This window comes from Hyla sarda, chromosome 4 (genome assembly GCF_029499605.1).
Source record: "Hyla sarda isolate aHylSar1 chromosome 4, aHylSar1.hap1, whole genome shotgun sequence".
NCBI lineage: Eukaryota > Metazoa > Chordata > Amphibia > Anura > Hylidae > Hyla > Hyla sarda.
In genome coordinates, this window is record NC_079192.1 from 295,136,523 (window position 1) to 295,424,880 (window position 288,358).

The 288,358-nt window shown below is 42.8% G+C and overlaps 6 protein-coding genes across 22 annotated transcripts; 3 read left to right on the forward strand and 3 right to left on the reverse strand.

The window, feature by feature from the left end:
- Positions 1 to 49,642: 49,642 nt before the first annotated feature.
- Positions 49,643 to 69,907, forward strand: PMCH (pro-melanin concentrating hormone). 4 transcript variants are annotated; one of them, XM_056574561.1, is made up of 4 exons: positions 49,643 to 49,674; positions 61,712 to 61,881; positions 62,052 to 62,256; positions 69,768 to 69,907. In XM_056574561.1, exons 1-4 carry the CDS (start codon positions 49,665 to 49,667, stop codon positions 69,815 to 69,817), a joined length of 435 nt encoding a protein of 144 aa, XP_056430536.1. In that variant the 5' UTR covers positions 49,643 to 49,664; the 3' UTR covers positions 69,818 to 69,907. The 4 variants fall into 4 exon arrangements, with proteins under 4 accessions (XP_056430536.1, XP_056430533.1, XP_056430535.1 ...); XM_056574558.1 differs by lacking the exon at positions 49,643 to 49,674 and adding an exon at positions 55,390 to 55,637; XM_056574560.1 differs by lacking the exon at positions 49,643 to 49,674 and adding an exon at positions 61,295 to 61,339.
- Positions 69,908 to 70,117: 210 nt separating this feature from the next.
- PARPBP (PARP1 binding protein) lies at positions 70,118 to 105,145 on the reverse strand. Of its 2 annotated transcripts, none has more exons than XM_056574555.1 (11): positions 105,017 to 105,145; positions 101,104 to 101,259; positions 85,658 to 85,882; positions 84,280 to 84,381; positions 84,023 to 84,193; positions 83,352 to 83,497; positions 76,136 to 76,313; positions 75,449 to 75,627; positions 74,940 to 75,021; positions 70,602 to 70,779; positions 70,118 to 70,412 (listed from the first exon to the last, which is right to left on the reverse strand). In XM_056574555.1, the coding sequence occupies exons 2-11, from the start codon at positions 101,251 to 101,253 to the stop codon at positions 70,126 to 70,128; spliced, it is 1,698 nt and encodes a 565-aa protein (XP_056430530.1). In that variant the 5' UTR covers positions 101,254 to 101,259; positions 105,017 to 105,145; the 3' UTR covers positions 70,118 to 70,125. The 2 variants fall into 2 exon arrangements, with proteins under 2 accessions (XP_056430530.1, XP_056430529.1); XM_056574554.1 differs by lacking the exon at positions 105,017 to 105,145 and adding an exon at positions 104,649 to 104,717.
- Positions 105,140 to 171,690, forward strand: NUP37 (nucleoporin 37). Of its 2 annotated transcripts, none has more exons than XM_056574556.1 (10): positions 105,140 to 105,242; positions 107,290 to 107,452; positions 127,060 to 127,184; positions 129,225 to 129,297; positions 130,760 to 130,854; positions 139,957 to 140,047; positions 165,443 to 165,624; positions 167,125 to 167,175; positions 170,128 to 170,221; positions 170,919 to 171,690. In XM_056574556.1, exons 2-10 carry the CDS (start codon positions 107,297 to 107,299, stop codon positions 171,030 to 171,032), a joined length of 981 nt encoding a protein of 326 aa, XP_056430531.1. In that variant the 5' UTR covers positions 105,140 to 105,242; positions 107,290 to 107,296; the 3' UTR covers positions 171,033 to 171,690. The 2 variants fall into 2 exon arrangements, with proteins under 2 accessions (XP_056430531.1, XP_056430532.1); XM_056574557.1 differs by lacking the exon at positions 105,140 to 105,242 and adding an exon at positions 105,619 to 105,891.
- A 7,717-nt stretch (positions 171,691 to 179,407) lies between these two features.
- WASHC3 (WASH complex subunit 3) lies at positions 179,408 to 197,389 on the reverse strand. Its single transcript, XM_056574588.1, has 7 exons — positions 197,258 to 197,389; positions 194,285 to 194,383; positions 188,664 to 188,729; positions 185,039 to 185,161; positions 183,525 to 183,644; positions 180,774 to 180,838; positions 179,408 to 179,886 (listed from the first exon to the last, which is right to left on the reverse strand). Exons 1-7 carry the CDS (start codon positions 197,348 to 197,350, stop codon positions 179,808 to 179,810), a joined length of 645 nt encoding a protein of 214 aa, XP_056430563.1. The 5' UTR covers positions 197,351 to 197,389; the 3' UTR covers positions 179,408 to 179,807.
- Positions 197,390 to 211,275: 13,886 nt separating this feature from the next.
- On the reverse strand, positions 211,276 to 252,434 carry DRAM1 (DNA damage regulated autophagy modulator 1). 6 transcript variants are annotated; one of them, XM_056574583.1, is made up of 9 exons: positions 252,416 to 252,434; positions 248,245 to 248,343; positions 235,241 to 235,285; positions 227,487 to 227,554; positions 222,676 to 222,818; positions 220,071 to 220,248; positions 217,358 to 217,416; positions 214,869 to 214,961; positions 211,276 to 211,670 (listed from the first exon to the last, which is right to left on the reverse strand). In XM_056574583.1, the coding sequence occupies exons 3-9, from the start codon at positions 235,255 to 235,257 to the stop codon at positions 211,626 to 211,628; spliced, it is 603 nt and encodes a 200-aa protein (XP_056430558.1). In that variant the 5' UTR covers positions 235,258 to 235,285; positions 248,245 to 248,343; positions 252,416 to 252,434; the 3' UTR covers positions 211,276 to 211,625. The 6 variants fall into 6 exon arrangements, with proteins under 6 accessions (XP_056430558.1, XP_056430561.1, XP_056430562.1 ...); XM_056574586.1 differs by lacking the exons at positions 235,241 to 235,285; positions 252,416 to 252,434 and adding exons at positions 244,244 to 244,305; positions 248,515 to 248,631 and having other exon boundaries at positions 248,245 to 248,415; XM_056574587.1 differs by lacking the exons at positions 235,241 to 235,285; positions 252,416 to 252,434 and adding an exon at positions 248,515 to 248,631 and having other exon boundaries at positions 248,245 to 248,415.
- A 477-nt stretch (positions 252,435 to 252,911) lies between these two features.
- LOC130369386 (speedy protein 1-A-like) lies at positions 252,912 to 285,924 on the forward strand. Of its 7 annotated transcripts, none has more exons than XM_056574575.1 (6): positions 252,912 to 253,050; positions 275,991 to 276,160; positions 284,455 to 284,513; positions 284,655 to 284,737; positions 285,392 to 285,560; positions 285,643 to 285,924. In XM_056574575.1, exons 1-6 carry the CDS (start codon positions 253,040 to 253,042, stop codon positions 285,862 to 285,864), a joined length of 714 nt encoding a protein of 237 aa, XP_056430550.1. In that variant the 5' UTR covers positions 252,912 to 253,039; the 3' UTR covers positions 285,865 to 285,924. The 7 variants fall into 7 exon arrangements, with proteins under 7 accessions (XP_056430550.1, XP_056430547.1, XP_056430552.1 ...); XM_056574572.1 differs by lacking the exon at positions 252,912 to 253,050 and adding an exon at positions 259,611 to 260,022; XM_056574573.1 differs by lacking the exon at positions 252,912 to 253,050 and adding an exon at positions 262,252 to 262,315.
- The last annotated feature ends 2,434 nt before the right edge of the window (positions 285,925 to 288,358 follow it).

Below are 288,358 nucleotides of genomic sequence, written 5' to 3' on the forward strand. Positions count from 1 at the left end.
ATACCCAGCAACCTAATTACCTGGCTACATAACTACCTTCATACCTGGCCTACATACCTGGCTGCCAATCTACCTACATACCTGGCTACCTAACTATATACCTGCTACCTAAGTATCTGGCTACATAAATACCTACCTACATATCTCACAACCTAACTACCTAATCACCTACATATCTGGCTACCTAACTATGTACCTGACTGCTTACCTACATACCTGGTTACCTAACTACCTATCTACAAACCCAGCTACCTACCCACATGCCTGGCTGCCTAATTACCTACTTATATACCTGGCAACAGAATTACTAACTTACATACCTGGCTACCTAACTACCTAGCTAGCCACCTGTATACCTACATACATGGCTTCCTAAATACCTAATTACATGCATACCTGGCTACCTAACTACCTAGCTAGCCACCTACCTACTTGCTTGACTACCTACCTTCCTGGCTAGTTACCTACCTACATATCTGGCCACCTAACTACATAGTTAGCTACCTAGCTGGCTACCTACCTGCCCTTTTCTGCACAGGACACCAACGGGGGTATTATAGTCAGGGGACTATAGATGGGAGAATGTGTAGAGAAGTGGACAGCACATGTTTGCCCTGCAGATGTTAAGAGATGAGTTTTGGCTATAAGAAGTCGACATGGCGGTCTAAAACTGATAGAGAAGAAAAGGAAAGAGGACAACACCAATCAGAAAAGATGTCTGTGAGTTCCCTATATGTAACTGTAATGACTTAAATGTATGGTATAGTGATTATGTGTACAGGTGATATCTTACTCTATATAGTCATGTACATAATCACTTATATGGTATACCTACTGCCATATGGTCCTGTATATAATCACTTATATGGTATACAAATCCTGTGTAAAGGTGGTATCTACTTCTACATGGCCTGTATATAATCTGTTATATGATATAAAGATCATGTGCACAGCTGTTATATACCTCTATATGGTCCTGCATTTAATTACTTATATGGTATACAGCTCTTGTGCACAGTTGGTATCAACCTCTATATGGAACCTGTAAATGAATAGAAAAAAGAAAGAAGGCCCAAAGAGGCTCCTAGTGCATTACCCTAAGAATTTATACAGAGGCCCACGTAAAGTGGGGAAAAGTAAGGGGTCTAATGAATGGCCGCTCACCTGGAGCGTATAATAATACGCATGTAACCTCAGTCTGAGGTAATAAAGGATTCCGTGCAAGCCTACAGGTCTTCAGGATAGATCCAACGAGGAGATCCTGTGGATGAGCTTAAATATTGAAAAAATTGACCTGGCATCAGGCGCTCGGGGATCCAAAGAGATCTCACAACCAGTTCATGGAGGTGGATAGGGATTCAAGCTTTATTAGTATACAACAACGCGTTTCGGGGTTAGCATACCCCTTCTTCAGATTGACAGACAAATCTGTCAATCTGAAGAAGGGGTATGCTAACCCCGAAACGCGTTGTTGTATACTAATAAAGCTTGAATCCCTATCCACCTCCATGAACTGGTTGTGAGATCTCTTTGGATCCCCGAGCGCCTGATGCCAGGTCAATTTTTTCAATATTTAAGCTCAACCTCTATATGGTCCTGTATATAATCACTTATATGGTATACAGATCCAATGTACAGCTAGTATCTTCCTCTATATGGTACTGTATATAATCACTTATATGGTATACAGATCCTGTGTACAACTGGTATCTACCAATATATGGGCACTGTATGAGGGAATACTGGTCTGTGTATAGTGGTTCTATTCAGTACAGTATGGTGGTATTATCCAGTTTTTGTGTGGTGGTATATATCTCCTCTCTTTATATCAGTATCATTGGTCATGGAAAATGATCTTACCTACCTTAACATTATATATATATATATATATATATATATATATATATATATATTTCGCTAGCATCTTTCAGCAGCACAATAATGGGTTAACTTGGTCCCCTGTGTAATTAAAAATTATTATTAACACCCCTCCTAGATAGTATATAAACCCTCCGATGCGGGCATGCTATACAGCTGTCTGTGAGTCCGGACCTGCGTCTGCAATCTCTCTGCATGTGACTGCCGGCTCCTAAGCACGCGTGATGTGCTGCGATGTTTATGGGAGACGACCAGGAAGTTACCTCTGATGTCGTGACACTCTGGAAGGAGGCAGAGCTCATCTCTATGGTATCCTTCCTATTGGTAGGCTAGCTGGGTGTAAGCAAGCCTAGCCATTTGTTTCTAATTTCTATGTTATTACTGAGGGGGATGTCCCAGGGGTGTGGCAAGCTTTAGTGGAGCCAAGCAGGGGTTATTTAAACCTCCTGCAGCCTACAGACAGGTTTATTTGAGCCTGCTCCAATCATCTGGTTGCTGCATTTAAAGTGAAATTGTGATTAATCAACCTTACTTCTGCTTAAAGATATTGTGTTTTTTTCTACCCACCTATCCTCCCCTCTATTTCTACAGTACACTGATTTTACATTGTATATATTTTCAAGATGTCATCTAGGGACTCAGGAGGTAGAGAGTCTGCTGCTAAGTCCACTCAAAAACACAAACACCTTACATGTAGAGAGTGTCACATCCCTCTCCCTGATGACTGTCAATATTTGCCGTTCCCATCTCCCGAAGTCTAAAGAACCCACTATAAGAGATGTTGTAATATGGGTAAAGAATTCTGTGGAGGGATCCATTAATAGTTTAAAGGATGCTTTGGCTTCACAGCCCAAGAAGAAAACTAGATATGCTGCTAGCCCACCAATCTCCCCTATGAACGAGGACTTATAGAAGACAAAAACCGTTATAGAAGACAAAAATAATGCTTCAGCTTCTGAGAGACTATCAGATGATGAAGCCCTGACTTCAAGACACAAAAACTTATTAAGTTAATGCAGGTCGAGGACCAGCCTTTAGATGAAGGAGAAGCTTCTTCATCATCTAGAGGGCCAAGGGCCTTTAAGGTGGACAGCTTGGTTAATTCACTTATCCTGACAGAATGGGTGAAACCAGAGAAAGCTCCTGTGGTTTCTAAAAGGTTCAAATTAATGTTTCTTTTGGAGGAATCACAGTCCAAGGACTGGATGATCCCTCCAAAGGTTGATGTAGCAATAGCCAAGCTGTCCAAAAGGACTCTTGTTCCCGCCGAGGATGGTTCAAGTCTCAAGGTCCCCATGGACCGAAGAATTGAAGTAGCTTTTAAAAGGGCTTATACTGCCATGGCTAGCCAGAATGCGGTCTCTATCGCTTCCCATGAAGTAATCCATTCCCTTGGGAAATGGTTGAATACAATTCAAGAAGACATAGACAGTGGGGTTAAGAGAGATGATATTCTTGTCGCTTTTAAACATGTTAATCTAGTGGTTGACTACCTCTGCGACTCGACCAACCAGCAAATAAGATTTGCTGCAAAAACGTTGGCATTGTCAACAGCGGGTCGCAGGGCCCTTTGGTTGCATCCCTGGTCTGGGGACAATCCTTCTAAATACCATTTGTGTAATCTGAAATTTTCACCAGGTAGATTGTTTGGTGCAGAATTAGATAATCTTATGATAGATTTGTCTGAAAAGAAAGGGAAATTGTTGCCCCAGGCTCCTAGAGCCCATTGCAAGTTCACTAATTACAGGTCTAGATCATCTCAAAGACCTGGACCCTCTAGAGGCTTTGCTAGGGGTCGCGGTGGTGGTACCTCTAGGGGTGGTGGAGCACCGAGGAATCCCAAGTCAAAAAAGAAGCTTGAACTTTGACGGTCAAGATATTCCAGTAGGCGTCGCCTTTCTTAGTTTTTTCTGACATGGGAGCAAAAAATAAAAGACCTATGTGTCCTCAAACGTATAAAAAATGGGTATACTCTTTCTTTTCTATTTCCTCCCCCAGGCAGGTTTATAATGTCTTCAAACCTTCAGGCTACAAAGAAAGTTCTACTGGAAAAATCTATACTAGACCTTCTGGCACTCGCTGCAATAGAACCAGTGCCATCTTCACAAGTAAAAACAGGAGTATATTCTCCAATATTTCTAGTGCCAAAGCTCTCAGGAAAGCCTCGTCTAATAATAGACTAGACATATTTAAACCGATACATAGTGAAAAAGAAGTTTCACATGGAAACAATAAAATCGGTCAAGCCTCTCCTGTCTCAATGAGACTACATGGCTTCCTTAGACCTGAAGGATGCGTATTTCCATATTCCCATCCTTCCCACGCACAGAAAATACTTAAGAATTGCGGTTCATATTCAGGAGGTTCTTCAACATTTTCAATTCAAAGTGCTCTGCTTTGGAATAACCACAGCCCCGTTGGTTTTCACCAAAGTGGTATCTGCGGCGGTTTCTGTCCTCAGGTTACAGGGGATAAAAATTATTCCTTACTTAGACGACTGGCTGATTATAGTCAGTACACAAGTGATGCTCAAGGAGCATCTTCAGACTGTTCTTTCTCTACTGCAAGATCTAGGCTGGATTGTCAATCAAGAAAAATCTAGTTTCATGAACATTTACCTATCTGCTCAGAGGAAAGCTTGCATCCAGTTGTGAGGTTGTTATCCAAAATCTCCTCGCGAGGTGACTTTGAGAACGCTAATGAGGTATCTAGGTCTTCTCTACTCCTCGGTGGATGCTGTGTCTTGGGCACTTTGGCGCTTAAGGCCTCTACAAATAGAAGTTCTCAGAAAGTGGAACAGAACTTCTTCGGATTTGGATACAGTCCATAGACTTTCTCCCGCCACCAGGAAATCCCTTCAGTGGTGGATAGACCTCAAAGACGGTGTATCCTTGGAAGAACCTATCTGGACGACACTCACGACAGACGCCTCAGGATCAGGGTGGGGCGCTCACCTGAGGCTCCAGACTGCCTTAGGATTCTGGAAGATAGAGGAAAAGCAGCTATCTTCAAATGTGAAGGAGTTAAGAGCCGTTGTTTTACGCCCTAAAATACTTTGAACCTTTCCTGGTAGGGAAAGCAGTAAGAATCAAGAAAGACAACATGGCCTCCATGTTTTATATAAACAAACAAGGGGCACGAGGTCCTCAATCCTACTTGCAGAAGTAGGAAGAATATTGTCTTGGGCCTAGCAGAAGACAACCAGGTTGTCAGCTATTCACATCAGAGGGTCCTTAAACATCCTTGCAGACTGCCTCAGTCGGAATATGTCTATTCTGGGGGAGTGCTCTCTATCCCAGGAGATGTGAGGTGAACTTTAGAAACGATGGGAATATCGGCGCTGACCAAGGAGAGGACAATAGAGCCAGGTGTGTAGCGAACAGATTTAATCCAATGCGACGCGTTTCACCGCGCTTGCGCGGTTTCATCAGGCATAACAAACACTTCTCAGGGAGGGATTTATATACACGCAGGTATTAACCCCTACCTGACAAAGTAGATTTTCACAAAAAGTGTATATATATACTCATAAACTACATTTAAAAATAATTAATTAAAATAAGCATATATATTCATAAAATGCATCAAGGAAATATAAAAATGAATAAACAATTAATAAACAAAACAATAATAAAACCAAGAATTATAATAAAGAAGAGGGGATAATGGAAAATAGGGAAAGGACCAGGCACACATAATGCGTGGGACATAAACCATACACATACATAAAATATATATGCATATATACACATATGCGCACACACCCGCATGTGTGCCAACCCTACTGTATATGGTCAAGATATGATAATTAACGGACATATATACACACATGTATACATACACATACATGTACATACACATGTACATGGACACATGCGTGCAAAGACGTATATGCACATGAATGCACCCACTTGTATACATATTGAAACATAAATTAAATTAAATTAAAATTAAAACAGAAATAATATTACTAATAATAATGATAATATTAACAATTGATAGAGGATCAGAAAAATAAAAAACTTTTTTACATAAATATATACCTATGAGAGTATAACACATGAAACAAAATAATACATAACAGCAATCTTATACTGAAAACTATCAGAACTACCCCAGTGGTCCGAACTGGCGTTACAGGAACTCTAATTATTGGAATAAAAAACGCTCAGTGTGTACTACTACTTACTGATATTAAGCACTTAGTTAAAGTGCTACGGTGAAATAGAGGGGGAGAAAGAGGGGGGGAGAAGAGGGAGGGGGGAGGGGAAAAGGATCATTGGTATACCATTGTAGAGGTGACCACATGGGAACAAGTGACCACAGAGAAGCCAACTTTACCAAAGGATGGGTATTATTTAACATTCTCTATGGTCTCATTAAGCCCATTAGGGGTCAATGTTAAGAGCTTGTGAATCCAGTAGGATTCGCGATTAATAAGACGTTGATACCTACTTAAATGGTCAGATGGAATTGTTTCAAGAATTGTTAATTTTAAGGACTCCAAATTATTATCATGTTTAAGGGTGAAATGTTTTGACACGCTATGTAGCAAGTATTTATGTTTGATGTTCCAACGATGTTTATTCATACGTGCCCGCACTGTTTGTACAGTGCGGCCTACGTATTGAAGATTACAACTGCATGTTAATAAGTATATGGCAAAGGAAGTATTGCATGTAACCTTATCCTTAATATTATATGATAATCCGGTTTGGGAAGAAAAAAATGATGTAGTTCGTTCTTTGATTAAACTGCAACAAAGACAGCGTGAAATCCCACAAGGGGTACAAAAACCGTCTCTAGATATTGTGGAACATGGTTTGGTCTTATATTTACCTGGAGCTACTATATTTTGCAGGGTGTTCGCCCGTCTAAAGGTGACTTTGGGAGTAGGAGGAATTAGCTCCTTGAGAACTGGATCTTGGAGTATGATTGGCCAATGTTTGTGTAATATTTGTTTTATTTGTGAAGCTTCCTTATTATAATTAGTCACAAAATTTATTTTAAATTCAGAGGTTTGTACATAAGAATGGTTATTTCTATTATTGGTAGAACTATTTGGATTATTTATTTTCGGAATAACTAAATCTGATTGTTTTTTATTTTTCACTTTATTGTAGGAATTAATAAGGAGTTTTTTTGGGTACCCCTTTTCTGCGAAACGTCCCCTAAGGACAGCAGCCTGCGCATCGAAATCCTCATCAGAGGTACAATTTTTCCGAATGCGCAGGTACTGCCCATAGGGGACACCCCTCAGCCATACCGGATAATGTGCACTGTCGAAATTAAGAAAACTATTAATATCCACTTTTTTAAAAAATGTTTTAGTGGAGATTTGACCTGTTTCTAACCTCGTAAGTTCTAAATCTAGAAATTGGATGGTGTTAGTAGAATAGTGCATGGTAAATTGTAAACCCCAAGAATTCTGGTTCAACTCATAGACGAAATTTTCAGCCTCAGAGAAAGTGCCTCCCCAAATAAAGAAAAGGTCATCAATATACCTACGAAAAAAGTAAACTAAATTAGTAAAATCCCGGGACTGTGCCATGACAAGGGACTCGAAACGCCCCATGAAAAGATTTGCATAACTTGGGGCGAATCGAGTCCCCATGGCACAGCCCCGGGTCTGTCTGTACAAATTGTTATCAAAACAAAAGATGTTATGTTCTAAAATAAATCTAATAGCTTTTAATAAAAATAAAGATTGATTTATGGATAGGGAAGAGTCATTCCCAAATGTATCCTGAATGGCATTCAAACCCAATTCTGTATCAATATTAGAATAAAGAGAACAGACGTCCAAAGTTAAGAAGGAAAAATTTTGGGGCAAAGTTATTGTGCTAAGTTCGTGTATGAGTTGAGTGGAATCCTTCAAATAGGAAGGGAGGCAGATAACATACGGCTGTAGAAAAAGATCTATAAAGTGTGAGAGATTAGCTGTCATAGAGCCCACCCCCGAAATGATGGGGCGGCCAGGGGGTTTATTGGGATTTTTATGTAATTTGGGAAGATAGTAGAAATGCGGTAGATTATAGTGTTTAATAGACAGAAAACTTTGTTCTTTTTTATTTAACAGAGAACTATCAGCAGCCTCCTTAACTAGGTTACAATACAATTCAAAATAAGCGGTAGATGGGTTAGTAGATAATATCTCATAATAATTTGTATCTGATAAGATATGAAGTGACTCCTCCACATATGCACCACGATCCAAAATTACAGTTCCGCCCCCTTTATCAGCGGGACGGATAATTACATTTTCATTATTTTGTAAAGTTTTTATAGCCGCCCGTTCGGACTTACTGAGGTTGTCCATACCCTGACTGATTACAGATTTATCACATAATCTATTAAAATCTCTATTCACTAATGAATAAAAAGTATCTAAGAAATTTCCCCTATGATGCAAAGGGTAAAAATTGGATTGAGGTTTTACATCTACATGTCTAATAGAAGTATCACACTGATGTGGATCAGCAAAACTATCTGCTTGTGTATCACCTGGGTTTGTGTCCTGCCCCTGGTTTATTTTCATTTTATCAATAATAGAAAAATGTCTATTTAATGTCAACTTGCGTATATAACTATTCAAATCGAGAAATAATTGAAAGTCGTTAGGGCGAGTAGTTGGGCAAAAGGAGAGACCCCTAGCTAATAGGTTAATCTCCCCCTCTGCCAAAACATACTGAGATAAATTAAAAATCTTTATTTGGTTGACTTTAGATTGCTGTGAGTACGAGTTGGATTTTTTAGAGGAGGACCTGCCTCCCCTGCAGCCTCTATATCTATTTTTCTTTTTATGGGTTTTTTGTTGTTGTGGTTCCTTGGTGATATCGGTGCAACCGGAAAGTAGTGTGTGATCGGGAAGTGATCGGAGTTGGCTGAAATCGTTGTGAGGGCAGTGTTTACACTTGGGGTGCGGGAGGCTAAAAAAGACACCGAAGACGTGTCCATACTTTGTGTATAAACATCAGAATTATCATGTAACGTAATAAGGGAAGAATTCAAAAGGTCTTCCACATTTTCATGGTGTATCGGACTCTGTGGTATTAGTGGGGGAAGAAGGGGACAGACCATATTTGGAGATGGACGGTCTAAGGTGTGTATAGCTAATGTGTCTGAATGGACATCTAAGTGCGTGTGCGTTTTTGTAGATTTTTGTGTAATGGGGGACTTCAATGAATTTCCACAAGTTTTAGTGTCTGCTGTGTTTATTGTTTCCACAGAAAAATTCTTAGTGAGTACTGTGTTTGCTGGAGAATTCTTAGTGGGTGTATTTTTAGATTTGTGATGAGTGGAATTAATAATCGTACGAGCATGTTCGAATTTACGTTCAGATGTAATCGGTAATTTATTACTCATCTGAGGATTATACTGTTTTTTCATGTGATGCTGGTTGACCTTCTCATTTACTTTTTTGTTAGGATTGGGGGAAAAAGAATCCACTCCATCAAATTTATTTTTTGGAAAATTAGGCTTGGGCCATTTATGAATTTGGCCACAGGCATAATCATTTCTATCACGATTAAATTTATGGACTTTCTTATTTATAGTTTCTATTTCTAATTTCGGTAATCTATTAAGAATTACCCCATCAGTTCTCTGGTACTCGGAGAAATTAGAAAATGGTGAGAGGTCATGCTTAATATCACAGGCTAATTTTCTTGCAACTAATGCTGCAGATCTGCGTTTGGCAATCAGTCTTCCCATGAGACCGCGAGAGCACTTTTCACTATATTCATCCCACTCTGTGGAAAAAACACAATCCTCCGGAAAGGAAGACTCGAATGGTAACCTCAACCCGCGAGGGGTGAAGTTATCTGAGAGGTAACGAGACAGAAACAGGGCATCGATGCTATGTTGTAATTAAATTTTACAATACTTTTCATATTCGTAAAACAGATCTGACATCATTTTAAAGTCAGCTTCAGAGATGCTTTCTGTTATTTTAACAGTTTCCTGTATTGTTACTTGGTTAGACACTCCAATAAGTTGATTAATAAGAATGTCTCGTTTTATATCACGGTTCTGGAGAAATTCCATAATGGGACCTGAACAGTCTCGATTATAACACAAAACCTTGAGATGTAAAGTAAATCCAAGAGATACTTAGCGATCCTGTAGGGAGCAGCACTGTTTGCAAGGATTCCTCAGGAAATCCAGGTCGAAGTGAAGACCAACAGATCTGTAAAGCAAAGAGAAAAACAGGCGCTCCCTTGTGAAGAACCAACGGATCACAGGTGTGTGGGAGGGGGAGGTATTTCAGCAAATCGTGGATTTGTGGGGCCTTCCAGAGATAGATCTGATGGCAACCGGGCTAAATACAAAACTAAACACGTTTTGCTCTCTTTACGAGACAGACCACCCGTTTATGATAGACGCAATGTCCATTCCTTGGATATTCAGGCTGGCCTATGTGTTCCCACCAACCTCGATGATTCCAAGAGTCTTATCCAAGATAAAGCAAGATAAGACTATGGTAATAGCAATCATTCCGTTTCGGCCAAAGAGGTCATGGTTTTCTCTTCTGATGATGATGTCTAAGGGAATCTATTGGGAGCTGCCCCTGCGGCCAGACCTTGTCTCTCAGGGAACCCAATTTTGCCACAGCCTAAAAACCTTCCACCTAACAGCCTGGAAGTTGGTAAGCCTGTATTAAGATCCAAGGGTTTTTCTGACCGAGTGTTAAATACATTAGCACACTCTAGGAGTGTCTCTACACATAAAACATATGCTAGAATCAAGAACATTTTTGATTCTTGGTGCCCTACAAAAAATGTAGATTCCACTTCTCGATCTATCCCACAATACATACAGGAGGGTTTTGATAAGGGTTTTTCTCCTAATACTATATGAGTTCAAGTGTCAAATTCAAGTTACATCAAGTATTACAAGTAAAGGATTTTCTTAAAACCTTAGATAGATTAAGACCAAGAGAGGTTCAACCAGTAACCCCATGGGACTTATCCTTGGTTCTTAATCAATTATGTGAACATCCATTTGAACCTCTAGAAGAGGTTCCCCTAAAATATGTGTCCATGAAGGTAGCCTTCTTGTTGGCAATTACTACTGCCAAAAGAGTAGGAGAACTACAGGCCCTAGCAGCAATAGAGCCATATACAGTCTTGGCCATAAGTGTTGGCACCCCTGAAATTTTTCTCGAAAATTAAGTATTTCTCACAGAAAAGGATTGCAGTAACACATGTTTTGCTATACACGTTTATTTCCTTTGTGTGTATTGGAACTAAACCAAAAAAGGGAGGGAAAAAAAGCAAATTGGACATAATGTCACACCAAACTCCAAAAATGGGCTGGACAAAATTATTGGAGAAATTGTGGAAAAATAAGATTGTTTCAAGCATGTGATGCTCCTTTAAACTCACCTGGGGCAAGCAACATGTGTGGGCAATATAAAAATTACACCTGAAATCTGATATAAAAGAGAGAAGTTCATTTAGTCTTTGCATTGTGTGTCTGTGTGTGCCACACTAAGCATGGACAACAGAAAAAGAAGAGAACTGTCTGAGGACTTGAGAACCAAAATTGTGGAAAAATATCAACAATCCCAAGGTTACACGTCCATCTCCAGAGATCTAGATTTGCCTTTGTTCACAGTGCGCAACATTATCAAGAAGCCATGGCACTGTAGCTAGTCTCCCTGGGCATGGACGGAAGAGAAAAATTTATGAAAGGTGTCAACGCAGGGTAGTCCGGATGGTGGATAAGCAGCCCCAAACAAGTTCCAAAGATATTCAAGCTGTTCTGTAGGCTCAGGGAGCATTAGTGTCAGCACGAATTACCAGTCAACATTTAAATAGAATGAAACGCTATGGCAGGAGACCCGGGAGAACCCCACTGATGACACAGAGACATAAATAAGACTACATTTTGCCAAAATGAACTTGAGTAAGCCAAAATCCTTCTGGGAACACGTCTTGTGGACAGATGAGACCAGGATAGAGCTTTTTTGGTAAAGCACATCATTCTACTGTTTACCAAAAATGGAATGAGGCCTACAAAGAAAAGAGCTCAGTACCTACTGTGAAATATGGTGGAGGTTCAATGATGTTTTGGGGTTGTTTTGCTGCCTTTGGCACTGGGTGCCTTGAATGTGTGCAAAGCATCATGAAATCTGAGGATTACCAACGGATTTTGGGTCGCACTGTACAGCCCAGTGTCAGAAAATTGGGTTTGCATCCGAGATCTAGGGTCTTCCAGCAGGACTATGACCCCAAACATATGTCAAAAAGCACCCAGAAATGGATGGCAACAAAGTGCTGGAGAGTTCTGAAGTGGCCAGCAATGAGTTTAGATTTAAATCCCATTGAACACCTGTGGAGAGATCTTAAAATTGCTGTTGGGAAAAGAGAGACCTGGAGGAAGAGTAGTCCAACATTCCGGCTGAGAGGTGTAAGGAGCTTATTGATAGTTATAGGAAGCGACTGATTTCAGTTATTTTTTTCAAAGGGTGCACAACCAAATATTAAGTTAAGGGTGCCAATAATTTTGTCCAGCCCATTTTTGAAGTTTGGTGTAACATTATGTCCAATTTGCTTTTTTTACTCTCTTTTTTAGTTCCAATACACAAAAAGGGAATAAACATGTATATAGCAAAACATGTGTTACTGCAATCCTTTTCCGAGAGAAATACTTCATTTTCTAGAAAAATTTCAGGGGTGCCAACATTTACGGCCATGACTGTATATCTTTTCATCCTGACAAAGTACTGTTAAGATTTTTATAATCTTTTCTTCCAAAGTGTCCCACTTTTTCAAACACTAACCAAGTAATTTGCCTCCCAAGGTATACTCTCACCTCTGAAGATGGAGAAGTGGATTATAGCGGTCTTGACATAGTAAGTTTCTGGAACTTTACATCAAACCTACTAAGCCCTTATGCAAGGATAAGAACCTTTTGGTCTCTTATAAGGGAGCTGTAGAGGCAAAACTGTTTCTAAACCTACAATATCTAGGTGGATAATTGACTGTATTAAGACAGCCTATGAGGCCCAGGACACTGAGCCCCCAGAATTTATTAGGGCTCATTCTATGCGGGCTGCTGCCACATCTTGGGAGGAAAAAGGTTCAGTCCCTTTGGACCATATATGTCAGAGTGCTTCATGGTCCACTCCATTGACTTTTTTTCAAGCATTATAAAATGTTATCTTTATTTTCTGAAAGAATGGATTTAGCAAAATCTGTATTAAATTCAGTTAATAAATAATAATTACCCTCCCATGGATATTACTATACAAATCCCATTATTGTGCTGCTGAAAGACGCTAGGGAAGATTAGATATGAATAGTTAATCGGTTTTCCCTTAGTCTTGTCAGCAGTGCAAACTTTCCCTCCCTCTTGTACCTCTCAGTTACTTTATAAATAACTTAGTGACCAGGGGGCGATGAGGGTTTACATACTATCTAGGAGGGGTGTTAATACAAATTTTTTATTAAAAATTCCACAGTCCTGCAAGTAGACAGGGGACCAAGTTAACCCATTATTGTGCTGCTGACAGGACTAAGGGAAAACAGATTAACTACTTAAATCTAATCATATATAGAGTAAATTTGAGTAGCCGTATTAGTCCAGTAATGATTTTTACTTGATAAAGGGAGGAATCCCAAAAGATTGTCCCTACAAAATTCTGTTAGTCCAATAAAAAAGGTATCACAAGATACTGCAACTTTTTATTTTATTTTGCATCTATATATATATATATATATATATACAGTAACCCCCCGACATGCGATGGCCCCGACATATGATCAAATCGACATACGATGGCCTCTCCGAGGCCATCGCATGTCGATGTCAGCATCGACATGCAATGCTTTTATATGTCGTGGCCATCGCATTAAATGCTATCCGACAGTGCAAAATGCTAGAGCTGTTGTCGGATAGCAGTTTAAGCATCCCGGACAGGTTCACTTACCTATCCTCGCTGCTCCAGGTCCACTTCGCAATCCTCCGGCATCTTCTGCATCTTCTCCGGGGTCCGGGCCTTGCTTTCCGGTATCGTTATCACGTACTACGCACGCCGTCCCGGCGCACAAACGCAATAACGTCACCAGAAAGCGAGGCCCGGACACCGGAGAAGATGCGGAAGAAGCCGGAGGATCCAGAAGAAGACGCCGGAGCATCGGGAGCCCCTGGGACAGCATCGGGAGTGGTGAGGACGCGGTCCGGAGCGGCGGGGACAGGTGAGTATTAAATGCACTTTTTACATTGCACGAATCCCTCAACATACGATGGATTCGACAAACGATGGGTCGTTTGGAACGAATTGCCATCGTATGTTGAGGGACCACTATATATATAGAAAAAGCAGGTAGAGCAACACTCACAGGGAGATATGATGTAACGGTGCAGGCTGTGGATGGGCCCTGGTCCTCGAGCCCCAATTAGATACAGCAACCAAGTAGACACAGCAGCACTCCAGAGTAGTGAAAAATAGTGACTTTAATTTATCAACAAAAATAAAATTGCGACGTTTCAACCACCTCTCGTGGCCGTCCTCAAGCAGTGCAAGTTACATAATGAATGCTTTAAATAAGGAGAAACATAGTCACCTCACTTCCTGTGGGCGTGCAATAATTAACATATGTAAACGAACAAGTAAGATTGCAGTAGTGGTTTTCTGCACATCATATATAATAAGGAGACCTATTCCACTGCAAAAATAAGTGCAACCAAAATAAGTATAAAAAATACATAAACACGCTCGTGCTCAGCACACAGTTTACAGTTGGTAAATGGTATGACATTTTATATAAGTACAATCCGTGTGAATCAGTCCATACCTCCAGGCCCGGACATGGGACCCGAGAAACAAGATCTCAATCACGATCACGAATCCTCCATAGGAAATGAAGAAAAGAGTATTCGCGTTCTCACTGGATGTTGTAGCTTCCGGTGACCGGACCCGAACTTCCGGTTTACGGGCCTGTGACGTTCCAGTCTTGCGCATGCGTTGTCTGCTCGCTGTATGATCTGGACCATCTTGAATATGGGCAGGCCCTCTTCCAGGTGATTGGCGCCTGCGCAATAGATAACAGAGCTCGCGCCTGCACATCGGCTTCTTGAGCTCCCGGTCAGCCATCTTGGGTGCTGGAAAGTGGACAGTTTAAGGCTCTGGTTAGTCCCTGTGTTGTCAGTACTTCTCCCAGCGAGCCCATTGTGCCCAGTCGTTGGGGGATTCTTCCCCCATACATCGGGGGTATCCCCCAGTAGACAGTAACACCGCTTTTCCACCTAGAAAATGTGGATATAGCGGGAAAAGAACTAGTACCTGATATGGAGAATAGATGTACCTTGTGGAAGTAGAGCCCGTCACCAGCATCCAGCTCCTTATTGTAGATCGGCACCACTTCATCAATACTATAATTCACTTACTGGCCCAGAGAGTAAAGATAATACGAAAGTAAAGAGGTAGAAAAAGTAAAAGAAAAGATGTAGAAAGAATAAAAGAAAAAGAAAGGAAAAATAAAAAAGTAATCCTAATGGAGGTTCCGGTCTTTAGATGGTAGATGGAGATCTAGTCAGGTTCTCATGTCAGACCTGGAGCAAAACAAACATATACACAGGAATTAGTGCAATGTAGTAAAAAAGTGATAATACATATCAATAAAAAATTATAAACTGAGTCTAGCTGAAGCTGGGTCTGTATTCTAAAGTGTTGTATTATTAAGTGTTACATCTGAGAAGTTTTATAATCAGAAGTTTAAGAAGCAGGAGTTGTAAGCAGGACCCACTGTAACTGTAAGTATTACACTCCCTTGATAAAAGTAGTTTTTCTTAATAGTTAATAACAGCTGTTTGTCACCAAGGATATGGACAGCAGGATTGGAGGTTTTCTTCAGTGCACATTGTGCCACATGTATACATCTCTGGAGCAGCAGCTTCAGGGTGAATACCGCTGTGACAAATGTGAGCATGTTGCCCACCTGGAAGCTCGTATTAGAGATCTAGAGGAGCAAAATGCAACATTGAGGGCGATTGACAATCTTACAGAGCAAGCAGTTAGTGGGGTAGAAATGGAGGTTGGAGAAACTAGCCAGGAGGCCCAAGTAGGGAGCTGGGTTAATGTAGTTAGAGGGACTGGAAAGGGGGCAAGGAAAAGGAAGGCCACTTCTGCTTCTGATCTCCCAAGTAAAATTGCCAAGTTGGGCGATGATGCGAGGGCCTCAGTATCAGAGATGGCAACCCTAGTGGATACTGGTCTCCCTAACAGCCGGAGGAACAGCTCAACTAGTAGTGTGGGGGATGGTAACGCAGGTAGGCCAAGACAGTTAGTTGTGGTAGGGGATTCTAATCAGGAATCTAATAATCAGGAAGACGGATAGAATAATTTGTCGCCAAGACCACCTCAACCGAATGGTTTGCTGTCTCCCTGGTGCCAGGGTTCGGCATGTGGTGGAAAGGGTGGACAAATTACTAGGGGGGGCTGGGGATGACCCAGCTGTCGTGGTTGTGTGGGAACCAACGACAGAATACATGGTAGGTGGAGGTCCTTGAAGAATAATTACAAGGAACTAGGTGCCAAGCTGAAGGGAAGGACCTCTAAGGTTGTGTTCTCTGGAATAATTCCTGTGCCATGCGCATCGCAGGAAAGACAGCGGGAGCTTAGGAAGTTAAATGCATGGCTTAAGTCGTGGTGTGAGGGGGAAGGGTTTGGGTTTTTAGAGCACTGGGCTGACTTTTCATTGGGGTACAAACTCTATTCTACGGATAATTTGCACCTGAATGGAAGGGGGTCTGCTGTGCTGGGGGAGAGAATCCTGGAAGGGGTGGCTGAGTATTTAAACTAGGTGAGTGGGGGGAGGATAATAAAGCAAAGAAAGCAGACAGTGGGATGGATAGGTTAGAGAGGGGTCAGGACATAATGGTGGGTGGAGAGGAGTCCTGTGGGGGGGAGGTTAAGAACAGTGGATAAGGAGATTCATGCGTTACAAACCAGCTGTAATAACAAATGTAGCCCGAAAAATTGTAATCCCAATAATTCAAAAAATTCCATTAGCCCCAATAACTCAATAACTACAATAAGCCCCATTAACTCAAAAAATACCGTTAGCCCCAATAACTTAAATAACAACGTTAGACGCAATAACGCAAAAAATCCCATTAGCCCCAATAACTTAAATAATAACGTTAGACCCAATAACTCAAAAAAATCACATTAGCCCCAATAACTTAAATAGTACAATTAGCCCTTATAACTCAAATAATAACATTAACCCCAATAACTCTGAAAATCCCATTAGTGAGACTATATGTGTAAAACTTAATGGAAATGTAAAGTGTATGTTCACAAATGCCAGAAGCCTAGCAAATAAAATGGGGGAGCTTGAGGCCTTGATACTGGAGGAACATATTGATATAGTTGGGGTCACTGAGACATGGCTGGACTCCTCGCATGACTGGGCCGTTAATCTGCAGGGGTTTACATTGTTTCGCAAGGATAGAATGAACAGAAAAGGTGGTGGAGTCTGTCTGTATGTAAGAAGTGGTATGAAAGTCAGTGTGAACGATGCCATAGTGTGTGATGATTCTGAGGATGTGGAATCACTGTGGGTAGAATTACAAAAGGAGGGAAATACTGAAAAAATTATATTTGGTGTAATCTACGGACCCCCTAATATCACTGAAGAGATAGAAGGTCGGCTGTATAAACAAACAGAGAGGGCCGCCCGGGCAGGTACAGTGGTAATAATGGGAGATTTTAACTATCCAGATATAGATTGGGGCCGGGGGCTGGCTAAAACTACAAAGGGGAGAAAATTCCTAAATTTATTGCAGGATAATTTTATGGGCCAGTTTGTGGAGGACCCAACAAGAAGTGATGCCTTGTTGGATCTGATCATTTCCAACAACGCAGAGCTGATTGGTAATGTAACTGTGCGGGAAAACCTTGGTAATAGCAACCACAATATAGTTACTTTTGACTTAAAATGTAGAAAACAAAGACAGACGTGGAAAGCAAAAACATATAACTTTAAAAAGGCAAATTTCCCTGGGCTGAGAGCTGCACTACAGGACATAGACTGGGGGGAGGTGTTCTCAAATACTGATACAAAAGGTAAATGGGACATCTTTAAATCAACTCTAAATAACTATACAGCTAAATATATACCAAAGGGGAACAAATATAAACGATTAAAACTAAATCCTACATGGCTGACAAATGAGGTTAAAAGAGCAATAAACAACAAAAAAATAGCCTTCAAAAAATTCAAATCTGATGGGTCAGCTATAACATTTAAACAGTACAAGGAGCTTAATAAAATCTGTAAAAATGTAATAAAAACAGCAAAAATTCAAAACGAGAGACAGGTGGCCAAAGAAAGCAAAACTAATCCTAAATATTTTTTTAGATATATAAATACAAAAAAAACAAGGACAGAGTATGTAGGACCCCTTAATAATGATAATGGGTAGGTTGTCACGGGCGATCAAGAGAAGGCGGAGCTACTGAATGGGTTCTTTAGTTCTGTATACACTATGGAAAAAGGAGCTGACATTGGCCAGGTAAGTGCTGGTAACACATCATATAATGTATTGAACTGGCTTAATGTAGAGATGGTACAAGGTAAGTTAAGTAAAGTAAATGTAAGCAAATCTCCAGAGCCGGATGGACTACACCCAAGAGTTCTTAGAGAGGTAAGTTCAGTAATATCTGTACCCTTGTTCATGATATTTAGAGATTCTCTGGTGTCTGGTATTGTGCCAAGGGACTGGCGCAAGGCTAACGTGGTATCAATCTTCAAGAAGGGCTCTAGGTCTTCGCCAGGCAATTATAGACAGGTAAGTCTAACGTGCATTGTGGGTAAATTGTTTGAAGGACTTATAAGGGATTACATACAGGAATACATAGGGGATAATAGTATTATAAGTGATAGCCAGCATGGGTTTGCTAAGGATAGAAGTTGTCAAACCAATCTAATTTGCTTTTATGAAGAGGTGAGTAGAAGCCTTGACAGAGGAATGACTGTGGATATAGTGTTTCTGGATTTTGCCAAAGCGTTTGATACTGTCCCTCACAGACGTCTGACAGGTAAGTTAAGGTCCTTGGGCTTGGAAACTTTAGTTTGTAACTTGTTTGAACACTAGCTCATGGATCGTACCCAGAGAGTGGTGGTCAATGATTCGTACTCTGATTGGTCCCCGTTTATTAGTGGTGTACCCCAAGGTTCAGTACTGGGTCCGCTGCTGTTTAATTTATTTATCAATGATATAGAGTATGGTATTAACAGCTTTGTTTCTATCTTTGCAGATGACACCAAGCTTTGTAGCACGGTACAGTCTATAGAGGATGTGCATAAGTTACAAGATGACTTGGATAGACTAAGTGTCTGGGCATCCACTTGGCAAATGAGGTTCAATGTGGATAAATGTAAAGTTATGCATCTGGGTACTAATAACCTGCATGCGTCGCATGTCTTAGGGGGGATTAAACTGGCAGAGTCACTGGTAGAGAAGGATCTGGGTGTACTTGTAGATCACAGACTACAGAATAGCATGCAATGTCAGGCTGCTGCTTCCAAAGCCGGCAGGAAATTGTCATGTATCAAAAGAGGCATGGACTCAAGGGACAGGGACATAATACTCCCCCTTTATAAAGCATTGGTACGGCCTCACCTGGAATATGCTGTTCAGTTTTGGTCGCCTGTTCATAAAAGGGACACTGCGGAGTTGGAAAGGGTGCAGAGACGCGCGACTAAACTAATATGGGGCATGGAACATCTTAGCTATGAGGAGCGATTAAAGGAGTTACAATTGTTTAGTCTTGAGAAGAGACGTTTAAGGGGGGATATGATAAACGTATATAAGTATATAAATGGCCCATACAAAAAATATGGAGAAAAACTGTTCCAGGTTAAACCCCCCCAAAGGACGAGGGGGCACTCCCTCCGTCTGGAGAAGAAAAGGTTTAGTCTAAAGGGGCGACACGCCTTCTTTACCGTGAGGACTGTGAATTTATGGAACGGTCTACCTCAGGAACTGGTCACAGCAGGAACAATTAACAGCTTTAAAACAGGGTTAGATACATTCCTGGAACAAAATAACATTAATGCTTATGCAGAATTATAAAACTACATCCCTTTCCCTTATCCCCTTACACCCTTCCCTTCAATTCCCTGGTTGGACTTGATGGACGTATGTCTTTTTTCAACCATACTAACTATGTAACTATGTAACACTTTTTATACAGATCAGGATGTGTCACTTAAACCCCACGTGTCAGGTGTTGCATATGGCGTGTGTTACTTTAAAGTCACCATTCAGTCCCTCTGGTTTGAGGGTCTGAAGTTGAAAAATTCATTTGAGTTCCTTCTTTTTAAGTAAACTCACCCGATCTCCACCTCTTTTTAGAGGGGGGACATGGTCAACCAACATGAATTTTAAGTCCTTTTCCCATCTATTCTCCATATCAGGGGCTAGTGCTTTTCCCGCTATACCCACATTTTCTAGGTGGAAAAGCGGTGTTACTGTCTACTGGGGGATACCCCCGATGTATGGGGGAAGAATCCCCCGACGACTGGGCACAATGGGCTCGCTGGGAGAAGTACTGACAACACAGGGACTAACCAGAGCCTTAAACTGTCCACTTTCCAGCACCCAAGATGGCGGACCGGGAGCTCAAGAAGCCGATGTGCAGGCACAAGCTCTGTTATCTATTGCGCAGGCGCCAATCACCTGGAAGAGGGCCTGCCCATATTCAAGATGGTCCGGATAATACAGCGAGCAGACAACGCATGCGCAAGACTGGAACGTCACAGGCCCGTAAATCGGAAGTTCGGGTCCGGTCACCGGAAGCTACAACATCCGGTGAGAACACCAAATACTTGTCTTGTTCGCTCTTTTCTTCATTTCCTATGGAGGATTCGTGATCGTGATTGAGATCTTGTTTCTCGGGTCCCATGTCCGGGCCTGGAGGTATGGACTGATTCACACGGATCTCAATCATGATATGTTAATTACTGCATGCCCACAGGAAGTAAGGTCACTATGTTTCTCCTTATTTAAAGCATTCATTATGTAACTTGCACTGCTTGAGGACGGCCACGAGAGGTGGTTGAAACGTCGCAATTTCATTTTGGTGATAAATAAAAGTCACTATTTTTCACTATGCTGGAGTGCTGCTGTTGTCACGATTCGGCTAGCTGGAGGTGGATCCTCTGTGCCAGAGAGGGATTGGAGTGGACCGTGTCGGTGGACCGGTTCTAAGTTGCTACTGGTATTCACCAGAGCCCGCCGCAAAGCGGGATGGTCTTGCAGCGGCGGTAGCAACCAGGTCGTATCCACTGGCAACGGCTCAACCTCTCTGACTGCTGAGATAGGCGCGGTACAAGGGAGTAGACAAGAGCAAGGTCAGACGTAGCAGAAGGTCGGGGCAGGCGGCAAGGTTCGTAGTCAATGGTAATAGCAGGAGGTCAGGAACACAGTAATGGTAAACACAGAAGGAAGCTTTCTCTAGGCACTAAGGCAACAAGATCCGGCAAGGAAGTGCAGGGGAAGTGAGGTAATATAGCCAGGGAGCAGGTGGAAACTAATTAGGGTGATTGGGTCAGGCACCAATCATTGGTGCACTGGCCCTTTAAATCTGAGAGAGCTGGCGCGTGCTCGCCCTAGAGAGCGGAGCCGCGCGTGCCAGAGCATGACAGCCGGGGACTGGGACAGGTGAGTGACTTGGGATGCGATTCGCGGGCGGGCGCTTCCCGCTATGCGAATCGCATCCCCGCCGGCAATGTCAGTGCAGCGCTCCCGGTCAGCGGGTCTGACCGGGGCGCTGCAGGGAGAGAAACGACGCGAGCACTTCGGGGAGGAGCAGGGACCCGGAGCGCTCGGCGTAACAGTACCCCCCCCCCTTAGGTCTCCCCCTCTTTTTGTCGGGATGTCACTCCACATGGGACGAGGACATTGGGAGCGATTGTAGAGTGTCCTTCTGGGGGACAGTGAAGTCCTGGGTATACTCATGAATGGCAGACAGGTCAGAAGGAGTGGGAATGGGGAGGGGGGGCAGAGGGTGAGGCTTGGCACGGGGCGGAGTGTCACCAGGACGGGGGCTATGAGGAGGAACGGCACAGTCCTGATAGGCCTTGGGGAGACCAGGCACAGGAGGAGACACTGAGGCTCGACAGACGGGGCTGGGAGCAGAAGTGAGGCATTTCTTGCGGCAAGCAGGACCCCAATTCTTGATCTCCCCGGTGGTCCAGTCAAGGGTGGGAGAATGATGCTGGAGCCATGGCAGACCGAGGAGGACTTCAGAGGTGCAGTTGGGCAAAACCAAAAATTCAATTTTCTCGAGATGCAGTCCAATGTTCATAAGCAGGGGCTCTGTGCGGTAACGCACAGTGCAGTGCAACTTGACTCCGTTGACCGAAGAAATGTAGAGCGGCTTGATGAGACGGGTCACCGGGATGCAGTACCTATCAAGCAAAGAGGCCAGAAATTTTTTTCCAGAAGAACCAGAGTCCAAGACGGCCACGGCAGAGAAGGAGGAGTTGGCAGAAGGAGAAATCCGCACGGGCACAGTGAGACATGGAGAGGCAGACTCCGTACCCAGAGACGCCAGACCCACGTGAGCTGGTTGCGTGCGTGCATTTTCCAGACGTGGAGGACGAATAGGGCAATCCACCAAGAAATGTTCGGTACTAGCGCAGTACAGACATAGATTTTTATCCCTACGGCGAGACCTCTCTTCAAGAGTCAGGCGAGACCGATCCACTTGCATAGCCTCCTCGGCGGGAGGCACAGGGGTAGATTGCAAGGGATACCGTGAGAGAGGTGCCCAGGGATTAAGGTCTTTTTCCTGGCGGAGTTCCTGGTGTCTTTCAGAAAAACGCATGTCAATGCGGGTGGCCAAATGGATAAGTTCATGCAGGTTGGCAGGAATCTCTCGTGCAGCCAGCACATCTTTGATGTTACTGGATAGGCCTTTTTTAAAGGTCGCGCAGAGAGCCTCGTTGTTCCAAGATAATTCGGAAGCGAGAGTACGAAATCGGACGGCGTACTCGCCTACTGAAGAATTACCCTGGACCAGGTTCAGCAGAGCAGTCTCGGCAGAAGAAGCTCGGGCTGGTTCCTCGAAGACACTGCGAACCTCAGAGAAGAAGGAGTGTACAGTGGTGGTGACAGGGTCATCGCAGTCCCAGAGGGGTGTGGCCCAAGACAAAGCCTTCCCAGACAGGAGACTAACCACGAAAGCCACCTTCGACCGTTCTGTAGGAAATCGGTCCGACAACATCTCTAAATGTAGGGAACATTGTGACAGGAAACCACGGCAGAGTCTAGAGTCCCCATCAAATTTGTCCGGCAGGGACAAGCAGAGGTTAGGAGCGGCCACTCGCTGCGGAGAAGGTGCAGGAGATGGTGGCTGCTGTTGCAGCTGCTGTAGCTGCGACTGAAGTTGCTGTAACATGGTGGACACTTGCGACAGCTGGTGACTTAGATGGGCGATCTGTCGGGATTGCTGGGCGACCACCGTGGTGAGGTCGGCGACAACTGGCAGGGGGACCTCAGCGGGATCCATGGCCAGATCTACTGTCACGATTCGGCTAGCTGGAGGTGGATCCTCTGTGCCAGAGAGGGATTGGAGTGGACCGTGTCGGTGGACCGGTTCTAAGTTGCTACTGGTATTCACCAGAGCCCGCCGCAAAGCGGGATGGTCTTGCAGCGGCGGTAGCAACCAGGTCGTATCCACTGGCAACGGCTCAACCTTTCTGACTGCTGAGATAGGTGCGGTACAACGGAGTAGAAAAGAGCAAGGTCAGACGTAGCAGAAGGTCGGGGCAGGCGGCAAGGTTCGTAGTCAATGGTAATAGCAGGAGGTCAGGAACACAGTAATGGTAAACACAGAAGGAAGCTTTCTCTAGGCACTAAGGCAACAAGATCCGGCAAGGAAGTGCAGGGGAAGTGAGGTAATATAGCCAGGGAGCAGGTGGAAACTAATTAGGGTGATTGGGCCAGGCACCAATCATTGGTGCACTGGCCCTTTAAATCTGAGAGAGCTGGCGCGCGCGCTTCCTAGAGAGCGGAGCCGCGCGCGCCAGAGCATGACAGCCGGGGACCGGGACAGGTGAGTGACTTGGGATGCGATTCGCGAGCGGGCGCGTCCCGCTATGCGAATCGCATCCCCGCCGGCAATGTCAGTGCAGCGCTCCCAGTCAGCGGGTCTGACCGGGGTGCTGCAGGGAGAGAGACGCCGCGAGCTCTTAGGGGAGGAGCAGGGAACCGGAGCGCTCGGCGTAACAGCTGTGTCTACTTGGTTGCTATATATATATAGATATATTCTATTTTATTTTGTGTGTAGGGGTGGGGCATGAGGAGGAATTTGGGTCGGATAGGGGTGTGGCCAGGTGCAGAGTCTCGCAGGGTGTCCTTACTTTATTTAGTCCGAGGGCCCTGAGTATTGTCAGTCCACCCCTGGCTATATATAACTTTTTTTTCCCCCATTATTTAAAATAATCTACTACAACCCTTTGATGTCAAAACAATACAGCACATCCAAAGATAAAAATAGCTGTACAACATGTTAATAAAACATCACTCAATTACATTGCTGTTTAGTAGCTCACAAACCTAATCATTTATGGCCAGGCACTGTCACATTTTTCTAAGTCATTTTCTAACAATATTATGCATGGATATATATTTTTCCAATTTCCATCCATTAATCATAGGCAATCCCTTTCCACAAAAACCACTAAGAAGCCAAAAGTCTGAACATTATAGTTAAGGGTTTTTTACGCATACATGAGACACGTCTAATAATAAGTACAGATTATGTAGCTATGATACATTGTTTATTCCGCTTCTATGCAATTATTTCACTTTCAAGGTTGCAGTCTTATGGAGAAGGCATACAGTAGAGGCTTCGTCCTGATGCTTCTTCACTCTTTCACACATCCCTTTAGCAGGGCCTAACTACCCACTCCAAACTTCCCTTCTTTTTGTTTGTATACCACACAAAAAGAGGTAACATCTGTATGGAGTTTGTATGTTCTCCTTGTGTTAACATGGGTTTCCTCAGTGTACACTGATTTCCTCCCACAATCCAAAAACATTTTGATTTATTATGTGTTATATATATAAATGAGTTGTTTGGTGCACTGCCGAACTTCCATGGTGCACTGTCTGGCTGGCCCTATTCTTTCTTGATAACTCTGATCTCTTTCTTTATAACCTCTGCATAAATATTCATATCTTCTTTCCCCAAGCATGTAGGCCACACATGCTGGGAGATCTCAGTGTGTAGGCCACACATGCTGGGAGATCTCAGTGTGTAGGCCACACATGCTGGGAGATCTCAGTGTGTAGGCCACACATGCTGGGAGATCTCAGAGTGTAGGCCACACATGCTGGGAGATCTCAGTGTGTAGGCCAAGCATGCTGGGAGATCTCAGTGTGTAGGCCACACGTGCTGGGAGATCTCAGTGTGTAGGCCACACGTGCTGGGAGATCTCAGTGTGTAGACCACACGTGCTGGGAGATCTCAGTGTGTAGACCACACATGCTGGGAGATCTCCGTGTGTAGGCCCCACATGCTGGGAGATTTCCGTGTGTAGGCCCCACATGCTGGGAGATCTCAGTGTGTAGGCCACACGTGCTGGGAGATCTCCGTGTGTAGGCCACACGTGCTGGGAGATCTCAGTGTGTAGACCACACATGCTGGGAGATCTCCGTGTGTAGGCCCCACATGCTGGGAGATCTCAGTGTGTAGGCCACACATGCTGGGAGATCTCAGTGTGAAGGCCAAACATGCTGGGAGATCTCCGTGTGTAGGCCACACATGCTGGGAGATCTCAGTGTGTAGGCCACACATGCTGGGAGATCTCAGTGTGAAGGCCAAACATGCTGGGAGATCTCCGTGTGTAGGCCACACATGCTGGGAGATCCCAGTGTGTAGGCCAAACATGCTGGGAGATCTCAGTGTGTAGGCCAAACATGCTGGGAGATCTCAGTGTGTAGGCCAAACATGCTGGGAGATCTGACTGCCGCACTGAAGCATCACTGCGCATGCCCGCAAGTGAGATCTCCTGGAACATACAGCCTACATGCTTATATTCATGAAGAGAGCATTACCAAGGAAGAAGCAGTGCACCATCAGGCTTGAGAATGTCCAAAGTGCACCAAACTACTCACTTACATATATATATATATATATATATATATATATACAGTATATATACTTTTTCCTCAATATCTCTGGAACAGGGGTACATAAAATAAAAAAGGTAAAGATTCTTGTAATTACCTGAAGGTTAGTTTGGGTGACGCTGGTGACAGATTTCCTTTAATGTTAGTGCGTACCTGTAAGTACCCGGAAAAGGAGCATATGCCCAAATTAAAGTAATAATATTTTGCTTATAGTAGTATATTTTGTATGGATAATACATAGTAGTGTTAAAACAAATGGCATACAGTATAATATACCCTAACAAGGGCACAACCACACTAGCAGTGTTACTGTGCAGTATACACAATTGATCAATAAACAGATCCTTTTAATTTATATGGGACAATCTGCTGTCAAGGTACAATAAATAGTATGCTATAATAATACACAGCAAATACATTTGGGAATGGCATTCATAACCATATAAAAAGTGCTACTTTCAAAGATGTAGTTGTTTCTTCAACATAAACGAAATACTTTGCTTATATGCAAGGAGTCATGTCTACTCTGCCAATCCAGCTGCACAGCGTAGCTGAGTTAGGCCAAGGCCTACATGATGACTTTGGCCGCGACACACATTACACAGCCAAAGATTGATGTGTCACGCTGCCTGCCTTGAAGCCACGAAAGTAAAATTTAACTGTCGGGTGACTGTCAGGTTGCAGTTGTGGTAACTTGTGCTTCAAAATGTGTCCGTATTCACTTGTACTAGGTCACACCTGTAGAAACAATAAAGTTGTAAAAATAGCAAAAATGGTTTAGCTGGGAATTTCACTTTACATAAATGCTAAAAATAAATGCATAAAAATAACAGTGGGTGATGTTATAATACTGGGGATTTGTAAACAATAAAATGGTAAAAATACCAAAAAGGTTAATCAGGGGTCCGAAGTGAGACGTGTGCGTTTTAAGATTTTCTTGTACCTTTGATTTGCATTTTAATAAAAAGAAAATTTAACTGCACAGAAGTGATGAGTGCTCTTGGATTTACATTATATGAACACTGTAGTGGAGCTGACCTCTGTGTAGTGGGTAGTAGAGCTGTGACATTTTGGACTGTTATATCCCTACTGTGTTGATCCAGAGGAAGGCAGAAAACCCATACCAGAGGGTAAATTTCTTTTTGACTCCAATCAGAATAATTCCTTGAATCAGTATTCTATCCACATAAATCTAGTATTCATAACTTGTAATATTTTTCCTGAAAAACATCCAGGCCCCCCGTGAACTTGTTACTGAGTCAGCCATCACAACATCATGTAACAGAGAGTTGAAGAATTCCCGTCTGGGATGTTGGTGAAACCTTCTTTCCTCTAGACATATAGGATGTCCTGGTTACTGGCCTAGGTATAAAAAGATCACTAGAAAGATCTCTGTACTGTCCATTCACACATTTGTACATTTTGATCAAACTAAGATGTTTGTTATTTTTTTCCCAAACTAAAAAAAAAACTAAGATAAGCTGACACAGATATTTAAACCCCATTTTTTTCACAGAATAGTAGCTTAAGTCTGATATCCCAGATAGATTAGGGCACCTCGGTTGAGGACACGAACTGAGGTAACAAGTTGAAAACTATTTTTTCTCTGATCCCTTACCTCATTCTATATACATCTTCTTGGTAGGGTTGTGCTGATTGACAAAAGTTGGGGTTCCTTTTCTTGTTCTATTCTTCTGTAGCAGTTTTATGTTTCTGTTCATGTATGAGAAAAAAGAGGCATACAGAGGTACCATACCACATGGTTGTGCGCATGAGTCCTAAGGATGGGTTTACTCATGAAGTTTGGGGGAGTTCTATTTTAGATAAAGCCTGGAACAGTTCCAAAACTATGAAAAGAGAAGTATAATTAGAAAAAAATCTAATATTATTGTATCCGAGTTTGGCTAAAAAAACTAAATCAAAAACGACATGTGTGAATTCGGCCTAAAGACCTGTATCTCAGTCTATGCCACCCCAAATCATGTTTTTGTTAAAACCTGCAGTATGGTTGCTCAGAGTGATTCTGTTATATGTCTATGCTTCTCCTGTATTTTACAAACTTGCTGTAACTATGCAACAACTATACATGCAAAGTATTATTTTCTTAATTACAATAGTCATAAACTTTACCCTATTCTGGACCACTTTAGTCACTTGGATTTCCACTTTACAACTTTAAAAAACTGGTACATTACCCTTTTATGGCCAAAACCAAATGTTAAAACATACGGCCAAACCAATGTTTTGGCTTTACTTAATAAACCTAGCTGTTTTAGCTGACTACATACTGTACAAAAGCAACACATCATTAAACAGTAGTGAAAGTAATACACATACACTTTGATTTGATTTATAGCAATGAAATATATATAATGAATATTGCCCTTTAATTATCAAAAAGATAAAGAACAAGGGCAGGCATCAAATACTAGGACATACAAGCAATAATTGTAACAAACAGCATACTTATATTGTACTAAAGTACAGTGAATATTAGACTCATAGGACATTCACAATCATAAAAAGGATAAAACACATTCACCAAATTTACAGTGCCTGATGTGCCCAATGTGCTCAATATTTTGGTGCGGTACCTCTATCAGCCAAGCCACTATGATAAATTGAACACATTTGAAGCCTGTCTGTCTATGCTTGCACTGTCTAAGAATTAGACAGCTTAAGTAAATCCCCCCCAAGTAAGAACAAAGGTAGAAATATTATAGGTAACACCTAACCACTTAATCCACAATATAATATATCACAATATCAGAATTGTTAAATTTAAGAAAACTTAAATTCCTAAAACTTATACCACTCTAATATAGTGCCAGAATACTAGCAACATGCAATTTAAATCAGGTTTTGGGTGTCATTGATCTCCCTTTATCAACAGCATTTGGGAAATTAAAGTAAACCTATCATCAGTTTTAAAATGCCCAAACCATAGCAAGTATGAAATAAATACAGGCTCCCTTATTATGTCTATGTTTAAACACAGGCTCCCTTAAACTGTCTATGATTTACCACAGCATTTCAGACAAATCATATTTTAAAAATGGTGCGAGAACAGGTTAAAAAGTAATCTGGGCTTCCAAACTAGCTTGACCCCACTGTATGTTCCTGCATGTTCACACAAATACAATACAGGTCTGATTACACTGTAAGCCTATAAGACTGCCTGGAAGGGGAATAGAACACTGCAGTATGAATAGTGAAGCTTTTATATGGTAAAACCTTGACTAAAAAAGCAAAAAAAAAGATGTCAGAATTGCTGTTATTGTTTATTTCCCTGAATAAATGGAATAAAAAAACAAAGTAGTATGTACACTAAAATATGTATGCAAAAACCAATGCAGCAAAACCAGAGCTCAGTTGAAAAACATTATGGCCCCTTAGAAGATGAGACACAAAAAGAAAAATACATTTGGGAGAAAAAAAAAAAAAAATTTCATGTCAAATTTTAAAAGATTTTATGTAACACGTGAGGTCAAATTGTTAAATTGTTCAATTGCCTTGGAAGGTGTCATTTTTGTTTGTTTTTATTTACATTTTGGCTCTGTAAAGGCCTTGGAAACCTGGACTGGCGTCTAATATATATATATATATATATATATATATATATATATATATATATATGTAGCTCCTTTATTTTCATAGTTTGATATATCTTCCCCAAGTTGCACACTGTATTTTGGGCGCTAACCTAAGCCTCCCCTTACAGGAAAAATGACGGTATTTTTTGCTCCATAAGAGTGGGAAGGAAATGTCTGTGCGTCTTATGTGTGTGCAAGTGCAGGAGCGGATGGAGCGGGCCGGCGTTGGGGGGGGGGGAAGGGGGGCAAACCAGGTAATTGTCCAGGGCCCCCATCCCCCAGGGGGCCCCCTGCCAGCTGCTCAGTAGGGGGGGCGAAACTGTTTTAAAGTGGCTGCAGCACCGGCTCCTTGTTAAAGATTAGCAACCCGGCCTCGGCCACTTTGAAACCATGACCAGCGGCGGTCCCAGACACTTCTGCTTTTTCTATGTTTCATATTTCCTTACCTGGCCGTGCTCAGCAGGCTCAGGTAATGCGGCATGTCTTGTGGGCTGTGTGGATAATATGACGAGTGACGTCTCCTGCCGGGTCCTCTACGTGGCATCAGTGACGTCCCTCCTCATTTCCTGCTGCGCCGGTGTAGTGAAGAAAACTGTGTTTTGAAGCGTTCTGTGTCCACGGCTGCAGGAAATGAGGAGTGACGTCCCTGACACCGCGCAGAGGAGCCACAGGAGACGTCACTGGTCATGTTATCCACACAGCCCACAAGACCTGCCGCATTACCTGAGCCTGCCGAGCGCAGTCAGGTAAAGAAATATGAAAATTAGAAAAGGTAGGGGAGGGGGGGGGGAGCAATGAGCAGGGGAACTATACTGCCAACCTAATGTGGGGGAACTACAACCTAATGTGGGGGACTATACTGCCAACCTAATGTGGGGGAACTACAACCTAATGTGGGGGACTATACTGCCAACCTAATGTGGGGGAACATACTGCCAACCTAATGGAAGGGGAACTGCAACCTAATGTGGGGGAACATACTGCCTACCTAATGGGGGGAACTATACTGCACCTAATGTGGGGAAACTATACTGCCTACCTAAAGTGGGGGAACATACTGCCAACCTAATGGGGGGAACATACTGCCAACCTAATGTGGGGGATCTATACTGCCAACCTAATGTGGGGAAGCTATACTGCCAACCTAATGTGGGGAAGCTATACTGCCAACCTAATGTGGGGGAACATGTGCTCTTGAGCTATAATGCCCCCTTGACATGTGCTCCTGACCTATAATGCCCCCCTGACATGTGTTCCCGACCTATAATGCCTATAATATTTTTTTTCTTGTTCTCCTCCTCTAAAACCTAGGTGCGTCTTATGGTCAGGTGTGTCTTATAGAGCAAAAAATACGGTAATCTCAAACTAATTTTTTTTTTTTATTATTTTTATTTTGACCACTAGGATCTTCAGAGTGGGGCCCTGACTCCTTTGTTCTGAATGGAGCAGTGAATTATGCACACCCAGCTCCATTCATTGTCTATGAAGCTACTGAAGTGAGATGATTACAGCTCTCCAAGCGTTCCGAAAGAAGGGACCCTTGTTAAGGAATATTATACAAACTATGTAAAAGGAAAAGCACAAATATGGATAATTGAGTCACTTGAGCAATCATACAATAAAACGATACAAGTAAAATATAAAAAAATTTGGCTGATCTCCAATATGCCTAAAATAGCCCCACTATAAAATTTTACTGGGTAATACGCAATGGTCTTTGATTTTTAGGGTCAAAAAGTGTATGTAAAAAACACCCGAGGTAGCAAAGAGCAGCTGGCAGTAACAACTTTAACAGTCCTTTGCAGCAATGGGAGATGAACTGTGCAGATACTTTAGGGAGATCACAAACCCTAAGGTCATAAAATTCTACATTTTCACTGGAGGTTAAAAATAGTCCGGAAAATATGCTAGGGCAGTGTTAAGTGCACATTACATCTGGCGGACTAAGAATTTTCTTTCATGCCTCCATAATGTTACGTGTCTTTCATTAATTCCTAAGAAGGTTTTTCAGAGAATCATTTTCAGTGTGCAACATTGCACCAAAAATGCAAATAAAAAGCATGCTTAAACTACAATATATATATATATATATATATATATATATATATATATATATATATTGTGGCAGTGTGGCAAGGAAAGGGTGTATTTCCCTTGCTAACTCTGCTGAATGCTCCACCTGTGGCCTGATTAATGAGGTATCAGGAAGGGAAAGTGTGTTTAAAATGAAAAGAAACAGAATAGTTGGGGCTCTCCCTGGGTAACAGCATGTCGCTGTAGGGGGAGACACACGGACCCTGTTGAGGAAACACACAGCGAACTGTGAGCGGTCCAAGAAGTGAAGAAGTGGTGTGAACTGTGAGTAACAGGTTGCAGGGGCACATGTTTTATGCTGGCTGAGGGTAGCTCACCAGATAGTAGTCAGGGCATGCTGATATGTGTAGTCAGTGACCAGACGGTCTAGGACTTTGGTTTGTTCCTGAGTTATGTTTTGTTTTACCTGCAACCTGTCTAAATAAAGCTGGCAAGGTGCCAGGCTTGCATGAATAACCGTTGTTTGCGGGTTTATTGAGTGGAAACATGTCCCGTGGCAGTGTCCATGACGATCCCGGAGCTAATCCCCAAGGAGGAATCCTTACAATTGGTGGAGGATGCGGGCAAACACGTTGCTAGGAGCAACCAGTGGTCGAGTTGCAGTGAAGTTGTTGCCAAGAGAAAACTACCGTGCATGGTGCAAGGGTGTACTCTTTCTCAGAGAGGAGACAGTGGGACGAGCCCAGCTGTGGAGTACAAGAGCAGGACTGCGCCTGTGGTGAAGTTGTTGCTAGGGGCAACAGATTGCATCAAGCGAGTGAGCGCTCTTTCTCAAGTAAGGAGACAGGTGGACGGGCCACCTGCAGAGTGCAGATTACGTTTTGAGACTGTGTATAAAGGCGTTGCTAGGGGCAATGGAAAATTTTGTTGGCAAGCGGCTGACATTTCGGCAGAGGACTGTGCTGTGTTTGCAAGGTTTGAAGTGTTGCAAGATGGATGTCCTGATAAGTGCTTTGCTGCAGACTGCTGCAGCGCAGGAGGAAGCAAGCTTTGCAGAGTTTGAAAAGCTTGCTATGCATGAGACATGGCCCAAGACACACTGGGGAAATTTGGTGTTTGGATTCATTGGAGGAGATGCCCAAAAAGTTCATTGTGAACTGGATCCAAAGATCTTACGGGACTATGAGAAAGTCAAGACAGAGATCCTGACTAAAATGGGCGTAAGCCAAGCTGCAAGACTACAGTGTGCACTGCAGCCTAACAGTGATGCTGGGTTTAAAGTTGCAGAGCTACTTAAAGAGCAAGTGGAGTGATGTTCTGCAGCAGAGAAGCTGGTGAGAGGTGTCCAGCACCAGCCCTTAACTGACTGGACGGCAAGAGATTCTGGTAAGACTGTTCCAGGGGTTATGGGGGCCATGTTTAGAGACTATGAGACTGTGCATAAAAATTATGGGACTGTGCATAAAAAGGCTGAGTCGGAGGGTGGTGTTTCCCTAGTTGACTGTGTGAACAGTGTTCAAGGTGGTACCAACCTATGTCCAGTTGCAAAATCATGTGAGGGTGGGGAACTCCTCATGAAGACTGATGAGACTGTTCACACTGTGCAGATCGGATTGAAAAAATCTGGTGAACAGAAAATGTTAAATGCAGGACTGGGAGAAAATGTAACAAAACACACTTTGCCTGAATTAGGTCCTAGTGTTATGAACTGTCCTGTAAATTTTGAACATGTGCAATCTTATAATGTTTTTGTTGAAAAACTTTTGTTGATGTGTTCAGATGTAAAGAGAACTGCTGCCACCTCTGACAGGACAAAAGAACACCTGTGTGAGCTGGCAATAGAAGATAAAAAGATGGTGGTTTTGTTAGACCCTAGATGTGTAATAAGTCCAGCAGCAGAAAGCCAGACACTGCTATAATGTCTATGCAGGCTGGTATTTGGGGTTATAAAACTGTTAATGTCTGTATTTCTACTCCCTATGGTACTATAGGTCACAAGGTTGCAATAGAGCCCTCCTTGGAGTATGATGTAGTACTGGGGATGGATTTTCAATTTTTTCAGCAATTATGGGAAGACTGTCAGGTGACTAGAGCCGGTACACCTGATAGACTCACAACACTTGACTTGCACCACACACTAGTGGAGAGTTACTCAGCAGAGGCTGAGGATGGGGAGTGTCAGCAGTCACTAGATGTAGGTCAGATAGGGGTCTGCCAGACTGCTGGGGGAGCTGAAGACCAGACCGTGAGTCAAGTCCATGAGGATCCAGCGACTCAAGTGACAAGTGTGCCTCTGACTGAAACAGAATCTTCAGTGAAACCAGAAACGGATCAGGTACAGGAACATGGGTTCCATCCGCCAGCTGAAGGTGAGCCCAAGGTGGGGCTAGAGTTGCGCTGTCACCTGGAAGAAGTGAAGGTGACTGTCAGAGGACAAGAGAATGTCTCAAGGTCCAGCAGCGAGAGTAAGGAGACCACTGTAAGTAAGAGATCTGGGAAAAAACGCGCTGGTCTTGGAAAAAAAAGGGAGCAGATCCAGTACCTTGAAGAAACCTTACAGATGGTTTCTGCTAAATTGTCTCAAAAGGAAGAAGTGGTTCATCACCTGACAGAGGAGAAAGAAAAAATGCTTGCAGACTTGAATAAAGAGCAGGAAGCGACGCTTCAGCTGCAGAAAGATATGGAGCGCCACAAAAGTGAGTTTGCGGCTCTGCAGGATGAACTGTCTCGCTCCCAGGGTCTTATGACCAGCAAGGAGAAGGAGAGAGAATTGGAGATTCTGGCAAAGCAGATCTCATTCAAGGATGAAGAAGTGAATGTCCTGTGTGGGGCATATCTGGCTCTACAAAGTGATCACAAGGCTAGGTTGGTAGTCATGGAAGAGCTGGAGAAAGAGAAAGTGGTAATGGCTCACAAGGTGCAGATCCTGGAGGCGCAGAACGAAACGCACATTAAGTCTCGCCCAGCTGCCTTGGATTCACTGGGTACTCAGCTCTCTGAACAAGAGGCTCAGCTAAAAGTCTATGAGCAGAAAGTGTCCAAGATGGCGCAACTAAATAAAGACAATGAGCAGATGAGAGAACAACTGCTGTCTCTGGAGGATACTGTCAAAAACTTGACAGAATTGCTGGAAAGTGAGAAGAAGAACTCTGCTAAGCTCAAGAGTGAGCAGCAGAAATGTTTAAAGCTGGAAGGGGACATGAAGGTCCCAAAAGAAAGCCATGACCAAGCTATAGTAGAACTGGTTAACGAGAGGTTAAAAGTGTCTCAGATGGAAACTGAGGCCAAAGCCACAGCCGTCCGTGTAAAAGAAGAAAAACTGCTTGTGGGGCAAAAGCTACTGGAGACAGGGATGCTTTCTCTAAAAAAGGCGGAGTCTGAACAATGGACGCAAGAAACAGTAGAGTCTGAAGACCATGAGAAGAAGCCATATGAAAGGTCCTCTGAAGCTGAGACTGAGGTGAAACCATATGGGAAGTCCTCTGAAGCTGCAGAGATATTGACATTGCATGGTAAATTCTGAGGCAGAGAAGTTCTCTGAGGTAGAAGTTAAACCAGAGATAACTGCAGAAGCTGCAAGTAAAGTCAGTGACACATCTGAAGGTGCAGGTGAAAAACTGGCTAAAGGAGCCAAGAGTTCTCAGCCTAAAAATGAGCCTGTGAAGGTCGGTGTCCCTAAAGAAAGGGCTAATAAGAAAGCAGAGTCCTTAAAAAGAGGTCACTGTGATAGAAGACTGGGTCGTGGTAGAAACCCTGAGAGGCACTGAATTAGTTCCAGAAAACACTGGAAGAAAGTCCGCAGAAGTAGAATTTGGAGAAGAGTCCGTCTCAAGGAGAAGATGGACAGGTGCATTAAAGGGAAGCCTCCTGAAATTGTGGAGGATGTCTTAGAAGTCCTGCAAATGGGTGATACAGGCTTGGTTGGCCACCAGCAAAGTTCGGGCGATGGTCATACCAGTGACAGAAGAAGACAATGGCCTGGAGCATCTGCCTTGTCCGCACCTAGTGTCCAGAGCACTGCACAGACCAAGATGAAGAACCTGGTGTTGGAAAGGTGTGACATGAAGGGAGCTTTTTACAAGGAATTTGTCAAAGATGACCAAAAGTCTTGTGCTTGGTGGCTGATGAAAGTGCGAATGAAAGAAGGGTGCACCATTGAAGTGGTGCAGATAAAATCTACTGATGAAGGAATCCAAGTGCCTCAAAACCTGTTGGACGTAGTTGTTCAAGGAAAAAGAAAGGCAGTTGAACTCTGCCTTTTGAATACAAGTGCTCCTTCCCCGTGGTCTGAGCAGAGGGGGGGGGGGATATGTGGCAGTGTGGCAAGGAAAGGGTGTATTTCCCTTGCTAACTCTGCTGAATGCTCCACCTGTGGCCTGATTAATGAGGTATCAGGAAGGGAAAGTGTGTTTAAAAGGAAAAGAAACAGAATAGTTGGGGCTCTCCCTGGGTAACAGCATGTCGCTGTAGGGGGAGACACACGGACCCTGTTGAGGAAACACACAGCGAACTGTGAGCGGTCCAAGAAGTGAAGAAGTGGTGTGAACTGTGAGAAACAGATTGCAGGGGCACATGTTTTATGCTGGCTGAGGGTAGCTCACCAGTTAGTAGTCAGGGCATGCTTACATGTGTAGTCAGTGACCAGACGGTCTAGGACTTTGGTTTGTTCCTGAGTTATGTTTTGTTTTACCTGCAACCTGTCTAAATAAAGATGGCAAGGTGCCAGGCTTGCATGAATAACCGTTGTCTGCGGGTTTATTGAGTGGAAACGTGTCCCGTGGCAGTGTCCAGGACGATCCCGGAGCTAATCCCCAAGGAGGAATCCTTACAATATATATATATATATATATATATATAACAAATCAATTGTTCCTTTGATTCCCTGATTAACTCTTGCATGAGCTTTATAGTGGGGAACGGCTGTTTCATTTTTTTCTTGGCTTTTCTGTATACTGACTATGGGACTGACTATGGGCCTCTATTAATTATCACAATTGCATTAGGGGATAGGATAATATTCTTCCCCCTGCTGCACTTACCCACCTAGTACTAAACACACTTAGGGAAAGCAAGTATATAGGATTAGGGTCAAGAGGTTCTCTACCCTAACCACACACCCTAGCCATAACCACTAACCCTAGTCACATATTCTAAACTGTTACGCCTAGCGCTCCGGGTCCCCGCTCCTCCCCGGAGCGCGTACGGCGTCTCTCTCTCCGCAGCGCCCCGGTCGGTCCCGCTGACCGGGAGCGCTGCACTGTCATGGCCGTCGGGGATGCGATTCGCACAGCGGGACGCGCCCGCTCGCGAATCGCATCCCAGGTCACTTACCCGTTCCCGTCCCCTGCTGTCATGTGCTGGCGCGCGCGGCTCCGCTCTCTAGAGCGCGCGCGCGCCAGCTCCCTGAGGCTTAAAGGGCCAGTGCACCAATGATTGGTGCCTGGCCCAATTAGCTTAATTGGCTTCCACCTGGTCCCTGACTATATCTGACCTCCTCCCATGCACTCCCTTGCCGGATCTTGTTGCCTTGTGCCAGTGAAAGCGTTTTGTGTGTCCAAAGCCTGTGTACCAGAACTTCTGCTATCCACCCTGACTACGAACCTTGCCGCCTGCCCCCGACCTTCTGCTACGTCCGACCTTGCTTCTGTCTACTCCCTTGTACCGCGCCTATCTTCAGCAGCCAGAGAGGTTGAGCCGTTGCTAGTGGATACGACCTGGTCACTACCGCCGCAGCAAGACCATCCCGCTTTGCGGCGGGCTCTGGTGAAAACCAGTAGTGACTTAGAACCGGTCCACTAGCACGGTCCACGCCAATCCCTCTCTGGCACAGAGGATCCACCTCCTGCCAGCCGGCATCGTGACAGTAGATCCGGCCATGGATCCCGCTGACGTCCCTCTGCCTTATATCTCTGATATCACCACGGTGGTCGCCCAGCAATCCCGACAGATCGCCCATCTAACCCACCAGCTGTCGGAAGTATTCACCATTGTGCAGCAACTTCAGTCGCAACTTCAGCAGCAATCATCTCCTCCGCCAGCTCCTGCACCCCTTCCGCAGCGAGTGGCCACTCCTAGCCTCCGCCTGTCCTTGCCGGACAAATTTAATGGGGACTCTAAGTTTTGCCGTGGCTTTCTTTCGCAATGTTCCCTGCACTTGGAGATGATGTCGGACCAGTTTCCTACTGAAAGGTCTAAGGTGGCTTTCGTAGTCAGCCTTCTGTCTGGAAAAGCCCTGTCATGGGCCACACCGCTCTGGGACCGCAATGACCCCGTCACTGCCTCTGTACACTCCTTCTTCTCGGAAATTCGAAGTGTCTTTGAGGAACCTGCCCGAGCCTCTTCTGCTGAGACTGCCCTGCTGAACCTGGTCCAGGGTAATTCTTCCGTTGGCGAGTACGCCATACAATTCCGTACTCTTGCTTCTGAACTTTCCTGGAATAATGAGGCCCTCTGCGCGACCTTTAAAAAAGGCCTATCCAGCAACATTAAAGATGTTCTGGCCGCACGAGATACTCCTGCTAATCTGCATGAACTCATTCATCTAGCCACTCGCATTGACATGCGTTTTTCTGAGAGGCATCAAGAGCTCCGCCAGGAAAAAGACTTAGATCTCTGGACACCTCTCCCACAGTCTCCATTGCAATCTGCGCCTAGGCCTCCCGCCGAGGAGGCCATGCAAGTGGATCGGTCTCGCCTGACCCTGGAAGAGAGGAATCGCCGTAAGGAAGAGAATCTTTGTCTGTACTGTGCCAGTACCGAACATTTTTTGGTGGATTGCCCTATCCGTCCTCCACGTCTGGGAAACGCACGCTCGCACCCAGCTCTCGTGGGTGTGGCGTCTCTTGATGCTAAGTCGGCTTCTCCACGTCTCACGGTGCCTGTACGGATTTCTTCTTCAGCCAGCTCTTCCCTCTCAGCCGTGGCCTGCCTGGACTCTGGTGCCTCTGGGAATTTTATTCGGGAGTCCTTGGTGAATAAATTCCGCATCCCGGTGACCCGTCTTGTCAAGCCACTCCACATTTCCGCGGTCAACGGAGCCAGGTTGGATTGCACCGTGCGTTTCCGCACGGAGCCCCTCCTAATGTGCATCGGACCTCATCATGAGAAAATTGAGTTTTTGGTCCTCTCCAATTGCACTTCTGAAATTCTCCTTGGACTACCCTGGCTTCAACACCATTCTCCAACCCTGGATTGGTCCTCAGGGGAGATCAAGAGCTGGGGTACCTCTTGCTTCAAGGACTGCCTTAAACCGGTTCCCAGTACTCCCTGCCGTGACCCTGTGGTTCCTCCTGTATCCGGTCTCCCTAAGGTCGTTATGGACTCTGCCCGCCTTAAGAAGTGCCTCTCCCCCCCCTCCCAGTCCAGTCAGTCAAGCCTCGGTGCCTCCTCGTGGCCCTCGTCCTGGTGTCACACTGCCCCGTGCCAGGCCTCGCCCTCTGCCCTCCCTCCCCATTCCCACTCCTGCTGTACTGCCTGCCGTTGAGGAATCCCTCCATCCTTTCCCGGTGTCCTCATCCCGGGGGGGGGCAGTTACCGGACAAAGAGAAGGGGAGACCTAAGGGGGGGGTACTGTTACGCCTAGCGCTCCGGGTCCCCGCTCCTCCCCGGAGCGCGTACGGCGTCTCTCTCTCCGCAGCGCCCCGGTCGGTCCCGCTGACCGGGAGCGCTGCACTGTCATGGCCGTCGGGGATGCGATTCGCACAGCGGGACGCGCCCGCTCGCAAATCGCATCCCAGGTCACTTACCCGTTCCCGTCCCCTGCTGTCATGTGCTGGCGCGCGCGGCTCCGCTCTCTAGGCGCGCGCGCGCCAGCTCCCTGAGACTTAAAGGGCCAGTGCACCAATGATTGGTGCCTGGCCCAATTAGCTTAATTGGCTTCCACCTGGTCCCTGACTATATCTGACCTCCTCCCATGCACTCCCTTGCCGGATCTTGTTGCCTTGTGCCAGTGAAAGCGTTTTGTGTGTCCAAAGCCTGTGTACCAGAACTTCTGCTATCCACCCTGACTACGAACCTTGCCGCCTGCCCCCGACCTTCTGCTACGTCCGACCTTGCTTCTGTCTACTCCCTTGTACCGCGCCTATCTTCAGCAGCCAGAGAGGTTGAGCCGTTGCTAGTGGATACGACCTGGTCACTACCGCCGCTGCAAGACCATCCCGCTTTGCGGCGGGCTCTGGTGAAAACCAGTAGTGACTTAGAACCGGTCCACTAGCACGGTCCACGCCAATCCCTCTCTGGCACAGAGGATCCACCTCCTGCCAGCCGGCATCGTGACATAAACCTAGTTGAGATCCTTGTAGAAAAATGACACACTGTTTGGCACTCACTGGATCAAAAGATGGAGTAAATGATGGCAGATGATTCCAGATGTAGGGTGAACAGCGTTCTTTTATTGCAGTTTGAAAGGGTTGGCAACGTGTTTCGAGGGGGTCTGCACCCCTCTTCCTCAGGTCTTCAATCCTTTCAAACTGCAATAAAAGAACGCTGTTCCCCCTACATCTGGAATGATTTGCCATCATTTACTCCATCTTTTGATCCAGCGAGCGCCAAACAGTGTGTCATTTTTCTACAAGGATCTCAACTGACAAGACCGCCCCAGGACGCCTGGTATGGACAGACACAGGCAGCTGCTGTTTCTTCTTCTGCCTTAAGGCTGACTACGGTGTTGTGCCCGGAGCACAACACATCCAGGTGAGCAGTTATATTTTACACACCTATATACACTGCCACCACGAGGTAAAGGCACAGGTTGCGCCGGTGCATGTCCCAATTTTTTCTCCATACATAGTTGATATTCTAAACCTAACCACACACCCTAATTCAAAAGAGTAACCCATATGCCTATATATTGCCCCCTCACCCAAGTGTGTTAAAGGGGTACTCCGGTGGAAAACCTTTTTTTTTTTTTTTTTTTTAAATGAACTGGTGCCAGAAAGTTAAACAGATTTGTAAATTACTTCTATTAAAAAATCTTTATCATTCCAGTACTTATTAGCAGTTGTATGCTACAGAGGAAATTATTTGCTTCTTGAATTTCTTTTTTGTCTTGTCCACAGTGCTCTCTGCTGACACTCTTTTTTATTATAAAAATACAAAACAATTCCAAAAACGAAAACACAAAACAAGCTTACCAGCTACAACAGAAATGTAAAATTAAACAAAACCCTGCCTGACCGGCTAGCCCAACTTTAATAAATTCTAAAATATACCAAACTATACCTATACACCTAAGCAAACTATGAGATTCACACTCACACACACAATAAAAAAAAAGAAAAAAAATAATTAGCTCAACTTGGCTAATTAAATAAAATAAATAAACTAACATAAAATTCAGCACCACCTGGCTATAACTCAAAATCATCCATACTTGGGGGAAGACAAAAAAAAAATAAAAAATTTGGTACATACAAATACACACCGACATACTATGATATAATATAATAATAATACTACATAATAACAGCTGGTCCGACTGCCCTTTTCTTATGGCAAATGCTACATAAAATAAAACAAAATACATAACACAAAATACATTACACAATATACCAACAAATAAATAATATAAAACAATATACATAACACAGTATACATACAAATATAATAAATGTGCCTCACAAAACTACATACAAAAACCCTAAAATAAATCCTACACTAAAACTGTGCCCTCTCCCACACCACCCCTCCTGTACATGGGTCAGTCCATAACCGTTCGTACAGTTCTTAAGTCCAGTCCTTAACTGACCCATGTCAGGTCCCCTAAGAAACAAAACCCCACCACCCACAAATACACCCTCCCCACCTAGCACTCCAACCAACCAACTAAATACAACCTTATATACAAGATCGCAACCCAATTTAGGCCCAAGTTCAGTGCCTGTAAGCCCTTCATACCATATCAGCTGAAAACAAAACAAAAAGCTATGGTGCACATGCAACAGCCCACCACAAGGGAGAAGGATGGCAGATCTGATACACTGAAGAAATTTTAACTCTTTCCCTAACTCCCCCTACTATTCTCCCTAATTCTATCCCTTCATTAAAACTGACCCTACTATCACCCTATCCCTATCCCTGTATGCCTGTCCCTAACTAAAATAAAGGTACTCTACCAAAAAGGTCTAGTACCTAGGGCACATGAAAAGAAGACCCTCTCCATAGGAGAGCAGCCCTACTGGTACCAAGACTGCCATACTCCAAAGACCTGATTTTCCCGAGGTCCTACAGACCTCCACCTCAGAGAGGACTTTCTGTTGGGTGGACACTAAACACCGTGCATTACATGCGTGATACTTAACCACTAAGCTGACTAAAAATAAAGTGCCCCGATCTCGGCCACCGAGGGTCCTGAATGCCCCATAAGCCCACTCCGGATAGGTAAGGCCAGCAAGTTGACTCCAGCCAATGGAAGCGCCCACCCGGTTGTAGACCCCTACGTTAAAGGGACAATGAAGCAGGAAGTGGTCCATGCTTTCCAGCGTGTCCACACACTCTTCTCGGGGACACCCCTGGTCATCAGAGTTCCTGTACTTCAGGTTGTCCCTTACACCTAGCTTCCCCTGAAAGCAGCGTCAGGCCAAGTCCCAAAACTTCTGGGGGATCCTTTTCAAGTTTAAAAGATACAACCCCACCCTCAGATCCCGACCTGGGCAGTCCCTGAGTGCCAGAGGCTTCTGGAAGTGGGTCAACAGAACCCGTTTGTCAAGGAACTGCCTTGACTGGGTCCTGATCTCCCACACTCCCAGACCCCACCGACGTATAGCCTTCAGAGTCGGGGTAGCATAAGCCGGAAGATATCCATGGGGCGTACGGAGGTCCTTCACTTGCCCTCCTCTCTCCCATTCCTGGAAGAAAGGCCGAAACCACTCCCTGCAGGAGAGTACCCACGGAGGAGCCCTCTCCTTCCAGAGGTTCGAGATGTTAGCTTTCAAGAAGGTGTTGGTTAAGAACACCATGGGGTTTACCATAGATAAACCCCCTAGCCTCCTCGTGCGGTACGTAACCTCCCTCTTGACTAGTTTCAACCAGTTCCCCCATAATAGTTGGAAAAACAGGCTGTAAACCCTAGTGTAGTAAGCCTCTGGCAAGATACATACGCTGCCCAGATAGATAAACAAGGGGAGCAGGTACGATTTGATCAGGTGTACCCTTTCCCTGAGGGTCATAGACCAAACCTTCCACTGGTTCACCCTCCGAGTGGCATCCTGGAGCTTACCATCCCAGTTTTTGGTGGGATAATCATCCTGGCCGAATGTGATGCCCAGAATTTTTGCTGAGTCTTGGGGCCCTGGGAGGGTGTCCGGGAGATCAAACGTGGGATCCCCCTCTCCCAGCCAGAGACTTTCACACTTATCCTGGTTGATCTTGGACCCGGATGCATCCGAGTAGTGGTCCACCTCCGACATCACCACATCGACCTCCTCACTCGAAGAGACGAAAATAGTGACATCATCAGCATACGCCACCACTCTCTGGGTGACATACAGCTCCGCCAGACTCATCCCGACTCCCGCCAACGGCCCACAATCTACCCTCCGGATGAAGGGATCAATCGCGAACACGTATAAAAGCGGGCTCAAAGGACAACCCTGACGGACTCCGGACCCCACCTCAAAAGAGCGTCCAGACCACCCATTCACCAGCGGGAAACTCTCTGCCCCTGCATATAAGATCTAAAGATCTAAAGAGCTAAAGACTAATTAAAGGTCTTATACCACTCGGATGTTAAGCCATCCAGACCTGGCGACTTCTTGGGGGCGAGCCCCTCGATCGCCAGTCTCACTTCCTCTTCCCTGATATCTTCTGCCAAAACATCAAGAGAGGGGTCTACCCCTGGCTCAGGAATGGTTTCAGCCAGGAAAGCTGACATCCTGTCTCGATCTAGAACCTTCCTCCCCAAGAGGTGCAAGTAGAAGGATCTGACAACCTCCAGGATCCCTGATCTGGACCGATTCAGGGATCCCGTACTATCAACCAGTCCTGAGACTACTTTACTACTCACTGACATCTTGCAGTTCCTGTAAGGGTCGAGCGAGCGGTACTTCCCGTAATCCCTCTCAAAAACCAAAGATGCGTGCCTATCGTACTGACACCTCATCAGCAAGGACTTCACTCTGGAGATATCATCATGACTACCTCCAGTCGAGACAAGAAGCTCGAGTTTCCTCCTCAGACCCTGATACAAGCGATACCTGTTCAGGGACCCGCTTCTTGAATATCTCCCACCACTCTGACTTACTACTACAAAGGCCCAGTAAAGGTACCTGACTCTGAAGAAAATCCTCAAAGGACTGTCTTATCTCTGCTTCCTCCAGGAGGGACGAATTCAGTTTCCAATAACCTTTACCCATCCGGGAGGTCTCTGAAACATTCAAGGAAAACAAAATCATACAGAGATCGGAGAACTCCACCTCAACCACGGACACTGCGGAAGAGACGGCTTCCTCCTTCAAATAAAACCTGTCAATCCTAGACCTGCTGCTGCTACTTCGATGATAGGTAAAACCCACGTGGCCTGAGGGGCTCCGGATGTGGGCGTCCTCTAGGTGAGCTTCCCTAACTATATTATTAAGGGCTACACTATTGCAATCCAGCAGACCATTGGAGTCTCTCCTATCTTGGGACCTTGTGACATTATTGAAGTCCCCTCCAAAAATCACTTGCAGGCTTGTAAAAAGGAAGGGCTTAATCCTCATAAAAAGATTTTTATGGCCCAGCTTAGTTTGTGGGGCATAGATGTTTATGAGCCGGAGCTCTTGTCCCTTCATGAGGACATCTAAGATCAGGCACCTCCCCAGTTCTAACTCAATAACCCGTCTGCATTCAACCGGAGCGGTAAAAAGGACCGCCACCCCACTATACGGCTCAGCCGCAAAAGACCAGTGGGAGGGCCCGCGCCTCCACTCTCTTCTGGCTTTCACCAGAGAGGCTAGATCTGACAACCTTGTCTCCTGTAAAAAGAAAATATCGGCTTCAACATGGCCGAGAAAATCGAAGGCTGCGAATCTAGCCATATCAGACTTTATACTGGCACAATTAATAGATGCCAGCGTCAGTGGGGTGAGTGCCGCCATCATGGGTGATTGAGTTAGACGACCACACCTTTACTTCTGCTTCCCCTTCTTTTTCGCCCCCTCATCCCCCTGAAGAAGAGGAAAAGGCAGGACCACTTTTGGGCCTTTTCCTTAACTCTGATTGGTCCATGTGGTCCCTGTCTCCGTCCGGCCCCAGTCCAGCCCTGCCCTCCGAGGAAGGTGCCTCCACAGGACAGGGCCCAGTTCCCCCCAGAGGCTCTCTCACCCTAGGCACCCCGCCCTCACCTTCCCCTTCCAAGGAGGGGGAGGAGATGGTATCGAGGACGAGGTACCGGTTTGACAGGTCAATCAGAGGGGGGGCAGTCAGGCTTCCGTTTTGGACCTGGTCCGTAGTACAAGGCTTAACAGAGGGCTCTGACCTCTTCTTTCTCCTTTTCCTTTTGCCCTTGTCTTTCTTTTTTGGCCTTTCCCCACTCTCCTCATGCACACTTTCATAGTGGGAGGAATTGGAAGGGTCGGCCATATTGCCTTCCTCTCTGCGCAGCCTCCTGATCTCCTCATCCAGCACGTTCTCCCCCAGGGCTTCAGTGGTTACAGGGCCAGCTTCAGGAGCAGGGGCCGGAGCTACCCCAGTCACCTGGGAACTCTCCAGCTCCCTATTCCTCCTACGATTTTCCTCCCGCCTTAGTTTGGCGGGGCCCTTTTTCCTCGTCACTAGCCCTGTTATGCCCCCATCCCTGCTCATACCCTCCCCAGCCAGGGCAACTTCACAGCTCTCCCCGGCCGGAGTGGCCGCAGCATGGGCGAAGGCACTCGGACAACGGCTGAAAGGGTGCCTGAGGACACCACACAGGTGGCACCGGATCTGACTGCAGGATGCGGCCAGATGACCCATCCTACCACACAAAGCACAAACCTGTACAGTACAGGCTGCGCTAAAATGAGTGGGGCTACCGCACCTGTGACAGACCTTAGACTGCCCCTGGTAAAAGACTTGGATCCTGTCACGTCCAAGGAAGGCAGCTGACGGAAAGTGGGCAACTGTACTACCTGAACGCTTGAGTTTGACGGAAAACGTCCAGGCCCCCGGCCCAGATCCCGTGCTCATCTAGATTTTTCTTGGGCATGTCCGTCACATCCCCATACCGTCCCAGCCAGGTCAGGATGTCATAGCAGGAGAGTGACTCGTTATGAGTCAAAACGGTCAATTTCTTAGTCTTTACGGCAAAATCCCGCCAGCCGGGCTCATTCTTCGCCACTTCGTAGTTCAACCAGAAGAGTTCGAGACCCTCCGGTCGAACAAAACTGACGTCAAATTCGGACGAACCGTAGGGGTGAATCAGGGCAAAGATGTCACTCGCCCTGAATTTCATCTGGAGGAGGAGCTCAACCACTTTAGCGTGAGGCGGGCACACATCCCTGCCCCACCAAATCAGACGGACCACGTTCCTACGGTTATTGTCCTGCCCGGGTGTCGGGAGGGACCAGACCACCTCAACATTCTGCTCTCGGAATGCCCCCAAACCGTGCCTCTCTATCCAGAAAGACAGGTCGACCTCACCCCTTCCCTCTACCTGGATTGACCTGTCGCCCCTACGTAGAGCCTCCAGGAGGCGCTGCTGCAAGTGACCCCCGGGGCTGGATGGAGAGGGGGACCCCCCGGCAGCGACATGAGCATAGCTCCTAGGAGCAGTCACTACCGGGGGGGCAGCCGAACCAGACTCAGACCCAGGACCACCATTCACACCACTAAACCCACCAACATCCACACCACAATTCTCATCATCCATACCAGACTTTGCATTCATACCACTACTACTCCCACCATCATTCACTCCACTAACACTCCCACATGCACTCTTCTCATTCACAACACTACCACACCCAACATCCTCACATCCTACACTCGCGCCCTGCGTAATGTATCCTGGGCTGGCTGGGACTTGTAGTACTGCCGGTTTTAACAGAGTCTTTTTTGCTGGCTTAGCTGTTGCTGGGGTCGACACTGATGGCTCCTGGGCGATGTTACTGCATGAGCCTGGGGCTGCCCCTCCAAGCGCACCCCAGCTCCTCCCACAACGCCATCACCATGTCTGCCCGACTGCACAGGCTCTGCAGCTCGCACTGGCGCTCGGACACTCTCCCCCCTCACAGGAGAGTACTCCGCAGCACCCACAGACCGTCCATTTTTCGCTCCCGACGCCTGGACACTCCCTCCCCCCCTCACAGAGGAGTGCCCTGCAGCGCCAGTAATGTCCACGGCACTCGGGGGACCGCCCCCAAAGCACACAGACATATCACTTATCTGGACACTCCCCCCCCTCACATGGAAGTGCCCCGCAGTGCCAGTAACACCCGGGGAACCGATCCCTGAGCAAATAGTAGCATAGCTTGCCCCTGGTGTCTGGACACGCCCCCCACCACCCTGGGGCGGTCCCCCCCACCGCACCAGGGCTGCCCACCTTAAGCCCATTAGGACTTGCTGGCTCTATAGCGTCCTCTGCCATCTTGGACGCAATGCTGTACCCCCCTTTCTGGCCCTGCTTCACCACAGAAATGGGGACTGGCAGTTTGGGGAGCCCAGCAGTCTGAACCAACTTTACAGCTGGCTCAGACTGCTGGAAAGGACGGAACACATAAGTCACAGTCTCCTGAACCTTCTGCCTTTTCTTCCTTTTCTTTACCAGATCATCTTTACCGAGATCCTCACCAAAGGCAAAATCATTCATACGGGTAGGGGACTCCTGCTGTATAATGGCTTGCAGCAAACCCCCACTGGCCAGCTCCTCCTCAACGCTCTCCTCTGTCTCCCCATCACTGGAGGGCAGCGCCACCTGGGCGGGCTCAGGGTAGCTATCTTGGGGGGGCTGGGGGTCACACACACTAGGGGTGGCATCCATTTCACTTCCCACAGCCGACTCTCCGCCATCTTCCTCCCCTCCTTCCTCCTCCTCCTCACTGCTCTCCTGAGGGCAGCCTGCACCGTATTTCCTTTCTTTGAATCTCTCCTCATTACTCAGTTTTACTTTTAGGAATCCTGCCCCCTCAGAGATTTTTCTTTTGGCTTCCTCCACCTCCGCCACCTCTATCTTCAGAGCCCGCACCTGGGCAGTGAACTTCTGCCTCTTACCTGTAGGGCCCTGGTCAGCCTGGTAGCGGGCAAATCTCAGGTCCTCTCACAAGCTCCTCAGCTTCCTGCCCAGCTCTTCGTACTCCGCCATCTTGGCTTGTATCTTTGAGCCATAGGTCGCCAATGACTCCCTTGGTCCCCGTGCCCCGCATTGCTGGGGTTCCGGGGTAGCAGAAGGACCGCTGGTCTTTGCTGTTGCCTTATGTCCCTCTGATCCGGTCGGGGGAGTGGGCCCCACATTTCTGCGGGCCCTGCTGGAACGCCTCACCCCGACCTTGGAACCGGCTGTAGATACTATCTTCCCCCCTCTCGCCAGCCGGGAACGAGAGGTAGAAGCCAGAGACTCCCTTGGCTCCATGCAGGAAACTTCTCCCCAGGGGCCTGCCACACCCCTGGGAAGGCAGATGAAAAACGCTGCTTCTCTCTGTGTGGAAGTCTGGAGCTCAAAGGAGACACTCCCGACAAATTCACACACTGAAACTGATGTGTTCACAGGATGTGCTCTCTGTTGACACCTCTGTCCATGTCAGGAACTGTCCAGAGTAGCATAGGTTTGCTATGGGGATTATCTCCTGCTCAGGACAGAGAGCACTGTGGATAAGAAAAAAAAAAAGAAATTCAAAAAGAAAAGAATTTCCTCTGTAGCATACAGCTGCTAAAAAGTACTGGAAGGATAAAGATTTGTTTAATAGAAGTAATTTACAAATTTGTTTAACTTTCTGGCACCAGTTGAATGAAAGCATTTTTTTTCACCGGAGTACCCCTTTAAGCATTAGGTGGGCAAGAGCAGCACTTTCTGCAGAAGCACTATGAGCAGAACGGCTCTGCCATTGATTGCTGCTGCCTGCAAGGGGTATTTTTTGCCAAGCAGAGTGGGGAACGGGTGTGTGTGGGTGTGCAGTAACCTGAACAGCTGATTTTGTATCCCTGGTTGTCTATTTTGACCAATGTTTTTCACAAAACACCCAATATCTTGTAAATGGCATGGCATACTCTAGTAATAGAATTAATAATTGTGTAAAATGCTGATTTTGCTTCAGATTTTCTGCACTGTTGAAGCACCCTGTCTGATCATAGAGAAAACTATGTGGCTAATGTCAGGGCCGTTCAGAAACAGCCTCAAGTCCATTATTTCATATAATTAAGTGGACTGACAACACTCAGGGCCCCCAGACCAAATAAAGCAAGGGTCCTCTCCAAGACTCCACCCCTGGCCATGTCTACGGTAGAGCTATTTTCCCACGTTTATTTGGGTGGTGGGTTTGACTAGTGTGCATCTTATTTATCAAGAAGGTGCCGCAGGATGATGAATTTTGCGCAGCTCTGCTGTGGTGGGAAAAGCTCTACCACATACACTGTTTCTAGACCAGTGTTTCCCAACCCAGTCCTCAAGGCACACCAACAGTCCAGGATTTTAATTTTTCCCTGTTCTATTCCAATGGAGTAACGGAAAAAACCCAGAATGTTGGTGTGCCTTGAGGACTGGGTTGGGAAACACTGTTCTAGACACTTGTGAAGGAGGGAAGTAGACACTTTCCCGGGTCCTGAATTTGGCAGGTTAGGTGTTTACTTACTTTCACAGGGCTGCTGTGACATTTTTACATGCATTTTAGACGATACAATCAAATTTGATTGCGGTGACTAAGGGATTAAAGCCCGGCATCACCGTGATCGGTGATGTCTGGCATTAGAGATGGGTCCTGGTGGCAGATAGCCGCCAGGACCACTCAACTATGACCTGCGCTCAGCTCCTGAGCGTGTGTCATAGAAGGGGAGTGGGACGCTGTCATCCACAAGAGGTTAAAGGTTGAATTGTGGAAGGTAGAAGTGATTCTCATGCCTACTGGTAGGTGGTGTAGCTTTGCGCCTAAAAAAAAAAGTACCTTTGCGCACAAAATAGCGACTTTTGACAAAAGTCGCAAATGATAAATAAATGACCACTGCATGGTCACAAGAAAAAGTTCTATGGGTAGGCAAAAAGAGTAAAACTGTCTATATCAAAAGGCGCATAAAGGTTTCAAAATATGTTGCTTGCGTCTGAACTGCGCCAAAACATAGACAAAAAAATGCCCTAAAAGCAATGATTAATCTCACCCAATGTGTGTGTGTGTGTGTGTGTGTGTGTATGTTCCAGCATCACGTCCAAATGGCTAAAGATATTAACATGAAACTTGGCACACATGTTACTTATATGTCAACAACAAACATAGGATAGGTGATTTAACCCTTACTGCCATGGTCGCGGTTTTTGTTTAAAGTCCCATACAAGTCTATGGGAAATATATGTTACTGCATAACTTCCAAATGACTGGAGACATTTTGATAATACTTGGTCACATGTTACTTATATGTCCACTAAAAATATAGGATAGTTAATTTAACCCTTAGCTACCCCCATTTGTGAGGGTCAGTGTTTTTGTTTAAAGTCCCATGCAAATCAGTGGGAAATGTATGTTCCCATATGACTTCCGTACAGCTGAAGATATTTCAATAATACCTGGTACACATATTACTTATATGTCAAATAAAAAGATATGATAGTTAAATTAACCCTTACCTACACCCTTACATGCAAGTATATGGGACTTCCAGTACTTTACTCCACAAGCTCCGCTCTGCATCTCCTGGTGAATGTGTCAATCCGGCTTGCAAGCCACACCACATCTCACAAAGACGGGATATGAGGATGGGATATGAGGATGGGATATGAGGATGGGATATGAGGATGGGATATGAGGATGGGATATGAGGACGGGATATGAGGACGGAATATGGGGTCGGGTTATGGGGACGGGATATGAGGACGGGATATGAGGTCCGGATATGAAGAAGGGATATGAGCATGGGATATGAGAGCGGGATATGGGGTTGGGATATGAGGACGGGATATGAGGACAGGATATGGGGACGGATATAGGGACTGATTATGAGGTTGGGATATGAGGACGGGATATGGGGACAGGATATGAGGTCAGGATATGAGGACGGGATGTGAAGACAGGATATGAGGTCGGAATATGAGGAGGGGATTTGTGGTCAGGATATCAGTAGGGGATATGGGGTCAGGATTTAAGGATGGGATATGAAGACAAAAACATCCTCCTTTTGTTAGGGCCCCCATCATGGGGGTACAGCCAGTACCCCAGTCAGGGGCCCAGGCACCAAGGGGGGCCCGGGCCCTAGGGCTGCAACATGCTGGGACCAGTGCTGGCATGGTCCCTGCATGTGCATAACCGGACCCTTCACCTGCGGGCCTCAATGTGCCCCCTGCGACTGGGCCAGCAGGTGAGGGGGGGCCTGCGCCCGCCGATGCGGGGCTCCGTCCTGTCACTCCAGCCCGGGCTTCCTATGCGGCAATGGCTCTGCGGAGGCTGTCAGCACAGGAAGAGGAGAGAACAGGAGCTGCAGGGGAACGAGGCAGAGGTGAGTGTTTTTTACTATATATGGGGGCCATGTGAGGGGGGCATTACTTATATGGGACAAAGTGAGGGGGGCATTACTTATATGGGGGCAAAGTGAGGGGGCATTACTTATATGGGGGCCATGTGAGAGGGGCATTACTTATATGGGGGCAAAGTGAGGGGGGCATTACTTATATGGGGGCCATGTGAGGGGGGCATTACTTATATGGGGGCAAAGTGAGGGGGGCATTACTTATATGGGGGTAAAGTGAGGGGGCATTACTTATATGGGGGCAATGTGAGGGGGGGTATTACTTATATGGGGGAAAAGTGAGGGGAGCATTACTTATATGGGGGCAATGTAATGCCCCCCTCACTTTGCCCCATATAAATAATGCCCCCCTCACTTTGCCCCCACACATAATAATGCCCCCTCACATGGCCCTTATACATAATAATGCCCACTCACATGGCCCACAGATATATTAATGCCCCCATATAAGTAATGCCCCCTCACATGACCCCATATATGGGGGCATTGTGAGGGGGCATTACTATATATATAAAATATATGGGGCCTTGTGAGGGGGCATTATTATGTATGGGGCCATGTGAGGGGGCATTATTATGTATGGGGGCCATGTGAGGGGGGCATTGTTATGTATGGGGGCCATGTGAGGGGGGCATTATTATGTATGGGGGCCATGTGAGGGGGGCATTATTATGTATGGGGGCCATGTGAGGGGGCATAATTATTTATGGGGGCAATGTGAGGGGGCATTACTATGTATTAGGGCCATGTGAGGGGGCATTACTATATATGGGGGTCATGTGAGGGGGCATTACTATATATGGGGGTCATGTGAGGGGGCATTACTTATATGGGGGCAATGTGAGGGGGCATGATTATATATGGGGGCCATGTGAGGGGGCATTATTATGTGTGGGGCCATGTGAGGGGACATTATAATCTATGGGGGATGTGTACGTGTATATATGGGGGTAAGTAAGGAGGCATTATTATATATGGGGTCAATGTGAGGGGGCAATATTATGTATGGGGGATGTGTACGGGGACATTATTATACAGGGTGGGCCATTTATATGGATACACCTTAATAAAATGTGAATGGTTGGTGATATTAACTTCCTGTTTGTGGCACATTAGTATATGTGAGGGGGAAAACTTTTCAAGATGGGTGGTGACCATGGCGGCCATTTTGAAGTCGGCCATTTTGAATCCAACTTTTGTTTATTCAATAGGAAGAGGGTCATGTGACACGTCAAACTTATTGGGAATTTCACAAGAAAAACAATGATGTGCTTGGTTTTAACGTAACTTCATTCTTTCATGAGTTATTTACAAGTTTCTGACCACTTATAAAATGTGTTTAATGTGCTGCCCATTGTGTTGAATTGTCATTGCAACCCTCTTTTCCCACTCTTCACACACTGATAGCAACACCGCAAGAGAAATGCTAGCACAGGCTTCCAGTATTCATAGTTTCAGGTGCTGCAGAATGGGCAAAACAAAAATTGGAACAGGACCCTCAGTTTACGCAGAAGATTTTGTTCAGTGATGAGGCAAACTTTTATGTGAATGGTGAAGTTAACAAACAAAACCACCGCTATTGGTCTGACACTAACCCACGGATAGATCCCTCCAAGACTGTTGGAACACAAAAATTGATGGTATGGTGTGGTATATGGGGTACAAAGATAGTGGGGCCATTGTTCATCAATTGAAACCTCAAGGCCACTGGATATGTGAAATTGCTACATGATGATGTGTTTCCCTCTTTATGCACTGAAGCTGGCACATTCCCTGAGTTTTTCCAGCAAGATGTGGTGATTATGGGTGTCAGGTCTGAGCATTCCTAGATGAACAGTTTCCTGGAAAGTGGATTGGTCATCGTGGGCCAGTTGAATGGCCCCCAAGGTCTCCCGATCTGACCCCCTTAAACTTTTATCTTTGGGGTCATCTGAAGGCAATTGTCTATGCCGTGAAGATACGAGATGTGCAGCACCTGAAACTACGGATACTGGAAGCTTGTGCTAGCAACACAATGGGCAGCACATTGAACAAATTTTATAAGTGGTCAGAAACTAAGTAAATAACTCGTGAAAGAATAAAGTTACGTTAAAACCAAGCACATCATTGTTTTTCTTGTGAAATTCCCAATAAGTTTGATGTGTCAGATGACCCTCTTCCTATTGAAAAAACAAAAGTTGGATTCAAAATGGCCGACTTCAAAATGGCCGCCATGATCACCACCCATCTTAAAAAGTTTCCCCCCTCACATATACTAATGTGCCACAAACAGGAAGTTAATATCACCAACCATTCCCATTTTATTAAGGTGTATCCATATAAATGGCCCACCCTGTATATGGGGGCAATGTTAGGGGTCATTACTATATATGAGGGCAATGTACACAGGCATTATATTATATGGGGGCAATGTAAGGGGTATTATAATGCAAGAGGACATGTTGGGGCCTAATACTATTCAGGAGCACAGAAGAGACTATTATATGGGGCAGTGTAATACATATAGGGGGTTTGTATAGACGTGAGGACTTTGATGTAGGGAGAATCCTATCGGGAAAAATCTTCATGATGACCCAGGACAGATGGAGAAGAGAAAAGTGAACGACTCAGATCAGAGAAGACGCCTCTGTGAGTATGTATCTTAATCACTTATAAGGTCTGCAGCCCCTGTGTACAGCTCACAGCTACTCCTGTATAGGGTTTATTGTTCTTTTGTATATTGGATTTTATTCAATAACAACATAGCAGTGTTAGTCAGTGGTAATGGTAGTAGTCATTGTGTGGCAGAATTATATGTCCCTTGTATTGTGGTGTTATTAGTGATACTGATCTGTTTATAGAGGGCTTTTATTTCTTTACAATATAGTGGTATTATTTAGTCACTGCAGAAATAATATAGAGTGATGATATTATTTTATGTTTCTAAGCCCAACACTAAGATATAATATAGCGTGTGCCACAGTGAGGGAAGGGGGGAGAGGGGGGGCCCAGACTACAAGCTGATGGCAAAATTTCTGATGGCAGCCCTGTCCTTTCCCCCCCCCCCCCCCCCCCCCCACAAGGATAAGGTAGGAAAAACAGGGCAGCGCCAGGTACTCAGCAAGTATATCTATAAAACTTTAAAATAGGTAAGATTACCCCCATGGTGTCCTGCACTGTAAAAGTGGGTAGGTTATTAGGTCCACATTGAGTAAGTATATCCCCCCAGGGTAGGCGGTAGTTTTCCCATTAGGTAAGTATGTCCCACAGTAAATAGATAGTCCCCTTATTATGTAGAACCCCAATAGACAGGTATGTCCTCATATAGGTTGCCCTCCCAATAGATCCTTAGGTACGTCATTAGATAAATCAATACACCCCAACCTCCCCTTCCCCCATAGGTAAATATGTTTGTAGGTAAGTAGCCAGATAGATAAGTAGGTAGGTAGCTAGGCAGGTGGGTAGCTAGCTAGCCAGATAAGTAGCTAGCTAGGTAGATTGCCAGGTAGGTAATTAGGTAGCCCGGTAGCTAGGTGGTTAGATAGCTAGGCAGGTAGGTAGCTTGCTAAATAGATAACAAGAATGGTAGCCCAGCTGGTAGTTGGCCAGGTATCTAGGTAGCTAACTAAGTAAGTAGATCAAAAGAAGAAAGCAGCACTCCTAAAAATTGTGAGTGAGTGCCTCCCAGCCAGGGTCCTGGTCCAGGATCCTCTAAAGATACTCCAAGGAAAAGGCAGTGGCACTCCAAAAATGTGGAAAAGGAGATTATTTATTCATCTCTGTGTGCTGCGATGTTTCGATGGTCTCTCACCATCTTTCTTAAGCGTGGCTTGAGAAAGATGGTGAGAGACCATTGAAACGTCATTGCACACAGAGATGAATAAATAATCTTTTCCACATTTTTGGAGTGCCACTGCCTTTTCCTTGGAGTGACTAAGTAAGTAGATAACATAAACATACTTATCTCTTGTCCCTTGCAGTACAGACAAGCCACGTCCATTCTGCTCCAGAGTGCAGGCACCGGTGAGAAACGTTGTTGGCACCTGCATCGGGACAGACAACTGCTTTAACTGTCAGAAGCTTTTAACTGTATGTGCGAGTGCCTCTTGACATTTGAAATTTAGCTCTGTGGGCCTACCATTTCTCTTCATCATCTCTGAGATATTTCTATACCTTTATTAGATTCTCCTGTGGTATACTGTTCTCTTGGACATAATTTGTAAATACACACCCCTGTCTATATATAAAATCTCACAGTTAACAATGCATATCAGAGCAAAAACCAAATAATGAGGGGGAAAGAACTGCCTATAGAGCTCAGAGACAGGATTGCACTGAAAGTTCCCAAGAGCACAGTGGCCTCAATCATTCTTAAATGTAAGAAATTGTGAACAACCAGAACACTTTTTCGAGCTAGCTGCCCCTTTAAGCTAAGTAATTAGGGGAGAAGGGCCTTGGTACAAGAGATTACCAAGAACCCAATGGTGACTCTGGCTGAGCTCCAAAGGTCCTGTGGGCAAATGGCAAACACTTCCAGAGGGTCAATTATCACAGTAAAAGACACATAAAGGCTGACCCGGAGTTTGCAAGAAAAGCACCTAAAGAACCTCACACTGTTAGAGACAGAATATGGTCTGATGAAACCAAGATTAAGGTATTTGGCCTCACTTCTAAGCATCATGTCAGGAAGGCAAGGATTGCTCATAATTTGCCCAATACCATCCATACACTGAAGCATAGTGGTCGCAACATCATACTGTGTGTGTGGGGGAGGAGAGGATTTTCAGTGGCTGGGACAGGGAGACTGTCAAGGTTGAAGGAAAGCTGAATGAAGCAGAGTTCATAGATTATCTTAATGAAAAACCTAATTCCCAGAGTGCTCTGGACCTCAGACTGGGATTCTCTTTCCAACAAACAGTGACCCTACGAACAGAGCCAAGACAACGCAGAACTGGCTCTGTCTTCAAATGGCTTAGCCAGAGCCCTGACTTGTCGAACATGTCTGGAGAGACCTGAAAATGGCTGTCCACCAACCTGACAAAACATCCAGTTGTGTGAACCGTGTGATATCATACCCAAGAAGACTGGAGGCTGTAATCTCTGCCAAAGGGTCTTCAAATAAATGCTAAGTAAAGGGTTTGAATACTTATGTCAATGAAACATTTTAGTCTTTCCTTTTCAATGAATTAGCAACATTCTGTTTCCACTTTGTTATTGTGGAGTAATAAGTGGAAAATAATGGAAAAACATAATTATTTTTATTTTATTTTAGCACAAGGCAGCAACATAACAAAATTCTACAAACATGAAAGGGTCTCAATGTATATAGGCTACATGTATTTCTTTATAGTGTTACTGGATTAAGGATAGGGTTTTAATAAATGTAGGTGCATTTATTAATAAAGATTGCTGACATTATTGACAACCTTTGGTGGTTTATAGCATTTTGTATTGATTTTGACTCTCTATTTACTGGTCTTTCTATTTTTTTGTGAACACTGAGCTAAGGGCCCCTAGTCCAAAATTAATGAGGGAAAAATAACTTATTTTTCAATTTCTGTTCCTCTGTACAGTAACATAATTGATAGCATTATTCCTGTGCTGTGACATTATCATGTATAGTATGTACAGTTATGTCACTGGGTAGTTATTGCAAATTTATTTTGTTGTTTATTTTTATGTGGAACCCACCGCATCTAAACATAGTATAAGTCACCAGTGTGTTTTTATCTACTACCTGTATTTATATTTAAAATGCTAATGCAACAAAAAAAACTGCTAAACTTAGCCTATGTTTAACTTACAATAGACAAAAATTAAAGGTGCTCTCCCAAGATTAAAATGTATTACTTTTCCACAGGATAGCTTACAGGTATTTGATCTGCGAGGGTCACTACAGAGCTAACCATAGCTAGATAAAAATTAAATACATTAGAATATATTAATGAAAACAAATCAGCTCTATAATTAATTATGCATAGTAGTAGCACACAGGAGAGAGGGGAGGGTTTTAACCATATTTTTATAACCTTACTACTTTTGCCTCATATGTAGGATGAAAAAATAATTTAATTAAAGGGCCGTCGCCACCTAGTGCTGAAGTAACCCAATTACATGTGCCTTCTTTATAACTATTCAAAAATGAAGACCAAAATAGTCACAAAGAGTAAAACATGCACTATGTTAACTGAAGGCTCTCATTTGATGGTGTTCTATTAATAAGAAGCACAGATAATAGCATGTGTAGGTCAATATAAAACATTTTATATATAATTATGGTGCAGCAAAAAACAATAGATATAACTAAGGTATGCCCTAAAGGCACTGGGAGTCCTTGGTGCTGATGGGAGTTTCCAGGAGGGTGATTGTCACATTGTTTTAATTATTTAGCCCCGTATGCTGAACTGATCTTCACCGCAGGGAACTACGAGGTCACTACCTCAGACAAAATCATATAGGCCATCAGATTTGATAGAAAGCCAAGAAGAGTTCCTAATGAACTTTCTCTCCAGGTTTTCTTTAACCCCTTAAGGACCCAGCCATTTTACACCTTAGGACCCGGCCATTTTTTGCACATCTGACCACTGTCACTTTAAACATTAATAACTCTGGAATGCTTTTAGTTATCATTCTGATTCCGAGATTGTTTTTTCATGACATATTCAACTTTAACATAGTGGTAAAATTTTGTGGTATCTCGCATCCTTTCTTGGTGAAAAATCCCAAAATTTGATGAAAAATTCGAAAATTTTGCATTTTTCTAACTTTGAAGCTCTCTGCTTGTAAGGAAAATGGATATTCCAAATAATTTTTATTTTTATTCACATATACAATATGTCTACTTTATGTTTACATCATAAAATTTATGAGTTTTTACTTTTGGAAGACACCAGAGGGCTTCAAAGTTCAGCAGCAATTTTCCAATTTTTCACAAAATTTCCAAACTCACAATTTTAACTAACACGTCCCTAACTAGGAAAACAAAAAATCAGAAGACCTGGTCTGGAGCAATCCAGACTACGTCCACCTCCTTTAGACACTAAGCTTAAACTGACTAGCTCAGAGCCTGAAGGCGAGTGTATCCTGCTGGGAGGAGCTGACTTTTTTATCACCATAGTGTCACACCTCCTAGAGACAGCAAGATACACCCCACTGTCTGTGTCCCCCAATGGAGCCGATAGAGAAGGCGCTTTTTTGCTCATGGATGCTACCAGCAATGGCTGTTTCAGAGAAACAATAGGTTACTAGTGCTGATCAAGCAGGGCTTGATGTATGAAATGTCCAACAGAGTCCAAGAATATTGATATATGGGTTTTTCTACAGATGGGTGTCACAGGAACCCTAGGTGCTGGAGTTGTCCAGCTGTGGGGGACAATTGTGTAGTTAATATACCATACCATTACAATATGGGCACAAGTGTTCAGTGCAGTAGCTGGTCCTGGTGGTTCATCTGGCACAAAAGTTCTTTAAGCATGTCTTTTATTCCTGGATTTGGATTGCCAAAGGGGTCCATAGCCTGAGCAATTTTAATGAACAGCGGTTGTGGACCCACTGTGATGCCTAGCTAGTTTGACTTTGGGAGGGTATTGTCTATGTAGCCCAGAGATTTTCCCCATACAATGATCTAGACTTTACTGCAGGGGGCTACTAAGTAAATATCTCTTGGAGTAGTCCTAGTACAGCTAGTGACTGACCTTGGAGACCAAGAGACACTAGTAAAAAGTATTGAGGGGTCATGCCAAGAGGATTCTGAATAAAGGCTGAAGGTGAGGTAGCACAGGTTTGTAATAAGAAACAGGCCAAGGTCAGACACAAGAAAAGCAATGTGGTATAAGGCAGCAGGCAGGGATGGAGTCAAGAAGGCAAGCTGGGGTCATACACCGTAACAGAACATATGCACAGAACAATTTACGGTACCTAGAACACTGATGGGACTAATGCCCAGGCAGCTTTGTAGCAGTGGTCAGAGTTTGGAGAGGCAGAAGCAGGAGCAGAAGAAGAAACTGGAACGCAACAGGAGAAGGCACAGCTAGGGCCACAAAGTTGGAAAATAACACGGTTATTGAGTAAAAGTGTTTAGGGACCACAAAAGGCAGACCAGATAAAGTTATAGAGTGTGTTCGCTCTTGAGTGCCAAGGTGCTTAGTTAGTGCATAAAAGTCACCAATGCTCTGCTGACCATGCTTTAAAGTTCCAAACTTCATCTGGCATTAAAAAAAATTATACATGGCTGGAAATTTTCACCAAGAAAAAGATAGTTAGAACTTTTTCCTAACCAGTGAGACCCCACAGTAAATAGTAAAATCATGCAAGTCTGAAACAACATTCCACACAAAAATAAACCAACACTCTTAGCACTGTAAATCAGAGTCAACGTCATCAATGTAATGTCCCAGTACAGAACATAGTCCTGTACTACACTCAGGCCCTGTCAGGTTGAGTCCCTCAGTGTCCTGGGGGCTCTCCTGCAGTGTCTCCCCCATAATGAAGTTGGTATTACTATGTCTAGCCAGTACAGTGTTCCCTCAACATATGATGGTAATTCGTTCCAAATGAACCATCATTTGTTGAAACCATCGTATGTTGAGGGATCCGTGTAATGTTAATTATAGGAAGGTATACTCACCTGTCCCCGCCGCTCCAGAACGTCCCCGCTGCCCTGGATGTCGCCGTCCATCGCTGTCACCGTGTCCCCGCTGCTCCAGAGCGTCTCCGCTGCCCAGGATCATCGTTCCTTATCGCCGTCATCACGCCGCTCCTATTGGATGATGGGACGGCGTGCGCGGCAACGTGATGACGACGATGGAGAGCGACGGCGATGCAGGGGATCCCGAAGAGAACGGTCCAGAGCGCCGGGGACATGTAAGTGATCGTCACCGGACCACACGGGGCATCTTAAATGGCTATCCAGTGGCAGCTGAAGCAGTCTGCGCTGCCGGATAGGTGTTTATGTGATGGCCCTGACATACAAAAGCATCGTATGTTGATGCAGCCTCTGAGAGGCCATCGTATGTTGAAATTATCGTATGTCAGGGTCATTGTAGGTCGGGGGGGTCACTGTACAAGGTTATGTACTATATGTATAGTCAGTATAAAGTTATGTTTTTTGTATATAAAGTATAAAGGACCTTTGGAGGACCAATGTAAATGTCTAAAGGACCTTTGGAGTTATCACATGTTATGTTATCACATGCTACCCAGAGAGCACCAGTTAAACACAGGACCTGCAGCTTGACCTATGGGCTTCTTGCTCAGCCTCCCTTTATAAGAGGGGGAACCATTACAATCTGCTCTCTTTCACCATCACTCCTGCTGAGGAACAGCACAGCACACACATCACAGCTCCTGTGTCCAGTACACCTGGAGGCCATAAAGCCTGCACACCAGCCACATTGTCAGTAAGTCAACTCATCTATGTCTGCTGTCTCTACTAAAGTCAAGTCACTAGTCAAATCAATTATAGTCAGAGTGGCTGTATTGAAGTCTGACCCAAAAGTACTGCTAGTCCCAGCAAGCTGTAAGGCCCTTTCCGTGTTACTGGTCGACTCTCTGAGATTCTGGCCGAGCTGTAGAGACTATAACAACTGTCTGACCTCAGTAAATCCTCCGTTAAACCATAACCTGGTCGTGGACTCTCATTTCACTGCCTAGCCATTGGGATATATAGAAACATAGAATGTGTCGGCAGATAAGAACCATTTGGCCCATCTAGTCTGCCCAATAAATAGTCCCTGGCCCTATCTTATATGAGGGATAGCCTTATTCTTGTCCTATGTGTGCCCCCATCCCCTGTACCCCAGCCTGTGCACTCCTACCCAGTTTTTTTTATATCTTAACATTGGTTCATAGATTAAAAATCACCATAAGACACATACAAACATGTCAACTTGTGAACTCTGATATTAAAATGGTTTGCTTTATTTTACTTTATTGTAGCTGTGCATTTTGCTTCTTTTACCTTTAGCTTTTACCTCCTACAGGGATCCATTCAGACCAGGAGCTTAATCAGGTCATGATCTAGCAAAAGCATAAAACAAAAGAGAGCATCTTCTTTCAATAAAGACCAGATATGACTTACGGTAGCTAATCCTAATGGAAATATATTTACACTAAACAAGTAGCACCCTGTAGTTTGGAACTTCTTTTTTTCAATTGGCAGTGCACTTTGTTGGATTAAGATAGCTATCAATTATTTGAGTGCTTTTGCCATTCACTAAGGTAATAGGTTGCTGAAAACTAAATCCCTAAAGAATAACTAAGAGGTGGCAAACTTTTCTTTCAGATGCTAATTATGTTGTTGAGTATACATATATATATATAGCAAGAATCTCCACAGCATTATTGGAAAGATTTTTTTATTTTTTAGATCTGCCTCAGGCCTCGCAAAAGAATGGTAAGAATGATTAGCTTAGGCTATCCACTCATAATATCTTTATCCATTCTATCCCAAGGCTTCCTGTTTTCCTTGTCAAAGTCTATCCGAAAGGCAGAGAATGACGTCTTACTGGACACTATTGCTCTAAGGAAAGCATTAAGGAATGGAGACACGATATACAAATCCTCAACTAACCCACAGGACCAGTACTCTATGGATGAAGGAGAAGAAGAAAGAGCTATAAAGGTAAACAAACTATATACAAATATAGAACTTAAAATAATATGCCTCACGTATGCTAATATATTCCAGTATGGTGTAAAGCTAAATGTTAACCCATGGTGCTTTACAGATTTCTACAAATGTTTTTCCTATTGTTAAATTCTAATATCATTACAAACCTTATTCTTCTGCAGAGTGCAGGGTCTGAAAACACTTACTTCAGCCATGAAGGTGTCCCATTAAATGTCGGTGTGAAACAGATCCCATTTTCAACACTTAAAAGCTCATCCCAAAACTCAGAGAATGGTGATGAGAATGTTGAGCTTACACATGAAAGAAGAGATCTCGGGGAAGAAGAAAACGCAGCAAAGTTACCAATTGGGAGAAGAGACTTTGATAGTAAGTATAAAGCGAAAACCCTTTAAAAGTGCATACGATTTAAAGATTGCTTCCTGTCCTGCTGTGTCTTTAAGGGAGAGAATATATGTAAATGGGTGATAACTGACTTAGTGATAGGAAGCAGAGAGTGGGGATCAATGGGACTCTCTGGTTGGGTGACAGTTACAAGTGGGGTACCACAGGGGTCAGTACTGGGTCAACTTCTTTTCAATGTTTTTTAACCCCTTATTAAATTTGACGTGTCTCTTTAAATGGTAATAACTTTAGAACACTTTCTGAATGGAGCGATTCTGAGATAGTTTTTTCGTGACAAATTGTACTTTATATAAGTGGTGCATTTTTGTTGACACATGAAAAACTCACAAATATTGTGAAAAACTGGAAAATTGTTGTCTTTTTTTTTACTATTTCTTTTATGGTGTTACAATTATGGCCCATTTTATATAGCTTTTTATGGATTTTTTTTTTCCTTTTACTGAGCAAAATTCTTTTTCCTTTCTTCTTTTGACTGCAGCACTGAAGGGGTTAACTGTCAGGATCGGAGCACAGCTCCGCTCCTGACAGCTGCCCGGCTATATGCTATTGCCGGCCCCGGCAGCCGATCGCCGCACGCATGCTCGCCATGCCGTGATCGGGAATGGATGTATATATATGACCATTTGCGTTAAGTCACGGGGAAAATGTACATATATACACTGCTCAAAAAAATTAAGGGAACACTAAGATAACATATCCTAGATCTGAGTGAACTAATCGTATGAAATACTTTTGTCTTTACATAGTTGAATGCGCTGACTAGAGAAGAGCAAACTTCCAGTAATTTGATTTGTCATGAACTTTTCGGCTCAGCGTTTGCTGACTTTAGCCTGCATAAATGAGTTCAGCTTTCAGGTGCACCTGAAAGCTGAACTCATTTATGCAGGCTAAAGTCAGCAACTGCCAAGCCAAGAAGTTCACGACAAATCAAATTACTGGAAGTTCGCTCATCTCTAGCGCTGACAACAAAAAAAATCACAAAAATTATCAATGGAAATCAAATTGCACACACACATTTGTGGCCTGCTGGAGGTCATTTTGCAGGGCTCTGGCAATGCTCCTCCTTGCACAAAGGCGGAGGTAGCGGTCCTGCTGCTGGGTTGTTGCCCTCCTACGGCCTCATCCATGTCTCCTGGTAGCGCCTCCATGCTCTGGACACTACGCTGACAGACACAGCAAGCCTTCTTGCCAAAGCTCGCATCGATGTGCCATCCTGGATGAGCTGCACTACCTGAGCCACTTGAGTGGATTGTAGACTCTGTTTCATTCTACCACTAGAGTGGAAGCACTGCCAGCATTCAAAGGGACCAAAACATCAGCCAGGAAGCATAGGAACTGAGAAGTGGTCTGTGGTCACCACATGCAGAAAAACTCCATTATTGGGGGTGTCTTGCTAATTGCCTATAATTTCCACCTGTTGTCTGTTCCATTTGCACAGTAGCATGTGAAATTGATTGTCAATCAGTGTTGCTTCCTGAGTGGACAGTGTGATTTCACAGAAGTGTCATTGACTTGGAGTTACATTGGGTTGTTTAAGTGTTCCCTTTTATTTATGTATTTATTGTTTTTGAGCAGTGTGTGTATATATATATATATATATATATATATATATATATACACACACACGTCAATTTGCGGCAAGGGGTTAATGACCTTGTAAAGGGATTACAGAGTAGAATTGTAATATTTGCAGATGACACTAAACTGGGTAAGGTGATCACCACAGAGGAAGATAAAATAATATTACAGAGGGATCTGGGAAAGCTGGGCACAGATATGGCCATTGAAGTTTAAACTTTTGAGGACATTTTATTAGCCATAGCTCCTTCAAATTTTCACCCACATGGCCATATGAGGGCTTGTTTAATGCTGGACCAACTGTACTTTGTAATGAAATCACTTTACCTCAAAATCTATAGAGGAGCCCATAAAATATTATTTATGAGGCAAAATTGAAAAATCCCCCACAATTTTTGCAACCTTTAGGAGTTTATGCAATGTGATTATAGTTAGAATGATACGTTATCTTTATTCTGGAAACCCATACGATTACAACGATATCCAATTAATTTATGTAAATTAACTTCTAGTAAGAATCCCTATTTATGGTGCCGTGATCTGTAGCTTTTATTGGTATCATTTTATTTTCATGGGACTTTCTTGCTTTTCATTTATTTTTTTTCTTGTTTATGAAGCAACAAAATATCATAAATTCTGTACTTTATGTTCATGCCAATTACCATGTGGTTTCATTATTGTTTTAATAGTTATTACATTTCTGCACACAGTGATACCACATATGTTAATTTGTTTTTGATTAAACTTATTTGGAGAGAGGCTTATTTACATTTAACTTTTTTTTTTTTTTATTGAATTCAAAATTTTCTAGTCCCCATGAGGGACTATGGGGAGAATTTATCAAGGGTAGTGTAAGTGAATGTTTTGTTTGGTTGTTTAGCACCATTAAATTTGTGTGGTGGAAAATGTGTACGTGCACCAAATTAACTGGTGAAGAGCATGTGATAAATATGGTGCTGGTACACATTTTTCACTTAAGTACCCTAGCTTGTATGGTGCCTCCTCTGACTTTTTAACCAGTTTGACTAAAATGTGAGGCTTTTTACAAATGCTATCCACAGCCAGTTTTGTAAGACAACTGATCTTGTGTAGATTTAAGACAAATTGATTACGCTTTGACAAATTCTACAACAAATCGCTAATGATAGATCAATTTCCACTACAATAATCCCTTAAGGAAATTCTTTTCTTTTTGGCTTTCTTTTAGTCATAACCACAGTGCTCTCTGCTGACACCTCTGTCCATAGCAGGAGAAAATCCCCATAGCAAACATATGCTGCTCTGGATAGTTCCTAAAATGGACAGAGGTGTCATCAGAAAGCACTGTGGTCGTGACAGAAAAGAAAAGAATTTCCTCTGTAGTATACAGCTGCTAATAATTACTGGAAGTATTAAGAGTTTTTAATAGAAGTAATTTACAAATCTGTTTAACTTTCTGGCACCAGTTTTTTTTTTTTTTTTTTTGGGCTAGGAGCAATAGAGAATTGATCAGACAGCTAGAAGGGAGGCAAGTACCCTCCCGCTGTCCTCTCAGCTGATCAGGACACTTTCATTTTAGACGCCGCGATCAAAGTCTAAAGGGTTAATGCCGGGCATTGGCCCGATCGGCTTAGCCCCACATTAACCCTGTGTCCTGGCTGCTAATAGCAGTAGGGACCCGCAGGGTTTGAAGTGTTCTCTGCTCGTGAAAATGCTTTAAACCCCAGTAACGGGACCTAAAGGACTCGGGGGGCGTACACCCTGCGTCCCCAAGGTGTTAAAGTTGCTAAAAATCTGTGCATAACAGACCTTAATTTCTTGTGTAAACCAAAAGTTGAAAGACCGACAAATCCTGCAACAACTCAACCCCTTTTTTTAAACCAAAACAAACAAACAAACAAACAATGAGACTATAGAATGCTCAACCCTATTTTGTTGTGATGTCTGACTCAAGTTCAAGAGGGGCCTGAACGCTTTTCTTGAAAAATTTAAATGGCATGTTATGGGTACTAGAATTCTGGAGACAGGGAGTTTGAAAGGAATTGTCCTATCTGCCTCACAATGGTTTTTTTTCCCCCTCTCTCTTTCACCTTCCTCTGGATCAACAGATGGTTATAGGTTGAACTTTATAGACTCGTCATTTTTATTTTCAGCCTTACAAACCATGTAACATGTGTAGCATCATAGCATTAGTAATACCCACCTAGATATAAAAGGTATTGTGGCACAATTGTACAATGCTCTCCAAACTTACAGTGGCCTTCTGTTACAATATTTTAACCATAAAATGGTAAATTCTAGACCACTGTATCTTGAATCCATACAATGCTACGGACAGTCCAGATCAGAAAACGTGTCAATGGCTGGAGGAACTGATCGATCAGAATGGGCATTCACTGGTGAAACACCTGTATTACTGAAGTGCATGCACTGACTGGCTGTCTGGCAGCACCTTCCTACAGTACAGGAAGGTACTACATATTCTATACTACACTTTACCTGAGTAAGGGTTAGCTGCTTCTTTGGATACCAGGTGAGGGTGGCTTTATATTACTTTTTTTTAGGACACACTACCATGAAGAAGCTCTTGCCCTCTACATAGACTGATTTACAGCAGCTCTTCCTTACTTTTATGTGTAAGGATTTACTTTAACCCTTTAAAGACGCAGGGTTTTTCCATTTTTTCCTAATCACCTTCTAAAAATCATAACGCTTTCAATTTTGCATATAAAATTACATATGATTGCCTATTTTTTGCGCCACCAATTCTTTGCAGGGAGTCATTTCACCCAAAAATCCACAGCAAAACGGAAAAAAAATTCATTGTGCGACCAAATAGAAGAAAAATTTTCATTTTGCTTCTGTTTCTACGCAGTGCATTTTTCGGTAAAAATAACACCTTATCTTTATTCTGTAGACCCATATGGTTAAAATGATACCCTACTTATATAGGTTGGAAAAAAATTCTCATCTTCTAACCCCTATAACTTTATTTTTCCATGTACGGGCTGGTATGAGGACTCATTTTTGCGCCATGTTCTGAAGTTTTTATTGGTACCATTTTTGTATTGATTTGACTTTTTGATCGCTTTTTATTCATTTTTTCCATGACCTAAAAAAGTGACCAAAAATACGCTATTTTGGACTTTTTTTTGCGCGTACGTCATTGACCGTGCGATTTAATTAAAGATACATTTTTATAGTTCAGACATTTCCGCACGCGGCGATTCCACATGTTTATTTACATCGAAAAAGGGGGCGATTCAAACTTATTAGGGAAGGGGTTAAATGACGTTTGTTAGCTTTTTTTTTTTGCAGTGTTGTAGTCCTATAGCACTGCACACACTGATCTCTTATACTGATCCCTGCAAAGCCATAGCTTTGCATGGATCAGCAAGATAGGGGCTCGATTGCTAAAGCCTGTAAGCTCAGGCTTGGAGCAATCAAATGCCGATCGGACGCGACGGAGCAAGGTTAGGGGGTCTCTGCTCGCGTCCCAGCTGATCGGAATATCGCGATTTTATCGCGATGTCCCGATCAGCCCGACTGAGCTGCCAGGAAGAGTTTACTTTTTTTAGATGCGGCGATCAACTTTGATCGCCGCGTCTAAAGGGTTAATAGCACGGGCACAAAGATCGGTGCCACACGCTATTAGCCCAGGGTCCCGGCTATCATTAGCAGCTGGGACCGACCCGGTCTGATGCGGGGTCATGGCGTGACCCCGTTTTAAACACTGGGACTGGGGGAGGGGCATACAGGTACGCCCTTCGTCCTGAAGGAGTTAAATCTATTAGTTATCTACTTATTCTTCACTAATGCTAACTTTTCCTATTTTTGGTGCCTCAGAACCAATAACCAGATTTCCATAGAGTTATGGTCTAAATATGGTCTGGTATGTTGAAACTAGAGGGACCACCGTATAGTGATTTATAGTATAGTATTCAACAAGGGGTGTCTGGCTCTTGTCATAGGACACGAGATTCTTATGTTTTTATAGTTGAATAAGTGGGCTCAACCACAAAGAGTAATATTGATGGGTGCTTATCTATGCTTTAAGACAAAATGCACAACCAATTAGAAAAAGCAAAGCAAATCGTGATAGCACACCAGAGAATGTCAAAATTAATCTTTATTATACAGAAATAGCCATATATAGATTAAAAACATTTAAAAGAGGATGTCCACAAAGCATTTCTGACCACCTTAAGCCATAGGAAGGGACCACAGACCTAATCTGGGGCTCTCCCCACAAACAAGGACACCCGTCTCATCTCTTAGCAATAAAGTGCAATGTTCTTTGAGACTTCTGGCCCCAACCCAATAAAGCATATAATGCACAGATAGCAGCTGTAATACTCCAAGCAAGTAAACAAGAAATAAATAATCTCACTAGAGACAAGGTAAACAATTTGTGCATAGAAAGGGCTCAATAGAGATGAGCAAACTTACAGTAAATTTGATTCGTCACAAACTTCTCGGCTCGGCAGTTAATGACTTCTCCTGCATAAATTAGTTCAGCTTTCAGGTGCTCCCGTGGGCTGGAAAAGGTGGATACAGTCCTAGCAGACTCTTTCCTAGGACTGTATCCACCTTTTCCAGCCCACCGGAGCACCTGAAAGCTGAACTAATTTATGCAGGATAAGTCATCAACTGCCGAGCAGAGAGGTTCGTGACGAATCAAATTTACTGTAAGTTCGCTCATCTCTAGTGCTCAACACTAGGTACACTGCAGCTGCAACATCAAATATTCAAGTATATCAAGTCACATCATGTAGTCAAAAGGAGCAAATACATATACATCACACTGTTATATGGAGAGCGGGTGTGTCCCCCCCTCCCCAAAAAAACCTAGGTCCCACGCGTTTCGTCACTCTTTGACTTCCTCAGGGGCGCATGTGACGTATATGTATTTGCTCCTTTGACTACATGATGTGACTTGATATACTTGACTATTTGATGTTGCAGCTGCAGTGTACCTAGTGTTGAGCACTTTCTATGCACAAATTGTTTACCTTGTCTCTAGTGAGATTATTTGTTTCTTGTTTACTTGCTTGGAGTATTACAGCTGCCATCTGTGCATTATATGCTTTATTGGGTTGGGGCCAGAAGTCAGAGAGAGAACATTGCACTTTATTGCTGAGAGATCAGATGGGTGTCCTTGTTTGTGGGGGGGGGGGGGGGGGAGTTGCCCCAGATTAGGTCTGGGGTCCCTTCCTATGGCTTAAGGTGGTCAGAAATGCTTTGTGGACCTGCTTTTTAAATTTTTTAAACTATATATGGCTATTTTTGTATAATAAAGATTAATTTTGATATTCTCTGGTGTGCTATCACTTTTTGCTTTGCTTTTTCTAATTGGTTGTATATTCTTATGTTTTTAGACATATGTCAGGCATAGGCAACCTTCACAGTGAAGAGGTTTTGGACTACATATTCCATGGTACTCTTAGAGCCAACTAGTTGCCAAAGCATCATGGAAGATGTAGACTAAAACATCTACAGTAACAAAGGTTGCCCATGCCTGTCATATGGTTAAAATGTTCACTTTGTGCCCTGTAGGAATATGAAATGTAAGACAGCAAGTTTAAGAGTAGCAAATTAAAATTTGTTACAGATCAAGTTGGCGATTTACCACAAAAAAATGAAACACAATTTGGCAGATACAAAAATGGTGTCTGATTTTTGTGTCATCACAGCTGATCTTTTATTTCTCTTATTGCTCTGGAAAAGCAAAAAAAATTATATTATATATTATATTATTATATATATATATATATAATTATTTTTTTCTAACTATAGCCAATGGGTGCAATTTTTTTCCTTTATGCATTTTTCTCTGTCTGTTTCACTCTTAATTTTGTCTGTGTAAAATTCTATGTAAAGAAAGAAAATGTAATCACTGACTAATCTGTTATTTCTAGTGCTCCGATGCATGCTGGGAAGAGTTTATAGGCCTTGTTGGCAGATCTGATGCAACGAAGATTTTTCAAGTTATGGTCACCTGAATAATGCAGAGAGCCTGTAACAAACTTGCGGGAATGACAGAATTAAAAATAAAATTTTACATAATTTATTAATGTAAATAAAAAAAATCTGTGCAATGTAAATCTGTTGTGAATTTACTCAAATTTAAATACAGACAAGAAAAAAAGAAAAGTAAAAAAGTTTAAAAACCAAATAAATAACAACATTAACCATTAACAACTTCTGGGCTACCAAAAACATTAACCTAAGTAGGACAACGAGAAAGAATTTGTCCACAAACTTTCAATCGACTAACTATACCCGGAAAAAACTGGTAAGCTTAGCCTGACCAACTATTTGTTTATTTGCTGCACATTTACTGGTCTTTTTAGCTATGGTTGCCTTCTCCTTTGTTTTTGTTGATGGTAATGTTTTCTTTTGTGGTGGTTCATTGTCAGGGATGCTCTGATTTTCACACTGGTCCAATTGCTTTCTTTTTGTACTTTTTCGTATCGGGTCTTTAGTGAATTTCACTTTTCCAACTTTGAGGTTTTGATTCCCTGAATGTAACTGCAATGCTGCCTTCTCTTTTGTCAGACCCCCTAAAATAAAACAAAAAGATGAAACCTTTTAAAACCTCAAGTTTTATACTTCAATTCAGATGCATGAATTTCTCTTACAATGCATGAAAATAAAATAAAGATGTTAATGTCTATAACAAATATATTAGCCTTTCAACAAAATAAACCCAAAACTAAAACTGCAAATGTTTAAGAGTGCATAACAGTTACCAATTGGATCATCATCATCATCATCATCATCAAAGGAGAGTACTGGAACAATCTTTGGTGCTGGGAAAATACAGGTTGGAACTTGACTCATACTTGGGAAGGCACGCAGTTTAATATGGGTTGTGGTATCATCTTTATATGTGCAGGAAAATTGTGACCTAATCAGGTTTTGCTTCAGCTGAGAGGATAAAAAAAAAAAAATTATAATACATAGATTATAGGTTAGATAGATACAGATTAGGATTAAGTTACAGATTCTTTTCTTTTAACTAATCATGACAAAGTGAAATTTATAGATACATACTATAATATATTAAAAAGTTTTTTACCCAAATATCCTTGGTAAAATGAGGGCATGTGTATGTGTATACCCCGATACACTGTTTCTGACCCTGCAGAAGCCCCCAGGAAAGGCAGGGGGAGAGATGCTGTCGCTGCCCGCTTCTCTCCCCATGCCTTTCCTGGGGTCTAGAGCCCTGCTGCCGCCGATTCTCTCCCCCTGGCTTTCGGCGCAGCTGCCCCATTGCCTCCCCCATCCCCGATTTTATGATTACCTGTTGCTGGGGTCGGGTCCGTGCTGCTTCTGGCTCCGGTGTGGCGTCTATGCGTCATTGCTATGCGCTGCGCAATGACGAGTGACCTTGCATCACTCGTCATTGTGCCTCACAGCGCATAGCAACTACGCATAGACGCCACACTGGAGCCAGAAAGAGCGCGGAGCCGACCCCGGCAACAGGAAATCATAAAACCGGGGATGGGGGAGGCAATGGGGCAACGGTGGCTCTAGACCACAGGGAAGGCAGGGGGGAGAGAAGCGGGCAGCGACGGCATCTCTCCCCCTGCCTTTCCTGGGGGCTTCTGCTGGGTCAGAAAAACCAGGGGGCAGTCTCTGGACCCCAGGCTAGGCAGGGACAGAGAAGCTGGCAGCAATGGCAGGTCTCTGGACCTGCAAAAGCCACTACAGTTCATTGATTTAAAGTGCCCGCTTTAAATCATTGAACTGCAGCGGCTTATCGGCACATAACACGCAGATAGACTTTAGTGTAAAAAAATTTAGCCTAGTATAAAAAAAAATAAAAAAAATAAAAAAAGTTCTACGCCGATAAATACGGTATGTGTATAATTATACACACACACACACACACACACACACACACACACACACGTGTGTGTATACATACATACACACAGAGCGATATCTATATATCTATCTAATATATATTTTACACACACTAAATATAATCTATATTATATTATTTTATTTACTACTACAATTGCTAAATATTAGGATGCATGGCTTGTTTACATTAACCTCTTAAGGACCGGGCGTTTTTACTCTTTCGTTTTTTCCTCCTTACCTTTAAAAAAAATCATAACTCTAAATTTTGCACCTAAAAATCTGTATTATGGCTTATTTTTTGCGCCACCAATTCTACTTTGTAATGATATCAGTCATTTTACCCAAAAATCTACGGCAAAACGGGGGAAAAAAAATCATTGTGCGACAAAATTGAAAAAATACAGCCATTTTGTAACTTTTGGAGGCTTCCGTTTCTATATAGTAAATTTTTCGGTAACCATCTTTATTCTCTAGGTCCATACGGTTAAAATGATACCCTACTTATATAGGTTATGATTTTTTTCTGAAGTAATACAAAATCAAACTACATGCAGGAAAATTTATACATTTAAAATAGTCATCTTCTGACCCCTATAACTTTTTTATTTTTCCGTGTTCAGGGCGCTATGAGGGTTCAAGTTTTTGTCAGTACCATTTTTGCATTGATCTGACTTTTTGATCGCTTTTTATTAATCTTTTCATGATATAAAAAGTGACCAAAAATATGCTATTTTGGACTTTGGATTTTTTTGCACGTACGCCATTGACCGTGCGGTTTAATAAGCGGTATATTTAATTCGGACATTTGCGCACGCGGCGATACCACATATGTTTATTTTTGTTTTGATTTACACTTTTTTTTTATTATTGGAAATGCCGGGTGATTCAAACTTATTAGGGGAAGGGATAATTCAAAGGGTTAATGATTTTATTTATTTATTTATTTTTTTACACTTTTCTTTTGCAATATTATAGCCCCCATAGGGGGCTATAACATTGCATTTATTGATCTTTAACACTGTTCAATGCATCTCCATAGAGATGCAATGATCAGTGTTTTCGGCGATTGATTGCTCAAGCCTGGATCTCCGGTTTGAAGCATTCAATCGGCGATCGGACTGCAGTATGGAAGGTAAGTGACCTTCCTCCTGTAGTACAGCTGTTCGGGATGCCGCGATTATACCGCAGCGATCCCGAACAGCTCCCTAAGCTAGCCGGGCACTTTTACTTTCACTTTTAGCTGCGTGGCTCAGCTTTGAGCGCGCGGCTAAAGGGTTAATAGCGCGCGGCACCGTGATCAGTGCCGCGCGCTATTTGAGGCGGGTCCCGGCTTCACTATGACGCCGGGCCCGCCGTGATATGATGCGGGGTCACCGTGGGACCCCGCGTTTTATCACGGGAGCGGGACCAAGGACGTACTCATAAGTCCTTGGTCTTTAAGGGGTTAAACTTTCATTTCACTTTTAAAAATGCAACATTTTAACACCTTAAAAGGACCCTAGCACTTTTTTGCACATAGGACCACTGTCAATTTAAGCATGATTAACTTTGTAATGCTTTTACTTTTCATTCTGATGTCAAGAATGTTTTTTCATGACATTTTACTTTATGTTAGTGGTAAATTTTCGTCGATACTTGCATCATTTCTTGGTAAAAAATTCCAAAATTGTATGAAAAATTTGAAAATTTTGCATATTTTTTTTAACTTTGAAACTCTGCTTATAAGGAAAATGGATATTCCAAATAAATGATATATTGATTCACATATACAATATGTCTACTTTATGTTTGCATCATAAAGTTGACATGTTTTTACTTTTGGAAGACATCAGAGGGCTTCAAAGTATAACAGCAATTTTCAAAATCGAAATTTTTCAGGGACCAGTTCAGTTTTGAAGTGGATTTGAAGGGCCTTCATATTAGATATACCCCATAAATGACCCCATTATAAAAACTGCACCCCTCAAAGTATTCAACATGACATTCAGTGTGTTAACTCTTTAGGTGTTTCACAGGAATAGCAGCAAAGTGAAGGAGAAAACTCAAAATTTTTTTTTTTTTTTTTTTTTTTTTTTTACACTCGCATGTTCTTGTAGACCCAGTTTTTGAATTTTTAAAAGGGGTAAAAATCACCCTAAAATTTGTAACCCAATTTCTCTTGCGTAAGGAAATACCTAATATGTGGATGTTAAGTGCTCTGTGGTTGCACTAAAGAGCTCAGAAGGGAAGGAGCGACAATGGGATTTTGAAAAGTGAGTTTTCTGAAATGGTTTTTTTTTGGGGGGGGGGCCCATGTCACACTTAGGAAGCCGCTATGGTGTCAGAACAGAAAAAAAAATAATAATAATAAGTCAGTTGCTTCTGACTGACCAATAGCAGGGATAGCACCCCTGCCACCTCACTCCTATCCCTTCAGGGGGATCTGGGGCATCTTGGACAGCCCCAATCCCCCTTATTGACTTGGTGGTGGTGGGGGGGTTGCACGGGGTGCCTGCTGAATGAATGATTTTGGTAGGCATCCCGGTCCGGCGAGCGGCGGGGATCAGAGGAATGCCAGGCGTACCTGTACGCCCTGCGTCCTTAAGTGGTTAAAGAAAGATAATTGAATAAAATTCTGTACAATTTGCTACAGTCTGTATAGCTTTCATGTATGAAATTCTGGCATTTATGCATTTTTCACAGTAGCTTTATTTAAAAAAAAAAAATTATATTATATTATATATATTTATATATTATATACATATATATATATATATATATATACACATATATATATATATATATATATATATATATATATATACACACACATACACATATATACACATTATAGAAGCAGCACACCACAGGTAGACTTCAAAGGAAAGGTGAATTTATTCCATGATGTGAGAGACTACGTTCCTCCAGCCTCACGCTGGCTTTCTCAAGTGCCAGCGTGAGGCTGGAGGAGCGTAGTCTCTCACATCATGGAATAAATTCCCCTTTCCTTTGAAGTCTACCTGTGGTGTGCTGCTTCTATATTTTTCTATACATTGAGAAACCAGTGGACCGAGGTTCAGAATATGCGGGCACCCCGAATTCTTTTCTTCTACGTATTCCTGGAGGTGCTGTTTTTATTGGATATCTATATCTATTTTATATAAATCTATTTTAGAACATGATTTTATTAAATTAATTTACTTATTTAACAAACTTCTCTAATACGATTTCAAGTTTACCTTGGGTTTGTTTTTGTCCATGCACTTCTGGACACGTTGGTTTAGGGGTTTGGGGGATGATCCATTGCGCTGTTCAGGAGATCTAGGGTAAAGGAGAGAATGGATTCTGTTAAGGTATATTCCCATGGTAGTTTCATCTTAATGGGACTTGCCAAAATGACTCCTTTTAGCGATTTATAGAATGTATTTCCAGTCTAAGAAACGTAGAAGTGTTTGAATATACCTTAAGACTGAGTTAACACATTACAAAACTAGCTTAATATTAGAGATTTGTAACCAAAAAGGATGGAATGGAATTCATGTATACTTTTATAGCAATAATCTCAACTAAGGTGGTTTTGGAGTGTCCATCAAATGCAACCAATCTCTGGCCAATAAGTTGCCCATTTATTTTGGTTAGTAGCAATCAGCACAGGAAAAGAAGTTTCACAGGATGGGCAGTAACACACAACTTTGTTTGAAAAGGTTTGCTATTGTGTTGCTAAATAAACAAAACACATAAGTCATACCTAAAGAGAGACAAAAGAGGCAATGCTCCAAAGGTGGCATTTTCTTCATCTGAGCATAGCAGCTCTGCTCTGTTCTTGCTGGGAGGGCAGGCAGCCTCTTCATCCAAAAGTATTAGGAATGTTTTTATGGTCTCTCTACCACATAAAGCTGTACCACGGTTTATTGCATGAATTTTAGGCTGTGAAGAGGTAGAAAAGAATCCTATCATACCAAGTACAGACTCAATAGGGGAGTGGAAAAAAGAAACACATTGGCCCAGATTTATCAAACTGTGTGAGTGAAAAAGTGGAGGGATTTCCCCACAGCAGCCAATCACAGCTCAGCTTTCACTTTACCAGAGCTTGTTAGCTGAGCTGTGATTGGCTGCTGTGGGAAAATCCTTCCATTTTTTCCTCACACAGTTTGATAAATCTGGACCATTGTGTGTTGAATATAACAGTTTTTATAATAGATTTTCACAACTGGACCTTTTCAAGATTAGGGCCAAATAAATAATGGCTTATCCAACTTCATCACAAAAAATGGACTAATGAAAGTGAATAATAGTGGAAATATTATAATATAATATTAACCAAAAAAGGCCGCAGCAACTCCAAATAAGGTGCAGAAAAAAAAGGTGCTTTATTCACACAATGTGATATATAGCCACAATGAAAATTGGCGAATGTTCATACTATGCTTCTTACCCGTGCAGGACTGATGCCTGTGGAGCTCTCCTTTACAGTAGATGAAGTAGTAAGGGTTTTAATCCTCAGTTGTAACTCTTCTGCCACTTCTATTACAACCTCACCAAAAGTATCCCCGCTGCCCCTTCCTTTTATCAGATGAACCTTTATTGCTGAAAGGATTAGCTCTCCAGCATTCCTGAAGATAGAAAAGGGAATTGGTGATTTTAGCTTTTTAGGTCAATGTAAATAAAAATACAAATAAAAAAATATATATAATTACATTACTATATATATATATATATATATATATATATATATATATATATATATATATATATATATATATATATATATATATATATATACACATATATACATATACATACACATATATACATAAATAAAACAGACATATAGACAGATTAGGGAATGTCTGTCCACAGTTGTATTTGATTATGAAATGCTTAATCTTTGTGATTCATTTATGGTCTTAGGGCAAGTTCACACGAGTGGATTTTACGCTGCAGATCTGCCGCTGAAGGACCGCTGTATGGTGCCTTTACAAGTGCCTGCTCGGAGCAGCAATACACCACTTAGAGCAGACACACTGATGTGCAAGTTCGTATTGCCGCTCCGAGCAGGCACTTGTAAAGGCACCATAGAGCGGTCTCCTTCAGCGGCGGATCTGCAGCGTAAAATACGCTCCCATGAACATTAACCTGTCAGATCGTCCTGGCTTTATTATCTGCCGTAAATCAGAAACCAAGGTGTAGAGTGAATCAGAATTATATCACCAGTTCTATTAAAGGGGTATTCCAGGCAAAAACTTTTTTATATATATATCAACTGGCTCCGGAAAGTTAAACAGATTTGTAAATTACTTCTATTAAAAAATCTTAATCCTTCCAATAGTTATTAGTTTCTGAAGTTGAGTTGCTGTTTTCTGTCTAACTGCTTTCTGATGAATCACGTCCCGGGAGCTGTGCAGCTCCTATAGGGATATTCTCCCATCATGCAAGGGATATTCTCCCATCATGCACAGCTCCCGTGACATCATCAAAGAGCAGTTAGACAGAAAACTTCAGAAGCTAATATCTATTGGAAGGATTAAGATTTTTTTAATAGAAGTAATTTACAAATCTGTTTAACTTTCCGGAGCCAGTTGATATATATAAAAAAAAAAAGTTTTTGCCTGGAATACCCCTTTAAGCTACGGGCGACACCTACACTGCTGAAAAGCCATGCAGAGTTTTGCACTTTTACAACCCTATTCTGAAGAAGGAGAAAAAAAACCAAAAATGTTTTCTTGAATGCATAAATCATATAACAGACAAAACCCATCAGATGGCTAAACTGCTCAGAAGTGCGTATTCTCTAAAATAAATTCTCTGCTGGAAAAAGAATAAATGTGCTTTATTAAAAAACAAGGATATGGGCAATTTCCAAGCGCCTGTTAAAATACCAAACAGATTCATAATTACAATTCCAAAAAACGGAAAGAATGTCAACCATTCTGGACAACTTTTCAGTGCAGAGGAGAAATTTCTACACAATACAGAGAGAGATAAGAGTTTACTATAACAAATTCTTATTTGGTAAAATGAAGGCTGCCCAGTTATAATCTGTCTTAAAGGAAAAAAAAAAAAAGTATAAATAAATATAAACCTGTATGCTCCTGGCTCTCCATGCATTCACTGAAAGCACGCACACACACGCGCACACACACACACACACACACACACACACACTACAGTGTTCAGGACAGACATTGAGTTGCATTTTCCTGAAAAAAAACAAAACACTTCTTTAACCCCTTAAGGACCCATCCCAAATATACCTTAAGGACCCGGCCATTTTTTGAACATCTGACCACTGTCACTTCAAGCATTAATAACTCTGGGATGCTTTTACCTTTCATTCTGATTCCGAGATGTTTTTTTTTTCGTGACATATTCTACTTTATGTTAGTGGTAAAGTTTTGTCGACACTTGTATCATTTCTTGGTGAAAAATTCCAAAATTTGATTTTATAAAATTGAAAATTTGAAGCTCTCTGCTTATAAGGAAAATGGATATTCCAAATAAATAATACATTGATTCACAGACAATATGTCTACTTTATGTTTGCATCATAAAGTTTACTTGTTTTTACTTTTGGAAGACATCAGAGAGCTTCAAAGTTCAGCAGCAATTTTCCAATTTAAAAAAAAAAAATCGGAATTTTTAAGGGACCAGTTCAGTTTTGAAGGACCTTCATATTAGAAATACCCCACAAATGACCCAATTATAAAAACTGCACCCCTCAAAGTATCCAAAATGACATTCAGTAAGTGTGTTTCACAGGAATAGCAGCAAAGTGAAGGAGAAAATTCTAAATCTTCATTTTTTTTTACACTCATGTTCTTGTAGACCCAGTTTTTGAATTTTTACAAGTGGTAATAGGAGAAAAAGCCCCCCAAAATTTGTAACCCAATTTCTCTAGAGTAAGGAAATACCTCATATATGTATGTCAAGTGTTCGGCGGGCGCAGTAGAGGGCTCAGAAGGGAAGGAGCAACAATGGGATTTTGGAGAGTGAATTTTGCTGAAATGGTTTTTGGGGGCATGTCATATTTAGAAAGCCCCTATGGTGCCAGAACAGCAGAAAACCCCACATGGCATACAATTTTGGAAACTACACCCCTCAAGGCACGTAACAAGGGGTCCAGTTAGCCTTAACACCCCACAGGTGTTTGACAACTTTTCATTAAAATCGGATGTGTAAATGGAAAAAAATAATGTTTTCACTAAAGTGCAGTTTTTTCCCCAAATTTATCATTTTTACAAAGGGTAATGGGAGAAAATGCCCCCCCAAATTTGTAACCCCATCTCTTTGAGTATGGAAATACCCCATGTTAGGACGTAAAATGTTCTGCTTGCGAACTACAATGCTCAGAAGAGAAGGAGCCACATTTGTCTTTTTGAAAGCAACTTTTGCTGAAATGTTTTTTTGGGGGCATGTCGCATTTAGGAAGCCCCTGTGATGCCAGAACAGCAAAAAATACCCACATGGCATACTATTTTGGAAACTACACCCCTCAAGGAATGTAACAAGGCATACAGTGAGCCTTAACTACCCACAAGTGTTTGACGACTTTTTGTTAAAGTTGGATGTGTAAATAAAACTACATTTTTACAAGGGGTAATAGGAGAAAATGACCCCCAAAATTTGTAACCCCATTTCTTCTGAGTATGGAAATACCCCATGTGTGGACGTCAAGTGCTCTGCTGGCGAACTACAATGCTCAGAAGAGGAGGAGCGCCATTGAGCTTTTGGAAAGAGAATTTGTTTGGAATGGTAGTCAGGGGCCATGTGCGTTTACAAAGCCCCCCGTGGTGCCAGAACAGTGGACCCCCCCCACATGTAACACCATTTTGGAAACTACACCCCTCACAGAATTTAATAAGGGGTGCAGTGAGTACTTACACCCCACTGGCGTTTGACAGATCTTTGGAACAGTGGGCTGTGCAAATGAAAAATTTAATTTTTCATTTTTACGGACCACTGTTCAAAAAATCTGTCAGATACCTGTGGGGCGTAAATTCTCACTGTACCGCTTATTACATTACATGAGGGGTGTAGTTTCCAAAATGGGGTCACATGTGTCGGGGGTCCATTGTTCTGGCACCATGGGGGCTTTGTAAACACACAAGGCCTTCAATTCCGGACAAATTTTCTCTTCAAAATCCCAATGGCGCTCCTTCTCTTCTGAGCATTGTAGTTCACCCGCAGAGCACTTTACATTCACATATGGGGTATGTTCTTACTCAGAAGAGATGGGGTTACAAATTTTGGGGGGCTTTTTTCCTATTTTCCCTTGTGAAAATGAAAAATTTAGGGTAACACCAGCATTTTAGTGAAAAAATGTTTTCTTCATTTTCCCATTCAACTTTAATGAAAATTCGTCAAACACCTGTGGGGTGTCAAGGCTCATTATACCCCTTGTCTCGTTCCGTGAGGGGTGTAGTTTCCAAAATGGGGTCACATGTGGGTATTTATTTTTGCGTTTATGTCAGAACCGCTGTAAAATCAGCCACCCCTGTGCAAATCACCAATTTAGGCCTCAAATGTACATGGTGCACTCTCACTCCTAAGCCTTGTTGTGTGCCCGCAGAGCATTTTGAGCTTACATATGGGGTATTTCCGTACTCAGGAGAAATTGCGTTAGAGATTTTGGGGGTCTTTTTTCCTTTTACCGCTTGTGAAAATAAAAAGTATGCGGCAACACCAGCCTGTTAGTGTAAAAAAATAAATAAATAAATAAAAAAATTTACACTAACAGGCTGGTGTAGACCCCAACTGGTGCCTGCTGATTGATATCAGCAGTCACCCCGGTCCGGTCCCCGTCCGACAGGGACCGAAACTCCAACGGGCATATTGATACGCCCTGGGCCCTTAAGTACCAGGCCGTCAAGGCGTATCCATACGCCCTAGGTCCTTAAGTGGTTAAGGACGCAGGGTTTTTCAGTTTTTCCTCCTTACCTTTTAAAAATCATAACCCTTAAAATTTTCCACCTAAAAATCCATATTATGGCTTATTTTTTGTGTCACCAATTCTACTTTTCAGTGACAGTCAGTTTACCCAAAAATCCACGGCGAAAAAAAATAAAATAAATCATGGTGCGATAAAAGCTAAGAAAAAAAAACGCCATTTTGGAACTTTTGGGGGCTTCCGTTTCTACGCAGTGCATATTTCGGTAAAAATGACACATTATTCTGTAGGTCCATACGGTAAAACTGATACCCTACTTCTATAGGTTTAATTTTGTCGTACTTCTGGAAAAAAATCATAACTACATGCAGGAAAATTTATACGTTTAAAAATGTCCTCTTCTGACCCCTATAACTTTATTTTTCCACATACAGGGCGGTTTGAGGGCTCTTTTTTTTGCGCCGTGACCTGAAGTTTTTATCGGTACCATTTTTTGTTTTGATCGGACTTTTTGATCATTTTTTAATGGTATAAAAAGTGACCAAAAATAAGCTTTTTTGTACTTTGGAATTTTTTACGTGTACGCCATTGACCGTGTTTATTGATGTTTATTTATTCATGTTTATTTTATTTACACAGTTATTTTTTGGGGAAAAGTGGGGTGATTCCAACTTATTAGGGAAGGGGTTAAATGATCTTTATTAAAGGGGTTATCCAGGAAAAAACTTTTTTTTTTATACATCAACTGGCTCCAGAAAGTTAAACAGATTTGTAAATTACAGTAACCCCCCCCCCGACATATGATCAAATCGACATACGATAACCTCTCAGGGGCCATCGCATGTCGATTTGATCATATGTCGGGGCCATCACATTAACTGCTATCCGACAGTGCAAAATGCTTAAGCCGCTGTCGGATAGCAGTTTAAGCATCCCGGACAGGTTCACTTACCTATCCCTGCTGCTCCGGGTCCACTTTGCGATCCTCCGGCGTCTTCTGCATCTTTTCCGGGGTCAGAGCCTCGCTTTCCGGCGTCGATATTACGTCCTGCGCACGCCGTCCCGGCGCACAAACATAATCACGTCACCAGAAAGCGAGGCCCGGACCCCGGAGAAGATGCAGAAGAAGCCGGAGGATCCCGAAGAAGACGCCGGAGCAGCGGGACAGCATCGGGAGCTGCGAGGATGCGCTCCGGAGCGGCGGGGACAGTCTAGTATTAAATGCACTTTTTACATTGCACGAACCCCTCAACATACGATGGATTCGACAAACGATGGGTCGTTTGTAACGAATTACCATCGTATGTTGAGGGACCACTGTACTTCTATTAAAAAATCTTAATCCTTTCAGTACTTATGAGCTTCTGAAGTTAAGGTTGTTCTTTTCTGTCTAATTGCTCTCTGATGACACGCGTCTCGGGAAACGCCCAGTTTAGAAGCAAACCCCCATAACAAACATCTTCTAAACTGGGCGTTTCCCGAGAAACGCGTCATCAAAGAGCACTTAGACAGAAAAAGAACAACCTTAACTTCAGAAGCTCATAAGTACTGAAAGGATTAAGATTTTTTAATAGAAGTAATTTACAAATCTGTTTAACTTTCTGGAGCCAGTTGATATATAAAAAATTTTTTTTCCTGGAATACCCCTTTAACACTTTTTTTTTGAAATGTTATAGCTCCCATAGGGGCCTATAACATTACATACACTGATCTTTTACACAGATCACTGGCATGTATTAACACACCTTTGATCAGTGTTATCAGCGCTTGACTGCTCCTGCCTGGATCTCAGGCACGGAGCAGTCATTCGCCAATCGGACACCGAGGAGGCAGGTAGGGTCCCTCCTGGTGTCCTGTAAGCTGTTCGGGACGCCGCGATTTCACCGCGGCAGTCCCGAACAGCCCGACTGAGCAACTGGGATGGTTTCCCTTTCGCGTCAGACACGGCGGTCAGCTTTGATCGCCGCGTCTGAAGGGTTAATACAGGGTTAATGTCCTGTATTAGCCGCGGGTCCCGGCCGTTGATGGCCGCCGCGATATGACGCGGATTCACCGCGTAACCCCGCGGCATATCGCGGGAGCCGGCACAGGACGTAAATATATATTAAGGAGTTAAGCCGGGAATTCCTATTCTGTACTAATTCCAGCATTGTCCACTGAAATTGATCCGCGCAAAGAACAGACAGACAGTCTTTTGGCCAACAGCACCAATATCACAGTGGCAATCTGATAGAGCCCCGGCACCAAGAATTAGACTGGTACCGGGACTCAATACATCAGATGGCCATCCAGCCAGTCATTGGCCGATGCAGGACATCGCTGTGGCCATCGAGTCGCCGACCCACAACATGACGTATTGACCACAGGAAACACTAAAAGGAGGAGGCACGCCCTGGGAGCTGCAGCAAGACAACGCAGACACCGGGGTACGGCAGGAGGTATGTAGATAGAAAAAAAAATTATAAAAATAAAGTACACACAGAACCTCCCCCCCCTTCCAGCCCATCAAGGAGTATTCCTTTAGACGGTTAAAAGTAAATGAAAGCAGCATAGTGGTTGGTTGTCATGAACAACCATCAATGAGCATGAGAAAATTCGTCCCTCAATCCTCCTCATACCCACCAATATTTTAAGAAGTAAAATAAGGAGGAGATTTAAAGACCACCCCTAACACAAGCCTTCAAGCCTTTTGTTATGTGCCAAAGTATTATTGTTAATTCAACAAAAGGGTTATAAAATGGACAAAAAAAAAAAAAAATCTTACTTTGTTTCTCCAAGCATCTCGTCCAGTCTGTCAATAAAGTGAACAAACTGTGATAGTCCTTTAATGTGTTTTCTTAAAGGATCAGCTTCAGAGGGAGCATACCCTTTTCCACCAAGTTCCACTGCTCTAATGAAGGAGGTAGCTACCTGCAGTGAAATTAAAAAAAAGATATATATTATATATAAATAAAAAAAAGTTAAAAATAAAGACATCCAGGGTTATTCTAAAAGGACTGCGCAAATTGATTGCCTCAGTATTCATAAACTGATGGTCCCCATTTCTTTGTCGGGGATACTGTCATTGGTCACTCATACCTGGACATGGGGAGATTTATCAAAACCTGTCCAGAGGAAAAGTTGTCCAGTTGCCCATAGCAACCAATCAGCTCGCTTCTTTGATTTTTAACAAGGCCTCTGCAAAATGAAAGCAGCAATATGATTGGTTGCTATGGGCAACTCAGCAACATTTCCTTTGCACAGATTTTGCTAAATCTCCCCCAATATCCAAGGTTTATGTTCTCGCTTATGAATACAGAGGCTATAACTTTGTACCATCTTTCTGAATCACCCAGGATTTATTGTGATCCAAGTTTAGAATTTTCTCACAGCACTTCATAAGTCGGAATTTCTTGTACTGTGCTTCATAACAAATGTAAATATAATGTAACATACCAAAAAAAGGGACATCTGCTTATTCTTCGATGCATGTTTAAGGTCGGTGAAAGCTTCTTTATCTAGTCCTCTCTCTGGGCAGTTAATAACATGGGCTAGGGCAAGATCATTCTTAGAATTTACCAAAAGGCTCAAATAGGAACAAAATATTCTCTTTACAACTTCTTTCATCTACAAAATAAAAAATAAAAAAAAGTTTGCTTACTTTAAATAATTCCCTGAATCAAAAGTCACAAGCTTTTATTTTCATGAATTACCTTAATAAAATCCATATTATTTTTACAAGGCGTTGAGATAGACAAAGAACTATGGTCGGTATCTTCCGATTGATGACCAAGGAGAAACTCCTGTAACTGGACCTGTTTAAAACACAAAGTTACATATGCATGACCGTACCATATTTATATCTCAGAAGCTTGTAGGCAGAGAGCAGCTGAGGTCTTCAAGCTAAAGTTTACACCATCAAAACCTGCTAGATAGCCAAATGCTTGTGAAGTTAAAGGGGTATTCCAGGCCAATATATATCTAAAATTTGGCCTGGAATACCCCTTTAACTTCACAAGCATTTGGCTATCTAGCAGGTTTTGATGGGAGAATATCCCCATAGGAACTGCACAGCTCCCGGACGTGAGTCGTCAGAGAGCAGTTAGACAGAAAAAAAAAAAAAAAACAACTCAACTTCAGAAGCTAATAACTATTGGAAGGATTAAGATTTTTTAATAGAAGTAATTTACAAATCTGTTTAACTTTCCGGAGCCAGTTGATATATATAAAAAAAAGGTTTTGCCTGGAATACCCCTTTAACAGCTCTCCTGACTCAACCTAGCAACGTCTTCTTACTGGGAGAGAAGAGTAAGCTACTGCCCGACACCTCTAGTGACTGCTCATCACCTCTGAGAACTGCCTGGTCCTTCTCTCTCCTGACATCATCTGTCAGGGAACAGATACAGACGGTTGGCTGGTCCTGATAAAATTGGTGGTTTGAGCCAACCATCAATCTCATGTGTATAGCCAGATTTTTATTTTTAGAAGACAATGAAAACTTTATATATATCTGTAGAATACAACGGAATTATGCCAAGCTGTACCTGGTATAATTCACCATCACTATTATTCAGAAAAGGAGTGCAAACCATTAGTTAAACGGTTGTACATAGTTAAATACCACACCCTGACATTTAAGACTTTGTAGTTTTCTTCAGATACTGGTTTTTATTTTATGGCCCTCCCCCATTACCAATAAAAATATAGTGTCAGACATTTCTGTGGACTGTATTTGCAGAACAATGTATTGTCATCAATATTTCCTTAAATTATGGACAACCCCTTCTACGAAATAGGATTTATCATCCTCTGCAGACTACCTCTTGACTCGCCCTGGGCGTTTTCTAGCCTAGCATATGAACACAAATCATTTCCACATAACAATTCTGTGGCATTTCCTTTACCACACTACCTTTCTCCCTGGCCAATAATATAGACATGTACCTACTGAATATCCTCTATCAGCGCTATACATTACCAACATGCTCCTTGAAGTTGGAAATGACAACCATTTAGTATACAAACTACCTTTATAATTGATGACACTAATACTATATTCTGAAATACTAAATGGTTATATTGGTTACTCACAGAAGAGATGGTTTCTGCCAAAGAGTCGGATTTTGAGAATGCCGCATATAAGTCAATGAGATCCAATGAATTGCTTTTTTTCAGAAGCTGATCATATGTTCTTCGCACAGAATCATAACTTGGTGGAGATTGACTGCTATTATTTAACAGTCCAAGCTTATCTTTCAGCAAGTGTTTCCACATCAGCAGGAGTTCACTGAGGGAAGCTGTATAACCATTTCCACACTAAAATAAAAACATAAAACCAGACATAAAACAGGCAAAAATAAAATGCACAAGAATACTTTATTCTGAAAGTAGTCTTAAAGAGGGCTCCGATTATCTCACAAACACACAAAATTCTGACAATTAAAGCACAAATTCCACATTTTACAAAAAAATAACTACAGTACAGCTCTATGTATTAATAATTGCACCGATACTCAGATCTTACAATAAATACCTCGATATAATGCTGTTTTCACTGCCCCACACCGCTCATAATGGTGCAGTATCAGGCAGAGGTTCCTGTTGTCTCCACAGCAGCCATACCCAACGTGCCCCAGTGTAGTGCGATCCTATGGAGTTGGGTCTCGCACTAGGTACAGCTGCTATGGGGACAAAGTGACACTGCACGATTATTCAACAATTTGACCATGGGTGTAATTATCAAAAATTACTATAGTAGAAAGTGCACATTTTAATTTTCCTAAAACTTGGGATTTTCACTTCAGGAATAACCAAAGCTGGAAAATCCATCCGGGCCCCTGGGTGTAAGATGCTGTTACAGCCATCACAGGGGAGTGCCCCTGTGGCTCACTTTACTGCCTGTCCCGATCTGGGAGGGTACAGCAGAGTGCACACAGCGGATGTCTCCTTTAGCATTGCTTGTCTGTAGTAACTAAGAGGGAGACTTGTTAAAGTGTTGTTTCATATGGCAACTGCATTATAGATTTAGAATTGCGCTTGTTTCCAGTTACCTGGCCACTTACCAGGTGGAGCCCTCAGTACACGCTTGCATATGGGTATACAGTACATACTATTTCCACATCTTTCATACTTTAGGGTCACCTCCGACAGGCATATGTCGCTACTTTGTATGTCAGCTAAGTCTCATGCATGTAGGGAGCTCTGACAAACGCTATAACAGTTTTATCACACATACGCCACTACACAATTGCACTTTTCATAAGTTTTAGTCAGTTGTGTCAAACGCCACGCATGCGCTTCATCTTAGTTGTATGCGCACATGACAAAATGAATAAAATAACTCAGTATTTTCACGGTACAGACACTAGCTGTATTCATACTTTGAATGAGCTAGTGGTTTTGTGCAAATATAGAAACGCCCCCCCCCCCCACCCCCGCTCTACCATTCACTCCTTCTCTACCTCACACTTCACAGAGCTGTAGCATTTTCCCAGGGTACACTGCTCACATAGCTAGAAGTGCCGAAGCAGCAGTGTGCGCCGAACAAAACTCTGCACAATCGTAAAATCAAATCTTTATAAAGTACACAGGAGGGGAGATTCTCAAAGAATTGTGCGTAAAAAAAAAAAAATCTATTTTGGCGCGAAAAGTATCAACCACATTTTCAAAGAGCTTCGTGCCGCGGTTTACACAGTTCGCGTCAGTTTTGTAAAAGTGGGCATGTCCACGAACAGTCATGGCCGTATATGTTGGCACCCCTGAAGTTTTTCCAGAAAATGAAGTATTTCTCACAGAAAAGGATAGCAGTAACATATGTTTTGCTATACACATGTTTACTCCCTTTGTGTGTATTGGAACAATAAATAAATAAATAAATAAATAAATAAATAAAGCAAATTTGACATAATGTCACATCAAACTCTGGCTGGACAAGATTATTGGCACACTTTCAAAATTGTGGATAAATAAGATTGTTTCAAGCATGTGATGCACATTTAAACTCACCTGGGGCAAGTAACAGGTGTGGGCAATATTTAAAAAATAAAAATAAATAAATAAATACACACACACCTGAAATCAGAGGAGGAGAGAAATTCACTTAGTCTTTGCATTGTGTGTCTGTGTGTGCCACACTAAGCATGGGCAACAGAAAGAGAAGAGAACTGTCTAAGTACTTGAGAACCGAAATTGTGGAAAAATATCAACAATCTCAAGGTTACAAGTCCATCTCCAGAGATCTAGATTTGCCTTTGTCCACACTGCGCAACATTATCAAGAAGTTTGCAACCCATCGCACTGTAGCTAATCTCCCTGGGCGTGGACGGAAGAGAAAAATTGATGAAAGGCGTCAATGCAGGATAGTCCGGATGGTGGATAAGCAGCCTCAAACAAGTTCCAAAGATATTCAAGCTGTCCTGCAGCCTCAGGGAGCATCAGTTTCAGTGCGAACTGTCAACATTTAAATGAAATGAAACACTATGGCAGGAGACCCAGGAGGACCTCACTGCTGACAGACATAAAAAAGCAAGATTACATTTTGCAAAAAATGAACTTGAGTAAGCCAAACCCCTTCTGGGAAAACATCTTGTGGACAGATGAGACCAAGATAGAGCTTTTTGGTAAAGCACATCATTCTACTGTTTACCGAAAATGGAATGAGGCCTACAAAAGAAAAGAACGCAGCACCTACAGTGAAATATGGTGTAGGTTCAATTATGTTTTGGGGTTGTTTTGCTGCCTCTGGCACTGGGTGCCTTGAATGTGTGCAAGGCATCATGAAATTTGAGGATTACCAGTGGATTTTGGGTCACACTGTATAGTCCAGTGTCAGAAAGCTGTGCTTGCATCCGAGATCTTGGGTCTTCCAGCAGGACAACATACGTCAGAAAGCACCCAGAAGTGGGCGGCAACAAAATGCTGGATAGTTCTGAAGTGGCCAGCAATGAGTCCAGATCTAAATCCTATTGAACACCTGTGAAGAGATCTTAAATTTGCTGTTGGGAAAAAGCAGTAAGAGAGACCTGGAGCAGTTTGCAAAGGAAAAGTGGTCCAACATTCTGGTTGAGAGGTGTAAGAAGCTTATTGATGGTTAGAGGAAGCCACTGATTTCAGTTATTTTTTCCAAAGGGTGTGCAACCAAATATTAAGTTAAGAGTGCCAATAATTTTGTCAAGCCCATTGTTTTGGAGTTTGGTGTGACATTATGTCCAATTTGCTTTTTTTTTTTTTTACTCCTTTTTTTGGTTTAGTTCCCATACACACAAAAGGGAACAAACGTGTATATCAAAACATGTGTTACGGCAATCTTTTTCTGTGAGAAAAACTTTATTTTCTTGAAAAAATTCAGGGGTCCAACATTTACGGCCATGACTGTATATTGTCTGCTTTACATGATATTTTAAAAGGGGTCAAAGTCCAGTTTACATCAAAAAATTCACACCAGCTTTTTGATAGTGAAGAAATCACAAATGGTTATAGTTTTGGTTTTTTTTTTCTTCTCATTTTAGATACATTAATGCGGAGGACTACGCCAGATTCGACGGATTGCGATTATGAACAGCGTTTTCTTAAAATGTCAATAAAAGGATTAACGAGGGCTGTGGGGAAGTTTTTTTTCTTTCTTTTTTTTTTTTTTTAAACAAATTTTATTGAATTTTCATTGTTATAAACAAACATCACACATTGATAGTTAAGTGCGGAATATCGTCGAATAGGAGCCATAAGAACATTCAATAATTTACAAAACCAGAAACTGTAAACTCCACACAGCTAATGGATAACCCAAGTGGACATGCGCGGCAGTATCACAATATTCATTCGCCTCGCTCTAATTAGGCGTGCCATGTTCGTAGTATGTTAGAAGTCAAGGTCAAGAGGTAAGTCGTAATGGACCCAGTGAATCACTCAAAACCCCAAGACAGTACCAGTCTGTCGAGCTAAAGGGCTTAACTATGTCCTCGATTTCAGCTGATGTGTAGTGTGTAACAATAAAATCTTGCCATTTGGCGAAATATTTTGCCGTGTTTGTGTTCATGTGTCGTTCAGTATCAAGCCTATCTATCCCACATAACAATTTAAGTTGCGATATGACCATGGTGATGGTGGGAACAGAAGGGGAGAGCCAGGCTGCGAAGATACACCTAAGTGCCACTAAGAGGACAATGTGAACTAGTTGGGGTGTTTTGGTGGGGCCTTGGTCGGTCAAGTCAGGTGGTCTAAACTGATGAAACAATAGGGCTCTTGGTGTATGTGGTAGTGACATTTCCCATTTCTCTCTGATGTATGATATAATCATTTGCCAATATCTTTCTGTATGGGGGCACGTCCAAACTCCATGCCACATATTCGTCAAAGGGGTAGCACATTTAGGGCAGGCCGTGATACGATCGGGGAAATCCGGGGAAGGCAGTATGTTAAACCCATATAAGGCTTTGTGAGCCATTTTGTAGTAGGTTTCACGCCATCTCTCATTGATAATGCATTTACGGATGATATTCCACCCATTCAAGATACATTCCGAAATATCGTCTCCTGGTACCCATGAGGTCCACGCTGAAAAAATAGAAGAGGGTGTAAATTTCAGTAGTACTTTCCTAAGGGATGTGTATATCATAGAGATGGACAATTTACGGGGTTCCGAACCAATAAGATAGTCTAGTTCGTTCTTTGTGGCCTCTTTGGACAGGTTACGCAATCGACTAAAGAAGAAGGAGCATATCTGTTGCATAGGGAATGCATGAGACGGGGGAAGGTTGTGTAGGGAGAGCAGTGTGGTTGGTCGGAGCCATCGTTTCTGAGTAACGTCCATAAAGTGCTTGGCCGTCGTGAGGCCCTTGTCCGACCAAAGGCCAAGCACCTCAGGAGGAAGTCTTGGGGGAAACTCTGGATGTTTCGCCAGTGGTAGATGTTTGGATAAGAGGTAAGGCAGTCCATATAACTTCCTGACCTCCTTCCAAGATGCCACCGTATCCCTCAGCAGTACAGAGCGTTTCACTATGGAGGGGAGTTTAGAGTATGTAGTATGTAAGAGGACTGCTAGGTTCCATGGAGCCGCCAATTCACTCTCTAGACCGTAAAGAGCATGATAAGAGGATCCATGTATCCAGTCATTAACAAATCGAAAAAGACATGATAGATTGTATCCTCTTACATTGGGAAAATTCAGTCCCCCATCAGACCTATTGAGCATCAATTTGTTTAGTGCGATTCTGGGCCTCTTCCCCGCCCAGATAAATTTGGTGAATGCTGAGTTTAAGCCTTTCACGTCAGTATGTTTTAACAGAAGTGGTAGGGTTTGCAGGGGGTATAGGAGACGCGCAAAGCTGACCATTTTAATGAGTGCACATCTCCCCATAAAGTTCAGGGGGAGTTTTTCCCATTTACGTAATTCAGCTTTAATCTTGGAGAAGAGGGGAGTATAGTTTAAACTATATATGGGGTCGGGCGTTCTCCCTATTTTGATACCCAGGTAGGTGATGGAGGAGTCAGCAATGCGGACTCCCATACCTGATTTCTCTGGAAGCCACTGGTGACGGAAAGGACCTAGGGGTAAAAGTTCCGATTTAGACACATTTATTTTGTAACCCGAGAACGCCCCAAATGTTCTCAGATGTTCAAGAATGCGTCCTAGGGAAGCAGTCGGGCCATCAAGGAACAATAAAATATCATCTGCGAACATTGTCAATTTTACTTCATTCTTCCCCACCTTAATGCCAGGATAAATATTTTCAGACAGTAGGGAGAGCGCCAGGGGTTCTAACGCTAAATTAAAGAGTAGGGGAGAGAGTGGGCAACCCTGTCTGGTGCCCTTGAAGAGAGGGAAGGGCGTGGATAGGATACCAGGTGTGTGTATTCTAGCCTTAGGGGTTGCATAAATCCCAGAAATGTAATTCCTAAATGACCCTTGAATACCAATCGCATCCAGCACCAGTCCCAGCCAATCCCATTTTACATTATCGAATGCTTTTTCGGCATCCAAAGTGAGCAAGGCAGGAGCTTCACCCCTCTGGGGCTGATGTTGTAGGCGATCTAGAACCGCCATAACCGTTCTCAAATTCATGGTAGCTGATCTGTTCCTAATAAAGCCCACTTGATGGGAACCGATTAAGGCTGGCATGAATCGAGAAAGACGGTCAGCTAAAATTTTTGATAGAATCTTGATGTCTTGGTTAATTAGAGATATCGGACGATAGGAACCTGGGTCAGTTAGGTCCTTACCCGGTTTAGGCAAAACTTTTATGTGTGCAAGAGAGGCTTCTGTGGGTAATGATCCCGTAGACATGAATACCTGAAACATATCCCTTAAGACTGGGGCAATCTGCTCTGATAGGGCTTTATAAAATTCGCCTGAATACCCGTCTGGGCCCGGGGCCTTCCCGTTATGGAGATGACCGATAACTCCCTGTATTTCCTCCACCGACACCGGTGCATTAAGAATCTCCCTCTGTTCTTCCGTCAGTGTGGGAAGTTGGACCCGTTTCAAGAAGGCCTCACCCGCCGAAAGGTCAGAGGGAGAGTTTTCATAAAGCGAGCTATAGTAGGAGGACAGCAATTTGTTAATGGAGTGAGGGTTTTTGTGCGTGACTCCCGAGGAGTCTTTAAGTGCTGTTATGTGAGGGGTAGGTATCTTTCCCCTAGCTATACGGGCCAGTAGACGTCCCGATTTGTTACCGTGTCTAAAGAGATCTACCTCAAAGTGGGACCTCCCTAGGCGTTCCCTTCTATCCCACCATAATTCAAAATTGGCTCTAGCCGATTTCCATTCCTCCCGGTTCTGAATAGTAGGGTGGGCTACGAAGGTGGCATAGACATCCCTTAGTCGAGCACTGGCTTCATTCAGATTTTTCAGAGAGGTGCGTTTTAGGTGGGCCACGTGTGCCATCAATTTTCCCCTTAATACTGCCTTCCCCGATTCCCAGAACAGAGTTGGGTCTGAGCGGTGTTCCCCATTATATACGGTATATTCTAACCACCAACCCCTAAGTAATTCGAGAAAGGTATCATCCTTGGCCAGCAGTGAGGGGTATTCTTTCTTTTTATAGAACATTTTTCTTCAATGTGTTGTGGGGTTTATAATAATTGAATTTTCAGGCTTAGTAGTGGAAGCAGTCTTGTAGACAGAATCCATTACTAAGCCGGGGCTTAGCGTTCCCTCAAAAAAAAAAAAAAAAAAAAAAAAAAAAAAGCCGAGAGCGCACATAAAAGCAGCACATTCATAAACAGGAAGCCTCCAATTGTTGCTAAACTACTGGAGCTGCAGATCGCAGCAGGTCAATCTGCTACGGATTGCAGTGGGTCTCATTTATTAAGTTAAAGGAGTAGTCCAGTGGTGAACAACTTATCCCCTATCCTAAGAATAGGGGATAAGTTTGAGATCGCGGGAGGTCCGACCGCTGGGGCCCCCTGCGATCTCCTGTACGGAGCCCCGACAGCCCGCAGGAAGGGGGCGTGTCAACCTCCGCACGAAGCGGCGGCCGACACGCCCCCTCAATACAACTCTATGGCAGAGCCGAAGCGCTGCCTTCGGCAATCTCCGGCTCTGCCATAGAGATGTATTGAGGGGGCGTGTCGGCTGCCGCTTCGGCGGGGGTCGACACCCGCTATCTGGCCAGAGAGCCTGGCCCCCGTAGGGGATACGTTTTTCACCACTGGACTACCCCTTTAACAAGCCGGCAGCACATGCGGCTACACTGCATTGCCCGCTGACTCCTGTATACACTGTCATAATTAATAATAATCACCGCCGGGAGACAGAAGCTCTGATTGGTGAATATCAGAGCTCCCATCTCCTGGGCAGGGATTATGAAATGCGACAGTGTCTACAGGAGCCGGCAGGCCGCTTTTAAAAGAAATAAATGCGTATCTCTGGAGAATGCTGCTGCGATCTACCCCTGTACTATAACTCCCATCATGGGCAGAATCTGTCCATGATGGAAGTAGTAGTCCTAACTGTCCCAAAATAGTCTGCAGTGGGGGCAGGGGATGTGCAAGTGCCGTGTAAGCGCTGTGGTACTACAACTACACCCATCATGAGAGACTGTCCCATGATGGGAGTAGTTGTAATTTAGCAGTGTTAAAAGGACAGCTTCTGCATCCCCCAGGTGTCTTGGTAGAACACTTTCCTATGTGTCCTTTTTAGTGGAAAATAAATAAATTAAAAAAAAACACACACAATAAAATTAGTATCCACTATAAAGTGCATTCCACAAGAAACAAAATTAGAGTACTTGCTTCTTGCTCTATCGAAAAAGACGCAATGAAAGTTTTTGCGCAAAAAAATACACAAAAGGGGGGAAATTCAATGATAGATCTCCCCATAGTATTTACTGCACATAGGGGCCCTCCGTTGCAGGTTATGGGCAAAAATCTGACTGCTTTGTTAAGTTTAAGGTCTTCCATACAGGTAGGTATGTATCGTTGTGAGCATGAGTGAGTGTGAAGCCTCAAGCACAACGTGTGTGTGTATCAGACCCAGATCTTGATTCACAGTTCAGATTGTTTACTACTGCTCTATAATGCACTCTATGCTGCTGCTGATTCTCAGGTTTGGCGGGTAGGTGAGTATTTGTGTAGACATAGGAGAGCAGGATCTTTTGTGCTTGCAAGCCATTATAAGGGCTAGCTTCAGGACAACAGAAAATTTGAAATGGAACTTGCAGAGCAGAACTTTGATGAAAAGTGCCATATTCAAAATTTACACTGCTCAATAAAAAGGGAAAAATAAAATAACACATCCTAGATCTGAATGAATGAACTAATCGTATGAAATACTTTCGTCTTAACATAGCTGAATGTGCTGACAACAAAATCACACAAAAATCATCAACGGAAATCAAATTTATCAACCCATGGAGGTCTGGATATGGAGTGACACTAAAAATCAAAAGTGGAAAAGCACACTACAGGCTGATCCAACTTTGCTGTAATGTCCTTAAAACAAGTCAAAATGAGGCTCAGTAGTGTGTGTGGCCTCCACATGCCCATATGACCTCCCTACAATGCCTGGGCATGCTCCTGATGAGGTGACGGATGGTCTCCTGAGTGATGTCCTCCCAGACCTGGACTAAAGCATCCGCCAACGCCTGGACAGTCTGTGGTGCAACATTACGTTTGTGGATGGAGCGAGACATGTCGTCCCAGATGTGCTCAAATTCAGGTCTGGGAAACGGGCAGGCCAGTCCATAGCATCAATGCCTTCCTCTTCCAGGAAGTGCTGACACACTCCAGCCACATGAGGTCTAGCATTGTCTTGCATTAGGAGGAACCCAGGGCCAACCGCACCAGCATATGGCCTCAAAAAGGGGTCTGAGCATTTCATCTCGGTACCTAATGGCAGTCAGGCTACCTCTGGCAAGCACATGGAGGGCTGAGCTGCCCCCCAAAGAATTGCCACCCCACACCATTACTGACCCACCGCCAAACCGGTCATGCTGGAGGATGTTGCAGGCAGCAGAATGTTCTCCACGGCGTCTCCAGACTGTCACATGTGCTCAGTGTGAACCTGCTTTCATCTGTGAAGAGCACAGGGCGCCGGTAGTGAATTTGCCAATCTTTGTGTTCTCTGGCAAATGCCAAACATCCTGCACAGTGTTGAGCTGTAAGCACAACCCCCACCTGTGGACATCGTGCCCTCATTCCACCCTCATGGAGTCTGTTTCTGACCGTTTGAGTGGACATGCACATTTGTGGCCTGCAGGAGGTCATTTTGCAGGGCTCTGGCAGTGGTCCTACTCCTCCTTGCAAAGGCGAGGTAGCGGTCCTGCTGCTGAGTTGTTGCCCTCCTACGGCCTCCTCCACGTACTGGCCTGTCTCCTGGTAGCGCCTCCATGCTCTGGACACTACGCTTAGACACAGCAAACCTTCTTGCCATAGCTTGCATTGATGTGCCATCCTGGATGAGCTGCACTGCCTGAGCCACTTGTGTGGGTTGTAGACTCCATCTCATGCTACCACTAGAGTGAAAGCACCGCCAGCATTCAAAAGTGACCAAAACATCAACCAGAAAGCATAGGAACTGAGAAGTGTTCTGTGGTCACCACATGAAAAACCACTCCTTTATTGGGGGGGGGGGGGTGAAGAGGTCTCGCTAATTACCTATAATTTCCACATGTTGTCTGTTCCATTTGCACAACAGCATGTGAAATAGAAAATTGAAATTGTCAATCAGTGTTGCTTCCTGGGTGGACAGTGTGATTGACTTGGAGTTACACTGTGTTTAAGTTATTATTGTAATTTTTTTTGAGCAGTGTATAATAGCCTCAAGTAGCACTACCCCTCATGTACACACAGGACAGTTTATTCTCAAAAGTTACCTGAAATGACAGGTCTGCTTTAAGAATGATTAACAATTCATCACTGCCATTGGAAAACTCCTTCAAAAGTATTGATGTTATAACAAATTTTTTTTACTGTATAAGAAGAGTATCTTGGTTTAATAAGCTATTTTAAATCCACATAGGAAACACAATCCAGATAACAGTGACATAACAGCTTTTTATTATTCATAATAGCAACCAGTGGTTGCAGGAGACGAACGTTGTGGGACAGTCGGAGCAGGGATTTGCTCATGTGTGCATGCCAGCTGGATCAAACATGGGGGAAAAAGTTCAAAAAGCCCAAAGATCATTCAGCCATGGCCATAGGCAAGATTAGATTTCACAAGCTTTTCTAAATAAAACAAGAACTTAGCTAGGCAACTGTGACAAGTTCTTTTGTACATAAAAAACATTTCTCACAATGCAACATGGGAAAGAAGAGTACAATAATATGCCTATTTGGTTTCCCCATCTAAATAAAATGGTGAATTATACTCACCGATAATTCTTTTTCTAGGAGTCTCCACGTCAGCACCCATGAAATTAAATTAACTCCTGATTGGGACAGGAAAAACACAGAGGTTAAAATTCCCCACCGCTTCCTGTCCACATCAGTGTATTTACAAAGAACACCGGAAGGAAAAAGTGCTTAGGAACACCACAACAAGAAACCAAAAAGGGTGGGATGTATGGGTGCTGTTGTGAAGACTGCCAGGAAAGGAATTATTGGCAAGTATAATTCACCTTTTCCCTTATCGTCTCCACGACAGAACCCATGAGAAATACCAAAGATAAATTTAGGGAGGGACAATAGCACTAAGGACCTGGTGTCCAAAGGCCATATCCTCATTAGACCTAACATCAATTCTATAGATGTTGAGAAAAGGTATGAAGACTTTTCCAGGTCGTAGCCTTACAAATCTGCTCTACAGATGCACCTGCTCTCTCTGCCCAGGAAGAGGAGACTGCTCTAGCAGAATGGGCTCTTATTTGAAAGGGGGGGTAATTACGTCTGGCTGCATAGGCTTCTGAAATAGCCGTTTTGATCCACCTGGCTATGGAACTCCTAGAAACCTTCTTACCTCTATTAGGACCAAAAATTTAACAAATAGATTAGAAGACTGTGGGATCTTTCAAGGTCTTTTTTTTTGGATTTGAGCAAAAGGACGGAATTACAAATGTCCAGAGATCTATGAAAAGAAGACAACTTTAGGCAAAAAATTTGGATGAAGTTTAAATGATTTTGTCATCCAAGATTCTAAGATAAGGTGCCTGAATAGAAAGTGTCTGGATTTCACAGACCTTTTGGCTGTAGAGATGGCTACTAAAAATAGTTTTTAGAGTAAGGAACTTTTCTAAAACCGAGACTAAGGGCTTAAAGGGAGGTAATGCAAGAGCACTTAAGACTGTATTTAGGTTCCACTAAATGGACAGAGATTTAAGTTTTTTTTTAGGTGTGAGTCTACTAGTGGCTTTGATGAACCTGTAAATCCCCATATATAAATCAGCTAGTTTAACTTTATAAAGAGCACTAAAGGGCCGACACCTGTACTTTGAGAGTACTAGGGGAAAGGCCCAAGTCAAATCACTGCAGAAATCAATAGAAAAGTAGTAGTTTCATGGCTTGCTAAAAGCATACTTACTACTCTCTCTGAGAACCCTTCCTTCAGCAAAATGGACTGTTCAATTTCCAAGCTGTCAAGCTGAGGCATTGAATCTGGCCATGAAGAAACTGTCCCTGGGACAAAAGGTTTTTTGAGGGGGAAGTTGATGGGCTCTTCTATACTTAAGGCTCTCTGTAGAGAGAACCACCCCCTCTTCGGCCAGTATGGAGCTACTAGGATTAGAGTGCAAGGACTGTTCATAAGCTTTTGAAGGACCCGGGAAATCAGTGGAAGGGGGAGGAAATGCATAACCTATTTTGAATGTCCAGTCCTGGGCTAGAGCATAGACTGCTAATGGAGAGTCCCTCGGATTTAGGGAATAAAATAAATCCAATTTGTGAATCTTCCTTGTAGCAAAGAGGTCCACTTGTGGAACTCCCCATTGATTTGTTATTTTGAACGCCCAGAGAGCTAGAGACCATTCCCCTGGATCTATTAGGCTAGATTCACAATTCGGAATTTCCGCCTACAATTCCACTTTGAAATTGCAGGTAGAAGTTCTGCTTACTAAAATGTACTGGATAGTGAATGGGTTTCCATTCACAAATTCACACTTCGGAATATGTGTAGCAGAATTTGTGAACGGAAAATCTGCTTGAAAATTTCCACATGAGGAAAGGCGTTGCTGATTCTTCAGGCAGAAATACTCGCAGAACACATTGCAGTCTATTGGAGACTGCAGTGTCCGCACAGTCCTAGCGCTGACTGATTCAGTTGGTGCTGGCCACACTCGGAATCTCGGGCAGAAATTTTCTGCCCGGAGATTCCAGTGTGACCCTAACCTTAGATGTCTGCTTAGAAAGTCCGCTTCCAGATTCCAGGCCCCTTTGAGGTATATTGCCATGATTGAAAGTATATGGTTTTCTGCCCAAGAAAATATTTGTTTTGATATAGATTGGAGGGCAGTATTTCTTGGGCCTCCCTGATTGCGTATGTAAGCTACTGCTGTCGTATTGTCCGTATAGATAACGATGTGACGATTCCTGCAATTTTGCTCCAACTCATGAAGTGTCATCCAGATGGCCAGTAATTCCTTGAAATTTGAAGATTTCTTTACTGTTTGAGAGTCCCACTTTCCTTGGACTGCCTGACCCTCTGAGTCAGCTCCCCATCCCCATGCACTTGCATCGGTAGTTATCAGCAGAGGATTCGTTTGGATCCAGTTCACGCCTTTCTCCAGATTCTTTGGGGACAACCACCATTTTAGCTGGACTTTAAGATGTAAGGGAATAACTACTCTTTTGTCTAGGCTACTGAAGGGATGCAAGATGTCATATGGCCCAGAATAGACATTGCTGTCCTGATTGGGCTCTAATTTCGCTGTTTCTAACCCTGCACTCTTGCTCGAAGATTTACCCTCTTGAAATCTGGAAGAAGAGAGGACTGGTGTGGACAGGAAGGGGTGGGGAATTTAACCTCTCAGTGTTTTTCCTGTCCCAATCAGGAGAAGTTAATCTCAATGGTGCAAATCTATGAGCTTCGCAAAAGTAAATGGGCATACACCTTGGATTCCTTTACCAATTACCAGCTTACAACTATTTTAAGAGGGCCTCTCTAAGTCAACTAAAAAGCCACTACCTGCTAAGGCTAGAAAACTTGCTACACTATACGTGCTCCCCCACCTCTCCTGATGATGTTACAGACCTACGGTAGCCAATCACTGAGGCTGTCGGGTGTTTGTCTTGCTTCTTCTGATGATTTCCAGTGCCATCATCTGCTGTGAGGTGTGAGGGCAGGGATACCTCCTAACACATTAGGTGGTCTGCCGGTCCGGCTGAAATTGGTGTGTTTGGCCGCAGTTTATCTAAAGTGAAGCATGGTCAAACTAGAATGCAGTGAAATATTGTCTGAAATTGAAGACTATGATAGCACAATACTACACGAGTACTTTTGACATATCCTAGACAAAACAGAAAAAGGTCCAACAGAATAAAATTGGGGTACTTATCCCTTAAAAAAGTGTACCTGTTAATTTTTTATATAAATGTTGATAATACCATTATACGTACATGGATGTGGAAATCCTAGTGCCCAACGCCTGAGACATGCAGTTCCGGGCACTGGACAGGTGAATTTTTCCGGTCCTTAGCCCTGCTTCAGGCAAGTAGGGCCGGACCTGACAAGCGCGGCGGCGCTCAACAGTCTGTATGGAGCAGGCTCCCGACTCCTGCCTGCTCCGTGCTCTGCAGCCCCCGGCTTTTCTCAGTAGCTGGGGGCCGCCGCTAATAGCCAGCATGCGGGCATCTCCACGGCTGGCTATTAACCCTTTAGATCGCCTCTGTCAAAGCTGGGGGAGATCCACTATAGAGGTAGCCGGAGGGCTTACCTCTGCTTCCCTGGTGTCTGTGGCTCTGTTGATAGAGCCTGGCTGGACTAGGCTCCATCAATGGATTGCAGAGCACACAGATCAATGGAGTTCAATATTCATCTGTATGAGGAATTTAATGATTCCTCCTAAAAGTCTAAAAAGTAAAAAAAAAAAAAAAAAAAAAAAAAGACACACATTAACCCCTTAACAGTCCTCCAACAGGTAACAGTCCTCCCAGCAGGTGGTTAAACACTAATAAGGCTACTTTCACACTGCCGTTGTGACCTGCACGTAACGTTAGGCTCCCGACGGATCCCATTATTATGGGGTCTGTTTTAGAGGAGTGTAGCGGAAGAAAAAAAGACTGTACATGCACTCATTTTTCTTCCGCTGTACTGCTGTATCACAACAGCAGTGTGAAAGTAGACTAAGCCAAATAAACCACATCATTGAAAGGCTTTGGCTCTGTCCACACTGCTGAACATCTACCAGGATATATTCCAAATTGAGATTCCGTCTGCAGCAGGCACCGCCAAATCCACAGCGGTATACCGTAACCATCTCAGACTGCAATGTAGAACATGTTCATTCTTTTGGCGGGACCTGACTCTTTAATTTCCACTGTGGAAATTCTGCAGTGTGAACACTGCAACAGAATCCCAGTGTGGACAGGCCCTAAGAGGTTCTGGTAAAGAGTTTCCAGTGCTGTTTAAAGTTAAAGGGGTTATCCAGGAATAAAAAAAAAATTTAAAAGCTAATTTCTTTCAAAAACTGCTCCCCGTCTGTCTCCAGGTTAGGTGTGGTTCTGCAGCTCAGTTCCATTGAAGTAAATGGAGCCAAGTTGTAATATCACACACAACATGGGGACAGAAGTGGAACTGTTTTTGAAAGAAATTAGCTTTGTTTTTCTATTCCTGGATAACCCTCTTCAAGCTCAAGAGTATTAACCCAAGTGAGACTGATTTTTTTGCACAGTAGAGGCATTATTGAGACCTCTTATGACATGAGCTGAAATGATGCATTCAAACACATAGGGGGATATTTATACAAACCTGCCCAGAGGAAAAGTTGCTGAGTTGCCCATAGCAACCAGATTGCTTCTTTCATTTTTGAATAGTCCTCTGAAAAATGAAAGAAGTGATCTGATTGGTTGCTATGAGCAACTCAGCAACTTTTCCTCTGGACAGGTTTTGATAACTCTCCCCCAAAGTTGGTACGATTGGCAGAAATTCTGTATGATAAACACCTTACCTCTTTATTGACTTCAGCCACAGCTAACTGCAACATAAGCAGCATGTTATCTGCACCGCAAACTGTAGTTCTCTCACATTCGCACACAAGAGACCACTGCCGCCTGAAGAATTTGATCAAATCTAACACATTTTGCTGAGGAGCTTCCATTTTAACCTAGAAGTGGATGCAAATTTGCAGATGAGTGGGATGGTGCATAAATGTGTCACAATCCTATATACAGAACTGTTTTATTAAAGGAAAAAGTGAGATATTCAGACTGCTGGACACACATCTATCAAGCACTATACACACAGCAGTGTTTACTATAAACTGTAGCTCCAAAGACACTGAGCAAGGTGGGATGACAATGTACTGTGCAGCCAGAGCAATAGTACAATGCCGCCAAGAAATCACGCACAGGTCCTTTTCACCTTTTGTCATTTTGAGGTCTAGCGCTAAAATAAAAATCCCATCAACCTTCAAGCAAAACCCCATAATAACAAAGCCAAAACTGATTTTTCTTCCTGTGAATATTAAAAAGGAAAAAATAAAATTTTGCGTGGACATAAGTATTCAGACTCTTTGCTATGACATTTGAGGGGAGATTTATCAAAACATGTGCAGAGGAAGTATAGTGCAGTTGCCCATAGCAACCAATTAGCTCGCTTCTTTCATTTTTAAAGAAGCGCTCCGATTGGTTTTAATAAATGTCCCCTTGATATTTAGTTCTGGGGTCTCCCATATCTCTTGGTAATCTCTAAGGCTATGTTCACACAGCCTGAGGGGGCTGGCACATCATGCCGACCCTAGTGTGCCATTTCATAGACAGCTATGCATTCCATGCTGAGTGCGCAGGATGAATGAACGTGTTCATTCTTTTTTTTGCAGACACTGAAATCTGGATTTCCATGCCGGAAACATCTGCCACAGAAATTTTGCCACGTGCACAGCAGAATCCTGTTGAATTTAACGCAACTCCGCTGCTGCGGAACCTGGCACGGAAATTAGGACTTGTGAGGGGCAAGATTTATCAAAATCTGTCCAGAGGAAAAGTTGCTGAGTTGCCATAGCAACCAATCAGATCATTTCTTTCTCGCTAAAAAATTAAAGAAGTGATCTGATTGGTTGCTCAGGGCAACTCAGCAACTTTTCCTCTGGACAGGTTTTGATAAATCTCCCCCATAGTCCTGTCTATATGGCTGTGTTCATACGTTGCAGCTGGTTAGTGGTACTGCAGCTAATTACCACATGCATTTTGCAGAAAATTACCAAGAGGCAAGGCATGAAACGCAATGTGTATAACCCATAGAGATAACAGACGGAGCGGGGTTTGGGAACTAGTAGGAAGGATATGGTAGGTGATGAATCTGACCTCTGGTAAAACCTTTAACAGGGATGTGGAATTCCTATCGCCCGACGCCTGGGACATGCAGTTCCGAGCGCTGGGCAGGTGAATGTTTCCGGCCCTTAGTCCGGCTCCGGACAAGCAGGGCCGGACCTGACAAGCGCGGCGGCGCTCAGCAGTTTATATTGAGGGGGCTCCGGACTCATGCCCGCTCCATACTTTGCAGCCCCCGGCTGTTCTCAGCAGCCGGGGGCCACCGCTAATAGGCAGCATGTGGCGATCACCACGGCTGGCTGTTAACACTTTAGATCGCCGGCCGCTGTCAAACCTGACAGCGGCATCTTAAGGGACATGTGAATGCTCCCTGGTGGGCTAGTCGGCAAGCAGACAAGTTATCACCATCCCAACAGTATATCCACCTTACACCTGAGGGCATACGGATTATTTATTATACATTCCCTCCGTTAATAGAGCTACAGAGTGGAAACATCTTAGTTGGATCCACTTCTGCCTTTGGCACATCTTCTGCTACATAAAAATCTGCAGTATATCTGCAACAAGTGTTCCAACCCTACAGATACATTCACAGGTGGGTATTTTGCTACAGATTTGCCTATTCATTGAAGTCAGTGAGTAGGTAATTTAGCAGCAAAATATGCACATGTGAGGGTCAGTTTACATCCTTATTTTTTGCTGCAGATTTTCTACCCATTAAAGTCAATAGGCTGCAAAATCTGCAGCAGCAAAAATAACTGACCCTGAGGACATGGTCACATGTCAATTTCCGTGTCGGATTCCAAAATTGGAATTCCATTTTCCATGTCTGCACAAAGAATGAACACGTTAATTCTTTGTGCAGAGACTGCATGGAATGCATAGCGGTCTATGAGGTAGCACATTCTTGTGTGGTACTAGCGCTTCTCTGTGCAGACATTCTGGCGTATGAACACGGCCTGAGGCTATGGTCACAAAGCAGACTTTCATCTACGTCTCCATGCACAAACCATGGCAAAAAAGTCATTTCAAGCAGATCAAAGCAGAATTTCCATGTAGAAACTCTGCCATAAGTCAATGTGGATGTCAATGGAAATTCCTAACGAGGATTAATCTTAGTGAGGGAATTCTGCTAAGTGAACCCATCCTAAGGGTATGGTCACACAGGTGGGTTTCAGTTTCCTGCTACAGATTTTTGGTAGAATATCCACTGCAGAAAACACACCCATGTGAACAAACACGAAGACTGGGCTCACACTGCGTTTTTGTTTCGTTTCATTTTATCTGTGAGGGTGCATATCCCAACCGCACCCCATTCATTTATATGAGCCGGACGGAGTCAGATAGCAACTCCTGTCATTTTTTTTTTTTTTTTAAACCAAATCAGTTTTATTGCTTGACTAAATGGTATTCAGTCTGGCAACAAAATACATTTCAAAAATGAGCCAGTCACTATCTGACTCCTTCCAGCTCATTCAAACAAATGGGGTGATGCGCAGGAGGATTGGGAATATGGCAGCACATTTTTTTAAGTTCTCAGCAGGACATGGCAGCAGTTTGTCTTGCTGTATACCAGTGGTTCTTAACTTGGGTTTGATCGAACCCCAGGGGTTCGGTGAGTCAGTCTCGCGGGTTCGGCAGAGGTCAAGACACACAGGCGACTCCAGGCCCATCGCAACAGGACAGGCAAACCAAGCAATTGCTTGGGGCCCCGAGCAGAGCCGGTGTTTGCCCTTCCTGTAGCGACAGGGCAATTTCCCCCCCGGCCCCCAACCACTATTAACTCCGTGCGGCCCCACGTTAAGTTTAAAAGCGCAGGTGCCGCCGGGAGATAGCAAACACCGGGACGTCACTGACATCCCGTGTGTGCGCCCATAGAAACGAAGGCACGAAGGATCGAGAAGGAGGAAGACGCACGCTGGCCAGCTTGGTAAGTGACCAGCAGCACGTCATCTTCAGAGCACTGAAGTGGGCAGTACACAGGCATACAGCCTCCAGCCATACACTGTATATGGCTGGAGGCTGTATGGGGGAACACTGCCTGCCTATTGTGGGGGAACACTGCCTAATGTGTCTAAATTGTTTTGTTCATCTTGTGCACCTGTGTTTAATATATACCTCCTATGTTTTGAATTTGAAAAAATAAATAAAAAAAGTTTTTATTTTTCCAATTAATTAATACAAAAACAGGCAACTACACTATGGTGTAAAATATATATATCACCAATAAGGCAGCAGCAACTCCAAATAAGGTGCAAAAAAGGAAGTGTTTATTCATGGGAGGCAACGTTTTAGGACAGGCACATCATTAGCCTTTTTTTCAAATTCACACGAATGGGAAAGACGCTGATGTCTAGCATACAGCAGCATTGGTTTACATATACATTTTAAAACAAGAACGTAGTGTGAGCTTAGCCTTATACAGTACAAGAGATTCCGCAGTAGTGGCTCTCCAGCTGTTGCAGAACTACAATTCCCAGCATCATCTGTCACAGTTAGTGATCACTGCCTTACAACGCTGCTTAGACACCACACTAACTTATTGGTGGAATAAGGACACTGCCCGCTCTCCTCTATTTACCGCCCATGTACCTGTATAGTGGACAGGACCCCTGCGATACACCGCCTGTACCACACACCGTCTCAGCTGCGACAACGGCTGCTCGCCTCCTCACACATAAACACAGATTTAAATGCTGCTTACGTCACCGCGACTACGGCCAATCAGAGGACGTGACCCAGAACCCGGAAGTAGTACGTAGTTGTAGTGGCGTCACGTTGTAGTTCTACAAATCTGCTGGCGGGAGCGGGGAGCAAGGTGTGTATGATGGCAGGCGGTGGCAGGTTTTGTAGACTGGGGGCAGGGGTATTGGTTCTGCGGCTTATAAGAATTTTATGACCCCTCTTCCCCAATAAATGGTAGTAGCTGTAATAAAGTCTATTCCTGAAGCCTGGGTTCACTGCAGTACTATGGGGGGTGCGAGTGCAGTCTGTCAGCCACTAGTAGGGGTATGTGATGACGTGATACCCCAGCTGTTGGGTTTGGGGCAGTATATGTCTGGGTGGTAGGGGTACAGGTGCAGAATTGATTGTTTAATGGTGGTCTATGAAGAGGCTTTTGTTGGGGTCTCAAATGATGACTCCTTTACTGTTTGCTCTGTCATGTCATTCAGGTTACAAGGCTAGTGACTGATACACGTAATATGTGCCCCTATAGCAGTGTTTTTCAACCAGGGTGCCTCCAGTTATGGCAAAACTACAACTCCCAGCTTGCCCAGCCCATGCCGTACATCTACGTCATGGGTCGGATGCGGTAGTATAACGTGTGCCCGGGAGTAAGGATTGCATCATAGCTGGCAGAGTCTGGCTACTATCTGGAGCTGGCATGTGCCAGTATTGATGCGGATCACTCCGATGTCCGTCATTTACTGTTTCAATGATGCGATCTCTGCGTTTTGACAGTTCTGGTGCGTCTACCTCTTGATACATGTAAAGCTTATGTATTACATTGATCAATAAAAGTAATTGACTGCTTATAATACAATATATATTTTTAAAAAAGTACTTAAAAAAAAAAAAAATATATATATATATATATATATATATATATATATATATATATATAAAAATACCCCTTCCCCATTGAAAATTCTAATAACCTATCTCTCCAATTAAAAAATGTAAAAAGAAACAAAAATAAAATGAAAAAAAAAAAACATGTAGTATCGCGGTGTGCGGAAGTGGCCAAACTATTTGTCACATCCCTGATCCTGTATGGTTAACGGTGTAAACACAAAAGTCAAAATTGCTGATTTTTGCTCACATTACATCCCAAAAGAAATGTAATAGGAAGTCACTGCGCAAAACTGGTAAAAATTACAGCTCCTGACGCAAAAAATAAAATTAAAAATGATGGTGCTGGTTGTTAATATCCTGGCTCCTAACTTTTATGCTGCCTCATAGATTCATATTTGTCATGCCCTGAACTCAGTTGTCGGGGGAGAAGGTTCTTGTGTGTACACCTTGCAGCATTACACCCAAGAACCAAATGGTCACTTCCAGACACTGTATGCAGGTGGGAGAAACTTCCCGAAGGTGAACTGCAGCACTCTTGGGGGCCTATCAAAATTTTGACTGGTTGAGGTCTAATATTTTTCTTCCTGCTCTCTATTAGAGACATTTATCAATGTTTGCTTATGTATTCTTTTTTTTTAGTAATTTTTTCTTTACTTTTTTTTTTGCTTATGTGTGACTTATTTATCACCTGGTTTCAGCCTGTTGATAATTTTCTTTCACGTAAGCAATTTTTCCTTTTTTACTTTGGTAGTAGCTTTTTCTGCTCCATGTTTGAGCTGGAGTAAATTTAGTCAATTTTTAACGCTGTTGCGACTTTTTTTGGCTCAGTTGCGACTGTCGCAGTTAATAAGTACCTGACTACCCGTAGTCCATTTTAAAATTATTACTACATAGTTAATTTTAGGAAAACTTGCTTTTCTCGCTTTCCAGTCAAAATGTCGCATGAAAAATCGCGTAGTCGCAGTTGCGACAATTTTGCGACAATTATAGTAAAGAAAACCTGACTAAACCCGTTGATAAATGTCCATATATGTGAGTGAGACTGTCCCATAGACTTACCTTATGAGGCCGTTTTGATCACTTGACCTGGAGCCTGTAGAGACTGTACTAAATGTGCATTTCTTCTGGCTCATTCTACTGATAGGTCAGGGTCTGAACACTCACAAGTTTACAACATATCAAAAAAAATTTTTTTTTTTAAATGACAGCACACATTTAAAAATTTGTATATAATCTTGTGTTTTGTGAATTAGGAAATGTATTTAATAAAATTCTTTCTGATATTTTAGTTTGAGAATGAAACAAGACTTGGCTAGAAATGCTACATACACAGTGGACTGTGAGGACTTTGTACATGTGGTGGAATTCAATCCCTTTGATTCGGGAGGTGTGGGCTCCTTAATCGCCTACGGTGGTAACAACTACGTAGTTGTCGCTTCTTGCCGATTTCAGGTAGGTGCAAAGTAGGTGTAAAATACGCTGAATGTCAAAAAGGATGCTGAAGTACTAAGTAAACTATTCATATAAATTCATACACCTTTATACATGATACATCAAGCAAATATTGTCATATGATATCAAAATATGCGGCCAGAGATCATGATAGGAAACAAAATGTTATAAAAACTAAAATAATGTGCACGATATCGCAAAAGCAATCGATATAGCGATATGTCAGTAATCTCCCCCCCGCACTAACCAGAGGTACTGGCTGGTAGTGCGGGGGACGCTGATCAATATGCTGCCTACCATGCCCCGGATTCGCCCCGCCGTTCGCACATTATCTTCATTCTTCTGGATATGCTAATGAACTGCTAACTGGCATGGGCGGGTTTACAAGGTTCCTTCTGACACTCTGACGTCAGCGCCGCTCGTCCGCAGCGCCGCCCGGCTTATGAATATTCTTCCCCTCCCTCCTCAGTGGAGTCCAGTACAGAACGGGGAGGGGAGTAACAGCCTTGTAACCCTGCCCGTGCCAGTTAGCAGTTGATCTGCATATCCAGAAGAATGAAGATAACGGGCAAACGGTGGGGCTGTAAAACTTGTACAGCTAAAGTAGTTTGTACCCTATACGGCGGTTTTACCCAGACCCTCAACTTACGAACCTCCTCCTGTCAAAAAATCTAGGACTGTTGCACTTCTGGGTTCTAATTCTGCAGGTAATATTTTATCTGAGGTTAATTCTTGCGAGGAAGGAGAAATTGTTAGTACTTCTTCTTTGTAAGAACATATATATATATATATAAATAATTATGCTCTGAGGATATTGGTATTCTATTGGAAGCAGTTAGAACTACCATGAATATAGAGGATACTAGTAAACTGAAGGGTAACCAAAAGAAACTTGTATTAATTATCCATGATTACATCAAAAGTATTATATTGGATGAATGTCAAGATCCAGAAAAAAAAAGTCTTCAGTTTTTAAAGAAGCTTAGATCCAGGTCTCCCTTTGATAATCAGGACACCAGTCTTTGGAACGAGGCTCTGAAGATTGATGTCCAGGTAGCCGAGGTATTGAAAAAGACATTACTTCACAATGAGGATGCATCTCAATAAAAAAAATCATATGAACAAAAAGATGGGAGGATTGTTACACAGGTATTGGGATGCTTCCACTGCCATACTCAATCCGAACCTTTTGCAGCAACTAGTTTTGCCAGGCCTTTATTTGTATGGCTTGAAGAAATAGAGGGAGAAACTTCTAGAGAGAAAATGTCGTTCTTTTAGATCAAGGTCTAGAGAATACAAGAGCAAAAGATAGAGCCACCCAAAAGGGCGAAATCACAATTCTTCCAAATAAAGTGATGCATTCAGGTGGAAGGAAGGCTTTCTCTGATTTGTTATCAGTGGGAAACTATCTCCAAAAATCTGTTTGTGCTAAATATCTTAAAGAATGGTTACAGACGAGAGTTTACTACAAACCTTCGGTCAGAACATCTAGATAAGCAACTATTAGAAGGGGTCAAAGCCCCTCCGGGGCCATCATCCAATTTTTTATTAGAAGAAAAAGGAACAGGGACATTATGCCTCTATCTTTTTTGTTTAAAATCCAAATGAGTCTTTAAAGAAGGTAATAGAAGATAATAAACTTGGGATATCTGAGCCATTTCAAGATGGAGACCCTAAAACCTGCTATCCCTCTCATTATTAAAGGACCTTGGATGGTAACATTGGATTTAAAGGACACTTCCTTTCATCAGAACGACCTGAGGTTCGCTGTCTGTCTCAACAATCGAACTTCGCGTTCAGTGCGCTACCATTTGGCGTCACCACAACTGTAGGCTTTTTGAATGACCAAGGCAGGACAAAACACAAGCTCATTCAAAAGATAGCATAAATAAATCTTGGACAAAGTGCAGAAACGCCAGTGGTAAATGATGAAAACTTTATTCGGATCCCAGTAAAAACCGCAAAATATGCGGAACAGCCAATGTAAAACAGCTGTATTTTTAGTTACTATTTTACATTGTCTGTTCCGCATATTTTGCGTTTTTTACTTTGATCCAAATAAAGTTTTCATCATTTACCACTTGCGTTTCTGCACTTTGTCCATACTACGTTTGAGTCAATCCATGTTGGGGATCAAGTGAGCGGACCTCCTCCCTCTCCATGAATAAATCTTTGCTGGGCAGAAAACAATATAGGATCTCTTACTGCTGTGCACCTGAAGAGTAGGACAACACTGAAACAGATTATCTAAATCGGCATTCTTGGGATCCAGGAGAATGGGGATTAAACCCACAAGTTTTTAAGGAATTTACCGGAAATAGATATATTTACCAAGAATAAACCGGAAATAAATCTGTTTGCAAGCAGGAAGAATTAGAAGGTGAAGTGATTCTTCTTACTAAATCACTGCAAAAACACTGAGGCAGTGGATGCTTTTCAGTAGCACTGGAGTTGCAATCTGGCTTATACCTTTCTGCCCCAGCCTCTGAAGGCGCCACAAAAAGTGCTCACAGGGATTGATTAAGTGATCTTTATTGACCTATTGTGGCCAAAAAGAAGTTAATTCAGCCGTCTAAAACATCTAGACCTAGGGAACCCTTCGATCTTCCTCAGTGAGGCAACCTTTTGGTACATGGCCCACTAAAGTGCAGAGGGCTCAACCTGTATCTTGCATCTTGGCTCTTGAGTCCTGCTTAAGCCAAAAAAAAGTCGATACTCGTAAAGAGTAAAAAAGGTTCTACATATTCCATATACTGGTAACAGTGGAACAAGTTTGTTAACTGATGTGGTGACTCTCCTCCAGAGCCCCTAAACCTGTAGATTCCACAGATCTTACATTTCCTTTATAGATTGGTGCGATAAAGTACACTGAGTGATTTTAGCCTCTTTTTTATATATTTTTTTTTTGATTCATGCATTGTCAACCACAAGTGGATAAAAAAGGTTCTTTACCAGTGGCAAGAATTAAAATAAAAAAAATTCTAAAATAACTCCTTTGGGACTTTAGCTTAGTGCTTTCTTTGTTATCTCAAAAACCTTTTGAGCCTTATCAAGAATCCACCATGAAAGAGAATGTGTCTTCAGAAAATTACATATTGTTTAAATTAGGTTTTTATGTTAATAATTTAACCCCTTAAGGACGCAGGGCGTACAGGTACACCCTGACATCCTGGTACTTAAGCTCTCAGGGCACACCTGTACGTCCTGAGTCCCGCTAATGAGTTTTAAACCATTCTCACGAGCGGAGAACGGGTTAAACCCCGTGGGTCCCGGTTGCTGCGGGCAGCCGGGACCCACAGCTTATGCCGGGCACCGCTGATCGGGCCGATGCCCAGCATTAAACCTTTAGACGCGGCGTCTAAAGTGAATGTAAAACTTTCCTGGCAGCTCAGCGGGAAAGCTGATCGGGACTATCGCGATGTCTAATTGTTTGATCAGCAATCTACTGCTCTGATAACACTGATCAGTGCTATGATGGGGGCTAAAAAAAAGTAAAAAGTGTTTAAAAAATAATACATGTTAATAGGGCCCTTCCCCCAATAAAAGTTTGAATCACTCCCCCTTTTCCTATTTTTAAAATAAAATTATGTAATAAAAAAATAAATTATATGTGGTACCGTCACGTGCGTAAATGTCCGAACTATTAAAATATAAGGTTAGCTAAACCGCACGGTCGCCGGCGTACACGTAAATAAATACCAAAGTCCAAAATTGTGAATGTTTAGTCAATTCATATACCATGAAAATATTAATAAAAAGCAATCAAAAAGTCCAATCAAAACAAAAATGGTACCGATAAAAACTACAGACCACAGCGCAAAAAGTGAGCCCTCCTTTAGCCCCGTACGGAGAAATAAAGTTATAGGGGTCAGAAGATGACAATTTTAAACATACTAATATTGGTGCATGTAGTTATAATTTTTTTTTTAAGTAGTAAAATAAATAAAACCTACATAAATCGGATATCCCTGTAACCGTATGGACCTACAGAATAAAGACAAGGTGTCATTTTTACCAAAAAATGCACTGAGTAGAAACGGAAGCCCTAAAAATTTGCTAAATGTTTTTTTTTTTTTGTTTTTTTTTTTCCATTTCACCCCACAAACAACTTTTCTTTTGTTTAGCTGCAGATTATGTTATAAAATAAGTAATGTCATTACAAAGTACAATTGGTGACGCAAAAAACAAGCCCTCATATGGGACTGTAGGTTCAAAATTGAATGTGTTATGATTTATAGAAGGTGAGAAGGAAAAAATGAAAGTGCAAAAATGAAGATTGTTTTGAGTCCTTAAAGGGGTACTCCAGTGGAAAACTTTTTAAATCAACTGGTGCCAGAAAGTTAAACAGATTTGAAAATTACATCTATTAAAAAATCTTAATCCTTCCAGCACTTATTACCAGCTGAATACTACAGAGTAAATTATTTTCTTTTTGGAACACAGAGCTCTCGGCTGACATCTGTCCATTTTAAGAACTGTCCAGAGTAGGAGAAAATCCTCACAGAAAACACATACTGCTATGGACAGAGATGTCAGCAGAGAGCACTGTGTTCCAAAAAGAAAATAATTTCCTTTTGTAGTATTCAGCAGCTAATAAGTACTGGAAGGATTAAGATTTTTTAATAGAAGTAATTTACAAATCTAAAAAAGTAGCCAACCCCTCTAGGCTAGCATCAGTTGCCTGATACAGTGATGTAATGGTAAAAATGATGACTGGATCGTGCTTCAATTATAATATGAAAGTGCTAATTTATTACACAATAAAATACATATAAAATATAAACGATAACTCCTCGAAACACAAGGGCCCTTGTGCCGAGGAGAAATTACAATATAAAACTTATAAAACTTATACACACACCAATAGCTAGCATTGAGAATTTTTTAGAGAATTTTTTAACAATGCAATAATACTTTAAATCCGGCCTCCGATATTTCAAATGGGTTAAATGTCCCTTAAAGGTATGGATTCCAATTATACGTAAGGTAAAGTCCCATATAGGATATAGATTCCAAATTTTAAACGTAGAATAGGTAAATTATAGTTACCAGTCTGCAATACATCCCGATAGAAAGTCACCTTGAGTTGAAATGTGGAGTCCGCACAATTAGGTGGTACCAGACGCTGGCATGCGTCCTCGCGGCGGTCTGCCTGCCACAGACCAGCTGTAATAATAACCGCTTGCTGATGTTTCGCTGCAGATGGTAACCACACGATGAAGCAGGTGCGGACTTCTAGGTAACTCGATGGTGGGTGACGTCACAGGCGCTTGGGCAATGCTGCCTGGAAGATGATTCCGGGAATGGTGTACTGCTTAGCAGAACTGGATCGGAGTTCGCCTTTGAACAGTCAGGTAGCGGTGATGTATAATATTCTTATACCTAGACGCGTTTCTGGGCTCACATGTGCTTTATACACGGCCCTTTCCTCAGTAGGTTTGCAAACCTACTGAGGAAAGGGCCGTGTATAAAGCACATGTGAGCCCAGAAACGCGTCTAGGTATAAGAATATTATACATCACCGCTACCTGACTGTTCAAAGGCGAACTCCGATCCAGTTCTGCTAAGCAGTACACCATTCCCGGAATCATCTTCCAGGCAGCATTGCCCAAGCGCCTGTGACGTCACCCACCATCGAGTTACCTAGAAGTCCGCACCTGCTTCATCGTGTGGTTACCATCTGCAGCGAAACATCAGCAAGCGGTTATTATTACAGCTGGTCTGTGGCAGGCAGACCGCCGCGAGGACGCATGCCAGCGTCTGGTACCACCTAATTGTGCGGACTCCACATTTCAACTCAAGGTGACTTTCTATCGGGATGTATTGCAGACTGGTAACTATAATTTACCTATTCTACGTTTAAAATTTGGAATCTATATCCTATATGGGACTTTACCTTACGTATAATTGGAATCCATACCTTTAAGGGACATTTAACCCATTTGAAATATCGGAGGCCGGATTTAAAGTATTATTGCATTGTTAAAAAATTCTCAATGCTAGCTATTGGTGTGTGTATAAGTTTTATAAGTTTTATATTGTAATTTTTCCTCGGCACAAGGGCCCTTGTGTTTCGAGGAGTTATTGTTTATATTTTATATGTATTTTATTGTGTAATAAATTTGCACTTTCATATTATAATTGAAGCATGATCCAGTCATCATTTTTACCATTACATCACTGTATCAGGCAACTGATGCTAGCCTAGAGGGGTTGGCTACTTTTTTAGTTTTGTTTCCCTTATCACAACACCAGGTGTAGGTGTACAGCCCTCTTACCTCGGCTAGTTAATTGTGAGCTGCACATCCCCAGTTTTTTACCTAATTTACAAATCTGTTTAACTTTCTGGCACCAGTTGATTAAAAAAAAAAAAAACGTAAGGACTAAGCCCATTTTCACCTTAACCCCTACAGGACCCATGACGTACGTCATGAGTCCGCTCCCGTTCTATAACGCGGGGCCACGGGACCCGTGGCTTTAGACGCGGTGTTTAAAGTTGAATGCCGCGTCTAAAGTGAAAGTAAATCATTGCCGGTTAGCTCAGGGGGCTGTTCGGGATGTTCGAGGCAAAATCGCGGCATCCCGAACAGCTATGACACAGCAGGAGAGTCCCTTACCTTGCTTCCTGGTGTCCAATCGCCGAATGACTGCTCAGTGCCTGAGATCCAGGCATGAGCAGTCAAGCAGCAGAATCATCGATCAGTGGTTTCCTATGAGAAACCACTGATCAATGTAAAAGATCAGTGTGTGCAGTGTTATAGCCCCCTATGGGAGCTATAACACTGCAAAAAAAAGCGAATAAAGATAATTTAACCCCTTCCCTAATATAAATTTGAATCACCCCATTTTCCCATTTAAAAAAAATAAACATATGTGGTATCACCGCATATGGAAATGTCCAAATTATAAAAATATATAGTTAATTAAACCGCACGGTCAATGGCGTACATGCAAAAAAATTCAAAAATAGTGTATTTTTGGTCAATTTTTATATCATGAAAAAACGAATAAAAGCTATCAATAAGTCCTATCAATGCAAAAATGGTACCGCTAAAAACTTAAGATCACGGCGCAAAAAATGAGCCCTCATACCACCCCATATGCGGAAAAATAAAAAGTTTTATAGGGGTCAGAATATGACAATTTTAAACGTATAAATTTTCCTGCATGTAGTTATGATTTTTTCCAGAAATACGACAAAATCAAACCTAAATAAGTAGGGTATCATTTTAATCTTATGGACCTACAGAATAAACAGAAGGTATCATTTTACCGAATGTACTGTGTGGAAACAGAAGCCCCCAAAAGTAACGAAATTCCATTTTTTTTTTTCTTCAATTTTGTGTCTCAATTATTTTTTTTTTTTCCATTTCGCCGTAGATTTTTGGGTAAAATGACTGACGTCATTACAAATTGGTGGTGCAAAAAATGAGCCATCATAAGGATTTTTAGGTGCAAAATTGAAAGAGTTATGATTTTTTTAAAGGTAAGGAGGAAAAAAGTAAAATACCCTGGTGCTTAAGGAGTTAAAGGGGTACTCCACTAGAAAACTTTTTTTCAACTGGTGCCAGAAAGTTAAACAGATTTACAAATGACTTCTATTAAAAAAAATCCCAATCCTTCCAGTACTTATCAGCTGATGTATGCTCCACAGGAAGTTCTTTTCTTTTTGAATTTCCTTTCTCTCTGACCACAGTGCTCTCTGCTGACACCTCTGTCCATTTTAGAAACTTTCCAGAGCAGCATATGTTTGCTATGGGGATTTTCTCCTTCTCTGGACAGTTCCTGACATGGACAGAGGTATCAGCAGAAGTCACTGTGGTCAGACAGAAAGGAAATTCAATAAGAAAAGAACTTCCTGTGGAGCATACATCAGCTGATAAGTACTGGAAGGTTTGGGATTTTTTAATAGAAGTAATTTACTTATCTGTTTTAACTTTCTGGCACCACTTCATTTAAAAAAAAAAAAAAAATTCCAAGGGAGTACCCCTTTATGTACCAGGACCTCAGGGCGTACCTGTATTCCCTGTGTCCTGAAGGGGTTAAAATAATTCCTGTGTTTTTTGTCTAATTTTTCATATTTATATTTTATAATAATCCTTAAATGGACACTGTCAGACAAAGTCTAGTAAGTGAGAGTAGGCTAGCACTGATATGATAGGTGTCTGATAGGACAGGAGAGAGCACAGAGGAGTCCTATCAGACAGGAGAGAGCACAGAGGAGTCCTATCAGACAGGAGAGTGCCCAGAGGAGTCCTATCAGACAGGAGAGAGCCCAGAGGAGTCCTATCAGACAGGAGAGAGCCCAGAGGAGTCCTATCAGACAGGAGAGAGCCCAGAGGAGTCCTATCAGACAGGAGAGAGCCCAGAGGAGTCCTATCAGACAGGAGAGAGCCCAGAGGAGTCCTATCAGACAGGAGAGAGCCCAGAGGAGTCCTATCAGACAGGAGAGAGCCCAGAGGAGTCCTATCAGACAGGAGAGAGCCCAGAGGAGTCCTATCAGACAGGAGAGAGCCCAGAGGAGTCCTATCAGACAGGAGAGAGCCCAGAGGAGTCCTATCAGACAGGAGAGAGCCCAGAGGAGTCCTATCAGACAGGAGAGAGCCCAGAGGAGTCCTATCAGACAGGAGAGAGCCCAGAGGAGTCCTATCAGACAGGAGAGAGCCCAGAGGAGTCCTATCAGACAGGAGAGAGCCCAGAGGAGTCCTATCAGACAGGAGAGAGCCCAGAGGAGTCCTATCAGACAGGAGAGAGCCCAGAGGAGTCCTATCAGACAGGAGAGAGCCCAGAGGAGTCCTATCAGACAGGAGAGAGCCCAGAGGAGTCCTATCAGACAGGAGAGAGCCCAGAGGAGTCCTATCAGACAGGAGAGAGCCCAGAGGAGTCCTATCAGACAGGAGAGAGCCCAGAGGAGTCCTATCAGACAGGAGAGAGCCCAGAGGAGTCCTATCAGACAGGAGAGAGCCCAGAGGAGTCCTATCAGACAGGAGAGAGCCCAGAGGAGTCCTATCAGACAGGGCAGAGATCAGAGGAGTGCTAGCCTACCCTCACTTACTGGACTTTGTTCATGCTTGTGCTTCAGCTTGAACAAAGCCATGATTATATAAGCCATGGTTTCTATAAAAAGGAAATAAAATGTTCTTATGAAGTATTTTGGAAAGCATAATGTTTTGCCAAGATGTACAACATATAAAAAATCTTTTTAAATCTTTCAGTTTTAATTCTGGCCAGTAGGCCTAAGGCTGGGTTCCCATTACGTTTTTCCCCATACGGGAGCGCATACGGCAGGGGGGAGCTAAAAACTTGCGCTCCCGTATGCGCTCCATTATGTATTTCATTTCAATGAGCCGATCGGAGTGAAACATTTGGTCCGGTCGGCTCATTTTTGCACCGTATGCACTTTTACAAGCGGACTTAAAATCGTGGTCGACCACGGGTTTAGGTGTGGGGAAAAATTGCATACGGGGCAAAAATGAGGTGACCGGACCGAACATTTCACTCCGATCGGGTCATTGAAATGAATTACATACTGGAGCGCATACGGGAGCACAAGTTTTTAGCTCCCCCCTGCCGTATGCGCTCCGTATGGGGAAAAACATAATGGGAACCCAGCCTAAAACTAAGCTGAGACTTCCTGTACTGTACAGCACAGACAAGGAATTCAGTGAAAAGTGAAGCCAGTAGATAAAAGCACACAATAAAATTATGTCTCCCTGTAGAATGACCTCTGATCAATTCACAGAGATTGCTCAATAATGTCTGCAATTCATCTGAATGGACAGCTCCTGTCCATTGCCCTCTATATTCATGGGTCCTGCCTATTATTTTACTATATATAAAGCATATCACTAAATGCTGCTAAACACACTATAGAGCTCCCTTTGTTCATTCCACTAAAATGACGGGTCTTTAGCAGAGAAAAAATCATATATGTTAGTTTTTTTTCCACTAAAGTCTTGCGAAGTAACTGCATCTAACGGAATCCCAATGGCCTCATTGAAAGTGAATGGGACCTGTGGAGATCCATTGATGTCAGTTGTGTCACCCACTGTTCCAGCCTCATTATCGGCAGCTCTAACAAGGCTGAACAAGGCCTGAACAGAGCTCCGTGATGCTGATGTGAACATGGCCTTAAATAATAAGGTTTTTAGTTACTTGATCAAATCAGGACAATAAAAATCTAGATGACACATTCCCTTGAAATTTCTGACCTCTTAGACAATGGTCCTGATTGCAGTTGCATCTGCCAGACGTGTAGGAAGAAGATAGAATTATTGTAAAACTGAATCCACCTTTTCTTCATAAAATGGTTACCATAAGATATGATTTTTCCCAACCTTTTCTAACATGACAAAAAAAATTACAAAGAAAGGACTTTCCATTCTCTTGACACAAGAACTGTACTACAATACAATACTTAAAAGTCACAAGATCATGGAGAAAGGTCTCTAATCTGTTGTTCCTATTTCAATGGCCTAATAAAATCAGGAAAGCTTCTAAAAGATCCATCTCTAAATGGGTCAAATCCACTATATTTGAGGCTCAGGCAAACAGGTTCCAGAAGGAATAAAAGCTCACTCCACTATGGGCATGGCAGTCTCCTGATTTGTCAGGCAGCATTATGGTCTACTCCAGGCTTTTTTTCAAGCACTAAAAGCTGAAAGTATCCTCTCTAAAACCTTTATTTGGTATGATTGCTGTCATGTGGCCAAATTGATAAGATAGTATTATGACTAGCCGATAATTGGTTCTATGACTTCTGTATATTCCCTCCCTTAGTTTGGTTGTAATGTTGCTTAAATAAGTAATTTTTAAACTAGGGCTGCTCTGGAAAGGGGCCTTTTTACCTGTTCCTATTAGGACCAATGGGGCATCTCTTGGTGGTGCTGTCATGATGGACTTGTGTAAACCAAATTATTGGCTAGTCATAATTTTATGTAACAGAACAGAATAGGCTGCACTCACCACTTAATTTCATCTGTGCATCATTGTGAGTCCAAGATGGGCGTACACATAGCGGGTGCTTTCAGCAGAAAGAGTTACATATCTTTTGCGCCGATCAGCGCATCGTCTGACTCCTAACTTAACCCTTCAGTAAACTGCTACATTTATACAGTCATACCTGCTACTCACCTGAACGGTGATTGCAGTTCCGGGTTGTGTGTGGTCTCATTCCATCTGTGCTGCGTCTGTGCCAAATCCCTGGGGTGGTGGAACCGGAAGTCGCCACGCTCACTGTGTCACGTGATCCCGCTCACATGATCACCGCTGCGCCCCCTGCCCGGGGAGGAAACCTCTCCCCACAGTGATATAAACGTGTCACTGAGGTGCTGAACATGTGACCAGGGAGCAAAGCAGCCACGGATACCGCTAATTCTGATGGCTACGCGCTACAGAGAGGGAGAGAGAACATGCATTTGATTAACCCCATATTGGCTGAAAGATAAGTGCAATTCATAGAGAAAGGATAAAAACAAGTGTACATTAAGGTTAGTATATATACACAAACATGATTCTGAGCAAAAAAGAACATTAGAGAAACACCGACATATCTGTTTTATCGATTAGACCTGGGGGGCCCATAGCATTTGTTTGCAAAATCCACTTTGCTTCCTGTTGTAATAGTAGCCTATTTCTATCTCCCCAGTTATATGGGCAATTTACCACCTCTAGGCCTGTGAATTTAAGAATTTATGCTCCCGACATGATCGACTAAACTGGGAGATCCTATGCCTGTGCGGACTGATTTGAAGTGCTCTCGCACTCTGTCTTTCCTATATAAAAAAAAAAAAGCTTGAGGAATTTAGCTTCGAGGTTAAATTTACAGAGAGAGCATTGTCTGCATTTAAAAAGACCTTGGGGGTGGCGCCTTCTAACCATGTGCTCTTTTTTTCTTCTTTGAATTGATTACTGCCCAGTACACTGGCCAGGGTTTTATTTCTTCTATAACTAAACAAAGGGTGTCTTTTAGCTGTTTCTTTTAAATCAGGGTCGCTTTCTATAATACACCATTGTTTACAGATCGCGTTTTGGATAACAGAATCCATACTTGTGTGCTTAAAAGAAAAAAAAACGAATCTTTTGTCTGTTTTCCTTTTACTTTTCTCTTTTAGCAAATCTTCTCATTTTAGGGTTTTAGCTTTTTCATATGCTTTCTGGATTAACCCAATAGGATAACCGTGTTCTTCTAATCTACTGGCCAAATCTTTTGCCTGTAAATCGAAGAAGGCGTCATCGCTATTAGTTCTTCTTATGCGGACAAATTGGCCGTATGGGAATGGCTATTTTGATGTGTGGGGGATGGAAACTCTGGAAGTGGAGGAGGGCGTTAGTGGCCGTAGCTTTTCTAAAATTAGATGTTTTTATAATAATAATGATAATTTTATGTTTACCAAATCTGTGACAGAGGCTTTTGATGCAGATATAAGCAGTTAAAATAAACCTCTATGCCACAATAACCGTTATTAATTAATTTTAGTTTAGAAAGTTGAGAAGTAACTTGACATCTGTGAGTTCTGCAAATGTATACTTTAGTGATACAGTGCTCTATATGTGTTAATGGGAAGGTAACGTTAAATGTCAGAAATTACAACAAAAGTCATTGTAGTTATACATAGTTCAGGCCAAAAGAACACAGCATGCTATGTTCCAGGACATATCAATATAAAAAAAGTAACTGGTGGTGAACGTTGTCTTCCTGAGATCATTCATTCTGCTCAGCTTAAATGTGTGTCAAACCTTTACATGTGCAAGTAAGACCTTTTGGATGTTCTTGAAAATGTTCACTTGACTCTTTTTTTTTTTTTATTAGTCCCAGATTTGCAGCTCTAATACCACAGGGCTGTGTGTGTAACAACACAGACTATTTCTAGATCACAGAGCCAAGTAGAACAAGGGTTTTCTCAACTTTTAACTCCTACTTTGCTAGCAAAACATATATACATCCCTGTTTAGTTGTATTACAATGTACATGTTTGAATGGTGGAGAATTGCATGGCAACAAGGATATCTGACCCTTAAGGCATTCGTGTCATTAATATGAACTTTGGACAGGTCGTCCAGACATGTCAAAAGTTTAGTTTGCATCGGGTCTCAGACCCTGCTGCAATTGTGAGTAATAGTGCACTTCACTACCTGGACAGATCCAACTGATTTACTCCGTAGCCAAATGCAGTGAATAAGTCAGATTTGACTGACAGAGGGGAATTAAAGGGGTTATCCATTATAAGGTGATTTTTAGTACTTACCTGCCAGAACTGGGTATTTCCTGTTGGATTTTGTTCTCTAAACTACACATCCCACAGTTCCATGCTGGAAAGTTTGAGATCACTTTCCTTCCTCCCACACATCAGCCACCCCACCCATTGAAACACTGTGTTTTCTAACCAGGGGGCCTACAGCTGTTGCAAAATTGAAGAAGGATAGGCTCCCTCTGATCACCTGACTATTGAGGTCAGGTCTTGACGCTGTTTAAAATAAATATTGGGCGATAATCACAGAAGAGTTGTGACACCCCCATCACACACAGACACTATATTATGAACTACACTAAATTTACAGCTGCTGTAGCATAATCAAATAAAAAAAAAATCCTGGAATACCCATTTAATGCACGTGCTGCTGCACACTTCAGCTGGCTATTATTTGTAATCACTAAGGGTGTCAGGACTGAGACCCATCGCGATCTAAACTTTTCACATGTCTAGAAAATGGATATCAATGACACTAACACTTTAACTATCCTCGGAACTTCATGGGCAGCTGATAACCTTCTATGTTAACTATAGACAGATATAATGCAATTCTTTGTGCACCTTGCTCAAAATAGAGCTTTTATCACATAAATCTGTAAAACTACACAAATCCTTCAAGGACTCATATATATATTTAAAGGGGTACTCCATGCCTCTTGTGATGTCACGCAATGCCCCCTCTGTGCAAGTCTATGGGAGGGTGTGTGGCCCCGCCCATAGAATTGCACTGAGGGAGCGTTGCGTGACATCACAAGGGGCATGGCCGTGATGTCACGACCCCCGCAGCCCGCACTTAGCATTCGGAACAAAACGTTCTGGACGCTGGGGCAGTGGAGTATCCCTTTAACACCATTCAACAATTACACCAAAAGAAGGGGCCAAAATATTGGTTATCAAAATTATAAATCTTTATTACAAACTTAATAAAAACAATCCAAAGGATTAAAAATGGCAGTATTATAAAAGCAGTTACACACACAGAAAAGATGGAGGTGAGTATATCATATAAAGCGTCTAATGGGGATGATCAACCTACATAATAATAGATCAAACGGTAAAGCTGGATTGCTGATATATGCCATATCCAGGAAAATCAACAAGACACAAACAAGACAAGCATGGTAATAATGATAGTTATATACTACAGGGAAAAGGACTGGAAAGGTCACATATAACATATAACAGACCGGCCAGACCATATGCCCCCATACAATACCTCACCTCACCCCGAACGCGTTTTCGCTAAGGCTTTGTCAAGGGGCTCCGGTCTGTTATATGTGACCTTTCCTTTCCAGTCCTTTTCCCTGTAGTATATAACTATCATTATTACCATGCTCGTCTTGTTTGCGTCTTGTTGATTTTCCTGGATATGGCACATATCAGCAATCCAGCTTTACCGTTTGACCTATTATGTAGGTTGATCATCTCCATCAGGCGCTTTATATGATATACTCGCCTCCATCTTTTCTGTGTAACTGCTTTTATAACACTGCCATTTTTTTAAATCCTTTGGATTGTTTTTTATTAAGTTTGTAATAAAGATTTATACTTTTGATAACCAATATTTTGGCCCCTTCTTTTGGTGTACATGTTACATAGGCCTATGGTTTTCTGATATTGTTAGTGCCTTTTTTGTTTCTATGTATTGACCATTCAACAATTAAAACACAGGGAGCTGGCACAGCTAACCAGATGATATCCCAAACACCTTCAGCAAGGAGGACCCAGCAAGTTCAGCAACAAACAGGATGTTCCTCTAAATGTGTATACATTGGATATACAGGGCCATACTTTTATTTTTTGCACCTTTCCTTTCATCTTACTACACATACATAAGTGGAACCAAAAAATGGTGTGTGCAGCAAAAATAATATTGTTTTTCCCACTTGCTTGTCTTACTTGTGATGTATTGCCCTTGGGAATGTGAGCTCATTGATTTATCCCTAGAAAGAAGAAATGGGGGGGGGGGCTCAATCACACCATCACCATGTATACCTTGGGGTGCTACCTCTCACCCCTGAGGAAATCACATGAAGTAACGAAACGTGTGGGGTTTTCCTCTATGGACATGGGCTGATGACTAGGGTTACTGTTCCTCCCTTCCTTCCTCTGTCTGTGATCCCCGTATCTTGTGGTGATATTTCAGCTATTCTTGTGTTTATTTATCACTGTGATTGTTATTGCATATTGATTGTATTATTTTAAGTTTGGATGACATTATCATACTTTGATCCTCATCTTCATATCTGGTGTTCCTTATCATGGTATAACAATATTGTGTGGAATATTTTGTCCATCTGTTGTATAGTTATCTAACATGTCGTTATCACACATTGTTTACCATTTAGGGCCCTTTATTCACAGCAGTTTTGCACAGGCACTTTTTCCAGGATAGGGAGTGATTACCATTATTTTTTACCAATGTCCTTGGGTGACCATCACTTGGTCCCTGTGTTGTAGTGTGGCTCTGAGGAGCCTTTTAAGTGTTTTATCTTTGTGTGTCTTTTTTCTGATGTCTATGTACTTTATTTTTGTTAAATAAAATGTGTTATTAATTCATTATATTTGATATTGGATGTGCATCTGTTATAGCATTCAGTCTTTTTTCCAGTTACATTGATTTATCCCCACATCCGTGTAACTGGGTAAAAAGGATTTCTAAACTAATCTTCGACATCTAGAGATGAAACATATGGCAAAGCATATGTGCTTCAAGCCTGTTCAAGTGGTGTTTGGAGTTTTTAATAACACTTAAATAATAAATTTTACTTCCAACCATATCCTTTGCCATCTCACATTGGTTTGTGCTTGTAAAACTGCACAAGTGAGCTGATACCATTAACTTATTTAGACTAATCTTGGACATATAATGGGGAAAAAAAATGTTTGATTTCGGGCTTATATTTGCAAACCTTTATACATATATGGGGATTTTACTGGTTATAGTAATGGGCCAAAGTTGACAAACAAGTGATGTTTCTTGCACTTATACTTTTGTTTTTGACTGCTGCACATACCCTGATTATAGGCTGCACGTTTGGAAGTGGAGTAAGACAAATGGAAAGGTGCAGAAACATTCAGATTGTCTTTATATGTGTATGGGTATATGGATATTACCTTGCAGTGATACCAATGTTGGTACCAGTTTAATATGTGGTAGCAGGTGTGACTTTGTATCTACAAGACACTGAAGGATTTTAGTAGTTTTACAGCCTTATTTGATAAAAAGTAAATTTTTGATCCTGATCCTCAGAGAACTGCATGATATCTCAGTGTACATTCTAAATAGAGGAAATTAGTTTTTCTTGTGGTGACCCATTCAGTAAAGGCATTGCAGTGCTCTGTTTATTTTAAGAATTTTTTTTAATCTTTTGTAGTAGTTTTCATACAAAACATATGTGATCATAGAATTCTTAAGGACTATGTTAAAGGAATTGTTCAGTAAACTAGCTTCAGTATCATGGCTTCAGTTATAAAGTAAAGCTAATGCACTTAGCATTTGTTCAGTCGTCCCCATTTGGATACTTAACCCCTTAAAATAGTTGCCCAGCAAAAAATTTTTAAAAAATGTAAAGGGTCGGGGTCAATTCCCCAATGGTGCCAAGGTACCCAGTCATTAATACCTTTCAGGTGATTGGCTGAGCTCATGTTCCTTGGCATTAAGAAATGTTATCTGGTAGTTACTGATAGTTAATCTAGTAAAACAAGAGCGAGAGGACTCCTGCTGGTCGCCTAGTCAACTTCCGTAATAAATGGGGATGAGATAACATGAAGTTGTACGCTTTTAACAATCTGTCTATTGTTTACAATTCTACAGCACTAAGAAGTTCAGAACGCCGATATCACTACCAAAGAAAGCAAATGTCACCATATTTACCTTTAAATCCTAGGACCCTTTAGTGCATCAGGCCTTCATATTAAGATAACTGGCTTTACAATTACAATTCAGAACAGAGAACTCCGCATTGATAGTACCAGGAAGCTGAGAACTTTCTAGCTGCCCCTGTTCTTACAGAGTTGACATGGCAAGAACATTGTGGTTACCAATGAAATATTTCCTAACAAAATAATGGCTCTTATGAGGGAAAAAGTCACAATTTTGTTTTGTTTGGAGCAAACACTAGTATTCTTTGTTATTATGCTATTCGTTATCAGTCAGATTATAGATGTCACTTTGACACTTCCGGGGGATATGTTGGCTTTATTGTGCATATTAGCTAGTAAAGGATATTAACATGACAGTACCCAGAGTGATCTAATAATAAATGTACAGAGTAGCTGCTATTGACTGCATAATGTCCACGTACACCGTGCTTTTAAACCTCAGTATAAGATTTGAAGCATAACATAGCAAAGCATTTAGACACAGTGAGAAACATTAAACCTTAGAATTCTAGTGGTGTCATCCACAGTAACTAGTTATGTTTCTCAACCCTATACTACAACTTATGTCTGCTGTTGTACCTGTCACCTCCCTATATAAAGCGCAAGAGATAATTCAGCACTAAATGCAAGTTCTAGAGAAATGACTTTGCCTGAAAGCAAATTGATACATAGTAAACAATAGTCATTCACATGTTGTTAAGCCCTTACAACGTTTGTAAATATCTACTACTTAAAATACTAAGGCATAAAATATGACAAACTTACCATTACATTTGTGGCTTGCGTAAGGTGCCAGTGCTGTTTTCATTCTGTTTAGCTTCATTTACTGTGCAGTCTTCATGCATATTTGGGTTGCAACCTTACAGTAAACTGCACAGTCTTCTGCCCTTCGTGTAGAGTATAAAAAACACTACAGTAGTAGTAGAGGTGACCTGTCTATGGTGCTGCAGTGTGAAGTGCTGCACAGAACTCTGCTGTCTGTGGGTAAAAATCGCACTAACCAATCTATGGGTTGCTTTTTTTTTCTTCCAGCCAATGGGATTTGATAATTGCTGCAGTGTTATGCAACATGTCATAGTGTTGGATGATTGTCCATTGAAGCTAGCATCTGCCTTACAGAAATAAATGTGAATATCATATAAAAAGGGCTACATGGGTATAGATTATTTAGTCCTTAGTGTAACATGTCTTTTAAATTTAACTGTGATGGTCTATTTCTAAGGATGTGCCTCAAACCTTTGCTACTATACATCATCCGTTATTTGTTTACAAAATGTTTATGTATAAAACAGCATAGCCGACTACGCTATCATGTACAGTTTAAGAACAGGTATACCATTGTTTACCATCTAAGTAGATGCCAAAAAGATAATCTTGGCATCCTATGGGTGAAAGATACCCTATTAGCCATTTGTGCTTGGAATTGTATTGTCAGTTTAAATAGACCGTAATAGAGTAAGAAAAACCGTAAGGGACCTTTTTAGACAGGCAGACCATTGATCAATATAAGCACTGATTGGTTCTGGGTCACACAAAAAAACTTTTAGGGTATGTTCACACTGAGGAATTAGAGCGGAATTGAAGAGAAATAATTTCGGTGAGGAAAATGTTGATCATGAACATGTTCAATCATTAAAACAGAATTCAGCATCAGAATTCCTCAGTGTGAATAAGGCAAAAGAAAGTCCTTTAAAGTGTATCTGTCGTCAACAAAAACTTTTTATATAATGTAGATAATGCCATTGGTTAAAAAATTTATATATTTTTGTTGCTGCAGCTACTGCCTGTGTGACTCTGTGATGAGTCCAAATACAGGAAGTGAGGGTGGACAAGCAGGGCTCTGTGCACTTAGGACAAGCAGGGCTCTGAGGTTCTATCATACTCTCCGGACTCACACATCAGAATGATTGACAAGCCAGGAGCCTGCACAGAGCCCTGCTTGTCCTGCCCTCACTTCCTGTATTTGGACTCCTCATAGAGACACAAAAGCAATCACTGCAGAGACAACATTTTTCACCCAAAAATATTTTATAATGGTATTATCTACATTATATAAAATGTTTTTGTCAACAACAGGTACACTTCAAAGTCAATGGAACTTTCATTTTAGGATGAATTGAAGTGCAATTACTCAAGTAAATTACTCTCAAATGCCTCTGTGTGAACACAACATACCCTTAGAGAGCTCAATTATTGTTAATGCAGGGCCACATAAACAGGCCAATTAGACTATTCTTGGCCGCACATTGCCAACTTAAACAGGAAATATGTGGACAACTAAAAAATGATTTTTAGGGTCTCGCAATCCCAGTGATTGGCCAAAAAATCAGCCTTTGTTCATTTGTCGGCTATTCACCGGGTCTTTTACACAGGGTAGTAATCTGTTTTTCTTAATTCACAAAGTTGAGTTTAGTAACAGTGTAAGACATATTTAACTTTGTATATTATCTGCAATGTGTAATGATATAGGAAGAAGATTCTAGTGTAAATGGCATAGAATTCAAGATTATCAAGACCTTTCATCATGGAGCACGAGTTGATGCAATAGCCTGGAGTCCAGAAACCAAATGTGATGCTTTGCCTCCCCTTCTCAGGTACTTCTGTTTTAACCACTTTGGGGAAGATTTATGAAAACCTGTCCAGAGGAAAAGTTGCTGAGTTGTCCATTGCAACCAATCAGATCACTTCTTTCATTTTTCAGAGGCCTTTTCATAAATGAAATAAGCAACCCGGTCATCCACATAATAGGGTAGCAAAGAAGTGAAAAGGAGCTGCCAAGCCTACATGTGCGACTGGGGAAAACTAGAACTGGGACCTGTCTTTATCGTGGAGTATATGGCATTAGTACCTGAGATGTCATAAACTCTCAAGACAACTCCAATGGTGGATCTTCAGTGAAAGGGTTGTTATTTATCAAATAAAAACATAAAATCCAATAACGCATTTTGTGTGCTGCACCCTGTTCCTTAGATTAAAGGGGTATTCTGGCTTTAGACATTTTATCCCCTATCCAAAGGATAGGGGATAAGATGTCTGTTCGCTGGGACCCCCCGCGATCTCCCTGCAGCACCCGCATTATGTGCGGAGCTGCGTCTCCAGGCTTGGAAACCGGGAGTTTCCGGGACTGGAGACGTAACGTAACGCCCCACCTCCCATAGACATGAATGGAGGTGGTGTGGCGTTCCGTCATGTCACATCTCCAGTCCCGAAAACTTTGTTTCTGAGCCTGGAGACGCAGCTCCGCACATAATGCGAGTGCTGCAGGGAGATCGCGGGGGTCCCAGCGGCAGGCCCCCGCGAACAGACATCTTATCCCCTATCCTTTGAATAGGGGATAAAATGTCTAAAGCCGGAATACCCCTTTTAATTTAAGGATCAGACATCATACCCCTATTCTTTGGATAGGGGATAAAATATCTAAAGACGGAATACCCCTTTAAGAAAGTGAATGCAGAAACTTAAAGGGGTACTCCGCACCCCTAGACATCTTATCCCCTATCCAAAGGATAGGGTATAAGATGTCAGATCGCCGGGGTACCGCTGCTTTGGGCCCCTGGGATCTCTGCTTCTGCACCCACCTGTACGGCTTCCACCTCACACCGGCAACGCTGGAGGCTTCGGAGCCCGACCACAATGGTGGACGAGCGTGACTTCACGACTCCGGCCCGTGTGAGGTCACGCCCCGCCCCCTCAATGCAAGTCTATGGGAGGGTGCGTGACTGACCTCACACGGGGTGGAGTCGCGACGTCGCGCTCGTCTGTCATTGTGGTCGGGATCCGAAGCCTCCAGCGTTGCCGGTGTGAGGTGGAAGCCGTACAGGTGGGTGCAGCAGCCGAGATCCCGGGGGCCCACAGCATCGGGACCCCAGCCATCTGACATCTTATCCCCTATCCTTCCTCAAGGAATCTGATCCTTGAAGAAGCTGTCCAGTCCTACACGTTATTGGCGAACAATAGTTTCCTGCATGGGATGAACACGGCAGGCGATAACTTTTTCCTTTTATGCCAGCCTAAGTCCTTACTTAAAGGGGTACTCCGCCCCTAGACATCTTATCCCCTATCCAAAGGATAGGGGATGAGATGTCAGATCGCTGCGGTCCCACTGCTGGGGACCCCCGGGATCGCCGCTGCGGCTCCCCGCTATCATTACTGCACAGAGCAAGTTCGCTCTGCACGTAATGACGGGCAATACAGGGGCCGGAGCATCGTTATGTCATGGCTCCGCCCCTCGTGACGTCATGGCCCGCCCCCTCAATACGAGTCTATGAGAGGCGGCGTGGCGGTCGTCACGCCCCTGCAATAGACTTGCCTTAAGGGGGCAGGCCGTGATGTCACGAGGGGCGGAGCCATTACGTCACGCTGCTCCGTCCCCTGTATCGCCCGTGCAATAATACTCGCGCTGTGCAGTAATGATAGCGCAGTGCCGCAGCGGCAATCCCGGGGGTCCCCAACAGCGGGACCGCAGCGATCTGACATCTTATCCCCTATGCTAGGGGCGGAGTACCCCTTTAAATATTTTGTGGGCTCACAATCTGTACACAATGTATTGAAACAAAGTATTTGTACGGTTCTCTTTGTAAGTAGATCTTTGCTTGTTTGACTTTTAATGTACAGTTTTTTCCTTTTAAATCTAGATTTTGTACAGCAGCAGGAGATAAAACACTCAGGGTTTTCACTTCAGATTTTCATGAGCAGAATGAATACAAGGTAAGGACTAGCATTACTCTGTTTTCATTTTTGTTTGTTTTTTGTGATCGATGTGCTGACCCTTTATGTTACCCAGCACATTATTATTTCTTTGTAGACCAAGGACTTAATTCATTATGTATTGACCCTAAACTATTAGGGTTCAGATTTAGGGTGCACAAGTGAATTTGTTACTTTATTTGATGCTGTTACTATATTTGATGCTTCTCACTAATATTCTTCGTCCCTTTTCGTTGTTTCTGTGGTCAGACCATACTAAACTGCTCCCATCTAAAAGGTTGTTTTAATTTTTTATCACTAGTGTGCAAATGTACTGCGATAAAATGTATATCTGGAATAAGAATCTGAAGGTTGGAATAGCCTATTTCAGGTTGTGCTGCACTTTTCATTGTAATGAATGAGGTACTTGGTTCTCAGTTTTTCTTTATATACCTATAAAAGAGAATGTGTCGGCAGTTCTGTGCCCTCAAAACTGCTGACCGTTCCATATAGAGGACAGAGAGAGTCAAGACAGTCAAGAAGTTTCTTGTCCAGGGTGTTTGTGATAGTAATGGGCAGCTCTTCCATGATAAGTGCCCATAGTTTTGTGCATCCCTGTACTTTCTCTCTCAGCTTTGAGTGACAGCTCTGGCATCGAATCAGAAGACCACTTGGGATGCCAATCAAAGCTGAGAAGAGGGCCTTGAGAAGTGCTCATAAAGGATCCCTTTCCTGTGCACGTGCAATAGAAGTACAAATATTTGTAGTGTGTGTTTTAAATGTCTCCCCTGTCTATATGGGACCAGATTCAAGGCTGAAAAACCTCAGCAGATTACTTTAAAGAGTATCTTTCTAACAAAATTCTTCAGGATTTTTTTTAATGATAGTAATGGATGTTAAATATCATATTAATAATGCAGTTATATATTGCTAACATACACTGTTTGAAATATTCCCATAAGAGTAATGGTTTCATACACCATAACCCATGGGAAATTGTTTAATTCAGCACATTCTATGAGGCGAGTGTGCATACCTATTTTATAACGTAATAAAGTTGCAGATTTTTACACAAACCCCTGATTTGGCATACCGGGGCAGCCATAGATGCACATCATTTTTTAAGAGACCTATACCCCTTAATGTATAAGGAGCAGAGTATTCCCCTGCAAATTAGCTATTGACTGGCTCATAAAACCCTGGCCTATACTAAATCTGGACCTAAATGTACATTAATGTGTCCTGTGGCTTTGGTCAAGAGGCCACACATAGATTGCATATTATATCGATCTTCAAGAAAAAAAAATATGTATGTCAGTACAAAAGAATGCTTAGTCCATGCTCATTTTGTGCAGTAAATTTCTACAATATGCAAATTTTTATTGTATCTTTGTATTTTTTTTAAATGATTTAATACCTCTTTAAAATAATCCTCTTACCTTATGAAATTATTTACATGTTCCCTCCAATTACCATTTGGCAGGTCCTGCAGGGTCATACTAGCTACATCAATGACGTGGTTTTTTGTTCATACGAAGGAAATGAGATTGCAAGTGTCAGTGATGATCACACGTGCCGGTAGGTGTTTCGTTTTTTTAATTTTTTTTTTAATAGTCATGGCACTTATGAAATATAATAAAGTACTTGTGCTTGGCACGAAGATAATATTTTGAGCTCTTTCTCTGTATTTTGACAAGATGTTCAATTCAAAAGGGTTGAATTACTCGCCATGGTGGTTACAGAGGAGACACTTCCTTGTGATAAAGGGGTATTCCGGGATCAAACATTTTATCCCCTATCCAAAGGATAGGGGATAAGATGTCTGATTGCCGGGGGCCCGCCACTGGGACCCTCCGCGATCTCCCTGCAGCACTTGTATGCGGGGCTGCGTCTCCAGTTTCGGAAACCTCCTGTCTCAGGGACTGGAGACTTGACGCCACGCTCCCCTAGTGACATCATGCCACGCCCCCTCCATTCATGTCTATGGGCCATTACGCCAACTCCAATAGACATGAATGCAGGGGGCGCAGCGTGACGTCACAAGGGGGGATAGGGGATAAAATGTGTGATCCCGAAATACCCCTTTAACCTCTTAACCCCTTAAGGACCAAGGACGTACCGGTACGTTCTGAGTCCTTTCCCTTTCTATAACGCGGGGCCACGACGTGGCCCCCCCGTCAAAGCGGGTCGGGCCCGGCCTCTAACAACGGCCGTGACCCGTGGCTAATAGCGCGCGGCAGTGATCGTGGTGCTGCGCGCTATTAACCCTTTAGACGCAGCGTTCAAAGTTGAACGCCGCATCTAAAGTGAAAGTGAAACCATGCCGGTTAGCTCAGGGAGCTGTTTGGGATCGCCGCAGCGAAATTGCGGCGTTCCGAACAGCTGTAGGACACGAGGAGGGTCTCCTACCTTGCCTCCTGGTGTCCAATCGCCGAATGACTGCTCAGTGCCTGAGATCCAGGCATGAGCAGTCAAGTGGCAGAATCATCCATCACTGGTTTCCTTTGAGAAACCAGTGATCAATGTAATAGATCAGTGTGTGCAGTGTTATAGGTCCCTATGGGAGTTATAACACTGCAAAAAAAAAGTGAATAAAGATCATTTAACACCTCCACTGTTTGAATCACCCCCCCCCCTTTTCCCATTTAAAAAAAAAAAAGTGTAAATAAAAATAAACATATGTGGTATCGCCGCGTGCGCAAATGTCCGAATTATAAAAATTTATCGTTAATTTAACCGCACGGTCAATGGCGTATGTGCAAATAAATTGTGTATTTTTGGTCACTTTTTATATCATGAAAAAATGAATAAAAAGTGATCAACAAGTCCGATCAATGCAAAAAGGTACCGCTAGATCACGGCGCAAAAAATGAGCCCTCATAAAGCCCCATACGCGATAAAATAAAAAAAGTTATAGGGGTCAGAAGATGACAATTTTTAACATATAAATTAGGGATCGACTGATTATCGGTATGGCCGATATTATCGGCTGATAATCACGATTTTGGGCATTATCGGTATGGGCAATTACCTTGCCGATAATGCCCCGCCCCGCGTCCGACCCACCGCACCGCGTCGCACCCCCCACCGTAGTGCTGGGCGGTATACCGGTATGAACCGGATACCGTTTTTTTTTTCTCCCACGGTAAGGATTTTTGCCCATACCGCTATACCGGTCGGGCCCCTCCCCCACCCTCCGAGTCAATAAAAAAAATTAAACTTACCCGTAATGGGGGTGGTCCGGGCCATCCATCCTTCCTGTAGTGTCAGGCGGCATTCCGGGTGGAGGGTGAACCGGTCCGGGCTGTCCTTCTCCAGGGGTCCTCTTCTCCACTCCGGGCAGGCTCCGGCCTAGTACGCTGCATAGACGCCGATACGCCGTGACGTCAGGTGCGTCACTGCGCAGCGGCGTCTATGCTGCATTACTAGGCCGGAGCCTGCCCGGAGTGGAGACGATGACCCCCGGAGAAGAAGGACAGCCCGGACCGATTCATCCTCCACCCGGAATGCCGCCGGACACTACAGGAAGGATGGATGGCCCGGACCACCCTGACAGGTAGGGGGAGAGAAGCGGGTGGCGGCGGCGGCGGCCTATGGAACCGCAAAAGCCACTGCAGTGCATTGATTTAAAGCGCCCGCTTTAAATCAATGATCTGCAGCGGTGTCGCGGGGGGATAAATAGCCGATAACTTATACCGGAATATCGGTATAAGTTATCGGCTATCGGCCCTAACCTCCACCGATTATCGGTATCGGCCCTAAAAAAACGATATCGGTCGATCCCTAGTATAAATTTTCCTGCATGTAGTAGAAGTACGACAAAATCAAACCTATATAAGTAGGGTATCATTTTATTCATAAAGACCTACAGAATAAAGAGTGTAATTTTTACTGAAAAATTTACTGCGTAGAAACAGAAGCCCCCAAAAGTTACAAAATGGTGGGGTTTTTTTTCAATTTTGTCTCACAATGATTTTTTTTCCGTTTTGCCTTAGATTTTTGGGTAAAATGACTGATGTCATTACAAAGTAGAATTGGTGGCACAAAAAATAAGCCATCATATGGATTTTTAGGTGCAAAAAACGTAAGGTAAGGAGGAAAAAACGAAAGTGCAAAAACGGAAAAAACCCTGGTCCTTAAGGGGTTAAGGACCAAGCCCATTTTGACCTTAAGAACTAGGCCAAATTTATTTTTGCATTTTCATTTTTTCCTCCTCGTAAAATCGTAACTCTTTTATATTTTCATCCACAGACTAGTATGAGGGCTTTTTTTTTGCATGACCAGTTGTCCTTTCTAATGACATCACTCATTTTACCTTAAAATGTATAGCACAACCCAAAAAATACTATTAGTGGGGGGGGGGGGGATTAAAAAGAAAACCGCAATTTTGCACATTTTGGAAGGTTTCGTTTTCACACCATACAATTTACGGTAAAAATTATGTGTTGTTTATTCTGTGGGTCAATACAATTAAAATAATACCCATGATTATATACTTTTCTATTATTGTTGCGCTTAAAAAAAAAAAAAATTCCAAACTTTTTAACCAAATTAGTATGTTTAAAATCCCTCTCTTTTGACGATCTATAGCTTTATTATTTTTCAGTATAAGCGGCGGTATGAGGGCTAATTTTTTGTGCAGTGATCTATACTTTTTATTGATACCACATTTGTGTATATTAAACTTCTATAAAAATTTTTATAATTATTATTTTTTTAAATAAAATGTGACAAGCAGCAATTTGGACTTTTTTTTTTTTTTTTAATGCTCATGCCGTTCACCGTACGGGATCATTAACATTATATTTTAATAGTTAAGACATTTATGCACGGGATGATACCAAACATGTTTATTAACTTTTTATTTTTTTACACTTTTTGGGGGTAAAATGGGAAAAAGGGACAATTTACATTTTTATTGGGGGAGGGGATTTTTCAAATATTTTTTAACTTTTCTTTAACTTTTTTTTTTTTTTTTTTTTACACTTTTTATGTCCCCATAGGGGACTATTTATAGCAATCAGTTGGGCATAACACTGATCAGTGCTATCGGCTATCTTCTGCTCTGGTCTGCTCGATCTCAGACCAGAGCAGAAGAAGAAGGTGGAGGCAGGTGAGGGGACCTCTCCGTCCACCATGTTAGCTGATCTGATCCCTGCGGCCGTACCGCAAGTGATCAGATCAGCATAAAATGTAGCCACGCTGCCGCAGATGCCATGATCTGTATTGATCACGGCATCTGAGGGGTTAATGGCAGACATCTGCGATATTGCGAATGTCAGCCATTACCGTCGGGTCCCTGGCTGCTATCAGCAGCCGGGACCTGCCGCACGTGACCCGATCAACGATCTGATGCTCATGGTCATGAAGTACAGCCGCACCAGGACGTACATTTATGTCCTTGGTCTTTAAGGGGTTAAGGAAGAGACCAGGGAATGGTAAACAGTTAGGAAAGGGCACCATTGGAACAGAAGTGTCAGGGATTGGCAAGCAAATACATCTGTTGTGGTCAGTGCAGACTTCAACAGCCACATGGTTTGGTCTGTCATCCATTAACAACCCTGCGATTTGCTCATGGGTTGCCGAAAGGACCACATGGCAGCCAGCAGACTAACATGTTTGCCTTGGAAGTGAACCTCTAACTTATGGGCACAATACACTGCAGAACACAAGTTGACACTGCAAATACATTACTCCCGTAGAAAATGCCAGAAAGTTAAACAGATTTGTAAATCCTTCCAGTACTTTTTAGGGGCTGTATACTAAAGATTAATCCAAAAAAGAAATGCATTTCCTCTGATGTCATGACCACAGTGCTCTCTGCTGACATCAGCTGTACATTTAAGGAACTGTCCAGAGCAGCATATGTTTGCTATGGGGATTTTCTCCTGGTCTAGACAGTTCCTAAAATGGACAGCAGAGAGCACTGGTTAGCAGAGAGCACTGTGGTCATGACATCAGAGGAAGTGCATTTCTTTTTTGGATTTCTATTTAATATACAGCCCCTAAAAAGTACTGGAAGCATTAAGATTTTTTAATAGAAGTGATTTACAAATCTGTTTAACTTTCTGGCACCAGTTGATTTAAAAAGTAAGATTTCCACAAGAGTACCCCTTTATAGTTAACAAACACTTTTTTTTTTTGCAAAAATAGTAAAACATAAAATCAAAAAAATATGTAAATTTGATAAAGATAACGTGATGTTTATACCACACGGTGAAACAAAACCTGAGAAACAATAGCTGAATTTCAGGGTTCTTTTTTCCACCCCCATCTTCAAAAATTTTTTTTATGGAAACTGGAAATACTGGAAATACCATATATGGAACTTTAAATCCTGGCACATATGTGCTAGGGAATAAAATTAACTATACCTTTTAGATTTGTTGATCACTATTAGCACCTTAAGAGTCAAACTGGTGGTGTTGAGCTGCAGCACCGCTTTCTCCCTTTCCCTCCCAACTCTACTTTGACAAATTGATATACAGGACTGAAAGCATAGCCCTTTACATCAATTATATGGGAGGGGGTGCATGCTACTGCAGCTCAGTAGTTAGACTGTTAGACTCTTCAACTGCTAACTAAATAAAAAATAAAATAAAATGAAAAAAAAGCATAACTTCACAAACTAGAATCCACTGACATATTCCCTTTAACCTCTTCAGGACACAGGGCGTATGGATACGCCCTGCATTCCGAGTCCTTAAGGACCGAGGGCGTATCCATACGCCCGTGGGAAATCCGGTCCCCACCGCTAGCCGGTTGGGGACCGGAGCCGGATGCCTGCTGAAATCATTCAGCAGGCACCCTGGCACATCGCCCAGGGGGGTCCTGAGACCCCCCCCATGTCGGCGATCGGAGAAAATCGCATGTCAATTCAGACATGCGATTTTCTCCAATTCCGGGCTGATCGGGTCTCTGGTGACCCGATCACATGGAAAATAGGGCTGATCGGAGTTGTCAGCAACAGCCCCGATCAGCCTAAAGGATAGGAGTGAGGTCGCAAAGCTGCGATCTACTCCTATCCCCTGCCATTACTCAGAACGGAGTTCTGACCAATGGCAGCGCAGGACAGGGGGTTGCCATGGCAACCCCCCGTTCTGCCCGCCCCTGGATGTCGAGGGGCTCTGGGAAGAAGATGGAGGCCGTACCTGCAGGAGAAGATGCCTGGGGACCTGGGATCTTCGCTGGAGCCTGCAGGATCCTGATCAGGTAGGGAATCGACAGTGGGGGGGGGAATTGAAAGTGAAAGTAAATCGATCTTTGCTGTGGCAACCACTAGGGGGGCCAAACTGCAACTCCCAGCATGCCCAGAGAGCCAAAGGCTGTCTGGGCATGCTGGGAGTTGTAGTTTTGCAACATCTGGAGGGTCACAGTTTGGAGACCACTGTTACAGTGGTGCCCAAACAGTAGCCCTCCAGATGTTGCCAAACTACAACTCTCAGCATGCCTTGACTGCCCAGGCATGCTGGGAGTTGTAGTTCTGAAACATCTGTCCCTTCAGATTTAGCAATTTTCATGACATTTTAGAAAATTGCTGCTCTAATTTGAAGCCCTCTAATTTTTTCAAAAAGCAAAAATATGTCCATTTTATGATGCCAACATAAAGTGGACATATTGTGTTTGTGAAGAAAAATAAAATGTATTTGGAATATCCATTTTCCTTACAATTAGAGAGCTTCAAAGTTAGAAAAATGCTAAATTTTCAACATTTTCATGAAATTTGGGGATTTTTCACCAAAAAAGGATGCAATTAACCCCGAAAATTTACCACCAAAATAAAGTAGAATATGTCACGAAAAAACAATCTCAGAATCAGAATATTCGGTAAAAGCGTTTTCGCGTTATTAATTCGTAAAGTGACGGTGGTCATAATTGCGAAAAAGGGCTCAATCCTTAAGGTGAAAAAGGGCTGCGTCCTTAAGGGGTTAAATGGCAAAATCTATACTGATTTGACACAATATTTGTGCCAGTTTCTATTCCAAACTGCATAGAAATCCATCTTTCATTGTCTTAAATGGGAAACACCTTTCTAAAAATAAAAAAAAATTAAAAACACTTGTAAATTTGCCTCAAAAACCGTATGTGTTTCAGACACAGATTTTGATGCAGAATAAAAAAAAAAATTATGGCTTTTTAGATGAAAAAAGGAAAATATTGCAGGGTCAGTAAGTGCCAAACTAGGTTGCTTTTTCTAGAGGTTTTCTCCTAAAACCAAATTCAATACATATCCACCATGAAAGGTGTGGGTCCTATTGGTGGGACACTCACTAATCAAAGGGGGTTTATGTCTCCCTGTTTGAGTGGCAGTCGAGGATGTACCCTTTTTCTCCATACAGAGTCTATGGAGTTGCCAAATATAGCGAAGTACAATGCTCAGCTGTCTCCGGCAGGATAGAGAAGCAGTGTACATGCTCGATTACTATTACATACAGACAAAGGGGGGCTGGCATGGGATCATGGGGTCACACATGCAAAGAATAGGTCATAAGTCTTAGATCGCAGGCGGTCCGAGCCCTGGGGCCCCCCGCGATCTCCTGTTTGGGGCCCCGGTGCACTAGCACAGGAGCGCGTCATGACCCCTGCCCAAAGCGGAGGCCGCCACGCCCCCTCCATTCGGCAATTTTCGGCTTTCCCATAGAGCTATATGGAGGTGGCGTGATGGCCTCTGCTTAGGGCGGGGGTCGTGACGCGCTCCTGTGCTAGTGCACTGGTGCTCCAAGCAGGAGATTGCGGGGGGCCCAGTGCTCAGACCCTCCATGATTTAATACTTATCCCCTAGGGGATATGTTTTTGATCATGAGACTTGTACTTTAAGGGACAAACCCTTTAAGGGGTTTATACAAAACCTGAACCATATTCTCTCCTATGACAATAAACTTTACTAGTTAAAGGGGTACTCCGGTGCTTAGACATCTTATCCCCTATCCAAAGGGGGGGGGAGAGGCGTGACGTCACATGCCGCTGGCCCCGTGGTCGCCGGTGATCAGACCCGGAGCGAACATGCTCCGGGGACTGATTTTATCTGGGGTGCTGCTTGCAAGATCACGGGGGTCCCCAGCAGCGGGACCACTGCGATCAGGCATCTTATCCCCTTTGGATAGGGGATAAGATGTCTAAGTGCCGGAGTACCCCTTTAAGCCTTTATCTAGCCAGTCAGAGGAACAACATTACATACTTTATAATAGTTATCATTTTCGAGACTTCATAAAGCTGAGTAATAGCGTAAGACATTGTAGAATAGAAATCGGAAGCATGTGCCTATCTGCTGTGTAAAACTAACTGATGCCTCTTATGGGCATATGAAAGTCTTTTTTTTTTTTTTTTTCAATAAAATTACCACATTGTCAGCAGTTGCTCCACATGGATTTTGTATAATGATGGCTTAAATGTTGAGAAAGCATTATGACATTGGATTCAAACCAGCAAACTATGCCAAATATATTAAAAACCAAGTACATTCTAAAAGAACACCAAGAACGTTTTAAAGGTCAGCTTGCTCTTATTCTGCTTAACTCCAAATATATCATTTCTCTTGTCATGCACAGACTTTACAGCCAGCACAGGCATCCACTTGTTTATGCTAGAGCAGTAAAGGACATGTATTCTACTGTTTAACCTCTAAATAGGATCTGTATTGTAAAATACTTTCAGAATTTTAGGACTTTGATGAGGCGGAGTCTAAACAGATCTATTTAGTAAAACCATTGCCCAATGTGTAAATGCCCAACATACAGTATATGGAAACTGTAGATGGTAATGTAGACAAAACTGTGACACTGTAGCTTGTACATCTTTTTTTTTTTTTTTGCAGTTGGAGATATGGGCAGCAGATGGCAATAAAGTATATGTAACTTTATATACACAACCTAGGACCAATAACAGTAGTTTAAAGGAGTACTCCAGCGCAAAATAGGGGATAAGTTATAGATCGCGGGTGGTCCGAGCGCTGGGGCCCCCGGGATCTCCTGGACGGGGCCGTGGCAGTCTGCCGGAAGTGAAGTTTCGTCCCCAGCAGAAAGCCGCGGCAGACACTCCCCCCTCCATGTATCTCTATGGGATTCATGGAGGGGGCGTGTCGGCCGCCGCGTCATGCGGGGACGGAACGCCCCCTTTCCTGTATATTGCCGCAGCCCCGTACCGAATATCGCAGGGGGGCCCCAGCGGATAGGGGATAAGTTATTTTGCACTATAGATGTCCTTTAACTGATTAGCTCAGATAGTAACTCATGCTTTACTTTTTTTCTTTTAATTTCTTCCATTCAGTCTCTTTACCTTTATGCATCTTAGAATGCATAAAGGTAAAAGCAGACAGTAGTAGCGGCAAGCTGCAGTCCTTGGCCATAACTGAATGCTCTCGACCAATGACACAACAGCGTTTCGGGGGCAGACCCACTTACTCATGCAAAATCATTGGAGCAATGAAGTGCATGTTTTGTTTCAAATAAAGGATATGTGCTCTCTATTGGCTACATAATGTCTTTACATTTCTAAAAGTATAACTACATAATAGCACAAAAATAAAAATTAGGGAAGAACATTTGTCTATATGAATATCAAGAAAACATTTGACAATTTAGAATGTTTGAAAACCTTCTAAAAAAAATGGCATATTCTGTTATAGGTTGTAGTTGTCCTTGTTTGTTTATTTCACTTTTTTGTATTTTTTTATTTATTTAGAATTTGGGATTTAGCTGGTAACCAGATTGCATTGTTTATGCTGCGTTCCCCTGGGATGAGTGTGGTTTGGCATCCACTAGAAGCTTACAAGGTTTGGATTTGTTTTCTGTCTTAATGAATTAATTCATCATCATTTAGCTGACCGTTAATTTCAAGATGTATTAAGCAAAATGTACCTAAATGTGTTGTAAAATTGCATTCTCCCAAAAAAGTATGTTTTTTAGACACTTTATAATCCTACCAGAAAAGTTTTAAAAAGAGTTAAAAGAAAAAGAAGTGGCTACTGCCCTGTTCACATCTGTTTTTTTAATGATTTTCTCCTGTGATGCGACACAACAGAAATTTTGGCACAAATTATTGGTATGCATGTATGTAGGGGTGAAAAATGCCTTGGAAGTTGAATGAGAGATAAATGAATTCATCTTACAATGCTATCAATTAATCTTCCCAGTATTCTTTTTCTGCATCAGTAGAGAATGAAGGGAATCTTAACTAATGTGTTCACACATTGCAAATACCCTCCCCTAAAAAACAACTTTTATTCAATTCGTATAAAATATAATAAACCCTACACACGTTTTAAAATTATCAGCAATGCAGTGCTGTGCTTCAGAGGGGGTATTATTATGACCCCCTACTGTATCCGGTATCACTGGAGCTATGGTACCAAATTATTGTGTATAATTGGTGTGCTTAGTATCTGCAACACCTAACCATGAGCTATCAGTCCTCTTATAATTCAACCTGCCGCTGGTTAAAACTCATTCAGAACCTCCCCGACGTTTCGCGGAGAAATCCGCTTTGTCAAGGGTTGCGAGGCTACTGAGCTCCGGACGCCAAGCATTGGTTTATATGACCTCGGGTCCTCCTCACTTCCGTCCCGTCCCCCTCCAATAGAGTGGTGCCACGTCAAGATCTCCCTTATCGCGTGGTTTGTAGTCCAATCCGGTTCATCTTTTTCTCTTTGTTGTTATCATGTGACCAGTTGACGTTTCTGATCGCATGTCTCGCGCGATCTCCTGCGCTGGACATCTCGCGCATGTCACTGGACTTAGATTTCTACAGCTTTACTGGCTTGCGCATAACCCAGGTCCGATCTGGGTATGTTTATTTGGCGCATGTCACTGCACTTAGAGATAATTTCGGTCTCATACCAGTACATATGTGCTTATCATGTGTATCTTTGTGTTTAGGGAATTAATTCCCTTTGCAAAGTGTGTTGGTGTGAGGACATGTTTAGGCATATAGTCCTGTTGGAATTCTTTTATTGGTGGTGCAGTACAGTATAATTGTGAGGTCTATATCATAATAATAATAAGGGGGGGGGAGGGGGAGAGAGGGAAGGAAGGGGAAGGGGAAGGGGGGGGGGGAGGGGGGAGGGGGAGGGGGGGGGGCCGACAATCATATACCAGTACGATTGGTTGCCAAATACCCATCTATATATTCAAAAGTGTCTCTGTAGACGTTCACTAGTGTGTTATGCTATGACTGTTTAGTAGAATTGGTCTCTTTCATGCTAGTTATTTTTGCATTTGACTAGAGGTAGCTGAAGTATATACTAGATTTTCTGGGAACCTCTAATTAGACGTTACCAGAAGTACATAGTGACTTGTTCTCATGGTAGCTATTATATTTTTTTATATTCTTTTTATTTTTCAGAACGTCCTGTGGATCGTTATTTTCCCGGTGAGACCTCGGGTAAGTAGTTGTTCATTATTGTCCATATTGGATATTGTTGGGTATGTGGGTGTCCGGAGTTATCTGTACAGGGTTTTTATGATGTCTTGCAGTATATAATCCTGTAATAATTCATTCTAGGAACGCTACATAAGTGAAGTCCTCGTTTAAACCGAATGGACTTCTACTCTTGAGACGGTAGATCCATCTTGTCTCTTCTTGTAATAGTAGCTTGTCAATGTTCCCTTTTCTAGGGCCTAGTTTCATTTGACAGAGGCCCCAGAACTTTACAATGTCGGCTCTATTCTCATGTCTCATCCGTATGTGTCTCGCTAGGGGGGTGTCCACCCCTGTCCTGATCGTGCTGATATGTTTTCCAATCCTCTTCCTCAATTCTTGTGTGGTTTTGCCCACGTAAATCATTGGGCATGTACATGTTGCAATGTAAATTACATTGCGACTACTGCAGTTCAAAAATTGTCTTATGTCATATTCTTTTCCATCTGTTGGATTCCTGAATTTCTTTATCCTTGGCATGTGTTTACACATGGTGCAATGCCCGCATGGGTAAGAACCAGCTGGAGGTCTGGGGATCCATGTCTCTCCCCCTTCTTCCTCCTTCTTTTTGTGGTGGCTATGTACCAGAATGTCTCTAATGTTGGCTCCTCTTCGATAGGTAATGCTAGGTCTATGAGTAGTCACATCTGTCAGATCAGAATCTAGTTTTAGGACATGCCAATGTCGATTAAGGATGCGTGTAATCTGTGTGGCATAGCCATCAAAGTTACCTACGCATCTGATCAGTTTGGGTTTGGGATCTGTTACTATTTTTTAAAAAAATAGTAACAGATCCCAAACCCAAACTGATCAGATGCGTAGGTAACTTTGATGGCTATGCCACACAGATTACACGCATCCTTAATCGACATTGGCATGTCCTAAAACTAGATTCTGATCTGACAGATGTGACTACTCATAGACCTAGCATTACCTATCGAAGAGGAGCCAACATTAGAGACATTCTGGTACATAGCCACCACAAAAAGAAGGAGGAAGAAGGGGGAGAGACATGGATCCCCAGACCTCCAGCTGGTTCTTACCCATGCGGGCATTGCACCATGTGTAAACACATGCCAAGGATAAAGAAATTCAGGAATCCAACAGATGGAAAAGAATATGACATAAGACAATTTTTGAACTGCAGTAGTCGCAATGTAATTTACATTGCAACATGTACATGCCCAATGATTTACGTGGGCAAAACCACACAAGAATTGAGGAAGAGGATTGGAAAACATATCAGCACGATCAGGACAGGGGTGGACACCCCCCTAGCGAGACACATACGGATGAGACATGAGAATAGAGCCGACATTGTAAAGTTCTGGGGCCTCTGTCAAATGAAACTAGGCCCTAGAAAAGGGAACATTGACAAGCTACTATTACAAGAAGAGACAAGATGGATCTACCGTCTCAAGAGTAGAAGTCCATTCGGTTTAAACGAGGACTTCACTTATGTAGCGTTCCTAGAATGAATTATTACAGGATTATATACTGCAAGACATCATAAAAACCCTGTACAGATAACTCCGGACACCCACATACCCAACAATATCCAATATGGACAATAATGAACAACTACTTACCCGAGGTCTCACCGGGAAAATAACGATCCACAGGACGTTCTGAAAAATAAAAAGAATATAAAAAAATATAATAGCTACCATGAGAACAAGTCACTATGTACTTCTGGTAACGTCTAATTAGAGGTTCCCAGAAAATCTAGTATATACTTCAGCTACCTCTAGTCAAATGCAAAAATAACTAGCATGAAAGAGACCAATTCTACTAAACAGTCATAGCATAACACACTAGTGAACGTCTACAGAGACACTTTTGAATATATAGATGGGTATTTGGCAACCAATCGTACTGGTATATGATTGTCGGCCCCCCCCCCTCCCCCTCCCCCTCCCCCCCCCCCCTTCCCCTTCCCCTTCCTTCCCTCTCTCCCCCTCCCCCCCCCTTATTATTATTATGATATAGACCTCACAATTATACTGTACTGCACCACCAATAAAAGAATTCCAACAGGACTATATGCCTAAACATGTCCTCACACCAACACACTTTGCAAAGGGAATTAATTCCCTAAACACAAAGATACACATGATAAGCACATATGTACTGGTATGAGACCGAAATTATCTCTAAGTGCAGTGACATGCGCCAAATAAACATACCCAGATCGGACCTGGGTTATGCGCAAGCCAGTAAAGCTGTAGAAATCTAAGTCCAGTGACATGCGCGAGATGTCCAGCGCAGGAGATCGCGCGAGACATGCGATCAGAAACGTCAACTGGTCACATGATAACAACAAAGAGAAAAAGATGAACCGGATTGGACTACAAACCACGCGATAAGGGAGATCTTGACGTGGCACCACTCTATTGGAGGGGGACGGGACGGAAGTGAGGAGGACCCGAGGTCATATAAACCAATGCTTGGCGTCCGGAGCTCAGTAGCCTCGCAACCCTTGACAAAGCGGATTTCTCCGCGAAACGTCGGGGAGGTTCTGAATGAGTTTTAACCAGCGGCAGGTTGAATTATAAGAGGACTGATAGCTCATGGTTAGGTGTTGCAGATACTAAGCACACCAATTATACACAATAATTTGGTACCATAGCTCCAGTGATACCGGATACAGTAGGGGGTCATAATAATACCCCCTCTGAAGCACAGCACTGCATTGCTGATAATTTTAAAACGTGTGTAGGGTTTATTATATTTTATACGAATTGAATAAAAGTTGTTTTTTAGGGGAGGGTATCTAGTAAGGGTCTATCCCCGAGAGGGGGTTACCCCTTAAAGGTTGATCAATACACAATTACCCTGAGACCCTCAGGGACATTTTCTTGTTTGTTTTTCACACATTGCAAATAACTTAAAAGAGAAGATACTGCTCTTTTTTTCATTGCAACTTTGTAAGGCCACTTGTCTGTTTGGTAAGATGAAATATACCTTATATGAAGACTTTCCAAAAGGATCAATATAAATATATTTGGTTAGTAAATAAACATTTTACATTTACTTCTGCAAACTTCATCTGCAATAAAGCACCTTTCACATTAAAATGTATAGCTCGGCATTCAGTGATCTAAATGCAGTCTATTTGTGGCTATATATTTGATCTGCTTCACACCAGAATTTTATTTGTGGTACAAAATAGTGTGGTAGCGAAAAGTTTTTACTTTCACTGACCATCACAACCAGTAACAAAAACCTGACAGAACCTTAGCTGTGTAAAAGAATTAAAGTTATGTTTCTTTATGTTATTAGAGGCATAGTTTAATCAGCATAGGCATATTATTCTAGATAACTTACCCAAGTATGTTAAGGGGAATAAATAAAAAAGCGTGAGTCTCCTAATATATGTAAAGTTGATGGTTTCATTAGCTACACAGGTTCTATTAAACATCTAAGCCCACATGTTGATGTTATCTAAAGTGTATGCTGTCCACGGTGTATAAAAAAACTGTACAACCACAACTGTATTACTATGTGTACAATTGCATAGTACTCATGCCAACAATTAGGATTATGATATTATGTAGAGTTAAATGTATACCCCAACAATTGAAGATTTTCCTATCTTTGGTGATTGAAAATATAGATTTTATTAAAGACAGGAGGCGAGCATCAGGCAAACTCTTCTTTACTGACAAATTATAGCAGCAAGGGTTAACAATAACATTTAGAGAAAAAACTGACAATATTTAAATTAGGCATGAACATTAGCCAATCACCAGTCAGCTCAGGTAATATAAGGTATGGACAGGTGACCTACTTCCTCTTCTTTGATGCGAGGAAACAGAAGGAAAGATTTGTAACATATGCATAAATACTTTAAGAAAGTAGTGTGAAATAAATCCAAAAACAATGAAGCCAAAACTGTAAGACAGTCTATCTTGATAACTGAAGAATCTTGAAGAATGTCGTCTTTAGTTTGATAGAAGTAAACTCTGGGATTTGAAGGCATCCCAAAAAGGCATTGAGTAACAGGATAAACTTGAATAACTAAATTCTCTCTGTAGTAGAGCATTAAGCTGAAAAATAACAAAAAAAGACACACAGTAGTATAGGGTAGAGATAATAGGGAGGGATAATGCTCACTCCTGTCTATAATCAAATCTATATTTTCTGTCACAAAGGACAGAAAAATCTTCAATTTTATTACAAGACTAGGAGGCTCACATTATGCAATTTTAAAGCTGTATTATATTAGAACACTGTACAAGGTAATAATACATTATAATTACATGAAACCTGACATGAAATTTTTTAAAGAACTAACATATGAGGGTCCAGTCTAAAACAAAGTTTTGAAAGTCGATTCCCTAACATACCATGTAGCTTGGTATTTAGGAAGAGGAGGACGTTGAAATTTAAAGGGGCACTCTGGTGGAAAACTATTTATTTTAAAACAACTGGTGCCAGAAAAAGTTAAACAGATTTGTAAATTACTTCTATTAAAAAATCTTAACCCTTCTTTTTTTTTCTTCTTTTTTGTCTGACCACAGTGCTGCTTACACCTATGTCCATGTCAGGAACTGTCCGGAGCAGGAGCAAATCCCCATAGAAAACCTCTCCTGCTCTGGACAGTTCCTGACATGGACAGAGTTGTCAGCAGAGAGCACTGTGGTCAGACAGAAAGGAAATAAAAAAAGAACTTTCTCTGTAGCATACAGCAGCTGATAAGTACTTGAAGGATAAAGATTTTTTTAATAGAAGTAATTTACAAATCTGTTTAACTTTCTGGAACCAGTTGATTTAAAAATAATTGTTTACCACCGGAGTATCCCTTTAATGCCTTTCATTAATTTGCATATTAAAGGGTGTTTCCCTAAATACATAGAATTACTGAGAGCATGATAAAAAATAAAAAAAATAGCCGAACGATAAACGTTGATAGTTCGGTATGCTTTTCCATTATCAAAAGCGGTTGACAAAAAATTTTGAACTTGAGTCTCAGATGCATAAATGGGATCCAAATCCTGTTGCAGGCACCAATCAGACCAAAGTTTCCAGGCAGATCTGTAAGCTGATGTGGTACCTGGGTCCCAAGCATCTGAGAGAATGTCTCTAGTTGATTTTGAAAAATTTGTATCTGGTTTTGATGACCCGAAATGAACCAGGCTACAAGAGTCAAGAGATTGATGTTGTCAGAGGGCAAGGGTTCCCTAGAGGGTCCTGGAGAATGAATGGATGAGATGTTAAAATCTGAGGAAAATCCAAAATCATTTCCATTATCTGAGGAAACCACAATTGTGTTGGCCACCATGGGGTTATCGATACCATCGATGATCTTTGGGATTTGACCAATAACTGGACTCTGGGAATCAGAACAAATGGGGGAAACGCATAAAGAGTTTCCGAAGGCCAGATTTGGAGAAGGGCATCTATGCCTTCTGCTTTCGGATCTGGATGCCAGCTGGAAAAACGAGGAGTCCCGACGATTCAATCAGGATGCAAAAAGATCCAGATAAACAAAGGGAATTGATGCAACGAAAAACTTGTGGACCCAATTTCTAATCTCTGGAATCCAACAGGAAGCAGGAATTCCAATCTACTATTGAATTGAAAAGACCCGGAATATATTCGGCCTTCAGTAGGATATCTCTGTCGAGACAAAAATGCCGTATTGCACTGCTGATATATTGTCCATTCTCAGAAGAATGCAGCAGTGAGAGCAATCTTTTGCAAAGCTCTTGAGAGCAAGGAATCCCGCTAAAGGTTCCAGACAGTTTATATGAAGGAAGACTCTTTGTGCGACCATTTGCCTCTTGTGGAAGAGGAACCGCATCTGGCTCCCCAACCTAGAAGACTGGTGTCTGATTCTATAATCAGATCAGGAACTCAATTGAATTGAATATAGTCTTCCCATTCCAGGCTTGAATGTGATCCAACCACCAAAGAAGTTCTTCCTTGGTGTCAGAATTCAGACATACTTCGTCTGAGTAACTAAGTCCTTCCCTTAAATGTTGAGCCTTGAGACTTTGAAGGGCTCTGAAATGTAATGGTGCTGGAAAGATTGCTTGAATGGAGGAGGAGAGGAGACAGACTAGGCGAGCAATGGTACGGAGAGATACTTTGTTCTTGTTTAAGATGGCATGAATTTCCCTGCGAATTGTCTTCAGTCTCTGTGAAGGAAGACTGAGAATCACCAGTTGAGTATTTATTAGAAATCCTAGAATTCTAATTCTCTTGAAAGGGGGAGAATTGATTTCTTGTTGTGGATAATGAAACCTAGATTGGAATGAAGTGACATGGTCCATTGAATATGGAATTGAATTAAAGGTAACGTTTGTGACATAAGGAATATATCGTCCAGAACCGAACACCTTGGGTTCTCAACAATGCCACTACTGGTTTGAGTAGTTTTGTGAAACACCAAGGGACTGATCATAGGCCAAATGGTAGTCTGGTGAATTGCCATTTTATATCCTTTCATATAAATTGGAGGTATGGTTGAGAGTCTTGATGCATAGGCACCGGGAGGTAGGCATCTTTGAGATCTATTTTTGCTAGCCAATCGTTGCCACCAAAAGAGTAGATCTCGTAGCAGGTGAATGCCTTCCTTTTTGAAATGGCGATAAAGAATGAAATTGTTGTGTTTTCAGATTTATTATTGGTCTGAAACCTCCGTCTTTCTTTTTTACAAGAAAGAGATTGCTTAAATAACCCGGGGTTTGTTGAGAAACTTGTATGATCGCGCCTTTGGCGGAAAGTTCCTTGATTTTTGTCTATGAGAATTTGATCTTGAAAAGAGAAATGCATTGGTTGCGGAGGAAAAGATTGAATTGAAGGGTCAACAAAGTCTATTTGAAAGCCTAACACAGTGTTCAAAATCCAAGCATCTGAAGTAATCATAGCCCAGGTTTGGAGAAAATGAGTTTTCCTTCCTCCCAATGGAATTTGTGAAAAAGACAGATTTGGTAGTGACATGTAGGGATCGACCGTTATCGGCTGCGGTGCGGTGGGGGGCATTATCGGCTTATCGGCAAGGTAATTGCCGATACCGATAATGCCCAAAATCGTGATCATCGGCCGATAATATCGGCCATACCGATGATCGGTCGATCCCTAGTAATGACATCAGTCATTTCACTCACTCACTCAAGATTATGGCAAAACCAGAATAAAACTATGTGGGGCAAAATTGGGAAAAAAACACTATTTTGTAAATTTTGGGGGCTTCTAATTCTACGCAATGCACTTTTCGGTAAAAATGACACCATATATTTATTCTGTAGGTCCATACGGTTACAATGATACCTAATGTATACAGTTTTTTTTTTTTATTTTATTTTAATTATAACTACATGCACCAAAATTTGTATGTTTAAAATTTTCAGCTTCTGACAGGCGGTATGAGGGCTTATTTTTTGCAACATGATCTGAAGTTTTTATCTGTACCATAATTGTTTTAATGGGACTTTGATCACTTTTTATAAATTTTTTTGGGTATACAAAGTGACCAAAAGTATGCAATTTTGGACTTTGGAATTTTTTTACTTGTACGCCATTGACCGTGCAGTTTAATTAACATTGTTTTTATAATTCTGACATTTACGAACGTGGTGATATCACATTTTTATTTTTGTTTACATATTTAATTTAATTAAATTATTTTAATGGGAAAAGGGGGAGTGAATCAAACGTTTGTTCAGGAACGGGTTAAATCATTTATTCACTTTTTTTTATAAGGGTGCATTTTTTTTGGGGGGGGGGGGGGGGTCCATCATTGGACACAAAACTGGGAGTTTATGCTATAATCAGGTCAACTGTTGATGAATGTAGAGATGGTTTTGTAAGTCATGAAACACGGGTCCCTTAGTGTTTCCCCTGAGGAAGCAGGCATATTGGGCATTCTAATTTATAAGCCTGCAGAAATGCATCGGGAATGGGATTAATTTGTAAATTTTGTCACTGCTGTATGCACATGAATTTGAGCTATGCAACCGATGAATATCTAACTTAACCATTTAATATGTACATGATTGACCCAATTAACCTCTTAAGGACGCAGGGCGTACCTGTATGCCCTGCGCCCGGTCCCAATGTTTAAAACGAGCTCACACCGTGACCCCGCATCACACCGGGTCGGTCCCGGCTGCTATTCATAGCCGGGATCCTGGGCTAACAGCGGCGATCAAAGTTGATTGCCGCACTGAAAATTAAAGTAAACGCTTCCCGGCAGCTCAGTCGGGAAAAATCGCGATCTCCCGATCAGCTGTGATGCGAGCGGAGGTCCTCTTACCTTGCTCCGTTGCGTCCGATCGGCGTTTGATTGCTCCAAGCCTGAGCTACAGGCTTGAGCAATCGAGCCCCTATCTCGCTGATCCATGCAAAGCTATGGCTTTGCAGGGATCAGGGTAAAAGATCAGTGTGTGCAGTGTTATAGCCCCCTATGGGAGCTATAACACTGCAAAAAAAAAAAAAGTGGGAAAAAAAGTTAACAAAGGTAATTTAACCCCTTCCCTAATAAGTTTGAATCACCCCCCTTTTCCCATAAAAAAAACTGTGTAAATATATGTGGTATCGCTGCATGCGTAAAAGTCCGAACTATAAAAATATATTGTTAATTAAACCGCACGGTCAATGGCGTACGCGCAAAAAAAATCAAAATTCCAAAATAGCGTATTTTTGGTCACTTTTTATATCGTATAAAAATGAATAAAAAGCAATCAAAATGTCAGATCAATGCAAAAAATATGGATAAAAACTTCAGAACACGGCCCGTACCTCATACCGGCCCGTACGCGGGAAAATAAAAAAGTTATAGGGGTCAGAATATGACAATTTTAAATTTTCCTGCATGTAGTTATGATTTTTTTCAGAAGTACGACAAAATCACACCTATATAAGTAGAGTATCATTTTAACCGAATGGATCTACAGAATAAAGATAAGGTGTCATTTTTACCAAAAAATACACTGAGTAGAAATGGAAGCCCCCAATTAATTTTTTTCCGTTTCGCCGTGGATTTTTTTGGTAAATGACTAATGTCACTGCAAAGTAGAATTCGTGGTGTCAAAAATAAGCCATCATATGGAATTTTATGTGATAAATTGAAAGAGTTATGATTTTTAGAAGGTGATGAGGAAAAAATGCAAAAACAGAAGAACGCTGAGTCCTTAAGGGGTTAAGTTTGCTGTAGTGGAGACAGGTTGGCAGCTGAATGCGGGCCACTTGTAAGACGCGTTATTGATTTAGACGCCGCATTCAAATTTGACCACAACGTCTAAAGGATAAATACTGGACAACAGCCCAATCGGCCACAGGTCCTGGTTGCTGACCTAGCCAGGACCCAGCAGGTACGAAGCTCTGCTGGGAACTGAGCACGCTTCACATAGCGGGAGCCGGCCACGAGCGTAAATATACTCTTGTGGTTATTAAGAGGTTAACACTCCCAAAAATACATATACAGTGGGGATCAAAAGTTTGGGCACCCCAGGTAAAAATGTGTATTAATGTGCATAAATAAGCCAAAGAAAGATGGAAACCTCTCCAAAAGGCATCAAATTACAGATTAGACATTCTTATAATATCTCAACAAAAGTTAGATTTTATTTCCATCATTTACACTTTCATAATAACAGAAAACAAAAAATGGTGTCTGCAAAAGTTTGGGCACCCTGCAGAATTTAAAGCATGCACTGCCCCCTTTGAAAAGCTCAGACCTGCCAGTGTCATGGATTGTTCTCAATCATCATCTGGGAAGACCAGGTGATGTCAATCTCAAAAGTTTTAAATGCCCAGACTCATCTGACCTTGCCCCAACAATCAGCACCATGGGTTATTCTAAGCAGTTGTCTAGAAATCTGAAACTGAAAATAGTTGATGCTCACAAAGCTGAAGAAGGCTATAAGAAGATAGCAAAACATTTTCAGATGTCAATATCCTCTGTTCGGAATGTAATTAAGAAATGGCAGTCATCAGGAACAGTGGACGTTAAAGCAAGATCAGGAAGACCAAGAAAAATATCAGACAGAACAGCTCGCAGGATTGTGAGAAAAACAATTCAAAACCCACGTTTGACTGCACAATCCCTCCAGAAAGATCTGGCAGACACTGGAGTTGTTGTACACAATTCCACTATAAAGAGATACTTGTACAAATATGGTCTTCATGGAAGAGTCATCAGAAGAAATCCTCTTCTACGTCCTCACCACAAAAATCAGAGTTTAAACTTTGCAAATGAACATATAGACAAGCCTGATGCATTTTGGAAACAAGTTCTGTGGACCGATGAGGTTCAAATTTAACTTTTTGGCCGGAATGAGCAAAGGTACGTTTGGAGAAGAAGGGGAACATGTCACGATTCGGCTCACAGGTTGTGGATCCACTGTGTCAGCGAGGGATTGGCGTGGACCGTGCTGGTGGACCGGTTCTAAGAGGCTACTGGTGTTCACCAGAGCCCGCCGCAAAGCGGGATGGTCTTGCTGCGGCAGTAGCAACCAGGTTGTATCCACTAGCAACGGCTCAACCTCGCTGACTGCTGAGAAGGCGTGGGACAGAAGGACTAGGCAGAGGCAAGGTCAGACGTAGCAGAAGGTCGGGGGCAGGCGGCAAGGTTCGTAGTCAAGATGGATAGCAAGGGTTCAGGTAACACAGGCTAGGACAACACTAAACGCTTTCACTGGCACAAGGCAACAAGATCCGGCAAGGGAGTGCAGGGGAAGTGATCAGATATAGTCTGGGAGCAGATGGAAGCCAATTAAGCTAATTGGGCCAGGCACCAATCATTGGTGCACTGGCCCTTTAAGTCTCAGAGAGCTGGCGCGCGCGCGCCCTAGAGAGCGGAGCCGCGCGCGCCAGCACATGACAGGAGGGGCCCGGGACGGGTAAGTGACCTGGGATGCGACTCGCGAGCGGGCGCGTCCCGCTGTGCGAATCGCATCCCCGACGGCCATATCAGTGCAGCGCTCCCGGTCAGCGGGACTGACCGGGGCGCTGCAGGGAGAGAGACGCCGTGAGCGCTCCGGGGAGGAGCGGGGACCCGGAGCGCTAGGCGTAACAGTACCCCCCCCCCCCCTTAGGTCTCCCCCTTTTTTTGTCCGACAACTGCTTTACCTGGGACGAGGACACCGGGAGTGAATGGAGGGCTTCCTCAAAGGCAGGCAGTACAGCAGGAGTGGGAATGGGGAGGGAGGGCAGAGGGTGAAGCTTGGCACGGGACAGGGTGACACAAGGACGGGGGCCATGAGGAGGCACTGAGGCTTGCCTGACGGGACTGGGAGGGGGGGAGAGGCATCTCTTGTGGCAAGCAGGGTCCCAGTTCTTGATCTCCCCGGTGGTCCAGTCAAGGGTGGGAGAATGAAGCCGGAGCCATGGCAGACCGAGGAGGACCTCAGAGGTACAGTTGGAAAGGACGAAGAACTCAATCCTTTCGTGGTGGGGTCCAATGCACATCAAGAGAGGTTCTGTGCGGTAACGCACGGTGCAATCCAATCTGACTCCGTTGACCGCGGAAATGTAGAGCGGCTTGACGAGACGGGTCACCGGGATGCGGAATTTATTCACAAAAGAATCCAGGATAAAATTCCCAGAGGCACCAGAGTCCAAGCAGGCCACGGCTGAGAGGGAGGAGTTGGCTGAAGGAGAAATCCACACGGGCACCGTGAGGCGTGGAGAAGCAGACTTTGAACCAAGAGACGCCACACCCACGTGAGCTGGGTGCGTGCGTGCGTTTCCCAGACGTGGAGGACGAACAGGGCAATCCACCAAGAAATGCTCGGTACTGGCACAGTACAGACAAAGATTTTCTTCCCTACGGCGATTCCTCTCTTCCTGGGTCAGGCGAGACCGATCCACTTGCATGGCCTCCTCGGCGGGAGGCCCAGGCGTAGATTGCAACGGATACTGTGGGAGAGGTGCCCAGAGATCTAAGTCTTTTTCCTGGCGGAGCTCTTGATGTCTCTCAGAAAAACGCATGTCAATGCGGGTGGCCAAATGGATAAGTTCTTGCAGGTTGGCAGGAATCTCTCGTGCGGCCAGCACATCCTTGATGCGACTGGATAGGCCTCTTTTAAAGGTCGCGCAGAGAGCCTCGTTATTCCATGATAATTCGGAAGCAAGAGTACGAAATTGGATGGCGTACTCGCCCACTGAAGAATTACCCTGGACAAGGTTCAGCAGGGCAGTCTCGGCAGAAGAAGCTCGGGCTGGCTCCTCGAAGACACTACGGACCTCAGCGAAGAAGGACCGGACTGTGGCTGTGGCAGGATCATTGCGGTCCCAGAGCGGTGTGGCCCAAGACAAGGCCTTTCCTGAAAGAAGGCTCACTACGAACGCCACCTTAGACCGTTCTGTAGGAAACAAGTCCGACAACATCTCCATATGCAGGGAACACTGAGACAGAAATCCACGGCAGAGTCTAGAGTCCCCATCAAATTTGTCCGGCAGGGACAAGCGGAGGCTAGGAGCGGCCACTCGCTGCGGAGGAGGTGCAGGAGCTGGCGGAGGAGATGGTTGCTGCTGTAGCAGAGGCAGGAGTTGCTGTAACATGGCGGTCAACTGCGACAGCTGCTGTCCTTGTTGGGCAATCTGCTGCGATTGCTGAGCGACCACCGTGGGAAGGTCAGCGAGACTTGGCAGCGGCACCTCAGCGGGATCCATTGCCGGATCTACTGTCACGATTCGGCTCACAGGTTGTGGATCCACTGTGTCAGCGAGGGATTGGCGTGGACCGTGCTGGTGGACCGGTTCTAAGAGGCTACTGGTGTTCACCAGAGCCCGCCGCAAAGCGGGATGGTCTTGCTGCGGCAGTAGCAACCAGGTTGTATCCACTAGCAACGGCTCAACCTCGCTGACTGCTGAGAAGGCGTGGGACAGAAGGACTAGGCAGAGGCAAGGTCAGACGTAGCAGAAGGTCGGGGGCAGGCGGCAAGGTTCGTAGTCAAGATGGATAGCAAGGGTTCAGGTAACACAGGCTAGGACAACACTAAACGCTTTCACTGGCACAAGGCAACAAGATCCGGCAAGGGAGTGCAGGGGAAGTGATCAGATATAGTCTGGGAGCAGATGGAAGCCAATTAAGCTAATTGGGCCAGGCACCAATCATTGGTGCACTGGCCCTTTAAGTCTCAGAGAGCTGGCGCGCGCGCGCCCTAGAGAGCGGAGCCGCGCGCGCCAGCACATGACAGGAGGGGCCCGGGACGGGTAAGTGACCTGGGATGCGACTCGCGAGCGGGCGCGTCCCGCTGTGCGAATCGCATCCCCGACGGCCATATCAGTGCAGCGCTCCCGGTCAGCGGGACTGACCGGGGCGCTGCAGGGAGAGAGACGCCGTGAGCGCTCCGGGGAGGAGCGGGGACCCGGAGCGCTAGGCGTAACAGAACAGAATTTAATGAAAAGAACCTCTGTCCAACTGTTAAGCATGGGGGTGGATCAATCATGCTTTGGGGTTGTATTGCAGCCAGTGGCACAGGGAACATCTCACGAGTAGAAGGAAAAATGGATTCAATAAAATTTCAGCAAATTTTGGATGCTAACTTGATGCCATCTGTGAAAAAGCTTCTACAAATGGATAATGATCCTAAACACACCTCGACGGGGGATTACATCAAGAGGCGTAAACTGAAGGTTTTGCCATGGCCTTCACAATCTCCTGACCTTAACATAATTGAAAATCTATGGATAGACCTTAAAAGAGCAGTGCGTGACAGACAGCCCAGAAATCTCAAAGAACTGGAAGACTTTTGTAAGGAAGAATGGGCAAAGATACCTCAAACAAGAATTGAAAGACTCTTGGCTGGCTACAAAAAGCATTTACAAGCTGTGATACTTGCCAAAGGGGGCAGTACAAGATATTAACTCTGCAGGGTGCCCAAACTTTTGCAGACTCCATTTTTTTGTTTTCTGTTATTTTGAAAGTGTAAATGATGGAAATAAAATCTAACTTTTGTTGACATATTATAAGATGTAAGAATGTCTAATCTGTAATTTGATGCCTTTTGGAGATTTTTCCATCTTTCCTTGGCTTCTTTATGCACATTAATACAAATTTTTACCTGGGGTGCCCAAACTTTTGATCCCCACTGTAGCTCTTTAAGCCCATCCTCTCAGAATAGATATAGTCATGGCCGTTAATGTTGGCACCCCTGAAATGTTTTAAGGAAATTGAGTATTTCTCACAGAAAGGGATTGCAGTAACACATGTTTTGCTATTCCCTTGTGTATTGGAACTAAACCACAAAAAGGGAGGGGGGGGGGGGAAAGCAAATTGAACATAATGTCACACCAAACTCAAAAAATGGGCTGGACAAAATGATTGGCACCCTTTCAAAATTGTGGAAAAATAAGATTGTTTCAAGCATGTGATGCTCCTTTAAACTCACCTGGGGCAAGAAACAGGTGTGGGCAATATAAAAATCCCACCTGAAAGCAGATTAAAAGGAGAGAAGTTAATTTAGTCTTGGCACTGTGTGCCTTACTAAGCATGGACAACAGAAAGAGGAGAAGACAACTGTCTGAGGATTTGAGCCATCATTGTGAAAAACTATCAATCTCAAGGTTACAAGTCCATCTCCAGAGATCTAGATTTGCCTTTGTCTAGAAGTTTGCAACCCATGGCACTGTAGCTAATCTCCCTGGGCGTGGACGGAAGAGAAAAATTGATGAAAGGTGTCAACACAGGATAGTGCGGATGGTGGATAAGCAGCTCCAAACAAGTTCCAAAGATACTTAAGCTGTTCTGCAGGTTCATGGGGCATCAGTGTTAGCACGAACTATCCGTCGACATTTAAATGAAATTAAACGCTATAGCAGGAGACCCAGGAGGACATAAAAAAGCAAGACTACATTTTGCCAAAAGGAACGTGAGTAAGCCAAAATCCTTCTGGGAAAACGTCTTGTGGACAGAGGAGACCAAGATAGAGCTTTTTGGTAAAGCACATTATTCTACTGTTTACCAAAAATAGAATGAGACCTACAAAGAAAAGAACACAGTACCTAGAGTGAAATATGGTGGAGGTTCAATGATGTTTTGAGGTTGTTTTGCTGCCTCTGGCACTGGGTGCCTTAAAGTTGTGCAAGGCATCATGAAATCTGAGGATTACCAACAGATTTTGGGTCGCACTGTACAGGCCAGTGTCAGAAAGTTGGGTTTGCGTCCGAGATCTTGGGTCTTCCAGCAGGACAATGACCCCAAATATACAGCAAAAAGCACCCAGAAAGGGATGGCAACAAAGCGGTGGAAAGTTCTGAAGTGGCCAACGAGTCCAGATCTAAATCCCATTGAACACCTGTGGGGAGATCTTTAAATTGCTGTTGGGAAAAGGCGCCCTTCCAAGAAGAGAGACCTGGAGAAGTTTGCAAAGGAAGAGTGGTCCAACATTCCGGCTGAGAGGTGTAAGAAGCTTATTGATAGTTATAGGAAGTGACAGATTTGTTGTTTTTTCCAAAGGGTGTGCAACCAAATATTAAGTTAAGGGTGCCAATAATTTTTGGAGTTTGGTGTGACATTATGTCCAAATAGCTTTTTTTCCTCCTTTTTTTGGTTTAGTTCCAATACACACAAAGAGAATAAACGTGTATAGCAAAACATGTGTTACTGCAATCCTTTTCTGTGAGAAATACTTCTTTTTCTTGAAAAATTCCAGGGGTGCCAACATTTACGGCCATGACTGTATGTCCACTGGGGTACCTGAAGCAGTGGATTCCTCAGATAGGTCTAGGATTTTCGTCAAGGGACCTAAGAGATCTAAAAACGATCCTGGATGGTTCTAAAGGAACGATATACTCCTTTTTTTGTTTTTTTTCCTGATTTGTTTAAATTCTTGACTAAAGTGGGGTCAGTCTCAGGAGTGCAATTTTATGGGGTAAGGTTGGTCTAGGGCACTCAACACAGAGTTTACTCCTAGTAGCCCTATCCTAAGATTTTTTCAACCAAAGAGAAAGATATTTAGTTACCTGAGGGTGAGGCAGCCACTCCCCTGATCTAGGGTGTTTTGTGTTTTAAGTAATTTTTTATGATGTTTTAATGAAGAACCGGTATGAATATGCCTGATTTTTTCCATCCCTCTGCAAATTTAGAGGTGGAGTCCTCTGCTGACCAGAACTGGTCAGAAGGTGTAGAGGAACCAACCTTGGCTGACTTAGAAAGAGTATTGCGAGACATTGCCAAGGCAACTGATTTTGCTATAACATCAGGTATAGTGGACATAGCGGAACGAACCGCTGATTGGACTAACTTGTTGACTGACTTGTTGACTGACTCATCCACCATAGATTGAATGAGAGATTCATCAACAAATTCAAATTGGGGGCCTTGGCCATTTTGTTGAACTCCTCATTGGCCATTTTGTATATATGGATTTAAATATATATATATAGAAGATATTGTAGGTAACAATTGTAATAAATGTTGGTCAGACAATTTTTTTTTATTTAACCCCCTTAAGGACCAAGGACGTATGAGTACGTCCTTGGTCCCGCTTCCGTGATATAACGCAGGGTCCCACGGTGACCCTGCATCATATCACGGCGGGCCTGGCGTCATAGTGAAGCCGGGACACGCCGCTAATAGCGTGCGGCACTGATCGCGGTGCCGCGCGCTATTAACCCTAAAAGTGAAAGTAAAAAGTGCCGGTTAGCTCAGGGAGCTCTTGGGGATCGCCGCGGTGAAATCGCGGCATCCCGAACAGCTGTACTACAGGAGGAAGGTCTCTTACCTTCCTTCCTGCAGTCCGATCGCCGATTGAATGCTTCAAGCCTGAGATCCAGGCTTGAGCAATCAATCGCCGAAAACCCTGATCAATGCATCCCTATGGAGATGCATTGAACACTGTTTTAAAGATCAGTAAATGCAATGGGGGCTATAATATTGCAAAAGAAAAGTGTAAAAAAATCATTTATCCTTTGAATTATCCCTTCCCCTAATAAAAGTTTGAATCACCCGGCATTTCCAATAATAAAAAAATACTGTGTAAATAAAAACAAAAATAAACATATGTGGTATCGTCGCGTGCAGAAATGTCCGAATGAAAAAATATATACCGCTAATTAAACCGCACGGTCAATGGCGTATGCACAAAAAAAAATCCAAAGTCCAAAATAGCGTATTTTTGGTCACTTTTTATATCATGAAAAGATGAATAAAAAGCGATCAAAAAGTCAGATCAATACAAAAAATGGTACTGACAAAAACTTCAGATCACGGCGCAAAAAATGAACCCTCATAGCGCCCTGAACACGGAAAAATAAAAAAGTTATAGGGGTCAGAAGATGACTATTTTAACCCCTTAAGGACGCAGGACGTAAATGTACGTCCTGGTGAGGTGGTACTTAACGCACCAGGACGTACATTTACGTCCTGTGCATAACCGCGGGCATCGGAGCGATGCCCGTGTCATGCGCGGCTGATCCCGGCTGCTGATCGCAGCCAGGGACCCGCCGGCAATGGCCGACGCCCGCGATCTCGCGGGCGTCCGCCATTAACCCCTCAGGTGCCGGGATCAATACAGATCCCGGCATCTGCGGCAGTTCGCGATTAAAACGAATGATCGGATCGCCCGCAGCGCTGCTGCGGGGATCCGATCATTCATAACGCCGCACGGAGGTCCCCTCACCTTCCTCCGTGCGGCTCCCGGCGTCTCCTGCTCTGGTCTGTGATCGAGCAGACCAGAGCAGGAGATGACCGATAATACTGATCTGTTCTATGTCCTATACATAGAACAGATCAGTATTAGCAATCATGGTATTGCTATGAATAGTCCCCTATGGGGACTATTCAAGTGTAAAAAAAAATGTAAAAAAAAGTAAAAGTAAAAAAAAAGTGAAAAATCCCCTCCCCCAATAAAAAAGTAAAACGTCCGTTTTTTCCTATTTTACCCCCAAAAAGCGTAAAAAACATTTTTTATAGACATATTTGGTATCGCCGCGTGCGTAAATGTCCGAACTATTAAAATAAAATGTTAATGATCCCGTACGGTGAACGGCGTGAACGAAAAAAAATTTAAAAAGTCCAAAATTCCTACTTTTTTAATACATTTTATTAAAAAAAAAATTATAAAAAATGTATTAAAAGTTTTTTTATATACAAATGTGGTATCAAAAAAAAGTACAGATCATGGCGCAAAAAATGAGCCCCCATACCGCCGCTTATACGGAAAAATAAAAAAGTTATAGGTCATCAAACTAAAGGGATTATAAACGTACTAATTTGGTTAAAAAGTTTGTGATTTTTTTTAAGCGCAACAATAATATAAAAGTATATAATAATGGGTATCATTTTAATCGTATTGACCCCAAGAATAAAGAACACACGTCATTTTTACCAGAAATTGTACGGCGTGAAAACAAAACCTTCCAAAATTAGCAAAATTGCGTTTTTCGTTTTAATTTCCCCACAAAAATAGTGTTTTTTGGTTGCGCCATACATTTTATGATATAATGAGTGATGTCATTACAAAGGACAACTGGTCGCGCAAAAAACAAGCCCTCATACTAGTCTGTGGATGAAAATATAAAAGAGTTATGATTTTTAGAAGGCGAGGAGGAAAAAATGAAAACGTAAAAATTAAATTGTCTGAGTCCTTAAGGCCAAAATGGGCTGAGTCCTTAAGGGGTTAAACGTATACATTTTCTTGCATGTAGTTATGATTTTTTTCTGAAGTAATACAAAATCAAACCTATACAAGTAGGGTATCATTTTAACCGTATGGACCTAGAGAATAAAGATAAAATGTACTACGTAGAAACGGAAGCCCCCAAAAGTTACAAAATGGCTGTATTTTTTCAATTTTGTTGCACAATGATTTTTTTTCCCATTTCGCCGTAGATTTTTGGGTAAAATGACTGATATCATTACAAAGTAGAATTGGTGGCGCAAATAATAAGACATAATACAGATTTTTAGGTGCAAAATTTAAAGAGTTATGATTTTTTTAAAGGTAAGGAGGAAAAAACGAAAGAGAAAAAAAGGAAAAAAAAGGGGTCCTGAAGGGGTTAAGATTATAAATACAATAATGAAGAAACTAAACTCAAAAGAATAACCCCAATGAGGTATAAGCAATGAAATAAATAATAATAAGGAACACCAGGTAAGGGAAGCCAGGTATGAGACAAACTGGAGAGAGAAAAAAATACTAGATAAGCCAGGAGAAATATTAGCCAGGAACAATAGATGGCAGTATATTATAAGAAATAATAATAATAAGTGACTAGAATCACGGAACGCTGACAGGATGACAATTGGGCTTGTGAGGAGAAAATCTTTGTGCCACAGTTGATCACCAGCGGCAAGAGCAAATCTCGTGAGACCCGGCAACTGCCACTTCCAGCAAGAAGGAGACTGCGCTCGCGCTATTAACAACGCAGGGAGCAAATTGCAGAGGAAGAAACGGGACAGGAAAAAAAACAAGCTGATATAAGGTATATGTGTATATGGACCTGAATATGATAAGAAAAAGCAAAAGGTGAAGGAATAAAATGGGACAATGAGGGTAAAGGACTGAAAAGAAAAAATCAGAAACATATATATTTATATATACCTATATATTGAATGACAACATATATGGAGAAAGACCAAAAGAGGGTAAAAAAATATATATATATATATATATATATATATATATATATATATATATATATATATAATATACACACACAAGCAGGAGAATACAGCTACAATTTGTCAGTAAAGAAGAGTTAGCATAATGCGAGCCTCCTAGTCTTGTAATAAAATTAGGCTCATTAGTACATCTATGAATGCTTACAGGACTGTTGTGCACCACAGTTATAAGCAAACAATATAACATCTACCATCTGCTTGATATACCCAATTCCTGGTAAAGAAAACTCAGTGGTAGTGGGAAAACTTGTTGGAGTGTGACAGTTTTAGATTTTAAATTGCAGCTCCTAAAACTGTCACACTCCAACTGACAGCAATGCCAAGAAGTGGGTAATATCAAGAAGGGCAGATTTTTTTATTATTTAATAATTGGAGATTTTCCTAGTCTTGATGACGGAAAATATAGATTTTATTAAAGTCAGGAGGGGAATATTATGCTAATTCTTCTTTACTAGCTCATATAGCAGCAAACAAAGGGTTAAAGAAAAACATAGTGTAGTGCACAACAATTTAGTGTAATCATGCATACAATAAATGTGAACAATATTAAGGGTATGTTCACACTACGGACTTGTAGCTGAATCTCCGCTCGCGGCACTGTGCTGTCACCATTGATGGCTATGCAGTGCTTGCGGACTTCCACGCAAAGAATGAATATGTTCTTTCTTTGTGTGGAACAATTTCAGCGGCGGAATTGTCTGCTGCTGAAATTCCGCTGTGTGAACGGGTCTCGCGGAAGACCCATTCACACAGATGCTAACGTTCACTGTGCGGAATTCCGCAGTGTGAACATATCCTAAGGCAACATCTGATTATATGGTTAAGTCACAATTGAAATATCCTCTTCTTTTAGCAAAGGTTAAGTATCCAACATCAATGAAGAAAACAGGAACTGGAAGAATGAAACTTGACAACGAAGAATCCATCCAGAAGATGGAATAACAGAAGAAAATGATGAATCTTCCATGGAGAATAATTATGCTGAAAAGAGAGAAAAATAGCGATAAAATGGGAAGGGTAACTGGGAGGGATAATATTCGCCTCCTGTCTTTAATAAAATCCATATTTTCCGTCATCAAGACTAGGAAAATCTCCAATTTTATTACAAGACTGGAGGCTCATATTATGCATATTTAAATCTAAACATTAAAATACCATAAAATGGAATGATATAAAATATAGTAAAATTATAATATACATGTAGAGACGTGGAGAAGATTTCAAATAGAAAGTTCGAAAGGTAGACTCCGAAGAACAGTTAGCTGCCTTGAGAATGTTTGATAAAGAACCACAGGCTTGGAATACTTTAGTGGACATAGCCCTTCTAGTAGAATGAGCCTGAAAAATTGAAAGGTCAATGCTAGAAAAAGACATGAGTTGTCTAATCCATCTTGCTAGAGTAGGTGAAGAAACTAGAGCATGTGGTTTACAATATGATAAAAGCAATTGAGAAGAAAGGAGTTTAACAGAATTGGTTTTTGTTCATAAACCTGTAAACAGCGAACAACACATAAATTAGAATTGAGGAAAGGCTGGATAGAAAACTGATTGTAAATTGGTTTTTCAAAAAAAAAATTAACTCCATGAGGGGAGAATTGTCTATGTGAAATATCTCATTTCTTTCAAAAGAGTGTCTGATTTTCGAGAATTAGACATAACAGCATGGTCAATTTGAAAGATAAAAGTTTGAGAGAATCATTCTCATCCAGAAAGTCTATAAAAGCTAGAACTACATTAACATCCCAAGTAGACTGGTATTTAGGTAAGGGAGGTCTCCTGAATTTGATACCTTTCATAAGTCTACAAACTAAAGGATGTTTACCCACAGGTAAAGAATCAGAGTGTGATAGTAAGATAAGGCTGACCTATAAACATTAATGGTGCAATAGGCCTTTCCAGAATCGAAAGAGGTGGAAAGAAAATTCAAGATGCTAAAGATAGAGGAATGAAAGGGATCCAAATCCCGTTGTGAGCACCAATGTACCCAAATATTCCAAGCAGATCAGTAAGTTGACTTGGTACCTGGGGCCCAAGCTCCTGATAAGAGTTCTGTAGATGATTGAGAAAGTTCAAAGAAAGATGAGGAAGGCCCGATATCTGCCATGCAATTAGACATAAAGAATCCGAAAGAACAAGAGGGTGAGGATTCCCTGATGGATCTAAGAGAATTGATTGAAAGCAAGGAAGGAGATGAGGGTATTCTATGCACATTCCTAGGATCTGAGGGAACCAAGCTTGAGTTGGCCACCAATGAGTTATGATGATCAGAGTTGATTTCAACATCCAAGTTTGGAGAAGAACTCGAGGAATCATTGCAAAGGGAGGAAAAGCATAAAGAGTTCCCTCTGGCCAAATTTGACGTAATGCGTCCACTCCTGAGGCCTCTGGATCTGGGCGCCAACTGAAAAATTTTGGGAGTTGGCGAATGAGTCAAGATGCGAAGAGGTCCATTTGAAGGGGACCCCATAGATTGTTGATTTGAGAGAAAATGGGAGGATCCAAATGCCAATCGCTATAATCGGATAGGAATAGTGAATTCCAATCCGCAGCAGAGTTTGAGAGACCTGGAAGGTATTCTGCTTTGAGGACAATATCCTTGTCCAAACAGAAATGCCAAAAATCCTTTGTAATATCAGATAAAATTTGATCTTTCTTTTTCACTAAAAATATATTGCTTAAAAAGAGGTTTGGATGTGGAGAGACCGGAACAATGGCATTTTTTAGAGATAATTCTTCTATTTCTGAGTCTACGAGAAGTTGATCTTCCTTAAAAAATTTAATGGGATGAGGAAGATGTGTTTGAATGGGAAAACTTACAAATTCTATCTGGAATCCTATAATGGCTTGTAACACCCAAGCATCTGAAGTTATCATGGACCAAACTTGGGGAAAAATACTTTAATATGCCTCTGAGAGGAATGTGGGAAAAAGGTGAAAATATTATACTTACCTGATGAAGGTCTGGACTTGGAAAATCCCCATGGCCTCTGGGTTTCCATGGTCGTCCTCTATACGCAGGGGTCTCAAACTCGCGGGCCATTTGCGTCCCGCGGAACGAAAGTTTGTGGCCCGAACCAGGTATATGTAATTTGTATTGCCCGACGCCCGGGACATGCAGTTCCGGGTGCCAGGCAGATAACTTCTTCAGGCATTTAGCCCTGCTTCGGGCAAGCAGCGCTAAATGCCAGAAGGCTTCACTTACCCCGCCCTCCTCCACGTCTCCGGTTGGCCGGCCCGAGTCTGATGAGGGACATCGCACATCTGACGTCCCTCTGCAGATCCGCACAGGATGACGTCAGTGGCGTCACTGTTCAGGCCACCGCCGGAGAGGAGAAGCGCAGGACAGGTAAGTGTGTCTGTGTGTGTGTGTCTGTGTGTGTGAGTCTTGGGGGGGGGGGGGGCGACCATTCTACCTAATGTGGGGAGCCTGCTACTACCTAATGTGGGGAACCTGCTACTAACTAATGTGGGGAACCTGCTACTACCTAATGTGGGGAACCTGCTACGACCTAATGTGGGGAACCTGCTTCTACCTAATGTGGGGAACCTGCTGCCTACCTAATGTGGGGAACCTGCTGCCTACCTAATGTGGGGAACCTGCTGCCTACCTAATGTGGGGAACCTGCTACTACCTAATGTGGGGAACCTGCTGCCTACCTAATTTGGGGAACCCCCAGAAGTAGCACCCCCATCATCCGTCAGCTCATGCTATTACCACACGGGGTAGGGGAAATGGGGGGGGGGGGGGTTGCTGGTGGATGATGGGGGTGCTACTGGTAGATAAGGGGCGCATGATGGGGGCATTATATGTAAGGAGCGCATGCCGCCCAGCTGCTACCTCCAGTGGCCCCCCGGATAATTTGAGTTGAGACCCCTGTCTATACGGGAAGAATGGAGTTTGAGGAAATGGTCCTGTAGAGTGGTTTTTCTTTAACCCTTTGTTTGCTGCTTTATGAGCTAGTAAAGAAGAATTAGCATATGAGCCTCCAGTCTTGTAATAAAATCAGAAATTAAACAGACATATATTTTGTGAATATTATGTGAACACTTAATTTATTTCCCCATTATATCTGATTGAACATGTTAACATAGTTAAACTATGCCGTTTGTATCCTTTACCTTAATTTTTATAGTTTAGTCATGTTGTAACATAATATCCCTCCTTTCTTCCAGCTGATGGTAGCAGAGAAGACGGGCATAATCCGAATCTACGATTTGACTAGACGTCAAGCCATACTGTCACTTGAATCCATGCAGATGCCACTTATGTCGGTAGACTGGTGCTTACAAAATACATTCAGAGTAGGAGCAGTTGCAGCAAATGACTGGTTAATTTGGGAAATGCCACGCTCCAGGTTAGTGACTACTTTTAGGGCTATCTTTTACATACGTAGGGTGAGTTTAGATCATGATAGGTACTCTTTAATATTACTTCTCTATCTAGAAGTCTAATGTATAAGTCTAGGTTTGGTGAATGCTAGGAGAACGTTGGGTGGAGAAGGGTAATGCCATGGAGATTTTTTCAGGGTTTGGCCTAGACCATTAATTCCAGTAAAGGGAAATCTTAATGCTTTAGTATACCAAGACATTTTGGACAATTGTATGCTTCCAACTTCATGAGAACAGTTTTAGTTTGGCCTTTTTCTGTTCCCCATGACTGTACCCCAGTGCAAAAGCATGGACCATAAAGGCCTGGTTGGGTGAATTTGGTGTGAAAGAACTATAATATCCTGCACAGAGCCTGTCCTTAGCTACATCCAATGCCTTTGGGTGTACTATAACAAATATTGGGAGCCAGGGCCTCTTGTCCATCACCAGTGTCTGACCCTACATATGCTCTTCTGGATAAATAGCCAAAATTCTGACAGCCACACTGTCAAGACTGCATAGGGAGAGGGGACCAACAGCATATTAAAGGGGTACTCCGGTGGAAAACAATTTAAAAAAAATTCAAATCACCTGGTGCCAGAAAGTAAAACAGATTTGTAAATTACTTCTATTAAAACATCTTACAGGAATACTGTAGTGGAAAATAACTTATGCCCCCTATGTATCCCATAGAGATACATGGAGGGGGGCGTGTCAACCACCACGTCATACGGAGATGGAACGCTCCCTTCCTGCGGACTTCACGGGCCCCATACAGGAGATCGTGGGACGTCCCAATGGTCGGACCCCCCTTCGGATAGGGGATAAGTTATGTTCCACTTTATCTTTAATCCTTCCAGTATTTTCAGCTGCTGTATGCTCCAGAGGAAGTTGAATTGTTCATTTCTATCTGACCACACTGCTCTCTGCTGACACCTCTGTCCATGTCAGGAACTGTCCGGAGCAGGAGAGGTTTACTATGGGGATTTGCTCCTACTCTGGACAGTTCCTGACATGGACAGAGTTGTCAGCAGAGAGCACTGTGGACAGACAGAAATGAACAACTCAACTTCCTCTGTAGTATACAGCAGCTGATAATTTCTGGAAGGATTAAGATTCTTTAATAGAAGTAATTTACAAATCTGTTTAACTTTCTGGAGCCATTTGATTGTTTTCCACCAGAGTACCCGTTTAATGCCTGTTTAAGCTCCCATTCATGTATTGTTGAAGTGTTCTAATACTTTTGTCTTTAGGGTGCACTCACACATGCCTATTTTCTGCTGCAGATTTTGCCCAATGGGCAGCAAAATATGCAGCAAAAATACACACGTTTGAACATACCCTTAAAATGTATTCCTTTTTATGATGGGGGAAAAAACATTAGCCTAAATCCGAGCAACCCCTCTAATTATTTTTGGGGAAACATCTTTTATAATTGAAATAAACTTATGTTTGAAAATAGTATTAACATATTTTATTTATTTTAGCTACCCTCAAGATAATAAGCCTGTGCATGCAGACAGAGCAAAATGCTTCAAGTAGGTTTTTCTTTACACTATTTTCACTTTTTCTGTTGTTTGCTGTGTCTACTATGCATATAATACCCCAAGTAAAACTAGAAATATTAGAAGTTGAAGATGTCTTGAGATTATTTTAGCACCACTTGGCTGCTGTTCTTGCATTTTATGCCCATGGCTTTGCTGTTTATTGACTACTTAGTGCAGAGCTCTTCTATGTATGGATACAGTACTTGTAATAAAATGTAAGCAAATGCAGCAACCTCCAGGGATCCATTTTAAGACATTAGGACATGCATATTACTTTGTAAATGTAACTTTCTGATTTAGAGATTAAAAAAACTGTGAGAGAGAGAGAGGTATCTGTGCAGACAGGAAGTGCAATGTGACCCATCAGGATTCTAACAAAACAAAAGCAATGACCTGGTTGCAGCCCCACAGTTTCTGTGACTTGACAAACAATGATAACATAGAGTTAAAGGGCACCTGTGGCACTGAAAATGCAGTCCAATCTGCAGTCATCATATTATAGAGAAGGAGGAGCTGATCAGATTGACACAGTTTTTGGACAAAATTTGAGAATAACCTATTTATTGAGGTAAATCTGAGCTAAGTAGTCAAGTGGGTGGTGCTAGTCACTGACAGCTATCTGTGTGTCAGTACAAATAGAAAAGGCTGTCAGCCAGAGTACGACCATCCACTTGACTTCTTATCCCAGAATTTACAGAGATTGAATAAATGACAAGTTATTCTGCAATTTTGCTCACTAAACTAAATATCAATCTGATCAGCTCCTTCTACTCTCTACATGAGGCCTGCAGACTGGACGGAGTGATCAGTAGGTTCTCTTTAGGAAGAAAGAAAGGTCTGCAATAAAAAACATGAACCAGAAATTAAAGGGGTTGACCAGAGCACGCTTGGAAAAAAATGTAAGGATAAGTATCATGAAAAAAAACGTATCCCCTATCCGAGCGCTGGGCCCCCGCAATCTCCTGTTTAGAGCCCCAGCTCTCCTATACAGCGGCACATCACGACCCCTGCCCAAAGCGAGGGCCGCCACGCCCCTCTATATAGTTCTATGGTAGAGCCGAAGTTTGTCAAACGGCTCTCCCACAGAGCTATATGGAGGGGACGTGGCCGCTTCGGGCAGGGGGCGTGACGTGCCGCTGTATAGGAGAGCCAGGGCTCTAAACAGGAGAGTAGCTGCTTTTTTGTTCTGGCCACTCTGCCATAAAACCCAGATTGTAGAGTGTTGCAGTGATGACTGACCTTCTGGAAGATTCTGTAGTATAAAGCAGCTGATAAGTACTGGAAGGAGTAATATTGTTAAATAGAAGTAAGGCTGGGGTCACATCACGTTTTCTCCCATACGGGAGCGCATACGGCAGGGTGGAGCTAAAACCTCGCGCTCCCGTATGCCTTTCTATGCGCTCCGGTATGTAATTTATTTCAATGAGCCGACCGCAATGAAACATTTGGTCCGGTCGGCTCATTTTTGCGCCGTATGCGCTTTTACAACTGGACCTAAAACGTGGTTGACCACAGTTTTAGGTCCGGGGAAAAAGCGCATACAGCGCAAAAATGAACCGACCGGACCGAACGTTTCACGGTGGTCGGCTCATTGAAATGAATTACATACCGGAGCGCATAGAAACGCATATGGGAGCGCAAGGTTTTAGCTCCACCCTGCCGTATGCGCTCCCGTATGGGAGAAAACGTGATGTGAACCAGCCCTAATCTGTATATAATTTTCTGGCACCAGTTGTTTTGAAAACTTTTTTTCCACTGGACTACCCTTTTAAGGTAAAATGAAAGGTGTCAATACAAAGTACAATTGGTCTCGCAAAAAACAAGCCGTAATATGGCTTGTAGATAGAAACAGAGTAATGTCTTTTAGAAAACAAGGTGGAAAAACATGAAAATGTAAGGGTTAAAGGGGTTATCCAGGAATAGAAAAATAGAGCCAATTTCATGCCACTGAGCTGCAATGCCGCACACAACCTGAGGACAGGTGTGGCGCTGTTTTTGAAAGAAATTAGCTCTGTTTTTCTAATCCTGGATAACACGTTAACAAAGACTTTAACTTATCCACGGTTTTAGTCTTCAGGATTTTCTGCATGTTTTTAAAACAGATAGTAGTGTGTAAATCCTGCAGCATTGTTCCATTTTTGGCAGAGTAACTAATGTTTGGGGGGGGGTTGTTATCACTAATGTTTGTGTTCTACTGCAGAGCAAAGCTGAAGCCAGTAAAACCTTCTTTATATACTCTGTTTCTCAGTTTTAATTGCAGTAGGACACAAAATATGAACAAAGTAAAGTGATTAAAGCATAAATCCAGCGATTTTCCAGCAGGGCATCATTCTGAAATTCCTGAGCAACTTTAGAGCCTGAGACTAGCGAGATCTGCATACGGATTTGCCAGAGGCCCCATAGACTAGCTTGGGATTTCCGGCAAATCTGGATCCAAATTGCGATAGTGTTGGCTCTGAAGTTGCTTTGTAATTTTGAAAAGATATCCTGCCGCCGGAGCATTACTGGATGTACAGTTTAATCTTCCTCTATTCTCCTATTTTGTGTAATACTGAAATTAAATCTGAGAAAGAGTTTATAAAGAAGGCTTTTTGTGTGACCCATGAGAACAATTCCTTAATGTTCTGTATTTTGTAAGACAACTGGCTGCAGCAGAAGCCTTACCCTGCAGTAGAACACACACTGATAAGCATCTCTCCCCCATCAGTTACGCGGCCATAAATAAGCACCCTCTAAGGCAAGACATTGACATTATTATTTTTTTTTTGTTTTCCCTCAATGAATGTTTAAGGCATTTTAAATTGATATACCATGAATGGTGCTGTTGGGCCATTACACTCTATAACAATTATGATTTAAGATTAGTAGTTGATGTATTACAAATTAATTTTATTACCGTCAAATGCTGGTGTTGTCATATGAATTTCTATCCGTATATTTTAGGTGGTCCAAGTGCAATGAAAACCTATTTGCCACTACTGGATGTCCAGGAAAGATGAGCACTCAACTTCTTATCCATCATTTAGGACACCCCCATGTAAGACAATCTAACTAAAACTATTTTCTAATTGTAACACTGCACTGGCAGGAAATGTTTATTTGCTCTGCAGTAGGTGGTGCGAATAGGTGGGCATTTGATGTAAATTTGGTGGTGTTACTGAAATGTATGTATGGAGTCTGACAACAATGCTGTGAGTCAAAAACATTATTAACAATAATTATTTTAGTAATGTCTATTTAGAATCATTGTGTTTTGTCATTTGAGTTTTTGACAACTCCCCACCCAAGCTTATGGACATGCAAAAGGACAGTATATAAAATACATAGGTACAAATGTATCAGTGCGCCTGGTAAGGAGTGAGACAATAGAACACCACTGGAGGACACAGAAATAAGCAAAACAAGGAATAGTGGGGATGCTATATATAATATCCATGTAAGATGTCTCATAACAGAAACAGATTTTTTTTTATCCACTTCCTGACCCATGACGTACATTTATGTAATGGGGTGGGTTAGGGAGTATAGCGTGGGCACAGTTACCAAACATGGCACCAATGAAAACAAGCCTGCCCCCAGCTCTGTTGACAAAATGAGAATATGGTTACACACAATTTTTTGTAGTATGGCTCTCAGAAGACTGGCATGCTAAAAAAATAAAAAATACAATTACTGTGTCTCACTGTAAAGCATTCTCATCAGCTTAGATATTTACCATATACCCTTTTTTTCAGCCCATCCTTATTGGCACCGCTCCTGTGAGTTCTGGACTCAGCTGGCACCGATGTCTGCCTCTTTGTGTTGTTGGGGGATACCGCAAGCTTTTCTTCTGGCTTACAGAAATGTAACTGTACAGAAAATATTAATCTCATAAAGACCAGGCTATGTTACACCTTCAATAAGCTTTCCAGGATGTGAAGAAAATTGGCTAAACAGAGGAAATCATATAAAAAACAAAAGAACCTATACTATACCGCCTGACAGATCGGCTGCTGCCACAATGCCTCCAGCCAGCTTTCATTTACCTTGCTGCTGCCCACGACATGGGGAAAACCCTTTAAGAATCAAGGGACATTTTACAGCTCTCCCATTTGTTATGTAAAGGATTATATCTTTGTACATAGTTTATAAAACCCTGTTATTTTTTTCACAGTTTTTCAGAACAAATGGGGCTTTTGTTTAGAGGTATACTCTGATATATTTTCTACTTCTAAAGCAGAAAAAATGGGGGAAAAAATCTAATTATTTTAAGAGCGGTAGTTTCCAAATAAATTGTACTTTTTCCAAATCAAATGTGTATTATTTCATTTACCCCAAATACAAGGACACCAAGTATGTGGTCTTTGTTTTTATTTTTGTTTTAGATAACTATATTGTCCAAAATGTTAATATATTTTCCAGTGTAATTACATTTCTGATTCAATGACACAAGTGTAATGGCTTTAACTCCTTAAGGAATAAGCCCATTTTGACCTTAAAGGGGTACTCCGGCGCTAAGACATCTTATCCCTATCTAAAGGATAGGGGATAAGATGGATCCTGCCGCTGGCGACCCCCGTGATCTTGCATGCAGCACCCCGTTAGAATCAGTCCCCAGAGCATGTTCGCAGCTGTCACGCCCCCCTCCCATAGGCTTGCGTTGAGGGGGTGGAGCGTGACGTCACAATGCTCCGTCCCTGTGATCGCCAGTAATCAGACCCGCAGCGAACACGCTCCAGGGACTGATTTTAACGGGGTGCTGCATGCAAGATCACGGGGGTCCCCAGCGGCGGGACCCCCGTGATCAGGCATCTTGTCCCCTATCCTTTGGATAGGGAATAAGATGTCTTAGCACTGGAGTACCCCATTAAAGCACAACTGTCATGAACTCCGGGCTATATAGCCTACACACAGCCTTTGTACTGTGTGCAGATGGTGTGTACAGCACAGTTTTTAACTTGTTTCTGACGACTTTTATCACCCCAAAAAAATGCTTTTGATCGCAGCCACACACAGTCAGATAGGTGTGCCCCACCGCCACGCCCACCTCCCCATAGGTCAGCGCTGGGACCGTTCTGTGATTGACACACAGGTCCCAGCGCATGTGCCCCTCAGCTCAGCTAACGTGCGAGCCAAAAACAAGTTTATTCTGATAGGCACCTTTTATGTACTGTACTCCATGCCTGCTATCCTCTTGCATCTTCCTTCTTCTCTCCTGCAAACATGCGCAGGACAGTTCCCATTACTAAAGGCAGAGAGGACGTGCACTGAGGAAGCAGGCGGCAGGAGTGAGTGCTTGCCTGGAACATATGCCGCGGCGCTTGTTAGCTAAGCTGAGGGGCGCATGTGCTGGGACCTGTGTGTCAATCACACAGCTGTCCAAGTGCTGATGTACAGGGGTGGGAGTGGCGGCAGCGGGGCATAGCGTTCCTCCCGCCATGCCTATCAGACTGTGTGTGGCTGCGATCAAAAGCATTTTTTGGGGTGATAAAAAGACGGCAGAAATATGGTAGAAAAACGGTGCTGTACACATCTGCATACAGTAGGTTATATAGCTCGGAGTTCATGACAGTTACGCTTTAAGGACACTCCTTTACTTTATACATTAATAACTCTGGGATGCTTTTACTTATGAATATGATTGAGAGATTGTTTTTTCATAACATATTCTACTTTAACAGTAGTAAATTTTTGTCGATACTTGCATCATTTCTTGGTGAAAAATAAAAAAAAAATGAAAAATTTGAACATTTTGCATTTTTCTAACTTTGAAACTCTCTGCTTGTAAAGGAAAATAGATATGCCAAATAAATGATATATTGATTCACATAAACAATATGTCTACTTTATGTTGGTATCCTAAAGTTGACATGTTTTTTTACTTTTTGAAAACATTAGAGGGCTTCAAAATTTAGCAGCAATTTTCCAATTTTTCATGAAAAATTCATAATCTGAATTTTTCAGGGGCCAGTTCAGTTTGAATTGGATTTGAGGGGCCTTTCTGTAAAAATCCCTCAATGTACCCCATTATAGAAACTGCACCCCTAAAAGTGTTCAAAATGACATCCAGAAAGTTTAACCCTTTAGGTTTTTCACAGGGATAGCAGCAAAGTTGAGGAGAAAACTCAATCTCAATTTTTTGCAGTAACATGTTCTTGTAGCCCCTTTTTTTTATTTTTACAAGGCTTAAAAGATGGAAAAGCCTTATATGTGGTCGTAAAGTTCTCTGCGTGCACAATACAGGGATAAGAAGGGAAGGAGCAACTTTGGGATTTTGGAGATAGAATTTTTGCTGAAATGGTTTTTGGGGGGGCATGTCGCATTTAGGAAGCCCCCAGAACAACAACAACAAAAAAAAACATGGCACAATATTTAGGAAACTACACCCCTCAAGAAATGTAACAAGGGGTACAGTGGGCCTTAATGCCCCACAGGTGTTTGACAAATTTTCGTTAAAGTTGGACGTGAAAATGAATTTTTTTTTTTTCACTAAAATGCTGGTGTTACCCCAAATTTTTCATTTTCACAAGGGGTAATAGGGGAAAGAGCCACCCCATTTCTTCTGGGTATGGAAATACCCCATACGTAGATGTAAAGTGCTCTGCGAGCACACTACAGGGCTCAGAAGAGAAGGAGCTAAATTTGGCTTCTGGAGAGATAATTTTGCTGAAATGGTTTTTGGGGGGCATGTCGCATTTAGGAAGCCCCCATGGTGGCAGAACAGTAAAAAAAAACACCCCCCCCCCCCCCCATGGCACACTATTTGGGAACCCCTTAAAGAACGTAAACAATGGGTACATTGGGCCTTAACGCCCCACAGGTGTCTGACGAATTTTCATTGAAGTTGAATGTGAAAATGAAAAATACATTTTTTTCACTAAAATGCTGGTGTTACCCCAATTTTCCATTTTTACAAGGGATATTTGGAGAAAAGCCCCCAAAATGTGTAACCCCATTTCTTCTGAGTATGGAAATACCCCATATATGGATGTAAAGTGATCTGCGGGCGCACTACAGGGCTCAGAAGAGAAGGAGCGCCATTGGGCTTTTGGAGAGAGAATTTGGCTGGAATTGAAGTCGAGGGACATGTGCGTTTGCAAAGCCTCCATAGTGTTAGAACAGTGGAACCCCTCAAATGTGACCCTATTTTGTAAACTACACCCCTCTCGGTATGTAACAAGGGGTGCAGTGAGCATTTACACCCCCACTGGCATTTCACAGATTTTTGGAACAGTGGGCTTTAACAATGAAAAACTAAATTTTTCATTTTCACGGACCACTGTTCCAAAAATCTGTCAGGCACCTGTGGGGGGTGTAAATGCTCACTGCACCCCTTGTTACATACAGTGAGGGGTGTAGTTTCCAAAATGGGGCACATGTGGGTTTTTAGTTTTTACCTCTGGTACGATCAGCCACCCCTATGCAAATCCCGAATTTAGACCTCAAATGGTGCTCTCTCACCCCTGAGCCATGTTGTCCGTCCGCAGGGCACTTTACGGCTACATTTTGTGTTACTTATTTTGGGGGTCGCTTTTTCTCCTTTTACCTCTTGTGAAAATAAAAAGGAAAAACCCAGCATGTAAGTGTAAAAAAAAAAAATTAAAAAATATTTTCAACAAACATGCTGGTGTAGCCCCAATTTTTTTTATTTTCAGAAGTGGTAAAAGGAAATATCCCATATATGGCACTAAACTGTTGCCTTGAAATACGACAGGGCTCCGGATTGAGAGAGCGCCATGCACATTTGAGGCCTAAATTAGGGATTTGCATAAGGGCAGCAGAGGCTATATTCAGACGGTGGAATGTCCCCATGGAAAATTTCCGTGAGGACATTCCAGACAGCGGAGCACTAACAGAACAACCCGGCACTATGAGTGCTCGGAAATGTGCTGTGTCATAAACGGCAATGCATTTCTATGTGGACTCCGCAGAAAGAATGGACATGTCTATGCTTACTGAGGGCTCCGGAATTGGAATTTCTGCCGTGTGCACAAGAAAGCATCTGGGTGCTGGGCCGCAAAAGTTAGTTTGAGCTGCCATCAAATTGACAAAGTCCTCACTGAAAAACATTGCAAAGTCCATTTCAGTGAGGACTGTGGGGTCAATTTGGATTCCTGGGCAGCCAATAAACCCAGGAATCAGTGGCTCAGTCATCCAGGACTGGGGTCCTGGCGGGGTCACCTATATGGTGAGACGGGGAATTGTATAGGGGACAGGGTCACTATTATGGGGGACCTCTACTGGTATTGTCCTGCCGCGCCACCTTCTAGGGGGCTCATCATCACTGGAGGAGAAAGAAATGTGGGCTATTTCTCCTCTCCTTCACTGGCGGTCTCAGGGTCGGAAGCAAGCGTACGGCGTCTGCCCCCTCAACCGAAAAGCCTTTGGGGTATTTATTTTATTTGGGGGGGGTACATGTGTAAATGTAGTGTTTTCACTTTATTTCAATGTGTAGTGTAGTGCTTTTTACATTGACTGTAGGCTTTTTTTTTTTTTATTACTTTTTTTTGCACTTTTTGGGGAGTGTATGCGGTCAGTGCCACCAGTGACTGTTCTGCGTTGTGTGGCCAGACCAAACTCCATGTTCAGACTGTGCCGATTGCTGATCAGTGAATTATTAGTGATCAGCACTTTTTTGGGTGCAGGTTTTTTTTTTGTGCGCTTATTTTTTGGGCGTTTGTGGTCCGTGCTACCAGCGACTGTTCTGCGCTGTGTGGCCAGACCGCAAACTCCCCCCCCAAAAAAATAATTCACTGATCAGCAATCAGCGTAGTCTGCACACAGGGTACGGTCCGTCCACACAGAGCAGAACAGGTCCTGGTGGCATTTACCGCATATGCCCCCCAAGAAAGTGCAAATAAAGAAAACCGGCACCCCATAAAAAGCTAGGGGCATGCAGCAGACCAGTGGTCGCCAAGGTGTGGCCCTCCAAATGTGGCAAAACCAACTCCCAGCATGCCCAGACAGACACACACCGGTATTGCCGCACACCCGATTGCTGACAGGGTTAATCAAATGGGGTTCTGGGGTGTCAGGCGGAAGTGGTCTCCCGCCGGACACCCCGGGACATTAGCTGATTAACCCGATCAGCGCCATGAGAGAGCATATGTAATGAACTATATATTATATATATATATATATATATATATATATATAATCCTAGAGAAATCAGGATTAAGCACTGACTATTGCACGTGTCATTACCAGCCTGGCATGGCTGGAAAAAAGTCCATAACAACAATGGGACACAGCAAATGAGGCGTCAGAGATCCAGGATATTAAAGAATGGCTTCTGAGTTTATTCCACAAAGTAGATACATGTGCAACGTTTCGGCGTGGAGCCTTTGTCAAGCATTCCGCCTAATATATATAATTAGGCGGAATGCGAGAAGGTATCGTGTCTTTTGCTATTATATATTATATATAGCGTTCTGCAGGAAAGGGTAAAAGAAGGTACCCTATTTTAAACAATAGGTTCACCAGTACATTTATATACAGTTGCCGGTGTCCAGTACTTTTAGATTTCTTTTCTGCAATTTGTTAAAAAGGAAAATAAAAAACACAAAACAAATGACCCCAGTTTACTTTATGCAAATCTTTTTGTGCTCAGAAATACCCAATGAAGGACATTTATCATTGTTGCTTTGGTAAGAGAGTTCTGTAGTTTTTTTTTTGCTTATGTGTGAGATTTATTATACTATCACAGGGGGTTGATAAGTTTGGCTCACATAAGCAAAAAACAATAAATCACTTTTGAATACCATTTTTCTTAGCACACATATGCAAAAAACCAATAAATGACTTTTTAGAATATCAATTTATAACCCCACCTCGCAGCTGTGAAAAAAAAAGTGTGGTGTGTTTTACCACTTTCACCCTAATTGTACTGACCCATTTTTTTAGTTTTTTTCCTCATTTAAGATCCGTGTATTCTGTGGACTTCTTCAGATTCGGTGGACTACGATGACCAGCGTTTATTTTGGTTTAAAGGGGAACTCCGGTGGAAACAAGTAGAAAACAAATGTTTTCAAATCAACTGGTGCCATAAAGTTAAACAGATTTGTAAATTGCTTCTATTAAAAAAATCGTAATCCTTCCAGCACTTATCAGCTGCTATATACTACAGAGAAATTTGTGAATTTATTTTATGTCTGACCACAGTGTCCTCTGCTGACAACACCTCTGTCTGTGTCAGGAACTGTCCAGATTAGAAGCAAATCCACATAGCAATCCTTTTATGCTCTGGACAGTTCCTGACACGGACAGTGGTGGTGGGTACCAGGGTAATAATTGGGGATTAGTGCTAGCTGTTTTGGGTGCTAACACTAAGCCACAGCTTAGTAATAGAGTCAATCTATAAGACAGATTCCACTACTAAGCCTGAAAAGTAAATAAAATAAAAAGTACTTTTATTTAAAAAAAAAAAAAAAAAAAATCCCCACAAGCCCTAGTTAACTATTTTATTAACCGTAAACACAAAAAAAAAAAATGCTGGTCATCGTAGTACTCTACCGAATCCAAAGCAGTCCACATGATACACTGATCTGAAATGAGAAAATAAAATAAATAAAAAATAAAAATCAGGGAAAATAGGTTAGTACATTTGTCACCCGCATCACACAAACAACAATTTCCAGCATGCCCACACTGTAAGGGCAAGCTGGGAGTTGTAGTCATGTGACTGCGGGCTGGTGGGAGATTTACAGGCAGGTTACAAGCAAGTCAGGGAAGCTTGTCACCCGCGCCGCACGACTACAACTCCCAGCATGCCCTTGCAGTAAGGACATGCTGAGAGTTGTAGTCGTGTGCAGGTGGGTTGCAAGCTTGTTACCCACCTGCACAGCTTCCGCCCACCTGCCGCACTACAACAACTCCCAGCATGCCATTATAGTAAGGACATGCTGGGAGTTGTAGTAGTGCAGCCTGTGCGGGCAGGTGAGAAGCTTGTAACCCGCCTGCACATCTTCCGCCTGCCTGTGCTGCACCGCTACAACTCCCAGCATGTCCTTTTTTTATTTTTTGGGTTGACGCATCGTTTGGCATACGGTTTTCAATAAGATTCCGTACGGTTTACACATTGAAAGCGTATACGGGAACTGTATTGCAAAAACGTGGTGTGAACCCAGCTTTACTGAAATGTCCACCCTTGTTTTATCTCCATCCAGGTAAATGGCAGCAGATTTTTGTCTAGTTAAATTTCCCCATTGATCTTTCCTTCTATTATGTGAAGTTTGCCAGTAGCATTGCTGAAAAGATGCTACACACCATGATGTTCCCACCTCCAAACCACTGTTGGAATGGTGTTTTATGGTGATGTGCAGTGCCATTTCTCCTCCAAACATGTTGGGGGGAATTAATCAAAACTTGTATAGAGGAAGAGTGGTGCAGTTGCCCATAGCAACTAATCAGAGTGCTTTTATTTCTCTTCTGATTGGTTGTTATAAGCAACTGCACAGGTTTCAATAAATCCCTCCCTACAGGATTAGAAGGGCAAAATGGTCAACACACACAGGCATAATGGAAGAGGAGGCCGTAATCACCAAGCAACAGTTTAACTAGGAGGTATAAGCTAGAAACTGAGCTGCCCCTATATAAAGTCCAGAAGAAGAAATTAGAAACTCAAGAGCTACTCCAGAACTTAGAGTTGCAGGGTCTCCATCAGAAAATTGAGTAAGACAGACATCTTTACCATATTGATCCTGTCCAACAAGGATAGAAGAAGAGAAGATCACTTAAGTAAGTGTCCGTGTCTTCCCCCCCCCAAAAGAAAAATGCTAAGTAGCAGGGCCTCATACCGATAGTGTGGAAGAGATTTAAACAAAATAAAACCACACAAAGTCATGACATCAAAATATTCCACAGATTAACATTTATTATTTAATTTATGTGCAGTAAAAGTACAAAACAGTCTTTTTCCTCTGCCATAATCTAAAGCTCCTTCCTAGAACGGTTTTCTCTTTAGCAAAGAGAATGAAGTTATCACCACAGACGATAAAAAGCCAAACCTACATCTTAAAGGGGTTCTCCGGTGCTTAGACATCTTATCCCCTATCCAAAGGATAGGGGATAAGATGCCTGATCGCGGGAGTCCCGCCGCGATCTTGCACGCGGCACCCCGTTTGTAATCAGTCCCCGGAGCGAACACGTTCACTCCGGGGACTGATTACAAACGGGGTGCCGCGTGCAAGATCCCGGGGGTCCCCAGCGGTGGGACTCCCGCGATCAGGCATCTTATCCCCTATACAAAGGATAGGGGATAAGATGTCTAAGCACCGGAGAACCCCTTTAAGCCAAATATGGATGTATTTTTACATCTGTATCACAGGCCCAAGTGCTGGTCTGATGACCCAAACCAACAGCTCTTAGTTTGAGTCATTATACTTCTGGTCGGGCTGAGAATTTCAGTGGTAATAAAGATGAGCTACTTTGTTTCTTCACTTGGAAATCTGAGGGGGATAAGAGGTGTGGATGTACAGGCTTGGGTGCACGGTATTTCCTGCCTACATAGTATTTTTACATAGTTTAGTCCTTTGTATACATACTCTGGATTAACCTTTACAGAATTGTTATTAGGTTCATATATAAACTTATAAAGTCCAGCCTAACATACATTTCAGTGAAGGATAGTGTAGATAACAGTTTCTTCAGTCGCTAAATGAGGATTCACTGTCTGAGCTGTCTTCAGGAGCAATGCCTCCATCTGTGACTGGGGCATTGGGTGTCCTAAAGGAGAACAGAAGACACTGAAAAAACACTTGTCAAGACAATTCTGTTACATACTTTATAATTGGTTTTGATTTTGCATAGATTAAATTCAGCAGGAAAAAAGTTTTCAAATAAACTGATTTTTAAATTACTTCTATTTACAAATCTTAATCCATCCAGTACTTATCAGCTGCTGTATGCTCCAGATGAAGTTGTATAGTTCTTTTCTGTCTGACCATAGTGCTCTCTGCTGACACCTCTGTCCATGTCAGGAACTGTCCAGAATAGCAGCAAATCCCCATAGGAAACCTCTCCTGCTCTGGACAGGTCCTGAAATGGACAGAGGTGTCAGCAGAGAGCACATGTGGTCAGACTGGAAAGAACTACACAACTTTCTCATTTAGATGTGTGGGATAGTCTCTGCCACATATGAACATATCTATAAATAATGAGGCTTCTGAGAAAGTTTACAATGCCCCCAAGGCAGGAGAAGACATTGACCCTGATTTACTTAGTTTTTTGTCCATGGCATTTACTAAGGTTTTCCTACATTTATTTTATTTAATTTTTTTTAAACACCTGCTCTGATCTGTAGGGTTTTCCTCAGCTCAAATCCACCACATTTTCTGCGGAAACCTTAGTAAATATGTTGGGTTTTTGAGAAAATGTCAGGGACGCACCCCTTTTCCTGATGCCCACGCCCCTTTTCAGGTTCTCTCAGTAAAATGGAGAGTTGGTCAGTTTTTTTTTTCCCCGTTTCTGGCGCAATGAGAAAGCATGTCGGGTTTACAATAGTAAATCAGGGCCATTGTATAGGAACACAGACCTATAATAATAAAATATTGTTAAATTCAGGAAAAATCGTAACAGCGATCAGCAAGAAAAGAGGTACCTATGATACTCACTCTAAAAGATCAGGGTTTAGTCCTTCAGAAATCATTTTATTTCTGATAGCCATTACAGGGACCCCCTATAAAAGACAAAATAGGGTTCAATATTACATGCAGATCAATAGATCACTATGCGTGGGTATCACAAAATAACCACAGAACAAAAAGTGGAGACAGATGTAAACAAGTTAGTTAAAGGGGTTTCCTGGAATATTCATTGATGGGCTAACCTTAGGTGAAGGTCCAAAGCCACCTCATTAATTTTAAAGGGGTAATCCTTTGTTTTCTATTTAAATGGCCCCAAATGCATTAAAATAAACTGATACCGCGGTGGTTATGTGATGTTATTCTAAAGCAAGACCAGATTGTCGACAGGAGGCCCATAGAGGTAATCAGTTTAAATTTTTTTTTACTTTGTAGTGTTGTTAACAAACTCCTTCTGCAAGCAGCATCGCTAATAGAGTACCAGCAGCAGAGCCATGTGTACTGTCCTTAAGGCACCCAGCAAAGCACTTATTTACAACAGAAGCAGCACAGTGAGACTTCCTGCTGCATATGCATGCCTAAGAGACACAGCACAATGCTCTGTCTGCTTGCATGTCATTTACAGGAAGGTACAGCATGAGTGTCTGTGCTGCTGCGGCTCAGAAGGGAAGATGATTTTGCTAAGTTAACTGCTAAAAGTGTAAGGGTACCTTACACTTATATCAGTTCAACCCCTTAAAGGACACTGGTCTGCTGATGAGAGAAGAAGACCCCGGGAGGACGGACAGAGACCGGTGAGAGGACCTCTGCCCACCATCTTGGACGATCAGAGCCATGCGGCAGGCGAACTGATCATCCAGTCAAAGTGCTGCAGATGCCATGATCTGTATCGATCACGGCATCTAAGAGGTTAATGGCTGACATCAGCGCGATCACTGATGTCAGCCATTACCGGCAGATCCCTGGCTGCTGATGTATAGAACGTAAATGTACATCCTGGTGGGTTAAGTACAAGGGCACCAAGACATACATTTGCATCCTATGTCATTAAAGGGGTATTCCAGGAAAAAAAATTTAAAAAATAATTTACATCAACTGGCTCCAGAAAGTTAAACCGATTTGTAAATTACTTCTATTAAAAAAATCGTAATCCTTCCAATAATTATCAGCTGCTGAAGTTGAGTTGTTCTTTTCTGTCTGGCAACAATGCTCTCTGCTGACATCTCTGCTTGTCTCGGGAACTGCACAGGGTAGAAGAGGTTTTCTATGGGGATTTGCTTCTATTCTGAACAGTTCACAAGACAGGTGTCATCAGAGCACTTAAACAAAAAAGAAAAACTCAACTTCAGAAGCTCATAAGTACTGAATGGATTAAGATTTTTTTTTAATAGAAGTAATTTATAAATCTATTTAACTTTCTGGAGCCAGTTGATATATAAAAAAAATGAGTTTTTTCCCCGGATAACCCCTTAAGGACCAAGCCCATTTTAACCTTAAGGACCAGGCCAATTTTATTTTTGCGTTTGTTTTTTCCTCCTCACCTTCTAAAATCCATAACTCTTTTATATTTCCTTTTACAGACCCATATAAGGGCTTGTTTTTTTGCGTGACCAATTGTACTTTGTAATGAAACCTCTCATTTTACCATAAAACATACGGCGAAGCCCAACATTTTTTTAGAAAGGAAATTTAAATAAAAAACACAATTTTGCACATTTTGGAGGATTTTGTTTTCACACTGTGCACTTTACGGTAAAAATGACATGAGTTCTTTATTCTGTGGGTCAATACGATTAAAATGATATCCATGGCTAGATACTTTTATTTTATTTTTTTTAAGCGCTACAAAAATACAAATCTAAAACTTTTTGTACAAAATGAGTAATCTAAAATCACCCTATTTTGACCACCTATGACTTTTTCATTTATCCGTATATAGGGCGGTAGGAGGGCTAATTTTTTGCACAGTCATCTGTACTTTTTATCGATACCACATTTGCATATATAAAAAAACTTTTAGATCATTTTTTATTAATTTTTTTTATAAAATGTGGGGGGAAAAAAAGCATTTTTGGACTTACATTTTTATGTTTACGCCATTCACCATAAGGGATAATTAACATTATATTTTGATAGTTTGGACATTTAGGCGATACCAAATATGTTTATAAAAAAAAAAATTACGCTTTTTGGGGGTAAAATGGGAAAACGGACAATTTAAATTTTTATTGGGGGTGGGGATTTTTCTTTATTTTTTTATTTTATTTATTTTTTATTTTTTCCTCTTTTCTTCTTTTACACTTAATATGTCCCAATAGGGGACTATCTATAGCAATCATTTGATTGCTAATACTGTTCAGTGCTGTGCATAGGACATAGCACTGCTCAGTATTATTGGTGATCTTCTGCTCTGGTCTGCTCGATCACAGACCAGAGCATAAGACCCCGGGAGACTGTCGGAGCCAGGTGAGGGGACCTCCGGCCGCCATGCTGGATGATCGGATCGCCGCAGCAGCGCTGCGGGCGATCCAATCATCCATTTAAAGTACCGCACTGCCGCAGATGTTGTGATTGAGGGGTGGATATCCGCGCGATCGCGGATGTTGGCCATTACGGGCGGGTCCCCGGCTGCTGCTAGCAGCCGGACCTGCCGTGTATGACGCGAGCATCGGATGTAAATGTACGTCCTGGTGCGCGAAGTACCGCCAAACCAGGAAGTACATTTACGTCCGTGGTCGTTAAGGTGTTAATGGTCAAATATTAACAAACAAAAGAACTTACCACTTGGACCATCTTTAAGTATCTGGCATATCTTGGATCTTTTGCCACAGTGGGAATATTTTCAGCTTGTACTTCTTCTTTAGTTGAGATGTTATCATTTATGGAATTCTGCTGTGTAAGCTATGAAAAACAACAATAAGAATGTCAGTGGGGGTAAAGGAAGGATGCCCAAGTGTCTAAATATATGTAACAGGCTTAGGAGAAAGAAAACCTAATAAAAGAAGTAGGGAAATTTATAACATACAAATAAAATTCAAATGTTAAAAACGTGTTGCTAATCCACAGCGTGCAAGACTTCTCCCTCCCCCATTCCTCCTAGCCTGACAAATTGATGTGCAGGGCTCAGTGCTGGAAGCCGTGCCCTGTACATTAATCAACCAATGCAGAAAGAAGTGGAGGAGGGAGGAAGTGTGCATGCTGTTGCTTAGCGACACCAGCTTGAGCTATGAGTATGATATAGAGTGGACATTGGAGTCAGTTAGCTAGACTTTAGGGAAAAAAAGTAGTTTTTCTGTTTAAGTGCAGAATGAACATAACACATAATGTGGTATCACTGAGGGAGCCAGAATTGCAGATGTTAGTATCAGTAATGCTATAAAGCTGAAAGGCAAATTTCATTTAAAAGGAAACCTGTCAGTTCTATATTGCCATTGCCCCATAGACTGTCTCAGTACATCATCGATGTGTTAAAGTGCTTAATGATCATGTATTCATATGTTCTATGCAATGCCATATGCAAGTCAGGTCTTTAGAGTTATGGAGAAGTAGATGCAGCTGCTTCCAGTCTTGATTGCTGCGCCCTCACAGCTCTGCGTGATTGACATTCCTGAGCGCCGGGCTTCACATGACATCTCTGCTCAAAGAAATGGCCGCTTATCCAACTACTGGTCCCAGCGGACGCTTGCTTTAGAGTGAGATTGGCTGAATTTTGAGAGGAGACGAGGAAGCACCGTGGAGAGCAGCAAGGAAGCACAGCAGGTGAGTACTACTGTTTTTTTTTTTTTAAGTCAGCCAAGCCTCGATACTATTAAAAAATAAATGTATAAAACTCATGTAATTTACAATTTTGATAGTTGCTCCTCAGCATTCATTGTTTAAAGAATACCCATCATTAACTCATCTGTCTCTAATTGTCTCTAATTGCTGGACTGCTAGGGAGACCCCTAGTGGTGACTTTTTTAAAGGGAAAATACACATTAAATAAAGCAAAACATTTTTATTACAACCAATTAGAAAGTGATTTATTAGGCATTCATCTTTAACATATAAAGTTTTTTTGATCACACACTGTTTGCTGTGCATTTGATAGTGTGAACAGAGGACCCTTCTTTACTATATTCCCTAATAGTAGACATAGAGACCCATTTAAATAAAGTTTATTATCAGACGAAGAGAAGCAGTATATGAAAAAGGATCTCTACCTTTATTTACCTCAAGAAACATCTGATAATGTCTTAATAGGGGAATGTCATGCCTTGACTATGCATTGTACAAACACTAGAGTATCTACTTACTTCTGGCTGTGGCGCAGCTGGAGTAGCTTCTGGGACTGGCTGGGGCTGTGAGTGGCCATTAGTAATGTTGTTAGACAAATGTGTTTCAACTTTAACATCTTCTAGACCAGGAATGGAAGAAAGCTGAAATAAAATAAGAACACAATGGTATAAACCCCCTGTTTATACAAAGAATTATGATCTGCATGGCTATCGGGACTAGAGATGAGCGAACTTACAGTAAATTCGATTCGTCACGAACTTCTCGGCTCGGCAGTTGATGACTTTTCCTGCATAAATAAGTTCAGCTTTCAGGTGCTCCGGTGGGCTGGAAAAGGTGGATACAGTCCTAGGAGACTCTTTCCTAGGACTGTATCCACCTTTTCCAGCCCACGGGAGCACCTGAAGGCTGAACTAATTTACGCAGGATAAGTCATCAACTGCCGAGCGGAGAAGTTCGTGACTAATCGAATTTACTGTAAGTTCGCTCATCTCTAATCGGGACCATCCTGGAGAAGACCCCCTGATACAAGAGAGACTGCATACACCAGGTCCTGAATATATTTCCTTATAAAATAGCCAAAGTGACAATGATGTCCATTTTCGGCTCATACTTTACTGATCCCAGCACAGCATTGTTTAAGCTTGAAAAGAATGCTACCATAAAAGTAATCTTTTTATACAATGCATTCAGAAAATGTTTATTTTGTTATGTTGCAGCCTTGTGCTTAAATAAATAAAATAAAAATCTATATTCCCCATCATTGTGCCCTCAATACCCCATAATGAAAATGTAAAAATAAAGTTTAGAAATATTTGCAAATTTATTTAAAAAGGAAAAAAACTAAAATGGTCATGAACATAAGTATTTACACACTTTGCTATGGCACTAGAAATTTAGCTCTGGGGGCCTTCCATTTCTCGTGATCACCTTTGAGATGTTTCTGAACTTAGATCGGAGCCACAACCATCATTGCAGCACGCTACTAATCTGTGCTTTATGGAATAAAATAAGAAATAAGCCTCTCCACAAAAAAACCTTGCCTGGAGTTTGTTATAAAAGGCTGAAACCTCCACATGTTCTATCTTCCTAAGGGTGTGTTCGCACTACGGAATCTCCGCTCGCTGAATTTCGTGAGCAGCGATTCCGCCTGGCGGCCGCCGCCTAGGGTGCTTCGGCACTAGGGCCGCGGGGCACTGAGCCATCACGATTGACGGCTATGCAGTGCTCGCGGAATCCGGGCAAAGAATGAACATGTTCTTATTTGTGCGGAACAATTTCAGCGGCGGAATTGTCCGCCGCGGAAATTCCGCAGTGTGAACGGGTCTCGCGGAGACCTATTCACACTAATGTTAAGTTCACACCGCGGAATTCCACGAGCGAGAATTCCATAGTGTGAACATGGCCTAAGACAACTTCCTCAGCCAAGACAATGCAGAAGTGGTTTAGGGACAACTCTGTGAATGTCCTTGAATGGCCCAGCTAGAGCCTTCGCTTGAACCCGAAAGAACATCTCCAGAGAGATCTGAAAAAGTCTTTCACCGACTGTCCTAATCTAACTTGGCAGAGCTTGAGAGGATCTGCAAAGAAGAATGGCAGAAAACTCCCAAATCCAGATGAGCAAAACCTTGTGGCATCATACCCAAGAAGACTGGAGGCTGTAATCCCTGCCAAAGATGCGCTAATGCTCCTTTCACACTTTACGATGCTCCGTTTTAAAGGCTGGTTACAATGTCCCGTTAAGAAAACCCTTAATAACGGGCGTTAAACGGCTGTTACAAAATCCCATTCAAGTCTATGGGATTTTTTGATTATCCGTTCTCACCCGTTATAAATAACGGACGTTATTTGAGACGGGAGGAAAAATTAGTTCATGTACGGCTTATTCGCCCATCACAAATAACGACTTATTTATTTTATAACTGGTCATAACGGACAATCAAAAAATCCCATAGACTTGAACAGGATTTTGTAACGCCCGTTTTTAAGGGTTTTCTTAACGGGACATTGTAACGGGACAACATATAGTGTGAAAGTACTGAGCAAAGGGTCGAAATACTTATGTCACTGTAATATTTAAGTTTTTACATTTTCAATAAATTAGTAAAGATTCTATTATTCTGTTTTCACTCTGTCATTATGACATATTGACTAATGATGGGGGAAACTGTTTATTTTTTTTTTTTAGCACACGGCCAAATGTGAAAAAAAAGTAAAAGGGTCTGAAAACTTTCCAAAAGTACTGTATGTAATTTACGTATATAAAAGGGTATACATATAAAAATATGAGTCTAGCTTAACTATCCTCCATAGCACTTGCTATTACCCGAAACTGCTTTTAAGTCTCATACACAAAAAAAAAAAAAAAGGATCAGAAATGAACCAAATGTGGTCACTAGTAGACTATTATCAGTCTATTAGACTCATAGGGGGACATGTATCATAAATTCTACCCCTGTTTTGTGTTTACATTTTTGCACAAAACTTTGCGCAAGCTGTTTTTTTGCATACATTCTGGTGGAGTATTTCCTCCGGCTGTTTAGGTTTCGGTGTACCTTGGAGTAACATATTTAGTACGCACAAATTTATTAAATGCGTACATTTCATTTACCCGCAGAAATCTTGCACAATGACCATATTTTTAAACGCATATATAAGCCATCTTGGACTGCACGTAGCAAGATGCTCTAAATCATCAATTCCATTTTTCCAAGAGTGGATTTAGGAGATGACTATATTTTCCCGCAATTTATGAAACTCATTGCGCTTGCTTGATAAATTTAGCGCTTCTGCGCATAATTTAGAATTCGGCAAAAGGGGTAAAATGCTTCTACCATACACAATGATACATGTCCGCCATTGGGCCTGCTGCGAGTATGCCGTGGTATACATCAGCATACATTTTTGCCTAAACACATTGTATACCTTGGACACACAATGTTGTAAGACATGTATATGGTGTACTGTTACATTAACTGATCTGCATGCTTCAGAGATTAAATCTCCCAGGATTCCTAGCTACAACTTTCACTTTCAATTATTAGTATGCACTCTGCTTGTTAAAGGGGTACTCCGGTAAAAAACTAATTTATTTTAAATCAACTGATGCCAGAAAGTTAAAAGTTTAATTTGTAAATTAAAAAATCTTAATCCTTCCAGTACTTATCAGCTGCTGTATGTGCCACAGGAAGTGCTTTTCTTTTAAAATTTAAAAAGAAAAGAACTTCCTGTGGAGCGTACAGCAGCTGATAAGTACTGGAAGGGTTAAGATTTTTTAATAGAAGTAGTTTACAAATCTTTAACTTTCTGGCACCAGTTGATTAAAAAAAAATAATAGTTTTTCATCAAAGTACCCCTTTAAAGTAAGCACAGTCTTACCACCAAGTACTGTAAGGCATTTGCCTCTACTCCTGCAATTGCCCCTGCCCTGCATAAAAGGAGCTCAGCTAAGATGTCAAGGATGTGTCCAGTTACAAAATTCTGAATAATAAATAACTTTATTTATATAGCACACACATTCCACAGTGCTGTACAGCTATGGCATATAATACATGACCAGTTCAACAAAGGAAAAGCAACGTACTAACTAATATCCAAATAAATATTTTATGTATATTATAGGTGCATTTATATATACAGACAAACCTTTGCATCTAGAATATTGAGCGTTGTTTCAATCTGTTGAATACGAAGTGAAAGTGCAGACAGTTTCTGAAACAAAAGCAATAATAGAACAGATGACGGGTAATACCACAAACCATATATATAAAAAAAAAATTTATATATATATATATATATATATATATATATATATATATATATATATATATAAATTCTGTATATACAATAACTTGTTATATAGAACTTTAACCCTTTACTATGTTTAATTTACATATTTACAAGAGTGATCTTAATAAATCATAACTATTATCAAACTATTATAAAACTAAACACAAAGATTGATGTTGTCTTTGTTAGAATGGTCTGATCTTGGAGGACATATGTGCAGCTCATGTGAATTTTAGCTTCCTACACAGAGTTTTGTGTACAAAGTGTAGACCAAGTCCACAGAGAGACTTGTGCCTACAGTTATCCCTGCATAATCATCATGACAAATATATATATATATATATATATATATATATAACACAGCAATGAAGGGGTTACACTAAATACTGAGCTGCTGCTACTGACAATCTAAAAGAAGGGTGGGTTTACACTGCAGTAGTGGTACCTTGGCATGTACACAAGAGCTGCACCCTGCTTTATTGGTGGTCCGAGATGAGAGGGAAGCTTTGATCTAAAGCATACCTATTATATCCCCCCAAAAAATAAAAATAAACGTATGTGTTACTCAGTACCTCACCCTGATCATGTACATCTAAGTTTTATGTGTTTAGCCACTATATTTCTAATAAAAACAGCTTCCATCAGTTGCAGTCTGGATTCTCATCTGTTCCTCTTGTCCTCGCTCTACATATGACTAAACAACTTCTTACTGTCACTGAGTCTTGGGAGCAAGCCTGGCAGTCAGCCATTCACTGCAGGCTGCTCTGTAACCCTTTCCTCTCTGGATCTCCTCATCATATCACTGCAGGCTGCTCTGTAACCCTTTCCTCTCTAGATCTCCTCATCATATTACTGCAGGCTGCTCTGTAACCCTTTCCTCTCTGGATCTCCTCATCATATCACTGCAGGCTGCTATGTATCCCTTTCCTCTCTGGATCTCAATATGCAATTGTAAGAAGAGCAGAGGATTATATATGAAATTTTTCAAGAAAATGAAGTATTTCACACAGAAAAGGATTGCAACAACGCATGTTTTGCTATACACACATTTATTCCCTTTGTGTGTATTGGAACTAAACCAAAAAGGGAGGGGGAAAAAAAAAGCAAAATGGGCATAATGTCACACCAAACTCCAAAAATGGTCTGGACAAAATTATTGGCATCCTTTCAAAATTATAGAAAAATAAGATTTTTTCAAGCATGTGATGCTCCTTTAAACTCACCTGGGGCAAGTAACAGATGTGGGCAATATAAAAATCAGACCTGAAAGCAGATAAAAAGGAGAGAAGTTCACTTAGTCTTTGCATTGTGTGTCTGCGTGTGCCACACTAAGCATGGACAACAGAAAGAGGAGAAGAGAACTGTCTGAGGACTTGAGAACCAAAATTGTGGAAAAATATCAACAATCTCCAGAGATCTAGATTTGTCTTTGTCTACAGTGCGCAACATTATCAAGAAGTTTGCAACCCATTGCACTGTAGCTAATCTCCCTGGGCGTGGACAGAAGAGAAAAATTGATGAAAGGTGTCAATGCAGGATAGTCCGGATGGTGGATAAGCAGCCCCAAACAAGTTCCAAAGATATTCAAGCTGTCCTGCAGGCTCAGGGAGCATCAGTGTCAGCACGAACTATCCGTCGACATTTAAATTAAATGAAACGCTATGGCAGGAGACCAAGGAGGACCCCACTGCTGACACAGAGACATAAAAAAGCAAGACTACATTTTGCCAAAATGAACTTGAGTAAGCCAAAATCCTACTGGGAAAACATCTTGTGGACAGATGTGACCAAGATAGAGCTTTTTGGTAAATCACATCATTCTACTGTTTACCGAAAACGGAATGAGGCCTACAAAGAAAAGAACACAGTACCTACAGTGAAATATGTTGGAGGTTGAATGATGTTTTGGGGTTGTTTTGCTGCCTCTGGCACTGGGTGCCTTGAATGTGTGCATCATGAAATCTGAGGATTACCAACGGATTTTGGGTCGCACTGTACAGCCCAGTATCAGAAAGCTGGGTTTGTGTCCAAAATCTTGGGTCTTCCAGCAGGACAATGACCCCAAACATACGTCAAAAAGCACCCAGAAATGGATGGCAACAAAGCGCAGGAGAGTTCTGAAGTGGCAGCAATGAGTCCAGATCTAAATCCCATTGAACACCTGTGGAGAGATCTTAAAGGGGTATTCCAGGAATTTTTTTTATATGATTATGCTACAAGGGCTGTAAAGTTAGTGTAGTTCACAATATAGTGTCTGTACCTGTGTGTGACAGTTTTCTCACAATTCTTCTGTGATTTTCAATATTTATTTTTCCCAGCATACAAAATGACTGTCTCAGATTTTTCCCAGCATGCAATGCAGACGAGATCTGACTCACTAGTCAGCTGATGACAGGGAGCCTGTCTGCTTCAATGAGTGGAGCGATCGCTTGGTGGGAGAGAGATCGATCTGCAACAGCTGTAGGCACGCTGATTGAAAACCACACTGATTTGAATGGATGCATCTCATTTATGTTTCAATGGGTGGGGTGGCTGATGTGTGGGAGGGAGGAAGATGGAATTGTGGGATTTGTAGTAAAAAAAAGAAAAGTAAAACAGGAAATACCAGTTCACAAAAAGCTAGCCACAGTGTTATGGTAATCTCACAACACAGCCATTTAGCCCTAAGACAAGCGCAGATCCTTCCTAAGCATGTCCATTACTGTCTGCCAGGTACGTACTAAAATCACCTTATGGTGGATAACCACTTTGAAATTGCTGTTGGGGAAAAGGCGCCCTTCCAATAAGAGAGACCTGGAGCAGTTTACAAAGGAAGAGTGGTCCAACATTCCGGCTGAGAGGTGTAAGAAGCTTATTGATGATTATAGGAAGCGACTGATTTCAGTTATTTTTTCCAAAGAGTGTGCAACCAAATATTAAGTTAAGAGTGCCAATAATTTTGTCCAGCCCATTTTTGGAGTTTGGTGTGACATTATGTCCAATTTACTTTTTTCACCTCCTTTTTTGGTTTTGTTCCAAGACACACAAAGGGAATAAACATGTGTATAGCAAAACATGTGTTACTGCAATCATTTTCTGTGAGAAATACTTCATTTTCTTGAAACATTTCAGGGGTGCCAACAATTGGCTGTTATTTATAGTCCCCTACAAACAATATGTTATGCAATATGAAAGAGGAGCAGAGGATAACATATATAGTCCTCTCCTCCTCTTTCACATTGCCTAAGATTTTGTGTGTAGGGGACTATAAATCCCAGCCAGCCTTGCAATATTTAAGAGGAGCAGAGGATAACATTATATATATTATTTATTATCCCCTGCTTTACTATCCTCATATTGCTGGCTGGGATTTGTAGTCCCCTACACACAATATCTTATGCAATATGTAAGAGGATCAGAGGATAATATATATAATCTTCTGCTCCTTACATATTGCATAATTGGACTACAAACCCCCAGTCAGTCGTGTAATCACACCACCTCCCATTGACTTGCATTGGGGGGCGGGGCTAGTGACCTCACGATACTCCGGCCCTGTAGTCATGACCCGGCAGACTCCAAGGCTGCGTGCAGCTCCCAGAAGTGGGTGTTGGATGCGAGATAGCGGGGTTTCCAGCAGCGGGACCCCCGTGATCAGACATCTTATCCCCTATCCTTTGGATAAGGGATAAGATGTCTTAGGGCCGGAGTACCCCTTTAAAGAGGTCTTCCCATGTCAAACATTGATGGCGTCAACGCAGAATATGCCATGAATGTCTGACAGATACTAGTTTCACATCTAGAACCTGCATAGATCCTTAATATGAAGGTCTGGTTGTGGCAGGCATGTGGGAAACCACTTGTAAGAAAAAGAGTCCCATGCCAGATTTACTAGAAATTATCTGATCTAGACATATAGGGGGAGATTTATCAAAACCAGTGCAGAGGAAAAGTTGATCAGTTGCCCACAGCAACCAGATCGCTTCAATTTTTAAAAATTAAAGAAGCAATCTGATTGCTATGGGCAACTAGTAAGCTTTTCCTCAGCAAAGGTTTTGATAAATCCCCCCCCCATAGACATTATTAAGGGAGTTCCTTCCCTCAGAACCCCCCACTACGAGCAGTTCCCAAACATCAAGTAATACTACATCTCGTCTGCACCACCAACTGCAACGTAAATAGTAGGGATCGACCGATATCGATTTTTTAGGGCCGATACCGATAATCTGTGGAGGTTAAGGCCGATAGCCGATAATTTATTCCGGTATAAATTATCGGCTATTTCTCTCCCCCCCCCTGAAGCCGCTGCAGATCATTGATTTAAAGCGGGCGCTTTAAATCAATGAACTGTAGTGGCTTTTGCGGTGCCAGAGACCGCCGCCGCCACTTGCTTCTCTCCCCCTGCCTGTATAATACCTTATAATACCTGTGCCCCTCATATATAATGCTCCATGTCCTGTGCACCTCACATATAATGCCCCCTGAGGATGCAGAACAGGGCGCATTATATGTGAGGAGCACAGGACATGGGGCATTATATATGAGGGGCACATGACGGGGGGGATTATATGTGTGGGCACATGACAGCCCACCCCTGTCATGTGCCCATATAATGCCCCCCTGACTTATAATACCCCCTGTCATGTGCCCCTCACATATATTGCCCCCTGTCCAGTGCCCCATGTCCTGCCCCCTCAGGAGGCATTATATGTGAGGGTACAGGACAGAGGGTATAAGTCAGGGGGGCATTATATGGGCACATGACAGGGGGGCTGTCATGTGCCCCCACATATAATCCCCCCTGTCCTGTGTTCTTCACATATAATACCCCCCTGATATGTGCCCCTCACTTATATTTGCCCCCCTCACTTATAATTTGCCCATCCATCCATACAGCGCCCGAGCAGTGCTCACCTTTCTCACACGCTGCTACGTTCTTGTACTGTGAGAGCTGCAGGGACGTGATCTCCGGGCGCCGGCGCGATGATGTGATGTCTTCACGCCGGCCTGCTGTGGATGGCGTCCCCGCGGCTCTCACTCCCACTGCAAGAAAGAAGCAGCGTGAGAAAGGTGAGGGAGTGAAGGAGCGGGACAGCAATTGCTCCGCACGTCAAAACAATGCGTGCGCACGAATCGCGGGACTTCAGTCCCGGCCTGAAGTTCAGGGCCGGGACTGAAGTCCCGCAATTCGTGCGCACGCCTTGTTTTGTGCATTATCGGCAGTTTAAAGGCAGATACCGATAACGGGGAAAAAACGTTAATATCGGCCGTGCCGATAATCGGTCGATCTCTAGTAAATAGCTCACTGGTTGCTGCTTCCCCCAGCAAAATGAGCTGTTTGCCAGGGGGTGCCATCAGCTAGACCAAGGTGAACAGATGATCGCCCCAGGGGTCACATCCTGAAGAGAGTTGTCTCACTTTAATTGACATCTGGGTAGTCAATGTACTCATTCTTTCTATTGTGAACTGGTAGGAACACTGTTAGGAACATGACAAACCTCTTCACAAACAGTTGAGAAGCGATTAAGAAACTGAACTGTGTGCACCACAAACTGGTTCAGGAACGCAACAGTCCTCTTCTGTTGGATGGCTGGGACCTGAATAAAGAGAAATATACAGTGTTACAGATGACTAGAGGAGGCTCCTGGCCTGCACCATGAAAGGTTCTGCTACTCTCTAATATACTTTGGGAGATTTATCAAACCAGAGTAGCAGTTGCCAATACCAACCAATAAGATGTCAAATTTGATTTTTAAAAATAAAAGAAACAATTTGATTGGTTGCTATGGGCAATGGCTCTGCTGATCCTGATCCTCAACCGGATGCTAGCATGGTGTTAGCGGCAAACTAAACCAAACCACACCTATACTATGCACATCTATACATTGGTAGTACAAAAAATATCTTTATTGCATATAATACACACTGGTCCTGATTTACTAAGAGTGTTGTGTAGTTTCCTTTGTGGGTTTTAATACCCTATAAGTATTTTTCCACGGTATTTACTAAAGCTTCCCTACATTTTACACTGGTGCATACATACAAGGATAATGTGGTGGATTGCAAATGGCCCCAATACCTGCCAGCCGGACACCCGCCGGCAGGTGTCACGGAGGTGCGGTAACCTGCCTGCACTCTCCGCACAGATCAACTCCCCCGTGTCCACTCCTGAGCTATGCAGCATGCTCAGCAGCTGAGTGCGTGTCACAGCCGGGACCCTCATTAGCCTTTTAGATGCCGCATTCAAAGTTGATCGCAGAATCTAAAAGTCCTAAAGTTAACTGCCAGTTAGGTCAGGGATGCTGATCGGGATCACTGCGGTGAAATCACGGTGTCCCGATCAGCTGAAAGGACGGCCGGAGGTCCCTTACCGTGCTCCGTGCCATCTGATCGTCGCTTCTTTACTGCAGCCAGCCATGGCAGGCAGCAGTAAAGGAGCATCAAAAACACTGATCAATGTTATGCTATTGCATAGCATTGATCAGTGTATGCCATCTACAGATTGTATGTAATAGTCCTTTATGGGGACTAAAAAAATTGTGAAAAAAAAAAATGTGTAATAAATAATAATTATACATGTGAATTAACCCCTTCCCTAAAAAAAAATGTAATCACCCCTTTTTTTTTTTTTTTTTTTAAAGTTAAAAAAAAAGAAACTTATGGTACTCGTACTTTGTCTTAAAAAAATGGTGTGGAGACATCCCTAATATATGTGTGTTATATTTAATAAAGATATTTTGTTGTACTATCAATATATAGGAATGCGCCATATTTGTCATTAATGGCTCATGGCCCATACATGGCTGCCTACATAAGAGCATGTGACAATACATGTCACTGTGCCCCCTCCGCTGCGTCTGGGGTTGCATGCAGTGTACTGCTATGGAGACACAGTGACAAATGAGCCGTCTGACTGCATACCGAGATGGGGCACAGAGCCGCATCACCAAAGAGAACGGGTCGTAGATAATTGAATTGAATAATTGAATAAAAAGGTGGGTAACCCTTTTAAGACCTCATTCACATCTGCATCACAGTTCATTTTGTGACAGACACCAACCAATCCCATTGACTATAATGGGGTCCGCCCGGTGTCCATTTATTCAGCAGGATCTAACCAGACAAATAATTACAGCTTGCATCATTTTTTGTTTTCAGTCAGTTAAGGTCCAGCTATTTAACCACTTAAGGACTCAGGGCGTACCTGTACACCCTGAGTCTGCTCCCGTACTATAACCCGGGGCCACGCCATGGCCCCACATCATAGCACGTCGGGCCTGGCCTCTAACAACAGCCGGGACCCGTGGCTAATAGCGCGCAGCACTGATCAGTGTGCCGCGTGCTATTAACCCTTTAGTCTACAGTGAAAATAAACATATCCCGGCTAGCTCAGTTGGCTTTTCGGGACAGCTGCGGCAAGATCACAGTGTCCCGAACAGCTGGAACACACAAGGAGGGTCCCTACCCGCCTTCTGCAAGTCCGATCACCGAATGACTGTTCTGTGCCTGAGATCCAGGCATTAGCAGTCAAGCGGCAGAATCATTGATCAATGTTATCTTATGAGATAACAATGATCATAAAAGATCAGTGTGTGCAGTGTTATAGCCCCCTATGGGAGCTATAACATTGCAAATAAAAAAGTGAAGAATAAGAAAAAAAAAATTAAGATGATTTAACCCCTTCCCCAATAAAAGTTTGAATCACCCCCCTTTTCCCATTTAAAAAAAAACAAACTGTGTAAATAAAAATAAACATATGTGGTATCACCATGTGTGGAAATGTCTGAATTAAAAATATTGTTAATTAAACCGCACGGTCAATGGCGTACGCACAAAATAGGGGATTTTTGGTCACTTTTTATATCATGAAAAAATGAATAAAAAGCGATCAAAAAGTCCGATCAATACAAAAATGGTACCGCTAAAAACTTCAGATCACGGCGCAAAAAAGTTTAGGTGCAAAATTGAAAGGATTATGATTTTTTAAAAGTAAGGAGGAAAAAACCAAAGTGCAAAAATTGAAAAACCCTGAGTCCTTAAGGGGTTAAATGGATTCTACAACAGCGCTCATGTGAACATGGCCTTAGAGAGGGGCCCCTTTATAGGCCTACAAGTATACACATATCTATGGAGGTTTGCAGGAATATAGACTATACTCTGTCCATCATGGACACCGCAGGCAGCGTCTTCCCAACCTGACTTGGGTGATAACAGGGAACAATAGCTCGTACTCAGCTACACACAGAACCTGAGCGACATTGTGCATGGAAGTGTGTAGAGCAGCGTTTCCCAACCGGTGTGCCTGCAGCTGTTGCAAAACTACAACTCCCAGCATGGCCGGACAGCCAAGGGCTGTCCAGCCATGCTGGGAGTTGTAGTTTTGCAACAGCTGCAGGCACACCGGTTGGGAAACACTGGTGACGAGGACTCTCATATAAGTGCATACACCCTCACGTGATATCATTACCCACCTTAGTGAGGTCTATGCCGGATCCAACTATAGGGAGCCCATCCTCGTCCATCACAGTGACTCTTCCTGCACAGTCAGGTGACAGCAGGATCATGTGACCAGTCACGTGGGTGAGTAAGCTGGAGCGTCTATATCCGTGTTCTGTATCATGTGACTCCTCAGCTGCGAACCTACAGCTCCCAGTGCTATCGGGGCATACTGGGAGTTATAGTTTAGTAACAGTTAGAGAGCCGCAGGTTCGAAGCTGCATGAATGGGTTTGCGGTTTATGAATGTATTATATCAACGCTTTACGGCATGTCGTTACGCTGGCTGACAGGGGTGAGCGGCAGCTACAAGACATCTCTTCCAGGAGCTCTTTTTATCAAGCTGTAGTTCTTAGCCTTGTATGCTGGGACATGTAGTGCTCCACAACATAACATGGTCATGACGTAGTGCAGTGTTTCCCAACCAGGGTGCCTCCAGATGTTGTAAAACTACAACTCCCAGCATGCCTGGAGGAACCCTGGTTGGGAAACACTGACGTACATAGCCCATAAGGACAAGTCATACCTAGTCTAAAAAATGCTGGGATTTGTAGTGCTTTTAAACACCTCCCTAGCTGTAAAGTAGCCTAAAATATCAGATTGTCTGTAGTTTAGACATGCCACGTGATCCTTTGCTTCCTCCTGGCTGCGAGGTAGCATAATGCATAATAACATTGTTAGTAGTTTAAACATGCTGGGATTTGTAGTGCTCCTATGCTCTCTCCCTCATTAACCCCTTAAGGACTCAGCCCATTTTGGCCTTAAGGACTCAGACAATTTAATTTTTACGTTTTCATTTTTTCCTCCTCGCCTTCTAAAAATCATAACTCTTTTATATTTTCATCCACAGACTAGTATGAGGGCTTATTTTTTGCGCGACCAGTTGTCCTTTGTAATGACATCTCTCATTATATCATAAAATGTATGGCGCAACCAAAAAACACTATTTTTGTGGGGAAATTAAAACGAAAAACGCAATTTTGCTAATTTTGGAAGGTTTTGTTTTCACGCCGTACAATTTATGGTAAAAATGACGCGTGTTCTTTATTCTGAGGGTCAATATGATTAAAATGATACCCATTATTATATACTTTTATATTATTGTTGCGCTTAAAAAAAATCACAAACTTTTTAACCAAATTAGTACGTTTATAATCCCTTTATTTTGATGACCTCTAACTTTTTTATTTTTCCGTATAAGCAGCGGTATGAGGGCTCATTTTTTGCGCCATGATCTGTACTTTTTTTTGATACCACATTTGCATATAAAAAACTTTTAATACATTTTTTATAATTTTTTTTTTTAATAAAATGTATTAAAAAAGTAGGAATTTTGGACTTTTTTAATTTTTTTTCGTTCACGCCGTTCACCGTACGGGATCATTAACATTTTATTTTAATAGTTCGGACATTTACGCACGCGGCGATACCAAATATGTCTATAAAAAATGTTTTTTACGCTTTTTGGGGGTAAAATAGGAAAAAACTGACGTTTTACTTTTTTATTGGGGGAGGGGATTTTTCACTTTTTTTTTACTTTTACTTTTACATTTTTTTACATTTTTTTTTACACTTGAATAGTCCCCATAGGGGACTATTCATAGCAATACCATGATTGCTAATACTGATCTGTTCTATGTATAGGACATAGAACAGATCAGTATTATCGGTCATCTCCTGCTCTGGTCTGCTCGATCACAGACCAGAGCAGGAGACGCCGGGAGCCGCACGGAGGAAGGAGAGGGGACCTCCGTGCGGCGTTATGAATGATCGGATCCCCGCAGCAGCGCTGCGGGCGATCCGATCGTTCATTTAAATCGCGAACCACCGCAGATGCCGGGATCTGTATTGATCCCGGCACCTGAGGGGTTAATGGCGGACGCCCGCGAGATCGCGGGCGTCGGCCATTGCCGGCGGGTCCCTGGCTGCGATTAGCAGCCGGGATAAGCCGCGCATGACACGGGCATCGCTCCGATGCCCGCGGTTATGCTTAGGACGTAAATGTACGTCCTGGTGCGTTAAGTACCACCTCACCAGGACGTACATTTACGTCCTGCGTCCTTAAGGGGTTAAAGTAGCCTATAATAGCCCATGCTAACAGATTATCTGTAGTCTAATCATGCTGAGACTTGTAGTGCTCTTATCTATGATATGTACAGTAGCCTAACCTGGCTCTGAATAATTTTATGTGCCACATTTTAAGGAGAAACGTAAAGAAGTTTCCAAAGAGGGGAACAAAAGCGACATTTTTTTTTTCATATGTCCTACCTATAAGAGGCGCCCCCCTTTTTATTGCATTTTAATAACAAAAAATATGAAGACCTCAGACCACATTGCCCATTTTTAAAGGGGTACTCCACTGGAAAACATTTTATTTTATTTTTTTAAATCAACTGGTGCCAGAAAGTTAAACGGATTTGTAAATTACTTCTATAAAAAAAATCTTAATCCTTCCAGTACTTATCAATTGCTGTTATGATCCACAGGAAGTTTCTTTCTTTTTGAATGTCTTTTCTCTGTCTGTCCACAGTGCTCTCTGCTGACACCTCTGTCCAGGAATTTTAGGAACTGTCCAGAGCTGGTTAGGTTTTCTATGGGGATTTGCTCCTACTCTGGACAGTTCCTAAAATGACCAGAGGTGTCAGCAGAGAGCACTGTGGTCAGGAAGAAAGGGAATTCAAAAAGAAAAGAACTTCCTGTGGATCATACAGCAGCTGATTTTTTTAATAGAAGTAATTTACAAATCAGTTTAACTTTCTATCACCATTTGATTAGAAAAAAAAAAAAGGTTTCCAGTGGAGTACCCCTTTAAAGAGCAGCCATATATACAGAGATGGTATTTCCCAGGTCCTTGCGTACAGATTACAGTTTAATTGAAATAGTGGTTTCTGGCTGTACTACAACCCTCATCATACACTTGAGTTTACAAACACAAACTTATTTCTGGCATCACAAACTGCACACATTTGCCTGTTAGATTGCCACACACGCCACCTATTCTGTTGCTTCGGCAGGACCTCCCACAGCCAAAACCTTTCCTTCTGAAGCTGTGGACATGGCTGCCGCTATAGTAAAGAGGGAATAATGGAGTTCAGAGGAAGATAAAGGTTTTCAAAGATGTTATTACATTTTATTGCTCATTTCCTTTAAGTATAAAAGGATAAAATAAAAAGCTATACATTAAATAACCTGTTTAGTGTCATAATATACAAAGTTGTTCCCGTAGTACAGTTTAATTTTTGGTGCATTTTTTTCAGACAAAACCAGAGCTAGATTCAGATTTAAAGGGGTACTCCGGCGCTTAGACATCATATCCTATATCCAAAGGATAGGGGATAAGATGCCTGATCGCGGGGGTCCTGCCGCTGGGGACCCCTGTGATCTTGCACCCGCCCCCCGTTAAAATCAGTCCCCGGAGCGTGTTTGCTCCGGGTCTGATTACTGTTGATCACGGGGCCGGAACATTGTGATGTCACAGCTCCGCCCCCGTGTGAAGTCACGCTCTGCCCCCTCAATGCAAGCCTATGGGAGGGGGCATGACAGCTGTCATGCCCCCTCTCATAGACTTGCATTGAGGGGCGGGGCGTGATGTCACACGGGGGCGGAGTCGTGACATCACGGTCTCGCGTCACCGTGGTTGGGAGCCGAAGCCTCCAGCGTTTCCGGAAGCCGCAACAGGTGGGTCCTGCAGTCGAGATCCCGGGGGTCCCCAGCGCAATCTGACATCTTATCCCCTATCCTTTGGATAGGGGATAAGATGTCTGGGGGCGGAGTACCTCTTTAAACTTTAGAATCTACTGCTGATTTGCCCCCCAAATTTTTTTTTATGTATGAACAAGACCTATAGTTCAGTGTATCGACTCATGAGCAGAAGTTAGAAAACTGACTTGGTAAAAAAACCAGCGCTACACCTTTCCTTAGGTTGTGGTATCGCAGCTTAGTTGAAATGAAGTGAATGGAACCGTGTTGTATGCCACACAACACCGAATATCAATGGCAGATTGAGAACTGCACCTCTTCATTTTGTGCATAGTTACATATTTAAACATCCTTTATAGTCAGTGAGAGCTTCAGAAAGCTGTGTGCTGTACACAGGCCCTTACAACTGCAGGCTTCTGATATTCCCTAAATGTCTGAAATAGGAATGCCCCTTCAATTTTCTTAAGGAGTTGTCCAGCAACGTAAAAAAAAATAAAAAATTATATTGTTTGGAATAAAGTAAAAGTTAAAAAAGCAAGTAAAACTTTCCGATCCTCCTTCCGATCCTGTTCACAGAGTGGAATGTCCGCATGGAAAATTTCCGTGCAAACATTCCACAGACAGCGAAGCGCCAGCAAAACATGCCAGCACTAGGACCGCTCACAATTGCCTTGCGTAATCTGAAGAAAGAATTCTTTCTGTGGATGCCGGAATTTGAATTTCTGCAGCAGAAACATCTGGTGCGGAAATTCATAGAAATATAGACTGTATCGGCAGATAAGAACCATTTGGCCCATCTAGTCTGCCCAATAATCTGAATACTATGAATAGTCCCTGGCCCTATCTTATATGAAGGATAGCCTTATGCTTATCCCATGCATGTTTAAACTCCTTCACTGTATTTGCAGCGACCACTTCTGCAGGAAGGCTATTCCATGCATCCACTACTCTCTCAGTAAAGTAATACTTCCTGATATTACTGCATAAACCTTTGCCCCTCTAATATAAAACTATGTCCTCTTGTGGTAGCTTTTCTTCTTTTAAATATGCTCTCCTCCTTTACCGTGTTGATTCCCTTTATTTAAAAGTTTTTACCATATCCCCTCGGTCTCCTCTTTCTTCCAAGCTATATATGTTAAGGTCCTTTAACCCCTTAAGGACCAGGTCATTTTCACCTCTAGGACCCTTTTTTGCAAATCTGACCACTGTCACTTTAAACATTAATAACTCTGGAATGCTTTTAGTTATCATTCTGATTCCGAGATTGTTTTTTCGTGACATATTCTACTTTAACATGGTGGTAAATTTTGGTGGTAACTTGCATCCTTTCTTGGTGAAAAATCCCAAAATTTGATGAAAAAATAAAAATTTTTGCATTTTTCTAACTTTGAAGCTCTCTGCTTGTAAGGAAAATGGATATTCCAAATATATTTTTTTTTTTGGTTCACATATACAATGGGGGATATTTATCAAAGTTGTCTATGTCCCGCATCAATATAGACCAAACTACAGAGTGTTAGTCTGGTCTATTGTGCAATTGTGCCTAATTTATCAAAAGGTGCACGGCTCTTGATAAATTCTGTGCACAGATTTCGTGATCTATGCTTTAGACTGTATTTAAACCTGCTGCAACGTGGTCTGACATTTCAGCGTACTTTCAGCCGATGCGACTTGTCGCGGAAAAGTCGCTTTTGATAAATTCAGCACCAATGCATTTTCCAATGCATTTCCGTCTAAAATAGACTAAAATGCATCATGTTCTAAAAATCCTCTAGAGCAAAAGTCGCAAAAATGTCGCACATATTTAGACTGCGACTCTGTGCAACAAATTTAGACAGGAAAAAACTGTCTAAATCTTTTGATAAATATCTCCCAATATGTTTACTTTATGTTTGCATCATAAAATTGACAAGTTTTTACTTTTGGAAGACATCAGAGGGCTTCAAAGTTCAGCAGCAATTTTCCAATTTTTCACAAAATTTTCAAACTCACTGGGGGAGATTTATCAAAACCTGTGCAGAGGAAGAGTGGTGCAGTTGCCCATAGCAACCAATCAGATTGCTTCTTTCATTTTCCACAGGCCTCTAAAGAGGCCTGTGGAAAATGAAAGAAGCAATCTGATTGGTTGCTATGGGCAACTACACCACTCTTCCTCTGCACAGGTTTTGATAAATCTCCCCAACAATTTTTCAGGGACCAGTTCAAGTTTGAAGTGGATTTGAAGGGTCTTCATATTAGAAACACCCCATAAATGACCCCATTAAAAAAAACTGCACCAACCCCCAAGTGTTTTAACCCTTTAGGTGTTTCACAGGAAAAGCAGCAAAGTGAAGGAGAAAATTCAAAATCTTCATTTTTTACATTCGCATGTTCTTGTAGACCCAATTTTTGAATTTTTACAAGGGGTAAAAGGAGAAAATGTATACTTGTATTTGTAGCCCAATTTCTCTTGAGTAAGCACATACCTCATATGTCTATGTAAAGTGTTCGGCGGGCGCAGTAGAGGGCTCAGAAGCGAAGGAGCGACAAGGGGATTTTGGAGAAATGGTTTTTGGGGGGCATGTCGCATTTAGGAAGCCCCTATGGTGCCAGAACAGCAAAAAAAAGCACATGCCATACCATTTTGGAAACTAGACCCCTTGAGGAACATAACAAGGAATAAAGTGAGCCTTAATACCCCACAGGTGTTTTACGAATTTTGCATATGTAAAAAAAAATATATATTTTTTTTACTAAAATGTTGGTTTTCCCCCAAATTTCACATTTTTAAAAGGGTTAATAGCAGAAAAGACCACCCAAAATTAGTAACCCCATCTGTTCTGAGTATGGAGGTACCCTATAAGTTGACCTGAAGTGCACTGCGGACGAATTACAATGCTCAGAAGAGAAGGAGTCATATTTGGCTTTTTGAGAGCAAATTTTGCTCGGGGGGCATGTCACATTTAGGAAGCCCCTATGGTGCCAGGACAGCAAAAAAAACCGACATGGCATACCATTTTGGAAACTAGACCCCTCACAGAATGTAATGAGGGGTACAGTGAGCATTTACCCCCCCCCCCCCCCACTGGTGTCTGACAGATCTTCGGAACAGTGGGCTGTGCAAATTTTTCATTTTCACGGACCACTGTTCCAAGGATCTGTCAGACACCTGTGGGGTGTAAATTCTCACTGCACCCCTCATTACATTCCGTGAGGGGTGTAGTTTCCAAAATGGGGTCACATGTGGGTGTGTATTTTTTGCATTTGTCAGAACCACTGTAACAATCAGCCACCCCTGTGCAAATCACCTCAAATGTACATGGTGCCCTCTCCCTTCTGGGCCTTGTTGTGCGCCCACAGAGCACTTTGCGTCCACATATGGGGTATCTCTGTACTCAGGAGAAATTGCGTTACAAATTTTGGGGGGCGTTTTTCCCTTTTACCTCTTGTGAAAATGAAAAGTATAGGGCAACACCAGCATGTTAGTGTAAAAATGTTTATTTTTTTTACACTAACATGCTGGTGTAGACTCCAACTGTTCCTTTTCATAAGGGGTAAAAGGAGAAAAAGCCCCCCAAAATTTGTAGTGCAATTTCTCCCGAGTACGGCGATACCCCATATGTGACCCTATTCTGTTGCCTTGAAATACAACAGGGCTCCAAAATGAGAGCGCCATGTGCATTTGAGGTCTGAATTAGAGACTTGCATAGGGGTATTCTATGCCAGTGATTCCCAAACAGGGTGCCCCCAGCTGTTGTAAAACTCCCAGCATGCTTGGACAGTCAATTGCTGTCCAGAAATGCTGGGAGTCTTTGTTTTGCAATAGCTGGAGGCTCCATCTTAGAAACACTGCTGTACAATACGTTTTTCATTTTTATTGGGGAGGGGGGTGGTGGGGGGGCAGTGTACGTGTGTATATGTAGTGTTTTACTCTTTATTTTATGTTAGTGTAGTGTAGTGTTTTTAGGGTCTCCCGCTAGGAGTTTGAGCTGCAGCGGAAAATTTGCCGTAGCTCAAACTTGAAGCGGGGAACTCACTGTAATCTGCCGCCAGTGTGAATGTAGCCTATACATTCACATGGGAGGGGGGTCAAAACTACAACTCCCAGCATGCACTGACAGACCATGCATGCTGGGAGCTGTAGTTTCGCAACAGCCGGAGGCACACTGGTTGGAAAACCTTGAGTTAGATTCTATGGTATTTTCCAACCAATGTGCCTCCATCTGTTGCAAAACTACAACTCCCAGCATGTACTGATTGCGGAAGGGCATGCTGGGAGATGTAGTTATGCAACGGCTGGAGGCACACAAGTACAACTCCCAGCATGCCAAGACAGCCTTATGCTGTTCCTGAATGCTGGGAGTTGTATTTTTGCAAGATTTAGAGGGGTTCAAGTTGTAAATCACTGTCTAGTGGTCTCTAAACTGTGGCCCTCCAGATGTTGCAAAACTACAACTCGCAGCATGCCCAGACAGCAAACTGCTGTCTGGGCATGCTGAGAGTTGTAGTTTTGCAACATCTGGAGGGCTACAGTTTGAGACCACTGCATAGTGATCTACAACCTGAACCCCTCTAAATATTGCAAAACTACAAGTCCCAGCATGCCCACACAGCAAACAGCTGTCTGAGCATGCTGGGAGTTGTAGTTTTGCAACATCTGGAGGACCAAGGTTTAGAGACCACTGTAAACTGTGGCCCTCCGGATGTTGCTAGGCAACAACTCACCTGGCAGGACCCCGGATGAATTGCTGCCACCGCCGCCGCACGTGGGGGATCCCCGCACGGAGGATCGCGCTCCGGGATCCAGGTAAGGGACCTTCGGCGCCGGTCCCTGGACAGTTCCCCCGTTTTGCCCGGACACTGATAGGTGGGCAAAGCGGGGGAACCGAACTATAACCCACCCTCCCCCGGTCTGCTATCGGTCAGTCGCTCCTGCCGACCAATAGGAGGGGTAGCACCGCTGCCACCAAACTCCTATCCCTTCAGGGGGATCGAGGGTGTCTCGGACACCCCCGATCCCTCTTATTTTCCGGGTCACCAGTGACCCGTATGACCCGGAATTGCGCAGATCGCATGTCTGAATTGACCTGCGATTTGCACCCATCACGGTCATGGGGGGGTCTCAGGACTCCCCTCGGAGATGTGCCGGGATGCCTGCTGTTAGATAACAGCAGTCATCCCGGCCCGATCACCGCTACCGGTGATGCGGCGCCCCCGGAACCCCGCGACGTACATGTATGTCGCCGCGCGCCAAGTGACACTTCGCCGCGCCGTACATGTACTTTGCTCGTCGTGAAGGGGTTAAAGGGGTACCTAACTGGAAAAAAATAATGTTTTTTAAATCAACTGGATACAGAAAGTTAAACAGATTTGTAAATTATTCCTATTTAAAAATCTTTATCCTTCCAGTACTTATCAGCTGCTGTATGCTCCGCAGGAAGTTATTTTCTTTTTGAATTTCCTTTCTGTCTGACTACAGTGCTCTCTGCTGACATCTCTGTCCATTTTAGGAACTGTCCAGAGTAGGAGCACATTCCCATAGCAAACCTATCTTTCTTTGGACAGTTCCTGACATGGACAGAGGTGTCAGCAGAGAGCAATGTGGTCAGACAGAAAGGATATTCAAAAAGAAAAGAACTTCCTGTGGAGAATACAGCAGCTGATAAGTACTGGAAGGATAAAGATTTTTAAATAGAAATAATTAACAAATCTGTTTAACTTTCTGTATCCAGAAAAAAAGTTTTCCAATGGAGTAACCCTTTAACCTTTCCTGGTACTTTTCATCCTGCAATCCATGTACTAGTTTAGTAGCTCCTCTTAGAACTCTCTCTAGAGTATCTATATCCTTCTGGAGATACGGCCTCCAGTACTGCGTACAATACTTACAAGTGAGGTCTCACCAGTGTTCTGTACAGCGGCATTAGCACTTCTCTCTTTCTACTGCTTATACCTTGACTACAACCCTCTGTTGTCTGTCACCCACCCACTGCCCAATCCACTCAGCAATATGGGAGTCCAAGCTCAATGACTGTAGTTTATTGATCTATTATTTTAGTCCCCTAATCAAATAACAATTAGATTTGTTTGACATGAAGTAAACCCATGTTGTTTTTCTTCTTGCAATCCATGGGATTTTAGATGTTCCACAATCCTATCCTTTAGTAGGGTTTTCATTAATTTCCCTACTATTTTTGTCAGACTTACTGGCCTGTAGTTGCTTGATTCCTCCCTACTACCTTTCTTGTGAATGGGCACGACATTTGCTAATTTCCAATCTTCCAGGACGACTCCTGTTACCAGTGATTGGTTAAATAAATCTGTTAACGGTTTTGCTAGTTCACCGTTAGGCTCTTTTTATAATTTTGGGTGTATCCCATCAGGCCCCTGTAATTTATTGCCTTGACTTTAGACAGCAAATGTAGAACCTCTTCCTCTGTAAAGACACATGCATCAAACAATTCATTAGTCTTCCTCCCTAATTGAGGTCCTTTTCCTTCTTTTTCTTCTATAAAAACTGAACAGAAATATTAATTAAGGCAGTCGGCTAGCCCTTTATTTCCTTCTACATACCTTCCTTCCTTTTTTTTTTTCATTTAGTTATACCTTGTTTTAATTTCCTTTTTTCATTTATATATCTGAAAAATGCCTTATCCCATTTTTTCACAGACTGAGCTAGTTTTTCTTCTGCCTGCACTTTAGAAGTTCTTATAACTTGCTTGGTCTCTTACTGCATAATCTTGTAGATTTCCTTATCTTCATTGCTCGTTTGTTTTAATTTTTTATAATTACTATATGCTAGCTTTTAGTTTTTTATGATTCTGCTGTGTGAACAGTGCAGCAAAATCCCATTAAAATCAATGGGACTCTGCTGCAGTAGAATGACTGCTGCAGAATTCTGCACGGAAATTCTGCCGTGTGAACATGGCTTCCTACTGACTCTTCCTTGGTTCCCACTCATCTCTGTACCCCCTGATCCCTCTTGACAGGGTATGGGAGTGCTTATTGCTGATCACATTCTGTAGCGAGTCACCATTTTGGCTAGTAACTGGATGCAGAGGTCATGTTGAAAGAGACCAAGTGGGGAACTAGGAAATGGCTGGACAACCCCTTCAAATTGTAAGTCCCATACTTCACTCGATCTTCAACTCCAGCATGGGGAGACGCAGGCCACACTGGGTGATGTAGTTGACGAGGCAACGGCGCGAGTCTTGTTCATAAGAAAAGGGCATGTGCTTGGAACTTCACTGAGCAAAGTACGATTGCCTTGGCAAGGGCACTGTCCTGTGGACTGCTTCTCTCCAGACTGAAGCTGAAGATTTTGCAGGATCAAAGTATATGACTTACACTTTAAGTTTGAGGGGAAAAAAATGTAACTGTAACATACTAATAGGGTTCCATGGGCTAGAAAGATGCTTGAAGGCCATCTGACATCTTTTAAGGTGCCCATACAGTTTATGCTAAAGTTATTGGAGAGAAGAGTCAGGTGTGTTGGATTTTTTTTTCGTCCAACCCTATTGTTCTGGGAGGGATAAGCCAACGCCAAAGAAGTCTGGCTGCGGCTTACCCCTTCCCATAGAGAAAACATGAACTTTTAGCTCTCCCTAACGTTCATGTGTATTTGGTGGTTGAGAGAGATAACTGTCAGCATACAGTTATTAAAAAGGTATGACCACTTTAACAGACAAACCCTTGGATTTTTTTTTTATTTGTGTGAAATTACATTTCCTGGTCAATGGCAGCCGGAAGAGCACACTGAGTGAAGAACAGTGGATTACAAAGTAGTGCATGACATCTTATACATGTATGCCTCTAAACAATAAAATGTCAGGTAGGAAAATGATAGGCTGCTGCATAGTAACAATTCAAGAGTGCACCGAATGACATCTAAAAACCCTGAGTATTCTGATGTGTCACTCGTTCCTTTATGCTTGTGCCTGTAGATGATCTGAGGTTAATACAAGCCAAATATGTCTACCTGTTCCTGCAGTGGGCTGGAATGTGAACACTGCGGCATGAATGCTGCTGCACAGGACCCAATCTGCAACCCATGTGTCTTTCCAGCATTCTTCTCACAATGTTTTACATGACTGGGGCTACATGGTGACTTTGGCCACGACAGCAATTGCCTACATCAAGATAGAAAAAGTGGGTGTAGTGTGTTGCGTGATGAAAGTTACCGGTGGCTTGAAAATCTCCACAGATCCAAACTTTTGGGTTTCAACAAGTTACATATGTGGCAGTGTAAGCCATATTTATTTTCATTATATATAAAACAGGCGACACTGATCTATGATTGTGCAATTCGCTGACGTGACATCACATGCCCGGTTATCCAATCAGCAGCTGAGGTGGGACGTTGCTGCAACTGCTGATTGAATGAGCAGCCATATGATGTCTCGCTATCTAGACCCCCTATCTAAGTTCTGTCATTCTAACAGGAGTGGGAGAGGGTTGTTTTTTTGTTTTGTTTACGCCCTCCATGAGCAGATTTTACAAAGGGTTCATTCACAAGAGTACACCTTTAATTTCCCACTGTCCTTCTTGCTAGGTTTTTCCACAGATTAAAGGACATCTGCAGCAAAAGATAACTTATCCCTTATCCAGTGGATAGGGGATAAGTTGTCTTTTGCTGCAGCTGTCCTTTAAAGGTGCTGTCCAACTGAGCAACACTTCTTATTTTTACATAACCTTTAAAATAAATATGGATTTTGGACAACCCATTTAAAGGTTGCATTAAAGGTTATGTTGCCTTTGCTAAGGAAAGAATAATACAGAGACAGACTCACTGTTTTCGGCGGTCTGTCCCCTATACGGAGATGTAGTGTAGGTTTGGAGAACCTTAAAGGATAGGGGATATGTTGTTAGATTGTGGGGGTTCCGCTGCTGGGGACCTCCGCGATCTCTGCTGTGGAACCCCAGTCATTCAGTGCACAGAACGAACTCTGCTCTGTGCCCGATGACTGGTGATGCCAGCCGTCACAACCATCCATTCACGTTTATGGGAGGAGGCGTGATGGCTATGTAATATCCCATAGACATGAATGGAGGGGGCGTGGCGTGACGCCACGAACACGGAAGCTTCCGGCCCGGAGATCGCGGGAGTCCCCAGCGGCTGGACCCCCACGATATAACATCTTATCCCCTATCCCCTTAGTTAAAACTCATTCTCTGGAATACTCCTTTAGGGTAAGGTCACACACAGTGCTCTGCCGGCTGCAGAGTGCGCTCCCTTTAGCTCTGCTTGTCCGCTCGTAGCAGCGGGTTTCCTGCCAGCAGACACATAGAGCTACCCGGCTGCAGCAGGAAATGTCAAATACGCTGCGGATGCGATGTGTGTGTGACCCTACCCTTAATAATTAAATGACTATAAAAACAGTGAACCAACACTCCATAGATAAACTGAATAGCTTTTATTTTTTACGTTCGATCAATACTTTTAGTCTATTTGCAAAAAGCAAAGAACAGCCATAGTATTTCTGTGAAATTGTTCATACTGTAAGAGGATTAATGCTTTATACAAGTTTCAGTCCTGTACACTTTACAGAATGTTAACCTACCCGTTATGAACTTGCCATTAGCGCCATCTGCAGGTAAAAATGATTCGCCATTGTTGTTCTTATGTGTATTGGTCTTTTTTATTGTTCCTAATTTCTTTTCTCCCTGAGATTCATCAAGACACAACTATAATTTATAATTTTAAGGCTAGGTTACCACACAGATTTTTTTTATGCCGTCGTTTTTAAGCCAAAGCCAGAAGTCAATCCCAAAAGAATGGGAAATATTAAGGAATGACGTATACTTTGCCTTCCTACTGGATTCACTTTCGAAAAGTGCAGTTCTCCAAACCAAAAAAAAAAGCCAGGAAATCATGTGTGGAAGCCTAGCATTATGGGTAATATAAGTAGTGAGAACAGTTCACAAAGAAATGCAAATACATATATAACTGGGTTTATACACAGTCTTTTTGTACAGCTTTGTGGGTACGAAACGGTAAGATGAGGAAACTTTACTAACAGTACCTAAAATTATGTTTTCCTGTAGCTCAAAGACAGCACACAAAGGGTTAAAGAGGACCTGTGGTCACCACAAAGTTAGTGAGTTTTTGGCACCTATAGAAAGCTTAGAGGGTGCTGATCAGATACCTTTTTATAGTTTGTAGATTGCCTCTCCCCACTCCTGAGATATTGGGCTTTTTCGGTCCGTTTTACTAATTCAGTGAATCCGGCAGAGGGGTGGGCACTTTATTATAATATGGTCTGTGTCACTGTGTTGACTATGAGAGGGGGCGTGAATATATAATGTACAGGGGCGTGCCCACAGGAGCCTTCTGGCAAATACAACCCTGCTCCAGAATACCAGAAACATCTGACTGTGCCATATAATACAAAACTAAATTCAGGTGGATTTAGTATAGGTTAGACTGAACACTTGTATAATTCTGTTTTTTAGAAATAATTCCAGAACACAGTATAGTCATTTATTCATGAACACATAAAAACAAATAAAAAGACATTTTGGACTGCCATAATTTACTAAAACACATACAGTATATGTTATATCTCTGCAAACAAATCAGACAATGCAGAGAGTGTACCACTAAAGTTCTTATTGACTTGTAAAGTCATTAAATATTCTATCTTTCTTTAACACTGGATTTGAGCCATTGTCAAAAATCATCATGGATTTCTGTAGAAATGTTCAAAGTGACAGCCTGTGGGAGAACCATAAATATATATTTATTAGCACAGTGTAACATGTAATACTTCTTATGAGAAGCATATGCAATACAGTGGTCCCTCAACATACGATGGTAATTCCTTCCAAACGACCCATCGTTTGTCGAATCCATCGTATGTTGAGGGATCCGTGCAATGTAAAGTATAGGAAGTTATACTCACCTGTCCCCGCCGCTCCGGACCGGGTCCTCACCGCTCCCGATGCTGTCCCAGGGGCTCCCGATGCTGTCCCGCTGCTCCGGCATCTTCTTCGGGATCCTTCGGTGTCTTCCGCATCTTCTGCAGGGTCCGGGCCTCGCTTTCTGGAGACATTATAACGTTGCGGCGCCGGGACGGTGTGCGCACTGATGTAATAACGACGCCAGAAAGCAAGGCCCGGACCCCGGAGAAGATGCAGAAGACGCCGGAGGATCGCAAAGTGGACCTGGAGCAGCTGGGATAGGTAAGTGAACCTGTCCGGGATGCTTAAACTGCTATCCGACCGCAGCTTAAGCATTTTGTGCTGTCGGATAGCAGTTAATGCGATGGCCCCGACATATAAAAGCATCGAATGTCGATTTGATCAAATGTCGGGGCCATCGCATGTTGGGGGGGTTACTGTATATAACTACACACTTGAACAACTTAAATGCATCTTTACAAATTTGCTCCTAATAGACAAAATTCACACTATTCACACAATTTATATGCAATTATGCCCAAAGACTTTAAGGGGAAAACCTTTAAGGGGTGTCCATTTAGCACACATTTTTCTGAGATCTTGTAGCTCCAACTGTATTGAAAAGTTCACTTGAATACAGCTGTATACAGGAGGAATGTATTTTTTACATTCTAGGCATACTCTGAATTATTTAGGCTACATTCCACTCGGAAATTCCAGTGCAGCAATCTCTTATTGTTTTCAATGGGGTTCTGCTGCACTGTGCACACTGCAGTTTTTGCACTCCATTGAAAGAATGAAAAGGTTATTTCAGAATCCTCTTGGACATGCATTGCCATCAATTATAATGAGAAAAAAAATCCATAAAATCACATTGTCTGATTTTTAAAAAATGTATTTGCAAATTATGTTGGAAAATAAGTATTTGGTCACCTACAAACAAGCAAGACCTGTAACTTCTTCTTTAAGAGTCTCCTCTGTCCTCCACTCGTTACCTCTATTAATGTCACCTGTTTGATCTTGTATAAAAGACACCTGTCCTCAACCTTAAAAAGTCACTCTGCAAACTCCACTATGGCCAAGACCAAAGAGCTGTCGAAGGACACCAGAAACAATTCTAGTCCTGCACCAGGCTGGGGAGACTGAATCTGCAATAGGCAAACAACTTGGTGTGAAGAAATAAACTGTGGGAGCAATTATTAGAAAATGGAAGACATACAAGACCACTTATAATCTCCCTCAATCTGGGGCTCCACACAAGATATCACTCCATGGTGTCAAAATTATCACAAGAACGGTGAGCAAAAATCCCAGAACCCCACGGGGGTACCTAGTGAATGACCTGCAGAGAGCTGGGGCCAAAGTAACAAAGGCTACCATCAGTAACACACCAGGGACTCAAATCATGCAGTGCCAGACGTGTCCCCCTGCTTAAGCCAGTACATGTCCAGGCCTGTCTGAAGTTTGCTACAGAGCATTTGGATGATCCAGAAGAGGATTGGCAGAATGTCATATTGTCAGATGAAACCAAAGCAGAACTTTTTGGTAAAAACTTAACTCGTCGTGTTTGGAGGAGAAAGAATGCTGAGTTGCATCCAAAGAACACATACCTACTGTGAAGCATGGGAGTGGAAACATCATGCTTTGGGGCTGTTTTTCAGCAGAGGAACCAGGACGACTGATCCTTGTAAAGGAAACAATGAATGGGGCCATGTATCGTGAGATTTTGAGTGAAAACCTCCTTCCATTAGCAAGGGCATGGAAGATGAAACATGGCTGGGTCTTTCAGCATGAAAATGATCCCAAACACACCGCCCAGGCAATAAAGGAGTGGCTTTGTAAGAAGCACTTCAAGGTCCCGGAGTGGCCTAGCCAGTCTCCAGATCTCAAACCCATAGAAAACCTTTGGAGGGAGTTGAAAGTCCATGTTGCCCAGTGGATGGATGATCACAGGAAAAAGACCGGTATGGGTAGCGCAAACCACTGCAGGAGATGTTTTAAGTGGATAGTTTCTTTATTGATTAAGCCGTATAACAACGCGTTTCAAGGCTACAATGCCTCTTCATCAGGTAAAATGGCTTACAAAACTGTTTTGTAAGCCATTTTACCTGATGAAGAGGCATTTTAGCCTTGAAACGTGTTGTTATACGGCTTAATCAATAAAGAAACTATCCACTTAAAACATCTCCTGCAGTGGTTTGCACTACCCATACCGGTCTTTTTCCTGTGATCATCCATCCATTACTTATCGGTTGGAGTTCCTCCATACCGACGCCGGGGAAGCAGCACCACCATCTTTTTTGGTCTTGATTGACCCATGTGCATACGGTTGTTGTGGCTCCTACACAACCACACCAGGTGAGCAGTATTCAGTGCACTCCATTCACTGGTCCTGCTCCTGATACCTGTAACGATACCGCCCTATGGGAAGCTCTGCCTCTCTTTTATTTTAGATTTACACACTTGTTGCCCAGTGACAGCCCCAAAACATCACTGCTCTAGAGGAGATCTGCATGGAGGAATGGTCCAAAATACAAGCAACAGTGTGTGAAAACCTTGTGAAGACTTACAGAAAACGTTTGACCTCTGTCATTGCCAACAAAGGATATATAACAAAGTATTGAGATGAACTTTTGTTATTGACCAAATACTTATTTTCCACCATAATTTGCTAATAAATTCTTTAAAAATCAGACAATGTGATTTTATGGTTTTCTTTTTCTCATTATGTCTCTCATAGTTGAGTTATACCTATGATGAAAATTACAGGCCTCTCTCATCTTTTTAAGTGGGAGAACTTGCACAATTGATGGCTGACTAAATACTTTTTTGCCCCACTGTATATTGTTGGCACTAACAGAGCTATAAATTGTATCACTCAGTATCAGACTGCTATCAGTTAAAACATGACAAATACCCTCCACGAAGTTTTGCCAAGCAAGTTGGCTTTGTCAAGGGCTCGAGGCTAATAGCACAAGGGTTAATAGATGAAACTATGATTATTGACACATACCTGAAAATCCTTTATGTAAGTCAGGAAAAAAGTGACAAATCCGAATGCTACAATCCACTCACAGGCTGCACTTGCTTGGCGAAATGCAGAGGGCTGTATCCAGGGATAGGAAAAATAATACTTTGGAGTTATAGGACATAATCAGAGAATAATAATTTACAGATAACTGTAGTTAAAGCGCTACTGAAAAGAAAAACTTATGGAGAGGTGAAAAGTTTTGATCAGTCAGGGTCTTAGTGCTGAAATCAAACTGATCACTAGATATAATCAGGTGTAGAGGGCAGCGGCATGTTTACTCACCAGCTCGGTACTCATTGAAAGACAAAGACCTATATATAACAATCTGTGGGGCTCTCAGCAACTAATTAAATCTTTTGACATGTGCATAACTAAAGATTATAAAGGCAAAACAAAGATACAATTTCACTGTAATATTGGCGAACATCTGAATGATATTAGGCGGAAAGTTGACACTTCTATCTCCCAGCACTGGGACTATCACCAGGGCCAACTGAATTGCTGACATTTGTGGGCATTGATGATTGCTTAGCACATTTTTTTTTATCAGGCTTTTTTTCCATTAAAAATATTTTCACAACCTCACCCAACTCTAGTGACTGCAACTCTTGTGGTGCTAGGATACCCAACTGTGGATACACGATAAAAACAAGCAATCTCCAGGTAGCAGAGCGGGATCAATGGAAGCGCTGAGACCAGATAAGAAGTTAAAAGGATTTATTTCCCATAATGCAACACGTTTCACGGTCACCCGCTTCCTCAGGCAGCGGGTGACCGTGAAACGCGTTGCATTATGGGAAATAAATCCTTTTAACTTCTTATCTGGTCTCAGCGCTTCCATTGATCCCACTCTGCTACCTGGAGATTGCTTGTTTTTATCGTGATTCTATTTCAGCGGGACGAAGCTGCAGAGACCCCTTGATGATACGCCCTGTTCCATTGTTGTACTTGGTTGGAGTACAACTTCATGTGGTAAGCGCAATTCACACTTAGCGTTACCAACTCACCTTTGGTGTTACACTACGGAGCGCATCCGTTTGTGCTTTTTTTATTTCAACTGTGGATACGGCCACAACAAGGATACTGTGTGTGTGCATCTACTCTGAGATGCACGTACAGAAGTGCCCTCTACTGGGACAGGTACTGCATGTATGTATCCACCCTGTAGCACACGTGCATCCTGGCAGCATCCTCACTATCACAGCACATTTTTGGTGTTGCATGTGCACAGATATGGAACCAACAAGGTGCTAGTCCCCACTGGGCATATACGTTCTGCCATATGCACACCTAGATTAATACCTGTCATAGACAGAGAGGGGACCCCCATGTGTCTGGACATACCTAGTTGGATGTGGAAATGGTGGGACGCACGCTAGCACCTTGCAGACATGAACTGTGTCTGTAATGTGGAGTATAAGTAATTAGAGATTAACAGGGTCAAACTAGGGGTCAGTCTGTGGGGTCATCCTTTTTAGGGTGAGTGTTCCTCTAAGGAAAAGCATACGTGCTTCAATAGGGACAGAACCATGAGTGCACTTTCTGTTCTCAGTATTGGATCTATTTCATAACCCCAGCTGTACTATAATGATATTGGATCAACCTGAGAAATCCATATTAAAGCCCATGATGAAAAGTGATATGCGCTCTCTACTTACAGACTCAACTACCATTACCTTTGGTTTGGAAGTGATGCAGTCTGTGAGTCATTTTATATATCTAGTACTGCATTGTGTGTCCCATATTGTCCTGAAGTATGATGCTATATGGTTTCTGCAACTATTCAAGCATAAGATTTGCTTTAATCAGGTTTCAATAAAAGTAACGTTTCACAGAATATTTTTTTCTGTGATATATATCTGCATGTCAAAAGTTTTTTTATTGGGTCTGACCATTGGGACCCCCACTGATCACAAGAATGGAGTAAAACAACCCCCCCCCCCCCCCCCTCAAATTAATGGAGCACATTGCACAGTGCACATGCTTGGCCAGCATTCCATTTATTATCTGTAGGGCTTCCAAAAATTGCTGAAGAGTGCTGAATTCATCAGATTATTATTATTATGTTACTGTAAAGTGTCTGAACTAAAGAGGAACCACACAAGTAAAAACGTTGTATATGATGTCACTTGTCATGTCTTGCTAAATAATACATAACTATAACTATTTACAAGCAAAGTGGAAAAACTTTTACACTCTAAGTGAAATATTTGCAAATAAGTTAGCTGTACAGGTTTTTGGTATGAATGTATGATAAATGAAAAGTGGGATAAGATTCTCATAAACAGAGTGATTGATACAATTACAATTAATTAATTAATACCAATGCATATGGCTCCCTACTCTTGTCTACCAGTGTCTCCAGCTTTTTAAAACAAAATGCTTTAAAAAATATTTTTTTTTTAAATGAACGCAGTTTAAAACTAAACAAACTAAAATGCATAAAATGTAAGTAAAGTTAAATATCATACCTCTTCACCAATTTCACAATTGTATCTTTTCATACCATCGAATGAAGCACACACTATCACTGTTAGATGTACATGTTAAGGAATGTACTGACAGTAGGAAAGTCGTAAACGTAGTATATGGTTTCATTTCCAGCTCAAAACATCAGGGATCAGACAATATAATATAGCTATTATTGTATGATGGACTGTGGGGGAGGTTGCATGTAAGGTTTTTCTTTTCAAAGAATTTTATTAAGGTTTGCAGATGCAAAGACATGAGCAAGCGAAAAAACAAGTGAATACAAGACAATTGAAATGTGAACAAGAACGTATAATCTTAGAAGTTAAATACATAATAAGCAAGCGAGTATCTAGGGCCAGGAAGCATGGTCTGAACTGCTAATGGTCGTACGTGTCTGTTGGAAGAATATTTAGGGTACGTTCACACGTACAGGATCCTGCGCAGATTTGATTTGCAGGATTTGTAACCGCCAATTAGAAGCTGTGCTCAGTCATTTGGTTTACATTCAAATCTGCAGCAGAAAATCCTGTGCATCAAATCTGCGTACATGTGAACATACCCTTAAAGTGTAGGGGGGGGGGGACAAACAAAGACATACAAAGTGGGGGAGGGGATGTGAAAAGTCCTAAATCTGCAAAGGTACTGAGCAGGTATGAGCAGAAATAGAGTATTTGGGTGACTTCCGTTAGGTTCTATCTATGGCTGCCTCCAAGGTGTCTTGAGAATCCTTAAATGGGCACTGTCATGAAATAAAAAAATTGATATGTTGTAGTACTTAAGTACTACAACATATCTCTAATATAGTTTAATTAAAAAAAGTGATTTTAAACCAGTTTAAAATCACTTTTAAATTCGGCCACTAGGGGTCGCCCTCCTAGTGGCGAATGCATTCGGCAGTGACGTCACTACAGAATTTCGTCTCATTTGAGCCTGGCAAATGAGTCGAAATTCCAGTCACTGCGGTGCTCGCTCCCGCCTGTCAATCAAACAGGCGAGAGCGAGCACAGTGAAATCCAGGGCTGCGCATTGGCTCCCTGGACACACACACTGGCCGCCTCCCTGCTGCATATTCTCCCTGCAGCAGGGAGGCACATGGCTCTTACCTCTCCTTGCAGCCGCGGCTCCAGTGGGGATACACCGCCTCCTCACTGCTGTGTCCTGTCATTACGTGGGGGGAGCGTGTTATACGGAGAGGGGGCGCCATTTACAGGAGGGCCCATCACACTCTGAGCAACAAGCGTGTGCCCGGCTTCCTGTCATGCTCCTACACTCTGGTAACTCTCTATGGTTCTGGAGGACTTTCAATCCTCCAGAAACATAGAGACAGTTTCCAGAGTGTACGGGCATGACAGGAAGCCGGGCACACGCTTGTTGCTTGCTACGGACCCCCGCTCGTGGTCCAGCACAGGTGAGGGGGGCGATATTGGTCGGGGCTGGGTGTCTTCAAACACAGGGTGCCTCCAGTTGTTTCACCACTACAACTCCCAGCATGCCCTGACAGCAAATAGATGTCAGGGCATGCTGGGATTTGTAGTGGTGAAACAGCTGGAGGCACCCTGTCAGGAGAACTAAGGGCGGAAGTGTCGGCCCCCAGCAGGCATCAGTGACGTGGTGCCTGCTGGGGAAGTCTGCCTGGTAGTGAGCACACTACCAGGCAGACAAAATGCCCTTTTTAAGATAATAAAAAAAAAAAATAAAGGCAGGGAGGGGGTTAGGGATAGATGGGCAATAGGCAGGGACAGAAGAAGAAAAAAAGAGGATGGAGGGAGCTACCCTTTAAGAATAATGGTCATTGGCCATTATCCAATTAAACTTGGATCTAACTAAATGTAAGGGAATTGAAGGAGCTTTCCAACTCGTAGCAATGGCAATCTTGACAGCCAAGAAAATGAGGTAAATAAATCCTTGACTCCCCCTAGAGGTTTCGTGTATTTGGGGCATTCAATAGCGCTTGTTCTGGTCGTTCCCGAAGGTTGACTCCTATAACAGAATTAGTTGGTTGTGTCACATGGTTCCCTAGCTGCTGGCAGCTTGAGATACTCTTGTGAAGTAGTGGATCCAGGAATGTTATAGTATTGGATAGTCAAAATCTAACAAGAGTTACTGTATATTAGTTGGCCATGTCTTTTTGTCTTTGAATATATAGTGTGGTTCAGCAACCAATTTGTCCTAGATTACTTACTGGCCTTCTTATAATGGGCTGGCCACTTTTCTCTGAGAAGAAGAGAAGTTATCATAATGGTCCAGCCTTATGGCCCAATTGATCAATAAGAAAAGGATATAAGGAGTAGAATGGTTACCCCTGTTCTGGGTTCAATTGCTCCCTCATATAATGTTATGGTAAGAGCTATCATCACTGTAGCTTTACCTCCTCAGTAGTCCTCATTTGTGCTCCTGAGTTTGCTTACATTTCCCCTGAATTTTCTACAGTGTCAACATAGTAGTTCCAAGCTAATTGCCCTCCCAGATGCAAATCAGATATTTGCATTAATACTGATGCAGCAGGTTCTACAGGCTTCAGAGCTATGCTAGGTTCCTAAAGGTGCCCCCTGGATTGGCTACAGGTATGGCAGGGAATTATGGTGTCATTTTCAACACCATATCGAAGTCCTGTGCTGTTGGACCCTGATCTAGGCCCCTTCATACAGGCACCTGCATATTTACTAGAGTAGTACTGTTTCCTTGTGAACTTATACATGCATAAAAGGATACTGGGAAATATAGCAATAATTGATATAACAGAAATTGTCATTCGTATATAGCAGACTCCTTTATTATTCCATTGTGGACAGGCTTTGAAGGTGATAATGGATTGAAGAAATGTATACGCAACCCCACAGATGAAGGTGATGAGGGCTCCTGTGTCATGTACTATTATAACAGATGTCTCCTGTAAGATAACATACAGGTTATGGTAAGTTTTAGCAGATTCAGTAGCCCTACCAGATGACTACAGGATTCTCTGGTAAACCAAGGTCGTGATCCAATAAGACCACAGCCACAGTAGGGAGTTTAGCAGAGGACAACTTCACTTCATCACATCTTGCTGTTGTTTTACCACTTTGGAGGTTATTTCACGAAAAACCTTTCTATTATATGATATATGATGTCATAAAAACAGCACAAGTTATAAATTTCTTAAAGTGTCCATGTCATTTCAAAAAACTTTTGACATGTATTCCTTGGTCGTTAAAGGAAGCAGCGATCTCCTTCCTGCTTCCCTGGATGGCCGTATAAATGCTTTTCCTCACTCATTTTGTTGATCCCTCTGGGTCTCTTTGCAACTGATCAAAACTTCTGGCATGCCTTTCTTCTTCTTCCTCTGGCATGACAATTTTAAGAAGAAGATACAAGAAATAACGTGTAAACAGACCTAGTATTGATCATGCATTACAGCTCGTGCCATAGCCAAGGTATGTGTTCATAGTTGCATTTGGAAACTGTTGACAGATACACACACCGTTGCCGTCGTTCTGCAATGCAGTGGACCAGTTTACTGTACTGCACGTGGTGTAAAGACTGTGGGGAGGATTCATCAAAACCAGTGTAGAGGAAGAGTGGTGCAGTTGCCCATAGCAACCAATCAGATCGCTTCCTATATTTCCCAGAGGCATTTTTAAAATTTCCAGCAGGGGGGCACTTTGTGATTAGTATATTGTTAGTATATTGTTAAGGGATCCTTCTAACAACAGGAAATTGTCCAAAGTGGAGAACTCCATTTAAAGGGGCTATCCATGATTAGAAAAGCAGAGCTGATTTCTTTAAAAAAAAAAAAAAATGATTTAGGCAATCTGATTGGTTGTTATAGGAAACTGCCCCACTCTTACTCTACAGAAGTTTTAATAAATCTCCCCCTGTGACTAGTGCAAGCTCTGTGTAGACATGGAGTCAGTATTGATTCTTTAGCCTGTGGAATTGTGAATGCAATTGTACACTATAAGACTGATGCCACACACTACTCCAATAGCAACAGTATGAAAACAAGTAGGCTGGTGGTCCCCAACCCAGTCCTCAAGGCTCACAACATTTCAGTTTTTTTTTTTTAGTTACTCCATTGAAATAGAAGAGGAAACATTTCAAATCCTGGACTGTTAGGCCTTGAGGACTGGGTTAGGGACCTCTGATGTAGGTGATAACTTTGTTCACCTCTGGCTATTCTTGCTTGTTCACCTCTGGCTATAAAGTTGTCCAAGGGCTACATTACAATCTTATAAAAGTAAAAAAATCTGTACAATAATACAGGCTGTACTGCAAGAACAATACTATGTAATGCAATGTATTAGCACTGTTACTTGAGATGTAGATTATTTCTATATATACACTATGAAATGGTATTCATATTCATAGAAACATAGGTTGGCTTTAGATGCTTTAACAAGTTGTTGACCAATAATGTTGAAATTGTAGTCACATGGTAAAGAGGCTGCAAGACATTTGCACAAAATTGTCAAATTACTGTATACACATTATTAAAGGGGTATTCCAGGCCAAAACTTTTTTTTTATATATCAACTGGCTCCGGAAAGTTAAACAGATTTGTAAATTACTTCTATTAAAAAATCTTAATCCTTCCAATAGTTATTAGCTTCTGAAGTTGAGTTGTTGTTTTCTGTCTAACTGCTCTCTGATGACTCATGTCCCGGGAGCTGTGCAGTTCCTATGGGAATATTCTCCCATCATGCACAGCTCCCGGGACGTGACATCATCATTGAGCAGTTAGACAGAAAACTTCAGAAGCTAATAACTATTGGAAGGATTAAGATTTTTTAATAGAAGTAATTTACAAATCTGTTTAACTTTCCAGAGCCAGTTAATATATATAAAATAAGGTTTTGCCTGGAATACCCCTTTTAAAGTGTGGCTGTGTTCAGTAGTTTTGCAACACTGCCACAATTTTAACACTATTTTCTGAAATTACTGTGGAAATAGTGCAATTATATTGCAATTTGCATTATCATGATAAAAAAAATTGCTCTAAAATGTTGATATTTTGGTTTCATGTCACAAAAACAACTGTAAAATTGGGGATGTGCCCCTAATTCCTTTGTGCAATTGAGTCGTGACCTGGCATACCCAGCATACCTTCCTCTCTCCTCTCTGAGCCTACATGCCTGCCCACCTCGTGAATATTCATGGACCCTATACTTATGCACATGGTGATCAGTCAGATTGTTATTTCCTTTTTTTTCCAAAAAAACATAAGAAAATTAAAGCTAGAACTTGATTGGTTGCAAAGGGTTATTTCACTTGCTTTATTAACTCACCAACATTGTACTACACTGAGTATTTATAATTAGATGTTGGCCGACTAACCCACCTGAAATGAAGCCACAATTCCCATCCCAATGCAGCCAAGTACTCCAATTAGAAATGATATCAAGTTGAACCAGTAATTCAGATAAGAGATTCTTAGATTTTGAGCCTGGATTATTTTATACCTTACAAACATTGTGGCAGCACCTGATGTGACAGAAACACAAGAGTAAATCATACCATAATATATTAAAAGAAAGAAAAACATGTCAAACAGGTACATTGGAGGAAATTTACTAAAAAGGGTTGTCTAGAGATAAACATTTTCTATATGTGGCTGGGGGCTGTGTAAATATAAAAATGAATTGATACTCAACTACCCTGATCCCCCACAGCTGCCATTACAACGGCTCTTGGTCCTGCACATCACCAATTTTTTCTGGTTCCAGTGACACATCATCCCCACAAAAACTTCCCCGCTTAACTAATCACTAACAACACAACAATGTGGCCAGTGGTGTGCTAAGCAGGGCAGTTCCTTTTGGTACAATGCTTAACAGGAACCAGGAACAGTGTGACATGCAGGGACGGAAAGACATTGAAATGGCACCTGCAAGGAAATTAGGGTAGGTCGGTATCACCACAGCCATATATAAAAAAATTTTTTTTACCCCTGGACAACCTCTTTAACTGGTCTGATATATGCCAGCCTTTATCTGAATTGCAATGGAGGTGCAGTAATGCCTGTATGACATGGCATAAATATTCAATACAATTGGAATTGAGGTAGGAATAAACAGCAAAAAGTTGCATGATGTTGTACAAATGAGGCTTGCACAAAATTTTACTCTTGTTTGCCAAAAAACTGTCGTACATGCTTTAATAAATTCCCTACATTGTGTCATACCTATGTCATGCACCTTACTCCCCTTTAGGCCTAGCTTTGGGCTGTTGATCATCTTTGATCCAAATCTTAAAGGTGTAGGGACCCCCTGCGATCTCTGCTGTGGCACCCCTGTCAGCCGGCGCACAAAGCGAACTTCACTCTGTGCCGAATGACTAGTGAAGCGGCGCCGGAGGCTCGTGATGTCATGGCCATGCCCCCTCATGATGAACGCACCCGGCGTTCATTTACAATGCTGGCTGCGGTGCATGAGGCTCGTGACATTGCAATATACAATTTGTCTTTTTAAAATTTAAAGTAGTAAATTTGAGTAGCCATATTAGTCCAGTGATGCAGATGCAAATCATAAAATGTTGCAGTATCTTGTAATACCTTTTTTATTGGACTAACAGCATTTTGTAGAGACAAGCTTTGGACTTGATAAAGGGAGGAATCCCGAAAGCTTGTCTCTACAAAATGCTGTTAGTCCAATTAAAAAGGTATTACAAGATACTGCAACATTTTATGATTTGCATCTAAAATTTAAAGGAAATCTGTCATCAGTATCACCCGCACTAACCTGTCATACAGGCTTGAAGTGCGGGTGATGCTGATCAAAATGATACTTACAATGTCCTGAATGGCCCAGCCATTGCACCGTTGTCGCTGTTTTTCTTTTTATGTAAAGGGGGTCCCTCGGGCACAGGCAGAGTTAGAACCGGAGCTTCCGGGCACCCCATGTGATCTTCTGCCAGGCGGGCGCTCCGCGCGGCTCATCAATATGCATGGCCTCCCTCCCTGCTCTCGCCGGCAGGTTTTCGCCACGGCTGCATGCGCCACTTCCAGAGTTCACCCGGAAAAGGCCTCAGTTTCAGCCTCATTCACTCTCATGCATCCTCAAACTTCACTGCTGGCCGTGGGAATGAGGCTGAAACTGATGCCGCTTCTGGGAGTACTCTGGAAGCGGCGCATGCGCCGTGGCGAAAACCTGCCGCAAGAGCAGGGAGGGAGGCCGTGCATATTGATGAGCCGGGCAGAGCACCCGCCCAGCAGAAGATCACGTGGGGTGCCCGGAGCTCCGGTCCTAACTCCACCCTCGCCCGAGGGACTTAATTTGCATTAAAAGAAAAAACAGCGATAACAGCGTAACGGCTGGACAATTCAGGACATTGTAAGTATCATTTTGATCAGTATCACCCGCACTACAAGCCTATATGAAAGGTTAGTGTGGGTGATACTGATAACAAATTTCCTTTAAGGTTGACCGTTAGAAATCTTTTGATGAGTTTCTGAAAAAAAGTTCATTGACGGAGATAAAAAATCTATCACTGCTTTCAGTGTGGTGTGGTTGCTACAGACTGGCTGTGCGTATGTATTAACAAATTCAGATTAACCCTTTACAAGCAGATGTGTCCTGCTCTAGCAGATTAACCAACTACATGCTGCTATATTTAGCTGGGCTTCTTTAGCTGGGCTGTACAATACACAGGAAAATATTATTAAATGCCTGATGAATAATATTCTATATGGTGTAAAGTTTAATCTTGTGGTGGGAGGTGAGAAACACTTTTGCCTGATTTGCCAATTAGAATTTATTGCAGAATTGATTTACCAGATTTCTGATTTGCTTTTGGTGACAGGGGATAGGGGATAAGATGCCTGATCGCGGGAGTCCCGCCGCTGGGGACCCCCGTGATCTTGCATGCATGTAATCAGTCCAGGCCGGCGGCGTGTGACGTTTCGGGGACTGATTACAAACTGGGTGCCGCGCGCAAGATCACGGGGGTCCCCAGCGGCGGGACTCCCGCGATCAGGCATCTTATCCCCTATCCTTTGGATAGGGGAAAAGATGTGTAAGCACCGGAGTACCCCTTTAAGTTTTTGTATTTTTGCTTTTTCCTCCTTCCTTTCTAAAAAGCATAACGCTTTCAATTTTGCACCTACAAACCCATATAAGGGCTTGTTTTTTGCATCACCAATTGTACTTTGCAATGACATCACTTATTTTAGAATATAATCTGCGGCGAAACAAAAAAATAAATATTTGTGGGGTGAAATGAAAAAAATGCCATTTTGCTACTTTTGGGGCTCCCATTTCAACGCAGTGCAATATTTGGTAAAAATGGCACCTTATCTTTATTCTGTAGGTCCATACGGTTACAAGGATACCTAATTTATATAGGTTTTATTCTATTTTAATACTTAAAGAATTATAAACTACATGCACCAAAATTAGTATGTTTAAAATTGGCATTTTATGACCCCTATAACTTTTTTATTTTTCTGTGTACGGGGAGGTTTGAGGGCTCATTTTTTGCGCCGCCATCTGTAGTTTTTATAGGTACCGTTTGTTTTTTATGGGACTTTTTGATCGCTTTTTATTAATATTTTTATGGTATATGAAGTGACCAAAAATGCACAATTTTGGACTTTGATATTTTTTTACGTGTACGGGTGGGCGTGACATCACGAGGGGGCGGGCGTGATGTCACGAGGGGGGCGGCCTCAAACATGGAAGCCCGCACACAGAGTTCGGAATAATAAACTTACGGACACTGCGAGCAGAGCTCCGGAAGGCAGGGCAGCGGAGAACCCCTTTAATTAACTTTTATTAAAAATTTAAAAAATTACCATTTATTTTCTTTTTTATTTCTTTTTTTTTTTTTAGCTCCCATAGGGGGCTACAACATGCAATCTTCTGATACACTACATACACTGATCAGCGCTCTGCCATCAGTGTAAACGGCGCTCTGCTGCACCTGCTTGCAGGCATAGAGCAGTAGATCGCCAATCGGACAACGTAGAGGCAGGTGAGGACCCTCCCGTTGTCCGGTAAGCTAATCGGGACATTGCTATTTTGTCATGATAGTCCCGATCAGCTCCGCTGAGCTGCGGGGATTATTTTACTTTAGTTTTAGACGCCGCGATCAACTTCGATCGCAGCGTCTAAAGGGTTAATGCCGTGCATCGGTTCGATCGGCCGTGCCCGGCATTAGCCATGGGTCCTGGTTGCCCGTAGCAACCGGAACCCACCAGGTTTAGCTCGTTCTCTGCTGGTGAGAACGGTTTAAACCCTGTATATGGGACCAGGGCGTACAGGTAAGCACTGAGTCCTTAAGGATCGGGGATGCAGGGCGTATGCATACGCCCTGCATCCACAAGAGGTAAATAACGGACCTTATTTTGTGACGGGAGAAGGTAACGGAAGAAATAGTACATGCACTATTTCTCCTGTTCTTTCTCCCGTCCCAAAATAATGCCCGTTATTAATAACGGGTTAAAACGGGTAATGTAAAAATCCCATAGACTATAATGGGATTTTGTAACGGCCATTTAATGTCCAATTTTAATGGTTTTGATAATGGATCATTGTAACGGAACTATAAAACTGATGAATTTATAGTGTGAAAGCAGCCTAAGATGCAGCCCCTGGAGGTCGCAGTACAGTCCAAGATCGGCTGATTAAGGAATATGTGGATGATTGAAGGAAAATGCCAGAATACTTGACACAATTTATTGAATTCTACCAGTATATAAAAAAATGTGCACTCTTGAATAAAAAGAGAGCTACAGACATTTGTCAATGAGTGGATTGTGCCAAATATCTTGGGTTTTTCCTGCAATCATCCACATGTTTTTGTTTTTTTATATATATATACCTCACTGAGAGTCAGCCCTTCAGACTACTCATGGTCTATGCATTCAAGTTATTGCCAACCTATTTAATATGTCACTTGGTTACATACACAGCAGTAAAGGATGGGCCTGTGAGTTATAATTCCATTGACTTCATTACCCTAAAGTTTCTTAGGTGACACCACTCTGTTTTTGATGCAGAAAATACACTGATCTTTTCAGGTCCTATTTAAGGATCAATGCATAGAGTCTATGCCTCCACTACCCCAACCACCAATTCGAAGTCCTAAAATGTCTAAAGGTAAACTTTCATGTCAAAGGGAGTTGTATAAGATATTTTAACAAGAGACACTTACCTAAAATAGCAGTGACGCTGATCATAAATCCAAATAGTCCGCTTTCTGGAATGCATGTGCCAGTGTCACTAGTTAAAAAACAAAGTTAAAAAACTAAGAATGTAAACAGTCTCCACTTTATAACAATGCCAACAGCTACATTGTAGGTTAGATTTTGTCATTTTTTTCCATAGAGAATTTGCCAATTTGTTAATTTGCATTCAGGGACAGGCATATACTGTAAAAGGCTCCTGTACAATACCAGTAGAGAAGGCACTTTGCTAGGAATTAGAATAATATAATAATAATAACAACAACAAAACATAAAAAAAAAATACAAGCAAAAAGTGCACATATTTACACTGCTAGGACACTTATTGACACTGCCTTACTTAGGGTGGGTATATGCAACCATACACAAAACCGTGCCCATAGACTTCCCATTCAAAACCGTATGCACCATAATGTATACGGTTGTCTCCGTTTTTCAAACCATACGGTTTTTAACTTTTTTTTTTTTCCGGACAGAAAACCGTGGCCTACCACGGTTTTTGGTCCGGGTGAAAAACCGTAAACGTTTTTTTTTAACATGGGAGTCAATGGGAACCGTACAGAACCATATGGGCGTACGGTTCCATCCAGTTTTCACCATACGGTTTTTGACTTTCCACAGTTTTTTTTTCTTGGAATTTCAATCAAACAAGTGAAACTTTATTCATAGTGGAGTGAAAAGTTCAAAACGTATAGGTTTTTTTTTTCTTAAAAAACTGATGCAACCAGACATCATTTTTCAAACCGGATACGGTTTTCAACCGTTTACAGATAAAAATTTGTACACACGTTTTGATACAGTTTTGTCAGGTTTTGAGGAATCCATTTTTTTTAACCAAAAACCTGATACGGGAACTGTATTGCAAAAACGTGGTGTGAACCCAGCCTTAAATGGGCACTGTCACCAACTTTATTTTTTGATATCTTGTAGTACTTATGTACTACAACATATCTCTAATATATTGTCATTTTATTTTTTTTTATTATCAGGGTGAAATTAATGTTTAAAAACCGGCCACTAGGGGTCACCCTCCTAGTGGCCGGCTGCAGCCTGGCGTGACGTCACGCCTGAAAAAGGACTGATTTTGGCCTGGCAATCGGTCCTTTTTCATTTAGGCTGCTCTCGCTCCCTGCCTGTCAATCAGACAGGCGGGAGCGAGCGCATTGGCTCCCCGGCCACTGGCTGGGAGGCCACTCCTCCTGCCCATGTCGTTGCCGCCGCTGTCCCTGCACGCCCGCTGCCGGACTCTGCAGGTATCAGAATGGAGGGAACGGGGTATGCGGGGCGGGGGGCTTGTGATGGAGGGAATGGGATATGCGGGGGGGGGGGTTGTGATGGAGGGAACGGGGTGATGGAGGGAGCGGGGTAGGGGGGTTTGTCGGAGGGAACGGACTAGCGCCGTAGCGCCGCATGGCACTAACTTATAGTTTATCTACACAGGGTGCCTCCAGCTGTTTCACTACTCCAACTCCCAGCATGCCCTGACAGCCAATAGATGTCAGGGCAAGCTGGGAGTTGTAGTAGTGAAACAGCTGGAGGCACCCTGTGTAGATAAACTAAGGGCGGAAGTGTTGTCCCTAGCAGGCATCAGTGACGTGGTGCCTGCTGGGGAAGTCTGCCTGGTAGTGAGCACACTACCAGGCAGACAAAAAGTTATTTTTAATATAATAAAAAGAAAAATTAAAAGCAGGGAGGGGATTAGGGATAGATTGGCAATAGGCAGGGACAGAAAAAAAAATATAGGATGGTGGGAGCTACCCTTTAAAGAGTTTTTCTTGTGTGTGTGTGTGTGTGTGGAATGTTGCTTCAGACTTGCATGATTTCACTCTATTTACTATGGTGACGCGCAGGCCAGGAAAAAATGAGAACATATACATTAGTACAGGCTATATTCTGGTCCTGATTTACTATTGTGTTAACAACTGATTTTAATCTGGTTGTGTACCACAATTGTGATGCGTGTGTCTGCACGCATTAAAAAAAAAAAAAAAAAAACAACCCAACTTTCACATCACAGTCACTGGACAACCCAAAAAAGGGGTATGGCTTTATAATTTTAGACCAATATGACCTATTTACTAATAAATTCATAAAAAATTATGTAAATAAATGCCTGGAAATTCTCACCAAGACAAAGATGGTCAGAACTTTCTTTTTTTCTCCAACCTGTAAATCCCCGTAGTAGATTGAAATCATGCAAGTCTGAAAAAACTGTGAATACACATTTTATTATGACATATAAATCAAACATACATACATGCACAAAAAAGTTTTAAAAAAATACACTCACAAATACAAAATAAAACATATTTGCCAAAATCTCTGTTTACTGACATACTTATTGACCATGATTGATGACATTGAAACATAAAAAAAATAATAAAAAGAGAAAGATACGTAATGACATGTCTTTTAGTTCCACCAACATCCTGGGAGGATTTTTGGGAAATACTACTTATATACATATATTTTCCTAATACATGTGTCAGCAATTATTCCTGCAGCATCCCTGAAAAAAAGTTCAGCATGCTGGGCTTTATCTGACATCATGGGAAAGTCAAGACACCACCATACTCATTATATGGTCATATGGTCTCGCCTCCTTTTCATGTTACAGTTGCTTTTCTCTGCCTCTTCTTTACTTCTGGTTTTCTAGGCTACAGACCACCTTTCTTTATTCTGTAGCAATTGTGAGAAGGTGAAGTTAAAGCTATGCTGCCTCACCAGCTGAGGGGGATTTTGCATGTTGTAGCTCATACTGCCAGAGAGAGAGCTGTGTGTGAAGATCCTCTTTGTGAGTGTGGAAGCAGACTGCTTGGAGACATGGAAAAGACTTGCTTGATGCCGCATGGCAGGAACTCAGGTGTGAACAAACACCTAAGGAACGCAGGTGGACTTTTGTTATTTTTTCCATTGTTCTGCATTTAAGACTGTTTGCTGTTTTCCAATTGGGAATAAAATAATGAACTTTGACTTGAAAAGTCCTGTTTACGTGCCTCTATAATGCAACCGCACCTGTCTGCAAGAGCAAGTCATCACATTTGGTGGAGGATGCGGGCAATGCAGTGAGGTCAGCGATTGAGTTTCAGCACGCTGTTGCTAAGAACTGAGCCTGGGATAACCCGTTGGAGTGGTTTCTAGGTGCAATGATCCTGCCAACAAGTGACTGACAGTACAGCGGGAGTGTTTTCTCCAGAGAGTGAAGGCAAAGCAGTGTTGCCAAAATGGAGGCGGTTATAAAAGCACACATGGAGGCCAACTTGTAACAGTGGGAGATTAACAAGCTCCAGCAGGAGTCCAATAAGCATCAACAGGAGACCAACCAGCTGCTGTTACAGCACATAATGGCACTACAAGCCGCAGCGACAACCCAGACCCCCGGAAGGCTGTTAGGATGGCGATCCCCAAGATGACCCCCTCAGATGATGTCGAGACCTACCTGGCGGTCTTCAAGAAGGTGGCCACGAGGGAGAGGTTCCCCCGAGACCAGTGGGCTGATGTCATTGCCCCGTTCCTGACATCGGGGTCCCAGCAGGCTTACTTTGACTTGCCCGATGACCAGGCTGCTGACTATGACATCGTTAAGGGTGAGATCCTGGCAAGACTGAGGGTAAATGTGTGAGTCCGGACCCAGGGGGTACGACAGTTGGAATATAAGCCGGCTGAACCTGCCAGGCCGCAACATTACGACCTATTGCAATGCCTGCAGAAATGGCTACAGCCAGAGGTATTGAATCCCACAGCCATGCTGGACCATCTCCTGGCCGATATGTTCTGGAGGGCCCTGTCTTACAGAACTGCATTGGCCAGGGTCCCCTAGCAACGCACTGGGGATGGTTGACCTGGTAGAAAGGTATGAGTCCACCGTAAAACTGCGAGAGGGGGCGGTTAAACCCAGGAGGTCTCCACCCTTACCCAGGTGGCTGGAAAGCCCTAAAAGCCCAGCCCCGTTCCAATGTTGGGGGGTGTCAGGAGCCGGGACATGTAAGGGCTAATTGTCCCCAGAGGGAAGAACCGATGGACACCAATTATGCACTCCGCCTGTCCCTGTATGCTCAGAGACTGTGTGCCACCAGTGTCCCCAGGGCAGGGGACTCGGGTCACCTCTGCCACGTGAAAGTGGAAGGTAGTGTCGTGGAGGCATTAATAGACTCAGGAAGTATGGTAACTTTAGTGAGGTCCAACCTGGTGTTGCCCACAGAGTACACGGGACGACAGGCTGGAGTGTTGTGTATACACGGTGACTTAAAAGACTATCCCACCGCCTTGGTGACTTTGTCAACAGCAACTGGCTGCTGAACTCATGAGGTAGCCGTTGCCACGAAGTTGCCGTATGAATTAATAATTGGGAGAGACTTTCCAGTGTTCGTGTCTCTGTGGCCCCAGACAAGAATTCCCCAGACCTGTGAGGCAGGAGTGTCCCCAATAGACTGGCCCTACTCAGAGGTGACCTGGGAACCCGAGTCAGAAGCAACGGCAGTTGGGGTGAACACCAGTACGGTGGAAGAGGAGGTGTCATCTCCACTGAGGGTAATGGTAGGAGATGTACAGGATCTGGGAAAATGTATTAATTATGGAAGGTGCACCACAACAGCAGGGAGCCGAGACTGTATACCCCCGTTTTGTGGTCCACCAAGGGATGCTGTACTGGGTAAACCAAATTCAGGGAGAGAATGTGGAACAATTGGTGGTGCCTAAAGCAGAGTTAGAGAGTTAGAGTTAGCCCATCAGCATGTTCTAGGGGGGCACCTGGTCCAGCAGAAGATGCCGGACTGAATTTTGCAGAGCTTTTACTGGCCCATTGTGTATAAAAAGGTCGAAAGGTATTGTGAATCTTGCCCAACCTGCCAAATCACTAGCCCCCAGCCACATTACCGTAGTCCCCTGGTCCTTCTCCTGATTATCGAGGTCCCATTTGAACGGATCGCTATGGATCTGGTAGCCCCGTTGCCAAAATCCGCTAGGGGGCACCAACACATCCTGGTAGTCTGACTCAGTATCCCGAGGCACTACCTCTGTGACATACCTCAGCCAAACTCATAGCTAAGGAGATAATGGAGATGTTTTCCCGAGTGGGCTTAACTAAAGAGGTAATGACTGACCAGGGCACCCCGTTTATGTCAAAGGTAATGAAAGAGCTCAGTAAGTTACTGCAGACGGACCTCCATGTACCACCCGCAGACGGATGGCCTTGTAGAAAGGTTTAACCAAACATATAAAAATATGTTAAAGCGGGTGGTGGCTAGAGATGACAAAAATTGGGATCTTTTGCTGCCCTATCTCATGTTCGCAGTGCGAGAAGTGCCCCAGGCTTCTACTGGGTTCTCACCCTTTGAACTGCTATACGGCAGATATCCACGTGGTCTGTTAGATATACTGTAGCTAAAGAGGCATGGGAAAAACTGCCCATGCTGCACAAAAGTTTAGTGGAGTCACTCAGTTGCAGGAACAGATGGAAACAGTGTTGTGGTTAGGGAACTTATGGAGGCAGCTCAGCGAGCCCAAAGCAGAGTCTATAATCGCCAGGCTCGGGTTCTGGTACCAACGGTCGACAATAAATTTCTGGCTAGGTGGCAGGGTCCCTACAAAGTGATCGAAAAGTTAGGGGAGGTGACATACAGGGTACACCAGCCCGGGCGAAGGAAGCCAGAGCAAGTGTACCATGTAAACTTGTTGAAACCTTGGAAAGATAGGGAGACAAGTGTGGATGACAGCCCCGATCAGGTTTGTTAGAGGTGGAGTTTCCTGTCCCTCAGTCTGGTGCAAGGGAAGCAGTTGTCACAGTGAAAATTGCTGACAGCTTTTCTTTGGCACAGACTCAGGAGGCCAGAGAGTTTGTCAGTAGGAACACTGATGTGTTCTCAGATCTTCCTGGACATACTTCTGTCATCCGCCATGACATTGTCACTAAACCCCAGGTAAAAATACGTTTGAAACCGTACCGGGTACCTGAGTTGCAGCGACAAACCATCTTGGAAGGAATACAGCAGATGTTAAAATTGGATGTCATCGAGGAGTCAAAGAGTGAGTGGGCCAATCCGATAGTCTTAATACCCAAGCCAGATGGTACGTTACGGTTCTGTAATGATTTCCTCAAACTTAATGAGGTTTCCAAGTTTGATGCATATCCCATGCCCGAGTTGATGAGCTTATTGAAAGGCTAGGACAGGCTCTGTATTTTTCTGTTTTGGACCTCCCAAAAGGGTACTGGCAGGTACCCTTGAGGGAGGCTGCCAAAGAGAAAACAGTCTTTGTCACACCAGAAGGTTTATTTCAGTACAAGGTATTACCCTTTGGTTTACATGCCGCTCCTGCTATGTTTCAAAGGCTAATGGATATTGTACTTCTGCCACATCGTCGGTATGCCTCAGCCTATCTGGACGATATCATCATCCACAGTACAGACTGGGAAAGTCACCTTCCAAAAGTACAGGCAGTGGTAGACTACATTAGGAAGGCCGGGTTAACTACTAACCCCAAAAAATTAGAAGTTAGTGTTAAAGTTAGTGTAGTTTATAATATAGTGTCTGTACCTGTGTGTTAAGCCTGTCTTCTTCAATGGGTGGAGGGATCGCTTGGTGGGAGAGAGATCAATCTGCAAAAGCTGTAGGTACCCTGATTGAAAACCAGACTGATTTGAATGGATGCAGCTCATTTATGTTTCAATGGGTGGGGTGGCTGATGTGTGGGAGGGAGGAAGATGGAATTGTGGGATTTGTAGTCAAAAAAAGAAAAGTAAAACAGGAAATACAAGTTCACAAAAAACTAGCCACAGTGTTAAGGTTATCTCATTATATAGCCATTTAGCCCCAAGACAAGCACATATCCTTCCTAAGCATGTCCATTACTGCCTGCTAGGTACGTACGAAAATCACCTTATAGTGAATAACCCCTTTAAGACTGTTTGCCAAGTGTGAATAAAACACTGAACTTTGATTTGAAAAGTCCTGTTTCCATGCCTCTATACTGCAACTGCACCTGTCTGCAAAAGCGAGTCATCACACAATGGACGAGCAGTTGCTGACCACACACAGAGCAGGAGATTGACACTATCTACTGGGAACCGTATCTTTATGTAAACATAATCACTGACCCTTTAGACAGAGGCTCTGTTGCTTGCGTGTAAGCTGTACAGTGTCAGTGAGTCATGCAAACTGCTAGTAGCTTGCACACAATCAGTGTGTCTTAAGTGTCAATCACAGAGCAAGAGAGGAGGCTCTGTTCTGCTCTAAGCTGCAAAAATCCCTTTAAAGGTGTTGTCTCATCTCATCTCTGCTCAGTTGATGCTGTCTGCTTACACTCCTGGGATTACTGGTGGATGTGACTGGGGTCAGAGGCAGATCTTTTGCTTCTGCATCTGACAGTTCCCAAGCTAATGCCCTATCCCTGCAACGGTTAGGCATGATCATTGTGCTGAAATAAGCCTGAGCAGGGAGCATAATGTGTGCTCAGGATCTCTGGCCAGGGAGCTTCACTTTTAAAGCAGAGCTAATGGACGGAAACCATGACTACAGTGTTAACAAGAGAGGAAATAAGAAAAGATATCTACAGATCCAGGCAAGTTAGCTAAATGAAGCCAATTGCATAATAGTTTATGCTGCCATGCTCTACATATATATATATATATATATATATATATATATATATATATATATATATATACATAATTAAGGAGATGGCAATGCCTCTTTAAGTATTGCCCTATCATGCCAAAGCCACATACCCTTTTATGGTCATCATCTTTATCTTTCACCGGTTGTCTGGACCTCTGCAAAACAGTGTTTCCTTCTTTCAGTGAGTGGCACAAGAAGCTGAACAGGTCCACTTATACCAAGCACAGAACAATATCACTGGCATTTGACTGGGCCATAATCATATAACTATCATCTAACTATACTTACAAGTAGTCAAGAGCCTACCCCTATATCGTTTCGCTCACTCGCTTCCACAGGGACTCCCTGAGGAAGCGAGTGAGCGAAACGACATAGGGGTAGGCTCTTGACTACTTGTAAATATAGCTAGATGCCAGTTTGCTGTATGCACGGACAGTTTTGAATTGTTTCTATTGATATAGGGACAACTGATGCTCCAGCCTTTATGGAGGTAGCCTTGAGCTCCTCAGACCTGCATGGTTCTATCCTTGTTTCCCTGTATTTACTGCCCTTGGCATTAGGCAAATGACATTCTCTATGCTATAGTACTATATATATGTCCTTTGTGTTTACATTAGTGTACTGGGTTTACAGATTGTTCTATAAGTGTATACTTATAAATATGTATTGTGGTATCTTTAGTCCACCTCGTATAGAGTACCATATGTTACCATCTGTATGATTTACTATGTACGATTTCGGACATGCTGCTATCTTTGTCTAGAGTCCTTTTTTTCTTCTGACTGCTGCTGATATTTTAATATTGCCTATTTTATTGGTAATGGTTATAATAAAGATTCAAATGTTTTTCATGAATTTTCTGTGTCAGTTTGGTGCACTTTAGATAGGTTTCCTTGGTATACCACAGCGCCAAACAGTGGTTAGTATTCTGTTTGATTTTTGGCCTTTTATATTGGTTTATAATATAGTCAGCACTGTAAAACTGAATTGGGGTTAATGAATACACCAATGCAAGGTTACAGATAACTATCTTTACTGTTGCTGGAAGTAGCAGATCTTAAACAGTACAGTCCCTTATGCAGAAGGTAGCCACCAAAGAAATAAATCCGGCACTGCTCATTGGGTAGTAACCTGTAGGGGAGATTCACTCAGCACCGAGCAATGGACTCCACATCACTGACTGACAACTGTCCTGTGTAGATGGTGCTCAATTTGAGACAGTCAAAAAGATCCAAATGAAGTAAGGAACAAGAAGATGGCACTCACCATAAAACGGGGTAAGGCTGGGTTCACATCACGTTTTGTTAAATACGGCTCCCGTATACGGCTGGGAGGAGGGGGCGGGGCTTAATCGCGGCGCCCGCACTCGGCCGTATTCAGGAACCGTATTTAATGTATGTCTATGAGCCGACCGGAGTGAACTGCAGCCTCCGGCCGGCTTCGTTTTCGGCCATATGCGGTTTCCCTACAGCAGGCGAAAACGTGGTCGACCACGTTTTTGCCTGCGGTCGGGAAACCAGCCGACCGGAGGCTGCGGTTCACTCCGGTCGCTCATAGACATACATTAAATACGGCGAGTGCGGGCGCCGCGATTAAGCCCCGCCCCCCTCCTCCCAGCCATATACAGGAGCCGTATTTAACAAAACGTGGTGTGGACCCAGCCTAACTTTATTCTTCAGAGGTGCATAGACACAGACAGGTCAGGGGATTGTGCAGACAGCAGGGGATGGGCAGAGTGGGACCCGGGGAGCCTGTTTCTTTGCTGGGATAGTGCATTGCGCACCAATGTATACTATACAAGAGCAAGGACTCCCATCACTATACTGACAGGAGTTTTAACATATTGACAAATTAGGCATCAGTAGTGTTGGGCGAATGTATTAATTCAGAATAAAATTTTACTGAAATTCCTAAAACCTGAAGATTTGGGATTCAGCATGCATAATGAAGCCAATATGATGGCCAACATTGATTTACATTTACATTATATGCCTTAGTGAGGTAGAGCAGTGAAATCCAGCTATTAGTTCAGGTTTTGCAGGCACTGAGTAGGAGACAGAGACTTTGTGCAAGTTCGTTAATATTTTTTATTTTTTATTTCACCCCACAAATAGATTTGTTCATTTTACGTTACATTTTATGACAAACTGAAGAGTGCCATTAAAAAATACAGTTGGACCTGTAAACAAATTCCATACATAGCTTTGTTGATGGAAAAATAAAAGTGCAATGGCTCTTAAAAAAGTAGAGAGGAACAAATACAAAAAAATGGGCTATTCCTATATCAAAAAAGGTATATAAACTTCTAGTGCACATGAAGTTAAGTATTTTTGCAAATAGATTTATCAAATTTGTCTCTTTCTCCTGCTATGCATACAGCTGGTTGCGTAGGTTACCAGCCACCGCTTCAGTCAAGAAGTCGTGGTTGGGCTGGTGACATCACTTTCTCTCTGCCTACAGCAGGAGATGGGGCGGGTGGTAATGGTGGTGCTGGTGCGGTTAGGACCATGAATGCAACCCCTACTGCTGAGACACGTTATGTTTATGTAGTAGCACTAGGGAGATAACGTCACAACAGCACTTACCATGAGTTGTTGTGGGGATCCCCTAAAAAAAATAAAAACCAAACAGCTGGAGTCTTCTGTGCTTTTTTGGGTTCAGGAATCCTTGGGTTGCTAGGAGTGGAATGCCAGATTGATCAGAAGACATTGCTGTTGGAACCATCAAATATGAATGTCCCACCCTACTGAAAGAGAGAGCAGGTGTGTCGCAGGATGAGCATGAAATCAGGATGTGAGAACACCCCTTTAAAATCATCCGTGTACTGTATGGCTGCAGGATATGAATAGATTTGTACATTGTGTTATCAACTTTGTGCTTTTAAAGTACCTTAATTCACTCAACGGAAGTCCAATAATTTTATCTACAGACTGAAAACATTTATCTTCATGCATCAATATGTTTATCTTTCAACTTAACCACAAAACTATTTCCTTATTCACAGAATACAGTTGGGAAAGTGCCGATTGAGAGGAAGACTATGACCTATTTTAGTGATGACTACCCTGCTTCCCTTAAAGGGGTACTGGGTGGAAAACTTTTTTTTTTTTATGAACTGGTGCCAGAAAGTTAAACAGATTTGTAAATTACATCTATTAAAAAATCTTTATCCTCCCAGTACTTATTAGCAGCTGTATGCTACAGAGGAAATTCTTTACTTTTTGAATTTCTTTTTTGTCTTGTCCACAGTGCTCTCCTCTGACACCTCTTTCATGTCAGAAACTGTCCAGAGTAGCATAGGTTTGATATGAGGATTTTCTCCTGCTCTGGACAGTTCCTGATATGGGCATCAGGTGTCAGCAGAGAGCACTGTGGACAAGACAAAAAAGAAATTAAGAAAGAAAATAATTTCCTACGTAGCATACAGCTGCTAAAAAGTACTGGAAGGATAAAGATTTTTTAATAGAAGTCATTTACAAATCTGTTTAACTTTCTGGCACCAGTTCATAAAAAAAAATAATAAGTTTTCCACCGGAGTACCCCTTTAAGAAAATGTTTTTTCCACCAGAGTACCCTTTTAATGGACCTGAAATCTCATGTGTGCTGGATTTATGGTGTGGTGTGGAGAGTCACACACCTTTCAATAAATCTAGGCATCATTGGCTGCCTACATGGCCCATTCACACAGAAGAATTTCCGAGCAAAATCCAGCATACAGATTTCACTCGGAAATTCCAATGCAGCAGCCTTCTATTGTTTTCAATGGGATTCTACTGTACCGCACACACTGGAGAATTTCCACAGTGAAAAATTCTGCTGTGGAAAGTAAAATTCTGGACACAGCAGAAAGAATGTTCAATCTTTCAGTGGAATCATCTCGGAATCGCATTGCCATCTGAATTGCTGCATTTTTAAACGGCACATGCACCGACTGATTCATTTGGCACCTGCCGCACAAAGAATGTCAATTCTGGTCAGATATTCAGCCGTCTTAATGAGCCCTTAGAAACCTATGCCAGCTGCCGCTAATTTAGGACAGCTACTGGCATAAATTATAGTAAATGTGACAGGCCATTGTGGGCCAGCCCCTTTTTTGCAAAGCCGAACCCACTTTCTCAAAAAGGGTAGGCTTGGCGTAAATGAGCAAAAAGTTTCACATTTTTGCAAAAAATCATGATTGCACAGAAATGTGCTACTTTTTAACTTTACCATTCCCCATCTGATCATTTCCCCTCTAATTGTTTATAACATAAGGTCCCATTAGAATGTTTATACTTTAAGGTCCCATTTTTCAACGTTTTTTTAAAGTATGACAGCACCGTCAAACAACACCCCTGAGTAAGTCGCTTGCGATGGAACGCGTGGGGTTCTGTGGCCCCGTTCCTGCCATGGTATCTATGTCACTGGCTCCTGTGTGGTTTGCTATGCTCACATATTGATTTTCAATTGCACATTTTTGTATGTGGTAGCCTGGTTTGCACTATTATAGTATATATTACATTGTTTTTATGTATTGTGCATATTAGCATAGAACCAGACACCATTATCTTTATTTCTATATTGTGATTTTCTGACTTGTGTAGCATAGCTATTTGGAGCCCAGATAAGACCTCCAATTACATATTGCAGGACGCGGTCAGTTATCAGGAGTGGGGGTTCATGGCCCTACCCTGAGAGTGTGTTGTGGCTCTCAAGAGAGCATTTTAAATGTTTGTAATTGTTATGTGACCTATGTTTTTGTATTCAATATAATAAAATCATGTGATTCATTGCGATCATAGTGGTGTGCACTCTATATTCAGTGGTTGCTTTTCTTGGATGTAGTTGCATATGGATTCACTGAGAATTGCACCCTGCTTTTAGTACTGTGGTTAAGCCCCCCTGCTTCTATGTATGATTTTTCAAAGTCAAATGATGAAGTGAACAATTTTTTTTTAAATGTAATTTTTATTGAAAATATTTAACATTTTACAGAAATTCCAACACTTTCCCTTCCCACCTCCCTTTACCCTAGTACACCAATGGTATAAATGTTTCAAAAAGAAACTTCATGTTCGTTCCCAGATATTCTTAACATGCTGATGTGTGTCTTTTGATTAATAACCCCTCAACGACGCAAGACGTAAATGTACATCCTAATTAGCTGGTACTTAAGGCACCAGGGCGTACATTTATGTCCTATACATAACCGCAAGCATCGAAGCGATGCTTGGGTCATGCACGGCAGATGCCGGCTGCTGATAGCAGCCAGGGACTCGCCGGTGATGGCCGACATCTGTGATCACGCGGATGTCCGCCATTACCCCTCAGATGCCGTTATCAATACAGATCACGGCATCTGCAGCTTTGCGGTCACTATAATGGATGATCGGATCGCCCGCAGCGCTGCCGCAGCAAACCGATCATCCAGAACGGCAGACGGAGGTCCCCTCACCTGTCTCCGCTGCCTTCCATGGGTCTTCTGCTCTGGTCTGAGATCGAACAGATCAGAGCAGAAGATCACCGATAACACTGATCAGCGATGCTCGGGTCATGCGTGGCAGGTTCCGGCTGCTGATAACAGCCAGGAACCCACCGGTAATGGCCGGCATCCGCGATCGCGCAGATGTCTGCCGTCAACCTCTCAGATGCCGTGATCAATACAGATCAAGGCATCTGCGGGAGTGCGGTCAGAAAAATGCATGATCGGATCGCACGCAGCACTGCCACGGCAATCCGATCATCTGTAATGGCAGACGGAGGTCCCCTCACCTGCCTCCATCTATCTCCTGGCTTCTGCTGCTCTGGTCTGAGATTGAGCAGACCAGAGCAGAAGATAGCCGATAACACTGATCAGTGCTATGCCCTATGCATAGCCCTGAACAGTATTAGCAATCGAGTGACTGCTATAAATTGTCCCCTATGGGGACTATTAAACTGTAAAAATAAAATAAAAAAAAGTAAAAAAAAAAAAAAAAGTTAAAGAAATATGAAAAACCCTCCCCTAATAAAAACTTAAATTGTCCCATTTTCCCTATTTCACCCTCAAAAAGTGTAAAAAAATTTTTGTGTAAATATCTCAACTATTAACATATAATGTTAATGATACCGTACGGTGAACGGTGTTAACGTGTAAGAAACTCCAAAATTGCTGCTTTTTTTTATTACATTTTATTCCCCAAAAAATTGATAAAAAATGATGTATTAAAAGTTTTATATAAGGAAATATGGTATCAATAAGAAGTACAGATCACAGCGCAAAAAGTGAGCCCTCATACCGCCTTAATCATATTATGATTACGATATGATACCATGAGTCATATCAAAATTCAGGTGTTAATCATGTTTAAAAACTAGTAATGTTTTTTTTATTATTATTAGAAACATTTATTCAGATGGAAATAATATAAATATATGTCAGTAGCAAGCTGTTCAGTGTGAATGGAGACCGTGGGATCACTCAGTTTTAGGACCTGTACAAGAGTGATCACAGATTCTCTACAATGACATGAAGTATTAATCTGACACTGCACTCTGCTCAACAAAACATTTGGTAACAATGAAGAAAATCATATAATTCATTACATATTTTAACAACACTCATCATTGGGCTGCATGTATGCTACAGCCTTATCCAACCAAAATGTATAATTCAAATAGGTATAGAAGGTATGTTATACAACTGAAAACCCTTATATGAAGTGGGAGTTTATCTAGCTGTAAGCTATTGAGGAGATATGATATATATTTGCCAGTCTAGAAAGCAAATATAATGTAGTACTTGTCATTTAGCAGTTCTAGCATCACTTAGATTATCTAGAATACAAGCACAGCTGGATCTTACATACTTAGAATCTCGAAATGTTAACAATGCCTAGGTTATTTTTCACAGTTTATCATTTAGCCAAAATTCCCCAGTGGATAAACAGGTCTAAAGATAGTAATTAGAGAGGTTATCTAAGGAAAAAAAATACTCTCCCTGGATGGCTGGAGGTGGTGTAAAATTAATAAACAAGCCATACTAACCTACCACAATCCCCCACAGCTGCCAAGACAATGCTATGGGGCCCCAGCTGGTCACTGCTTCTTCCTGGTTCCTGTGATGTGCCAACCCTACAGAAACTGCACTGAACAGCCAATCACTAACTGAGGCTGGACATAGCTACCATCAGTGATAAGGGCAAGTCCTGTGGGGTCAGCATGTCACATAAGCAAGGAAGACACATTGACCAATGGGGGACTGGGAGTGTCTGGCAACCCCTTTAACTCCAGTGGAAATCTTTTTTTTTTTTCCAAATCAACTGGTGCCAGAAAGTTAAACAGATTTGTAAATTACCGTATTTTTCGTCCTATAGGACGCACCGTCACCCGTCTGCCCTGGATGTTGCTCCATCGCTGTCGCCGTGTCCCCGTCACTCTGGAATGTCTCTGCTGCCGGCCGGGTATCCTCGCTCTCCGTCGCCGCCATCACGTCGTTACGCACGCTGACGCACGTACGCGACGACGTGATGATGAGGAAGGAGAGCGCCGGCCATACAGGGGATCCCAGAACGGAGAAGACACCAAGGAGGCAGGTAAGGTCCCCCACGGTGTCCTGTAAGCATTAACCCGGCTATTCAGTCAGGCTGTTCGGGACCGCCGCGGTGAAATCGCGGCAGTCCCGAACAGCCCGACTGAACAGCCGAGTTAGTGTTACTTTCCCTTCAGACGCGGCGGTCAGCTTTGATCGCCGCGTCTGAAGGGTTAATACAGGGCCTCACCGCGATCGGTGATGTCCTGTATTAGCCGCGGGTCCCCCCAGTTTTGGGGAAGAAAAAGTGCGTCTTATACGGCGAAAAATACGGTACTTCTATTAAAAAATCTTAATCCTTCCAGTACTTTTTAGGGGCTATATACTACAAAGGAAATGCTTATCTTTTTTAGATTTCTCTGATGTCATGACCACAGTGCTCTCTGCCGACCTCTGCTGTCCATTTTAGGAACTGTCCAGAGCAGCATATGTTTGCTATGTGGATTTTCTCCTGCTCTGGACAGTTCCTAAAATGGACAGCAGAGAGCACTGTGGTCATGACATCAGAGAAATCTAAAAAGATAAGCATTTCCTCTGTAGTATACAGCCCCTAAAAAGTACTAGAAGGATTAAGATTTTTTTTATAGAAGTAATTTGCTAATCTGCTTATCTTTCTGGCACCAGTTGATTTAAAAAAAAAAGTTTTCCACGGGAGTACCCCTTTAACAACTTTATAAATAATGTCAAGCTTTTGTCCTAGCTCTAATGTCTTGGGGTCCTATAACATGGAGTTATTATCGGCTGAATAGGCTAATATTAACCTTTGTAACCTTTGTAGGACCAAGAACCAGCCAATGAACAAGTAAATGCTTGTTGGCTAATCACTTGGTTTTAGCCTGCCAAAAAACATCACTCATTGACTGTACATCTTGCTATGTAATAGGGGATGTGCTGCCGATAAATGATAGCAGCAAAGCAACCAGAGCACAATAGTTGAGCCCTGTAATAGGTCCACTAAACAAGCACCATTCTACAAAATAGATGCTTGTTTACAGTGTATATTGGCGGGTGTAATACAGCCCTCAGTGGGAGCAAACTGGAGTACCCTGGGAAAACTCACACAGACACAGGGAGAACATACAGACTCCATGCAGACATTTCTCTATTCTGATTTAAACACGGGACCCTGATGCTGCATAACAACAATGCTAACCACTGAGCCACCATACTGCCCATTATAATAGTTATTGCTTACTAGTCCTTGCTTCCATTATGTCATTGCATCATATAGGCCTACTTTGGGAAAGGTAGGTTAGAATTAGAGGGATTTCCTTGATTTGACCCAAGTATAAAAATGGATAATTCAACCAAAAGACTCTGCACGTCACTACTGAAAACAGTAAGAATAACATTTAGCATGAGATAATAGATAGGAATGATGCAAAGGAATAACTTGCATTAGTAATATAGTTATTAGTGCCAAGCATAGAAACAGTCAGGACCCTGGACCGATCATGCCAACTTCAAGACTTTCCTGGGAATGCCACTCAATGGCATTCTTGTGGTTTCAAACAACTTGATATCTTTATATAAGAGGACAAGAAAAAATGTCTATGTCATTCACCTGGCCTCACTCCACTATTTGTTGCATGCTTTGAATGCTGGAAACCATACAAGGTCCCTCTCCTGTAAAAAATGTCAAGAAAATGTTCCAGTCTTGAGAAATCTTACAATATTCTATCATATTGATTATTTTAGGCCATGGTAGAACAAGTGATATGATGAAGGGAACAATGCTTTACTGAAATGCAATTGTAATCTCAAGAACTGGGAGATGTAGCATGAAAGGAAAAATGCCATTAGAATCGGGAATCAGGGCATCTGAGGAGCAGGGGGAATGATGTGGAAAATGGGGGCATTCAGAGTTGGAGGAATGATGTAGCATTAAGTTCAAAGCTTCCAAGTCATTGATTTTACATTTATTTTTTACTAAAATTTCCCTGTTAAAATGAGGGGGCGTGTTATACACCGACAAATAAGGTATATATATATATTAAGATAACACATCCTAGATCTGAATGAATGAACAAATCTGAAATACTTTCGTCTTTACATAGTTGAATGTGCTGACAACAAAATCACACAAAAATGATCAATGGAAATCAAAATTTTCAACCCATGGATGTCTGGAAATGGAGTCACATTCAAAATCAAAGTGGAAACCCACACTACAGACTGATCCAACTTTGATGTAATGTCCTTAAACTCCCTGGCGGTATGATTATGTCTGGAAATATGTACCAAAAGTGGTACAATTTTTTGCATGGAAATTTGGCGTTATGTATTGTACCTACCCATTTTATGCCCACCGCCCATTTCACATCCCCCCATTGTCACATTCTCCTCCTCCCGCTTGTCACATTCTTCCCCCTTGTCACATTCCCCCCCCCCCCTCCATGTCACATTCCCCCTGTCACATCCCCCCCTTGTCACATTCTTCCCCGTTGTCACATTCCCCCCTTTGTCACATTCTTCCTCCCTCCATGTCACATCCCCCCCTTTATCACATGCTTCCCCCCCCTTTGTCACATTCTTCCCCGCCCCCTTTGTCACATTCATCCCCCCCCCGTTGTCACATTCATCCCCCCCTTGTCACATTTTTGTTCGGCAGCAACACACACTAGGTTTGCCGGGCAGCCTTATTACCCCGGCAACTCTGCAATGCTACCCTGAACGTGACTCGGGGTTACCGCTCCTGGCAGGGAAAATTAACCCCGAGTCACGCTCAGGATAACCGCTAAGAAGGTTGAAACAAGTCAAAATGAGGCTCAGTATTGCGGCCTTTTGGCGGGAAGTCCTTCAAATTTTAGCCGCCCTGGTGAAACTCTCACCTCCACCCAATCCACTGGTCTGCCTCTTCGGGGTGCTGGACGAAGAGGTATGGTAACACCATAACCGTACTTTCATGCAGGAAACTCTGTTCTTGGCCAGGAAGGCGGTTGCGCTCAAATGGATGGACCCACGCCCACCTACCTTATCCCAATGGAAGGCCTTAGTTAATGTGGTCATCCCCTTTTCTCATATGGTGTATAAGAATAGGAAATGAAAGGTTAAATTCATTTTTGTCTGGGGTGCTTGGTGCTCGTCGCCCCTTACTCAATGCACATACTCTATGACCACTCCCCGTGTTCACTGATTGCGTTCTCAATGAGCTTATTTATTTTCTTTTTTTTTTTTTTTGGATTCCCTTCCCCATTGTGTAAGCGCCTGTCCGACATTTGTCCTCTATGTTTGTTTGTCTACGTCTTTTGTACTACCTGGTGGTGTTCGGTTAGTTTGTTGTTTTACTTGCAACCTAAGTTCGATGATGGATGGTAGCCGGATGTTCTGTTTATTTGTTATCTCTTGGTCTCTGCTTCTCGTTGAGCTGGCTTCTGCGGTCTTTTATGTCTGACCCTGTCGCTCGCATGATATGCTCTATGTCTACCAATTACTGTTTGTAGGCCATGTGGCCGATATTGTTAACTTTTCAATAAAACGAATAAAAAAAATGAGGCTCAGTAGTGTATGTGACCTCCACGTGCCCGTATGACCTCCCTTCAATGCCTGGGCATGCTCCTGATGAGGTGGCAGATGGTCTCCTGAGGGATCTCCTCCCAGACCTGGACTAAAGCATCCACCAACTCCTGGACAGTCTGTGGTGCAATGTGGCGTTGGTAGATGGAGCGACACATGATGTCCCAGATGTGCTCAATCGGATTCAGGTCTGGGGAACGGGCGGGCCAGTCCATAGCATTAATGCCTTCCTCTTGCAGGAACTGCTGACACACTCCAACCACATGAGGTCTAGCATTGTCTTGCATTAAGAGGAACCCAGGGCCAACCGCACCAGCATATGGTCTCACAAGGGGTCTGAGGATCTCATCTTGGTACCTAATGGCAGTCAGGCTACCTCTGGCAAGCACATGGAGGGCTGTGCGGCCCCCCAAAGAAATGCCACCCCACACCATTACTGACCCACCACCAAACCGGGCATGCTGGAGTCTGTTGCAGGCAGCAGAACGCTCTCCACAGCGTCTCCAGACTGTCATGTCTGTCACATGTGCTCAGTGTGAAACTGCTTTAATCTGTGAAGAGCACAGGGCGCCAGTGGTAAATTTGCCAATATGGGTGTTCTCTGGCACATGCCAAACGTCCTTCACGGTGTTGGGCTGTAAGCACAACCCCCACCTGTGGATGTCTGGCCCTCATACCACCCTCATGGAGTCTGTTTCTGACTGTTTGAGTGGACATGCACATTTGTGGCCTGCTGGAGTTCATTTTGCAGGGCTCTGGCAATGCTCTTCCTGCTCCTTCTTGCACAAAGGTGGAGGTAGCGGTCCTGCTGCTGGGTTGTTGCCCTCCTACGGCCTCATCCACGTCTCCTGATGCTCTGGACACTACGCTGACAGACACAGCAAACATTCTTGCCACACCTCGCATTGATGTGCTATCCTGGATGAGCTGCACTACCTGAGCCACTTGTGTGGGTTGTAGACTCCATCTCATGCTACCACTAGAGTGAAAGCACTGCCAGCATTCAAAAGTGACCAAAACATCAGCCAGGAAGCATAGGAACTGAGAAACGGTCTGTGGTCACCACCTGCAGAACCACTCCTTTATTGGGGGTGTCTTGCTAATTGCTCATTTCCACCTGTTGTCTGTTCCATTTGCACAACAGCATGTTAAATTAGCATACGATCATAAGAAATTAGCTGGTTGGGTGAACTCTGATTGGATCAGCCAAGAGTCCAGTGCATATGGGGTCCATTGATGGCAAAAGCATGGGAATTGAACATTTGACATTCAGAAATTAAAGACAGAAGCATCTAACAGTGGTAATTTCCTTCCACAATGGAAAACATGCACACTCAGGGAAGCCGAACAGGTTTTCGTGGGACAGACAGTAGTCGGCTGCATTTAGTAGACTTCTAACAATGTATGGCCACCACACTTCTGCATCCCTGGTAGAAATTATTTAAGGTAATACTAAGATGAAATTCTGTGTGGATGAACAAATGACAAAACACTTCAGAATTCCCAGTAAGCAAAAATTCTACTTATAAACAATAATATTAAAAGGGGACAGTTTTTTTTTTAATTAAATGATGCCAGAAAGTTTAACAGATTTGTACATTACTTCTATTTAAAAATCTTAATCCTTCCAGTATAGCTGCTGTATGTTCCACAGGAAGTTGTATAGTTCTTTTCTGTCTGACCACAGTGCTCTCTGTTGACACCTCTGTCCATGTCAGGAACTGTCCAGAGCAGGAGAGGTTTGCTATGGGGATTTATTCCTGCTCTGGACAGTTCCTGACATGGACAGTGATGGCAGCAGAGAGCACTGTGGTCTGACAGAAAATAACTATAAAACTTCCTCTGTAGTATATAGCAGGTGTGAAGTACTGGAAGGATTAAGCATTTTAAATAGAAGTAGTTTACAAATCTGTTTAACTTTCTGGCACCAGTTCATTTTGAAAAAAATGGTTTTCCACTGGAGTACCCCTTTAAATATCATAACCACTTTTCTACAGATTTTGACCATTCATTGTTTTCATTATTTCCAAAAAAGTCTAAGAAACTTACAGTATATAGATTTGGAGTATCTAACTAGTTGTAGACATAGCTAACCAGCTCCACTAAGTGGGTGCGTTTCAGTCACAGAAAAGGGGTGAGGAACAACAGCTGAAGAGATAGGATAAAAATAAACAAAAAGGAAATAATAGAACAGCACAGATTTCATTTCTGATTCATCGCCTAAACAAACAAAAAAATCACAGTATTGTCAATTATACAAAAGTAATAACATACATAACAAATGTAAACCAGACCAAATATAACAGGAACATTTCTTACCTTATATAAGGTACAAAAGACACCACATGTCCCTCAAGCACTGCAAAGATGTAAGAGGCAATAAATGCTGAAGCGGACCAAATAACCAAGACACATGGCAACAGAGCCACACTGTCCATACACCAAACAACCATGGGGTCTACTTCCTTGGCAGTTTGTATGCAGCAGCCTCTGGGCTCTAGGAGGAAGTGCCTATTTCCTTTATGTTGTAGAATCACTATAAAGTACAGATATAGACCAGGAACTGTATGAAACTTATTTCTTTAAGTTTTTCTTTAAGTATAGATCCCCTTTCACATGATCTCAGTGAAGTTTCATTGTCGCCTTCATGTTGCTGCCCCTTCCCCTGAACTTCCCTTTTCTTCAGCATTTTCTGTTTGCTTTACTTATTCAGCCCTTACAGCTGTTCTGAAAGGAAACCTTTCAATAGTCACACCTCCTCCGGTACTACCGTGCTCTTCCCATACAAAGTCGCATTGTTAGAATGGTCTGATATGTTGTAAGTGGGGATTAGAGATGAGCGAACTTACAGTAAATTCGATTCGTCACAAACTTCTCGGCTCGGCAGTTGATGACTTTTCCTGCATAAATTAGTTCAGCTTTCAGGTGCTCCCGTGGGCTGGAAAAGGTGGATACAGTCCTAGGAGACTCTTTCCTAGGAATGTATCCACCTTTTCCAGCCCACCGGAGCACCTGAAGGCTGAACTAATTTACGCAGGATAAGTCATCAACTGCCGAGCCAAGAAGTTCGTGACGAATCAAATTTACTGTAAGTTCGCTCATCTCTAGTGGGGATGCACTGGTACAAATGCACTGAGTATGAGTACCAATACTTTTTTCAAGTACAGTGTTTCAAGTTACAATATTAATTGGTTCCAGGACAACCATTGTATGTTGAAACCATTGTATGTTGAGACCAGAACTCTATGGAAACCTGGTAATTGGTTCTAAAGGCACCAAAATGTCATCCAAAAATAGGAAAAAGTGAGAATTAAAGAAAAATAAGTAGGTAACTAATACAGATAAAGCAAATCCTTACATATAAAAGTAAGAAAGATCTGCTGGGAGCTGTAAATCACTGTCTATGTCAGTGTTTCCCAAGCAGGGAGCCTCCAGCTGTTGCAAAACTACAACTCCCCGTATGCCCGGACAGCCAAAGGCTGTCCGGGCATGCTGGGAGCTGTAGTTTTGCAACAGCTGGGGGAACCCTGCTTGGGAAACACTGGTCTATGTTGAGGACAGGATCTTCTTCGGGCAATGTCCTAAAAAAATAACATGGAGTCGCCCTCACCTGGTGTCCAAAGGAGCAGGTAACCCTGGTATAGGTAAAGTGTACAGAACATGTAATACCTCCCTATACTGTAGGGGGTGCTACCAGATATCAGTCAGTGCATACGCTTCAGTAATACAAGGGTTTTACCAGTGAATGTCCATTCTGATTGGTCGGTTCTTCCAGACACGTTTCACAGATCTGGACTGTCTGTACATTGTATGTTGAGTCTGGTTTCAACTTACAATGGTCCAGATAAGACCATTGTATGTTGAAACTATTGTATGTTGAGGTCATTGTAAGTTGAGGGATCACTGTACTCGCTAGTACAAATTACCAATATGGAAAAATGGTGATTACTGGCTGGTGTGATGGGAAATGAACATGCTGCAGTTAGCAATAAATAAATATAAATGAATAGTATCAGAATAGGAATCGGAACATCTAGGCAAGTATGAGCAGTTGTGAAAATGTCCAGAATCGGTGCATCACTAGTTGTGTAAAGCAATATAAACATTACATATTGCAAAACACAATATGTAATATTGTGGGTACAATAATTACCGTATATACTCGAGTATAAGCTGGGTTTTTCAGCATGATTTTTCGTGCTGAAAACGTCCCCCTCGGCTTATACTCGAGTGAACTCTCTGCCTGTCAATCCCTTCTCAGTGGTCTTCAACCTGCGGACCTCCAGATGTTGCAAAACTACAACTCCCAGCATGCCCGGACAGCCATCGGCTGTCCGGGCATGCTGGGAGTTGTATTTTTGCAAAAAAACACTATACGTAGATATGTTTAGGTCCCACGTCAGACCGCGCTCTGGCGCAAACACCACCCAGCATTCAAATATATCAAAAGAACAAAATAATAAATGTGTTCAGGGTAGTGCCTAAAATATAACTTTTATTGGGATCATTAAAAATCACCCATATATGTGTTTAATTCCAACACCATTAAAATAGGTATATACAGACCGCAGGGAGCAAGATCATGCTTGGAGGAAAGAGGGAAAAAACGCTCAACCTGTGCCACAGATGAATAGTAACTATTTGTTACCAATATCAATTGCCAATATATTATACCACCGACGCATTTCTACCATACGTTTCAATGGCGTCCTCAGGGAAACATATATAATATACTAGATCGGTATGAATAATCTTATATAGGTCCTTGGCATAGGTGACAGTCCGTCCTGCTGCAAAATAAATTGTACTGTCCCTATGTTTCCTGTAGGGACCAAATAACAGCAAAAATACATAGATAGTGATAGTTGTAGTTTTGCAACATCTGGAGGTCCGCAGGTTGAAGACCACTGATGAAGGGATTGACAGGCGGTGATGATGAAGGGGGGGATGAGGACGAGGGGGATGATGACAGGGTGATGATGAGGGGGGTCTGGATGATGACAGGGGGGGATGATGACATGGGGGGATGATGTATTTCTCACCCTAGGCTTATAGTCGAGTCAATAACTTTTCCTGGGTTTTTGGGGTGAAATTAGGGGCCTCGGCTTATATTTGGGTCGGCTTATACTCAAGTATATACAGTATTTATAAAACTTATATTAACACATTCATGACCATATAGGTCTTGTGCAGACTGTTTATATGTCTAGAAATGGACAGAATAGTTAAAATTTGTATTGAGTTATGGAGAAAAATTATCAATGTTGTATGAAAACTGGCATAAAAAGCCACACATTTTAGCAAACATTCTGTTGCAAACCAACCTTTTCCCATTTATCAAATAAAACATTGTAAAAAAAAAAAAAAAAAAAAGTAAACATATTTGGTATCGAGGCATGCATAATTGTCTGAACTGGGGATTTTTAATCACATCCAACAAAAATGTAATAAAAAGTGATCAAAAAGCCAGAACTACACAAAAATTGTACTGTTAAAAACTACAGCTCATGGCACATTAAATAAACTCTAACACAGTTCTGTAGGTAGAACAATAAAAAAGTTATAGAGGTCAGAACATATCAGTGAAAAAAAAAAAAAGTTGTGGGTCTTAGAAGTAACATAAGCCACAAATCAAAATTTATGGGGTCATGAAGGGGTTAATATGAGAAAATAAACAATAACACTTAAGAAGTAGTTTCACAAACTATTAGGGGCGACTTAAACCTGAAAAAGATGGCTGCAGATGTAAAGCGACTTGCTGCTTCCGTGTGTAGGAAATCTTAATGTGCATGCGCAAGATCTCCAAGCACAGAGGTCCAAGGTTTGTTGGGGGAAGACAAGTGGATATTGGGTTCGGATGTGCTACAATAAGAAGCATGCTGGCTATACCAGTGCACCTCAGGGCTAGGGAACACACTAGTGCACCAAACCATCTAATCTACGTGTTTACATTCCAAAGAATATCTTAACAATGGAGAAATTAAATAAAAAACAGCAAAAACGAATGTAATCAGCATCATCAAACTATTAGTCTGTACAGCAGACAGCAGGTTAGTGCGGGTGACACTGATTCCAGAATCCTAGTTTTAGATTTTTACATACAGATCCGCTTTCACATGATCTCTGTGAAGTTTTATGGCCAGTGTCACATTGCTGTCCCCTCCCCTGTACTTCCCTTTTCTTTAGCATTTTCTGTTCTCTTTATTGATGGAGTCCTTACAGCAGTTCTAAAAGCAAACATTTCGGTAGTCCCACCTTCTCCAGAAGTAATCGTGCTCTTCCTATATAGACACAATCACATAGTTAGAATGGTCTGATATGTAAAATAAGCATAACATACTGAAAAATGTTATTTGACAGCAGAAATGTTCGGGTGGTGAATAAAAAAATTAACATCAATGCAATTTTATTTTCCGCAATCCTTTTAAATATAATGTAATGATGAAGGCATACAAAGAGCAAAAATTTGTATAGTAATAAGATATACTTATAGCAGAATACATATATACTATACATAAAGAGAGAGAGAGAGAGAGCGAACAGGGAGGGGGGGGATATGAATATTGATGTAGAGGAGAGGGCGGTACTCAGGTTGTGGTACTGTGCTCATTGACCCAGATAATCCAATTAAAAGAAGCCAATCCTGGCACAGGCTTCTTGAATGCTCTTTGAAATTTCCAAGAGCATTCAAGAAGCCTGTGCCGGGACAGTTTTCTTTTACCATGAATATTAATGAGCAGAGCGGAGTGCCGACCCAACAACAGTGACATCACCATGTCTGGGAAAGAGAGTGTAGCTCTGCCTATATTAGCATACCACAAAACACAGCGGAACGCAACAACGAATGGGGAAAAGGTAGGTATCGTTTTGATCAGTGTTACCCACACTATAAGTATCAATAACAGGTTAGTGCGAGTGATACTGATGACAGATTTCCTTTAATTAATTTGTAGAAGATTAACTAAAGGGCAGCACGTAAAATCCAGTAAATATACATGAAAATTGTATGTGGAACTTGTAAAATATGGGCCTGTTCATAGTATTGACTTTAAAGGGGCACTATCTCTGGCAGCAGCACAAATACCGACCCACAACTTAAATAAATTATGGAGATCCCAGGTCCAGGGGTCCAAGTAAATACAGACATATGAGCAGCAGCAACACCGTAATAAAGTGCAAGATAGTGTCTTTATTCACACAACGTGAGGCGACGTTTCGGTTTGCTCACCAAACCATTTTCAAGCAACAAATGAAATATCAGGTGTCTTTTTATGGTCACGCAGGACCAAAACATCAATCAAATAATCAGTGTATAAATACATAAAAACATACAATATTAAAGATAAAGTGCAAGATGTGGCATTACAGGGAATATGAATACATGATTCAAATCATAATATATACAAAAACATACATAAAATAGTGCATATTATAGAAAAAGATCATATTCCCATTAATTAATAATTACGTGCAGCTGTGCATCATAACAGATGGGCGGGGGGATGGATCCTCTCACCACTGTAACTCCACTGTAACACTGTACTGTACTGTAGTGTACTGTAACACTGTACTCCATGCGGACGCCAAGTCCCGGCGTTTCCGGTGTCATGTATATATATATATATATATACATACACACAGTAATGGCCTTAAATGTTGGCACCCCTGGAATTTTTCTAGAAAATGAAGTATTTCTCACAGAAAAAGATTGCAGTAACACCTGTTTTGATATACACATGTTTATTCCCTTTGTGTGTATTGGAACTAAACCAAAAAAGGGAGGAAGAAAAAGCAAATTAGACATAATGTCACACCAAACTCCAAAAATGGGCTGGACAAAATTATTGGCACCCTTAACTTAATATTTGGTTGCACAACCTTTGGAAAAAATAACTGAAATCAGTCGCTTCCTATAACCATCAATAAGCTTCTTACACCTCTCAGCCAGGATGTTGGACTCTTCCTTTGTAAACTGCTCCAGGTCTCTCTTATTGAAAGGCGCCTTTTCCCAACAGCAATTTTAAGATCTCTCCACAGGTGTTCAATGGGATTTAGAGTGCATTCACACCACGTTTTTGCAATACAGTTCCCGTATACGTTTTCAATGTGAAAACCGTATGTCAAAAGATGCATCAGGTTGTGTCCGTTTTGCATCCTGTATGGTTTTGTCAGTTTTTTTCCCGTACCCAAAACCGTAGTCTACCACGTTTTTTGATCCTTGTGAAAAACTGTATTAAACCGAATACTTTTTTTTTTAACATGGAAGTCAATGGGAACCGTACAGAACCATATGTGCATACGGTTCCATACGATTTTTACCATACGGTTTTTGACTTTGCACAGTTTTTTTTCTTGGAATTTCAATCAAACAAGTGAAACTTTATTCAAAATGGAGTGAAAAGTTAAAAACGTATACTTTTTTTTCTAACAAAACGGATGCAACCGGACATCATTTTTCAAACCGTATACGATTTTTCACTGTATACGGGTTGAAACTTGTACACACGTTTTGATACAGTTTAGTCAGGTTTTGAGGAATCAGTTTTTCATCAAAAACCTGATACGAGAACTGTATTGCAAAAACGTGGTGTGAATGCAGCCTTAGATCTGGACTCATTGCTGGCCACTTCAGAACCATCCAGCGCTTTGTTGCCATCCATCTGATGTATGTTTGGGCCATTGTCCTGCTGGAAGACCCAAGATCTCGGATGCAATCCCAGCTTTCTGACACTGGGCTGTACAGTGAGACACAAAATCCGTTGGTAACCCTCAGATTTCATGATGCCTTGCACACATTCAAGGCACCCAGTGCCAGAGGCAGCAAAACATCCCCAAAACATAATTGAACCTCCACCATATTTCACTGTAGGTGCTGTGTTCTTTTCTTTTGTAGGCCTCATTCCATTTTCGGTAAACAGTAGAATGATGTGCTTTACCAAAAAGCTCTATCTGGATCTCAAGTAAATGTTCCGAATGCTGTTTTCACACTGCGGGGGTCGGCCACGCCCCTTGTGACATCATGGCCATGCCCCCTCAATACAAGTCTATGGGAGGGAGCGTGACGTCGAGTTCCATGTTCTTGTCCCAGTTCTTTGTCTATTTACCCTTCTATTGGTATTTAGTGGGTATACAGTCTGGTATGGGTCAGGGCTACAATGTTAATTTTTGTAGTGCAACTACAGTAATTGGTTTTAACAACTGATTACAGCTATATTGCATTATATTGAGTTGAAAGCAAACTTGTGGACAGCAGCTGTCCCTCACTGGTAAAATCAATCAGTAGTCTATGAAAAATTTCTGAAAAAAAGCTCTGATCTAACTATGCTAAAAACAAGCACTAAAACCCAGAAAGAAATTGCAATCGCAGCATATTGAGAGTATGATCTATTTTTTTTTTTTTACTGAAATCTTGTCGTGTTTTTCTTCCATTGAAGTTTATGATGCATTTCTAAAAAGTGTTTCACCAACATAAAAAACTTGGAAAGCTCTGGTTTAGACTTAGGCTATACATGCTGGAATGTTCGCACGGAGAATCTCAGTGTGGACATTCCAAAGAGTGTGGGTGCCAGCATTATCTGCAGGAGCTCCGACCACACAGGAATGTCTCAGAGACGGCTATGTACATTAGAATTTCTGTGCCGGAAACATCTGGCATGGAAATTCCGCTGTACACAGTGCAGCAGAATCCTATTGAATTCAATGGGACTCTGCTGCAGTGGAATTTCCGTGCGGACATTCCAAGTGGAATTCCACATGGAAATTCCCACGTGTTAACATGGCCTAAGCCTATTGCAGGGGTAGTGAGGTTTAGTTTATCTGGTGTGTAAAAGTTTGACCCAGCTTTACCTGATTTCTGAAAGACTAAAGGGGTTATTTATCATTCCCTGCACCAGTGCAAAGAGAAGTAAAAGTGTGCATTTTTTTGCAAAAGCCCTGTCTGTGCACAAGTTTTATGTGGAAAAAAAGGAGTGTGCACAGTTTACTACCAGCAGCACTATGGTACCCACTAGGGATGGGCCCCCTTTCTCAAATTGCCCCAAAGCAGCCACATGGTATCATTTACTAATGAACTGGAGAAAGGCCTGGAAAATGTGCTGCCTGCATTAAAAAATATTTTCACTTGATACATGATTGTGCATTTTTATCAAGTTTTTTAAAATACAATTCAACATCTTCTTACCCTATCTGGTTTGGAAAAACTTGGTTATCAAGCAATACTGAGTTCTAAAAATCTATCTTATTATGCAACAATATGTGTAAAGGAAATATTCATTCGACATGCCACGAGACAGTCTCATTTCCTGATTCATGTTAATATGAGTACCAAGAAGTGCAGGGCTGAAAAAGTTAAAGCAGATGTTTCATTTACATGCTTACCATTTCCTGGTGGGGAAGATTTTCACAATACATCACAAGATGAAAACTTATTGGTGCTAATTGTGAAACTGAATGACACCATATGTACAAGATTATAATACACTGCTCAAAAAAATAAAGGGAACACTTAAACAACATAATGTAACTCAATTTCACATGCTGCTGTGCAAATGGAACAGACAACCTGTGGAAATTATAGGCAATTAGCAAGACACCCCCATTAAAGGAGTGGTTCTGCAGGTGGTGACCACAGACCACTTCTCAGTTCCTATGCTGCCTGGCTGATGTTTTGGTAACTTTTGAATGCTGGCGGTGCTTTCACTCTAGTGGTAGCATGACAGGGAGTCTACAACCCACACAAGTGGTTCAGGTAGTGCAGCTCATCCAGAATGACACATCAATGCGAGCTGTAGCAAGAAGATTTGCTGTGTCTGTCAGCGTAGTGTCCAGAGCATGGAGGCGCTACCAGGAGACAGGCCAATACATCAGGAGATGTGGAGGAGGCCGGGGGAGGGCAACAACCCAGCAGCAGGACCGCTACATCTGCCTTTGTGCGAGGAGGAGCAGGAGGAGCACTGCCAGAGCCCTGCAAAATTACCTCCAGCAGGCCACAAAAAGTGCATGTGTCCACTGAAATTGTCAGAAACAGACTCCATGAGGGTGGTATGAGGGCCCGATGTCCACAGGTGGGGGTTGTGCTTATAGCCCAACACCATGCAGGATGTTTGGCATTTGCCAGAGAACACCAAGATTGGCAAATTCGCCACTGGTGCCCTGTGCTCTTCACAGATGAAAGCAGGTTCACACTGAGCACATGTGACATAGTTAGAGTCTGGAGACGCCATGGAGAACGTTCTGCTGCCTGTAACATCCTCCAGCATGACCGCTTTGGCGGTGGGTCAGTAATGGTGTGGGGTGGCATTTCTTCGGGGGGTTGCACAGCCCTCCATGTGCTTGCCAGAGGAAGCCTGACTGCCATTAGGTACCGAGATGAGATCCTCAGACCCCTTGTGAGACCATATGCTGGTGCGGTTGGCCCTGATGCAAGACAATGCTGGAACTCATGTGACTGGAGTGTGTCAACAGTTCCTGCAAGAGGAAGGAATTGATGCTATGGACTGGCCCGCCCGTTCTCCAGACTTGAATCCAATTGAGCACATCTGGGACATCATGTCTTACTCCATCCATGCTTTAGTCCAGGTCTGGGAGGACATCCCTCAGGAGACCATCTGCCACCTCATCAGGGGCATGCCCAGGCATTGTAGGGAGGTCGTACGGGCACGTGGAGGCCACACACACTATTGAGCCTCTTTTTGAGTTGTTTTAAGGACGCTACATCAAAGTTGGATCAGCCTGTAGTGAGGTTTTCCACTTTGATTTTGAGTGTGACTCCATATCCAGACCTCCATGGGTTGATAAATTTGATTTCCATTAATAATTTTTGTATGATTTTGTTGTCAGCGCATTCAACTATGTAAAGTCGAAAGTATTTCATACGATTAGTTCATTCACTCAGATCTAGGCTAGTGTTCCCTTTATTTTTTTGAGCAGTGTACTACTTGTGGAATAATTACAATATGATTGACCGAGCAGGTTGTCACTCACAGCTCACCTCCGAGGGTGGGGGCAGTTCTGCCCCCAAGGACTCATAAGTTGTTAGGGCCCATACAGGTAATCGCGGTCTGCAGAAGATCACCCTGCGATCAGACACTTATCGCCTATCCTGTGGATAAGGGATTAGTTTAATTCCCCAGATTACCCCTTTAAAGGGAGAGACACCTAACGGTTAATGTCTTCCTGCATCTGAAGGAGTAGGACCTAAGGTTCTTTAGCAACAGTAAAATAAGACAATGCATTCAAAGCTTTAGCTAGATCAGAAATAAAAACCTCTGCACATAACGTTATTAATTCTGTGATCCATATGGTTGCCAAATATGACCTATCATCACTGGATACAGTGGAATGCTTAAAAAAAACTTAGAAACAGCAACATCACTTTCAGAGATCACCCTATTCATCATAACTTCATAAGAACTGAATTAACTTTAAAGGGGTACTCCACTGCCCCAGCGTTCAGAACATTTAGTTCCGAAAGCTGGGTGCGAGCTGCGAGGTTGTTACCTCACGGCCACGTCCCCTCAAAGCGAGTCTATTGGAGGGGGCAAACACCCCCTGCCATAGACTTGCATTGTGGGGGGGTGTCGTGATGTCACAAGGGGCGTGGCCATGACGCCACGCCCCCACAGCCCGCACCCAGCTTTCGGAACTAACGCTGGGGCAGTGGAGTACCAATTTAAAAGCGGTAACCTGTTATTAAAGCAGTCATCACCCACAATATTAGACTATACACATGTATTAAAGCTTTTATCCATAGTAACAATTTATGGTTGGAAAATGGTTGATCAACAACAGGAAATTCATTAGACTTGCAGACTGCACAGAGCTCATATTTACTACCATTGTGCAGTGTAGTATTAACCAACAGGATCTGCATAATATGTGTCTACAATTCTTAAAAGCTTCTTAGGTTCAGAGCCGTAAAACATCTGCAGAGAGATATTCACAAATTTGAAGGGGTACTCCGCCCCTAGACATCTTATCCCCCTATCCACGCCCCCTTCCATAGACTTGCATTGAGGGGGCCGGGTGTGACGTCACACGGGGGCGGAGTCGTGACATCACGATCTTCAGTCCCTGTGGTCAGGATGGTATTAGCCTGAGGGCCTCCAGCGGTTCCGGAAGCCGTTACAGGTGGGTGCCGCATGGTAAAATGCGGGGGTCCCCAGCAGCGGGACCCACGCGATCGGACATCTTATCCCCTATCCTTTGGATAGGGGATAAGATGTCTAGGGGTGGAGTACCCCTTTAATATATAACACATCTAATGCCCCAACGGGTGTGGACTCAATATGCCACTTATTGGTTTGGCTTTGGGCCAAATTTGGGAGCAGAGTTTAAGTGTTCCCCTGGTTTTCATCCTTTATCCTGCTCCAGGATGCAGAAGCTGGTGTTAGCCACACGGAAGACACCAATTTGCTACCAGTAGAGTGGTCACGGTATGTGGCAGGTGGCCAAGCAGGCCAGAACATCCCAGTGCCAACCAATGGGAATACAGGCAGTTAGGTCAGCTGATGCTTTAGATGGAATAAGCACAGCCACATCATCAGATGAAGATAAAACACAGGCACTTATGAGCAGATCAGGCACCTTCGCTGTAGAACAAAGTACACTATTGCTCAGGCACCACAAGAAGGGAAGAGCGCTCTCATATAGGTGGTGCCTGGAAGGGATTGTGTGGACAGGAATAAGGGATTTGCACAGATCCTTAAAGGTACAGCTTGTGCTCATGTGCCGCTCCTGTGAGTTGTGCCAGAAACTGTCACTGCTTGCAACAGTATAGAGGAGAATGTCCGCAGAAGGAAGCAGGAGCCGTGTGTGTGGTTGGCCAAGGTAAGCAGCAGGATACACTTCATGTTGGCGTGTTGGCGGCTGTGCTACTATATATATCTATAGGACACAGGGGTAAATTTACACCCTTGACGTATGGGAATTAGTGTACCCTGCAGGAGCTGCAGGAGCTTCATAGCGGTGAGTGATGGCTACTATAAGTAGCTGGACACTCACCGCTATTGACGGGAAGTGGTGATCCCACGGTTGCCCGTCATTAAAGTGTATGTAGTAGCCCTTGGGGGGTGTATGGTAGTGGTGGTATGGTAACGGTATATGAGGGGTTAATATTAACCCTGTCACTCGTGACGCCAGGGTGAGGGGTGCTATTACTGAAGTATAGCTTCGGCCTATCGCCGCCCTTCCCAGAAACGACAGGCGTATGCAGATAATGACTGAAGGTCCACACTGGAGTTAACTTGAACTGGAGTAAACTTTACTCTTGAACTTGCGGTACATTCAGAATACAGTAACAGTCTCTGTAATACACTTCTATAGACTTCAATGACTGACAGTTGCTGTGGACCTTGCGTCTTTTGCAGGTTAATAGAATCAAGGTAATTGGTGCATGAATCTGTCCGGATTTAGGGGTAGATTAGGTCCGGTAGTCCCGCAGAGTGTTTGGGGATTGATACACTCAATAACTATAATTGTTCAGCCGTTGCCGCAAGGCTCAGGCCTAACTCACTGCGATTACTGCTGTACAGGTTTTCTCTCATCAAGAGCACAGGAGCAAGAGAACTAAAATGGCTGCCGCGTCCCTTATATGGACAGGGGGTGGAGCCTAATTTGATAGGTCCAAGGTCAGCTGTCACTCACTGTCACACAGGCTTCTGGGTGATCATCTGACTTACTATACACATAATAAAACCAAAACGAGGCTAGCAATACAAAAGTGAGGCCTGGAACGCATCCAGAGTGAGGCTTGGAACGCATCACATGACCCGAAGGCCCTGCGACACCATGGAACCAAGTAATTAACCATTTATTTACATATATTATGCTATTTACATTAACCTATGCATAAATTACTAATTATATACTAGAATAGAGGCGACTAGGGGTAGACTGGATTAATAGGGATCCCTACGTCCTAGGGACTCTGGCTATGGGGACCCATAAACAAATAAGTACCGTATAGAATGCGGTACTGGGACACCACATGTACCTTTCATATCACAGAAAAAAAAGAATGCTAATATATGTTACTCACTAGGTCATGCAGATTCTTTTCATTTTTTTATGTGTCTAGTATCTGTATTTGGTGAACAAATCCCTCTGTTCAGCTGCTCACTCATTCTGACATCCACTGCTCAGGAAGGGGCACTTTCCTGCAAACACTGAGCCTGCCCTCTTTCAGCATGCATTCACCTCTTCCCTGAGTCAGCTGTGCTGTGCTTGGTCTCTTCATTCAATCACTGCAGGCTGTTCTGTAATCCCTCCTCTCTGTTTTCAGACAGAAGTCTGATAGGACAGGAGAGACCAGCCTGTGCTTCAGCTGCAGCTGAGCAGGATTATGTTCTGAATGGTATGGGGTCCTCCAGGGACCTTTTTATTTATAAGCCATGATTTCGATAAAAAGGAGCTAAACATTTTTTATGAAGTATATTAGAAAGATTAATGTTTTGCCAAGATGAACAACATATGAAAAGTTTTTGAATCTGACAGTGCTCATGTAACATCCCAACTAGCTCAGTCAGGAGTCCTGTGAGCTAAAATGGTGAAAGAGGGTCCCCTTACCTGCCTTCCGCCACTGGATTGCTGATTCACTGATGCAGTTTGGCTTACCCAGGCTGTATCAGTGAAGCGCTGATCACACTGCACAATGCTATGCAATAGGCATAGCATTGTACAGTAAATGCAATCTAATGATTGCATGTAAAAGTCCCCTAAGTTGTTATGAAATACTTTTCTACCAATATATATATATATATATATATATATATATATATATTTAAAACTCAGTGACCCAGATTTATCAAACTATGTGAGAGTAAAAGTGGAGTGATTTTTCCCACAACAGCCAATCACAGTTCAGCTTTCACTTTACCAGAGCTCGTTAGCTGAGCTTTGATTGGTTGCTGTGGGAAAAATCACTCCAGTTTTTCACTCACACAGTTTGATAAATCTGGGCCAATGGGGGAGATTTATCAAAACCTGTGTAGACGAAGAGTGGTGCAGTTGCCCATAGCAACCAATCAGATTTCCTCTTTCATTTTTAAAGAGGCCTATGGAAAATGAAAGAAGCAACCTGATTGGTTGCTATGGGCAACTGCACCGCTCTTCCTTTACACAGGTTTTGATCAATCTCCCCCAATGTGTGTATGTGCATATGTATGTGTGTATGTACCAGCATCACTTCCAAATGGCCAAAGATATTTCCATGAAACTTGGTACACATGTTACTTATATGTCAACTAAAAATATAGGATATATTAATTAACCCTTACTCACCCCCATTTGCCAGGGTCTGGGTTTTTGTTTAAAGTCCCATACAAGTCTGTGGGAAATATATGTTACTGCATAACTTCCAAACGGCTGGAGATATTTCCATAATACTTGGTCACATGTTACTTATATCTCCACAAAAAATATCCCCACCTCCCAACTCAACTAAAAGAGTTGTCCCACGTGTGTTCAGCCCTGTTTGTTCATTGAGGTTTAGGGGCGGGACCGCATGCTGGCAAGCCTATGAAGCACTGTCCCGCCCCCAAACCTCACTAAACACACAGGGCTGCTGCTGGCTAGCCCTGTGTGTATGCTCATCACAGAATACACATCGTATTTCTCGCTGCGCAGCACATTTTGCACAGCGTGAAATACGTTGCGTTAGCGCTACGTGGGACCTTAGCCAAAAAGGTGAGAAGTAAAAAAGACACCAAAATTTAAATTGGCTATGTCCTCAAGGGCAAAATTGGCTGTGTCCTTAATGGAAAAACATATAAATTGCAGCACTGTAGATAACAACATGGTTTGTATATTTGTAATATAAAATGGTTAAAAAATTTGTATATTTTTAGGTGTGTCTCTTGTGTGTCTCTTGTAAGGAGACCAAATACAGGAAGTGAGGCAAGGACATGCAGGGAGGGCTTTGTGCAGGCTTCTGGCTTGTCAATCATCCTGATGTGTGAGCCAGGACTGTGTTATAGAGCCTCAGTTCACAGAGCCCTGCTTGTCCTCACTGCACAGAGCCCTGCTTGTCCTCAGTGCACAGAGCCCTGCTTGTCTTCAGTGTACAGAGCCCTACTTGTTCTCAGTGCACAGACCCCTGCCTGTCCTCTGTGCACAGAGCCCTTCTTGTCCACCCACACTTCATGTATTTTGTCACTCAGAGACACACAGACAATAGTTGCCAGGATTTTTCACCCAGAAATATACACATTTTTTACAAATATACATAAATTCTTATTATCTATAGTATATAAAAAGTTTTTGCAAATTACATGTAGACTGTAAGATCGCCTTTCCACATGCTGGTGAACACATTTGGTGGAAACCATGCCTCCATGCGATCACCAATGGCTCTGCGATGTTGGTTATAATCCTGGCCATTGATAACCACACAGGGCATCATTTTGGCCGCATAAATTTACCAACATTTGGGCACACGGCCTTAGGGTAATCCTACATAGTCAAGCCATCATTGGACATCGCCTGGTGGAGACCACTGTGATTCACAGCTTTTTCCGGACGATCGGGTCACTGGTGACCCGATCGCCTGGAAAATAAGGATGATCGGAGCTGTCAGAAACAGCCCCGACTATCCTGAATGATAGGAGCGAGGTGGCAGGGGTGCCACTCCTCCTATCCCCTGCCATTGGTCAGTCAGGACTGACCGACCAATGGCAGGAGGGGGCAGGGGAGTCAAAAGTAATGATCCCCCATTCTGCTGTTCCCTGGAAGTGCGGGGTTACCTTGGTGATGGCTGCCCGGACTCAGCGGCGGCAGTGGCGGTGAGCGTGACCAGCAGGAGTGGGGGCAGCGGGAGATGTGACCGGCGGCAGCGGCGGGACAGCAGATGTGACCGGCGGTGGTGGGGATGGTGCAGGCCACAGCCTTTGGCTGCCTGGGCATGCTGGGGGTTATAGTTATGCAACATCTGGGGGGCTGCAAACTGTGATCCTCCAGATGTTGCAAAGCTACAACTCACAGCATGCCCAGACAGCCCAGGCATGCTGGGAGTTGTAGTTCTGCTACATCTGGGCCTCCAGATGTTGCAAAACTACAAGGTCCAGCATGCCTGGACAGTCTGGGCATGCTGGGAGTTGTAGTTTTGCAACATCTGAAGGGCCACAGTTTGGAGACCACTATACAGTGTTCTTCAAACTATGGCACTCCAGATGCTGCAAAACTACAATTCTCAGCATGCCCAGTCTGTCCAGGCATGCTGGGTGTTGTAGTTCTGCAAAATGTGGCATTTCAGATGTTGTCCAACTACTACTCCCAGCATGCTTGGACAGTCTGGGCATGCTGGGATTTGTAGTTTTGAAACATCTGTAGGGCCACAGTTTGGAGACCACTACAGTTTGTAAAATTACAACTCCCAGCATGCATGGTCTGTCGGTGCATGCTGGGAGTTGTACTTTTGCAACAGCTGGATGTTTGCCCCCCCCCCTTCATGTACAGGGTACATTCTCACGAGCGGGGGTTTACAGTGAGTTTCCCACTGCAAATTTAACTCAACTCTGCTTAAACTCCCAGTGGGAAACTCGCTGTAAACCTCCAACTGTGCACATGTACCCTAAAAACACTAAACTACACTACACTAACATAAAATAAAAAGTAAAACACTAAATATACATATACCCCCAACCCCCCTCCCCAATAAAATTGAAAAATGTCTCCTACGGCACTGTTTCCTAAATGGAGCCTCCAGCTGTTGCAAAACAACAACTTCCAGCATTGCCAGAAAGCAATTGACTGTCCAGGCATTTGGGATATACTGCCGTAGGGTATTTTTTGGTGGTGGAGGAAAGCGACATGCTTGCATCCGGGTCCGCCCCTATGCAGATCCCTAATTTAGGCCTCAAATACGCATGGCGCTCTCCCACTCCTGAGCCTTGTCGTATTTCAAGGCAACAGTTTACTGCCACATATGGGGTATTTCTGTACTCGGGAGTAATTGCACTACAAATTTTTGGGGGATTTTTCTCCTTTTACCCTTATAAAAGGAAGGTGACATGTTTCGAGATTGGCTTAGCCTTAATAATCAATGGTGTTTTTATCAATGTGATCGATTTGTGGAATATAAGGCAGTGGGGAACTACCACTATCGAAAATAAACGTTATACTTAGTGTTATAGTTTGAAGGCCATCACAGGACACTTGTAGATATCTTAAGTGTTCTGACAACATCATTCTTTCTCTTGCTGTTCTTAATACTAGATATGCTAAGAATGTAAATATTAGCTTGTATAGTACAAGTTCAAGATGATGACTCTCCTCAGTGGTGAAAAATATAGCAGGTTTGGTGACCTGTGAATAAGGACAGTTTAAGGACAGCACGTAAACTATTAAGTTTTAGGTACAGTCTACAAGATTGCATATAACTTGACCCAGTGACCCAACTTTACTATTCCCACCCCACAAAATCAATTTTTAACTCTACCAAGTGGGTAAGTCCACAGGTTATTCTCAAAACCCTACAAATTTATTATTTGAAACCTATGTAAAAATGCTGGTTTTATTTCACATATCATTTAGATGTTTTTTGGCAAACTTCAGACGGGCCTAAATATGTGATTTCTTGAGCAGAGGGACCTTGCAAACAACGTAGGATTTCAGTTTTTTGCGGCATAGTGTGTTACTAATTGTTTTCTTGGTCACTATGTGTCAGACCCAAGATACATGTGTATTATAATTGTATTTGTGTATAATGTATAATCTAAGGCATGGGTGAGGGTTCATTCAGACTGTGTATTTGTTTTTGTGTATTCCAGTTTTATTGGGGGGTCTGTTTATCTGTGTTATACCTCCTTTGAAGTCAGGCACTCTGGCCATCATAAAACAAACTAAAATAAGGGACCAGGAAAGAGGGATAGCAGTTCCCCCCCCTCCGGGGTCAGATGAATTCCCTTTTCCCTCCTAAAAAGCCACTATAAAACTGAGATGCTGGACAAACCTTTGTTCAAGCCTGTGGCAAAAGCTGACAAGACATGCTAAGATACAGCTGGACTCTCACTCACAAGGACTGCTATACCATTATGCTGTAAGGACTTTCTTTTTGTTTTCTGAACTTGTCTTGCTGAACTCTTTTATATATTTTTGTACCACGTAGCACTGTGATACCTAAATATAGGAGCTCACCTTTCTGAAGGGAGCTCTGGTGAAACACGTTTATCAAAGGGTTAATTTGGAGACTTGCTGGGACTAGCAGTGGATACCCAGAGGTCTGGTGACTTTAACCCTTGCACCATCACACTCTCTCTAGCATCTTGGCTGGACCGATAGGTTGAGATTGTGACAACTGGTGGCAGCATCGGGATATACTTAGAGATTTTTAGTGCTTGCTGGATTTTACCTATAAGGAAATCATAGCGCTAAAAGAAATTGTATACATATTCTTGTGTGTAAATTCCATAGACAGAGCTCAGTGCTGGTTTAAAAGACATACAAAAAGAGTGCAAGACAGTTCTGCTCTCCCCATCGCCTGTTGTACCTCCTCTGTCTCATCTAGGAAATATGGAAGCATATCGCAAGCAGTCCAAGCCTGCACTGGAGCTTATGTGCCAAAAAAAGGAGATCCCTACTGCGGGAAAGAACAAGGAACCACTTATTGCTGATCTTGTGGAGTTTGATGCCCGTGCAGCAGAGCTGAGTGACATGAGACAAAGTCATACAGCTGGAACTGCCATCCAAGGACTGATATCTCCTGGGGAACGCAACAACATTACACCTATCAGGACAGTGCGCCACATGAGGCCTTGGACTCTTATATGCGGACTGCCTTACAACACCTTGGGAATGTGGATGCTAATATGAAACTCCAACTGCTTCTCCAGTACCAAACTGCAGATAGAGGCACAAGTCACAGAGACAGAGGCACAAGCTGCAGAGAGAGAGGCGGCAGAAAGAAAGGCCCAGTGCGGAGGCATTATTTGGAGGTTCTGAGGCTGAAAGGGGATGCTTTATCTGCATGCAGTGATGTGCAGGATCAAGGAGACCACAAACCTCACTTGGAATGTTTCCCCATGTTGGAGAAAGATGGTGATCTGCATGTGTTCCTGAAGGGATTTTAAAAGGCAATTGCCGGCAATTCCATCTACCTAAGGAACAGTGGGGATGATATCTAACCTCATGGTTGCAAGGGAAAGCTCTGAATGGGTTTGCTTCTCTTCCCTCTGAAAGTGACCAGGACTATGAGGCAATAAAATCTGCCCTGCTAAAAAGTTTAAATTTGACTCCAGAGGCTTATGGGAAAAGATTTCGGACTTTGCAACAAAGCACCACAGAAAGCTGCACTGAACATGCAGGTCAGCTAAGGACTGTATGCAGGCAATGGACTGGGGGCCTACAAGTCACTATTTATGAGGCCTTTGATGCCAGAGAGTGGATTTTGGACCGCAAGCCTAAGACAGCAGCAGAAGCAGCGGAACTAGGAGATGACTTTGCCAATGACAGGGCGCCAGCAGCAAATCATGGATCTGCACAAGCTGGAGCAAGTACCTGGAGGGGAGCCACACAACCACAAAGCACCACCAGGCCAGCCGGGAAATTCTTGCCATCATCACCAAAAGCAACAGGAGCCACATTGGGTCAGGGGGACATCAGCCGATGTTACAGATGCAATAAGATTGGGCACCTGAGTGCCACTTGCCCCAACAAGAAGAATTTTCCACTGGCTATGAAAGAGTCAGTTGTAGTCTGTCCCCTCTTTCATAGCCAGCACTCTGCTCCACCCATTCAGCCTAGGCGTTTTTAATTAGCAGGAGACTGCATTAGGGTTTCCTCCTAGCATTCTCCCAGCCCTCTGGCAGGGAGTACTTGGTAAGTATTCACATTGGTGTGGTTGCACTGCGGCGGTCATTGTTACTGTGATGCTTTGTCTGTGGGGTGGTGTGGCCTGGAGCCAGGGGCTTGGTCGGGCAGCAGTGGGGCTGCCTGGCCACTGGGTTGCTCCCCCTGTGGGCATGGTGTTGCAGTGGTGGTGGCTGCTGCCCAGCGCTACGTCAATGTTGGGATTCCCTCTTCCCTCCTAAAAAGCCACTATAAAACTGAGATGCTGGACAATCCTTTGAGCTGAAAAGACATCCCAAGATACAGCTGGACTCTCACTCACAAGGACTGCTATACCATTATGCTGTAAGGACTTTTTTTTCTGAACTTGTCTTGCTGAACTCTTATATAAATTTTTGTACCTGTATGTCATTTGTTTATATTATACGTAGTACTGTGATACCTTTTTTCAGATTAAATGTTTAATTAATCAGCTCTGGTCTTTGATCTCTAAATTGTAAAGACTCACGGCAGAAAGCAGGATTCACATGGTGGTAGTAGATCTGCTGGACCTGTATAGCAGATTATGCGGGCCGTGCCAGGGAGCAGAGCCTAAGGTGCTGCTGGTCTTCATCAGAGTGACTCGACCATACAGGCAGCTGAAGTGATGCGAGGTACAGGAGGGATTAGGCAAGACATGGTCTGGATAGCAGGAGGTCAGGGCTGGCAGCACAGGAGCGTAGTCAGGAAGGTAGCAGAAGGTCAATAGGCTGGTGGCAAGGAGCAAGGACAGGTCATGGAATACAAGGGTCGGGAACACGACAAGGCAACACAGAAAATGCTTTCACTAGGCACTAGGGCAACAAAGATCCAGCAGGGAGTGAAGGGAGGTGCAGCAACTTATAAGTGAGGTGCGGCTGGAAACAATAATTAAGGACATACTGGCCCTTTAAATCTAAGAGCTCCGGCGTGCACGCGCCCTAGGAAGCGGGGGCATGCGCGTCGGCACTGAGAAAGAGAAGAAGGCAGTGTGGAGATCGGAGGTAAGTGACAGGCAGGAACTCTCATGCGGGCGCGTCCCGCGATGCGAATCCCAGGCCCGCAGGCAGAGGAGGAGAGGGAAGGAGGAGAGTGCTCACAGCCAGCGTGTCTGGCCGGAGCTCAGGTCATGACATAAATATAGGAGCTAACCTTTCTGAAGGAAGCTATGGTGAAACATGTTTATCAAAGGGTTAATTTGGTGACTTGCTGGGACTAGTAGTGGATACCCAGAGGTCTGGTGGCTTTAACCCTTGCAGCATCACACTCTCTCTAGTGTCTAGGGTGTGATTGTGACACTATGGTCCCAGCTGCCTTGAGATCATTAAAGGGGTACTCCAGTGGAAAAAAAATGTTTTAAATCAACTGGTGCCAGAAAGTTAAATAGATTTGTAATTTATTTTTAATAAAAAAATCTTAATCCTTCCAGTAATTATCAGTTGCTGTATGCTCCAGATGAAGTTGAGTAGTTCTTTTCAGTCTGACCACAGTGCTCTCTGCTGACACCTTTGTCCATGTCAGGAACTGACCAGAGCAGGAGAGGTTTGCTATGGAGATTTGCTTCTACTCTGGACAGTTCCTAACATGGACAGAGGTGTCAGCAGAGAGCACTGTGGTCAGACAGAAGAGAACAACTCAACTACCTTGGGGGGATTAAGAAGCTGATAACTACTGGAAGATTTTTAAATACAAGTACTGGAGCCAGTTCATTTGAAAAAAATTGCTTCCCCCAGAATACACCTTTAACAAGATATTTCTGTGCAGTTCTGGGCTGATTCTTCACTCTTCTCTGGATCATTGGAACTCCACCAGGTGAGATCTTGCATAAAGCCTCACACATATGGTGGAAACCATGCCTCCATACGATCACCAATAGCTGTGCAATGTTGGCTATAATCCTGGCCATTGGTAAACACACGGGGCATCATTTATGCCACATATACTTACCAGCATGTGGGATCATGGCCCTAGGGTGATCTTACACAGTAAAAAGGAATGCAGGGGATAAACAGGTTAAAGGGGTATTCCAGGAAAAAACTTTTTTTTTTTATATATATATCAACTGGCTCCAAAAAGTTAAACAGATTTGTAAATTACTTCTATTAAAAAATCTTAATCCTTTCAATAATTATCAGCTGCTGAAGTAGGCATTTGGACAGACCCAAGGATTCTCTTCCAAAGAGGTACATTCCACATTAGTATAGCTATTATAAACACATATACCATTTAGGAGCATGGAAAAGCTAGGTGACAATCTATCACCTAGCTTTTCCATGCTCCTGAATATCATATCTGCTTATATTAGCTCAGATGTTATAAACAGATGTGCCTATATGTAGAATTGTCCAAACTATTTAAATATAACGTTAATTAAACCACATTTTTTGGTATTTTTAGTCACATCATATACCAGAAAAAAGTAATAAAAAGCAATCAAAAAGTCCCATCAAAACAAAAATGGTGCCAAAAAAACAGATCACGGTGCAAAAAATGAGCCCCATACATCCCAGTATGTGGAACAATAAAAGAGTCATATGGATCAGAAGAGGACAAAATTTCCCCCACATATGTATTGTATATCTTATACCACTTCCTGTGATGTCACGTATATATAATTAATTATGCAAATTAGCATGGCCGGTATTTTTTTGCAAGAAAGGTGGAGTAATATTCTCCTTCAGGACACAGTTATACATTAGGAGATGTCTCTGTTAACCCCTTAATGAAGCAGCGATTTTTCAGTTAATGCATTTTCATTTTTTCCTCATCTCCTTTCAAAATCCATATGCAATTTTAGGGGGTATAGGTTCTACGCAGTGCACTTTACAGGAAATGGATCAAGTTATATTTATTTTGTATGTCAATACGATTACAACGATACCCAATTTATATAGATGTTGTTTTATTTTACTAGTTTAAAAAAAATGATTAATTTTAGTAAAAAATAAATACATAGCATGCTTCAAATTATCCTCTTCTGACTTTGATAACTTAATTTTTGTATACAGGGATCTATGGGAGATGTTTAATTATTTGTGCTGAGATCTGTTTTTATCGGTACCATATTTGTTTTGATGGGACTTATAATCGCTTTTTATTCATGTTTTTCTGGTATATGAAGTGACCAAAAATCCGCAATTTATGATTTTTTTTTCTCTTACGTTTACATCATTGACCAAGTGGTTTTTATAAAAATGTAATTTTACTGGTTTACTAGATGACACCACAAATGTTTACATTTATTTTTGTTTATGTGGTGTCCCGGTACAGGACCTGGTCCTGTCCCTTGTCTAAGGTCCCCACAGCTAGAGTCCCTCCATGTCTATAGGGCTCTCCTGTAGGGCTTACCCCTAGTAGTCTTAAGTAAAGTGTGTACATATTAATTTAATGTAGAGGAAATATATGTATAGGACCTTAGTGGTCACGTGATACACAGTTGTAATGTATAAAATGCTTAAGGACCTTTCAAGGTCATGTGATGTACCCAGAGTTCACTGGGTTCATAACTTACAGGTTTGCTGACCAATGAGCTTTGTCCAGCCCTCTTAATATATAAGGGGCTGCAGCCACTAAATTCACTCTCTTAGTTCCGGATTATCAAGCAAGCACAACATCTCAGCATCAGCATCAATTCAAGCTAGGCCTAAAGCCTAACATCCCCCAGCCACAAAACGTGCGTTACCAAGGCTCAAACTACTGACTCCTGTGTGACTACTATCAGCTCAAATATTCTAAAATAGTAGCACAGTGGCTAGCATCAAAAGATCATTGCTTCCAAGTCCCATCAGCATCAAAAGATCATTGCTTCCAAGTCCCATCAAACCTGTGAGGAACCTGTATCCCCGTTCACTCTTGAAAAGACTGTTATGTTCAATACTGTTGCATAAAATCTTCGAGTAAAGTTTCATCAGTTTACTTCATAAAATCTGCTGTGGACATTCTGTTATTATTCCCTGCCGTTTGTGGGACGGTTTGCAGTAGGAACATTACTATTGAGGAAACCGCAGCCTGGCGACACCACATTCAAGGGTTAATACCACCAGACCCAACACTATTACCGCAACACCCTAGACACCATTAGGCTCCCAGCACCACATTTACATGATCTTATTTTAAAAAAGTGTGTATGGGGGGGTGGGGGGGGGGATGGGGGTTAGTGTGATTTACACTTTTATTAGGGGAGGGGCTTATTCACATTTATAAAAAAAAAAAATGTATTATTCTTTTTTACACTTTTTTTTTGTTCCCATAGAGGACTATAATATGAAATCACTGGATCGCTAACAAAGTTCGATGCTGTGATCGGCTTTAGGTCCCACGATCAACTTTGGTTTCGGGATCTAAAGGGTTCATAGGCGTAATAGGGATATTATCTGGCCCAAGGCTGATGATTCCCCCCATGGTATGGTGTGGGATGTCATCACAATCTCGCTCCAATGCTGGTTACTCCTTCCCAGGACATCCCCATGTGACCTATAGCGGGAATTTGTAAAACTATATAGATTTTCCCATCCCAAGTAAGAAATGCTACTTCTAGTTTATATTACTATGAAATAATGAATCTCATTCATCTCGTGTCCTTTATAACAAATACATTGAATGCTCAGGATAACATATCACATAGCACATTTTTATGTTGAGGTTTTTATGTATTTTTTAACTTTGGCTTCCAATGTTGCTGTTTTTCAACCATCAGTTCATTGGGATGATGCAATCATAGTGCAGGCCCATGTAACATATTGTACTGCACTATCCAATAGCCAGACCCATCGACCAATAGGATCGCAGGGTTTTACAAATAAACAACAACAGAAAATGACAGTTGGTGCCAGTCTGCGATTGCTCTTCTAGAGTTGAGACCGGCTCCTTATTTCTCTGCGAGAAGTGACTTTTTTGGACAGCGACCCCCACCAATTTCTACACATTTTGAGGAGAGGAGGAGAGGCGAGGAGGCGAGTAGGAGGCGGAGGAGAGGAGGAGGCGGAGGAGGCGGCGGAGGAGAGGAGGAGAGGCGAGGAGGAGAGGCGAGGAGGAGGAGACTGCAGAGGAGAGGCGAGGAGGAGGAGAGGCGAGGAGGAGGAGGAGGAGGCGGAGAGGAAGAGAAGAAAAGAAGAGGCGACACCATGAGGAAGAGGAAGAGAGAACTGACAGCCCTTTATGAGGAGGAGTGGTAAGTATAAAGGACACATCACTACACCATTTTATAGGGGTACATTTACAGACAGTCTTCCAAAACTAAGAGTTGTTTTTCTGCCATCCACTAGGGGAAGATTTATCAAAAATGTAGATAAAATGTTGACCAGTTGCCATAGCAACCAATCGGCTTCCCCCCTTTTTCAGAGGCCTTTTAAAAAAAAAAAAAAATTTTTAAAAGCAATCTGATTGGTTGCTATGGGTAACTGCAACACTATTCTCAGCCAAACATTTTGATAAATCTCTCCCAGTACTGTCTATGATGTGTTTTTTTCTTTTCTAACGTTTGCACTGAGCATGTCCCATAAACTGTCATGTGAAGTGCAACCCCACTATTGAGCCTCCATGTATAACTGCTACTAGTATATATGCTAATTGCCCCTAATGTTATATATGATAACTGCCCCCCTAATGTTGTATGTGATAACTGCCCCCCTAATGTTGTATGTGATAACTGCCCCCTAATGTTATATGTGATAACTGCCCCCCTAATGTTGTATGTGATAACTGCCCCCCTAATGTTACATGTGATAACTGCCCCCCTAATGTTACATGTGATAACTGCCCCCCTAATGTTATATATGATAACTGCCCCCCTAATGTTATATGTGATAACTGCCCCCCTAATGTTGTATGTGATAACTGCCCCCTAATGTTATATGTGATAACTGCCCCCCCTAACGTTATATGTGATAACTGTCCCCCTAATGTTACATGTGATAACTGCCCCCCTAATGTTATATGTGATACCTGCCCCCCTAATATTATATGTGATAACTGCCCCCCTAATGTTATATGTGATACCTGCCCCCCTAATGTTACATGTGATAACTGCCCCCCTAATGTTATATGTGATAACTGCCCCCAATGTTATTATAGTCGGGCAGCTATATGTATTATACCACCAGAGGAATTTAGATTAAGAAGTTTTCTGGGACTTTTCCATTTATGGTCCATCCTCAGGACTGGCTATTAATGTGTTGTTGGTGGTGGACCAACACCAGGCACCTCACCCCTGCCCTACAGCTGTTTGGCAGAGCCATGGGGGGAGATTTATCAAAACCTGTCCAGACAAAAAGTTGCTGTGTTGCCCATAGCAACCAATCAGATCGCTTTTTTCATTTTGCAAAGACCTTTTCAAAAATGAAAGAATCGATCTGATTGGTTGCTATGGGCAACACAGCAACTTTTCCTCAGGACAGGTTTTGATAAATCTCCCCCCATGATGGTTTTCACATATAAACAATGGAGAAGATTTATCCAAACCTGGGCAGAGGAAAAGTGGGGCAGTTGCCTATAGCAACCTATCAGATTGCTTCTTTTTTAAAATGAAAGAAGCAATATGATTGGTTGCTATGGGCAACTGCACCACTCTTCCTCTACACAGGTTTGGATAAATCTCCTCCAATGACGGGAGATAGAGAAGAGATTTCGGGTCATTGTGAAATGCTGGTGCCAGGACACTGCAGCACAGCCCCCATTCAATTTAATGGAACTAAGATTTGACAGCAGTGGAAAGACCATAAATGTAAATGTCCCAGAAAACCACTGGAAAATCTCTTTAATAAATATGATAACTGCCTCTTCAATGGTAAATGGGATTTCTGACACCCAGTGTTATATGTGATAATGCCACTATTTTTGTTTCGATAATGCCACTATTTTTAGGCCTTTTAGATCGCTTTTTATACATTTTTTTCTGGTACATGAAGTGACCAAAAATCTGCAATTCTGCTATTTTTTTTACATTTACGCCATTAACCGTGCAGTTTTGTTACCATTGTACTTTAATAGTTTGGACATTTCTGCATGCAGCAATACTTAAAGGGGTACTCCACCGCTAGGCATCATGGGGGAGATTTATCAAAACCTGTCCAGAGGAAAAGTTGCCCAGTTACCCATAGCAACCAATCAGATTACTTCTTTCACTTTGCAGAGGCCTTGTTAAAAATGAAAGAAGCAAGCTGATTGGTTGCTATGGGCACCCTATCCCCTATCGCTGGGACACCCATGACCTCCGCGCACTGACCCGTGACACCCCGTGTTCTGAACAAATGCCAAGTTCTGGTGGCAGTGGTCGTGATGTCACGCCATTCCCCCTAGTGACGTCACGCCCCCCCCCATGGATGTCTATGGGAAGGGGTGTGACGTCTCCCATAGACATGCATGGAGGGGATGTGGTGTTTTTTCTTTTTGATTTTTTACATTTTTTTTACAGCGTTCAACATGCAGCATGAATAATTCAATTATTTTATTATTTGGGTCATTATGGATGTGGCGAAACCAATATGTTTTTAAAATTTTTTATGTTGTTTTCAGAAAAAGTTGATGCTTTTTTTTATTTACATTTTATTTTTAAGAGCCCTACAAAAGGACTGACAGCGATCAGTGTGGAAACTCCTCACATGCAGCTGTCATGATTTGACTGAAGTATATGAAGGGTTAATCTACTAGAAGAGGTTCCTCCGCTCCTAGTAGCTCCAGCAGGAGCACGACTATCATACTGATCCCTGCACGGGAGACCCCCATTGCCTTATGATAGCACTGAAAATATGGTGGGCAAGACTAGGAACCCTTAAAGGGGTACTCCGCTGATCTGTGCAGACACCCGGCATTCTGCCACGCCCCCTCCCATAGACATGAATGGAGGGGGCGTGGCTTGATGTAACGAGAATATAATGTTGTACCATATGGTCTCATAGACCTCCATGGTGTCATATTATGGCTCCTTATAACCAGGATGTCCCATTATTTGGTCGGGTGCATGAGGCCCAATACTGTAGATGTTATCTCTTCTATCACAGTTCAGCATCTGCCACCCAGGAGGAGCCGGAGAAGACGGAGGACCAGTCAAAGGAGGAGACGGACGGCGAGCCCAAGAAGAAGAGGGAGCAGACGGACAACAACCGGAGGGAGACCACTGATGACGCCATCCTACAGCCGGAGGAACGGGCCGCTTTTTACAGACTCCTGGGTAACAATACATTTTTCTTTCAATGACAAAAAGTATAATATTTTATCACATGATAAAATAAAGTGTTCTTATCCCCTTAAAGGTGCCCCCCCCCCCCAGGAGATAGATAGTTACCCCCAGTGTAGATAGATTCTGCCAAGGGGTAGATAGCGGTTCCCAGTGTAGACAGGTGCCCTCCAGGAGGTAGATAGTAGTTTCCAGTGTAGATAGGTTTCCGCCAGAGGTAGACAGTAGTAATGAGTGGCAGGGGACATATTCGAATTTGCAATATTTCACTATGTTCGTTCTTTCGTTTTTTGTTTTTTTTCCATGCGTAAATTCGTAATGAAATTCACATAGTGCGCATGCGCAATTATATCTCCAGTGTGCCGATATTCGCATAAATATTTGCATAAATATTCACATAAATGTGCATGAAAAAACGAATATTTGACATTACGAATATATCACTATATTCTAAATATTCGCAAAATCGCAAAGTGCTGATATCCGCGGTAAAAATTTGTATTTAGAAAATTTGCTCTCAATACCAGTACACAGTTGCCCCACAGTGTAGACAAGTGCCCTCCAGGAGGTAGGAAGTTGCCTCCAGTGTGGATAGATTCCCCCCCCCCCCCCCCCCAGAGGTAGATAGCTGTTCCCAGTGTAGACAGCTGCCCTTCAGGAGGCAGGTAGTGGCCTCCAGTGTAGATAAATTCCCCCCCAGAGGTAGATAGCTGTTCCCAGTGTAGACAGCTGCCCTCCAGGAGGCAGGTAGTTGCCTCCAGTGTAGATAAATCCCCCCCCCCCCCCCCCCCCCGAGGTAGATAGCTGTTCCCAGTGTAGACAGCTGCCCTTCAGGAGGCAGATAGTTGCCTCCAGTGTAGATAAATTCCCCCCCAGAGGTAGATAGCTGTTCCCAGTGTAGACAGCTGCCCTCCAGGAGGCAGGTAGTTGCCTCCAGTGTAGATAAATTCCCCCCCAGAGATAGATAGCTGTTCCCAGTGTAGACAGCTGCTCTCCAGGAGGCAGGTAGTTGTCTCCAGTGTAGATAGATCCCCCCCCCCCAGAGGTGGATAACTGTTCCCAGTGTAGACAGGTGCCCTCCAGGAGGCAGGTAGTTGCCTCCAGTGTAGATAGATCCCCCCCCCCCCCCCCCCCCCGAGGTAGATAGCTGTTCCCAGTGTAGACAGCTGCTCTCCAGGAGGCAGGTAGTGGCCTCCAGTGTAGATAAATTCCCCCCCAGAGGTAGATAGCTGTTGCCAGTGTAGACAGCTGCCCTCCAGGAGGCAGGTAGTTGCCTCCAGTGTAGATAAATCCCCCCCCCCAGAGATAGATAGCTGTTCCCAGTGTAGACAGCTGCTCTCCAGGAGGCAGGTAGTTGTCTCCAGTGTAGATAGATCCCCCCCCCCCCCCCAGAGGTGGATAACTGTTCCCAGTGTAGACAGGTGCCCTCCAGGAGGCAGGTAGTTGTCTCCAGTGTAGATAGATCCCCCCCCCCAGAGGTGGATAGCTGTTCCCAGTGTAGACAGGTGCCCTCCAGGAGGCAGGTAGTTGTCTCCAGTGTAGATAGATCCCCCCCCCCCCCCCCCAGAGGTGGATAGCTGTTCCCAGTGTAGACAGGTGCCCTCCAGGAAGCAGGTAGTTGTCTCCAGTGTAGATAGATCCCCCCCCCCCCCCCAGAGGTGGATAGCTGTTCCCAGTGTAGACAGGTGCCCTCCAGGAGGCAGGTAGTTGATCCCAGTGTAGATAGGTTTCCCCAAGCGTAGGCATTTTTCCCACAGTATAGACAGGTACCCTCCAGGAGGTAGATAGTTTCCCCAATTGTAGACATGTCCCTGTCACCCAAAATGTTTAATAAATTAAATACATATATAATTAAATAATAATTAAAAAATACATATTTACATTTAGAGATGTCGCGAATTGTTCGCCAGCGAACAGTTCCCGGCGAATTTAGCATGTCCGCGTTCGTATCGCCGGGCGAACATATGTGAAGTTCGATCCGCCCCCTATACTTTAACATTGCAGTAAACTTTGACCCTGTGAGTCAGAGTCAGCAGACACATTACAGCCAATCAGCAGCAGTCCCTCCCTTCCAGACCCTCCTACCTCTTGCACGGATGCCATTTTAGCCTTATTCAGCATGCTGCAGGCTTAGGAAGTGGAGGGTCAGAGAAGCTGCTCCTGCTGTATAGGGAAAGCGATAGCTAGGTTGCTGCTAGGTGGTGTATTCAGGGTCCAGTTTACTTCTAAAGCACTAGTGTAACATCTGCTTTAAGGACAGCACCCAAAAAAGCCCTTTTTAGGGCTGAAAGATATCAGTCCTGGTTGGGAGGGAACAGCTGGTTAAAAGGGGTACTCCAGAATCAAACTTAAATTCCTTCAAGCAACTAACTACTACAGTATTCAAAGGGCTGAAAGATATCAGTCCGTGTGTCTTGTAACAGCTGGAGGCACCCTGGTTGGGAGGGAACCGCTGGTTAAAAGGGGTACTCCAGTATAAAACTTAAATTCCTTCAAGCAACTAACTACTACAGTATTCAAAGGGCTGAAATATATCAGTCCGTGTGTTTTGCAACAGCTGAGGGCACCCTGGTTGGGGAGCACTGCATAAAAAGGGAACTCCGCTGGCAAGCTTTTTTTCTTTAAAGCAACTAACTACTACAGTATTAAAAGGGCTGAAATATATCAGTCTGTGTGTTTTGCAACAGCTGGAGGCACCCTGGTTGGGGACCACTGCATAAAAGGGGAGCTCCGCTGGCAAGCTTTTTTTCTTTAAAGCAACTAACTACTACAGTATTCAAAGGGCTGAAATATATCAGTCCGTGTGTTTTGCAACAGCTGGAGGCACCCTGATTGGGGACCCCTGCTTAAAAGGGGAACTCCACTGGCAAGCTTTTTTGCTCATTGCCACACTAGTGCAATGTCACACATTAGGTGTGACAGTTGTGCAAATAAATAAAAAAAATACCTTTTTTGGCTGTTAAATAAAATCAGTCGTCACTGTCAGTTCACATCACAGTTGCCACTTTTTTTGCCTGCAGGGAAAATTGTGTCACCCTAGTGCAAATCACATTAGGTGTGACAGTTGTGCAAATAAAAAAAAAATACCTTTTTTGGCTGTTAAATAAAATCAGTCGTCACTGTCAGTTCACGTCACAGTTGCCAGTTTTTTTTGCCTGCAGGGCAAATTGTGTCACCCTAGTGCAAATCACATTAGGTGTGACAGTTGTGCAAATTAACCAAAAAAATTACAGGCAGAGGAAGGCCACCCCCGCAGGGGCCATCGTGGTGCTGGGATTCCCTTTGGCCCTAGAATGGCCAGTGTTCAGAGGCCACGTACCCTGAACCCCCAAAGTTCTGAGGAATTATTTGACTGGCTATCACAAGACACCCAATCTACTACAGCTTCCGCTCGGAACCTTGACGCACCATCCTTCTCCTCCTCTAGCTTAGCTTCGGGCACCTCTCATGCTACCACTTGCCCGCCTGCCGCCACCACCAACACTAGCACCACAGCAGCTTTACTTGATTCGTCAGATGAGTTATTACACATCAGTTTGAAGACATGAGTGATGCGCAACCATTATTGCCAGAGGATGTAGTTAACAGGGATATGTCTGAGTCAGGCAGCATTACACACATGGACGTACGGTGTGATGATGATGTTGTACCCGCTGCTGCTTCCTTTCTTGAGGTGTCAGATAGCGGTGAAGGTGTTGATGATGACGATGTGTCTGTGGATGCCACGTGGGTGCCCGCTAGAAGAGAAGAAGAGGGGGAAAGTTCAGATGGGGAGACAGAGAGGAGGAGGAGACGAGTTGGAAGCAGGGGGAGGTCGTCGCAAGGAGCTAGTGGCACAGTCAGACAGCATGCATCGGCACCCGGGGTCAGCCAGACGGGACGCCAATCAACGCATGCTGTTGCCACCACCAGAATGCTGTCATCGCAGAGCTCAGCAGTGTGGCATTTATTTTGTGTGTCTGCCTCTGACAACAGCGAGGCCATTTGCAACCTGTGCCCGAAAAAACTGAGTTGTGGGAAGTCCAACACCCACCTAGGCACAACTGCTTTGCGAAGGCACATGATGTCACATAACAAATGTCTATGGGATCAACACGTCAGTACAAGCAGCACACAAAGTCAAAGCCGCCATCCTCCTCCTGGTCCAGCATCTTCAGCCAGGTCAACCACTGCTGTCCTCCTTGCCCCCTCTCAACCATCCGCCTCTCTGTCTCTCACCTTGAGCAGTTCCTGCTCATCTGCCCACAGTCAGGTATCTGTCAAGGAGATGTTTGAGCGCAAGAAGACAATGTCTCAAAGTCACCCCCTAGCCCGGCGTCTGATAGCTGGCTTGTCGGAACTGCTAGCCCGCCAGCTTTTACCATACAAGCTGGTGGAGTCTGAGGCCTTTAAAAAATTTGTAGCCATTGGGACACCGCAGTGGAAGGTACCCGGCCGAAATTTTTTTGCACAAAAGGCAATCCCCAACCTTTATTCCACTGTGCAAAAGGAAATTATGGCATGTCTAGCACACAGTGTAGGGGCAAGGGTCCATCTGACCACTGATACCTGGTCTGCAAAGCATGGTCAGGGCAGGTATATCACCTACACTGCGCATTGGGTAAACCTGGTGACAGCTGCTAAGCATGGAATGCGTGGCTCTGCAGAGGAGTTGGTGACACCGCCACGACTTGCAGGCAGGCCTGCTGCCACCTCCTCTACTCCTCCTACTCCATCCTCTTCCATAACATCCTCGGCCGAGTCCTCTTCCACTGCTGCGTCTTGCTCCACATCACCGGCACCCCCCCCCCCCCCCCCAGCTCCCCAGGTGCTATTCCACATCCCGCATACGGCAGTGTCACGCCATCTTGGGGTTGACTTGCCTCAAAGCGGAGAGTCACACCGCACCAGTGCTCCTGTCTGCCCTGAACGCACAGATGGACCAGTGGCTGACTCTGCATCAACTGGAGATGGGCAAGGGGTTTTGTGACAATGGAACAAATTTGTTGGCGGCATTGAGGTTGGGCAAGTTGACACATGTGCCGTGCATGGCACATGTGTGTAATCTGATTGTACAACGCTTTGTGCTCAAGTACCCAGGATTACAGGATGTCCTGAAGCAGTCCAGGAAGGTGTGTGGCCATTTCAGGCGTTCCTACACGGCCATGGCGCACTTGTCAGATATCCAGCGGCGAAACAACATGCCATTGAGGCGCTTGATTTGCGACAGCCCGACACGTTGGAATTTAACACTCCTAATGTTTGACCGCCTGCTCCAACAAGAAAAAGCCGTCAACGAATATTTGTATGACCGGGGTGCTAGGACATCATCTGCGGAGCTGGGAATTTTTTTGCCACGTTACTGGAGGCTCATGCGCAATGCCTGTAGGCTCATGCGTCCTTTTGTGGAGGTGAAAAACCTGGTCAGTCACACCGAAGGCACCATCAGCGACATCATACTGTTTGTTTTCTTCCAGGAGCGTGCCCTGCGAAGAGTGCTGTATCAGGCAGTAGATGAGCGTGAAGAGGAAGTGTTGTGGACACCATCACCCCCAGAAACAGCCTTATCAGCATCGCTTGCTGGACCTGCGGCAACGCTGGAAGAGGATTGTGAGAAAGAAGAGTCAGAGGAGGAATGTGGCTTTGAAGAGGAGGAGGAAGACCAACCACAGCTGGCATCCCAGGGTGCTGCTTGTCACCTATCTGGTTCCCATGGTGTTGTGGCTGGGGGGAAGAAGATCATACCTTCCCTGACATCACTGAGCACGAGGAACAGGACATGAGTAGCTCGGCATCCGTCCTTGTGCAAATGGGGTCTTTCATGCTGTCGTGCCTGTTGAGGGACCCTCGTATAAAAAGGATGAAGGAGAACGACCTGTACTGGGTGTCCACGCTACTAGACCCCCGGTATAAACATAAAGTGCCTGACATGTTACCACATTACAGCAAGGCGGAAAGGATTCAGCAGGTCCAAAATAAATTAAGAAGTATGCTGTACACAGCGTATAAGGGTCATGTCACAGCACAACAGGGATCTAACAGGGGAAGAGGTGAAAGTAATCCTCCTCCTCCTCCCATGAACACGCCGGCAAGGACAGGATGCTGTACAGACATGCTGTTGATGGAGCACATGCGGAGCTTTTTAAGTCCTACGCATCGCCACACCCCTTCGGGGTCCACCATCAGAGAACGACTTGACCGACAGGTAGCAGACTACCTGGCTTTAACCGCATATATCGACACTCTGGGGAGCGATGAACCCCTTGACTACTGGGTGTGCCGGCTTGACCTGTGGCCTGAGCTATCCCAATTTGCGCTCGAACTTCTGGCCTGTCCTGCTTCAAGTGTCCTGTCAGAAAGGACCTTCAGTGCAGCAGGAGGTATTGTCACTGAGAAGAGGAGTCGCCTTGGTCAAAAAAGTCTGGATTACCTCACCTTTCTTAAGATGAATGAGGGATGGATCCCGAAGGGACTGACACTGGGCGATACATTTGACTGAACAAGGCCTGATCAGATGAGCTGCCTTGGGCTAAAAATGGTCCACACGCTGCTGTATTTGAACTCTGAATGCCGGATTACTTGCATGGCTTATCCGCCACCAATTAGGGTTCAAGCTGCGATGTTTTAGGGCACTTTCTGCCTGGCGAAACAAACAGAATTTTTTCTGGCCGCTGCTTCAGCAGCGGCTGCGACAATACCAAATTTTCCAGCCAGGTGTACATGCCTAATTTTTCTGGCCTCTGCTGCTGCACTTGTTATGGTGCTGCAATTTTTCTGGCCTCTGCTACAACTGCGGCTGCGACAATACCCAATTGTCATCCATGTGTACATGCCTAATTTTTCTGGCCTCTGCTGCTGCACTTGTTATGGTGCTGCAATTTTTATGGCCGCTGCTACAGCTGCGACAATACCAAATTTTCCAGCCAGGTGTACATGCCTAATTTTTCTGGCATCTGCTGCTGCACTTTTTCTGGTGCTGCAATTTTTCTGGCCGCTGCTACAGATGCGGCTGCGACAATACCAAATTTTTCATCCATGTGTACATGCCTAACTTTTCTGGCCTCTGCTGCTGCACTTGCTATGGTGCTGCAATTTTTATGGCCGCTGCTACAGAAGCTGCAACATTACCAAATTTTTCAGGCAAGTGTACATGACTAATTTTTCTGGTACTCTCTGCTGACATCTCTGTCCATTTTAGCAACCGTGGATATTAGATGTATGCTAAGGGTAGCATGGTGGCTCAGAGGTTAGCACTGCTGCCTTGCAGTGCTGGGGCCTTGGGTTCAAATCCCACTATGTGCTGCCTCAAGGGGGGCTCTAACTATGTGCTGCCTAATATGGGAGAATCTTATGTGCTGCCTAAAGGGGAGCTCTAAATATGTGCTGACTAACATGGGGGAATCTAACTATGTGATGCCTAAAATGGGGGAATCTATGTGCTGACTAAAGGGGGGAATCTAACTATGTGATGCCTAAAGGGGGGCTCTATGTGATGCCTAAAGGGGGCTAAAGCATGTAATTCCAAACCATTTAGGAACAATAGGTGATTTATGCCCTTTATGGATTAAAACCAGACTCTGCATCAACTATGTAATTTTCCATGGGAGTTTTGCCATGGATCCCACTCCGGCAAGCCACAGTCCAGGTGTTAGTCCCCTTGAAACAACTTTTAAATCACTATTGTGGCCAGAAAGAGTCCCTGTGGGTTTTAAAATTCGCCTGCCCATTGAAGTCAATGGCGGTTCGCCCGGTTCGCCGGTTCAGAAGTCCGCGTTCGCGAACCGAAAATGTTATGTTCGCGACATCACTATTTACGTTCTCTTTACTGCCATACCAACATGGATGTCCCTTGGTGCACACAGAGTGCGAGAGAGACAGTGGGAAGAGGTCCTGCACCTCTCCCAACCTGCAACCAGGGAAAGTGCCCTAGACCCATAATTCTAGAGATCTCCAGCAGTTCTGCCACCCTGCCGGGCTAGGAGGTGGTGGTTCCCTAGGCAGGTGCCTACTCAGCCAACCCCCAATCTTGGCCCTATGAAGCAGACATATACATCGTAAATAAAGATCAGTATTATCATAGTCGTAACACTGAGGTCCATGTTCTTCAGGAAAGATAATGTTCCCTCTACAGAACCTTCTCTCTCCTGCTCTGGTGCTTCTGTACAATGTATAGTATGGAATATAGTGTATAAAGTGTCAGTAACTGTATACACACATGTATATGTATATTATATGTAGAATTGTTATAGATAGTATAGAAGATATTGATTGAATAGATAAAAATAATGATATTTCTGTTATTTTTGTAGACGAAGGACACATCCAGCTATTTCTAGGCAGGGACAGCTGCTATAAGATCGCGGACAAGGTAGTATATAAAGGGAAAGAATAGATGTTGTACAGATAGAAGTAAATACAGGGATATACTGGAGACATACAGGTACTGTATAATAGAATGTATTTAGATAAGAAATGTATTACCAGCCTCTAACTCTTCTCATCCCTCTAGTATCTCCTGGCCATGGTCCTCATCTACTTCCGAAGAGCCAACCTGCGTAAGGAGGAATATAACACCTACTTCTTTCCAGCGCTGTGAGTTTTTATTAATGTTATTGCATATATACACATCTATATAAATACATAAATATGTATATATATATATATATACTTATCTATATAAATACATACATATATATATATATATATATATATATATATAATAAACAATATGATGCTTCCTATTGGATTCCTATATATATATATATATATATATATATATATATATATATATATATATATATATATATACATATATATATATATATATATATACACATTTATATAAATACATATATCTATATCTATATATAGACAAAGAATAAGTCAGCCAGCACTTTAGTTGATACCAAACTATTATATGGACCTGGCCTACAGGTGCACGCTACTAGGCTAGATATACAGCAACAGAAGAATGCAGCAGCACACTGCCAGCACAAGGATATAGGTGCAACATGAATATGCAGTTAAAACAGTTTTAACTGCATATTCATGTTGCACCTATATCCTTGTGCTGGCAGTGTGCTGCTGCATTCTTCTGTTGCTGTATATCTATATATATATATATATATATATATATATATATATACCGGGCACTCTATATTGTAATATTACTACCAATGGTTCTTCTCCTCTTCCTCTTGTGAAATGTTGTATAATTTTTATTTCTTTATTTTTTCTTCTTTTTAGGTTTCTTGCCAACCAGTTTGAAGAGGATGAGATGTTTCGACGCGAGATCTACCCCTGGGCCCTCGGACCGATGTGGACGGCGATGAAGACCTGGATGCTACACCTGCGGAACCTGCTGCTCCTCCGGATGAGATTCCACGCTTGGGTGACCAGAGACACCTGTGATCGGGTCAGTGACATAAAATAAAAACTATACACTAGGAATGAAAGTCTGTTTTTATTAAAACAATTTATATTGTGATTAATTCTAGATCATGGCACAAGACCCCGAGTACTGGGCATGGAAGAGAGAGCGGAAGGAACATCACGGCTGGGCTATACGCTGGTACCGGAGGGATCCTGGAGAATACATCCCGAGAGGCCCATGGTGGATCCCTCCCGCCTGCTCCATCTGTATCACCGATCTGCAGCCTTGTGCCGGGGAAGAGAGCACCAAGCGAAGAAGAACGAAGAAAGAAGAACAGAACGGATGAAGACCAAGCCGCCCCAGATGTATTTTTAAGGGCACGTTCCTACTTGGCATATACGTAGCGTATTTGACGCTGTGCAAAGTCTGCAGAAGCAGCGGGAAATACGCTGGCATCCCTCGCTCACCATACACACAAGGCTTTCTGGCGGCAGCCCTATGTGCGCAGTGAGTTTTGGAGGCGAGGCTCCACCTCCAAAACTCACTGCAAACATAGGGCTGCCGCAAGAAAGCCTTGTGTGTATGGTGAGCGAGGGATACGCAGCGTATCTCCCACTGCTGCTACAGATTTTGCACAGCGTGAAATATTCTTCGTACACGCCAAGAGGGAACGTGCCCTTATAGTATATTTATTGTTACACATAATGCACACACTAAATCACTGTACACAAATCACAAACACAAAATACATACACATTCATTCCCTACACATTATCACTACATATACATTCATCTTCCTACACACTATCACTACATACACATTCATTCCCTACACACTATCACTACATACACATTCATCCCCTACACACTATCACTACATACACATTCATCCCCCACACACTTTCACTACATACACATTCATCCCCTACACACTATCACTACATACACATTCATCTCCTACACACAATCACTACATACACATTCAGCCCCTACACACTATCACTACATACACATTCATTCCCTACACACTATCACTACATACACATTTGCAGTCATGTTATAGCGTAATAGGGGCATAGATGCCCACGACAAGGAAATAATTCTACTGTCGAACAAATCACTAGTCAGACCACACATAGAATACTGTGTACAGTACTGGGCACCAGTGTACAAGAAAGATATAGTGGAGCTGGAGAGGGTTCAAAGACGGGAAACCAGGGTGAGGGTGGGTTCACACTACGTTTTCTCCCACACGGGAGCGCATACGGCAGGGGGGAGCTAAAACCTCGCGCTCCCGTATGCCACCGTATGCGCTCCCGTATGTCATTCATTTCAATGAGCCGGCCGGAGTGAAACGTTCGGTCCGGTCGGCTCATTTTTGCGCCGTGTGCGCTTTTACAACCGGACCTAAAACTGTGGTCAACCACAGTTTGAGGTCCGGTTGTAAAAGCGCATACGGCGCAAAAATGAGCCGACCGGACCGAACGTTTCACTCCGGCCGGCTCATTGAAATGAATGACATACGGGAGCGCATACGGTGGCATACGGGAGCGCAAGGTTTTAGCTCCCCCCTGCCGTATGCGCTCCCGTATGGGAGAAAACGTAGTGTGAACCCACCCTAATACGGGGAATGGGAGGACTACAGTACCCAGAAAAATTATCAGAATTGGGTTTATTTAGTTTAGAAAAAAGAAGGCTTAGGGGAGACCTAATAACTTTGTATAAATATATCAGGGGACCATTCAGAGATCTCTCCCATGATCTATTTATACCCAGTATTGTATCTATAACAAGGGGACATCCTCTAGGTTTAGAGGAAAGAAGATTTCTACACAACCACAGACGGGGGTTCTTTACTGTAAGAGCAGTGAGACTGTGGAATTCTCTCCTGGAGGAGGTAGTCATGGTGAACTCTGTAAAAGAGTTCAAAATGGGTATGGATGCATTCTTGGAGAATAATAACATCGCTGGTTATGTATACTAGATTTATAGGGACAGAACGTTGATCCAGAGATTTATTCTGACTGCCATATTTGGAGTCGGGAAGGAATTTTTGCCTCTAGTATGAGGGTTTTTTGCCTTCCCCTGGATCAACTCAGTAGGGACTTACACATTAAAAACACATTAAAGATACATATAAAATATAATAATAAACTTCACATTTAATTACATTTATTTACCTTGTCTGAGTCACTTCTTCTATTAGAATTTGTTACAAAGTGTGGATGATGAGCGGTGTGTGACCCGAATACCCTGATGTAACCTTCAGAGTTTTTTTTCCTTCTCCCTAGTAAATAGTAAAGTAGAAAAAACGTATGCGGTTAACTTTTTGCAGTCACATGAAAAGGGTACTCCACTGCCCCATCGTTCAAACATTTTGTTCTGAACACTGGGTGCAAGCTGCTGGGGTTGTGATGTCATGGCCATGCCCCTCGTGATGTCAAGCCATGCCACGCCGCCCTAAACGGAAGTCTATGGAGGGGCGTGATGCATGCCAAGCACCCTCCCAGAGACTAGCATTGAGGGGACGTGGCGTAACATCACAAGGGGCGTGGCCATTACGTCATGACCCCCGCAGCTTGCACCCAGCATTCTGAACAAAATGTTCAGAACGATGGGGCAGTTGAGTACCCCTTTTAATTGAATGCTTGGAACCCTAGCTATAGTGATGCAGAGGTAACAGTCACACAAAGGCCCTGATGCCTGAGGGGGTCCATGAAGTGTTATGAATGGCACAGGATGGTTTGGGGGTCCTTGTTACACATAGCACATTGAAGCGTCTGCTTCATGTATGATGCATATTTTGTCTCATGGTGGCCATACACTGTGGACAAAATTTG

Excerpts from the sequence above, each read along its gene's own strand:
- PMCH (XM_056574558.1), top strand. The coding sequence starts at position 55,550 with ATGAGGGGGAAAGAACTGCCTATAGAGCTCAGAGACAGGATTGCACTG. Across the intron at positions 55,638-61,711 it reads GGCCTCAATCATTCTTAAAT|GCTTCCTGTTTTCCTTGTCA; the intron begins GTAAGAAATTGT and ends TTCTATCCCAAG. Across the intron at positions 61,882-62,051 it reads AAGAAGAAAGAGCTATAAAG|AGTGCAGGGTCTGAAAACAC; the intron begins GTAAACAAACTA and ends ATTCTTCTGCAG.
- PARPBP (XM_056574554.1), bottom strand. The coding sequence starts at position 104,702 with ATGAATAAACACTTCCTTTTTTGCACCTTATTTGGAGTTGCTGCTGCC. Across the intron at positions 84,382-85,657 it reads TGGCAGAAACCATCTCTTCT|GTCCAGTTACAGGAGTTTCT; the intron begins GTGAGTAACCAA and ends TGTTTTAAACAG. Across the intron at positions 76,314-83,351 it reads GAGATGCTTGGAGAAACAAA|GAATGCTGGAGAGCTAATCC; the intron begins GTAAGATTTTTT and ends TTCTATCTTCAG.
- NUP37 (XM_056574556.1), top strand. The coding sequence starts at position 107,297 with ATGAAACAAGACTTGGCTAGAAATGCTACATACACAGTGGACTGTGAG. Across the intron at positions 129,298-130,759 it reads ATGAGCAGAATGAATACAAG|GTCCTGCAGGGTCATACTAG; the intron begins GTAAGGACTAGC and ends ACCATTTGGCAG. Across the intron at positions 167,176-170,127 it reads GACAGAGCAAAATGCTTCAA|GTGGTCCAAGTGCAATGAAA; the intron begins GTAGGTTTTTCT and ends CGTATATTTTAG.
- WASHC3 (XM_056574588.1), bottom strand. The coding sequence starts at position 197,350 with ATGATCCTGCTGTCACCTGACTGTGCAGGAAGAGTCACTGTGATGGAC. Across the intron at positions 188,730-194,284 it reads TCTCAACTGTTTGTGAAGAG|AAACTGTCTGCACTTTCACT; the intron begins GTTTGTCATGTT and ends CTTTTGTTTCAG. Across the intron at positions 183,645-185,038 it reads CAGCTGCGCCACAGCCAGAA|CTTACACAGCAGAATTCCAT; the intron begins GTAAGTAGATAC and ends TGTTTTTCATAG.
- DRAM1 (XM_056574582.1), bottom strand. The coding sequence starts at position 248,648 with ATGGTTGTTTGGTGTATGGACAGTGTGGCTCTGTTGCCATGTGTCTTG. Across the intron at positions 222,819-227,486 it reads CAGCGTCACTGCTATTTTAG|GTGCTGCCACAATGTTTGTA; the intron begins GTAAGTGTCTCT and ends CTGTCACATCAG. Across the intron at positions 214,962-217,357 it reads ATTGTGAAATTGGTGAAGAG|CCCTCTGCATTTCGCCAAGC; the intron begins GTATGATATTTA and ends CCCTGGATACAG.
- LOC130369386 (XM_056574571.1), top strand. The coding sequence starts at position 273,117 with ATGAGGAAGAGGAAGAGAGAACTGACAGCCCTTTATGAGGAGGAGTG. Across the intron at positions 273,164-275,990 it reads GCCCTTTATGAGGAGGAGTG|TTCAGCATCTGCCACCCAGG; the intron begins GTAAGTATAAAG and ends CTTCTATCACAG. Across the intron at positions 276,161-284,454 it reads CGCTTTTTACAGACTCCTGG|ACGAAGGACACATCCAGCTA; the intron begins GTAACAATACAT and ends TTATTTTTGTAG.